Source organism: Drosophila nasuta, chromosome 3 (genome assembly GCF_023558535.2).
Source record: "Drosophila nasuta strain 15112-1781.00 chromosome 3, ASM2355853v1, whole genome shotgun sequence".
Classification (NCBI taxonomy): Eukaryota; Metazoa; Arthropoda; class Insecta; order Diptera; family Drosophilidae; genus Drosophila; species Drosophila nasuta.
The window spans coordinates 11,186,126-11,469,747 of NC_083457.1; the positions used below are offsets into that span (position 1 = coordinate 11,186,126).

The following is a 283,622-nucleotide window of genomic DNA, read 5'->3' on the forward strand; positions in this document are numbered from 1 at the left end:
TAACGGCAACAGCTAACGCCAACTGCTTCTTGACCCCTTTGCAGCATTTGCTTGGATCTTGTTGTTGTTGCTGTTGTTGTCGTTGTCGTTGCTGCCATCGTTGTTGGCAGTTGTCGTTGTCGTTGCTGTTGTTGCCCGTTTATGGCAGCTAACCTTCCATGTAAAAACGATACGTGTTGCCTTCGACCTCGCAGCAATAATTGTAGCGAATTGTATCACCTTTATGCTAATCCGTTTCGCTAATCCGCCGGATTAGCGTTTCGCTTAAAAAAAGACGACAAACGAAAACAAAACGAAAACAATTTGGAAAAACAGCGAAAATCAGACACCAGACGACCAAACGATGACGTCGCGACACTCTGTGGTTAATCCGGGTACATCGGGGCAGGTAAAAAAGTACTAACTGCGGCCCACTGTGTGGGAGTGAGCGAGAGAGAGACACACTGAGAGAGAGTAAATTGTGAGAATTAGAGATATAAAACACGTCAAATTGCACACTCCTTTTGCTTTACGGCGACGTCGACGGCGAGACGCTAATCCGCCAATAAAGTCGTAAAAAAAGAGAAAATATTATAGCCTGCGATTTTGTTTTTGTCCTCGTCCTTTGTTTTGCGAAATTATTTTCGTACACATATCCCCGAAACGGGGCTATATAACTTATATGGCATATAGACGTCGCATTCGTAGGGTGCAGGGGCAGGGAACGGGATTGAGCCCAGTCATAAAATCGCATTCTGCTTTCACAAATGGTTCAACTGAAATGCGGAATTGCAATGGAGCCATGCGGAAGATGTCATGGATCTGCCCGGGACTAGTTGAGATTAAGTTAACTAGAGAGATTAACTGAGGGAGTCGACTTCCATTGATGACTCTGAATGAAGAGATTAAATTAGCTATAGGGCTTAACTGTGGGAAAGGACTTCCGTTAATGAAACTGAATGAATAAACTCTTGAGATTAAAGTTCCTATAGAGATTAACTGAAGACATAGACTTCCTTCCGTTGATGAAAGTGGATAAAGTGAACCCGCTTTAATTAAGAGAAAAACTATACCCACTTTATTCGATGATCCATTTCTCAGATAGAAAAAGATTTCAGCAGGTATCAAGAATAAAACTTTATATAACAAAATAATGTTGAAGGTTCGGTTTACAACAATTATAATATAATATAAATAATTATATAAAAAAGATTAAATAAACTATGGATAATTACTTTTGATGTAGAGAACAAAAATATAGTAAACTCAGACTATAAATGAAATTACCTTTTTAGAGTGTTTGTAAAATTATTAAAATAAATTCAAAGTATATTATTTATACAATTTTATAGTTGAGTTCAATCCACTGATCGATCTGGTATATGCCATTGATCCCTTTCTTTTATTTTAATAACCCAAATTGAGAGTTCAAGCGCCTTGCTACCCTCTCGATGAGTGTGTGTGTGTGTATGGGTTATATTAACAACAGCTTAGCCTAAAACTCATTCTTTATATAATTATTCAATATCACGTCAATGGAAAGTAAATATTTGTGAAATTTATAACGCTAGTAGAATTGAGAATGGGGCATAAAGAATAAAGCAACAACAGCAAAACAAAAGTAAACAATATTTGATATTTTAACACATTTCAAACACGCACACACACACACAAACACACAGTCGCAAACTCACACACACACGCAGCGGGAATCGATTGAAAGACAATGCAAGTGGATTTATTAATGACCGCAATTATTCTTATTATTATTACAAGTTAAGATCGATACAAACAAAATAAAAAAGAGCAGAGAAAAAAAAACAAAATACAAATAATGATAGAAAAACTCGTTGATTTCTACGATGCTGCGAGTTGAGCTGTCCATGGAATCTGTGTTGTGTGTTTGCCGTCTAAGATTTCAATGGCCTAGGCCCCCGTTGCGCCCTAGACAAAGGCCCCACATAGCCACAGAGAGAGAGAGAGATGCCCCTCTGCCCTAGGCGAATCTGGCGACCTTTGTTTGCCTATATCGTATCCCCTATATCATTGTTGGCCAAGGCGTTAAATAAACAGCGCATTAATCAATAGAAATTAATACAGCGCCAAATAGTTGTATAATACCTCAAATATCTGCCTCTCATTCTCTCTCTTTCACTCTCTGTTTGTGTGCAAATCAAATTAAAGTTTTTTAAATAACAACAACGAAAACAAGTAAGAAAGCTACAGTCGAGTGTGCTCGACTGTGAAATACCCGCTACCCATTTTGAATAAAAGCAATATATTGCGGTAATAATCTCAAAATATTAAAAATAAATATGCATGTATTTTCGATCGGAATTTGAACTCCAGCACCACCGACCGTGTGGTTAAAAAAAAAAAAAGTTTGTACTTCGAGCGGGTTCGAACCCGGGCACCACAACATACGCGGCTTGCACTCTACCACCTGAGCTATCGCATTGCTTAAGAACCCTTATGCATACAGATGCTAATATAGACGAGCATGTATATACGTATACGCATACATACAATACATACATAGCAGGCGGTTTTGCTCATACAAAATATTTCTTTAACAAAATCCACAATTTTTATTTATAATTGTTGTAAATACGATTAAAAAAAAAAAAAAAATTTTTACCCCGAGCGGACTCGAACCCGAGTCCCCCGACTACCACAGCAGTAATAAGCTTGCATTCTACCAATAGAGCTATCGCAGTGTCTCTTGCATACATATACAAATATAGAGGCGAGCATGTATATACGTATACGCATACATACAAAAAAATACATAGAAAGCGTTTTTGCCCATACAAAACTATTTCTTTAATAACTTCTACAATTTTTATCAGATCGCAACCAAATTTTCAGGAATCATAAATGCTATAGTTATTATTGTATATACCAAAATTCGTAATTCTAGCTTTACAATTACGCTTGTTATTCGATTTTTTTGATTTGCGGGGGCGGAAGTGGGCGTGGCAAAAATTTGAAACACACTTGATCTGCGTGCAAACATAACAAATGCTGTCGAAAAAAAAAATTATAGCTCTATCTCTTACAGTCTCTGAGATCTAGGTGTTCATACGGACGGACGGACAGACACACAGACGGACAGACGGACAGACGGACATGGCTATATCGTCTCGGCTGTTGACGCTGATCAAGAATATATATACTTTGTAGGGTCGGAGATGCCTCCTTCTACCTGTTACATACATTTCCTGCCGGCACAAAGTTATAATACCCTTCTACCCTATGGGTAGCGGGTATAAAAAGAGCAATATTATAGGTACAATATTTACTTTGTTGTCTGTGAAACACACGTGGGTTTAGCTTGATATTGATTGTTAGCATTTGCTAGATTCTAAATGTTCTATAAATTCCGAAAAGATATTTATTTTGATACATGAACGTAAAGTGATAAAAATAATAAAATAACTCGTTCATTTTATAGGTATATATATTTAAAAAGAACCAAAGTATAGTCTTTGAGTGAATTGCAAAACTCTTAGCAAAATAGCTTTATATAATAAAAGTTCTATATTGAAAAACGTAAAAGTCATCAGTTTAAATAAAAGTAATATCATTTTTATTGCTAATGAATAAAAAGTCATTATGTTTTCTTATTATTGATATTTATTTTAACTTAAAAGCATAATGTATCTGAAAAATAATAAAAACTTTGAGTGTCTTTAAACTCTCAAAGCAAAATAGCTTCAATGAGTATTGAATGATCATATTAGAGTCTCATTCAGTTGCTAACAAATATTGTTTTGATCTCATTGATTTCATTCATACTCGAACAAATAGCCTTAGAAAAGTCAGACTTTCTTTTCAAAGATTTTCTGTTAAGAGAATTGCTGCAAATGCCAAAAACGAAAGTAAAAAGAATGAAAGTTTTTTGTTTGCCATTTTAATAAATGTCGTTTTTTTATTCATTTTTAAATATTTTGTAATTTTCATCTTAAGTATTAACGCTTTTGTTTTCGCTTTTCATTAAATTTAATACAATTAATAATACATTTACGAATGTGTTTTTTATTTCTTATATATTTTTTTGTGTTTTTGTTTGTTTTGTTATATAATTTTTGGGCTGTGTTTCGACTCTATAACGAATGGGGGCAGAATATTTACAATTTGTGTGTGTGTGTGTGTGTTTGTTTTTTATGGAAGGGGTCACAGTAGTTGTAACTAGGATATGAGAGTTTGGTGCTGATAAAAACAACAAGGAGCACACGCTTAAAACTAAATAAAATTAATGTACAATTAGGTTCACAAATAAATTATCGATATTCTTTATAGATAATGTGTGTATGGCATCATTATAATTTGTATCGTATTTATTTGTTAGAAGGTTCTGCTTGTTATTATTATTATTATTATTGGCTAGGAATGTTTTCTTACGATTTTCTTTTTTGTGCAAAGATTGTACTAGACTTTTGCGAGCGTTGCTTTGATAGGGCTTCTTTAGATACATACAAATAGTAGTATAGTAGTTAAATAGAGTTTTAATCGAGAGAACTACGCGTACTAGACTTGGCTTACTTAGAGCTTTTAAAGATTTAAAACCAATGGATCACTTTGGGAACGCTTCAACAATGCAAATTGTACTTTTACTCTGGGACAGTTGGACCTTCCCCGATCCGAACCTAATACAGCACCGGAACCGGCCGCCTCAACGCACTGTCCATCGATCCATCCATGCCATTGGGCGTGATGGTGCCCGGCGACGAGCCAGGCGACGATGTCGAGGATGAGGTGTAGAGACCAGCGGCGGCAGCGTTCGCGGAGTGGGCGGCATACAGCGATGGCGCCGAGATGCCCGAATAGATGCCGGAGTAGAAGCTGCTCAGTGAGGTTGGTGGCAACTGTGGCGCCTGTGCTTGGGCCGCCTCCAAATGCTTGTGCGTCTGTGCATTGTTGGCCGCCGCACTCTGATGCAGCTTGGACAGGGCCAGGGGATCAAAGCCGGTGAAATATGGCACCGGATACGGCTGATCCAGATGATGTGAGGGCGCGAAGTACGGAGGCAGCTGATGGAAGGGATTGTAACCACCGGCCGCTGGTCCCGCACCACCGCCGCCCAGCTTCTGTTGTGCCATATTCATGTTCATGTTCATGTTCATATTCATGTTCATGTTGCCCTGCATCTGGAGTGCGCCCTGTGGACCGCCAGCCAATGGGTTCTTGGGCTTGCGACGTGGACGATACTTGTAATCCGGATGCTCTTTCATGTGCAGTGCACGCAAGCGTTTCGCCTCATCGATGAACGGACGTTTCTCGGACTCGGCAAGCAGCTTCCATTCGGCACCCAGACGCTTCGAGATCTCCGAATTGTGCATCTTGGGATTATCCTTGGCAATCTGACGACGTTGCAGGCGCGACCAGACCATGAATGCATTCATTGGTCGCTTGATGTGTCCCTCCTGGCCTGGAGATGTGGCCAGGCTGTGCATAGAGCCATTTCCGCCGCTGCCAGTGCCAGCGCCTGGACCATGTGTGCTGGCCATGCCAAGACCGCCGCCCATGCCGCTGCTGCCGAGGCTGCTCTGGCTGCCTAAGCTGCCGGCGGAGCCAATGGAGCTGTTTGGCGATAGCGTTTGCTGTGCGGCAACGGCGTTGTGCATGTGATGGGCCATGTGGTGGCTCATGTTGCTGGCAGCCTGACCGCTGACACCGCCGGGACCAGCGCCCGGTGAACCGCCCATGGCGGCCAGACTGGCGGCCAAACCGCCGCTTTGGGAATAGTGCAGCACACGCTTAATATCCATGTCCATGCTGGGACTGAGCTGAGCGTTGCCCAGACCCTGTGAGGCGTAATCGCCGGGCGAGGGCAGCTCGAGACCCTGGCCGGGGCCCAAGTGGAAACCGTAGTTGGGATGTGATGATAATGTAGCCATTATGTTATCGTTTGCTTATCGCTTTGTCACTTGATATTATTGTGTATGGAACCGTAGTGTCTTTCACTCTGTCTTGTTCTCTTTTTGTGTCACTTCACTGTATTCACAATGTTTCTCTTCGTTGTTATTTATATATGTGTTTTTTTGTTTATTTCTGTATTTACTTGTGCTTGCGTCTGTCTCTCAGTTTTGCAGTTGCTTTTGCTATTGCTCTTGCTGCTGCTTCTGTTCGGCTCAACAGCTACACACTGACTGATTTGTCTGCGCAATAATTGAGACTGACACGACTACAGTCAAATCCAGTTTTTCCTCTGCCAACTCCACCACAGCCATCCGCTCTCGCTGTCGCTCTCGTTCGCTCTCACTTGCCAGCAGACCAGCAGTCGCAGCAGTCGCATTCAACCCTCGGCACAGGTAATTGTATGCGTTGAAGCGAGATGGCAACCAAGTCTTGCCGTTTGTACCCGCATACCTGTGCTCACACAAACGCATACATGCTTGCTTTGGCTCTTGCTCTCGCTCTCTCTTACTCTCTGCTGCTGCCGCTGCTGCTGTTGCTGCTTTGTTACGCTGTTTGTTGGCTTTGTTCCATTGGCTCCTTTATATCGGCCGCCTTGTTAGTTGTAGTTGTTGCCCATTGAGGGGTGTGTTCAATAGAATAACTGAATAGCAGCCAGCAACAACAACAACAACGGCAACGACAACGACGACGATAATAACAACAGTTCGCTCACTGTTCGTTGTGTTCGGCTCGCTTCGTATTTGGTCGTCGTTGCCTTGTTAGTAGTTTTTTGGGCTGCGCTGCTCCCATTTTTTGCGGCAGCGACCTCATTTAAAGCGCCCGAAACTCCTACAATCTCTCGCATCTCTCACACTCCTGTCTCTCTGCCTCTTCCTCTCTCTATCTCACTGACGCGCTCTCCGCATTGTTCGCTCGCTCTGTCCCGTTCTCTAAAATTGCATTGATTTTTGCGCACACAGTGGGCACACAATTTCCGCTATTGTTTTGCCTGGCGCTGCACTTCCGCGGCATGTATTGTTATTTGTCCGAAGAGAGCTTCCAAAGTGTGAGCGCTAAAACGCATACGCTCAGAGAGCTTGTGTGCGTATGTGTGTGTGTGCGTGTGCTAGTGTATGCAACAGTGTGCGTGGCCCGTTGGCTTTGCCTTTTCAGCCAATCACAATGGCGCCTTGGTGTGAATTTTTGTATGCCCTGGCCATTGTGGGTGTCTGTGTGGCTCTCAGTGCTTGTGTACTATATACAAGCCGCATATACTACATACAATGTGGAAACTCTGAATGTACGTCTATGTGTGTGTGTGAAAAGCACATTTTAGTTTGTGAAAAGAACATGGAAACACGCTTTCCATTCTCTGCTGTTGTTCGTTTCTTTCTTTTTTGCGCACGAAAGGATATTACTGCAATTATTTACTTATTTGGTAAAGAAAAGTGGAAAAGCAAAAGCGACACAATGCGCCACACAAACACAATAACAAAAAAATAAAACGAGACGAGAAATGAGAGACGAGAAAAACGCTCTGAATGGCTAGCCAAATTTATATACACACACACGAACTTATGTACTTATAAACTTTACTTATATGCAAGTGAGTGATATAGAAAGAGAGAGAGAGAGAGAAAGAGAGCAAAAAGCAAAGCCTTTGATTGCACAATGCACATCAGAAAAATACACAAAATGAAGTGTTTTTCTTGCCTCAAGGAGCACAATATGCTCTGTCTCCTAATCAATTATAATGAATAGCATAACTGAAGTATCTTTATTATGCAAGCTTCTTGCAATAATACCACATGTTTCAGGGCTAAACGAAAGCAAAGAATAATGAAGAAATTACTCTTAACTATTGAAATGTTAGCAATAATACATGCCTCTTACCTGTATTTGGCTGTTGTCCAAGCTGAACTACCCTTTGACGTGAAGGGCATAAAAAGCTTTCAGCGCTTTCAACGTTTCCTTTGTGCTGCCCACCGAAAAAAGTATAAATATAGCAGGACGAAAAAAAAGGAAAAACTGTTGATGTGTTGTGTAATGGAAAAAGTTTTGTTCGCCTAGCGTTTTGCTTTCTAACCATTCTACTTTTCACTTAGCGCACAACCAGAAAGCGCAGAGGGAAAGGGGCGAAGAAAGCGAGAGGCAGAGTTGAGAGAGGAAGACAGACTTTTGCTTTTTGCCATACGCATCTCGCATTTAGCATTCAAATGTTGTACGGTCTGCGAAGGGGGAGCTGTGGGGTTGCCATAGAATAGTTACCGTTTTCATATACATACATTTTTTTAGACGTTTCACTTTTATAAAAATTGAGAAAGGGTCTATTAAGTATGTTGAAATTTAAATGTGCGTAAGAGGTAGAAGAAGACAACTACAACCCTTTGAATTATAAACATAAATAGTATTTTAAAGTTGAGTCAATTTGGCCATTTAAATGTCTATTTCATATGAACATCTAAATCTGATCAGGACTTTTGGCTCTGTAAGTCCTTCAATAATTTTAATATTTTACAAAATATTCCGCTATAAATATTTAAAAATTTGGCTTTTACATTGATACTTCAAATCTCAAACCGATTAAAAAATATACATGGAAGATATTAACAAATTAAGGAAAGTAAAAAAGTTTCTATATTATATTTTAAGTAGACCATTATAAAGTAAAGGGTCTATTAAAGTTGGAACTTGCTCCAGTTTTCTAACTTTCATTACTCTATTTTTTACTGCGTTTTATTATTTTGTTGGTGTGACAGCATAACAACATGACAAGGAGGCAGTCAAGTGTTGTGGGTGCTTATGAGCACTCAATTTCGAGAGTCCAGAGTGTGTCGTGTGCACTGTGCAGTGTCCAGAGGTGAAAGAATAGAAATCAACAGTGTAATTATGAAAAAACATTACGATAAATTCCTAACCCTAGAACCTTCAACGTAACCCTTTTTTTCTTGGAGGATTTTTTCGTTTGCTTTTCTCTGACGCATTCTACTCTCTTTCATTCGCATTCTCAATTCATTCATTCTTCGCTCTCCGCTGCATTAAAATCCCGAGAGTCGCGCGCTCCATTGTTTGCCATCTGTTGTTGTTGCTGTTGTTTGCCTCGTTTTGTTGTTGTTGTTGCTGTTGTTGTCGTTGTTGGCATTGTGAATTTTTGAATTGTGAATTGGGGCTGCGAGTCTGGTTGGTACAAATACAATTTGGGTTTTTTAATTTTTTTATTTCCTTTTAAATTAAATTCCCGAACAATACAGCAAATGTGATAATAACAATGATCATAAAGATAAACAATGCCAAAACAAAAGGCAAAAGTCTGCAAGTCTTTTATATCAATTAAATGAGGTTAAATTGTGTTGACTTTCAGCATTAATTGAATCGTTTTCAATCAGCCTCTGCCCACTACATACGCGTATTTATTTATACATTAATCTCATATTCATTTCGTATTCACTCTGAACTTGATTCTAGAGTATTCATCGCACCTGGCAAATACACTCTCCAAAACTATTCCAACTTGCATTTTCTCACGTAGTCGTGTCCTTTTGTTCATTTTGCAGTTTCCATTTACCATTTACCATTCACCATTTCTCACTGCCCAATTTCCATTCCATTTTCCCATCACACCCACACACTAACATACGCATTTGATTACATTTTCCTAGGCATATGTACGTGTCCATTTGATTACTTAACAGATTTTGCGCTTTTCACGTGTCATTCGAGTTAAGAGCATTTGGCATGCACACGAAATTTACACATATTTCTTTGCATTTTCCACCATTTCTTTTCCTTTCGCTCGGAAAAATGAAAAATTATGCTGTTATTATGAGCATAGAGTGTAGCTAGCATTGAAATTCATTTCATTTTGAATAATGAACATGTTTTTTGGCTAGAAAGCATACATATATTTAAGACATTTCTATTTATAGATGGTTTAATTTTAATGACTTGACATGAATGTTTGTTTAAAAAGCTAAAGTTTATGATGATTTTATCTTAAACTTTGCGTAATGGATTCTACATTGAAAAGGAGCAAAAAAAAGGAATTTTAGAAGCTAACCAAATATAATATGCAGCTACTCCACTTTACTTTATAAAAATAAATAAACTATGCTAAATATAATTGAATTGAAACTGAAAAAAAAAACACATAGGAAATTATTTAGCATTCATATCTGCTATTTTTTAATTCATCAGAATATAAGAGTTTTCAGATTAACATATGTATATGTTATTAAATTTTATTCTGCTGTTACAACTTTTAGACTATTAAATTTAATTATGTTATAATTACATACATGAAATTGTTAAGGATAATAATACAATAAATATGATATTAAAGATTATATGAACTTTTGATACTATTATATTGTTGCATTATATTTTATTGTATTGTTAATATATTAAATAAATGTATATATTATATTATTTTACTATTATATGTTACATTATTATTTTAATAAATTATTACTTTCTATATTACCCTTTTCTAAAATGTAAATTCTGAGACAAAAATTGATACCAATAATGAAATTAAATTAATTTTAGTTCTCTTTTATGAGAGTTAATATAATGAAAGTCTTTGCCACATATATTGTAATTATCCTAAATAACATTTTCACAGAAACCAAGTCGGAAGAAGCCAAAGGAACAACTCGCTTTATAAAGTGAAAATTCATAATAGTACCGCCCATAGATATAATGGGATTGTGGACAATCTTTAGGGTTATATAGTCTGTTGTTTAGTTCTGGCGAAAAAAAGAACAAAACTCGCAATAGCCAAGTAACTAGCTATAGAGCTCATCCCATTAGGACTAAACAGGCCACGTTCCAGACAAAGAGCTGAGACGAAAGCAGAGCAAAGGATCGAAGAGGAGACTGAGCCATAGTCATAGTCATAGCCAAAGCCAAAGCATTGGGCGGTCGCATGTGCCAGTCATCGGACTTCCGTTCACCATTCACCTGTGATTCGACCTGGTCGAAACGAAGCTGGTCAATTGTGCTGTCTCAGCAGCAACATCTCCCGGCATATCTCTCGACGTCTCCTCACTGCAGACGAGTCCTTTTGTCTCCGTTTATTGTATGCAATTCAACGGAACTCGAATTGTGTTTGTTGCCCAATGCTGCAAATTGTTTCAGCAAAGGCAAGGAAAAAAAAAACAACAAAACAACAACGAGAACGAGAACGACAACGAAAACAAAATAAATCGCAACAATAATAAATAATAAATGCATTTTGTTTACATTGTGCATTGCAGCATTTCCGTATTGGCCGGAAATGCTTCACCCGCCCTAGACAATTAACCTTTTTGCTTTGCAAATCTACAAAATAAAAAAAGAAATAATAAATGAAAGGGATCATAATTTGGTCGAAACATGTGTAAGCCCACATGTAAAGTCAGATGAGATTTACACGAGAGAGAAGTGTGAGAATCTGTGTGAGAAGTTCTCGCCCTGGGAAAAATGCAAATGCAAATGCGAATGGAATTGGAATTGGAATTGGAACTGCGATTGCAATTGCTTAAGGAGCTGTCAGAGCTGTTAGAGCGTAGGATATCGATGGCACTCATAAGGCATGCTCGATTTGAGCTCATTAGACTCGACTCTCTCCTCCCTCCTCCCTCACTCCCCCTCGCTCCCAGCAGCCATCTACTAGATGTCATAACAGATTAACTAAGAAATGCCTCGGGCATAAAATTATTGCATGGATCGCAAGGCTTTTGTTCACAATTCTCGCAGACCACCTCAAGCCACTTGGCTAAACGACCTTAATTTCTCAATCAGCGCGAGAAAATAAAAAAAAAAATGAGAAAAGGGTTGTTGCAGTCAACTTTCGGTAGGGGAAAACAGGAGCCACTTGAAAGCGGCCGGAATTCATCTTAAGTTTCCGTCATGTAATCGAAACGGGCCACTTAAGAGCCAAGATTTCTTTATACAAAAAATATTTTTCATTTTCATTTCTTTTTCTTCGCTTTTGCATATCTTGAGCTTTAGGGGTCACTTTTAGGGGTTGGTAATGCATCAAGTGCTTTGGTTTCTTCTAATTTTTGTTGTCGCTCAGCTCGCAAAACGTCGCCGCCACAAAGTGGCCACTCGATGCGACTTCTGGAGTGCAGTTCCGTTTTTTTTCTCTACTCATTTTTGCCCAGGCTCCGAATCCCGAATTTCCGCAACACGAATCCCACGGTGTGTGTTTACGACCAACAAGCACAGTTGGAACGATGCCCGTTGAATTAGCTGCCCAAAAAAAAATGTGAAATAAAAGTGTCAAAATTCAAAGTTGCTGCGGTTTTGCCTCGAGGCATCATCCAGACCAGATATTTCATCGGGAGCGTGGGCGTGGAAGTGGGCGTTGTCAGCAGGCAAACAGGGTTCGACACGTGGTGAGGCCTGTCAAAGCCAGAGCCACAAATTTCAACACCACAAAGTGTTGACAATCACTTTGATATAAAATTCATAATTACGAAGTAGAAAGAGAGTGTGAGAAAGAGAGAGAGTATCTCCCTAGTCGAGCAGACTTTGCTGTGGCTTCGTGTAATTAATTTCACTCATTTGCCAAATGGGTTTGGTTTTTCAGATGCAGTTGGCAATAGTCAAAGGGTTTTATTGCGCGTGTTTAATGCTGTCAAAGATCAAAGCGCAATTTCAGCTAGAAGGAAAATCGCTTCGACACCCAACAACAACAACAACAACAAGTCCACAATCCATCCAATTCCATGGAGTGGGGTGGGTCCATTTGTTTGGTTTGTTTGTGTGCTTTCTTTTGGTTTCGCATTTTTAATGCAACTTTTATTATGTTGCGTATTTTCACTCAAGTGATTTGATTTTTCGAATTGAATTTATTTCACGGCACTCTTAAGTATTTGTATGCATACCTACTATCGCCTTTCAATATCTCATTCAGTCAGCCAAGCAGTCAGTCAGCAAAGTCAGTCTGTCAGTCTGTCTGTCGATTGTTGATTTGTTTGTTTAGCGTCTCCCGCGAGACTCAAGTGGCAAAACATTATTTTGTTCAGGAAATTCAATTAAAACTTTGCGGTTTTTTGTTAACACCCCCCGCAAATAAACGTCAAGTGGTTCCCAATCAAAGCGAGGCGTATTCTAACACTGAATCAAAAGTATGAGAGAATGGGAAGAAGAGAAAGTTAACAGAGGAGACGAAGCCAAAAAGCTAGGCAAGGTGTGTTTCAGAGTTGAACTGGATAAAATATGAACACAGTATTCAGCATCTTGAATTTATAACACAAAATTGGAATACTTTCAAATAGTTCATCTTAAGTATGCAACATTTTTATACCTCATATGGTATAACATTGTGTCGACAGAAAATGTGCAGAGAGTAAAGCCATGTCCGTCTGAATGTCCTGTATGTGCATCTAGATTTCAGACTCTAAGAGATTGAGCTATCATTTTTATTTTGATAGTACTTGTTAAAGTTGTACGCAGATCCAGTTTGTCAGATGAAAATTATAAAAGTTATTCAAGAATTATTTTTATATGTCATATAACGGATGCTGCAATAGAATCTTTGATTGTCAATCTTGTATATTTTAACACTACTATAAATTTGGAATTTTGTAATATGTCAGTATGTATACTTTGGTGTAAATTAATATTATTTCTGTAGATTAATTTGATATATTTCTTTAAGAATCATTATCCACTATTTTGCTTTTATTGAATTGGTATCTCATAGTCAACTTGATGTAATAAAGTTTATATTATAATAAACATGGTTTGTTAAACATTTCAGTTTAAACTGTCTCCCACACTCGCTGGCTCTTGAAAGTTGAAGGGTTTCACTAAGCTTGCCAAATATTTATTGTTCAACTTTTCAAGGCTCTCAATAATCCCATTGGCATATAATCGATGAATGATTTCCGAACTGTTTGGCAAGTGCGATTGCAAATGACAGGCACAGACATTGCAACGAAACCACAAAAATTATTACAAATCTATTTCAAATACTCAAATACAAAATATGTGTTTATTATTTATTTTTGCAAGTAAAAAAAAATGTGATACAATTGTACATTTTAAGCATAAAATGTGATACTTAAGTATACAAAGTTTTGTGCTTTCAGTTACTGTTAGTTGACAGCTTTAATAAATCGCCGAATCGACTAAGCTCTTTTTAGGGTTGCCACCTACATCAGAGTTTATTTCCTGCGCTTTGACAGTGCAAATCAATAACCAAAAAAAAAAGCTGAAATGCAAACAGAGTTAACAAAGGTCAAGCCAAACGCGCAACCCTTGCCATTTACACACACACTCACACCCAAACACACACACACGTCCACGCACACACTCACACCCACACACCCCTTGAGGCTGTCGAAATAAATTGCTAGCATTTTTTCTATGCTTTGCTTTTATTTGCATAAATAATTTAGTTTAAATAAACTCAAGAAACGCTTCAAACTTTTAAGCAAACATTTAAGAAAAGCAGCTGGGAGAAGGAGAAGGAGGAGGTGGAGGCGGGGAGTCCCAGGTGAACTGGCACCCCATAATTCTTATTTAAATGCGCCATTGATTTGAATACTTTTTGCATTTCTCTTTTGGTCTCCCAAAGGACTTTCGTTTTGGGTTTGTTCTCCCAAAGATTTGTCAAGTGTTTGCCCAACGTCGGGCAAAAGAACAAATCCCAAACAATCGCCGTTAGTTAGTTTAAAAGAAAAAATAAATAAATAACAAGAACAAGAACAAGAGCAAGATGAAGAAAAAAATGCAAAATGTGAAAGAAAAAATCAAAGCAATCAACGGCCCGCGACTGCCGCATTTAAAAGTCATTTGCAACGCCCCTCGCAAGCCGCTAAACGTGCCTCATAAACTGATTTTCCACGGAAAATGTCCGCCTGCATTTTCCCTTCCACTCGTTTTCCATTTTTATTGTTTTACAATGTTTGTGTGTGCTGCGAGTGTGTTGTGTGTTGAGTAATTAAACAATTTGCCAACTTTCTCGAGCAACTCGAACTTGAGTTTTTAGCCAAGTCACGACTTTACGAGTTTACAACGCAGGCAAATTAACAAGCTGCGATCATGATGATCGGGATCTTTATGGACATGCCAAAACTCACACGGTTATTTTGAGACTAGAAAGCGCCTAAGGGAGGTCAACCTGAAGAGCCAAATCCTTGTTAAAAACGAGAATAAATAACAAACACAAAAAATTATACATATTTTCAAAAGGAAGTGGGCGTCCTTTGCACCCAAAACGCTAGCCAGCTGCCCCATTAGCGAGCACAATGGTGTGACAACAACAATGGTTAGCTGGCAGCGTTTGCTGGCAAAACATGTGATTAAATTGTCGCTTACAATTCGAATTCGACACCTCGCCCAGGACTCTATAATTACCGAGCATACCGAGCACAGGACGAAACACAACCGACGAACAATCGCAGCGAATTGCTTTTTGGGCAGTGCGTACGTCTAAAAGCCAATTCGGTGCTGGGAAAAATGTCAAAGAATTGCGACAAATATTCAAATGTTGCCCATTGTTGTGATCGTGCAAAGGGTTGCCACCATATCATTAACGCCGCTAGCCACGCTGTGGTGCCCATTGTGCAACCGCAGGCTCAAGGGTTGCTCTCTCGCTGCAAACACTCTCGGCGCTCTCTGGGAACCGTTAAGCGAACGAGTGGAGAAAGCTGACCAGAGCTGCTGCACTGAGAGAAATGCATGACGAATAAGTTCTAAGAGTTGACAAGTATATTATTAAATATTTTTAAAATATTCATTGTTCATATATTATTAAACACATCTAAATTATTTTAGTTTCATTAAACAATTCATTCATTTTAAAAATATTTATAATGTTTACAATACATCTATAATTAAATATGTTTACAATATTCTTAATTCATTAAAAAATGTTGAAGTGCAAGAATATTTAAATTAAAAACATATATTAATGCTGCTTAACTTAATTTCTTTAAGTGGTATCACGTATACATATATTCATTGAATCTGAATAATTTTATAATTCATACTGCTCTTTGACAAATATTACTAAGTTTAATACATTCAAGTAGGTAGACGGACAGAAGAAAGCATAAAAATATTTGCATTGATGAACGCTTAAGTTAAACATAATTTAAATCTCATACATATTAAACGCACTTTCTTCTTCATGAGTCAAAAGTCTTCCTTCTCGCATTTTCTTTTCCATCTCTGAACAGTTGCCCCTAAATTTCTCGCAGTGCATGCAAGTTCTGACTGGTATCCATGCTTGTCACAGCATGTCCTAAATTGCTCTATTCAGCTGCAATTAAAGTCAAGCTGCGCTGCTGAGCAGCAAGGATTCAAAGGATTCAAGTGCTAGATCGCTGCTTTTTAACACTTTCAATGGCAAAGCAGCAACAGAGCATTAGAGCAAAAAGGATCTCAATAGAGCTCTCAGTGTTCCCTTTCTGCTCGCTGCAAACAATGAGGACTAAACGTTTCCGGTGATGCTGTAAGAAAAAAAGAATCCCACGCACCTTCGATCGTAGATCGGCGGATCATCATCATCATCAACAACATAGTGATCGTCATCATATCGATTTTCGGCCATCTCAAAAAGGATCCTTTTGTTTGTGTGCACTTGCATCCTTGTTTGGCAGGACAATGAAAGGTGTCGTGATGCTTCACAACACAGACAGTTGCAATTACGTAATCAAGATGCAGAAGAAGAATGCGCAGACGGATGTTGCCAAGCACATATGCTGAAGCAGAGAACGAAGAACTCTCCCCCGCACATATCCTTTGTGAAGGACTTCGCTGAATGGATTTATTGGCCAGACGTGCACAATAAAAATGGTTATTATCATTCAAATGGCGCATTATTGGCACCCTCCAAGTGTCGTTAAGCTGAGTTTTATGATACGCAAACGAATATCAATTAAGGATATACACAAGGACATATGTGGGTGGTTGAAACTGCCTTTATTGCACAGAGTGAACAATGTTTCGCTATTGGTTCAATAAAACTTGAACTAACTTTTTAATCAGCAGACGACACTTTCTCATAGATTGTTGTTCTCCATGCTGTCCGACTTGGGTGCGGTGCCAAAGAACTTCTCGTACTCCTGCTGACGACGTCGCGCCCTCAACTCGCGCTCCATTTGCCGCTTCTTGGAGAAACGCTGATGTATGCGCTTCATCTCCTGCACCTCCTTCATCTCCTCCTTCTCCTCGTCGGTCATATTGAGACGCAGGACCAGAGCTCGCCTTCCATCCGACATCGATTGGCTGTAGTGCATAAAGTTCTTCAGACGCTCCGCTGGCGGCACACTTCGCTCCACGACGAGGACAATGCGTGCCCATTGGCGCTGCCACTCGTTGCGTATCTCGGCAATCTTCTGGTACGTGTTGCCCATCATGGCAATCAACATGTTCACCAGCAACACACTCACAATCACCATGAACAGAAAGAACAGTATCTTTGCCTCGTATTCATGCTGCGTGGACACCATCGCGCCGTAGTAATCCCCAAAGTTGGTCAGCGACATCAGAAACATGGCCACTATCGACTCCATGGGCGAGGGCATCGGATTCGATTCGGCATCCTGATCCTCGGGCGTGGAGGGATTGTCGAACGTAAGAAAGATAATGTAGAAAGCTTGTGAGAAGCCCATCACAAACACCAAATAGATGGAAACGAATCGCAGCAGATCTCCCATCACCATGCGGTATATCATCACTACGAAAGGACCCACGGTCTTAAAGCCACTGAAAACATGATAAACGAATTACTTCTAGATACAGATATTTATAGTTATGAGTTCTACGCACCGACAGAAGAACAGAAAGTAAGGAGCTGTGGTCAACATAATCACAACTGTCACATGGTCATCGATCTCGGTTAGACAGGACACTCGCAGCCAGGGAATGGTCATCATCAGAGCACAGGAAAACAGAAACATGACTCGCGATGGAGCTGTCATCTAAGGAAAGTAAAGAAGATTATTTTTAAGTTCATTATATAATATTAATATTAATTCATTCCTGTACATCAAAGAAATATTCTTCTGCATAATTACAAGTTTCTTTTTCCTCTACTTTTATTTTCATTTTGCTGCAGACCGATTTATTATGATAAGCTGATTTAAGTTAATGTTGTCTTCTTAAATGATATTTATGCAATGTTGATGAAAACAGCATTAAGAATTTAAGACCAAGTTATGGTAGTATCAGTATATCATAATTGATTTTTAATTAATGAAGTTTGACTCTTTTCAATAAGTGGCTTATATCACTTTAAGGTTGATCGTATAGGTACCAAAACAATTTATTATATTATATAAGCGAAAAATGTTAACTATAGTAAAAGTTATTCTAATATGTAGTTCTGGATTAGAAAAATATATATAGAGCTAAGATTAATGTTAGGAACTTTTCCTGTTTGTTGATAAAATATAAAAATTCATTCACTTTTTTTTGTATGAATTCATACATTGCGACAAGTTATCTTAAAACAGAAAAATAATTCCGTAATCATACTTTACTCTACTTAAAGTGCTAACTTCGAGTTATTAAATTCATATTTATTAAAAATACAAAAAAATGTTGGTATAGGCTTTTTTATCCAGAGAACTACCCATATGGTAATAATATTATTAATATAACAATAATGTAATGTAATATAAATAAAGTCGAATTAAGCCGACAAAAATCAGATCTATGCCTGACTAATATAATATAAAAAGATAACATTTTATTTAAAAGAAAAATGTTAACAGCTGCTTTTTGTTTGCTAATTGTTTTGAGTTCTCTAAAATGTCTATTAATTTCTTGAAGTATTTTGTATGCACAAGTTATTGTAATTTTTCTATCACATATTATTTAATAAGTAATTATTATGTTATGAGAAACTTTTTGGTATATTTTTCTAATTTTGTAAATTTAAAAATTGAATCTTATTTTTATGTTAATTTCCAACTCACCAGATTCTCGATAAACATTTTGTAGCCCAAAAAGCGAGCTTCTCTTAGAGCCACAAGCAGATAGAGTATTGCACCAACAAAGTTGATTAACTCGGCTATAATGCGCAGCTTGGCCAAATCCGATTCCAGATTCATCAAAGGACACTGCGCATAAGTTTGCCACCAAGCAGGCAGAGTTTCCACCTCATTGGGATCGTAGTACTCAGTGAAGTTGAGCCAAAAGGTTTCTAAGGTATGGAAATCAATTCTATAAAATTCTGCAGTGAAAATACACATAACACTCACTGTATTCAGTGCTGGAAGTGCCTCGCTTCGAATGTTGATTTCCCAGCAGACTGCCATTGACATAGAGATCGTTGCGAGCGGTGCCATTTGAGGCTGGCAAGGATGTGCCATCCTGATCCTCGTCATCCTCATCTTTGGCCTCGGGACCTGGTCGCAAAATGAAGCTAAACAGCGAGATGAGAAAGTAGAAGGCAAACATGTAGAACTGTTTGTAGAAACGCGACTTGCAGAACGTGTCCCATTTGGTCTTGAGCAGATCGATGACAACGCCATCGAGCAACTCCAAGTGCTCCAGTTTATCGCCAAAGACCACAAAGTTGAGCACCGAATCCTTGTTAATGTTGCCCGTCTCCTCGTTGATAGTGTCGATCATCAGCAGCGGATACGCGGCACACGTGATGCTGCCCAGCTGCCAATAAATCTCACGCTCAATGCTCATCACATGGAAGAACATCTCAACGCGTCCCAGTTTGGCGGCCAGCGTCAATGGCGTCAGATTCTGTATGTTCTTCACATGGATGTTGGAGCCGACCTCGTAGCCCACGTCGAACATCTCGATCTTCTCGTAGATCACAAGCATGTGTAGCACAGTGTTGCCATTGGTGTCCTGGAAATCGGGATCTGCACCTCGAGCGAGCACCAAACGAAAGCACTCTTCCTGGAAGAGAAATAAATGAGGAATCCATCTGCATAATTTAAGTTGTCTCGAATTCTAAACATTTATTAATTCTATTAATAAAAAACTAGATTAATAACGTTAATTATCTAAGATGTTTCATCACCAATAGAATATTTTAATATAATTAAGATTTTCTCTACTTGATTTTGATTACAGATACATTAATAGAGCTGATGGATATCCTTGTTTATTTAGTTCTTAAATTTGATTATGTAAGTAAGCAATTGAATTTCGAAATTTTAATATTTAATTTTTTAAGAAATTCAGTAACTGAAACTATTAAATTACATATTTCAAAATCTCACTCCACTTAGGCGTTCATTTCTAACATTGCTGAGATTTTTTATAATATTATTAGATTACTTATGTTAAGTATCAGATTTAGATTGCATTTTAAATATTAATATTTGTCAAAATCAACAATAAACGATTCTTTGGTTTGCTTTAACCGAAGTAGTAAATAGTTTCAATTTATGCTTTATTTGAAATATGAAACTACGTTAGTTGTTGAAATTAATATGAATTAATTTAAAATTCCACTCACTTAAGACATTATGTGAATAGCTTTCTCTTGGTTCTTAACTCACCTGTGAGAGACAAGCAGCAAAACTCAGCGGATACTCGCCCCAGTAGACGTATCCATCGTAGTTGGTCATCGGTGCCAATGCCACATACTCATGATCCGGAGAATCTGTGCGGGAGGCTTTCGTGTCCTCTGCAGACATGAAGGCGCCACAGCAGCTACAAATAACAAGAGTTAATTAATAGTAAAAAAAATAAATAAGTGTAATGCATTAACCCACCGTTCCTGCACATCGGCATTGGCATCCAGCAGATACTTGACCATGGCCGGATCCTCGTTGACGATGGCAATGTGGAGCACGCTCTCGCCATAGTATTCGTCACTCATGTAGATGTCGAGAATAAGCTTGGGATAGAATTTCAACAGACGCTTGGCCAGATCCGCATGCAACGAGGAAGCGTTGAGCAGACACAGATGCAAGATAGTTTCACCCACAGCGCCGCGCATCTAAAAGATACTTTTTATATGAGATAGGAAGTCCGTTAATGCCTTAACTCACATTGAGATCCCAGCATACAAAGCGATATGCACTTGGATTGGAGATGTACTCCGCCTCGGAAACTTCGGGACAATAATCGTGTATGTTGAAATCATCATCGGGATTCTCCAGAGCGCGTATCTCGGGCAATTGTCGAGTTCGGGGTCTGTCTCTATTGCGCAGCAGCACGAGCTTCGATATGGGAAAATAACGGCCAGCGCCCTTGTTATATAAGAAGGGTTCCACCTTCGTTTTGATCGCATGATCGATTTCGGCAAACTGTTTCGTCTGGCAAGCACGTTTCATCATGTCCACCAAGAGGCCACCGCCCTTGAGATTGACAAATTTGTAGAGCGCCTGGGTTGAGACGCCCGCCTGTTTTTTTGACTCCGCTGGTCACATTGCTCTCGGTATTTCCCATGCTGGTGTTTCAGCTATTTATCCGATCTGTTGCAATACGATTCAATCTTTAATCACTGCCAATGTTGCAGCGCCTTTTTAATGAGATTTATTTAATTTTTATAACGCGACATTGTGAAATTTTCACTTATTATTTGCGATTTTCCGTTCTGTTGTGCAGTTGCTTCTTGTCTGTTTTTTATCCTTCGAACGGGCATCGATTAAACATTCCATTGAATTGAGCGTTGCCAATGCAACAGCTGAACTTGAGCTCAATATATTGTTTACAAGCAGTTGCCAGGACATCGAACTTGTTGCACATGTTCAACAAGTCTCGATTGTCCTTATCCTCAATCAGCGGCAAACTTGTGGATTGCCAAACAACAACTTGAACTTATCGTGTTTGTTTTGGCCTTGCGCTTACGTGTTGAACTACTTTCTAAGTTGTGGGAGGCCTTTTGAAGGTTGGTTGTTGCTTCGTGTTTTTATTTTGTTTTTGGGAATTACGTTATTTTAGATATACATATGTTTGCTTAACTTTATTGCATTGCGGGGTTATGAATATTTATATTAACTTGCGACTATTATCAAAGTTACATGTTAATATAAATGAAGTATATTTGAAGGTGATTCAATATTTGAACTAAATTAAATTCAAAAATGTTTGAATGTGCCGCTCAATACAGAAAGTCGCATGGTCCCCTTAACAGCGCAAATATGCGTTCGCAGCCAACTTCACGCAACGCAACGTTGCTCGCGCATATTGCGTTAGCAGTCTGAATTCAAAGTTAACAGTGAACTGTTAACCACTAACCATCTGTTAACACTAACAGTAATCTTTCTCTACCGCCAAAATGTGCAATTTGAATTTGAATTTCTTCATGTTATGTTTTTCACATATGAAGCAAGAAAAAACTTCATCAAAATAATTGAATCTTCAGTTGGGTAATTTGTCGGGAATTTCAAAAATAATATATTTTTCCCATTTACCAATAATAAAAAAACAATATTTAATGCTATTTTCAACTAGTTTATTGCTTCAAGCTTTTCTTACTGTAGTTTGTAAACAATTTTTGGTTTCTATTTATAATTATTAAATATGATGGTAGAAGCATTTCGAGCACGACATAATTTACGTATATTCACATACATAATAAATATGAGAGCGTTGCTTGTGAAGTGAAGTATGCTGTGTGTGTGAAGTGTGTTTGTGCATGTGTGTGTGATGATAAAGAGTGCAACTTAGTCTTAGGCTTAATACAAATATCTTTTCTTTTGTTGTGTTTGCAGTAAAATACAAAATATCAGAGCACTTAGGAGGAGCTGTGCATCAATATCAGCGGCACTTCGTTGCCGTATTTGGAACGCTCCTGACTGAGCAGCGCAGTATCGCTGGCATCCCGCATCATGGCAATGGAATTGTTTCGCTGTTCTCGCTGGCGTAGACGACTGTGTCGTATGCTATACGACAGATAGATCGCCAGTCCAATACTGATCCATATGCTGAAGCGCACCCACGTCAAGATATCCAGTTTGATCATCAGATAGATGTTGATCAGTATGGAAACACCGGGCACCCAAGGCACTAGAGGCACCTTGAATGACAGCTGCACACCCGAGGTGGGTTGGCGCGAGATGATGTACAGCATCAGTATGAGAGGTATGCTGGCGAGTATTAGCAGCCAGACATCCAACTGCGTGGTGTTGGCCAAATCCTCCTCGAATTTGGTCAGAAATTGCGAGAATACAAAGCTCCAAATGGCTGTGGATGAGAAATTCTTGATTAGCCATAAGAATAATAGTACTAGCATTCAATTCAACTTACAGAACATTGTCACGGTGCCGGTGACAATGCGCGCTGTCTGCCTGGTGGATATCGTCTGACCATTGAGATTGAGCAGACGTCGCCATAGCGCGCAAGGCTGCTCCTGACCCATGGCAATACGACCGTTGCCCAGAATGCGACTGTCACGACGTTCGTCGACCTCGTAGCGCAGCATGAGCACACAACTGGCCACCATGGAGTAGGCGAGCAGTGTACCAATGGACATCATGTTGACCAGCTGGCTCAGGTTGAAGATGGCAGCCAGAATGCCGCACAACAACCCTGTGAGCATGGTGCCCTTGAAGGGTGTCTTGTACTTGGTGCTAATCTCGCCGAGACACTTGAACAACAGTCCATCGTTGGACATGGCAAAGACAATGCGTGGCAGAGGGAACATGGCACCCATCAGACTGGCGCACAGTCCAAACATGGCACCAATAGTCACCACATACTCGGCCACATGCCAGCCATAGATGCGAAACACATGCGGCAGTGGAGCACTCTCGTCCTGGGCATAATACGGCAGCATCATGGTGAGCACGGTGGAGACACCGAAGTAGGCAAGAAAGATCATGCCCAGTGATACGATCACAGCGAATGGAATTGATTTCTTGGGGTTCTTGGCCTCCTCCCCAGCCGTGGCAATGCAATCGAAGCCAATGAAGCCATAGAAACAGACTGCGGCGCCTTTAATGACGCCAGAGACGCCGTAAGGCATGAAGCCGCCGTTACCATAACCCTCCGGCACTTGCGACTTTGGAATGCTCCAGTTGCTGCTGGAAACTATAAAGAGAAAGTATTGCGGAAATTAGTTGATTGATTCAAACTAAGAAATATCCAGTTAATAGTAAATCAATCAAGTCTGCAACTCACCCTTGAAGAGTCCTGCAATGATCACGAACAGCACAACGCCCAAGTTGAGCATGGTGAATATGTTATTCACTCTGGTGGATTCTTTTGCACCAGAGGCAATTGCCCACGAGAAGAGAATGGTGACAATGAAGGCAAACAGATCCGGATACGCACTCAAACCCTGGACATTCATGGGCAGATGCTCAGCGAGAAAGTCTCGCATCGCATATCCGCACAACGAGTCCAGATATGTGCTCAGCCCTTTGACGACACTCGCGGAACCTGCGAAACAAAATAAATTTGATATACAATCAAATATTTTATGTGTGGATTTTTGTGCGATATGCTAACCAATTAATTTGATCAATTAGACGTCGGCGCCGCCAATAAAACTTACCGATTGCGTACTCTAAGATGAGATTCCAGCCAATGAGAAAAGCAATGAACTCTCCAATGGTCACATAGCTGTAGATGTATGCGGAGCCCGCCTTAGGTACACGTGCTCCAAACTCGGCATAGCAGAGACCCGCAAAGATCGAGGCGATGGCAGCAATGAGGAAACTCAGCACCACCGCAGGACCTGCATGACTCTTGGACACCTCACCAGCCAGCACATAGACACCCACTCCCAGGGTGCTACCAATACCCAAGGCAGTCAAATCGAATGCGGACAGCACCTTGGCCAACTTGGATTCCGTGGAATCCTCCAGTGGCTTGCGGCGTGTGAGCACGCGAAAAGCATTGGTCACGCTCCAATTGGGCATACTGGAAGAAGAAATGATGACAAGACACAATTGAATTTTTTGCTTAGCCAATCGAATTGTTCGAGTGTGTTTTGAACCCATGTGTAATTATTTATACACCCATGTTAATCGAATCGACATATTAACACGTTCCCCAATTGTATGTCAAACTTATGTATACAACAAATAACACTTTGAAAGCGGGTCGCGGTGGGTGGTTCTGAGATTTGGCTGGAAGATCGGTTCCCCCATCCATGACATCGATCATTTATAACTAACCATAAGCTAATTAGTGCGCGGGTGTTAATGCGCGATGTATAGAGCAGATTTTTATAGTATAGTCTTCTCGCTAGATTGCCACGCGAAAGCCACTTTAATCTAGAGTCTTGTGATCGTCTGGGAAATTATCCACATTATGACTAAGTGACGAATAAATGATTGTTGATTGATCGATGTCAACAATAGCAAAGATTAAGGAACAACATAATATATGTATATACATATATCGGAAGTCTTGTGATCTTTATGGATACTCATCAGCAATTGCAGCTGATGAAATTTATTGATCATAACAAAACATTTTTCGAAGTCTATTTAGAAAAGTTTATTTAAGAATTTTTTGGAAGAAGTACCCCACTTAGAGGCTCACCACTAAAGATCAAAAAAAGGAATAATTGAGAAGAGATAAATATAAATTTGTATGTTTTTTGATTACCGAAATAATTAATGTTTCCCACATTCTCACCTGCTAGTAAAATGAGTAATCCTTTCAGTCAAAACTTATATCAAATGTCAATCACTGTTTTTGTCGCACAAAATGTTTCTTTTTGAAAGAAAGAATTCTTCGAATATCACAACAAATAGCCCATAATAGGCGCCGTTTGCAAATGTACCGAATCAAATTCCGATATCAATATAAATATTAAATGGTTTCGATTTCGTTCTAAATTGAATTTGAGGTCTCGAGTAGCTGTCGCTAGCGCTCGAATTACGTCTGAGCAGTTAACGTGAATACGAACGCCGTTAAATACCGCTACGAGACTTGCGATCGTGGTGAATTTCCAGCAGCGGAAAGACGAAATGTTGAGCACGCTTTTGGGGGTACGCGGGTGGGGTGAGTTCTCTGCTACCGATCGATGCGATCGATCGATCATCACATCTCAAAAGTGACCCACCGCGAAACCGCAGAGAGAGATTTCGCTGGTAAACACAAGTGACGTCTGCCCAGTTGGGGTTGTGTTGTGTTTGTTGATGTGGCTAATTAACAACCGGTCAGTTTGGCTAACTATAAAACAAACCGGGGTTGAACCAGCTTACATCATACGACCTTTAGGGGCTGTGTACGATTAGCGGTTTGTATTTTAAAACTAGCATTAAAAATCATTCCTAAAGGGTTGAATACACTAATTGTAGAAAAATTACACTAATATAAATTATTTAATTTAATTAAATTAGTTGTTTATGCTTTACAATCTAATGCTGTGTTGTTCTTTGCTTATCTTAAAAACTGTCTGTTCATTTGTTTTGGTTTTTGTTATCTATTTCTACGTCTACGTCTACGTCTACTTCGACTTCTATTTACTCCTCTCTTTCGTGCTCTCTTTCTACAGGGAATTTCTCGGGTGAGCAATCAGAGTTCGTGTTGTGGAGTTTTGCCGTTTATTTTATTACATTATTACTTAGTTAATATTGTTTGGTAAATTAATTTGCAGCGCTGTGGGGTTTTTGTTTATACGGTTATGCGGCACATTTCGCGTGGTTGTCAGGTGGGTGTTAAATGCTGGCTAAAAATAAGACCACTATTTGCTTGCATTCAACGCTAATTTTAGACACTTTTAGCGTGCGTGTCAATGCCAGTTTCACACTGAGTACAATCGAGAACACTATTTGTACGAAGTACTTACTCTAAGAACTCGGATAGTTCGTCCATTTTGTTTTATGTGTTGAATATTCCAATTTCGATCAGTTGAATCAGTCTCGACTGTCTGCTTTCTGTCATCAAAATCAATCTCAAAATTTCAACATAAACGTATTTCTGGAATCCGAAGCGTGCCAAAGAAGCAGCTGCGAGGAGAGTGAACGTACTACTGCACAAAAGACATGTGCTTCGCTCTGCTTGAGCCAAAAACAATCCTACAACAACTAAGACGACTGCCAGCTGCTTTATGCTCGCGCTAGTTTTTTGGCGCGAGAGAGCCACGGAAAGAGAGAGAGTAACTGGGTTGTCAACAACACAAATTGCGGCCATATACTGATATCTACTGACTTTGTTTATGTGGCGCTTGACTTGACCTGACAACCCCAAAAAAGCTCTCAATTGTGTTTGCAGCCGGCAAAATTCACTCTCTCTTGCTCTCTTTCTTTTCTACCTTTTAGAGCTGATTCAACTGCCGCTAGACATTGCATCAGTTTAGCTTTTACCATACCCCAATTTCTAAGTAAAGAAAACATTTGTTTGGACATTTTTTTATTCTTTATTTTTTTTTTTTGGTTTTTGTTTGACAGCGTGACGTCTTTAAACAGATTTTTAAGACGTGTTTACTACATCAAATTAACCCTTATATGCTAATCAAAATTTGTTTATAAACATCAGTTCACTGTGATTGATACTTTCCACTTTATAAACTCCCAATTTTATGATTTGATTTTATGACCACCATAATTTGACGGCATGTGGAGTTATTTAATTGTTATGAATCATGTGCTTTGGTCTGACGTTATCTGAAATCAATAATAAACAAATAAATATGAATAATTTCATCGAATCAGCAAACATTAGAAACTTCTGGCTATTAATTTGACGCAATTCCCCGAAATTATCGCATGAACTTACGAAAATTTCACAAGGCAAGATTTTTGGATAAATAAATATTATAAATATAAATAAAAATATTCCCAATTTCTAATTGAAAAAAAGTTAATATTATAATCAACATCTAAGCATATGGTTTTCAATGTTTTTGTGGATATGCATCGATACAATAAAAATATTGTAATCTCAATTAATTAAATCTATGCTTTGCTTATTTCTTGATAACAATTATTTCGTTCCCTATATTATCTGCCCTTTAAATTTACTTGACATCTCATTAATGAAACATATTTTATTTTCGTTATCCTAAAAGTATGCTTTAAAAATGTTGAGTCCAAAATTGTATCTTTGTTCTCCACGCTCTTCGCTCCAATGATCTTTGTTTATCACCCACAATGAGAGAATAAATGAAAAAACAAACAACCGGTCCCACGCTTCATGGAGTGACAGTAGTAAATGCGCTCTCAACAAGTGCAGACGGCGTCGCTGCTTTGTTTTGGATCGTAAGTGCGGGTCTTTTGCTCTGCGTATATACAAATAATCGGGCGTGCTAGGGTAATGCATTCTCAAAGCAGATAAGCTTAATTTTTATTGCAAATAAATGTGTGTGAAAACAACGGTACAAACAATTTTCGAGATACGATGGATTTGACTATGAAATCTTTGTGATTTTGCTAACAAACTGTTAATTATTTACTTACATTTTGAAAGTCAAATGAAGTATACTTGAAGTTTTAGTGATACGATGGTTGTTGTTTATTTAACATACAAATTAATGATCAATTGTTAATAATTCCATTGTTTAATGTTGATTAATAATGTGGAAAACAATGTTATGACATAAATGATTACCATTGTTTTTCTAGTAACTCATGGATTTTGCTTATTACCCTTAATGAGATGAAACCAAATTAAAATATATGAATCAAGTGATGTTTGAAAATGTAATATATACACTTTAATCCGAATAGCTTGAATAATTTTACCCTTAATACCCTTAATGAGATGAAACCAAATTAAAATATATGAATCAAGTGGTGTTTGAAAATGTAATATATACGCTTTGATCTGAATAGCTTGAATAATTTTGCGTGGCAAATTGTCGCAGCTTATTAAATTTGAAAAAAAAATTACATACCCTGTGTTTGAAACAAAAAAAATGTGTAGATTTTGTGACAACGATAAAGGGGATTCTCTGTGAAGTGATATTAAAATAATAATCAATTAGATATTGTTTTTCTATGGATGCAAAATACAGGGTATCATTCCACAGAAAATACAAATTGAAAAGAACGAGTCATGCTTGTTTTAATCTGTAAATTAATTAAACGACAAGAACTTGTTGAGCTTGCGATGAGTAGTATTATTATTCAGCTCCGAAAGATTAGCAAATACAATTAAAAAAAGAAAAGGTGCAAAAGATCGTAAAATACTTGTATATAAATATTTCAGAGCTGTCGTTAAATGCACAATTTAATTTCATGGCTTTTGGGAACAGTTAAAGTAAACTAAACTAAAATATGGTTAATTAGATATAAGCTTTTTACTTGTAATCAATAACAATACAAACTTATTACTCAGAGTTAATATTAATTTGCTGACAAACATCAAGATATATTTATAAACAATCCGTAATTCAAGTTGAGCTTTTACCAAACATTTTCGAAACGTGCGCTAACTAATTTCCATTCATTATGCAAATTGCAAGCTATTGTTTTATTTCTAATTTATTTTTAGTTACACGGCCCCGTTCTGAGCTCTGAATCGGCATAATGCAAACTCTCGTTCTACTATTGGCTCTAATATTGGCCCTAACGTTGGCAGTGTGCCAAGACGACGAAGATGAGGGTCGCAAGCCGCATATTATTATTATCATGGCAGATGATCTGGTAATATCCGATGTTTAATAAGTTCTAAGTTTGTATATACATATAAGAATATTGGTATTTTCCTTCGCAGGGTTTCGATGATGTCAGTTTCCGAGGATCGAATCGTTTCCTCACGCCCAACATCGATGCACTGGCCTACAACGGAGTGATCATCAACGATCTCTACACACCCGCCATGTGCACGCCCAGTCGAGCGGCGCTGCTCACCGGCAAGTATCCCATTAATACAGGTAAGTGAATCATCATCGAAAGAGTTCATTCAACTTGCGAGAGCATTACGTATTAACCAGTTTGATATTCGTAGGCATGCAGCAATATGTGATTGTCAACGATCAGCCCTGGGGTTTGCCTTTAAATGAGACAACCATGGCACAGATCTTTCGCTCCAGTGGCTATCGCACGAATCTGCTGGGCAAATGGCATCTGGGCATGTTCCAGCGCAATTATACGCCCACCGAAAGAGGCTTCGATCATCACTTGGGCTATCTGGGCGCCTATGTGGATTACTACGATCAGACTTACCAACAGAATGTAAAACATATAATACAAAATATTCTTCCAAAATAGTAATTAATCATAGTTCTTTTTCAACCCAGGGCAAACCTTATGCACGTGGACACGACTTTCGCAATGATCTGAAGGTCTCACGCGATCAAGTGGGTCACTATGTCACCGATGTGCTAACCGATGCTGCCGTCGAGCTGATCACCACACACAATGCCAGTGCTCAACCATTGTTCCTGCTGCTCAGCCATCTGGCTCCACATGCAGCCAACACCGATGATCCCATGCAAGCGCCCATGGAAGAGTTGGCTCAATTCGAGTATCTCACAAATGTCACCGAGCGATACTATGCAGCGATGGTGTCACGGCTGGACAAGAGCGTGGGTCGTGTCATTGATGCTCTGGCTCAACAGCAGCTTTTAGAGCACAGCATTGTTCTGTTCCTGTCTGATAACGGAGGTCCGACGCTGGGAGAGCACTCCACCACAGCATCCAACTATCCTTTGAGAGGCGTGAGTAGTTTGCTAAAATGTCTATCTTAATCTTATTCAGAAAGGGTTTCCTCTATCCTATCTGTGAGTCTCTTTTTGAAGCTAAATATTCTTTCAGTTCTTAAATTATCTATCTTTATTGCAGACAGTTAATTAGGGGTATTATATAAAGCTTCTAGCTCTCGAAAATTTTAAATTTAGTTAGACCAAATTGTTTCTTTATTTTGCTGCCAAGTCATGTCATTCGTTAATGTTTATTAATGAATATAATACTACTGCAGATGCATAATAGAACTCTAAGAGGAAAACTTTGCCTAAGTCAAATTGTTTCTTCCAAAATACCGCAAGTCGCATCACAAGTCATTTGTTAATGTTTCATGCAATCTAACTAAATTTACTGTACATAAGACTTCTACTCACATTCAATAGAGCTATAATGAAGCTACCATAGGAAAGACTTTGCTTAAGACAAGTCAAAGTATTCATTCGGTTTGATTTATGCTTCCGTAAAACTCACAACTAATCATTAATAATTATGTTGTAGTCTCTGCCAAAATAATGCTAAATATTGATTGCTTGCTAAAATATTTTTGTATATTTAATCTTCGACATGCCATTAAAAGCTTACTTATATTCTCCTAATGTATCCGAAATCACAGCAAAAACACTCGCCTTGGGAGGGCGGAATACGCTCCTCGGCAGCCATTTGGAGCAAGCGATTCTCACGACTTGGGCGAGTTTGGCGACAGCGTTTCTACATTGGCGATGTGCTGCCCACGCTGGCAGCTGCTGCTGGCATTCAGTTGAACAGTTCCTTGCAGTTGGATGGCCTCAATCTGTGGCCAGCTCTGATGTATGACTACGATGCAGTGGAGCGGGAGATTGTGCACAACATTGACAACTCGGTGCCTTATGTGTCATATGTGCACGGCAGATGGAAGTTTGTGAATGGCACCACGTCCGGTGGGCAATACGATGGCTGGCTATCGGTGCGTCACAATCAATCCGATCCTCGGGCCGATCACTACGAAGAGGTAATAAGGAACACCAGTGTGTGGCAGCAGTTGCAGGAGCTGCGTGGTAACTTGGCTTCCATAAACATTTCTTCGATGCGAGAGGAAGCCACTGTGAAGTGTCGAGAACCTCAGCCCGACGATGTACCTTGTCTGCCTCTAGAGGGTCTCTGTGTCTTCGACATGGACGAGGATCCCTGTGAGCAGAACAATATCTACGAGAAGATGCGCGATGGGCGCTTCATTACCGAATACCTTCAACGCATTGAGGAATTCAATAGAAAAGCACGTCCACCGGGTAATAAACCCGCTGATCCTCAGTGTGATCCACGCTATTATAACAACGAGTGGACCTGGTGGCAAGATGAACGTAATGCAGGCGTCTCTAGGTTACCAATGTACTTCGAGTATTTTCTAGTGACTTTAATGTGGATTTGGTGGTCTTACTGAATGTATTTCAAATGGATATTAATACTGTAAATATGTCTGTATTTTTGTAGACTGTAATTGTTATTGTAATACAGTAATTAGTTTCACATGTTAATCTATAATCTATAAGGTATTAGTAAAGTGTGCTTCAAAGTTGATTTTAAACATCTGCTTTTTTATTTCAATTAAATCCTTTATATTTTAAAAGAAATAATGACTAAATGTGTAAAGAAATTTCTTGTCTTTTCAAAAAATATAAATTTTTATTTATTTTTCTTTATTTTTTTGATTTTTATTTTTTTTTTTAATGATTATTTGCAGTTGATGTTGAACTTCAGTTTTGTATATCATTCAAATTTAACTTCAGTAAAATTTCTTTAAATACTCAAACAACTGAAAAAAAGTAAGCATTTCCTTATTGTACATTTCAATGAGTGCATTGCAGAACCTTTCCGACGCTAAAATTTTTGTGAAACCCCTTTTAAAATTTTTTATTGCAATATCAATTCTATGATAATCAGTTAGCCACTAGCAACTTTAATTAGGCGATAACTCAATTGTTATCTCACTTATCAATACTTTTAAAATCTTATCACATTTTTTTTATAGTATTCCGATTTTGTCTAGAATGGTGTAGACCACTTTAATCACAATTGCTTTTGAACATGTTCAAATATGTTAAGTTAGCAGACATTTTTTCTGGCAACAAGAGTTTCGTACTTATCAAACTGACGCAGCGGTAAATCGTCGCTCTTGATGATGCAAGTTTGCTTGGATCGAAATAGAGTTCCGATGAGCAAACCTCCATCAGCCTTAGCGCGACAGATGTAAACACGTTCATTCCAGCCTGTTGTGCCCACAGAAATGGCGTTCTTTTCCTGATATCCATCGAAGCTGCGAATCCACTCGAAGGTGACATTCGACTGGGTAACCAACAGGTGATAATTGACCAACTTGTGGCTTATGGTTGCCGTATTGAAGTGAGCAATACCTGTCTCGGCAACCACGCGGGCGGGCAAGATGTTGCTACTATAGGCAACACGTCCTACATAAGTGTAGTAGCCATAGGGATCGAATCCTCCGATCACGGCATTTGCGGGCACAGCAACCGACAGATTTCCAGTCACCCAAGTGTACTCAGCATCTACACAAGGATATTCTTAGTTTCGATGTTTAAATGCCTTGCAAGGTTCTCTTACCATATGTATAGGGCACAGCTTGAACTGCGGCAAAAATTCCAACAATCAAAAGAATGGTAGCTTTGCACATCTTGAAGCGTTCCTGTAAAACTAGTGAAGAAAAGAAATAAACAGATAGTCTTATATAGCAGCTAGAATATATGTATTACCGCAATTACAATATGTGTTTGTATTAATAAATGATTAGATTAGATCGTTCGATTGATAATTTATTACTCTTCGAAACAAGATTATTCTAAAGTTCATTTCCGGCAGATCCTGATACGGCAAGCTTTATAGGTCTTGCATACTTTTTCTTAATAGCAACCAAAAAGTACCTTCTGTAGTTATAACTATAATTAATACAGTTGAAAAAATTAGTAGTACTAATAAAAAAGTATTACAGGAAATAGCTTTAAAGTTTACTTTCGTTGTGATTGTAATTTAAATATGACACAATGCACTATGTGGCATTTGACCACTTTTTCTGGTATTTAGTCGTTTTTTAAAATTGTATTAATTAGAAAAGTTTTAAGGCAAATGCATTAATGCATTTCATACTCAAAATATAAAAACTTAACCGTTATTTTGAGCATAACAGCTCTAAAGTTTGCATAATTTTTTCACTGAACTTTGTTGCCCACTTTTCTATGATAGATTCCTTGGGCACATAGTAACATAATTCAAAAAACCGCAGTAAAAAATCTCTTATGGTTTACTCGTAATATTAAATGCCAGTTTAAATGGAAAATGCCCCACACTTGTAACGTATTTAGCACACTAATCCTAAAAGTATGCAACAGAAATTAATATGTTGAATGATGATGGCGATAATGTATGAAAAGTCAGTTGAATAAACTGATATTATTTATTGTATATGTGACATTACACTGAGTATTTTATTTGATTTCAATTGATTATACAGTTTAAATTAGATAAATATTCTTAATTTAAACAATATAGAAAAAAAATCTTATTGCTTTTTTAAAAGAACATTAGAGGAGAATATGAAATACGCTGCTGGTCTTAGAGTTAAACTCACGTAAACTTTCATTAAAATGTAATTAATATTTATTATTTCAGTGATGATTGAAAAGAAGTTAATATGCAAGAATATTAGTATTCATTTGAATATAATAAAATATCTAAAGTATCATTTAACTTCAAATATTTAAATGATTATCAAAATTCAAATTTAACAAAATTGCATTTTTAAAATTATAAATATTATATATAATTGAAGGACTAATGATGTATTAAAGAATTATAATTTTGATAGTACAATATAAATGATTACTAATTAAAATGAGTTTACCATTAACAAGTTGTTAAACAATTAATACGTAAATAAAGTCTTAAGCTTAGTGTATAACTTTAATTTGAATAGCCACTTTTCTTATCAAGCCTTGCCTTTCAGTTATTTATACAACTTATTTCAGGCTTCTGTGAAATTATAGAATTATAGTATCGCTTTTTTTTTTGGCTTTTTATAGCATATTATGCAGTAAAGCGAATCTTATCAAAAAGTGATTCCCTCTGACAGGTCTAATAACACTGACCACCGCATTGAAGTCAGAATGAGCCAACAAAAACGTAGAATCATTTAAAAGAATGCTCTTTAATTCTGAGCGATTAGGAAACCTCTTCAATTTTGTCCAAACTCTTTAGAATATTTAATGCACAATACGAGTACTTTGAAAATATTAGTTAATTAATTCTATTGATATGCGTTATGAAGCACTTTATTTGTATTTGGTACTTGTACTTATCGATTGATAACAAATTCCATATTCATTGGGACGATTAGTCATTTACTTTCGAGAAATCAAAAAAACAATTTTGGCATATCTAATCAAGTTACGTTAGGTGCTCGAATAGTTAACCCCCAATATCAGACAATTTATTGCTGCCGCTTATCTGTTATTCGATTCGCTATATAAACCTCAAAGGCAACCGCACAATCCTCAGAACGTACTTCGATCAACTACCGCGCAGTATTCGCACAATGTACTCTGCCAAGCAACTCTCGCTCCTCGCCCTCGTGCTCGCCCAGCTCCTGGCTGTCATCCAGGGTGGCGTCTACGACAATACGGATAACTGGGTGCTAGCCGACAAGACGAAGAACTTCCCGGAGAACGCAGTTCTCGGTGGATTCGATTCTACTGGTTACAATCTCTACGTTGGCCGCACTACTTCCGGAACTTCGATTCTGCCTGTTCGCGTCATAGCCGAAACCAGAGTTGCCACCTTCAACTCTGATACTGCGGTCAGCACTGCAACCACCTACGACTTGCTGATATCGAATGCAACCCTGAGCTATAACTGGGTGCGCAGCTTCGATGGCTACAGGGAGAGCAATGCCGTCTCCGTCGGCACTAACTCCACCAACGATCAGGTCTTCATTTGCCGCGCCAGAGGAAACAGCGCTCAGATTATCGGCACCCTCTTCCCGGCTCAAAAAGAAGTGCCTGATCCGCTATGGAACTCTGGCAATGAATAGTTACGACAAATACGAGATTTTGGTTCGTGAGCACAAGCCCCTTAGCTGGGTTCCCTATTAATTAGAAAAAATAAAACATAAAAAAAAAAATAAAATAAAATAAAAACACAAAAAAATACATAGAGTTTTTCTTATAGAGGAAGAGTTCGCTTTGACAGCTATGCAAAATTTATTGCTAAGCATATAACATATATGATACATAATATTTATTACACTAAAGTAAGTAGGTTGTAATGTTATTAAAAATGGTTTATAATTGTTCAACCCGTGCAGTGCACTAGTCTGCACGTGTGTCTAAATTTATACAAGCGATAGATAAGAGGAACTTAAAGCAAGTAAACAATGTTTCCTATAGAACAAGAAATAAAGAGTATAACGCAATAAAACGAACGAAAAATGTCACTATCTCATTTCTCACTTTACTAAAATAAAAATAACTGATTTATTAACACAACTTAAGTTCATCTTTATCTTCACATATGGAAAAAGCTGCCGCGGTCAATAATATTAATTAAATTCATATTTTATTTAATTTATATAGATTTTGGTAGAGTCGTCAAATGAAGTACTTAAATCATGGCCTAAGGATAGAGTATTGAAAGCCTGCCTACTAGCAACCTTTAATACTTTACGTTTTCGTTTCGTCGTATTCGAGAAAGGTCTTCTGCTTCACTATTACCAATTACTTGAGATAATCAATAAAAATGTCTTCTTTGTTCATTCTTTGTCGTATTTATATGATGAACTTCTGGTTAAGTGGAAAGGTGGCTTAATCTTCCTTTTGACTTTTTCGCGTCTTTGATTTATTCTTTGATTACAAACAACTTATTCATCTTTACACACATTTTGGAACTTGCTAAGCACAAGATTATTTATTAAGTAATAATTCAATTTGGTAATTAATAATGCATTTTTATGAGTTCTAATGCAATATAATTTATTTGCCTAATTTTCTATATTTTTTTAAATGCACAACGACTTTTATTAGTCTCTGTCTAATAAGAGGTTTCATTTTTTGGTACAGCCACCAAAACCTCGTACTTTTCGACAGCATGAATATACTCGTATCCAAAAGCTGTAAGCAGACATCTCTTCGTGGTTAAGAACAAAGATCCAATGATGATTCCTCCATCCGACTTGGCGCGGCAAATATAAACCATTTCGTTCCACGAAGAAGTTCCCACAGTAACTGCATAATCTTCCAGATGTCCATCATAACTGCGAATCCATTGATAGTCCAGGTCATCTTTGGTGGTCAACAGGTGATAGTTCCTTGCTTGGAAGGGAACATTGTTGGTGTTGCCACTCGCAATGCCTGTCTCAGCCACCACATTCACGGGCACAACTGTGGCGGTGAAGTTGACACGACCCACATAGATTTTGTAGCCATAAGGATCGAGTCCACCAACTAGAGGATTACTAGGAAGCGGATATGACAGATTTCCAGTCACCCACTTTTGGTTGAAATCTGTATGAAAAGTAAATGTTTAATTACAAATATGAAACTCATAATTTAATTAAGTTATCTTACCGTATTGAGAGGGAACACAGAGAACCACTCCGAAGAGGGCGACGAGCAAGAAACAGGCAATCTTGTACATATTGAAGGGTTCTTGAAATACTGATATATTTGAAAGTGGGGAGTACTTCTTATATAGTTACCATTTATCTCATCGCAATGGACATTGATAACAAACTGATTGGGGAATCACGATTTAGATTTTGCTACCGATTCGGGTAATTTACTTTTCAAATATAATTTCTAACATTAAATATAACTTATCAATTCGCCATGTCTACATAATTTGATTGCAGAGTTCTAGGAAGTTGATTCAATTTTATTGAGGTAGCTTATTTCGTCACAAACAAACTATTTATAGCAAAAGAAATGAATTTAAGGACTCCAATAGACTCCAATAGAAACGGACAACAACAAGTGATTCGCTGGTCAAAGATGTTACAGGGATAATATAATACTATTCAACTATAGTCTAAAAAGTTTATTATTTTAAGACATAAAAACAATCAATTTGTAATCATTTTAGTCGCGTGTTACTCAGCTTGTCATATAATCGTTTAGTTGTCATGTTTACAAATGTCATGAAATCAAAAGTAATATACTCATATCTAATCAAAGAATAGATTGACGAAGTTAACCCCCATTAAAGGGTGATTTACAACACTAGTTTCTTATCAACAAGTGATTTTCTCAAACAAAGTATATAAACAGCAAAGACAACCGAACATATCCTCAGAACACACTTCGATCAACGACCGAGCAGTATTCAAAATGTATTCTGCCAAGCAAATCTCACTTCTGGCGCTCGTCCTGGCCCAGCTCCTGGGTGCAATTCAGTGTGGCATCTACGACTATACAGATACTTGGGTTCTCTCCGACAAGACCAAGAACTTCCCGGAAAACGCTGTTCTCGGTGGATTCGATCCCAATGGATACGACAATTTCGTGGGACGCGTTGTCTACAGTTCCTCAATTCTGCCCGCCCGAATTGTGGCTGAGACTGGAAGTGCATCCTATAATACTGAAAGCCTTGCGAATACTGCAACTTCATACGAATTGTTAGTGGCCAATGACACCATGAGCTATCACTGGGTGCACAGCTACGATGGCTACAGGGAGAAGAATGCAGTCTCAGTGGGAACGAGCTACACCAACGAACGTGTCTATGTTTGCCGTTGCCGAACTGATGGAGCTCTCTTCATTGGAACTCTTTATCCCGCACAAAGAACTTGCATTGTTCGCTATGGAAATCTTCCTTTGAGACAGTTGGAAAAATATGAGGTGTTGGTACGCAAAAGCAAACTAGCCAAGTGGCAGCCACTTCTTGTTTAATTTGAAATAAAAATAAAACTGCATAATGTTATTTAAAACATAAATCTTTCATTTGGAAATTGTATCAAAGAAATACATTCATTTTGAAAATTGTTCTCAAAGACAATCTTTTCTAATTCGTCTTAAATATTTAAGCAAAAAATAATTAAAATAATAAATACTAGTTATTTAAGAAAATTTTTATTGCAAAAAAAGGCTGCTGCAGTAGGTTCTTAGTTTCTTTGGTTGAAAATCTGATATAATTTTTAGTCAATGGTATATTTTGAACGTATTAATGTAATAATAATATAGTATCTTCATAATAAATTTAACCTTCGGTTTGTGTTAGTAATTTTTCGATAAATTACTTTATTTAAATATAAATAACACTCTGTATTTACTTTTTTACAATCGAGCACACACGACTATATCTTTCTTACTTTTAAGACAGATTTTCGCATTACATTCTTTTCATTATCAACATTTATTATACCCGCTACCCATAGGGTAGAAGGGTATTATAACTTTGTGCCGGCAGGAAATGTATGTAACAGGTAGAAGGAGGCATCTCCGACCCTATAAAGTATATGTATTCTTGATCAGCGTCAACAGCCGAGACGATATAGCCATGTCCGTCTGTCCGTCTGTGTGTCTGTCCGTCTGTCCGTATGAAACACTGGATCTTGCCACGCCCATTTCCGCCACCGCAAATCAAAAAAATCGAATAACAAGCGTAATTTGAAAGCTACAGTATAGATAATAATTACTATAGTAGTTATGATTCTTGAAAATTTGGTTGCGATCAGATAAAAATTGTCGAAGTTATTAAAGAAATACTTTTGTATGGGCAAACACGCCTACTTACTAGGGCTCTTAGTTGCATTGGCCGACAGTCTGGTATATTGTGCTGTCTATGGTATATTTTGAATGCGGTACTATATTTTTAGAAAAATACCGCAAAATATATTTCTTTTATTCAAAATGGGTAGCGGGTATCTCACAGTCGAGTACACTCGACTGTAGCTTTCTCACTTGTTTTTTCAATAGTTATCTAATTATTTTTTACCTCGGCCACTAACACTTCGTATATTTCAAGCGGCTAAATATGACAGTTAAAAACAGCGAACCGACAATAATTTTTCCTCCCACGCTACCACGATAGATAAATACTTTTTCGTTCCGGGATAAAGTTCGATCTAAAACAGCACTGCCTTCCAGATGACCATAATAGATGCGAACACATTCATAGTCCATGTTATTCTAAGTGGTCGGTAGTTGATAGTTTCCAGCTGTGAATGACAAATTTTAGGCATTCTCAGTAGCAATGCCCGTTTCGGTCACCTCATTGGTGGACGCAATTGTTGTACATAGATCTTATAGCCATAAGGATCGAGTCCACCCACTAGAGGAAGGGGATACGATTGATCTACAGCAGCGAATCTGTAAGATGAGAAATGCTATGTATAATGTATATGTATAAAAGTTAACTTTCCTTTAAGTTTAATTAACATATTATGAAGGCACACATAAAACAACTCCAAGGAAGACAACGATTAGCAGACTCATAATTTGTACATCTTGGAGAGTTCTGGGAATACTGATTAATTTAATGTGAGATATACTTACTTCTTATATAAAATTCTGTTGCCCCATAGAAAGCGATATTAATAACAAATTTTTAGGGAACCAAAAAAAACTTGAGTTTCTTCCACTTTCTTCTTTAAAAGGATCTTCTGTTAAGAGGATCAAGTCGTCAACCGATTCATTTTTCATCGAATGCTTTCAGAATTCTATGAAATTGATAATAATTGATTTCATTTTTGTTTGAGGCATTTCAACTCGTCATAATTTAAAAATAGCATGCATTATTGCCAATGGTTCTAAGATTAATAACAGATGGTTATCGTCAAGTGATTCCCTGACCATTACTCCAATCACTATAAAGTATACTGTAAAACAGGAAGCATTTTAATCACTCCTGAATAACTTTTGTCTGATAATTCTATAAGAAAATGATATAAGAGTTGCACTAATCAATTTGTATTATATCAATGTATAGTCGCCAGATGTCACGAAAAACAAAAGTAATGTAGGCATATCTTATCAATAAAGAGATCGTCGAAGTTAACCCCCATTAATTGGTGATTTACAACACTGGTTTCTTATCAGCAAGTGAATCCCACCTACAACCAATATAAACATAAAAGGCAACGCCACAATCCTCAGAACAAACTTCGATCAATTACCGAGCAGTATTCAGAATGAAGCAACTCTCGCTTTTAGCTCTCGTCCTGGCCCAGCTCCTGGGTGCCATTCAGTGTGGCATCTACGACTATACAGATACTTGGGTTCTTTCCGACAAGACCAAGAACTTCCCGGATAACGCTGTTCTTGGTGGATTCGATCCCAATGGATACGACAACTTCGTGGGACGCGTTGTCTACAGTTCCTCAATTCTGCCCGCTCGAATTGTGGCCGAGACTGGAAGTGCATCCTACAACACTGAAAGCCTTGCGAATACTGCAACTTCCTATGAATTGTTAGTGGCCAATGACACCATGAGCTATCACTGGGTGCACAGCTACGATGGCTACAGAGAGAAGAATGCCGTCTCAGTGGGAACGAGCAATACTAACGATCGTGTCTACGTTTGCCGCTGCCGAACTGATGGAGCTCTCTTCATTGGAACTCTTTACCTTCCTCAAAGAAGCTGCATCGTTCGCTATGGAAATCTTCCCTTGAGGCAAGTGGAAAAGTATGAAGTGCTGGTTCGTAAAAGGAAAGCAGATGAGAGGTCTCCACTCATACCAGATGGATGGTTTCCACTCAATGTTTAAGTTAATTCTTACAAAAATATAAGAGAATCTAATTTAAATCACACAGGTGTTTGCTTCTTAAAATCGTCCTTGGCTCAATGTTTAAGTTAATTATTACAAAAATATAAGAGAAACTAATTTAAATCACACATGTGTTTGCTTCTTAAAATCGTCTTTGGCTTTTTATTAGTTGACTTATCTAATTCTGAATTTAATTAGGCGAAGAGCGGTTGATAAACCTGTTTCTCTGTTATCAACCTCAAGAAGTTGGCCGAAAACGAAACGCTTCCGCTTTATTAAAACCCCTGACCATTGACAATATTAAGCCACTTGGCGTATACGTGATAAACAAGAGGGCAATGGCTAACTGATTACGTCTCTCTCTCTCCCTCTCTCTCTGTGTCACGCTCTTCAACTACTCTATGTTATTTTGCTCTAATTCAGTCTCTCACACAGCTGTTTATCTTTCCACTTTCGACATGCCGCTTGTGTGTTTCACTTTCGCTTCTCTCAGTGTATTTTATATGGGCACTCGTCGTGCACGAGTCACGATTCGTATCGTATCAACCGTTTAACTCAGCGCGCTCGTGGTCGAGGTGTGACGTCACAGTCTCAGCTCGTAAACATTGCCTATTAAAATGGCAAGTGACAGCAAGTAGCGGGCTTAGTCGCGTGTAGTAGACCCAGCTGTAAGGATCAGCAGAGTTCAGACCACACATTGTTGTCTTGTTGTCGTTTTGTTGTTGCTATTGTTATCGCGTGTATCGATTGTTTGGCTGTCGATCGCTGGATCGTTGATTGTTTGTGTCTGCTGTGGGTGGAGTTTGCAAATGGCAAGTCAGATGGCAAAACAAAAAAGATACGCGGCAAAAGTGTTTAAAATAAAAAAAAAAGAAAAGAAAAGAAAAGAAAACGTTTACGATCAAGTGATGCAATGTTTAGTCAAGGGAAAAACTGATCGCTGTAACATTTCCCAATCCAACAAGTCAAGCATAACAAATCCTAAGCAAGATTTGCACAAAAGAAGTTGAGAATGAAAGTGGAAATTTTAGTTAAGAAAGTAACAACGAAAGAAGACTTCTTTTACGTTTACGAATTGGTCTAAGAATCCACATTTATTTTAAATTTAATTGTCTAAATATAAAATTAAGAATCCCAAATGCTTAAACCAGAAGCTGAGAGTGAAAGTAAAAATGTTGACATTCTGATTTTGTTAGGAATACAAATTTTTGCTGAATTTAATTGACTGAATATAAAATAAAGAATTTTAAATGCTTAGACAATATTGCCAAATAGAAGTTGAGAATGAAAGTGAAACTGAAAGAATTGTTTTTTTGACTTCTACAAAACTGTTTATAGATAAACATTATCATAATTTTATTGGCAAAATATAAATGAAGTCAATAAGCCAAATCTCGTTTAACCAATTTTTGTATACCAACTATGTGACAGTGACTTTAATTTCTTCGCTTTTATTAGACTGCTAAACAAATTTCAACAAGTTCCATTAGGAACATTTTGTTACAAATCCGCAAATAAAGTTAAGGGTAAACTTGACTACATCAAATTATTGTCGTGAGTTCTTCAACAATTGCAAAACCCTCAACAGAAATTACTGCAACACCTATCAGAAAGTGAATGAGACCTAAAGACAAGTTCGTCACATCGCTAACACGATCCGTTGCCCAATGTTGCCCACAATGTTGGCCTCGTGTAACTTACACAAATCCTCGCCAACTAATAAAAATAAAAAACACCAAGAAAAAAAAACAACGCAACAACACAGAGAATTACAAGCGTTGACGAGTCGTGTTGAAATTCCCCCCTAAAAACTAAGTTAAACCAGTCTCAATTGGCATTGCCGGCGATCGTGTTGCTAATCAGCAATTAACTTAGTATACATTTAAATATATTTTGTTGTCTTCTCTGCCCGCCAGAACACCGACTTAAACAAAAACCCGATGAATGAAACTGAAAACTCCTTTTTGAATGACTAAGATCTTTGACCTTCAGCAATGGCAACACCTGTTCCCAGTTATGTTAGTTCAGTGATCAGACAAGGTCAGATCAGGTCTCAAATGGAACTTTTATAATTTCTTGAAATGATTTCTCAATACTCGAATGCACACATCACAGCGTATTAATGCGATTGCGAGCACATTTTGCAAAATCCAACTCACATCTATAACTCTATATGAAAAGCCATAATAGCAGAGTTGGTTTAATGAGTCCAAAGACAATTCCGGCGCTATTTTCACAATGATAAAACGAAAAACAGGCTCGTAAAGCGAGTGAAGTCATAACCAGCGTGTAGATCATATATAGTTATGGTAATTGTAGCTTGGTTCGTCCACTGTGCTATGCAAGAGAGGTTGAAGTTCAGCATAATTTGCGAAACTACGGACTTCACAACCCAACATTAACACCACATCATTTCGAATTGCATAAAAATCATCAAGTGCTGCAATAGTTCCCAATTAAGGCCTAATTTTCATTTAGCTGGAATTGAATTTGAATTCTTATTGACAACTGCTTTTCATTGCATAACAATGATTTACTAGATTGTCTTCTTATGTAGGAAATATAAATTGAAAATTCATAATTTTAGGTTTAAAAATTCCATTTCCAAGCATTGCAAAAAAAAAATGTTTATTTATTTTAGTAAAATAGAAAATTCATTTATAAAACAAAGTAAAATATTTTACTAAGGTTACAAAATTTGAATAAAGTTTTTCTTTTGACTTTCCGCATTTCAGTGTTTCGAAATGTATTGTTGAATTATGGATATGTTTAAACCAAAATTACTGACTTTATCAAGCCTATAAAAAAAGTCTCGACTCTATAAAACTGAAGGCACGCCAAGTATTTTTAGCTTACTGCAGATAAGACTAAAGAGTGAGCATAAATAAATCTCGACAAGTGCAATAAAATTCAGTTTACCATCAAAATTGTACCAATTAAATCGTAAAATCTGTTAAATTCAACTAAAAGTCTATACGAAATGGGGTCACTGAAGCAGTTTGGTTTACTGCTGAGTGTGATCCTTTGGGTTGTAGAATGTCAAGGAGCAACGCAGTCCACAAAGCCAAATATTATAATCATACTCATTGATGATATGGTAAGTTAAAATGAATTTACCTTCAATATGATGATTAATTTGTTATTTTTAATTTTTTCAGGGCTTCAATGATGTAAGTTTCCATGGATCAAATCAAATTCTTACGCCCAACATCGATGCTTTGGCATATAATGGCATTATATTGAATCGTCATTATGTGCCCAATCTCTGCACACCTTCGAGAGCAACGCTGCTCACTGGAAAGTATCCCATACACACAGGTAAGTTCTTAAAGATATTTTTTTTTGTCATCTATTAATGTCAAAACATAAATAATCCAACTCAGAATTAAAGTAACCATCAAATTGTTTTTATTTATAAAATACAACAAATACCATAAAATTAAAATTAATATTAATAAATATAAAACCGGAAAGAATGGGGGACAAATAAATAAATTATCTAACTCAGAATTAAAGTAACCAGCAAATTGTTTTGATTTATAAAAGGCAAGTACCATCCAATTAAAATTGAGATTATGAATACAAAACCGGAAAATAAAGGAGAAAAATAATGTTAAAATTATGTTTCATTTTACAATCGTAATTCATTAGATCACTTCAATTATGTAGGAGAATTTTCATACTTTATTATTAATACATTAATATCATCTTCCAGGCATGCAACACTTTGTGCAGATACCCGATGAACCTTGGGGTCTTCCCTTGAGTGAGCGTCTCATGCCGCAGTTTTTCCGGGATGCAGGTTACGCCACGGAGTTGATTGGCAAATGGCATTTGGGTTTCTGGCGTCAGGATCTGACGCCTACAATGCGTGGCTTTGATCATCACTATGGCTACTATAATGGCTACATCGATTACTATGATCACACGCATCACATGCTGGACAAGAACTATTCTTCAGGTGTGGATTTCCGTCGGGATCTTAAGCGTTGGCACCTCGATAATGGGACTTATGCCACAGAGGCATTCACAAACGAAGCACGACGTGTGATCCAGCAGCATGATCGCAGTCGTCCGCTGTTCATGGTCCTCAGTCATCTGGCTGTGCACACGGGCAACGAGGATCAACCGATGCAGGCGCCTCCTGAGGAGGTGGCAAAGTTCTCTCACATCTCCGATGCTAAGAGACGCACTTATGCGGGTGAGATCAGCAAATAAAGTGAGGGAAGTGAGAAGACTTAATTCTCTCTTTTTTAGGTATGGTTTCCAGTCTGGATAAGAGCGTGGGACAAACAGTGCGCGCTCTGTCAGATCGTGGAATGCTCAACAACAGCATTGTGCTGCTCTACTCGGACAACGGCGCACCCACAGTGGGCATTCACTCGAACTCTGGCTCCAATTATCCCTATCGTGGCGTAAGTATCAATTGTCTCCATAGAGTACTCAATTTAATACACATTTATCTTGCTGTAGCAAAAGGAATCTCCCTGGGAAGGTGGCATACGTTCAGCCGGCGCCATCTGGAGTCCATTGTTAGAGCAACGTGGCTACGTCTCCAATCAAGTGATCCATGCCATCGACTGGCTGCCAACTTTGGCATCTGCTGCGGGAGTTCAGCTTCCCGCCAACCTGCCGCTGGATGGTGTCAACATGTGGCCATCTTTGAGTGGCAATTTAGAGCCGCAGTCGCGGAGATTGCTGCATGTAATGGACGACATCTTTGGCTATTCTTCCTATATGCGTGATAACCTGAAGTACGTGAATGGCAGCAGCTTTGAGGGTCGCTATGACAACTGGCTGGGTGACTTGCCAGCTGAGGAGGATGATCCCCTCAGTGCCTACTATGCGCAACATGTGCTCTCCTCGGAGGTGCAACAGGTCCTGGGCACACGATCGCTGACCAACGATCGCATCGAACAGCTAAGGGCAGATGCCACACATCGTTGTCCCAGCAATGAACAGAATTTCACACAATCCATTTATCTGTGTCAGCCTCTTGAGGCGCCATGTTTCTTCAACCTGGCAAAGGATCCGTGTGAGCGTTATAACCTGGCCAATTTGTATCCTCTGCAACTGCAGTTACTCGAGCAGGAAGTGCAACAGTTTCGCATCAATGCCATCGATAGTGTTCGAGTAAATACGCCTGATTTGCGTGCCAATCCCGCGTTCCATGGCGGCTACTGGGAATGGTGGAATGACACGACAATCACAGCGGGATCTGGGGGATCCAAATGGAACATCTTCAATTGGGTATGGCTCTCTTGTCTCTCTTGTTTACATGTTGCTGTAAAGTATGCTCTTTAGTTATTAACTACTTAATTTTAAATATTATTTTTACGTTTTTTTAATTACTTGTATTATTGACTAATTTCGTGTGTAACCCAAATGTGTTTTTTGTATTATATGTTGTTTTAAACTGAATATTTTGTTAAAAATTAATCTTCAGTGTTTCAATTCCATTTCGTTCCTCTGAAATTGCAGTTCTGCGTTTCATTCCATTTTTTTCTAATGTATATAATTTACTTTTATCTTTGATTTTCATTTCAATCTGCAGCAAGCTTTGCTCTTTTTTGCAAATAGCAATTTTTGCTTTATGAAACTGTTTTTTTCTAGAATAAAAGTCCTGTGATTAGTTTTGTGTTTCATTCCATTATCATTCTCTTAGTAAGAATTATTAAATAAAATAATTTACACACTTTGCTGTTCATATTTTAAACATGTATGTGTGTATAACTTGTTTATGTTATATCATATCATTCATATTTGTCGTTTTTTTTTTTATTTTTATGTTAATAATTATGAAAGTCTGCTGTTATTGAATTAAGGCCATTTGTGCTAATAGTAACAGCTGTTTCATTGTGTAAAGTGTGTGCTTTTACTTCAATAATAAAACATTTCTGAATTGGATCAACTTTACATTGTTTCTAGCTTCCATGGAAACGACAATAAGCAGACGGCCTGTGTTGCAATTTAATTGAAAATCGATAAATATTTGTTTAGAAGTGGATCAACTTGTGCTTAAGACTTCCAATGATATAAACCAGGGCTGCAAAGTATACCGCAAAACTGAATACAACGAAAAACGTTAATTTTTCTGCCAATTTCAGCTATTATTAGGAATTTTACTTATATTGATATAAAAAGAATTTGAAACGTTTTACAGGCGCTTAAATTCTTTTCGGACAATAGAAAGAAATCTTAAAAGTTAACAAATAACATATGTGCGTATATAATAGATGGAGTTTTTGGGGAGTTACTTATACTCGAATGATAACAAAACGTATAAAAAGTTAATACAAAATTATGTAACAGATGATAACATAACATGGGTATACGCTAGGTACATATTTAAAGTACATACAAGCAAAAATATAGTATATAAAATTACATAATACAAACGGAGAGACTTAACGTTTACGAGGGGATCTAACATATCATACATTCGGATAATACTCTTAAGATAACATTACAAATGGGTTTCACTCGGAGCGTTGTCTTTTGTCATCTTCGCTCCTCCAACGTGGCGCTATTCTATCATATTGAATAGCAGACAGGAGAATATCATGCCAAAGATCTGTTAAGGAAAGGAAACTATTAATATGATTGTATATTAGAGGTGTAATAAAGTAACTTGCCATCAATATGGCCACCGCTATGGATGTGCCACCAATGACAGCCGCATGATCTCGGATGAAGTTTGTCGCCACATAGAGACAACCCTGATTGTGCAGATTCGTGATGGTGGGAAAGATGGTGCACTCCTTGCGCTGTCCGCCAAACAGTTCCTGACAGCACGACTCCGGCACGGGGCCATAACGATTCCAGTCATGCCAGGTGTCGACACCGCAGCACTGCAGACGCTCCTGCGTCAAGTCCCAGGCCTGTGTAATCTCACGGCGACCGCCATACAATGCCATGGTTGATCGCATTTCCTGGTAATCAACATGGATGGATGGTTAATGTGTGGTAGTTAGTGGTTGAGGTGGTGTATTGAGCCTTACCTGTCGCATGGTCTGCTGCACTCGCTCTCGAAACACGTAGCCCAAAACACCGCCAATTAGCATGGTCACGAAAACCAAAGCTACGATTATGAAATACTGTGGATGGTATGTAAATAGATGTTAAACATTTCGACTCGAAAATAAGTGAAGATAATGCGCAACTACTACAATGTCTGAGATATTTAACAAAAATCGAAAAAAAGTGGCAAAACCTCAAAGATTTCTACGCCCTTGCACATCGATTAAAATTTGATTTTTGCTTAGTCAGTGCTTAAGAGTAGATCAAGGCTTTTCGTCGCACTCTCTTCTATTCTATTATCTCTTTACTCACCGTTAAGAGCAAGCATTTGACTTCCTTGCCGGCTCCCACACAACCTAGGAAAGAGACCAGGCAAATGATGACCGAGGTGACAAGCAACACATAAACAGCGCCAGAGAACAGATTCGTGCCCAAAAGCTCATTCACAAAGCTGCGATCCACCAGCGTCCACAGTGTCAGACAAAAGACAATGGCGCCGCCCACCTGAGCCAGAAATGTAAAATGTAATTAAGTAAAACAACAATAAGAAGTCATTTAATTTATGCAACTTACAAACATCACAAAGTTTGCAATAAACAAACTGTATTTGACGAACTGCCCGCAGCAGTCCATGCGCGAACTGAACCCCATGTCGTCCTGCTTGAGAGAGTGAGAGTAAAAGAGAGTGTGAAAGAGCGTGTGAGAGTATGGAATGCAAGTAGTAGAAGTTTTACGAGAGCGCGATGTAACTGTTGAAGACGCTGTTCAAACGACAGCTGAGCGCGTAATGCGTAGACAGCAGCGAATGAACAGCGCATGCGCAGCTCGCAGCTGAGGCTGAAGTACACTTAACCCTGACCCACTTTAATACGGCAACTGTGACGGCGCTGCTGGCGTCGACGCCAACGTAACCGAGGCGAAGCATTAGACAAGCGCACGCGCTATTGTTGCTACTATTGCTGCCGCTCTGCTGGCGTGTGGAGCTTATTTTGTGGATGGCAACTCGCTACACTGCATGCCTTGAGCTTTTACTTGAGCTACTACATTTTAAAGTCGGGAATGTCTGTTATTGGGTGTTGTTTCTAAGGCAAACTAGGTGTACGACACAAGCCAAAAAACAAAAAAACAAAAACAAAATAAAACACAAATGCGATAGTCGTTAATAAATAAAAGTACTTTAAGTACTTCAAAAATAATCAGATAATTGTGCTATTCTAAACCAAAACACATACAACTTTCAATCATTAAAGTGCTCAGTTCTATACATAAATTATAAATAATTACATCGGATGAGTAATCGTAATGCTCCCCACTCTCTAGCAATATCGCATCTAAACGACATCTCGGCTCAAGCTGGATTTTTAAATTTAAATGAGCCCCTTGAGATTCGTCAGGTAATTGCGGTTATTAAAAAAATGTTCTCACACTGTATTTTCTTTTTTTTTTTTGTGTTTATCGAGTACATATAGCTAAACAACTATGTAGTTAAGGTACACATAGTGAAAATCGTGTCGAAGTTGACAGTAAGTCATCTGAAAGTCGTCATTAATTACAGGGCGTTGTCAGACGTGTTTTCGCATATGCAAAAACTTAAACCAATTAGCAGCTTTATCTGACCTTATGATAATTACCCATCACTGCTACACATAATAATGATGTTACTCTATGTTAGCAGGTTAAGTGCTAGTACTTAGCTAATCTAGAGTATTATAATTATGGCATACTATAGAAAAAGATTGTTATAATCGGTTTCTTGGTTTAAGTTTTCGAAATTCGATCTTAACTTTATACTCAAATGACTGTAGTATTTTTTTTTTTTTGGGTTAAAGTGTCAACTTGTGCATTTCTTAATCGGAAATGAAAGTCGTTGCTCTCTATAAATTCTTGATTCAACAATTTTGTCATATGAGCTAAAAAATGTTTATTTTTTTATCTACTTACTCTGTTGCCTTCGTGTAGCACAAACGAGGTTTTCGTTAAGTAACCAATTTTGACGCTTTTTGCTTGCAATTAACTATTAATAATTTTGCTACTTGCTTTTGCTCTGCTGCAGGCAAGAGTTAAGTGGCAAAAGATTCGGCAGGAACTACAAAGAAAAATTAGAAAACTCTTGTTAATGTTAAGCCTTACAAAAAAAATATCTATTGTATTTGCTTATTTCATAAAATTTTCGAATTTTTATGATTCGACTAATTTGCAGTGTTATTGTTGTTGTTGTTGTCACAGTAGCTACGATTTCCTGTTGAGTTTACGAGTTGTTCTCGAGGTACTTTTGAGTTTTATAATCTTTGTTTTATATCGAATTTTTAAGTGATGCGCTGTTTGCGAATTTACTTAGCCTATTATTGATATTGACTTTTGTCTCGTGACAATATTTCTTGGATATAATACTCTTTAATTTATAAATGCCAGGTGTTTTAGCCTTAAAACTTTTCTTACCAACCAATTGGAATTAAAAAATGAAATTTTACTTTTATTATTTCTAAACATATTTTCCATTTAGATTTTTCAGAATTAATTGTTACAGGGTATTTTACGATCGTGCACTCGCTCTTAGCGCTTTCTTACTTCATTTCTTATGACACTTTTTGCAATTTTGTTTTGTTGTTTTTATTGAGCTTTTAAGTTTATTGTTGAAGCTGTAATTTTTTTTTGGTACATACTTATATAAGTCTTAACACGCACCACACACACATAATGTTATTAACTGATTGCGAATAATTTGTAAATTTAATATAAATATTAATTATTTGAGCTACTTAAGTCCCGTTTTCTTTGCTTTTTATTGTATTTCGTTTGTTTGTAATTAAATTACATTCATTTTTCTGTCGGCCTTTTGCAGCTGATAATTGTTAATGAATTGTTGTTGCTCGCGAGCTGTTATTATTATTGTTCATTATGTTGCTGTTGTTATTGTCAAAACCATGGCAAACAACTTTTTCATTTTACTTTGTGTGTGTGTGTGTGTTTTTGTTTTTGCATCAAGCTTTTCCATCAGTTTATCCTTACAATGTAATAATGCATTGCAACTAATGTATCCCGCTCTTGGGTGCAGTGTTATTTTGCATACTTGTATTGCATTTTAACTAGACATTAACTCACTTTATCGCTTTTATTATAATTTCGTTGTATGAATTTTTTTGCACAGCACAAAAATGATTGTTGAGTATAGCGTCGGCAGCCGTAAACAGTCAACAACAGCGGCAGCAACACGGCGCTTGTAGAAGTCTTTCCAAAATATTTATTCCACACCGTCTCCACCGCACGAGTGTTCGCTTGGAACTGGTTGTGGGAACAGATTGGAAGCTTGGTTTTTTATTAGTTTCGCTCACAAAGAGCTTCGTTGTGCTTCTGCTTCTGCTGGCTCTGCTGCTGCTCAGTGACGCTGTCTCTGCCCTGAGCGAAATTTACAACAATGCACACTCGGTACAATGTCGATCGCCGATGCAGGTGCAAAAGAGACGCACAACACAGTGCACAGAGATAGTGAGGAGAGGAGAGCTTTGAGCTTGGCTTACAAACCGCAAATACTGCTCAGTACCTTTAGTATTTGTTTTTGTTTTCATTTACTTCTTTTTTTTCCTTCGTCTTTTTTTTTCTTACTTGTTGTTGTTCGTATCGGCTCAGCATGTGAAAATGTATTGAGTAAACAAAACATGTTTTTAGTACTGCGCGGCGTTTTTCTCTTCATAGCCATAGCCTTTGTTTCATTTTATGCAATTTTTGCACAGCGCGCACTTGAAATATTAGACGTAAGTGAATATTTTAAAAACTTTACTGTAAGTTGAACTGTTGAATTTTCAACATTTCAATATGAGCAATAATAACTGCATTCATAATATGAATGAATTCCTATTCGCTTAACCATATTCTTAAAATAAAAGTTTGTAAGTGAATTTCGATGTTTTTCTGAAATGTTCTTTATAGATAGGAAGTAAAGTCATCACATAATTGTATGTACTTTAAGTTATTATTAAAAATTTCAAATAATTTTTCAGAATTTTGTTGACTTTCGGAAATTTTCTATATACGAAAATTTTATTATAAAATAGTACATAGCAACGCATAAATCTATGTACTTGACAAACATGAAGAAATCATATATCATATTAAGTTTCGTATTAGTGCTTTAATTGTGTTTTCATTCCTGTTCTTTCCACTTAGACGACTTCTAAATGTTTTCATGTTGGAATCATTTGAAATAAATGCAATAATTTAACGCCTTTGGAGCTTGTCACCTTCAGAAAACTCAACGAGCCTCGCACTTGCTCACATTAATCATAAGCATGCATATGAGTAAGAATTGAGTTTCTATATTGAATATAGAACCTCGTATGTTTTTATACCCGCTACCCATAGGGTAGAAGGGTATTATAACTTTGTGCCGGCAGGAAATGTATGTAACAGGTAGAAGGAGGCATCTCCGACCCTATAAAGTATATATATTCTTGATCAGCGTCAACAGCCGAGACGATACAGCCATGTCCGTCTGTCCGTCCGTCCGTCTGTCCGTCTGTCCGTATGAACACCTAGATCTCAGAGACTATAAGAGATAGAGCTATAATTTTTTTTCGACAGCATTTGTTATGTTTGCACGCAGATCAAGTTTGTTTCAAATTTTTGCCACGCCCACTTCCTCCCCTGCAAATCAAAAATATCGAATAACAAGCGTAATTGAAGCTAGAGTTACGAATTGTGGTATATACAGTAATAACTATAGTAGTTATGATCCCTGAAAATTTAGTTGCGATCAGGTAAAAATTGTCGAAGTTATTAAAGAAATACTTTTGTATGGACAAAAACGCCTATTTACTAGGGGTCTGAGTTGCTTTGGCTGAAAATCTGGTATATTGTGCCGTCTACGGTATATTTTGAATGCGGTACTATATCGATATACCACATATACCATTTGGTATATTTTTAGTATTTTTTGCAGTATATTTGGTATATTTTGAGAATAATACCGCAAAATATATTATTTTTATTCAAAATGGGTAGCGGGTATCTCACAGTCGAGTACACTCGACTGTAGCTTTCTTACTTGTTATTAATTGACTTGTTTAAAATCACATAAAGTTCGCCCGTAAATGTGAATGATGGTTGCAGCACTTTAAGAGGCTCTTAACTAAATGCAAAATGATTTCCCAATGAATCTGAAGCTGTGGCTTGACCATTTTGAGATGTTTTAAATACGTTTAAGTGCATACTTGACTGAGAAATACCCTATGTTTAAAAAAGAATAGAAATGTAATCATATACAGGAAAATATGATTGATTAGAACCCCTATCTTCAATTTATTAAAAAAAAATAAAACGTAAGACACAGTTTTACAATTTTTGTTTACTTTTTTCTCAAGTTTTTTCTCATTTATATTTGTTTAACGGCTAAATTTAAAATTCCCCTTTCTATTCTCAATTGCTGAGTAAAAAAAAATGTGCATATTTACAGATATAAAAAAGTTTATAGCGACTGTAAAATTGAAAAAAAGGTTCCCACAGCGTGTGTCAGATGCAAAATGTTTGACAGCAGCAACAAAAACAACAACGATGACTTCGACGACGGCATGAACAACAACGAAAATAACAACAATATTATTAACAGGCAGTGTAATTGTTTTTCTATTTTTTGCCATGCAAGCTGAATGCTGTACCGTACCGAGAGCATTGAGATGAGTCGGGCCACTTGGTGTTAACAGAGCCATAAAAGTGCTAAACAAGCCAACAATTTTGTGAAGTTAACAATAAACGAATTAGGCATTCGCTAGACACAAGTATTGAGAGGCGCTACAACTACTACGACTATGGGTTATTTTATTTTCGTACTTTTGTGCTATCGGCAGGCGCAGACAAAACTCACTTTGACCTTAGCATGAAAATTGCTTATGAAATTGTCTTGGCCAAACGTTTGGGCAACCAATTTGTTTGTCTAACTAAATTATGTCGCTAATTGTTGAAGGTTTTTTTTTTGGTTTTCCGAGTTCGTTTTCAATGAACTTTTGACGTAACAATTTTGGATGTTGTTGGCATTGGGATGTGGGGAAAATTTCCTTCGAAAGTATTTACTTTGATCATTTTAAAAGCCCACAAATTGTTTTCCCAAACATTTAGCAATGACAACTTCTATTGCAATCCATCCTAAGTTTAATAATATTTATATTTAATCTATATTCATTTTACTTTACTTACGAAAAACAAGCTTTTATTCCCGTAACTATTTTCACATATCGACTAACGCTAATTTTAGTTCACAGTCCTTCTGTCAATTCTCATAAAAATAGTTTAGTATTTGCCCTCGTATGCTCGATTTACGACTATTTTACCACAACGACATTGCCTTCAGCACAGAGAACTTGACTTAAACTTGAGCTGGACAACCGCAAAACGCAACAAAATCCCATTCTAATCGGTTTTAATCGGACTTAACTTAATTGTTTTCATATGCGACCAATAAATTTGGTTAATTTCCCAAGCTCTAGTCTGGACTTGACCTTATCCACCTGACACTGACCGGACTGTAAGATTACTAATCAGCTCTTTATTTACTATTTGAGTTTACTACTATTTGCTGTAGACAGTAGTCTGTTGGCTTCCTCCCACACGTACATATTATACGCTTAGCGACAGCTTTTAGACAAACAAATTAACGCGAATACCCGAAATTTACGAAAATTGACTTTACTTAGTCATTTTACGTGCTAATTGCTCGGTGTCAGCATTGCGATTGTACGTGACGATGACAGGGACTGAAGGCTTGTGTTCTCGCTCCATCTCGCTCGCTCGCTCGGCATTTCCGTTTAGCAGCACTTGTGGAATGTAAGTGGCGCGTAAAATTTTGTAGCATACTTTTAGGCGGATTATGGAAATTGTTTGCGACTTTAGTAATTTTGTGAATTTTTTAAGACCCGAATGTTGAAGGATTATGTTTTTTATATTTACAATTTTGAATGTGAAATAAAACTCCAATAATTGCATGTATGTAAATACAAACTTCTCATTTTAATCTTTATGTACAGTTCACAATTGGCTTTACATAAGCTTAGGTTCTAAATCTGTATTGATAACTTTTCGGTACAAATTGCACAAAATACATTTTTACAGTTTCAGTTACTATATTTGTTTTTTTTTTAGTTGATCGGCGGTGCATAGTTCTAGGTACTAAACGCCACGCACCCCCATCCACTAGGGATCTATGGGGGGTTGGGGCCCAATTGTTTTGCTTTAAGTACAAAATATTATTGTATCTGGCATTTTGGTAATAGGTAACAATCCGATGATCTCATGATCAATCGCTTTAGGGCACTTAAACGAACTTAGCCTAAATCTCGAACGATTGCAAGACGGCAACGAACTTGAAAAGGAAACTTAAAGCTTAGTTGGTTAACGTTATAAGTTTGGTGTTACAATCCACAAGTTGCTGCTATCACATTATTATGAATCTCACGCCGTGCGATAGGCATTCGCATATTCCACGGCATCGTGAAGCGTCGGAAAGATCTCGAATGGACCCTCGCTGAGGGCCATGCTGTGCATCAGAGTGTCGTACACGCGATCCACGGGACTGGCCAGCAGTAGACGAGCACCACGCGTCTTCAGCTCCCTGGTTATATCACTAAGCGTACCGCAGCCGGCCACATCGATGTGGCCCAGCATCGAGAAGTCCAGTATGAGAAACTGAAACGAGTTTGAAGCCTCCACGAACTGTCCATCGAAAGACTTCCCACCATTTTGTGCCACCTGCGCATAGGTGGTCTTTGTCTTGACTGTTTTAGTGCTGCTATTCTTGTCCAGACCAACAGCTTCGTTAAGAGCGCGACGGAAGAACAGGCTAGTGGCGAAATTGAGCGAGCCACAATACCTAAAGATGCGCGTGTCCGGCACTTGCATCACATTGCGATGCTGCGTCATGTCCATGTAGATGCCAGGCGCCTCTGGCATGTAGCCGAGTAGGCAGGAGTAGGGTTTCAGTCCTTTAATATACAGTGCCAAAAGCGACACACAAACACCAATTAGCAGACTGTAAGGGAAGGGAACGAATAATTAAATGGAATTATAGATCACTTAACTTTAGACCTTACCCAACATCAATATCGATGAGCACCACACAAAGGAACGTGGATATCCAGGTGAACATTTCCAGTTTGCCTTGTTTGGAGAACTTCTTCAGCTCCTTCACCTGCATAAACATCGGCTTCAGCGCCACAATAATGACGCCAGCCAACACGCACTGCAATTGAAATAGAGAATAGTTAAAAATGGTTTACAAGAATGTAAAATGACATCTACATACCCTTGGCAAATCACTGAAGAAGGGTCCAACCCACATGATAGTCGCCACCACCAGCGAGGCAGACACTAGGGAAGCAATCTGCGAGACGCCACCTGTTTGATCCTGTATAACCGAGCGGGATAGAGAGCACGCCATGGGAATGCAGGAGAAACAGCCGCCCACCATATTGCCCACGCCCATGGCAAAGAGCTCCTGATTTGCACGCACCTCGTAGTTGTGTTTCTTGGCAAATGTCAAGCCCATGGACATGATGATCGAGTACGTGACAATGGCAATCGCAATAGCATCGACAGCCACCATGGGCACCAGATCCATTCGCGGAAATTCAGGAGTTGGCAAACTGTTAGGAATATCGCCCACGGGTTTTATATGGAAGTTCTCTTCCAAGCCGCACAATTTTGAAATTAAAGTACCACCAATGATGGCGATTAGTTCACCGGGAAATGGGAAGCGACAGCGTTTGCTCAGACATGGTTTAAGGCATTCGTTGCAAACGGTCATGAAGATGATGATGGTGATGCAGATGCCAAAATTGACAAGATTCGTTTTCGGTATCAATTCCACCACATCGATGACAGTTAACACGATTTTGAAGGCTGACTTCTTGGGCGGTACTGTAACTCCTAGCACATCCTTTAACTGTGCGGTGACCACGTGACAGGCAGCTGCCGTCGTGAAGCCATTCACCAGAGGCTCGCTCAGCAGTGAGGCCAGTGTGCCCAGCCTGAAGAAGGACATGAGCAGCTGCAATTGAAGATGGAATTGATTAGAGTGGTAATTGAGATTATGTCAATGAAATAGAGCAATATCAGAGGAATCAAACTTTTCCACATTTTTAAGAATACAAATGACGTATTTAGAGATACTGAATTGTTGCACTAAGATTACATTTTTAAAAGGTTTCCTAGCATTCAAGACTGATATTCAAAACATATTTGCAAAAAGGGAAGATAAGCGGTAGTCAATAAACAAGACAAACTGAAAATGTGGCGGGTTTTTATAGCAAACTAGTAAAGTGCATAAAACGATTGCCATTGAAGAGCTTGTCATTATTTGCGAGTGATCTTTAGAATAGTATAAATGATTGTTAATGATGATGAGAGACGACAGCTTCGTCTAAAGATAACTAGTCACTATATACAAATCAGATTAGATGTTCACTTCGACAACTGCTCAAATAAAAGTTGCTTCTATCTGAAGTTTCTGTCTGAGATATTTATGATACGTCTTACGTAATAATGTTATCTATGAAATGTTTGTACTTGCTTCACGCTTACATTGATAATGCCCACGGTAAAAGCTAGAGCTGTGACCACCTCCAGGGTGGTGATGACGTTTGCTGGATGTGGCAACATTGTTGTCGTCGCATTCTGCAGCAGCAACGTTGCAGCTGTTGTTGCACCCTCTGCAGTTGTTTCCACAATCAGTGACAATGGAGATGCTGGTGCCGACGTCGTCGTCGTCGTTGTTGTTGTTGTGGCAAGCAATGCAAGGGGCGATACTGTTGTTGCCACTATCGTTGCATTAACTGCATTTGGATCAAAGTTGGCATAGGATTGCACCACCTTTTGGGTCATCATGCTGGCCACGGCAAAGGTGCCAATGGATATGTGCTTCGAGGTGCCGAGCAGCATATAAACCAGCACCGGAAACACGGCCATGTAGAGACCATTTCCCGCAGAGACACCGGCCAAAATACCGTAGGCAATGCCGTGCGGTATATTCATGATGGCAACCGTAAAGCCGGCTATGATATCACCGATGAGATCACGACGCGGCGAATACTGTGGCAGCCACTGTAGGATGGGTATGATGCCGGTGAACAGTGCGAAGAAATTCCAACCGCGCCAGCAATTGAGCAGCGAGGAGGGAATACTCTTGTCTCTGGCCGCATAGCCCGTCTCCTGTATGACCACCTCTTGTGTGAGCACATCTCGATGGATGCGATACTTTGGTTGTATTTTTGGTTTACTTTGTGCGCTCTTTCCACTCCCAGTTCCACTGCCATTGCTGCCATTGTTATTATTATTGTTAAGCGGTTTGGTTCTGCAAAGCAATTGGAAATTAGAATATGATTCCCTCCTGGTTTATAGTCAGTTACTCACTCTGGATTTTCCTGTTCGTTGGGCATTGTGTGCTCGGCCTCTTCCACGGCCAGTTGCTCGGTGTCTTCAGTTGCTTCTATTACCTCCACATGGGTGTCTGTATAGCGATGGGTTTGCAGATCTCTCTGATATTCCGCGTTTCTCCAACGAGCTATGCGATCCTCTTCTCCTGCTTGAGTCACTTCTCCTTGACGTATTAAGTAAGTATTCGGTAGTATTCGCGGTTCCGGAAGTAGATTCAATTCTATTAAACGTCCATAACCACATTTACGCCTGGATTCCAGAAAATGTTTGGTTTCCTGCAAAAGTATTTGATAGATTAGTGTAATCTATAGAAAATAAGTATTTCAAGTATTGCTTGCAAAAATATAGATTTACGAGTGTAGCGAAAATATGACTCTAATGAGCATAGATTAGACTACAATTATATACTAATCCCAGGGGCAATAATCACAGTATTTGCCAGTTACAATTGCCGTGTTATCTAACTATAATTAGCACCACTCAGTTAGGTATCAGACCACCAATTCAACCACCATTCAGCACTCACGTTCAAAGCACGACTGAAACCACAATGGCCACACTGCAGGGTATAAATACAAGCCTCCGTTTGTTCCTCTATAGCACAAATTAACACCAATATCTAATTGGTCGAATCATTGGATCCACATGCGTTGGGCAGCTGACCATTGTGGTTTGCTGTGCTTAAAAAAAAAACATTGTATAGAATACGCATCGCGGCAAGAACTCTCAGAAATAAAATACAACTCTGACGACACTGACGAAATTCAACAGTGTTATTTGCTTATCTATCACATTGATTACGCATACGCAGCATTGCCCTCTGTCTGGTCAGAATTGTCTATTGACGTCGAGTCGAATCGAGTAAAATTTTAGTGTTTCTGCTTGCCTTGCGTCGATTATTAATTCGCACTCACAAAACCATATTGTGCGATTATGTCTGGCGATTCAATTTCTGCAAAATTTCATGAATAACTTTTGCCAACAATTTGATTTGCTAATTGCCAAACAAAGTTTAGCAAAAACTGCATATAATGTTGTGTACTCTGTCTATCAACACCTGATTTATAAAGTCTACACAGTTAGGCTCGTTTTGAGCAATAAACTATTATTTTCTATTTATCAAATATATTATTGAAATACGTGTAAACGTTGATGATGCAGCATCATTTAGGTACTTTTTCCCGTATAAATTTGCTTAGCTTTGGATTCTAAGAAATGTGTAATTTGTTTATTAATTCATGCAATGCACATTAGAGATATTTTTGTAATAGATGTTACAGAGATTCGACTGAATGCTTTTTAAAAGATAAGAATACAAAAATAAAGGAATTTCACAACTGAAAAAAAAAATTGAAAACAAATAATATTGACTCTTGAAATTAGCATAATTAACAGAGTTTATTTTTAAAGATTGTAGCACATTATATATAAGTAAATATAGTAGAGTTTTTACTCGCTTTGGAACTTTTAATAAAGGTTTGTATTTTGAAAAATAATGTCAAGAATATTTAAATTAAATAAAAGATACTTTCATTTGTCATTGAGTTGACAGAAAAATTTGTTAGCTTAGAAATATTCAACAGTTATAACGCAGTTTTTTTTCTGTTGAATTTCTTTTAAAACAAGTAAGAAAGCTACAATCGAAAGTGCTCGACTGTGATATACCCGCTACTCATTTTGTAGAAGAGGAACACAGTCGGATACCGGAGTATTACGTTCGAAATATACCATAGAGATCAAAATATTCCAGATTTTCAACCAAAGCAACTAGGACCCGATTACAAAGGCCATACAAAAGTATTTCTCAAATAACTTCTACAATTTTATAGAGCCAGATGCCTTGTTCTACTTGTTCCAAACATTATACCCTTCTATAATATGGATATCGGGTATAAAAACTTTTCAATGATTTGAAAGTAACATAGAAGTCTCCTCTGACTCAATACCCATAACAACTGCTGAAATTAAGCACTTTTTATAACATTGTTTCGTAGAAATGTATTTAAATATTCTCAAAAACCAGTTTGGCAGTAATTTACTAGCCCGATTCAACTTGAAGCATGCTACATTTGGAGCTTAGCGCCGTAGTTGGTGGTCTGAGGAAATGTGTTTAGGACGCACAACCGTTATGGGAAATAATTATATTGGGTTGCTGTTACCACCGGACACAGTCAGTGCTAAGTGACAATATACATATGTATATATATAACAGGCTGTCTGAACTGAAGTAAATAAACAACTGTGAACCGGTTAGACGCGTCATAGACTCAGCAGAAAAAGGCGATTAAATTGTACTTAAGACACATTGCCTTGTTGACCCGTTGCAAAGAGAGAAAACCGTTTGTGTCTGGCAGTCCCATCACTTAGTTACTCGTATTGCAATGTCAAGTTCAGTGGCTTTAATGGGTCAAGCAAGTTCTCTTTATATGGCGACTATATACTATATAGAGTATGTGTATTTATAAGCTGCATGCGAGAAGATCAATCACGCGACTCTCGCACTAATTACAGCAGTTGAATTGATTGCTGCCTGAGATCAAGTGATTCAATTGATTTGGCATGATCAATTATGCACAGAATTAAAGCACATGTTTTCCCAGATCAGATGACAAAGTATCCTAGAGCATCCAGAAAGATTTCAACTTCGCTTGTCAAGTCTCATGTGATTGTAAGTAGCCATAAACTAAATTACTTCATTTCAAACTTTTAGATTGCTTTTGCATTTTTTGTTAATAAATATTATATTAGACAATTTTCATATATCATATATATGTATATTGCATAAAAAGGGAAACGAAAGGCAGAATAAAGAACCTCGTTTACTATTTACAATGACAACGAATAACAAATATGTGCTTAGTCACCATTTTACAACAAAATTTAATAGTTTCATATTTTCGTAGAGCATTTTTTACGGAAATAAGAAACCATTTGAGATAGAAAAATTTTAGTGCAAGTTTCACAGTGCTTGCGAAATGTTTGTATGACAAGCTTAAAATGGTTTAATGCATTTGTTAATATTTTTAATTAGTTATGGCTTATTTGTTTTGGGGTATTAATTGTAATAACTTCCGCTCAGCCTCGACTTGAAATCAATGTTGTTATCAACATTGCCCCCTCAGTGTTACAGCCCAACGCATTCACAACTAGACAGTTACTTTTGGATGACAAAAGTCGTTAATCAACTCACGTCCCACATGCAAACAGTTAAACACAGCTTTATAAGCAACAACTTTGATAATAATTTCGTATTTGTTAACGCAAAATTAATGAGTAATAAAGACATAAAACAGCAAAGCTGAAAAGTGCGATGAGTGATCGCCTGCAAAATACCCTGTATGTCAAAAATAACTACAACTATTAAGTATATACTTGATAAAATTGATAAGTACACATAAATGATAAAAAAAAAAAATTCAAATTTTATTTGAAAACTGACCCATCAATCGAGCACATCTTGTGTGTAATTTATTACAGGGTATTTATCGCAGTTAAGCACTATACATCTGCTTAATTGGGATGCCCCTGGTTCGCTTTCAATGTCGTCGCACCGTTCCCCATTAGTTCAACTAGCCAAATACTTGGCAACCGGTTATTTTGTGTTTTCCATATAGAACGGGAAAAGTACTCGGCTTAAATGGATTTGTAGCGGGGCAACCGTTCACAACTATAACCAGGTGCATAACTATTGAGTCAGGGAATACGGAGAAGGCGTGAAAAATTGTGTAATGCCGCTGGGCGAAAAGTAAAAGCGCAAAAAAAATACGTATTTATGTCTTTTCTGGGTTTTGCCAGGTGGCGTCACAGCGTCTTCTTATCATACATTGTCCACTTTTGCTTATCAGACGTTGCGAATCGAAACCATTAATCAAAAAAAAAGTATTTTAGTATAAGAAATCTGAAAGCAATATGGTAGAATTTTCCATTCAAGATTGTCCACTTGTCGTCGTCAGTGGGGCCTCAGATAGCCGGATCTGAGTCCTTATCACTTTGAGAACATTTTTCGAGGGCCTTGATATACATACATAGTTGTGTCAAGCTTTTACCTACTCAATCAAGTGTTAAACTACCCACTATCGCGATGACAAACCGTTGATAGTGGAACATATGCAGATAGATAATTTCGAATGTTTATTGATGGTTATTACGTAGCGTCGTACTTCAAGTATCATCATCGTGGCTGCACTTGCACTTTGGACCTTTAGGAACTTTTTGTCGCAACAGCTTTGTCGCGCTATTAAATGGAACTAAAACTGGAAACTATTTCAGCCACGACAGCATCTTAAATAGATCTACATTATATCACAAATGGGTCTATATATAAGTCTGTTGTCTTTGCTTTACGCAAAAAACACTTCCCCAGCCGCCTAGAGAATGATAATAATGATGAAGATGAGAGAGAGCAGCGCTGATAAGCGGATTGTGAAGTATATAAAAAGAATGTTTGCTTTACGCTGAAATTTACGCTGAAAAAATACTAAGTAAGCCTTTTTACAATCTTCAACTCACAGACGCAAAAATTATAAATATTGTTTATTTTCAGATTTTTCCAAATTGTATTTGACGCATATTTTTTTTTTGTTTTTACAAATCGTGTTTTAATTTCCAGCTATGTTTTCAAGATTCGATACAATCAACACAAACATACAGGCAAGTAGAGAACACTTTCTTTTCTTTGATATTATACAAATATCATTGCGAATTCATTCATAAACGGAACATATATAGATTCTCAGAAAAGGAAACAGCAGATGGTTTTTGTCAATTTTCAAAAGCTATTTATAGTAGATTTTCGCTTAAATTTGCAAGATTGATGTGCGACAATCAATTAAGGGAATAATCTATACTTAAAGTCCATCAAAATGTTGTTAAAATAACTACTTGATTATGTAGTATACCCGTTCAAATCAATTTGTTCCGGGTATATTGATGGATCGACCTTCGAACTTTTAAAGTCTTCACTATCTCAGGCGCTAGCAAATGCCCAAGTTCAAAGCAGTCAGCAGCAATTGTTCATAATGAAAGCCTTAAGGTCGCTTACCAAAAAAACAAAAATGACTAATCAGCTAGACAGCAACGGCAACAAAGAGCAACAAAGCAACAACAATACTAGTAGTCAGTATAAAAATAACAGGAACCATAACTGAACGTGATAATGTCGAACACATTACAATAAAAAAAGTAAAGAAAATACAAAAACACAAAGAGTTTGCTGTTTGCAGTCCAGTTGCGAATGGGATTCATAGAGTTGCGAAGTGGAACTCGAACCTTTGGTTCTATTAGCTTATCAAATAAAGCTGGGCAAGCATTTGCTGGGCATGCAACAGTTGCATGTGAGCTCATCGGTTTCAGATATGCATGCCATAAAAATACATACTATATGACAATACCAAAAGTGTAGCTACTTTTTATGGAAATGTATCTGATAGATTATTTCGCAATGCAGTCGCGGCGTTTGGCTTTGATTTTGCTGGAATTGCTGCTGTGGCAGCACTTTTCAGTTTTATCGATTGTTTATCGCATTTATTATTTCGAGTGGTCAACAATTTTGTTTTCACTTGCCAAACAAAACAAAACAAACCCGGTTTCCACTTGGGCACGCATCAAAGTTATGACAATCGCATAGAAACCGAAGTAAATAAATCAATTGGGGCATCATTCAATTGACATACTTGGATGCCCACACGCTCTCTCACTCTCTTTCACCGCTCTCTCCCTTATACAAATCTCGGCTCATTGTGTATACACTAAAGTACAATGGGAATTATGATATTCTGTTTAATATTTACTTTTGCAACATTTTTTGCTGGGCTACATTGCAAAACCTAATTGAAACTGAGTAAAGTTACACCTTATTTTAATAATCATATTTCATAAGCTTATCTTAGCTCAGAGAAGCTGAGTCAAGTGATTTGAGATATTCAAAAAAAAATTGGTGCCCATTGCTTTAAATCGTTTGCCCATGTTTGCCCAGGAAAAATTTTTTTTTGCCCACCCTTAGTTTCAAAATTATGAAAAATTTTTTTTTTTCGAAAATTCAAAAAATTTTTTTTTCAAAATTTTTTTGCGGAAATCGCTTTAAAATCGTTTGCCCATGTTTGCCCATCTTTTAGTTTTTCGAAAAAATTTTTCGTTTTCGAAATTTTGAATTTTGAAAAATTTTGACATTTTTTCGGCATGAATGACTCAAACTCGATCGCCCACACCTCGAAATTATGAAAACTAAAGCTACAATGGTAGCCTCAAGTGTTTTCAAGTCTGCCCATATCTCAGAATTTCAAAATTTTGAAAAATTTGAAAGTTTTCAACTTTTTTGATTGCCCATACAAATTCATCGTTTGCCCAACTTTCAAAGTCTCAAATTTTTGCCAAATTTCAAAATTTTTCAATTTTTTTTTACTTTTTCAGACTGCCCATTCGCTATTTTCGTTTGCCCACCCTTTAGAATTTCAAAATTTTGCTTTATTTAAAAATTTTCATACTTTTTGATTTCAGCCTATGGCCCATACAAATTCATCGTTTACCCAATTTTCAAAGTCTCAAATTTTTGCCAAATTTCAAAATTTTTCAATTTTTTTTTACTTTTTCAGACTGCCCATTCGCTATTTTTGTTTGCCCACCCTTTAGAATTTCAAAATTTTGCTTTATTTAAAAAATTTTCATACTTTCTTGATTTCAGCCTATGGCCCATACAAATTCATCGTTTACCCAATTTTCAAAGTCTCAAATTTTTGCCAAATTTCAAAATTTTTCAAATTTTTTTGACTTTTTCGGACTGCCCATTCGCTATTTTCGTTTGCCCACCCTTTAGAATTTCAAAATTTTGCTTTATTTAAAAAATTTTCATACTCTTTTGATTTTAGCCTATGGCCCATACAAATTCATCGTTTGCCCAACTTTCAAAGTCTCAAATTTTTGCCAAATTTCAAAATTTTTCAAATTTTTTGACTTTTTCAGACTGCCCATTCGCTATTTTCGTTTGCCCACCCTTTAGAATTTCAAAATTTTGCTTTATTTAAAAATTTTCATACTTTTTGATTTCAGCCTATGGCCCATACAAATTCATCGTTTACCCAATTTTCAAAGTCTCAAATTTTTGCCAAATTTCAAAATTTTTCAAATTTTTTTGACTTTTTCAGACTGCCCATTCGCTATTTTCGTTTGCCCACCCTTTAGAATTTCAAAATTTTGCTTTATTTAAAAAATTTTCATACTTTTTGATTTCAGCCTATGGCCCATAAAATTCATCGTTTACCCAATTTTCAAAGTCTCAAATTTTTGCCAAATTTCAAAATTTTTCAAATTTTTGACTTTTTAGACTGCCCATTCGCTATTTTCGTTTGCCCACCCTTTAGAATTTCAAAATTTTGCCGAATTCCAAAAATTTTCATACTTTTTTGATTTCAGCCTATGGCGCATACAAATTCATCGTTTACCCAATTTTCAAAGTCTCAAATTTTTGCAAATTTCAAAATTTTTCAAATTTTTTTTACTTTTTCAGACTGCCCATTCGCTATTTTCGTTTGCCCACCCTTTAGAATTTCAAAATTTTACTTTATTTAAAAATTTTCATACTTTTTGATTTTAGCCTATGGCCCATACAAATTCATCGTTTACCCAATTTTCAAAGTCTCAAATTTTTGCAAATTTCAAAATTTTTCAAATTTTTTTTACTGTTTCAGACTGCCCATTCGCTATTTTCGTTTGCCCACCCTTTAGAATTTCAAAATTTTGCTTTATTTAAAAAATTTTCATACTTTTTTGATTTTAGCCTATGGCCCATACAAATTCATCGTTTACCCAATTTTCAAAGTCTCAAATTTTTGCCAAATTTCAAAATTTTTCAAATTTTTTTGACTTTTTTAGACTGCCCATTCGCTATTTTCGTTTGCCCACCCTTTAGAATTTCAAAATTTTGCCGAATTCCAAAAATTTTCATACTTTTTTGATTTCAGCCTATGGCGCATACAAATTCATCGTTTGCCCATATTTGAAAGTGTGAAAATTTTTTGAATTATGCGAAATTTTGAAATTCTAAAGGGTGGGCAAACGAAAATAGCGAATGGGCAGTCTGAAAAGTAAAAAAAAATTGAAAAATTTTGAAATTTGGCAAAAATTTGAGACTTTGAAAGTTGGGCAAACGATGAATTTGTATGGGCAATCAAAAAAGTTGAAAACTTTCAAATTTTTCAAAATTTTGAAATTCTGAGATATGGGCAGACTTGAAAACACTTGAGGCTACCATTGTAGCTTTAGTTTTCATAATTTCGAGGTGTGGGCGATCGAGTTTGAGTCATTCATGCCGAAAAAATGTCAAAATTTTTCAAAATTCAAAATTTCGAAAACGAAAAATTTTTTCGAAAAACTAAAAGATGGGCAAACATGGGCAAACGATTTTAAAGCGATTTCCGCAAAAAAATTTTGAAAAAAAAAATTTTTGAATTTTCGAAAAAAAAAAATTTTTCATAATTTTGAAACTAAGGGTGGGCAAAAAAAAATTTTTCCTGGGCAAACATGGGCAAACGATTTAAAGCAATGGGCACCAATTTTTTTTTGAATATCTCAAATCACTTGACCCAGCTTCTCTGAGCTGCTTATCTTGCATCAAATCTTTTGTAAACACTACATATAAAACCTATTCACACCTCCCTATTGCCCTTAATTAAAAGGAATTATTGTAATTAAAAGGGAAACGCCGAAAAGAAAAACAAAGAAAGCTTTCGTATTACGATTCCGAAATGTTTTCCTATTTGCTATAGAATAATCTTTTTGGTTTTCTTAATGCATAGCTCTCGTATCTTCTCTCAGCGGAAGAGAAACAATGCTAGAGAGATATAACTATACAACTATATTTATTTACAATATTATTATGTTTAATAAAATTATACAAACACAAATCTAATTACCGAGCACTAAACTAAGCCTTCGTCCCAAGTTGACTTTTAATTAGTTGTTATGGTTGAGATATTATACAGCAAATGGCGTATTTTATAATTTTAATAAGCAAAAGCTATAATTTATATTAGGAATTCAAATTCTATTTAATATTGTCATTTTAGATAGAGTATTCACACTTCTGGCGAATAAATCCCTTAGATTTTGCACTTCTTTTTCACGGTTATAAATTTCTAAACGAAATTTTAGCAGTTGCTAACTGTTTTCGTGCAAGCGAAATTCTCGATAATGCTCAAGTGTTATAGCCAGATAAATGAAATTCTTTAAACCAGACCCAAACGCTTTTAGCCGTTAAGTGGTACGGCAAACAGCTGACTGACTGGTTATGCGATTCGGTTCAGTTTGCTGCGGAAAACCCCTCTTTTGAAATTTGGGTTGTCAACACGCAAGGTAATTGACCAGACAAAATGTGTGTAAAAGCACAAAGCGAATTCATAACGAATGTCAAGCTTGTCAACTGCACTTAGGTATACCCTGTAAATCAACTTTTGTCTTTTTTTGCTGCATGACAGCATAAATCAAAAGCTTTCTTCAGCTGAAACAATATACAGCTTTGTAGCTTTCGTGTACAGGGTATACAGTGATGCGACAGGTTGGAAACAAGAGCACGAAAGAGGAAGAAATAAGCGTAGTCCAAAATCAGGTGCATTTGCACTTGACTAATGGCGATGGTCAAGGCAAAAAGAGAACACGAGAGCGGGTGGAAACAAGAGAGTGAGACCACCAATGTGAGAGAGAGCTTACAAATAGCGGCAACGAAAAGAGCAAGGCAAAACCAAAAAATTGACAATTAATTTGATTGCCCCAAATTGAGACTGAAGCGGACGAAATAAATCGAAATCGAAAATGGGGAAGCATTGAAAATTTTGATGAGACCCGTGACACTATAATGTTTACTCATTAGCCAAAAATACCTATATGGTGCTTAAGTTGAAAATAGAAAATCAAAGAATGTCGTATTTGGCATTTCATTTAGTTGCTAACTAATAGTTTTTTATTGCTGGCATTGTTGTTGTTATTTGGTATTATCGTTTGTCGTTGTCACCTTCAGCTTCTGATAGCGTTGATGTCGTTGTTGTTGCTGCTATTGTTGCTATATAGTCGTCACACTTGTTGCCAATAAAATTGTGATTAACACTTATTGTAGTGCGCGTGCATTGAGTAGTTTGAACTTTGAATATGTACAATACATGTATCAAATATTTAAATATTTATTATATTTTATATGGGTTGAAACTCACACACTAATGCTAATCAATTGCAATATTTATGGTTAAAACAATTTCCGCTGGTGGGGAATATTTGTTAGTTTTCTTTTTTTTTTTTTTTTGTTATTCAACCGCCTTCGCTTCGCTTAGTGTTTGATACGAACGATACGACGCTTGCGACATGCTACGTAAACCGTTTGTTGCTGCCAAAAACGCTCGCGCCAAAAACAAACACACGCACGCACAAAGCACGTAGCAGCGGAACAGCGACACGGAGAGCGAGAGAAACAGCGACAGCGACAACAATGCCTTTCGAGTGACCCACTGAAACTGAAAGCACACAACACAACGGATGGCTACGCAAAATACGTAGCACGTGAAAGCTTTTCAAAGCTCCACAGCAGCGACGCTATTTTATTGCCGACGCTATTGTTGCCATTGCGTTGTTGTTGCTGCTGATAAGCAACTTTTCAAATTGCACCGCACATTTGGTTTACTTGCATTTTAAATAGTTTAACACATTTCCAATTAGTCAATACACTAAGTACACGTTTATTTTTCACATCAATTTGCATATTTCCATTTCTTTCATTTATTGCTTGGTCAATAAGTTTTCAGTCGCGCAGCTGGTGAAGCTAACTAACGTTGCCACCCCGCCTCACTTGCAGAGTTGACGACGCCATTGCGAACAGCTGATTTCTTACGAATGGTGGTGGAACGAAGAATGATAAGTGGCTGTGATTTCAAACTTGAATAATACAGAAGAAGAAATACTGCTCAGTATTTTTGTATGACGACTTTTGTGGTCACACTGTTTAGTGCTTAAAATTTAAAATTAGAATAGCTTTTTCTGAGGCATACATATGTGTGGTCTGTCAAAATATCATAATTATTAATGACAGCAAACTTCGATGGCTTTCCATCTTCATTGATTCAGCTTTTTTACGCTGCCACTTCGTTTTAAAAATAGTTGGCAGCGCCACTAAACAGCTGATTAATATGGCACAGTGCTTTTAACGCGTTAGTAAATGTATATGCCTATTGTTGATAATTGACGAATGACAATCTATATTAATTAATGTTATTTTTAATGTAATTTTTGTTAAAAAAAAGTTCTGGCAGTGAACTTAGCTGGCTAGCTAAATTAAATAATCTTTACATTGTCAACAGTTTTTTCATAATTTACAAATTGTTTAGTGCTTGGTAACACTAAAATCACATTACTTGGCAACACTAGGATTCAACAGAAGCGCTATTTTAATTTTGCGATCTGGCAGCTCTTTAATTTTCGTAACTGAAGTATCGCTAATTAGAATGATAACACAATTTCGCGGTTGTTTAAATAAGTGGATAAACAAATTGTTGGGCTTGCTATGCCAAAGGCCTGCAAGTAAGTGGTGTGAACGTGGTTGGGCATAACCAGCGAAGTGCATGAAATGTGATATGAGTGTGTGTAATTTGCAGCAACACTTTGGCGACGCATTGCCCAGTTGAGGACGCCATCTTTAAATGGTGAGTGCTCTCTTCTTGTCCTTGCCCTTGACAGGTGTTGCAACAGCAACAGCAACGGCAGCAACAACCGCACTTGGTAATTTGCATACGAGTTGCACGCGTGCCAAACATATAAAATGCGGAACCGAATTAACAGTTATGCGCGCACCGTACATCAACAGTGTGGCGACTTCAGCAGTGGCAGCCACAGCGCAGTAAATGAGGCTCTTGCACGCAGACGCCTCTTGCCTGACCTTGTCACGGTTTATTACGACAGCCAGTGAAAATCAGCGTATAAACATGCAAAGTGTTTAGAAGGCATTCGCCATTTGCTTCTTCTACTTGTAGTTAACAATGCCAGGCCCAATCTCAATCCCAATGCCCAGGCCTCAATGTGTAATGTGTAATGCAAACAAACAAGGCAAATCAAAATTTCAACAACACGCAACAAAGCCCAAAAATATTGTTAATAGCAGGGGAGGCGTTAAAATCGCGCTGCCGCCTTGTCTACACAAAACAAACAGCAGCTGAGCGCCGCGGCATGTTTATGGGGGAGGCAAAGTGTAGAGACAGCAACCGCAGTCAGGTGATTGCTGATGCCGTTGTCGATGTCGATGTTGGTGTTGATATTGTTGATGAGCTGCAAGAGTCCAGGGAGTCCAGGGGCAGCTTACATTTACTTACACTTTTCCTCTTGCCGCAACAAATTCGCACGTTTAAATTACGGACGCTGCTTTTACTTGTCGTCGAGTGATCCTGCAACTGCGGTTGCCACTTCATGCCACGCAACGGCATTTAAGAGTATGTCTACGCTATGTGGCAGACACTCCAAAGGCACACACACAGAGACGCACGTAAAACACTACACTACACAGCACATATGGCGTCGTAAATGTGGCTAAGAGCAAACACAAACACAAACATACAGCCAAGCAGCAAAACTCATCATCATCATCATCATCATCAACAGCAGCAGCATCATTATCATAATCAGCCAACTCATCATCATCATCAACATCATCCACCAGTCACACTCAACGTAGCGTGTGTGTGCATCAGCAACAACAACAACAACTACATACAATTGCTTGCGACGTCGACGTCGCGGCGTTTGACGGCAACATCGAGAGCTGTTGCTGTTTCTGCTGCTGCTGCTGCTGGTGGCAGGCAATTCGCAGATTTTACGTTTCAGTTTCGTGCAAAACGTGGAAGCGGCTGGTCAGCAAAAGTCAGCACCAAGAAAAACTACAAGGAAAATTCACTAATTCAAACGGCTAGAAAAATCGCAAGAACACAAAAAAACAAACTAACTGAAAAATACGAAAGCAAATGTCTAGCTTAAATTGAGATTGATATTTAAATTAATGAAAACGAGTTAAAAAATTTGCATATTGCAATTGTTAAATGCAGTCAAGAGACTCCGGCTAAGCGCGGGCCTAGTGTATTTGGCAATAAACCGGATATTCTAGATCTCCAGATCGCCGTTGTCATCCAATTCGCAGCTAAGCCGAAGCCGAAACAAAAAACAAGCGAACCCAAAGAGTTGTTAATCAAAGCGTTACAATTGTCCATAAGCAAAGACAATAACAATAACAATAACAAAACGGGCAACAAAGTGACACAATTAAACTGTAAGCTGTAAAAAAGAACTCCGTTGGATTGTCTTCAATCTGTAGCAAATTGTAGCTATATCCACAGACACACACACACAAACACACACACTTTTACACCTATATACACCTACCTATCTACCTATCGCTGTGGCCAGCTGAGCAGCGCTGAGTGTTAAGTTTATTTCTGTTTGCGGGCAAAGAAACCAACAACAACAAAAAAAAAAAAAAACAAGCGAAACAACAACAAAAAAGTCGGCGGAAAAGCGAAGAAAAGATCGTGCACGCTAAAGTAACATATTTATTTTTAACAATTTCGCAAGCGTTCAAATTTTGCTCCAGCGAAAAAAAAAATCATACATATATGTGTATTCATATATATGAAACTGAACTGTATCGTCAGACAGACAGATAGACCAACAACAAAAAAGCGATCGTTAGGAGAACCAATACCAATACTAAAACAAAAAAAAAAAAACACCAAAACAACAACACAAAAAGCGGCGGCGGCAACATTCGACGTTGAACGGCGAGGGGAACCAGAAGCTGTTAACAAAAAATTAGTTGGGTGAGTAATCTTTATACACTACTTCCAAGTGCAAAGAGCACGAGTAACCATAACTGTAAATGTTTCGCTTTCCAAAATCTGTTCTGGTAATCGTATAATTAAATTTATGCATTTTGCTAATTAAGCTGCTAAATTAGGTTTTTTTTTGTATTTTTTTTTTGTTTGTAAAATGCATATTTCTATGAAAGCTGAAAATATTTTTATTTAAATAGGTTTTTAAATTGGCTTACATTTTCAACAAGTGACTCAGTATTATTTAGCAAAATGTTTAGCCCGCAATTTCAAACAAGTTCTAATTTTATAGACATGTACATGTATTTATTTCATTCCTGATCTTTTGATTAGTTCTCTTCCATTAAAAAGTGTCTTAGAATTTAATAAGAATTTTTATACAATTTTTTTTTAATTTCCATTAGAATATTGTCTAGAATTTAACAAGAATTATTATACAATTTTGTTAAAATTTAACAAGAATTTTTATACAATTTTGTTAAATTTTGATATCATTTGCCATGTAGTATTTATGGTATATCATATGGCTTCTAAAATATTTCTAGCTGACAATTTAGTTTCCTCACTTAGTAATTTTGTAACTGATCTAATAAAACGATCTCTTCCTTTTATTTTGTATTAAATAGCAAATATAAAAAAATTATCTTAATAAACTCAGTTGCTCTTGAGAACCTTCTTACATTTTAGACACTTCCCACATTAATTTCTTAGTTTCAAAACAATGAGAAGTATTTATTTTATGAACCATAGAATATTGTACTTTATTCAGTTAACATTTAATGTCAATTGACTATTTTTTGTGTTGTTCTCTTTTGTCTTCGCTGCGACACAATTGTTTTGTTCTTAGTTCTCAGCAATTGTTTATCCTAGTTATAACATATCAAATTGGGGTCACTTGAGAAACTTCGTTTACGCATTGAAAGTTTCTCTTGTCGCACAAGTAGCACAAGGACACCGGAAATATTTGCTCTATAAATATAAAACAAACCCATAAATCTTTCGCCCTTTTATTTTTTTTTGCTGGCACACACACAGTGCAAGTACCCCAAATGATATTACAATAACAACAAGAGGCGAAATGAAAATGTTTCGCGTTGTGAGTTTTATGGTTATATTTGGTGGCATTATTTTTGATTATTATGGCCAGAGTGCGTTTACGATTATAATGGGACAGAGTCACCTTCGGCAGCAAAAACAAAAACAAAAACAACAAAAAGAACAAAAAATCTGTCATTTTATTTTTGGTTTCATATTTTATTTGTCACATCGCAATGTGCAATAATATTTCATGCTGCGTCATTAATTAATATGGGCACACTTATTCATAATTTGCTGCTTCTTCGCTTTGTTTTTGTCCCCCCACTGTCGTCGCTTAATGATAAACCAAAAATTTCGGTACATTAATAATCGCCTACGGCAATTTTTGGAAATTCTGAGCAAAAAATACACACAAATGACGATAATATGACGCTGATGCTAACTAAGACTGTTGCTGTTGTTGTTGTTGTTGCTTTTCTTGTTGCCAGCATGCAACAATTTATAACAAATCGCTTCACATGGCTCTTAATTAATTAAACATATAATTTATTAAACACCACAGTGGGAGGCGCAACAAATTAATAAATGTTGCAAGTCTCGTTATAAATTTTGAATGCTTCTCTCGATTCAAGTAGCAAAGTTCAAGTGCTTGCAGTCATAATTAAGCAATAATTCTCTATATTTTTTCGTTGGTGTGTGCGAGCTTCTAAAAGTTATTTGATAATGTTCTATATAAATCAGGGCCTACGATCTGCCCGGCTGCTGAGGTGTGTGCTCTGTTGGGGGCTGCTGCTGGCACAAGTCCCACGGGGACAGTTTCATAATCCGATAGGAAATTTTTCAACAATAAAGAAAAAGAAAACGCGAAAAGAAATATCAACAAAATTGAGCAATAAATAAGCTGGGGATCTGTGACAAGTGGTCGGGTTTTTCTCTTCTTTATCACCGCATGTTATGATAGCCAATTTAATCTTCAAAGTGCATAGCGTTAATTGGAAGAAAAATATTCAAGGTTGTTTTTTGGTTTTAGCGAGGGTTTCTGAAGAGTTTAGTCAAAAGAAATTCTTGCATTTTATTTAAATTTAAGTTTGATTTAGTTAAGTCTTGCAACTCTTGGATTTTCGTAAAGGAAAACAATACAATTATTTCCAAATTTGAGTTTGTTTTTTATTATTTCTACCTAACAACTTGTCGTTTGTGTTGATCAGCAAAATTTCCCGAACTAGTTTCTTCTGCTTTGTTTTTCATGTTACCTGACGACTGTTTCTTTTGTTTTGTATTTATTTTATTTGCAATACTTTTGTTTTTATTTGTACCTCTTAATTTTTATGGTGTTTTCCCATTCACAAAAAACACCAATAAAATACGAAAAGAGTGCGAGCCACCGGAAGATTAAGCAACATTCAACAATTTGCTTGCCAACAGGCCAACGACGACCCCAATTTCGATTTCCATTTTGATTTTTCCATTTTGGCAGCACTCGCCCAAGGTAAATGCGGGGGAGGAGAGGAACGAGAAGAGAAGGTGTACGTAGTGTGTGGCGGGATCTCCAACATCTGACTGACGTTGGTTCTTCCTACTCTCTCTCTAAATATATATATAAGTATATACACACGTACTCGTATATATCTCTCGACATTTGTGGATGTTGCGCTAATTTACAGTCCGAGTGATTGTCTACAATAATTTTGAAAAATTGTTCTCAAAACTTTGCACTTTGCTTCGGACTACAATAACAAGAAAATATAAATACAAATACATATAGATTTTGTTTATATAGCACGATACTCAACTCTAAGTTATATTTCCGCACTTTTAGCTGCGTTTTTAAGCTCATACACCATAAATAATTTTGACTGACAGCAGCCGTTCATAAAATGAACACTTCTCTATGCATATGGGTTTCCACTATATGTAATAGCAACAATTTTCTGCAACAATCGTAAAATTTCAAAATAATTGAACACTCAATGCTGCTGTCTTACAAATAATAATAATAACAACAATAAAATTAAAAAAAAAATTCCTTTGTTTTCGTTTTGCATCTATGAGCGAAAACAAAAACAAAGTCTCAAAAATTTTAATTATCATTTGTAAAAACAAAACCATACATATTGATATAGCCGTGTTTTATTTGTTTGCTCAGTTGGCGATATGAATATGAATACAATCTCTGGCAGACTGTTCGGAGACCGAACTGATTGATTTCTTTGTTGTTGCTGCTTTTCTGAGAATCCAAAATTGATATTGCTCTATAGAGATTGTTGCTGTGCTTTGTTTTCCACAGTTAATGCATTTCCATTTGTCGAAGGAAATGTCAGCATATAAACTGACTTCGCCGACTTAAGAGCGCCCTCTGGCGTCAGCAAGAAGTCACTAAGTGAAAGCGAGGGAAAAACCTTCATTAGCTGCAAGTTCAAACAAAGCAGCCAGCTATCCATTATCCTTTGTCCAAATTTTGTATACCCAGCCTTGATTTGTTGACTAATCATTCACACACACACACCCACGCAAGCACACACACACACACACACACACACACACAGAGAAAGAGAGAGAAACTCACAATTGGGAGACGCAGCCTCTATTTGAGTATTTTGGGTAGCGGCAGCGCCACCGGCAATATGACGATTTCTTTAGTGCTCACCGTATAGTATAGTATACTTTATTACGGGTGCAAACAATTGAATGCACTCGCTATTACATGGCTGTAGCACATGCCCCAGATACGTCTACGACGAGTAGTAGTGCTTAAACAATAAAAGCCACTCAGGCTTGTCCTATAGCAATGGCTATTGATTTTCACACCCTGTGCAGCTGGTAAAAAGAGTATTGATTAAATCTCTTTTTTGTATTTCTCATTTCTATAGATTTGCATAATAAGTTCAATCTTTTAAGTAAAGTTGGCTTAAACAATATTCTATATATTCTGAATATTTCAACTTAATACTCAATTGATTTTCACACCCTGCGCAGCTGGTAAAAAGAGATTTGATTAAAATTTTTTTTCTTATTCCTCAATTGTATAGATTTGCTTTAAATAAAGTCTTTATAGTTAACTCTTAGTTAGCTTAAATAATATTTTACATATACTGAAAATTCCAACTTCTTAACTCCATTGATTTTCATACCCTGTGGAGTTGCTAAAAAGAATATTGTTTAATTCTGTTTCTTCTTATTCTATAGAATTGCTTAATATTTTATTATAAGTCTTTCTATATGACTCCTTGTTAAGTTTAGCATTTATTAACATATTCTGAAAATTTCAACTTAATTATTCTAATGAGTATGCTGTAGTCGGGCACGCTCAGCTAGCGTGTTATGTGCTTCGTGTTATTCATCAACATTTTGCATATGCGGCTCGCATTTGCGCTTCTATGCACGATTGCCGTTTGATGACTTGGACTTGGGGCCGCTGGGCAAACTTTTCAATTAAATGCATCTGCATTAAGGTCAGACCCAGACGCAGACATGGATGGGATATTGTGCAAGGTCAGAGGGGAATCAAAACTAGTCGATAAACTCAACTCGACTCGTGCCCAGAGAACATCTTTCAACTGCAACTCTTTGTGCGTCTTCGTTGTGTCATCAAATTGAATCAGAAATGCGTTTATTGTTATTAATAAAATTTGTTATCGTAATAGACTGGAACCTTAAGTTTACTTATTATGTGGCTGCCGCATTGTTGTCTACTCTTTGGCCTATAAATCAATTTTCCTCATCAGACATTGAGGCCAATGAAGTTTGTTTAAGATGCTGTAAAATTGTTTTATTTCAATTAAGTTCATGTTTTTCCTGTATTTTTATTTTTTTTTTATTATTTTTAAATTACTTGATGACTATATTATATTTAGTTTATAGCATTTTCCACACGACACATTGGCATCTCTGTGCGCTGTCGTCCCATTGAATTAGGACTATAGGACACTTGTTGATTGCCGCTGTAGGCTCTGGCTTCCGTTCTTTTACCTTTTCTGCCTCTGCCTCTGCCTCCCCTTCCTTTCTTTTTGTCTGTGTGTGCGCCTGGCGGCAATTTCATTTCGCTTTCAATTTACGCGCACGACCAACGCTGTCAGTCTGACAATACAAAAGACGCTGCTGCCCATTCCAACGTTTGGTTAATTAAACGACCATGCAAAGTGGCACAAAAATAGCACTAAAGCATCGCAGACAATGCCTCAGTGTCACTTATACCCTTTAAGTAAATGGGATGCGACGAAAGAGGAGCACTTCAAATGCACTTGAAAATGTTTGATGTGCTCTGGGAATTTCTTTAGCACGCTGAAAAGATTTGCTCGTATAATAATCTAGAAAAAAATGCAAAGTTGAATGCCTGCAAGAAAATGAGGAAGTGCAGAGCAATTGTTTAATTAATTAATTTGTATTTTTCATTCCAATTGTTTCTCCGGTTTTATTTACACAAGAGTTTGTATTACACGAACGTTTTGTTGCATACAAAAGGCATTAAAATGATTGATTTATACTTTTTGTACATCTCAGTGTCTTCTGAGTATTCCCAGAATTTAGTGTTAGTCTAAATAAATTGACTTTATTCTATCCAATCGTTACTAAACCTTTAATTAATAAATCATGTAACTTGTAGCTGTAGTCAGCTACAGCCCGACAGATGGCGCCACAAGCTAAATAGAGCGCATATTTTTAGAGCCTTAGTTTTCTTTTTTTTTATTACATTGCTGTCAAATGCCAGCTAACCGGTGTCAATCTGTTTATTTTCAGCAACAAGAGCAACGCGAGTGACAACAGCAACAATAATCGTTGCAACAACAAGGCTCGCAGTGGCAGCAGCAGTAACAACAATTGCAACAATGTCGACAGCAACTTGCGCGCGTTTCTGCACTCCGCTGACAGGCGGCAAAGGCGGCTCCTCATCAAAATTGACATCAGGAACCGGAAGCAACATGACGTCATCGTCATTGCACAAGAAACAGATTCCAGCAACAGCAGCAACAACAACAGCAGCGACAGCAGCAACAAATGACAACACAGAGGCAACATTCACATTCAAATTGAGTCGCGCCACAACCAGCAGCAATGTCAACGGTGGCAGTCACAGTGTCGCCTCGAGTGAATCATCAGATCCCTTAGAGTCCGATTATAGCGAGGAAACCGAAGAAGAAGAGCAGCAACAACAGCAACAGCAGCAACATAAGAAGCAACCACAATCCAAACACGTCAGTGTCAGCAGTCGAAGCAGCAGCAGCGCCACAACAACATCCGTGGACAATGACGGAGATGATGATGTGGACGATGAGGAGGATGGCGATGAGGGCGATGGTCACGATACGGATGATGTGACCAACAACGATGATTCCGATGAGAGTGAACAGGACGATGGCAATGAGACGGACGATGAGGAGACCGACGATGAGTCTGAGGAAAGCAGCAGCGTTCAGACCGCAAAGGGCGTACGTAAATATCTTCTCGACGATTACCAGATCATCAAGACAGTCGGTGAGTAAGCAAACACTACCAGTAGTATATCATAACAAAAAATGATTGATATGCCAGCAACACCCTGGCAACCTTCAACCTGCCAAACCGTTAGTTCTGATCTCTTCTGTCTGTCTGGGGGACCTTCAACTTGAGTTATCGTTGTGTTTTTAGTTCGATTAACAGCAGCCACACAAAACACAACACAACACAACACCATGCAAGACACACCGGTATGTTCCTGTTTATTTGTGTTTTTGACTTGTTTAAATTGAAGATATCAAAACAAATCTGTAGCTAGGTCAGTCTTCGAGTCAAGGCTTATGACAAAGCGTATAAGCAATAACAGCAGAGTGGGCGGCACCATATGTGAAATTGATATTTTCCGAATGTAAACTCAGCCACATATTGCCAGAAATATTTTTGGTTGAGAGTGAAGCCATCAGTTAAATCTAATGTGTATTGTTAGAGGATCTCATGGTGTGAATATGATTGAAAATGTTGGATCAATTTAGTGAAATTTCAGATTCACTTTAGCATAGAACAAGGTGAATAGAATGAAAATGAAATTGAGAACAGTCTTTCAATAGATTTTCCAGCAAATGAGGCTAAATAATCTTATACCGGCTAACAATTTTCTATAAAACCATATAACAAAAATTTACCGAAGGCTTTATTTGGTATATCTAACATATACGTTTAAAATAATCAGATTTGCTTAACTCTTAAGATCAAGATCAAGTTAAGCAACAAGTACAAATCGATTAAAATTTTAAACTCGGCAATAAATTAATGATTGTTAGATCTTTTAAAAAAAAAAAACAAGTAAAAAACGTAGTTAATTGTTAAAGCAGCCACACTTGCCGATGCCTTGCGGATAAATATTTATATTTGAAAACCATAATGCGCTATTTGAAAACAATCATTAAAATGTTGAACTAAATTTAGAGCACACGTTTTTGTGAATTAAATAACAAAGAGCCGAGTGAAATATAAATACTTGAAACACGTCAAAATAATGGAAAACCCATAAAAAAATACTTATATACTGCTGGACAGTAATGGCCACTGACTACGTAGGCTCTCATTCATGATCCCAATAACACCAGATCTAAATTTGGAACTGGGGTGGTGGCGTATACGTAATACATAGTACGTATACGATACGAATTGCGTATACGTATGTGTATTAAATGGATGCTTAAACTAAATTAAACGCTTTGTGAAAATACGCAAGCAAGCAGCTTCATAAAACAACGAGAACAATTATCTTCGACGTCTGCGGTGCGAAATGTTCATAATAATCATAAGACGAGTAGAGGTAGTACGGTACGTTGCTCATCGCTTTCAATTTGCGTAATCAATGTGAATTTATTTGCGTATAAAAACAATAAAAACTAATACAAGAAGCCGATGCGAGGCGAGTCGAATCGAATCGAATCAAGGCGAAATGAGCGTCTGAGCTAAAGCAGATTAAAGCGTTCAGAAATGCATAAAAAATGAGGTAATAAATATTTGAAATCAAATACAAAAAAATTCGATTCAAATTCTCACAATAAATGCGCGAAATTAAATGTTAATTTAAACAGTTGCAGTAATTATCAGCGCCATTAAAAAGTATTCTCAAAAGAAGAAAGTCAAATAGTAATTGCAATCGCATAAAAGTACTGATCTGAATGGGCATGGCAATTATATATTTTAACTGCCAGCAGTGCTGAATTTTGCTCTCATCAGATTGAACACATTTTGATTGCAGAACGTGCGAAAAATACTTTGGATAACTTTTAGTACAGTTTTGCACCCTCGAGAATTCTGGGTGTATTCTGTCGTTACCTAATCAAAAAGTGAACTGACCAATTTTGCAGTTGAAGATGCTTTTGCTCAGCTGTTTTTCCGGTGCAAAGTCATTGCGAGGGAGAATGTTTCAATCAGCAACTGCTACCCCACGGCGTATGAGTAATCCCTCCTTTTCCGCCCTAATACTTCACCATACAACCGATGAGTAATCTTGCATTAATTTCAAACAATTGCCAGACAAGAATATCACACACACACGCAGACACACACTCAAACAACCATTCCCCATTGCTATTGAGTACGATAAAATCCAGAAATATTCGTAAAAAGTAAATAAACTCAAACGGATACCCGATTCATATGTATTCAAGGCATGCCCAGGTACGCAATTAATGACGCTGACTCACGCATTCATTAGAAGGGGCAAATCACTGTAAAGAAAATGCCACCTGAAAGACCAAACACGCATTTTACTATAACCAAATATGTAAACTTCGTTGCGAGTAGAAAAATTTAAGAGATATGAAAAAATACTCGAAAATGTTCTACATTCAGTTTTTGCGGATTTTTGTTCGAAATTCTTGATAAATATTTGAAGTTCATGTTTGTTTAAAAATTCATTGATTAGCTGAACCGAATGCAGCAAAGCAACGCAACTCAGCCAAAGCGAACGAAGCCACCCACAACACAGAGAAAAAAAACAAAAGCAATAGCAAAACCACAACAAAACATGGCCCAATCGATAGTCGTTGATGCCTTTACGACTCTATTGTGAAATGTGCAGCAGGTGATAAAATGTTGCCGGTAATTTTTCCGGAAATTTCGCTGGAATTGTTTTCCGAATCCGAATTTTGATAAACATTTCTGCGGCACCCTTTGGTTCAGTTTAGTCTGTTGCCATCCAAATAACAAATATCTTTTTGTTTGTACACCTTCGAGACGCGTGACTTCTCGATGATGAATCTTGGCAAAAACATCGTTGAACAACAAAGCAATAAAAAGAGCAATTTAAGTATTAATTGATAACACAATTTTAATTGGGGAAGCACAAATATGTTGGTATTTATTTGGAATGATTCAAAACATTGTTTGTAGTTTGTTTCTTGATTTTAGTAAATATATTTTTCAATATACGATGAATTATTTCCGACAGTTCTGCGAATCGAAATTAAATTTCAAAAATATATTTTCAATTTGTTGTTCATCAATTAAACTTTTGCTCAAACAATGTTTTAATTGAATTACGACGTGTGTTAAGCAATAACAATCGTCAACGACTCTTGCCAGAAATGTATTAGGTACAATGTGATCTAAAACGTACTAAATCATCGCAAATTGCCCAAATTATCATCACATCAAAATCGAATAGACAAATTGTGAATGAGTACATTAAAATGTAAAGACATTTGCCGTTCTACTTTTGAGCCTCATCCTGCTCACTGGCGAGACAACTTGACAGCAGCAGCACATTGCGGAAATCTTTGACAATGTAGACAGACGATCGACCAGGCCAAAGCGCACATCACTTTAACAGCTAATATATTAAATTGACAAATTTATACTCAGCGAACAGAAGAGATTTTGACTGCAAGATGAGCGCAAAGACCTTGTGAAACCCAAACAATTGAACAACTGAAAAACCAAAACAACAAGTGAAGAAATGAACAACAACAGAACAGAACTGATCAGAATAACAACAGAACAGAGAGCAACACAATCCTTTTACTGCTCGTGGCTCAATGATTGATAGATTTGTGGGAGATAAATATTTACGCACAGTTCGGGGAAATACAATTCATTTTCGGGCATAAAAGTGTCCAAGAGCACACAACAACAATAAGATCTGACTAATGAAAGGTTGCTCGTTGGCCCTTGAAATGAAATCTTTTTGGCGCTTTTAGCATAAATGGATTTTAAAATAATAGAAACCAATCAAATTTCAAGCGGCAACACATGTCGCAGTTGTTTTTTGCCTTCTTGTTGTTTTCTTGGAAGACGATCGAGAAGAAGCAGCATAAGAAGCGGCAATCGTGTGTCGTCGACGTGTCTGCAAAATATAATTCATAGTTCAATTTTATTTTTGGGATCAACTCGGCTTTTTTCTTGCTTTATTTATTTTTGTTTTTTGCTTTTTTTTTCATTCGTATTTTCTTTTTATTTGTGGCGTGTTAAGTGCGGTCGTCTTTATAAGTATGTTCTCGATATATGTACTCTATAATATAATAATATTATTGGCCATAGATAAAGAAGAAATGAAACAAAATAAAATAAAGCACAGAAGACAAAATCATTCAACGAGAAATTAATGATCGTATGGAAAATTTGAGCGTCTCGCGATCTGTGTAAACTTTGAGCCACAAATCCAAAAAAAAATCTGAATTGCAAAAAGAAAAAAGCGAGCAAAAGAAATATATAATAAAATTGAAGAAAATTTTGCTTTTTATTTCAACAAAATTGAGAAAATGTATAAGCAAATTTTATAGAAATTATTATTTGGCAATTTGCCCAAAATTTGGCCACACCAAATTGGCTGCCCCAAACAGAGGCGTCTGTCTATGCCGAAGGGGGATCAAGAGAGGGGAAGAGAGAGGGATTCAGAGGGGAGCTATGGCACATTTGCATGCTTGTCTCGTCGTTGCTTTTTTTGTTTTTGCCAAACACTAAATGAGCATATTAAAATTGCGTTATAAACATTTTCTGTGCGTCTTGAGGTTTTCTCTCTACATGCTGCTGCTGATGTTGTTATTGTTGTTGTTGGTCTAATTATTAATAAAAATGACCTAAAAATGCATTTTGCATGTGACAAAAATAGACAAAATCAAAAGCAGAACGATCAAACACCCACTCGATAGTACCCTGTAATTAAATTAGAAAGGAATGATTCACTTATTAGAGCTAATCCAATTTCGTATTGCCTAGAATTAGGGTATTGAATAGTCGATTCGACTTTACTTCTAACAGTTTTCGACATTTGATTTATGGCGTTTTCTCTGTTTTAGAGCTGATGTGTAAATTGCAGTGCGGGGCGCGTTGTAACATCTTGTCAAGCCCATTGAAATTGTGTGAGCCGTGCGGTCAACTGGCATATTACACGATAGTTTCGTTTCATTGGATGATGATGATAAACATATGTTTCCACATGTCATAAATCCCACAAATTATGAACCGAATGACATCGATGTTTCATGTATAATTCTAAATTAACCCCACATTTTTAGATCACTAGGTCGTTTTGACACAACATTTTCGGCCTTAAACTAGGTCCAATTATTGTAGGAGGAAACTAACGAAAATAAAACTGAAAATACGGAAATAATTTTAATTACAAGGATAACCTAATTTCTTGTTCATAAATCTAAAATCCTTTTAATGTCATGTACTCAAGCTATTCCTATTAAGTTTCTTTTTCACTATTAAAAAATGAACAACGACAGCTAATATAAATTCTTTAAGTGCCAACTTAATGCACTCTTTTGCACTCAATTCGCAACTCAATTTCTTGTATTATCTTTATTTTCTTCAAGTTAATATCTCAAAAGAGAGAAAGAGATCCGTGTGTTTAATTCTGTCTGTTGGAACTTCAGCTTTGGCTTTTATTATTGTTGTTATTTTGTTTATGGGATTAAAAACAAACTTTTTACTTGGAACTGCATAAAACGCAATTAACTTTATTTAGCCAGCGGTCAGAGCAGCTGCCAAAATTGTGCGAATTGTGCCAAGTTTATATGGCGGCAGTGTCTGTCTGACTGGTCGCCGTTTATTTTCATTTGCATTGCGCGCGATTTACAAAAACTTTTTACAGTATTTTGACTTTTGGCACACATAATTTATGGGAATCTGCAAGCGAGCTGCATCTGCCAATAAAACTGCACAAAGAATTGCAATGCATTGCGCTAAAGCAAATAAACAGCATCAATCAGCGACGAGGCGTCTCAGAGACAGACGCAACGAACCATGATATTGGTCGCTTTAATGTAAACTGGAGGGTTAGAGAAGGGAAAGGCAACTGGGACTGGGAATGGAAATGGAAATGAGACGGGGTATTGCCACAGAAACTGCAACTGAGATAGTGACTGAGACTGGGACTGAGACTGAGACCGGGAACTGAACCTGTTCAGGGCCAGTTGCAGCACATGAAACTGTCGCATCATTAAATAGAAAGTTGCTGCATGTATGATGTAAAGTCTTTTCACTACCCTGTTGTTGCAATATTATTGCATTGGGTATATTGAATCTCGAGGAACTTTGTCTTTTGACTACATAAGAAAATACAATAATAAATAAATTATTTTTTTATTCTAACTATTCACCAATGTATTGAAAATTGTTTTTTATTTTTCAAATAGAGAAATACTTGTATGCTAATTCTAAATACTGTTAAATACTAAAATGAATACTACTTAAATAAAATACTGAATACTGGTTATAGTATATTTTATATTTTCAACTTAGATTTATACCTAGAATATATTCATTGACTAAATATATATAATATATTTTACTGTAAGTTCTAGAAGTAGTATTCAGTATATTATTTTAAATGAAAATTAAATCAGTTAAATTATTTTAAATATTTAACAGTATTTAGAATTAGTATATAAGAATACTATATATAATACCTATCCTACATTATACTATATATATATATATATATATATACACATATATATATTAAACTATTATTGTATATTCAGCCAGATCTCTATTTAACTTTGTTACTTTCGGTAACAAAATGTTTATCAATCAACCGAAACTAAACTTTTCTCCAATTCACTGAGTATCTCTCAGTTTGCCTCCTGTTCAATTGGAGCTTTCTCACTTGCTTGGTTTGGTTTTGTTTTGTTTGCGATTCGCACATCTTGGGCTGCAACTTTTACGCGTACGCAAGGAGTTTGCCAACTGGTTTTCACTCGGATCTCTTCTCTTAGCCGACTTTAATTGCTGGCGGCTGCTTTTGGTCGTCTGCAACTGAGTCTGGTGTCTGTCTCTTGGCTGTTGTCTGGCAATTGGCGTTTGCGTTTGCGCCGTTTAACGCGTCGCTTTTGTTTGCCGTCTGCTCCAAAGCTGTCACAATTTCACTTGGCCAAGACGCCTGTCTAGTATGTAGTATAGGCCCGACAGACGCACAGAGATGAACGGCAGGAAAATGACGCGACGGTTTTGGTTTAGACAACACTCAAGAGCACTTTCCAATTTCGCTTAAAACTCACAAACAGGTGCAAATCAACCGCAGTTACACACCAGAAAATGCAATGAAAATGCGATATTAATAAACATTTGACTTCAACTTCATTTGGCCAAAACAATAACTACTTTCAAAACAGCAGGGTACTTAAAGACAACTTCAAATCTTCATGGCTAGCTGCTAACACAACCAACTACTTTTTATGAGCTGTAGAATAATGAAAAGTAATTGCAATAAAATGAAGTGCATTTTAATTGAAAACTGTTAAAGTGCCAAAAATGAGTGATTTTTGCCATTTCTTAGCATAATTTAATTATAATCAATTTAATTTATAGGAAAAATTTTGTTATTTTTAATAAAGAGTATTTTTTAGCTCTTTATTAACGATTTATTAGAGATAGAAATGTTTTTGGTATTATTTTTCTGTTGTAAAATAGTTGCCTAAAATTAACAAATTCATACAAAAAATAAAATGATAACGATTTTATATATAATATTTCAGCGTAAAACAGAAAAAGTTCGTAAGATTGATATCATTAGTAACTTGCTATTTGAATTAGAATCCTTTTAAGTGCCTCAAATTATTGATCGTACCATTATTTTAATTCAATATTTATTTAAAGTAACACTTTCAAGTCATTGGCATTTGATAATTGCTGTTTTATGTCTTATAAATATATTCTAAATAATCTTATAAAATTCTCGCCTGCTTTGCTGCGTTCATTGACTAAATTTTTGAATTAAAATTGTTGAAATTCTCAAAGTTTCACCATTTTGAGAACTACAGCCATGTCCATTTGTATATGTGCGTTTGTTGAAGCATTTTTTTGCACACCTTTTTTGCTGCTTGCTGCTTTTGTTTCCACTAAAAGAATGTTAACAATTTGCTTGTGAGGTTTTGTTAGCCATTTGCCGCTTGGCTACACATTTTCCTCACGTCTCTGGTTGTTGTTGCTATAGCTTCAACACACTCACACACACACCCAACAAAAAATACTTTCGATTCGTGTTGGGGGCCTTCCCCTCTTTTTTTGTTTGCCCCTTCCAACCACCGCTTTCTTCGACACATTTTGTGTTTTGATAATAAATTTTGGAAGAAAGAAAAATAATAATAAAAATATTTAAAAGCATTTGTAGGTATGTGGGAGGAGTATGTGTTCTGATGCAGATAAGTAGTAATATCCGTTTGATTTATTTCTCTTTCGATCTCTCGCATCTTTCCGATTATTTATTTATTATTTGCTAATTTCAAATGCCAGAACCAATGCAAAAAGCCCATTTTGAAAATATCGCCGCTCAGCTTGATTCCGTTTGAAAAAATTCGCATATTTTATTAGCTACTTTACGAGTATTTATGTTTGTATAATTCCAAATTTATAGCTGAATTTTAACTACAGCATTCTGTTTTAATTCTTTGATAAGAACATTTCAAGATATGGAACTTTTTCGTCAATCAATTGAAATCATTTAAGGAAAAGTTCAACAAAATTTACGAGACATCAATATACAAAAGAAATGAGTTTGTATATAAAAAAAAAAATATACAAATTTTTTAGCGAAATTCCAAAGCCAAAAATCTTACTCATTGTTTCTTGAACTATTCCAATGTGCTAAAACTTTCTTTAATCTCATTTATTTCGTTTCCCATTCTATCTCTATATTTTTTTTTTTCTTTTCTCTCAACGCTGATTTTGCAAGTTCTGGAATATCGTAGCTGAGTCATTACGCTGCGTAATCAAAATAAAAATTGCACGGCGAATGCTAATCATTAATTATAATGTCTGGCCATTAGATGGCAATAAGTAGTTTAGAGATTTCGTTTGATTTGCACGTGTAATATCCGCCCTCTTTGGTCTCACGACAGGTGCCAACATGTGGAGGCAGCCGCCAGCTGGAATCTACGCCCCCCAAATGTAAATCATTTATTCAGCTTTCTTCGATACGAACGCACGTGTCGAGTCATGTACCTATTGTTCTTATTGTTGTTGTTATTGGCAGTTCTTTTTGTGTGCTCGGTTCAATAATCTCTCACTTTTGCTTTATTACATTGAAAATCATGGCTAATTATTGTGGGCCAAATGAAAAGCCGAAAACGTGATGAAAAACTAAAAACATCCGACAGAAAATTTTCTGCTTCCCCCCATTGTAATTGTAATTGGAAAGAAAGATGTGTGATGCGAAGTGGCAAATGCGAGAGTAGTTGGATTTGATTTATAAGACAAATCAATTTGTAAGCAGTTTTGTTATGGTAAAAGCCAAGCAAATGGCCAAAAGCACGCTAGCAACAACACCAACAGTGACGCACGTTATTCATATTGTGATGATGCTCATAATACAATGAAATTTTCACTTGTTTGCTTCACTGTGCAACGTCAAATCGAACTTTTTACCGCCCGCTTTGACTTTCGTTTTGGCTTGATGTAGTTGTTGGTAATCCGAGCTACTCACACGTTCCAACTGACTTGTTCTCTCTTCTCCTCTCTCTTTCTTCTTCTTTTTCTGAGTGTCTCCATCTCTGTCTGTGTCTGCTGGCCGTTAGCCCAATTACAAATTCAAGGTTGAGAAAATCTTATGGGTGTCGGCTTACACACAACCAACTAACCTCAAAACGTGTTCAAAAGTGAAAAAAACCATGTGTAATTATGCATGTTTAGCTCTCCCATAACAATGGAGGGGTTGCGAGGAGGGAAGGGGGAAGGCAACCCATCTTGTTTTTCAACACCCACGTTTAGCCAACTGCCAATCATTCAATTGGGGCGTGCTGGGACACCCAAGACATTTTGCGGTTAACTGCATAACCTGATCATGCAGTATCGATAAACTATTTTAATATCTGTGAATGAGTCTTAAATGCATCTTATCTTTACACCCCTTCATTTGTATATCTTTTGGTTACAGGCACTGGCACCTTTGGGCGTGTTTGTCTCTGCCGCGATCGCATTTCCGAAAAATACTGTGCCATGAAGATTTTAGCCATGACCGAAGTCATCCGCCTCAAGCAGATTGAACATGTCAAGAATGAGCGAAACATATTGCGGGAAATCCGACATCCATTTGTGATCAGCCTGTAAGTAATCCGAAAACTATTTGTTGAATATTAAAACATTAAGTTAGTTGAATGAAAAAAGATTAATAATACTTCTGAGAATAAACTAGTAGCTAATAGCTAATAAGTTGCCTAAGGCATAAACATAATATATTTCAATATAAATGAGAATATGGAAGAGCATAAATTTCAAGGAATTGATTTATGTTCTTATGCGAAAAGAGTCATTACTTTTATTATTAAGATACAAAATACATGAATGAAGTAAAATAATATTTAATATTAAAAAATTAAGAACATTAATAAGTTTTAAATATTTCTTTTGCTTTAAATTAAATATATATTATTATTTTCTTATTCATATTCATATGTTCTTTATCCCACAGTGAATGGTCCACAAAGGATGAATCCAATCTGTATATGATCTTTGATTATGTTTGCGGCGGTGAGCTGTTCACATATCTGCGCAATGCGGGCAAATTTACTAGTCAAACTTGTAAGTAACTTAAATATTTAGTAATAATTGAATCACCAACTAACTTAACATTCCTTTCTATTTGTTTAGCCAACTTTTATGCCGCTGAAATTGTCAGCGCTCTTGAGTATCTGCACTCCCTGCAAATTGTCTATAGGGATCTGAAGCCTGAGAACTTGTTGATCAATCGAGATGGTCATTTGAAGATAACAGATTTCGGTTTTGCCAAAAAGCTGCGCGATCGCACCTGGACATTGTGTGGCACACCTGAGTACATTGCACCTGAGATAATACAGTCCAAAGGACACAACAAAGCCGTCGATTGGTGGGCTTTGGGTAGGTTATATTAAAAAATGTTCTTTCTCAGTTTATTTATATTACAAATTGATTTCTTCAGGTGTGCTTATCTATGAAATGCTTGTGGGCTATCCGCCTTTCTATGATGAGCAGCCTTTTGGCATATATGAGAAGATTTTGAGCGGCAAAATTGAATGGGAACGACACATGGATCCCATAGCTAAAGACTTGATTAAAAAGTTGCTGGTGAATGATAGAACCAAGCGACTGGGCAATATGAAGGTGAGTTGCATACAAATTAAAAGACAACCGCAAGATATTTGCTTAGGAACAGGGAAAAATAGAAATTGAGTAGGATATATTCAAGGTTCAAAATGTCTGTCGAGATTTGAAATGTAATAAATTATTTATTTTGAATAAGACAGCCAATTGTCTGGCTAATTTGGTACTTATTTAATTAAATATTTGTATATTATATTTTTCTCTTTCAACTTTGTGGTCGACTATGCAACACCTGTTCAATACTGTGAAGTGTGCATTTAATTTGGCAGCTTTTTATGGCGTTTACGGTTATAAAGCATATTTATAGACGATTGTTTACACTTGTCATAACCGTATCGAAATCATTTCTTGGGCATTAAATATTGCGATGCATATATCAAAAATTAATTGTCGAATCCCACGCCCATGTCGAAATTCTGGCGTAGATTCCATATGCACATGGCTGCTGTCAGTTCCGTTGGCGACAATAAATGCAAAACAAATTTCTCAAAATAGAAAAGCTACAGAAAATCAAAGAGTCATGTTAGTTCTATGGAAAGATTGACTTATAGATACCCATTAGATAACTTAACTAGTTTTTGATTGATTTTTAATTTATTAAACAAAGTTATTGATCACTAAGAGGCAATTCTTAATAGTACAAAATTTTTAACAAATAGATAAGTAAATACAGAGATACCCTCTTTGTACCTCTTTTAGCACTGAGTATAGATTTTTAATAGCATGTCGCGCGTTTTCGCAACACGAGCCAACAAATGCAGAATTATTTAAGTTAATTTCTCATTTCTTCTTTCTAATGCCCACAGAATGGCGCTGATGACGTTAAAAGGCATCGCTGGTTCAAGCACTTGAATTGGAATGACGTCTACAATAAGAAACTAAAGGTAAGCAAGCAGATTGCAATTGTATCGGATAAACTCTATGAACTCTATATATCCATCGTCCATCGGGACGACGTCACACGTGCGGCCCCATTTAATGATTTGGATTGCGGTCGATTCGATTTTGGATAAAATGTATTTTTATACATGGACGTAATTAAAAGCAAATAAACAAATCAATTTTGGAAATTAGCAATGCCGTTAATTAATGACCGCAGCGATTCAGTCGCTCTTGGTGGGCGGGGACCATAAATCTCTGCACGCTCTAAATGCGTTAATAGCGCTAAGCCCCTTCACCCTCCCCCACCCCCTCACGCTATTCCTCTGGCCATCGTTTTGTTTGGTTTTGCAATTATTTTATGATAGTTTCCACTTGCGAATCTGTATCTAATCCATCTATTTCGATGTTCTATATCAATTGCAGCCACCAATTATGCCTGACGTGCACCACGATGGGGATACGAAAAATTTTGACGATTATCCCGAGAAGGATTGGAAACCCGCCAAGGCAGTAGACCAAAGAGATTTGCAGTTGTTTAATGATTTTTAAACGGGGGGAGACTACTAAGCAAAACAATTTAAATAAATATACACCTAAATAATATAGTATACATATTTCACATTGTATGTGCTGTGTATGGCATGGATATGAAACTACATAGTATGATTTGCTGTGAGGCGAATACACACATTCATTATTCATTATTTATACTGGCAATTAGTGTTAAAAGTGCTGTGCAAAACACAAAAGCAATGATACACACACACAGATACATACAATAAACTTATGCCTAATATACGATTCTATTTATAATAAGCCTAAGTTTATGCCCATAATGTTATGTCTAGCGTGAGACGTCTATAATTATCATTATCATTATTATTATTATTATTAATATGATTATAATTATTATGTTTAATTGTTTAATGTTCGAGTGCTGGCTGCAAAGTTGCAAGCAAATCGCACATACAAAACAAAATTAATTATTGTTAACTTAAAACCGAAACAACAAAAACCAACCATAAAGAAAAATTAACGTAAAACGTTGAATAAAGTGATAGAAACTCGATACACACGTGTGCTGCCTGCCTCTCTTAACATATCCTATAGATACCATCTTGTTATGTTTAAATTCGTATATTCATTGCGTATATATTCATTCTGCGTTTTTCTCGTTTGTCTTTCATTGTTCTGGCGGGATTAGTTGGACGAAAATGTGTCAGTTAATGGTCACGATCCTCGGCGCTGATGGCCGTTTGTTTTATGTGATCTGCTGTTGTCACTTTTTGTTTTTCTCCTTTGCTTTTATTTTGTATTTCCCATGCTAAATACATATTTCTATATATTGGGTTTTTTTATGCATTATTTCTATTATTTATGGCTATGGTCGTCATTTGTTTATACCCTGTACTTATCAAATGTTGAGAAAGAACATACATGCAATTCTTAATTTTTTTATTTATAATTATCAAATATATAATATAAATCATATACATAAATATAATAAATTTAATAATTTATCATTTAATTTTAAATTACTTACTTGTTATTTTTATAAGCTGCAACCGTTAATCGAACATTTGAATTGTGCGCTGTTAAAAGCTCTTTGCTATGATTTCAAAGTGTAGCATATTTTGCGGCAGCTGATTTTAATTTGTGAAAGGCATAAGCTGAGAGTATTGTTTCGTGCTTTTGAGCGTAATCTTCATTTCGGTCTTAGCGCATGCGCAAGGCAAAACGACAACAGGGTGACACAATACCGCAACTGCAACACCCTGTGAACAACCCCCAAAAATGTGATTGATAAGACGCACACCACCTTGCGGACAGCCCCGAAGCCACAGTCACAACAACAACAACAACAATGACAACGGCAGTGGGAACAACAAAAACTACAACTACAACCACTGACGCAAAAGCACTACACAAAGCAAACGCAAATTAAATGTCAATGCGAAGAGCAAACACTCACACTCTCTCTCTAGCACATAGCAGTGTTTGGCGCTCTCTCGCTGCTGAGTTATTCTCGCTCTCTCTGTTGCTCTCAGGATATGAGAAAGCTAACTGCTTGGCCAGTTATGAGTATACAGAGGGTCCGTTCACTCAGTTAGTCGACGACGTTCGCCTTTGTCGTGTGTGCGTCACTTTGGCAAACGGACAAGCAGCGAGCCCCAAAAAAAGCAGACGTAACGGTCGTTTAGCAGCAAAACAGCAAATAGAAAAGCAGAGAGAAAAAAAGAAAGAAAGAAGAAAACTACACACACACACGCGTTTATAGAATAGAAAACGGTAACGCGAATGAGCAGCAAAAATATAATAAGCAAGAAAGTGTTGGCACTCTCAAAGTGTTACTACTTCTCTCAGTGCGTGCGTGCGTGTGTGTGCCGAATCTGTGTCCGTGTGTGTGCTAGCTGTGTGCGTCAGTTTATGTGTGTGTGTGTGTGTGTGCGTGAAAAATAATCAGTAAAATGTTTATGCAAATGCTGCGAGAATTATGCGCCAATTGCGTAAATGCATACAAATTGCAAATCTAATTATATAATAATTATAATTAAACGAAGCGTAAAAGCACCAACAACAATTTTGGCAAGTGTCTGTCTCTCTCTGTGTGCGTGTTTGTGTGTGCTTGTGTGTTTGTGTGTGCTGCCCAAAAGTAGGCAACACAAAAGCAGCGTATTTGAATAGTATTAGTGTGAGTGCACGTTCGCGTTTGTTTGTGTGAGTGTGTGTGGCGTGTTTTATTTATTGGTCAGTTGCATTGTGTGGGTGCAACGGCAACATTCACCCGGAAGTGATTTGTATAAAGCAAAAGTCGCTGAAATTTCACACCGCACACACATTCGACCAGCCAGCTCCCGCTCCCGCTCCCGCTCTCGCTCCCGCGCTCCCTCTTCAGCTCCAGCAGGCAAAGAGGGCGAGCGGAAATTGTTGCCACTTGGGTAAGTAGCAATGTGTACTACAACTTCTGCTACGTCTTCCTCTTCTTCGAGCTCCTCCTTCTCAGCTCAGCTTTTACTATTTTTGTTGTTGTTGTTCTCTGGTTTATAGATTTTTGTATATATCGATTTTCAGCCATTCGAAATTACGTGCAACAATAACAAAATACAAAAAAAAATAAAATAAAAACATGGCACGTTATGTGCTCAAGCATTCAGGCAACGTTTCAGGGTACAGAGCTAGCGGGCATGGCAAGAGGGGAAAGGGGGGAGAACTGAGCCACCACACACGTACCAACCGCAGCCACAGAAATTCGCAGCGAGGTACAAACACAAACACACTCACTCACACACACACACACACACACGCATACACTTGCACACATTTAACTGTATTTATAGACAGTTTTATGGTACGAAACGAAGTTCAACGGCTGAATTTAATATGTCGGATGTGGCTTTTGAGTTTTACGACCAGCAAAAAACTAAAAACCTAACTTGAAAATACAGTGCGAAAATCATTGTGTTCCCTTAGACATTTGACAGTTGAGCTATTAATCAAGCTGCACCTGATGTGGCCCTCAGCAGCATTTTGCTGCCACTCGCAGACTCAAATTCAAGGAGACTTCAGTTTGCTTAACTTTTGCGTGACGTCATTGTTTTGCCCAATGACTATCCTATAATATTCCAATAATGTTTTCATTGACGCCAACCTCCCCAAAAAAAAAACAGAAAAATAGACAACAGTCAGTTTCTTATTCAGCATTGCAATTGTATTCGATGTTTTGTTTGTCCTTCTTCGAGTCAATTCAAAGTCTTTATCAGGCCTATTCTGCATGCCAACATCACAATCAATTCAACTGAATTATGCATAGCCTACTTTGGCCATCAGGTTTTCGTTTTACTTAAAGTCCGCAAAATATACTCGAACTATGTTTAGTTTTTGGCCTGCTGGAATTTAAGCTTCTTGTTTAAGTTTTCTTTGCCATTTTCGTTCTCAGAATTGTTAAATTATTCCAGCGATTTGACTAATCTCCTTGAACTATGCAGCAGAATTTCTTTTGCTTTTCTTTTGTTCTAAGCGAAATTTCACTCTCAGAGCTGTTTCTAATTACAGCTGCGAGCCAAAAAGAGACTGAAGTGTATAGAAGGCTTTGGCTTTTGTGTGTGAATAAATTATTTTTAAATTTGAAAACTATTTTTATTGAGTTGGCAAATCGAAAAGTAAATCTTCTTCCGATCAGCTTTATAGAAACTTGTTAAAGATGATTGAAGATGGATTAAATAATATATTTTTTAAATAAATATTTCATATATTCTATAGAACAACAATAAATGTGAAACTTGTGACATTTTTTCTTTTCTATCTCGAAACCCTTTTCTTTTACACAAGCACAATGCAAATTTCTTTACTTTGAAGACGATTCTTATCGCATTCAGCACGAAAATTCAACAAAGCTAGACATAGGCAGGCTTTCTTTTTGAAGTTTTGCAGCTTTATCAGCAGCTCCAATCTCGACAAACATTTCAAACTTGATTGGAATTTCCATAAATCCCTTAGATAAACGTAATCATAGTTTAAGCAAAACTTGCAAGCATACTGTAATTTCATGTTTTTTGCTGCCTGAAGCTGTCACCCACAGATGAATTTTTTGCGCAAACTTGATGTTCGCAGTTTTTAAGTAAATTTTGAGCCAGCTATCGACAAACCTAAGCCACATTTATCTCTCTTCAAGTTTGTCGAGGAGGGAGAAGAAAAACCCTTGTCAAATTGTAGTTTGGGTGCAAAACAATTAAGGTGCCGTCGTCAGCAAAAGTTAAGCTCGAGGTCCTTTTCACGTCGACGTCTTACCCAATCGTGGAATATAGCATCTCACATCAAAAATGCAGCGCGCAAGGAAAGAAAAAATATGAACAGTTACTAACTTCCGTCATGACCAACACTCGTTCCCCTTTTGGCTGCTGTTGTTGTTGTACAATATTTACAAGCTAGCTGCAGGGCAGCTGAAGGACGAAGATGGAGCAAAGGATGGAGAAGGGAATGCAGAGCGAGGAGCGCTGTAATGTCAAACTGAATAAAACATGCGACAATCAGGAGACGAAGGCGGCGATGGCAAACTCGTCTTCTTCATCCAGCGCGACTGCAGCAGACACGTAGACGCCTTAATGACCCAGGGGATTACCGGTAGACGACAAGAGCGATGTTGCAGCTAAGCTAACGTGGTCTCAACTGCTTTGGCTACTGCTGCACCTATTCTTAACGTTCTTTTGGGGGCGTTGATAACTGCCAAGTTTTTGGCAGCTGCAACATTGTCATTTTGTACCCATCCAATTAGTTTAATAAACAAAAAAAACTCGAGAGAGAGAGCATGTTGCAATTAAAAGGCAATAAGCGGCAACTATTTGCCTAATATGTGTCGCGAAGGGTTGGCCAAGCCAGCAGAAGAGAGAGGAGGGAGGGAAGGGAGCTGACTCTGATAATGTGCTATGGGATTGCCGGGCGGGCAGGTTGGGCAGTGGGGCACATGGCACGTTACAAATGTCAAAAGCAACCCCCAAAAACACACACACACACACACACGTACGCAGAGCGCGCTGTCAAACAACAACCACCCATTGGGCGTGTGCACAAGCGGAGAGAGAGAGAGAGAGAGCGAACGAAGAGCGAGAGAGTGTTCTACACTTGCCTCTCTCTTTCCTCTCTCAATTTGAATCTCTTCAACCCTTGCGCCTGCGTGGACTTTTGTCAACTACTGCGTTTGGCACCCGCGTGGCTTTGTCAACAGTTTTGCGTGCGCTTCCGTTTTTGTCCTTTCGCCTCCCCCGCCGCCGCCACTCTCCCCCCTCTTTGGACCCTCTCGTTTTTTGCTCTCTACGTTTTTAAGAATGAATTGAAATGGTCGCCACATTCCCGTACGTCATGTCCTTTGATTAAAGCATATGCAAAAGTTTCCTTTTTTTTTTGTGTGTGTTCTGTTTTCAACATTTTTACATTTTTCTTTACAGTTTTCATTTTTCATAGCTGTTGCTGTTGCTGTTGTTATTTTGCTTGCATTTCCTTTTTTATTTTTGGGCGGGGGGAATTCACATGCATCTGCAGCACATCGAATTGCTTTCTATTCACAGACGGATTCTTAGGTCCCTGTGCTGTGCCAGCTGGTGTCCTTTTCCATGTCTTTCCTGCCATTTGACTGCCAGGATGCCCGGCTCACCTTCCTCTCCTCCGTTCCGTCCCCTGCTTGCCCTTCTTTATGCGCTTGCTTGCCATTGCAGTTTAGCTTAAAGTCCAATTTGGTTATGCGACCGCATCAATTTTGCATACGGTAAGCGTCGTCCTTGTGCCATGTTCCTTGGAATGCCAGTCGACTTTCGAGTATACGTTTACGTTGCGATATGCCACTTAGCTTCCGCTCACAGATGCAACAGCCAAAGGCATACAAAAATGTGTGTGTGTCGTTTACAGCCTACACAAATATTTTTTAGCTCAACCAAATTGCAAAAGAATGGATAGAATAGCAATAGGAGTCCTTAGAGTTAAACCATTTCTTGGAATACGTTTGAAACATGATTTCTACGAAATTTTTATCGAAACCATTAAATATTCCTCTTCTCAGATATGTTTATTTATCTACCTTTTGAATTTATAGGTATGCTAATTTATCTAATTTATTAAAATACATTTTTTTTACTGTTTTGTCACAGTTTAATTTATCATACGGCAATTTTCTATTTTTAAATATATTATTCTGTTTCAGTTTAAACATAAAAATTTACTTTACATATAATATATCAAATATTAATCTATATCACAGAAAACAGGGCTTAAAAAACTATATAAAAGCTACAGAAAAGATTAGAATTCTCTTTCCTTTTAATATTTTATATTTGCCAACTCAGTTATCAGGAACGCAATTAAAAACATTAAAAGATTACCATTAATAAATGTTACTTACAAAATTTAAACACTTATTGGTATGTCTCAACTAAGGGGAAGATTCCAAATAAAAAATTTGAGTAATAATAAAGACTCTACATATTTATTAATCATTTTTCATTACCCATTAAAAATTGTTCAAACATAACTTTTCGTGTCTATTGGAATATTTTTCATTAAAGCAATGCTTTGAATACATGTTGAATAAAATTCAGATAGCTTTGCAACAACAGATAAATAATAATTTAATGAAAATTGCAATTCCTTTGAGATTACGCTTTTGAAATTCCGTTTTGGGCATAATTATATTTGAGCATAAAATGCCTGAAAGCCATTTTTAAGCATTGCAATGCTTAAATAAAATGCAACTGCAAATGCAGAAATGTTGTTTTCCACTTTCCGAATGAATTGCATAAATCTGTTTCTGTGTGTGTGGGCGTGTGTGTGTCTGCTGACCACAGGGTGTTTCTGTCTCTCAGATGTTGGTACATTTGCTGACATCCCGAAAAGTATGCAACGAATTATTTATGACACTTGCTTGTCCTGCAGCAACAGCCGCAATAACACTCCACTCAATTTGTTGCCGGTGGCCATTTCTGAGCCATAAATTAAATTCGCATATTTTCTGTTTTGATGTCCCTACAGGCCCCCCTACAACCCCTGCGCAAATGCATAAAAAATTGCAGTTATAATTGGCGTAATAATTGCCAGAGAACCGCGCTTTGCGGAAGGTTTGTTTGCAGTTTCCGTTCCGTTCAGCTGCCGCAGTGGTGGCAACAAACTTCGCAAATCTCATTTGCAGTCTTTGCTGTGCTCGTCCAGCTCGCGCTGGTCTAACATAATTAATTCTAATTGAAAAGTTTTGTTCGCTGTCGCAGTAACGACAGCCAATTAAACATATTTTCAGTTGCCAAGCGAAAGGCAAAGCAAAGCAAAGCAAGGCTAGGCGAGGTGTCTGCAGGTCAATTGCATTACACGTGAAGCGAAAAAATAAATTAAAATGCCAGCGAGTTGCTGAAATGCATTCGCATACATTCAGAGAGATAGACATGGACAGTGTCAAGGTAACTCACAGCATCATTCACAGGCGTAGAGAGGGGGAAGGGAGGAAGGGGTATCAAAGTAGCCGCCATTAAACACACACGTGTGTATACATAGTAAATGAAAATTGAATTAAGCGAGCCGCCCGCTCAGCTCAGCTCTGTTCCCCTTAACGCTAGCTGACTTTGACAGTGACGCCCCTGAGCAACGCCCCCGATACCCCCGACGCCCATAGCTATGCCACGTACCGCCGCCGCCCCCCGCTGCCGCTGTCGTCACCCGTAATTGAATTCAAAGGCAAATATACCCGAAACGTTTCAGATGGAAAACGAGAGAAAATGGTGCTCGCTTTCCTTTGGCAAACAAAATGCGGGGCCCTGGTTCGGCCCTGGCATAGAGCCCAGTTTCTGTCCTCAACCCCCTCGCAACGCTCTTCCGGCTCCTGTGCTACTGCTTTTCGTTCAGAATGTTGGCCAGGGGCACCACACCTACTACGCGTATAATTGAATGCAAAAAACACAACAGCAACAAAAAAAAAACCATATAGAAATGAACAGGAAAAAAAATAAAGAGAGAACTCGCTATTTTTTTATGTCTGTTTGTTTGTTGTTGTTTGTTATGGTTGTTGTTGTTGTGGCTGCCGCTGTTATTTATCTTGGTTTTCTTTGTTTTCCAACTGCGTTGCTCGTTGCTATTGCTCTCGTTCATGTTGCTTTTATTTCCATACGCGCTGTGGATTATTTGTATAACTAAACTTCAATTTCGTGCTAGCCCAGTGAATTGTGATGGAAATAGGAAATTGCAAAAAATGGCCCCAAATGCGGGACACGGATCGCGGGTCGAGGCAAGCAACAACAATCGAAATGAGATGCACACTTTTTATCTACATTTTGTGTATAGAAAAATTCAGAAATTCGCCATGCGCTTGATAAACAAACGGTGGCAAGTTGTTTTCTTTTCGATATGCACGTTTTACATTCACTTTGCTGCATTCCATCGTAAAAAGTTGAGCATTTGTTATCCCAGGGATTGCTTTCAGCTATGAAAACTTGTGGGTTCTCCTATCTCTATTTGTTGCAACCAACTTTGCACTGATATGCGAACTTCTATTCGTAGTACTTTTAAATTTATTCAAATCATTTGGACATAATATTTATGGTAGGGTTTACGATATCTAAGGCTTCTTTTAAAAGTTTGTAGAACATATTTTAAACTAGCATTGACTAGACTATTTAATAATTTAACTTTAAATACCTTTAAAAAAGCTGTTAACATAGTTTTCAATAGGAGAAGATAGTGCATTTAAATATGCATGCCGAACTTCCTCAAAGAGTGAAGTATGTCACATATAATTTTTTGAATTTTAAAATGTTTATTGTTTAGCAGAAAGAGAAAATTACTTGGTTTTTTAAACAGTATACTAATAATTTGTACACAGAGAGAAAGAAATCTGGATTGAAAAAATCTTGATTTAAGATTTCTTTTCGATCTTGAAATAAGATTTTTAGGTTGAAACAATCTGAAACAAGATTTTTATGATAAATTTGTTTTTTTAAGATTTAAAACATCCTATTTTGAGATCTTAAATCTTCATTCCAGAATGTTTTACTCCAGATTAAAAATTAGATTGAAATAATCTCAATAAATTTTAAGCCACTTTATTACACTGTATAACTTTTACTATAAAAACATCATTAAAATAAATTGAGGCTAAACTTCAACCATTTTTCTTTTCTTAAATTCAAATCTCCAATATAAGAAGCACAACAACGATAAAAAGTTCCTTATTCAAGATTCTAATTTAATAAGCAAGTGTTTCTTGAACTTAGTTCCCTGAAAGAAAGCAATTAGAAATATTTGGAATATTCCTCCTCAGTGTTAAAATCTTTGAGTAAAACTAGAAGATGGCAGAGTGAGAGCTTCGCGAGAAATGAGTTAGTCTTTGTACGCTCTGAGAGAGTTGAAGCGAGGAAGCGAATTGCAAACTGTTCTATCGCTTTACATTGCTTCTCGTTTTGTTTTCACTCTGTCATCTTTCGAGCGATTGCATATGAAATAACATGAAGTTATTTATCGCTCGTTCTCACCCAATATTATTGCTTCGCTTCTCGCGTGTACTCTGACATCAGCATAAATTTCCTTTGCCATAACTATTCGATAGTCCAGACTCTATAAGGAATAATTCCCCTAAAACAAACAACGTTTGTTAATATCTTTTCTCATCTTTCCAAAGAGTATTAAAATCTCCCCAGCGAATTTGATAGTTACGCACTATGTTGTTTCCTTGTGAATTATAGATGAACAGCCTCAATCATTCATTCGGTTGTTATGATATCAGCACAAGGCATTAGTTAGCGTAATAAAGCCGCTCATATTTCCCAAATAAGTACCAGGAGTATTAACTCCATCCAAGCATTCTCTAGTCCCATTTCTAGCATCCTTGCATCATCGTAGTCGCATTTATAACTGTTGCTCCATTGTTTGACTTTTCCAGTCAATACATCGGCTTTTCTCCGCATTGAACTGTTATTTATGCTTCTCCAGCTTTCGTTTCCCTTACATTTTCGTGCACTCTACTCATATTTCTCGACATGTCTTTCACATCCACATTTGCTTCCCCTAAGCCATCCATATTCTTGCCGCTTTCCTTTTGGGCTGTGCTTTTTTCTGACCATCTGTTTGTGTGCTAATTGAATTTTTCTTTCTCGCGTTGTTGCCAGACTGCAAAGAGTGGGGATTGCGTTTTGGCATCTAATTGCGGGCCGAAATCATTTCATCTTTTTAGCTTCCGGTCACGTTAGTCATTTGTCGACATCGTCGTCACTCGTCACTCGTCATTCGACAGTCATCCATTCGGAGGGATAAGGCAAATAACATCCAAATGCTGCCGTTTGCATAATCCAAGGTGTGGAGAGGGACTTTACATGGGCAAACAAGTTGATTTGATCTGGCAAGGCAACGAAAAGCAAAGCAAGGCCAGCATCTACAACATGGCCCAGCTGCTGTTCTGGCCTTTTGGCCATATCGAGTGAAGCCAATTTTGCTAGACGAGACGTGGGAGCTCAAGAGAAGAGAGAAAGAGAGAGGAATGGGATGTAGCCGAAGCGAAGCCAGAGAAGCGCCTCCTGTGGTAGCTTCATCGCCTTCTTCTCCTGCCTTGTTAGTTTGGTCGCTTTTAATCGAATTTTTTGTCAGCCAGCTGGTAATATTGTTGTCCCCCTTCAAGCAGGGGGGAAAGACGGACGGGTCAAAATGTTTGCACCCGCTTTGCTGTTTTTGCATTTTGCGTGTTGGCTTAAGCGGTTTATTAGCCGATTTCAAACTTAGCATCCATGGTAACTAACGCTCAGAGTTTACCATTTGTTGGATCCTTATTAAATAATGAAGTAGTTCGTCGCTGCTCGGTTCTCGGTGCTGGTGACTCGACTGTGGCTTTGCTTAAAACCATCCGCTGGTTTATTCTGTGTGTCATGGCACGTGGCTTTAGCTAACTAGTTTGTTTTTCTTTTCGGCCATTTCTGGTTGGCAACTGTGTGCCGCAAATTTGTCGAAAGTTTTAACTCTCTCTCTCGCATTCCATTTTTTTACAGCGCTTTTTTCAACTTGTAACTTTTATGTGATGAATAAAAAGGCTTAGCATTAGCATGACATAATTATCTTATGCTAATTTGTTGAAATTTCACAATTTATTCGAATGCGTATGTCTGAACTCGCAGCTCAATGTTAATGAGCTTTGAGTAGGGATTAAATGAACAGCTATAAAGAGGCTTTCAAATGGAAATTATTGACAGTTAACCATTAAATAATAAGAGCAAATAAGTCAGTTGTTGTCTATGAATAGCTTACAAGAGATTTTAACTGTTGTCTTCAAGAAAATATAATATGTAATTCTGAAACTTTGCCAAAAACTGTCGTTGAACTTAAAGCTCAGGGCTTTAATCAACTTTTTAGCGAGAAGTGGTTGAAAATTGCAAAAATGTTAATGAAGGAATTAAATGAACAACTATAAAGAGGAAATGGAAATTATTGACAGTTAAACATTAATGAATTATAACAGCTAATAAGTTAGTTATTCAACAGTAGTGAAAAACTTTACATAGTTTTTTCAAATTTAAATCTTAGAGCTTTAATCAACTTTTCGTCCAAGTTTTCAGTCATAAGTGGTTTAAAATTGCGCCTCTAGCGGAAATAATTGTGTATTCCTGCCACTTGAACTTCCATTTATTGTTTATTCTTTACAACAAGCAAGATTGCTCCCATTCTCATGCCATTCATCCATTTCATCTTTCATCATTTGTTTTCGCTTTCGCTCACAATGTAAGTGCCCGGGGGCACTTTTATCTTCCTCTCTGTCGCATTCATAAATAATTCCCTTTCCTAGCTTCGACTAGCACGTCTCGCAAACGTGTTTGCCCGTCTATATAGTACTTGGACCCCCCTGGAGCATGCTTTAAATATTTAACATTTGCAATTCCCTAGGAGAACGACAAAGCAACAGCGACGAAAAGGGAGACAAACAAACAAAGTGCTGCTGACAAATGCATTCAAATCCAATTGTAATTGAAATCAAAACTAAATTGGCAAATGGCAAGCAACACATTCACGTTCACATTCACATTCGACAAGAGCAACAACCACAACAAGAATAATTACGATGGCAACAGCAACAGCAATAGCGCTAACAACTCGACAAAATGCTAGTTAAATATTGATTTTAATTTTCCACATAATTGCAATTAGTTGATGAACTGTCAGCAGCTGCGTTTGCCAATGTTGTGTTCAAATGTTCTCGATGTTTTTGTCGTTGCCTTTGCTGTTGCTGCTGTCGTCGTCGTTGTCGTTGCTGCTGCTGACGCGTGTTTAATCAAGCAGAGCAGCAACAACAGCAACAAAAATAGCAACAACAACCAAACCTAACAATCCTAACAACTACAATATGGACTAGCTTCGAATGAGTTGAGTGTATCTGCTGTGAATGACGCACAGTTATGCTGTAATGTGAGCTTAAGCTGTGACTTAATCTTGTCCTCCTACTCAAAGTGTGGGCAATGAATAATTGCTTATTGGAGTTATCCCGTCAAGCTTGCAAGTTAAGCTCTTTTGAGTCTGGTGGTGTTAAGAGCTACATTCGTTAAAATTCATATATCTGTTTTGTATTTTTATCAAGACTTTTCTTGTAACATTGGCGATTAAATTACATTTTTTAGTAGGGATATGTATTTTAATTTTGTATGAAAGAGTATTTATTAAAAATGTCTATTTAGAATGGCAATTAAAAAATAGAGTTTTCCAAAGCACATAAAGTTATAAATAATTTTCTATTCTAGTGAAAGAGATTTATTATAGAGTTTCAAATTCGTTTTTAATTACATAATTTTATTGATATTTATTCCTTTAGTTAAATCATTTCATTAAAGTTTAATAGATTTGTGGTTTTATTTAAATATACAAGATTCTTTAAATTTCGTTTAACACCAAAATAATCGAAAAAAGAGAACGAATGTCTTCTGTACATTTTTAAGTTTCTACATCTACATCGGCTCATCATGTGCCTTTCTCCTGCCCGATTACAGGATATGACGAGCTGAGTGAGCAGCCATCAATGCTTGTTATGAAAGCCGAAGCTTTGCTTCCCTACTCCTGTCTCCATCGTGCCTTCAGCAACGCCCATTTGCTGTACCTCTTTCGGTCGAAGTGGGGGTGGGAACGAGTGCCAAGTCAATTATGCTTGTGTTTGAGCAGTGTCCCTGTGTAGGTGTTGTCACTGTGTGTGTGTCTGTGTGTGAGTATTGGTTAGCTCTGTTATGGCACTTACGCACAATTTTCACAACTCAAAAGGCATTTATTGATTGCACTTTAAAAGCCGGCTGGTTGCCTTTGCTGGCAGCTGCCAGGGCAACATACCAAAACACTCATACGCCACGTTGGCTCAGCATATCTCCCACAAGCAGCCGTGTTCAGTCCTGTGCCTGGCACACATTCGCCTCGCCCTCTGTGCGTTTATTGACTGCCGCTTTTCGTTTCCACATATTTTTTTTTCTTTCCAGATTTTTTTTTAAATTGAGTTTTTCTGCCATTTGCTCAACACCCGGACCACTTCCTCATCATCATCACGGCTGTGCTTGCCACACTTCTGTTCACCTCTGTTCACAGTTTGCGTTTGCGTTTGCCCTGCAGCCACTTAGTTCAACTTTTCTCTCCTTTGTTTGCCTGCTCTTGTTGTTGATGCTGTTGTTGTTGGTTTTTTTGCTTTTCGTTTTTTGGGAAAAGCCAATTTTGTGCCCAACTTCTGGGCACATGTAAATTTGTGTAGCATACTTTTTGGGGGCGAAGGCAGATGCCAGAACGAGGAAAATCAAAGTAACTTGCGCTTTTCTCAGATAGAAATTGTTCCGCCATGTGGCTGCTATCTAGGCTTGAAGTTCATGCCCCAAGGGTAATGCCTGCCATGATTCGACTAATGAAGAGCACTTGACAATGAGCTGAAAAAGTCGAGAGTCGAGTTTGTAATAAATATGGACACCTAACTTTACAGATAGCTTCGTAATTATTTTGTGTTGATATATTATAAATTCTCATATTGTGGTTTCACATAAATGTCTATATGCAAATGTTAATTAAGCATCAAGTGGAGGCTCAAGGCTGACAACAAAGTGTGCCCTTAAATTATGCATAACCTGACACAATGCTAATTGAAATTATTCATCAAAAGCTGTGCTAAGATGCTCATATCTTGATAATGACCGCAGTATGTGGCAAGTACAGCTTAACAGGCAATTTGCTGCCCAATCGCAAATCAGACGAAAATAATTATGAAAATATGCAATTTATTGCTTGTTAATGCGTAAATTGCAATTTTCAATGCAGCAAGGTGATTTTGCAAGGATAATTTCGAAGCATCCAATGAGGTGTTAAATTTCACGAAATAACAATAAACTATAATTGATATTCTTAATGTTGAATTTGTCGCATATTTGAAAATGTGTTTATTTAACGTGCTATAAATACATCGCTTTATGTCATTTAAATATTAGCCAATATTTGAACATTGAATTATTCTTACACCAGATAGAGAAGAAAGATATAGCAATATTTCTGACAATAAGTCCAGTCTTTAAGGTTCCTTAAAAATTTAGTTGAGATAAGCTACAAAATTATTGGAGTTATTTAAGAAATAATTGTAAAAGTCAAAAAAAAAAACGGCTGTTGTAGTCGGTTCTTAATTGCTTTATTCAACAGTCTAATATATTTTGTACTCTATCATATTATAATCACTATTTTTTTTAAATTAGCGAATACAATGTGTTATTGCAATAAGATAAGCCAGAGCGCATGAGGTCTTCAGGTTATCTACGCTATATTTTGAATGTAATAAAGTATCGATGTACTAAATGTAACCTTCAATATATTAATTCGGTGTATTTTTAGAATAACACCGCACTGTTTATTGAAAATGGGTTGCGGGTATCTCATAGTCGAACACACTCAAATGTAGCTTTTCTCTTGTTAATAGTTGAACATAATATTTAAATGTATCTATATAATATTGAATTACAAAAAACTCAATAATAAACATAATTGTGTACTTTTATGTTGTTGACATCATAAATCAAAATTAAACCATTTCGCTGCTCAGCTCTTTTGATCAATATTTAATTATTCGCTCATCGTTTAATTTCCGCACTTCACAGGCTCGTTAAAGTTAGTCGTAACAACTATGTTTAAACACTTCAGCGTAATTACACTTTAAGTTATATTTAATGGCATTTGTTTAAGATATTGAAGCACTATTTCCAGATTGGTTTTTATGTGCAATATTTTGTTTTATAGAAAATCGTTCAATTACTCGTGCTGGGCTTTTATGTGCATCAATCACAAAAGGCAGTCGGCCTCCTCCTTTATACGAGGAGCTGCGTCAAGGACTTTCGTTTTTCTCATACGCTGCTCTGTTTGGCTGCTTTCTGCAGTTGTTTGTGACATTTTCCCCATAGACGTCGCACGACCCAAAAACATAAATTTCTATGGAGTCGCGACCAAATCAACGCCAAGTGCTAAACGCTTTGCTTATGATTTTTATTGCTCTGTATTATATACATATATATAATATATACATGAGTGTGCGTGTGTGTGTGTGTGTGGAGGGGTCTTACGTCTTTTGGCATATTTTTAGACATTTTTGTCGCAGCGTTAAGTGCGCCGCAGCAGCGGAAATGCCAACTATGACATGAATGAGCATGAATTCTTTATGGTCTCGACTGGCCACGCCCCTTTTCTGTGTAAAATAATGCACACATCTGCTATGTGCACACATGTGTGTTTACGTGTGTGCGTGAGTTCTTAATTTCCTTTATGTTGCCGCACTGTTTTGATGAGCAATTTCTCTCAGTCAGTGTAAATTCACATTTTTCGTGTCAGTTTTCCACTTAAAGCACATTTTTCAAATTGGGTTAGCGGAACGCACTGAAAGTGAGCAAAGATGGCCGGAAAATTGTTGAACGGAAAGTTTTCTTATTATGCCCGGCATTGTTTTCTTGTAAAAAAGAACCAAGTGGCTTCCTTCCTGTCATGTCCTGTTTTACATTTTCAACAGCTTTCTGACTGCCAACAGCTGATGCTGCTGCCATTTGGCCTGAAGATCCGACTCTCCCCCCCACTCCCCTTTGACATGCCTCCTCGGCCTACACCCAATGCCTTACAATGTTACACATTTTGATGCGCATTTATTTTTCAATTTCGTGTGCGTGAGACACCCTTAACCCTCGATTCGACCCCCCACAACCCCATCGAAACCCAAAGCCAACCCCATCAGCGTCATCAGCAACATCAGCTACAGCTACAGCTAGGCAGTTATATAGTATTCTCACTTACAAAAGAAGGGCTACCTGCTGCTATGGGCTCTGAAAGCAGGTCCAGTTGCGTATTTCTTTTCGCCGTTGGCCACGTTTTATTAGCCTCTTTTATGCCTTCAAGCATCGTTAGGTTCTCACCGTTTTTTAGTGGCGTTTCTGATGAAATTTTTAAGTCGTTTGTGAGCTTAATTCCTACAGTCATTTCCAATGGGACTATTATATTACGGGATTTGGTAACGCTTCTTAGCATAATTGACTTGACAGTTTTAGTATCTGTTCATAACATGAAGAAAATGGGGAATAATTATAATAATGGTTGAATTACATACAAATTAGCTTAGACGTTTGGTAGATTTGGGTAATAATAAATTTAATTGAATAGGGAGAAGTTCAGCCTGAAAAAAGAATTTAAGTATTTTATAAGCTTTACGTTGTATAGTGCCATTTGGTCTAAATATTGGAGAGCGATACATTGTATAGCATTATATTTTGTAGAGGTAATTATATTTACAATGTATACATTTAGTTCGCAATGTTTAAAGGTCATTCAGTATGATCAATTTTTGTTATAGTTAGTTATATAGAATTGTTAAAAAAATAATTAAAGAAGAAAGAATAAATGAATTATTTATAAAGAACCCAATACAATAAGATGAATAATAATTTTAATATCATATGATATACATATGTATAAAAATAGTGTAGAAAATATTTAATATAACTTTGACAAGTTAAGATTATTTCTTTCATCTTAAATTTTACCATTGAAAGTTCCTTACATACACTCTCTGTTTTACTTACTTATTACCCATCATACCTTAAATTCTGCCCTTTACTCATAAGGTAGAAAAGTATTATAACTTTGTGGCTGCAGAAAATGTATGTAACAAGAAGAACAAGTAAGAAAGTTACAGTCGAGTGTGCTCGACTGTGAGATACCCGCTACCCATTTTTAATAAGGGCCAAATATTGCGGAATTATTTTCAAAATATACCGAAAATACTAAAAAATACTAAAAATATACCGAATGATATGTTTGGTATATCGATACAGGACACCATTCAAAATATACCACAGACGGCACTATGTACCAGATTGTCGCCCAAAACAACTAAAAGCCCTAGTAAGTAGGCGTTTTTGCCCATACAAAAGTATTTCTTTAATAACTTCCACAATTTTTATCTGATCGCAATTAAATTTTCAGAAATCATAACTACTATAGTAATTATTGTATATACCAAAATTCGCAAGTCTAGCTTTAAAATTGCGCTTGTTATTTGATTTTTTTGATTTGCGGGGGCGGAAGTGGGCGTGGCAAAAATTTGAAACAAACTTGATCTGCGTGCAAACATAACAAATGCTATCGAAAAAAAATTATAGCTCTATCTCTTATAGTCTCTGAGATCTAGGTGTTCATACGGACAGACGGACAGACACACAGACACACAGACGGACAGACGGACAGACGGACATGGCTATATCGTCTCGGCTGTTGACGCTGATCAAGAATATATATACTTTATAGGGTCGGAGATGCCTCCTTCTACCTGTTACATACATTTCCTGCCGGCGCAAAGTTATAATACCCTTCTACCCTATGGGTAGCGGGTATAAAAATACCCCATGGAATTAGGGTCTTAGATGCTTTGGCTACAATCTGTTATATTTCGTACTTTATGGTATATTATCAATATAGAACTATATCAATATACCAAATATAAGCTTTGATATATTTTAGTATTTCTTAGGTATATTAATTTGGCGTATTTCAAAAATAATACCGTACTGTTTTTATATACATATGAGTAACGGGTATCTCTCAGTCAAAAACACTTTATTGTAGCTTTCTTACTTGTTATTTATAAAGTGGGTAGTATAATTAGTTATAATTTTCGTTTCGTTTATATAAATTATATAAAAATTATTTGCAAATTTAAATGTACAGAAAAATGTTGAAAACTTTTACAACTTAAACTTTAACTCAACTTGAACTCTCAACTTTTACCCACTAAAAGTAGCTTATAATAACATATTTAAATATTTGTGGACTACATTTTTTGCTTAATTTTTAAATACACGTTTTACTTTAAGTATCCCATCATTTATCCTACTCGATTTACCTATAAATTGTGAGGAAATTGCGCACTTCCTGCAGCAGCCAAGTAATTAAATAGAAAACACTTTAAAGTTAATTGATTATTTGCAATATCAATAAACACACTTCCACACAAACATACACACACATGTGCACAAGCTGCACACGTTCTACATACAGAAGACTTCTCCATCTCACATCATATTATAGCTAGTTTGCCACCTCGGGCTGTTTGTGTGTGCTTTCTTGTGCTGCATCGAGAGATTGCCTCATAAATTTGCGAGTGAATTTTTAAGAAGACTGGGATAAGCGACAGACTGTAATGGGCTATATCCCAGGCTATTGTATGTGTGTGTGTGTGTGTATGGGTGTGTGTGTGGCACAGCTTGAGGTGTTTTTAATTAGATGGTAGCTAGAGGAGAAACACTGCTAGTGTGTTTGTGTTTGTGTGACAAATAAACTTGACTGTTAATATGGACAGTTTCCATTTATTTCAATTAAAAATGCAATGCAGTTGGCCTTTTGGACTTTCGGGGCATAAATATTCATTGCTAATAACAGTCCATTTATGGATTTATCGTCTGTTTCTCTTACTCTCACTATATATGCAACTATGTAACTAACTTATGTAACCTTGCCTCTCTTTTTTTCCACTTATTTACAGCCGCAACATTGTTGCTGTTAAGGACACACGTTTATTGGCGAACTTAATGAATGTTGCAGGCATTTGCATGTGCAACAAATTGCGGCAACGCTGCAGCCTCAACAATTGCAATAAAACTTTGAACAAAAGTAATTAAAAGCGTAGCGAAGTTCATTTTTCGGAGCGCTATGCGACAACTCAATTGCTGAAACAACAGAAGCGGAAGCGGCAGAGTGACAGACAGACAGACAGAGAGCAGAGAGAAGAGCAGGAGACGAGAAGAAGGCAAAGGAGCTGCAGGACCTGCTTGTGTGAATGGCCAGACGACAGCTGACGCTGCCTGCGAGAAACAGCTAACAGCTGACAGTGCTTAAAGGAGCACCCGAGGACACAAGCCAGCAGCCAGCAGCCACGGCCATAAAATGCAAAAGGAGAACAATGTGACGGCAGAGAACTGCCAATTCGTTGGCCCCTATCGCCTCGAAAAAACCCTCGGCAAGGGTCAAACGGGTAAGTGCTTGGAAATGCTTACCAATCTAACCAATCAACTCGTCAACCAATTTTTGCATGTTTCATATTCTCAGGACTTGTCAAGCTGGGCGTGCACTGTGTGATTGGCAAGAAGGTGGCTATTAAAATAATCAATCGCGAGAAACTCAGCGAATCGGTGCTAATGAAGGTAAGCAAATATTGTATCTTCGCTCTCCCGCTTTTCTCTCTCGCATTTCTTCACACTGGCCTACCAATTACTCACTCCTTCAATGGCCACAATCCGCAGTGGCTTATGACTTTGGAAAGTTTTGTAGCCAATTTTTTATTGTTCTGTTGTTTGTCTTTTGGCGCTAGTCATAAAACGGTGGAGACGCAAAGAGCGCAAGGGAAAAACGGCAATAAAATTTCGTCGCTCGGTGGTTTTCGCCTTGAAATTCAAAAAGACAAGACAACTTTAAGCTCTCAGCTAATGCTGGGGATTGTCCGGATCAGGGCGGGGTATGAGTGATGACATGTTTTTGCTGACGAAGGGTAAAAACCCCCGAAAAAGAGTAGAAAAAAAATTAGTTTTTATTTTTCGCTTTTATGGATTTTTAAGAACTTTGCAGGATATCTATCAAAAAGTTGGTTATGGCACAAGTTTAGCGGGTCAACATGTAATTAAGCACTGAGCTGCGTTAAAGCCAAATAGAAACCAAACTGGTTTGACATTCGCATGTAATGGAGCTATGAGATGGGATTACTTTTAAATGCTTTATAATCATAGCAGAAGTAGTAATAGAGCGTGTTAAATAGAACGAAATACTTCGCTCTGATATTAAACTATTCTTATGAGTTGTTGACAAGTTTATTATTAAGATTGAGCCGCTTTAATATCTTAAAATAATACGAATCTTAATGAGGTAGAGATTTTAAAGATATTTAAGAGACAATTATAGTTATTCAAAAGAGTTGTAACAATGCCAATATTGAGGATAAATTGCTTAAATTAATTTAAAACAAAAGTGAAACTTTTTGAAGAAAAGTTTTCTAAGAAAGAAATAAAAGAAGAAAAGAAGAAAAGAAGAAGGAAAACGAACAAACTAACAAATACATTTTTATTTAACTAAAATTTTAAATATTTGGTTATCATAGTGGAAAAATGATTTCAAATATTGTTCAAATGATGAAATGAAAAATACGCGTAGTGAAATGTGTTTTTGTTTTATGCGCGTCTGATTTATTCTTCGATCAAGACGGATCGCGTCGCTCTAAATTCATTATTAGAATGAGAGCATAGCAAATATTAAAAGGAATATAAAAGGAATATTCATAAATTTTTTTCAGACAAGCGTGGAGTATATTAATTATTTAAAGAACTAAGAACAAAAATATATAATATTTTATTTTTTAATAATTATCCCATCAACAAAATATGTATAGAAATGTAGAATTTAAAAAGACAACAAAAATGGCTTGCTTAATTTCAAAAAGGAGCCAAGTTTAAGTGCAACCATAAATTATAATTTAAAGGATACCGACTTCCATTGAATAATAACTTGAATTACGAACATAAACAGAAACGATTATGAAATTGTTATACAAATAGTCGTCATTAAACACTGATAACTGAGAGAAATAATGTTATTAATTAGAGCTTAATCGCACTAAAATTAAAGCAAGTCGAATGGAAAGAATTTTATCAGATTCTGTCAAAATGAAATCGCCCAGCCATAAAAACCAAGTAAATTATTATCCCCACCCGAGAAAAAAAGAAATTGGTGCACTTTTGTAGGACATTGAAAGGACATGCGACAAATTAGTGCGTGCGTCGACAAAGTAAACCAAAAATACAAAAGGAAAATCACCAAACTAGAACTGTCAATTGGGGAATGGGGGAAAGATAGACGTCGAGAGATAGAGTAAGGGACAGAGCGAGACAGAGAGCGAAAGAGAATAAAGTAGAGTGGCGACAAAAGTGTTGCGATGACTTCAATGTATGTACAAAGCATATACATATAGTATATACTTGCCTTATGTACATACGGTAGACATGTATGTTGATATATAGGACAAATTGAGTGCAAGGTGAACGCGCTGGCCTCTATAAATAGCTTGTGGGCGATTGCGTGTCCTGGCAGCCAAGCAGGCAGGTCAGCTGGTTTGCTGGCAGCTGGTTAAGACACGCAATGACATGGTCAGAGCAGGACATTTACATTTTGAAAACATAAACACGCTGAATGCATTGTAAATGCGAGCGAGATGTTATCGAGGCAAAGTGGGGAAAAATGTTCAATAGTCGCGTGGTGGCAAAATAAGCAACATTATCGATAATCACTTGGAAAACATTTTAAGAATAATTACTTAGTGTGTTTGCTGGATATGGGAGATAGGAGCCAAGACTCTCATGTGAGTGTGTGTGCTTTGGTGTGTCCTTACGTATGCGAGTGTGTTGTGTATTTAACAAGTGCTCAACGTCTGGCATTGTCATTGTCATTCAAGGTTGAACGTGAAATTGCCATCATGAAACTAATCGATCATCCGCACGTGCTCGGTCTGAGCGATGTGTATGAGAATAAGAAATATTTGTATCTAATATTGGAGCACGTATCTGGCGGAGAACTCTTCGATTATCTGGTTAAAAAGGGACGCCTCACGCCCAAGGAGGCGCGCAAATTCTTCAGGCAAATCATCTCAGCGTTGGATTTCTGTCATTCACACTCCATATGGTAAGCATTGCAAATCTATCTATCTGTCTGTCTCGAGATATCGATAGATGTCCACCATAAATCTCAATAACCGTTTTGCCTTCTGCAGTCATCGTGACTTGAAGCCCGAGAACTTGCTGCTGGACGAGAAGAATAATATCAAGATAGCGGACTTTGGCATGGCCTCATTGCAGCCAGCGGGCAGCATGTTGGAGACATCATGCGGTTCACCACATTACGCCTGCCCAGAGGTCATTCGGGTGAGTTTGCTGCACAAAAAACATTCACTAATATTCATTACGTATACGTTAAGCTCAATTATTAAATGGAGTGTCTTCTAATATAATTAATCAATTTACCTAAAGTGTATGTCTATATATAGCAACGATATGACGGATAACTATTACGTATATGCAGAGCTAAACTTTTTGTTGGGGAATAAATGTTAATTTGAGCACATGAATTATTACGCATACGCAAAGTTTACCTTCTAATTTCAGCAGCGCATTTATTATAATTATTGCGTATACGCTGTGTGGGTTTCAGAGTTATTGTAATGAAGTCATTTAATGAATTCGTAAAAAAGTTTTAAGCACGAACCGTTGAATTACAAATTAAACAATATTCACTCTTTTAAATTTCACATGAAAACACGGATAAATAGAATAACAAAACAGCGCACAAAAGTATACAACATATTTTTCTGTGAAATTCATATGAAAAAAAATTTACGTTATGGCAACAACAAAAAAATTGCGTGAGTGTATTTTAACTGGTTCAGAGTTGAAAATCGCACTTAGGACTTCCTTGAAACTTTATTTTCTATAAGAAAATTTTCAAATCATTATAAACGCATTTGTTTCCCCAAACGTATTTTTGCTGGGTAACTTTCAGTGCAGAACTTCGATTCTCAGTGCTGTGCTGTGCTGTGACTGCTGCCGTCAATCAAGGCAAAGTTTTTAGCACATTTTCGTCAGATTCAGCTGCGCTAAATCCAGCAGCTCCTACTGTTCCCTGTTCGCTGCTGCTGGGTGCGGTATTCCATGCAAATGTCGCCAGATATGCAAATTGCGTATTCCATGCAACGTTGTCGTTGTGTCATGTGCGCATATCACTTGCCGATGATACAGGAGTGAGGCTGCCGATGCTATGTGGCATGTGGCATGACAGACGGCATCGTGTTTGGCTTTTCCCAAGCAAGTTGCATGCATCATTTCACTCACGCAGCACCAGCAGGCAAACCTCAGTCAACGTTTGCTGCTGCTGTCTGGCAAGCCGGTAAGAGCTGCTGCGTGTAATAAATTCATAAGCGGAATTTAAAAATATATATCCTTGCCTGCAGCTATAAATCCCTTGGACCGTTACGTGATCTGTTTCACTCAAGAATATCTTCTGTATGTGTTGTATAAATATTCAAAACTCAAAGCATTGTCTCACCAGCTGCGTTGCGTGGCTGCAGTTGTTTTTACCACGTCTTGATTTTCCCCATAATTGATGGGTGGCAGCTCCAACTCCACCGCAGGCAAGTCCAATGATAACTGGCAGCAGGATAAAAGCCATCTAACAACACGTGTAATTGATTTGGTTCTCTTTTTCAACAAGACGCCCCACAGCATCAGTTTTGGGTGCAGGTAACCTTACGAAACCTCAGTCAATCAATCACTTGAGTGGTCGTTAAAGGATACAAACCGACGATGCTTAATCGTGGCTAAGTTTGCGTTGAGCTCAAGCTGGAGTCTAGATAAGCGCCAGTTTCAGTTGCACAAAAATCAAATTTAAATGTAATCTTTTATGTCAAGTCACTGAGATTTTCTTGGGGTAAAATAAACTTTGATTTATAGCACAAGAAATAAAAAGGGTATTAAAGACATAGTAAGAAGATAATTTACGATATTTTATTAGGAAGTTATTTTATGAAATATTTTATATTTTAAGGAAGATTCAATAATAAATTCAAAGACTACTTTAAATATATGTTAACTCTTTACCTTCACCTTCGATAAAAGTAATCTACAATTAAATAATCAATACTTCAACTGTTTGCTTAGAATACTTTTAATTTGTATTGCTCGTATTTGCAATAAAAAGTTAAGTTTTTACCTGCCCCAACCGTAATTACAATGGGCATTACACGTCACTGAATGTTGCAGCAATTATTGTGTGCAACTCGAAGTCGTTGTGCCACTTAACGGCCAAGTCAATAACCGAAGGCCTGCAACTCGCTGCTCGGCATTTGACGGACACGTCAATGGACGTCAAAATGGGAATTGCAGCAGCTTGTCGTTGTAGTTGTTGATGTTTCAGTTCTTTTGTTGTAGTAGCTGATGGGTTCAATGACTGTCTGTTGGTGGTTGGGTAATAGTTGCACTTAATTGTAGAGTATAGAAATTAATAACAATGCAACAAAACAAGTCTTGAAATGGACATGCTCTTGAGGCGAAAGGGTAAAAAGGTTTCAACGCCCAGCCACGAGCACACAATAGCCAATTTTCTTAATCGAATTTCGCAAATAGAGAAAATGGGAGGAAAAACAATAAAACTAAATCACACACAAGTGAAGGAAACTAATAAAAATTAATAATATAACAGTAGATCGACGGAAAAATACCCTATATTATGCAAATATTCGATGCTTGAACTTAAATCTAAAGCTAAAGTTAAAGTCTAAAGTTATCCATGTATTTATTAAGAAAAATATTAACATTTGTGCACTTATTACTTAACAAATTTAGAATAAAAAAGTTAAGGAAAAACTCTTACTCAAATATTTAATATAATCAAAAGAAATTAAGCAAAAAATAAAAAAGTAAGCTATGTAAATACGAAATAGTATTTTAATATATTTTCTTAAACATATTATTGTACTAATTACTTAAATAATTTAATATAACAATAAGAAAGTAAGTTCAAGAAAAATACCATAATAGCTATCTGTATAATAAATAGTATTTTAATATACTATTTCCTTTAGTGAGTCTTATGCACAACACTTTGTATTATTAATAATCTACCCAGTCTTCTTGTGCCACGCTGAGTATTTGGAATGTCTCAATTTCTGATTTGCTTGTTTTGTTCTTTTTCTTTTTTGCCATTTCCTTTTGCTCGGTTTGTTCGCCTCGCCCATCCATACCATTTGATTCGCCCATGCGAAGGGTGAGAAATACGATGGACGGAAGGCGGATGTGTGGTCATGTGGTGTCATACTGTATGCACTGCTGGTGGGTGCGTTGCCCTTCGACGACGACAACTTGCGACAGCTGTTGGAGAAAGTCAAGCGCGGCGTCTTTCACATACCGCATTTTGTGCCGCCCGATTGCCAGAGTCTGTTGCGTGGCATGATTGAAGTGAATCCGGACAGACGTCTAACGGTGAGTCATCCAATCCATACACAAAATGCCAATTGCAACCAAACCGAAAACCAAAACCGACAATCTAAACAACAATTCAAAGTGCGTGTTTGGTACTTGTTAGAGTGGGTGGTTGGTTTGCCTGTTATTGTGGCATGCAACAACCCCCAAAAAATAACAAGAATGCGAACGGCACACTAAGCTGTTGTTTACCTTTACTTTACTTTCTTTTATTTTATTTTTTTTTGTGGGTCAAAACGCTGCTGGATATGTTAACCTTTGTGTAACGCGTTTGTTGTTACTTTTAGTTGGCCGAAATAAATCGCCATCCCTGGGTCACGGCTGGAGGCAAAGGTGAATTGGAGCTGGAGCTGCCCATGATGGAGGTGGTGCAAACACATGTCATACCCACAGCAAACGCTGTCGATCCCGATGTGCTCAATGCCATTTGCTCGTTGGGCTGCTTCAAGGAGAAGGACAAGCTCATCCAGGAGTTGCTGAGTGCCAGGTAGGTGGTCGCATTCGCATCTCCAATTATCTGTGGCTAACCTAACGAGCATCATTGCAGTCACAACACCGAAAAGGTCATTTACTTTCTGCTGCTAGAGCGCAAGCGACGTCGGCCAGCACTTGAGGATGATGAGGAGATTGCACAGAAGTCACGCAGCGAACTGGACGCTGTGGATCCGCCGCGAAAGCGTCTTGACAAGTGCCGCATCAATGGCACCAATGCGCCCAGTTATGGCCAGATCTCCGAGGGTTCACCGCTCACGCCGCGACGACAGGCTTTCAAGTAAGTGTAAAGAGAGTCACATTTAATTGGACTGCTATTTCATTGAGTTTACTCTGCAGCTTCCGCTCGTACAGCAGCACACGTAACCACCAGCGACGTTCGCCCACAACGGTGTCGTCCTCGGTGCGCAGCTCCTCATATCACAGCCCGACGCGCTGCAACTCACCGATGAGCTCGGCACAGCAGCAGGCAAACGCCATATCGCGACCATCGTCGCCAGCGGCGGGCACTCGTCACTCCACCTATGGGGATCGTGAGCGTTCGGGTTCGGTGCATCATCCGTCGGTCAGTCGAACGCCATCGCACAGTTCACAGAAGAGCATCGAAGGCGACGTTGTGGTCGTCAGAGAGCCACGTTTGGAGCGTCGCGACTCATCGCGCCAGACGCAGGATCGAAGTGGTGGCGGCTCCATGCGCGATCGGGATCGGGATCGTGATCGTGACCGTAGCGATCGCAGTGATCGTGGCGATTGTGTGGGTCCACCGCCTGGCAGTCCTGGTGGCAATTCGGGCAGCAATTCATCGGCTGCGTCGCCATCGGTGCATCATCGCGCCAACTCAGGTCCGACAATTGCCATTAGTATGTTCCACGATCCAGACTCGAATAGTGGTGTGTGCATGCCCCGTAGACCCTTTGTGGTATCCCTCCCTTATCTAAGACTCTGCCTTACTCTAATTTCAACATATTCTCATTATCTATGCTCTCTACAGTTGTGAATCCTAATGGCTCGCCAATGATGAATAATAGCAATCCTGGCATGCCCGGCTCACCTTGCAACACGCCTGGCGGGCAGCTCTGGAAGACGCGACTCACGAACATCAAGAATAGCTTTTTGGGCAGCCCACGTTTCCATCGCAGAAAAATGCAAGGTGAGTCTCTATCTCTTCTATTATAATGAATATCTTTTTAATGTTGCTTTCATTTCAGTCTCCGCCGATGAGGTGCATTTAACGCCGGAATCGTCGCCAGAGTTGACCAAACGTTCCTGGTTTGGCAACTTGATAACCACAGAAAAAGACGAAACCTTTACCATATTGGTCAAGGGTAAACCCATTGCCACAGTCAAAGCGCATTTGATACACGCATTTTTATCCGTAAGTCACACATTGATTTATTTAGAATAGGTAAACTTATATTGGATATTAAACCAGTTTTTAGAAAAAAAATTGTCTTTAATTAAGTAATTTTAAATATACTTTAGTTGTCTGTTAAAGAAATAAAACTTATGTAATACTGTGGGCAAAAAGTAGTAAGACTTTGTTCATAATTTTAAAATTCTTTATTTATTCGGCCAAATCTATTTCGTCCCCCTCAAATTAATCCCTCCCGGCCACAATACACTTTCGCAAACGTTTTTTCCAATCCTCGAAATAGTTTTTAAAGTAGATTTCCGGAACAGCCTTCAATGCGCGTAGCTATTCTCGTTTAATGTCTTCAATTGACTCAAAACGATTTCCCCGGAGCGATCGTTTGAGTTTTCTGAACAGCCAGAAGTCACACGGAGCTAAATCAGGCGAATACGGTGGTTGTGGAACGATATTGGTTGAATTTTTGGCAAAAAACTCACTAAGAATCAATGCAGTATGCGACAATGCATTATCGTGCAGCAGAAACCAACAGTTATTGATCCATAATTTTGGTCTTTTTAGACGAATTGCCTCACGCAAACGACGCATAACGTTCAAATAATAGTCCTTATTAACAGTTTGGCCGGATGGAAGGAAATCATAGTGCGCAACACCACGAAAATCGAAAAAAACTGTCATCATGACCTTGATTTTTGAACGACTTTGACGAGCTCATTCTTGACCCTCCTTGAAGTCTTTGTACCACTTATAAACCTTTTTATACCCGCTACCCATAGGGTAGAAGGGTATTATAACTTTGTGCCGGCAGGAAATGTATGTAACAGGTAGAAGGAGGCATCTCCGACCCTATAAAGTATATATATTCTTGATCAGCGTCAACAGCCGAGACGATCTAGCCATGTCCGTCTGTCCGTCTGTGTGTCTGTCCGTCTGTCCGTCTGTCCGTCCGTCCGTATGAACACCTAGATCTCAGAGACTATAAGAGATAGAGCTATAATTTTTTTCGACAGCATTTGTTATGTTTGCACGCAGATCAAGTTTGTTTCAAATTTTTGCCACGCCCACTTCCGCCCCCGCAAATCAAAAAAATCAAATAACAAGCGTAATTGTAAAGCTAGAATTGCGAATTTTGGTATATATAATAACTACTATAGTAGTTATGATTCCTGAAAATTTGGTTGCGATCAGATAAAAATTGTCGAAGTTATTAAAGAAATACTTTTGTATGGGCAAAACGCCTACTTACTAGGGGTCTAATTTGCTTTGGCCGACAATCTGGTATATTGTGCCGTCTATGGTATATTTTGAATGGTGTACTATATCGATATACCAAATATACCATTTGGTATATTTTTAGTATTTTTAGTATATTTGGTATATTTTTTATAATAATACCCCAAAATATATTTTTAGTATTTTTGTAGTATAATTGGTATGTTTTGAGAATAATACCGCAAAATATATTGCTTTTATTCAAAATGGGTAGCGGGTATCTCACAGTCGAGCACACTCGACTGTAGCTTTCTTACTTGTTTTGTGACATGGTAGAATCACCGAAGGCCTTTTGCAACATTTTGAAACATTTCGGCACCCGAAATTTGATTCCGCACACAAAATTTAATGGAACTTCTTTATTGAAAAATTTCACTCATTGTAAAAATCGCCGAATGCACTTTTTGTACTTCAGAAAAACAGGCATATATTAAACACTAATGATTATTTTGATATGATATTTGGCATAGAAGTTACTGACAGTCTTGCCAACCTAGAAACAAAATATTTCGACGAATGGACTTCCGCACGAAATATAAATTAAAAAGTCTTACTACTTTTTGCCCACAGTAGTATATTAAGTAGTCATGTTAAACCGGGTTTTTAGTGTTTTTTAAGAGTAATATATTTTGAGAGTGGTACTTTTTTAATGCACAAATGTTTTTAGCAAATACATACATATATATAATAATAAAATTTTGTACATATCTATTAGCCTTTTTTTAATACTCTGAGCTTTTGTATGAAAATTGTAAATTATTATTGTAAGTTTCTTTTCATAGCATATTAAGAACAGACAATTTATACGCTATCATTGCAAATATATTATATTTCGAGGGTAATGCAACTAGGAATCTGTTTTAATAAAATTCAAAATATCTATTTTAATATTGCAACATTTTCAGCTTACTAATCCAAGTCTATTTTAAATTTATAGATGGCTGAACTATCGCATAGTGTAGTTTCACCCACCTCGTTCCGTGTGGAATACAAACGCAATGGCAATGGACCAGTGATGTTTCAGCGGCATGTCAAATTTCAGGTAAGTGTGTATAAGAGTTATCAAAGATAAATAATGAGAAATAAGCATGTATTGTGTGCACAGGTTGACATTAGCGCCATTTGCAAACAAGGTGATATTGCGGATATGCTATTCGCTCTAACGTTTACACTGCTATCAGGTGAGTTTTACCCTGTCAATTTGCCAATCACTTTCAATAATTTAACTCCTTCCTCCACCACAGGCAACATACGCCGTTTTCGCCGTATTTGCGAGCACATACAGTCGCAGGTGTGTTCGAAGCGTTTTCCGGGTCCCAGCAGTCCACCAACCGTAACCTCAGTTACCCAGGCGGTCTCCGAGAGCTCCTCATGTGGTTCGGTGTCCAGCGAACGTTTGTCCTATAAGCGACAGGTGGTAAGTTTTGAAATATATTTGAATTAAGTAAAATTTTTAACTTCATATTTATTTACAGATTGAAAACGATTTGGAAAATGATTCGATATTCTCATACAAGTCAGGCAATGGACGTCGGGCATCGACGACGAACAACAATAATGCCAATCCCGTTGATATTCCAGGCAGTCCCATTGCAGTGCGTTCAAAGTAAGTTGCAAATACTATCGAATGGGTCTTACTATCGATTAATTTGTGATCACTTTCATAGCAGCGAGACAGCTGAACATGAACGCAACCGTGAAATGCAGAGTGAGCGACAGGCGACAACGATGTCCGGTAGTGCAATCGCATGAGAATTATTTCTCTGATTTAGTTACATTTTTCCCAAGGATATTTGTTTTCTACTAACAATACAAAATGCAACCAAATATTTCAACTAAACGAACTCAAAACCAGTAACTGAAGCAGTATTTTCCCCACTTCAAAACCAAAAAATAAATAAAAAAAACAAAAAACCCAAAACAATAAACGCGATAAAAAAGCAATAATAGTGGAATTTGCACTAAACATTATCAACAGAATAAAAACAAAAAAAAAACACAGTTCATAAAATAACAAACATAATCTAAAACGTTTTGAAATTTCGAAAGCTGAATACCAATTGATGGATAACTTTTGCTAGCTGCTGCAGCTTTTCACATATTTTGTTATACTTATCTAAATCTATATTTCGATATTGTTTTTGTGATCATTTCTTTGATATTGAGTGTTCTTTTGTATGGACATTGTTGCCGCCGCGCCTAAAAAGCTTACAATATACGACTAAATAACACCGTGTAAAAATACAAAAAAAAAAAAACGTTTAAATTAAATAAAGATGACAAACAATGATAAAATAAAGGAATACTTCAAAATAAAAGTAAAATTACGAAATGAATTCGTTTTTGAATATGCTCTAGCTTAAGCCACCATGTTATATTAGAGTTTTTTCATAATCTAGTCTAGGCTTGATATTAGCTATGCAAATTAAATGCTACTCAAGTAAACGCCAGCAATTTGTATATTGTGTAAAAAAAAAAATTATACAAATAAAAATGCACTGAACATTGACTAAAAATTCAAAAAATTAATCCCTAAAATGCAATTTGTTGCTAGAAAAATAAAATGGGGAAACACACACACAAAATAAAACTATTTTGCTATCCAGAAAGAATACACGATAATACAAACTATTTTTCCTAATAAAAAATGGAGACAGATACTAAAGGAACAGCGACATCTTTCAGACTTCTAAGCATGCAAGCAGGACGATCATAACAGTGTTGTGTTGGTACAGTAAGAACTTGGATTCGAAGTGCACAGTGTATAAAGTACAGTTAAAACGAATTATAATAACCAAAAGGAAATTAAATGAATATGTAATATGGAATGTTAGACTAAACAAAAAAATTGTATAAATGAAATAATTGAATTTGAGTGGAAATTGTTCAAGTTGCTGAGCTGCACGAGAGCAATGAGAAACCCAATAAACATTGACTTGAAAATTTTCTATTTACAAAAAAACAAAAAAGCTATAACATCTTATAAAGCACCTGCTTGCGTTAGATCAAGCCAGCTGTCCACAAATGCACAAATCTCGATATATGCAATACTAATAGTTGTTGTTATCGATAATAATAATAACCATTAACCGAGTTTTTTGTATGGTAATCCAACAACAAAATCACTTTCCCATTTTCAATCTAATTTTTTAGTAATTTTGCATATTTTTATATTTTCTATCATACATTATATGATATTTTGAAACTAAAAGACTTATAAGAAATTAACATAAAGCAAATCCAAACAAAAACCGTCCATTTATCCAGATTTAAACTATAACGTAGGCAGCTCAGCAACTTTAACAATTTGGGCAAGTTGATATGGAGTAGAGGACAAGAGTAAATACTAAAAATATTTAACTATATACTGAATATAAGTATGTATAAAAAGAATATACTAAATAGAGATGAACAACTGTAAGACAGCAATATAAAAAAATGAAAACCACTTAAAATCGTGATTAGTTTAAATAATATATGCAGATATTAAAAAGTTAACGGAAAAATTATATATACGAGTATATGACAAATACTAAAATGCATGAAAAACAGCATGACAAAAAAAAATAAAATAAATTCAAATCAAATTTGTATAGTTTAAAACTTAAACTGACTTAAATAAGAACTCAAATGCGACAACAAAGAACACATGCAATAATGTTGAAATTGAATTACTTTTTAACATAAACTATATAATAATAATAACATAATGAATAATTAAAAAATTTTGAGTAAATTATTTAACAATCATTCAAGAACTCATTCAACCAGACGGAAGACATACATTCAAAATTAAGCTCACCGAATTGAACAAATAGCATTGCATATACATATATATTTCTTATACACATATATACATACATATACATCATATACATATACATGCATATATCATATATCATTATTTAACTAAATCTTTATATACATACATACTATATTCTGTACTTCTATGTACATATAATTATGCATTTACTTTCATTAACAAAAATGCCCAAGTTTCCCGCATTCAAAACATATATACATCAAAAATTCATGCATACGTGTACTTCATACATATACTAAATCCCATTTACATCACTTACACTCACACACATATATAAAATATATATATTTACAAAAACAAAAAGAAAAACGAAAACCTAAATTTAACTCAAATTCGTCGTCGAAGACCGAAAATTGTTGATTTTGTATCAGAAAAGATATACGAAATGTAAAGAAAAAAAATAAGATCATATTTTTGACATGACGAACGAAATGAATATTTATACTAAGTAAAATACCAAAAATTGCTCTGCATACTAACACAACAACACAAGGAAAACAGCAAACAAAAAAACATAATAAATGCTTTATAAATATAAATGCAATCTAATACTCAATGCTGCATATTGCCACGCCTACCCTTTACCTTATCTGAAGCCTAAACCAAAAACAAAAAAAAAAAAAAATCTTTTTGCGCTAACTTGAATAAACAAGGATGAAGAGGGCAGAAATGCCGAGAGTACTCGAGATAGTAGATACCCTGTTATGAAATCAGAAACTTTTATTAGCTACTACAGGGTATCGTTGAGAGCTAACTAATAAAACGAAATAATTTTCTTAAAAACCAAAAAAAAAAACATAATCAGCCACGAACCTACCTAACTCATTTTAACAGCTTTTTGTAACTCACACGATGGGGAGCGAATTTTGTGTTTGAGTTTCGCTATAAAGCTGAAATTTGATAATTTGATATGCAACGTATACATATTTCGATATATAGTATATATAAAGATATATTATACAAATCTGAGCAAGCGCTTACTTCAATCGCGAATGTTTAAATTTATATTACAAATAAATAAATTTAATATTTATTAAAGAAACAAAGAAAAACCAACAAAAACAAAAAAAAAAAAAAATACAAACATTTAGACTATAACGTTGTGTAATGTACTACGCTTTATATGATAATTTTTTCATTTCCAGATATCTGAAATACTTTAAATGATTTATTTTTGCAAGTGTTTAAGGAAACAAGCTTAAGTTCAATGCATCGTGCGCTTTGTTTACGTATTTAAATAAGTTGAAATTGTATTGTAAATTTAATTTAAGCTTGGGATAAATGTGTTTAATGTGAGTGTCTGAAATGTCAGGCCGCAAGAACCACAAAAAAAAGGACAACAACAAACAAATACGAAAAACAAAACATAAAACACAAAAAAAATACAAAAACAAAACCAAATAAGTGCATCTGTTATTAGGTTAAAAGAATTATTGATATTGTTTGCAACAAAATGTGTGAAATATATATAAAATAATTATAAAATCTAGCATAAAACAAAACAAACAAAAAACTGACAAAAAAAAAAACAAAAACATACAACAAACGTGAACATGAAGCGAACAAAAATTGTAATTGCAATTTAAAAATAAAATTATAAATATTTCAAGTAATGAAATCTCGGCTTTGAATTTGATACTAATTTTTTAAAAAATTTGAATCCCAGTTCGTTAGGCCTTGTTTCACTGTGCCTTGTCCATGATGCACCACATGAAAATTACGTCATTTGCCGCCACATGTCATTGTAGCGTAACAGCCAAACATTGGGGGAGGCAACTCGTAAGGCAATCAGCTGTTTTTGAGAGAGAGCGAGAGAGAGCAACCCATGGGAGCGAGATTGAGAGAGAATCACTGAGAGAATGACAGCATATGCAGTTTAAGGTAATCAAATGTCAAGCTTTAAAGGGAAAGCTTTGCGAGAGGACCTGCTGCTTAAAGCTTTTAGTACGAAAAAGCTTCGCGCAATGCAAGTCCGAAAAGCAAGCAGCGCACCAGAGTCTTACCCCGAGTCGTGTGTTGTCAATACCGAAAGAAAATGCGTGCCAGCTGGGCTGCATGAAAAGGAAAACTTGGTCATTTCAACAGTTCAGTTCAGTTCAGTTCAGTTCGGGTCGGGTTTGCAATTCAACAGCACTGCGAAAACGGATCAAATAAAATCAAAATATTCGAACGAATAATTTACACTCACAACAATAAGTTACAAAACGGAGTAATATCGACTATAGTATTCTCTCTATATATGTAGCATATATATTATAGACCGTATATATGCCATTTATATGAGAGTTGGCCAAGAGGAACGCAACAACAACAACTGCATAATAAAACGGTAGCCAAAGCAAATAAAGAATATATATCCCACACATATATATCTATATATATATATATACAAATTTATATCTGAAATTATATTATACTCGTATCATAATGAAAGTGCGGAGTGTTCGGCAAGAGCAAATGATTGAAAATGCATCATAAATTAAATGATATTTGTGTTTTGAATTTTTAACGTGCTCTCTTGTTCGTTTTTTGGTATTATTGAGCGTCTTGTTGGGTTGCTTGGTTTTGTTGCCACATTCGGGAACTTCATGCAGCTGCCGTGAGTGAGTTATGTAAAGCGTGTGTTAGTGTGTGGCATGGTGGAGCAGTTTGGGGCGAGCAGTAAGTGGCAAGAACTACGGCAGCGACATGCAACAACACTAACCACTGCAACAATGGTGTGCGTGCGAAACAACAATGAGCCAACAATATAATAGAGGCGAATTTTCAAAAATAAATATTACGAAATATTAGTGAAGTTAAAAAATAAATAAACCTTCAATGGATGTGAATAAAAAAAGTTCTAAAAAGACATAAAAATATGTAAAAGGATCAAAAGAACACATTTCAAAATAAGAATAATAAAAGTTTAATTAAAAACATTTTTAAATATCTTAGCAAGAGTTTAAAAAATTATGGAAAATAAATTACTAATAAAACAAAAATAACAACAAAATGAATTGCAACTCAAGCTACGTCAAACACCAAAGAATTCTGACAAGTAAATAAAATACCATAGCTAAAACTCACACTTACCACAATGTTTGCTCGACTGGCCGATAATAATCAAGTCATATATCAAGTCAGAGTCGAGGATTAAGTAGTTAGTACAACTTGGCCTGGGAAAACGAAGAGAGAGAGAGGAAAACCCGCTGAGTACTCAATTCATACACTCAATCAATATGAGTAACATTTAAGCAGCAGCGCATCGAATACTTATTAGAGACAAATGACTATAAAAACGCCAAGTGGCTGTTGAGGTGTGAGGTGTGGGGCAGCGGCAACAGCAACGGCAACGGCAAAGGGCAATGGCTGAGGGAGGGTGGGGGAGTTCCCACACCCCATGCGAATCAATTTGCTTTCGCGGTCTCTCACTATTTTTATTTTTAGTTGCACTTTTCTTTCAATATTAGTGTCAAGGTGCAGCCTGTGTGCACTGAGAGACAGACAAGAAGAGACCAGGCAAAGACCAGCGACAACGACCAACGACAACGACAACTAGTGACAACAACAACAGCAACAACTACTTACAAACGAAGACGTCGCGCGGCAGCCGCGAAAACGACACGAAAATAGTTGAGGCGAATGTGAATGTGGCGAACTAAGCAAAAAAAAAAGACGAAACCAAAACCAACACCGAAACCGAAGCAAGCCAAAAGGTGGCAATCAAAACTAATAACAACAACAACGAATGAGCAATAGAACAACAACAGCAACAACACAAAACGAGAACGAGAACAAGAACGACAACGACAACAAACAGAAGTCTTGTCACATCGAACAAAAAGAAATTGAATTTATGTGTTTCGGTCTGGCTCAATGACAATTAGGCGGATATAACCACAGCGATAGGCACCACTACACTATACTATATAGCATAGGGCAGCGGGGTAAGGGTAGCAGGCAGAGGTGGCGTCAGGGGCAAGGAATAGGAATAGGTGCTCGCACGTGTTTTACTTAAAAGTAAATCGCGTTAGCAACAGCACACGGCCAAGTAAAAGCTAGAACATGGTTTTGACACCACTGGCTTATACCCTATAAAAAAAAAGTTCCTCTAGTTTTGCCTGGACTAATGCAGAGACATTAATTTTATGTTTATTAATAGGTTGACTTCTTCCTTTCAATACCTCAAAACAATACAGAATTTGTTTTCTAACAAATATTTTAAAATTTGGAGGTCAAAATTGGAATTAAAAGTTGAATATTATTACTATTACTGCTTTTTAATATATTCAACAAAAATATAAAAGAATAAAATAGTACTTGTGAAGTGTAGAAAATCAACGTCTTACTTATGATCGATAAAAGTTTGTCCCAAAAAAGGAGCAAAACTTTTGTTTGTTACAAGACTTTGTATATTAGGAAAATATAAATTTTTGTTTTTGAAATCCAAATTAAAAAATCAATTTTATAAAAAAAAATGTAGTTTACAGGGTATCACTTAAAAAACCTTAGCGTCAAGGCAAGGATACGCAGCGAGCGCAAGGCTCAACTTACACAGGCGACCCATATTACTTAAATTACGAGCTACACGCAAAGGCAACATGAAAGCCACACACATTCGGTTTTGAGACCGGCCAGGCGCCAGTCAGTCATTCAGTCAGTCAGTCAGTCATTCGCTCAGTACGTCAGTCAGTCAGTCAGTCAGTCAGTCATTCGCTTAGTCAGTCAATCATTAGGCAAAGGCTTTTGTCTGATGGACAGCCTTATGAGTCAGCGCCGTGTCGCTTACATTGCGTGTCGAGTTGGGTGGAGCCTACAGTTGAATACAGTAAATACAAAGACGAAGCAGTAGAGAGAAGCAAATGGGCAAGGGGTGTAGGGGGAGACAGAAAGCGAGAGAGAGAGAGAGAGAGGGACGATGGGGGCGCTACACGCGCTGTAGATAATATGTTGCATATTTCGGGGCATGTTGTTTTGGCGTAGAGACAAGAATGCGATGCATTCCAATGATTCGTTAGACTCAATGTTAAGGATAGTGACCAAGCAAAGCAAGCAGACATAGAATTAGTTCAAGTAATACTCACACAATAAAATTGATGTTTACATTATACAAAAAATACTATATAGAAAGCGATGTGATAGGTCGTTTGTTTTTTTTGAGAAATGTGCACTTAACATGTATTACATTAAATTAAATTTAGTGGGTCTAGCCACGCCCCGTTGTGGCCACTTAGTTTTGACCACCAGCCAGCGAGAAATAGAGACAATTTCCTTCATTGTTTTCGGGGTTTTCTATTTTCTTTTTACACTCGTTGCTCTAGGGGAGCAAAAGCAAAAGGGTTGTATGTGCTATTAACTTTTTAAGATTTGCATATTGTATGATATTGTCATGAATTGAAAAGTAAAAGACATTTCATATTATTGAAGAACAGTCAATATTTAAATTGTACATTTTTAAATATTTTGCTATAATAATATGAAGTTTTATGAACGAACTTTATGGTAATATTAACATTTGTTACAAAAATGAAATATGTTTATACAGTTAAACCTTAATTTGTCTTACTAGTGCACTTTTTAGTACCTTCAACTTTGTCTTACTTTTAGTACACTTTTTAGTACAGTATTAATTAGTCAATCATTTGTTCTACTATTTGGCCATTTTCTTTTTTGCTTTGCTCTGTTGTTTCGCATTTTGCTTTGGTTTATTTTTAACATTCGTACACATTCGAAAAGCGTGCGAAATTTTTATGTTTGACATTGTTGTCTTTTCTCAACGGGTTTTCTATTTGATTGCCGTTCTCACCGCAGTTGTCGTTGCCAGGCAGCCCCAAAATCTTTGTTTGTTTTTAAGTACTCACGTCTGCACAAGATGAAAATGTAATTTACACAGTTTTTAGAGTCACTGTTTTTTTCTCTGCATTTTTATCACTTTTCATGAACGCAATTTTACAATTTCCGCAGCTCAATAAATTTGTGATATTGCGCTGTAAATGCAGAGCGTGAAAATAATTTTTATTTATGATGCGCCGCTGTTAATTACTTAGAAATGTAAATTGAATTGAAATTATGCAGCCGAGTTATTTTTGTTAATTTTATTTAGAGCAAATTGGCAACGAAACAAGCGAGCAAAAGAACGAACAAGCGAAAAAGCAAACGGGCTAATAATCTAGTGCATAAATAAATATAAAAATAGTTCATTGAGACAATGTTATTGCATTTCTATAGACATTCATTAATGAATACGCGGCCTGATGCCCCGAAAAAGGGACAAACAAGCAGAACAAGTGTCAATTTGTGATGATGTATGATGTGGCTAGAAATGCATATTTATAGAATGTCAAACGCAATTAGAAGTTCACACTGTTTGACAGAAATGGAAAAATTTGCAAGGTTTTCTGGCTGCATATATCTGATGTACAATCGATAGCTATAAACAGAAAATGTGTACTTATTGATTGAAAGAGACTCATAAAGTGTGTGCTCTTATATATGAAACGTAAAACAAATATACTGAAAACATTTTATGACGATTCTCTTTCGTTCACATCCGCTAAAAAAAAGAGTAGAAACTATTCCAAATTAAACAGAATAGATGATAATTTATTTAAATTTGTTCTTTTGATAGTTTTGTTGAGATTTTTAATTCTACGTGATGCTAAAAGATAATATTAAAATATTTATTTGACGATCGCTTCGAACTTACAAGCAAGTTTACTTCAGCTCACATTATATTTTTAATACTAAATATTCTAAAACAGTGTATTCAATTGCTTCTTTTTGGAAATGCATATGATGCTTATTAAGCTTTCTTCCTCAAAATCACTGTTAGGATTTTAACAATGAATCGACTTTACATTGATCATAATTCTGCCACAATTATAGTATACCAAAGTTTCATTGATAATTTGCTAATGACTTTGTTTACCCCTTAACAAAAGTTCACTTTAGAGTTGCCATAATCACACTTAGTTATTGTCGAAATTGTCGGCCTATTTTAATTAGTTTTTGATTTTGTATTGTCGTAAATAGCGTGGAACAACGCTAATTGTCGCTTGAACTTTCTGTCACTTACATAACTACAATCCGGGCAAGTTTTCAGGGGGAACATCCTTCTTAGCTTAGCTTCTTAGCCACCTGCTCTCATCTGCCACAGCTGATGCTGCCGCCAGTTGCCAAATTGCTTAGCACTTACATAAGTTTTAGGTCTGCAACCCAAAACTGTGTGAGTGTGTGTGTGTGTGTGGTAAAAGGCAAAAGACTAAGAAAGGGGGGAAGCGATTTAGCAAAAGTTGCTCAACCAAAAAGTAGCTCAGAATGGCCCCAAAATGATCGTCGTAGAGCCTACCGAAAAACAACTGTGAAAACTTCAAAGCAAAACCATAAAAAAATACAAGCATGAAGAAGCATAAAAGAAAATAAAAGAAAAGCGTAAAGTAAAAGACCAGCAACAACAAACATAAAAATAATACAAAACACCACAACAAAAACAACAGCAAAAACAGAAAGAACAAAAAACAAAAAAAAAACACACACCAACAAACAAAAGCTGAAAAACGAGAAGCAGAGCAAATGACGAAACATAAAAAACGTCAAAAGTTGCGCGAATAAATATAAAAAAAAGCCAACAACGTACAAAATAAAATAAAATACAAAAAATGTGGCCGTGTCTCGCCCCGGGTGGCTGACACCCCGTGCCCACGTCAAATGCTTGCCACGCCTTGACGCCCCGTCGTTTTTGTTGTTGTTGTTGATGTAGTTGTTGCTGTGCGTCGTGTGTGCGGCAATTTCGAACGCACCAACACCGACAATAGCAGCAGCACCACCAGCAACAACAACCAAAACGAGAACATTTCAAAGTGTCGCACAACGTGTAGTGTCCTGTGTGTGTGTGTATGTGTGTGGGGGGCATTCGTCAGAGGCGCCGACGTCGCGTGTCCTTGCAACTTTCGGTTAAGCCTCCTCAGCACTCACCCACCCAACACACACTCTCTCTTTTTCTCTCTCTCGCTTTAGTTGCCCAGTTAGCCAGAGGCAAGTGCAGCACGTAAGTTGCAACAATTTCGGGGCACAAGTAGAAGACACATTGTAAAAGCGAGCGCAGCGTTGCCAGATTGCCAACAACAATAGACCCCAAAGAACAACAACAACAACAAACTACATACAAAAAAACAACAAGCATAAAGCAAGCAAGCAAACTGACGGACGCCAGGTGGCGCTGCTGTTGCGCTGGCATGCACAAAAAGTGAGAGCGAAGCAGAAGCAAAATCAACCGAATCAGTTCGTGCCGCTGGAAATCCTGTCGCTAATTAGGTAAGTCCCTAGCACACTCATCAGTCCAAGCTCTCCACTTTGTGTTGTGCTGTGTTGTGCTGTATGTGTGTGTGTGTGTGCGTGCTCTACACATTATTTCATTTTGGTTTTTAATTATGGCAATTTGCGCCTAGCTGGCCCTCCGCCTTGATCCTTCTGCTTCAACCACTTCGCTCAACGCAGCAGCGCGACAAAAAACATTGCAAATATTGCGCATACGTCACGTTGTACATTCATAAGGCTGGTCACACACCGACAGAAAAAAACTGTGCCAGCTTTTTAGGTGCTGCCCTGCGGCACATGTGCGAAGTTGACGCCACCACATAAAAAATAAAATAAAAGTATAGCCCACTTTTTGGGGTCGAGTGAAATCAGCGATTTTCTTTCATTTTTTTTAGGTTTTTTTTTTTTGTTTTTTTCGATTTACATCAAATTTCTTTTACCAGCGTTGTCAGCGGCTAATCAATGATTCAGCTTACTGACGACAGCTGCAAGCGATTTCTCTTCATTTCAAATTGCCATGAAAATTGAATTTCCCCTCAGTTATTGCGGTGGAATCGAAACACACTCACACACACACACACACACAAATAGAGAGAAACGCACACTCACACATACGTATCTATGAATGGATTTATACAGGTGAAATGTGCAATGAGATTGCAAGTTTCGGCTTGCATATCAATTGGATATTATGCCAGACCTCATTGCATAATGGCTGATACATAAATAATGCTCAATGATTGTCGATTTTCATATTTTCATTTCATTTTCGTATTCGTTTTTGCTCCACTATTTTTATATATATATTTTGCGTTTAAGCACCTTAAAAACATTTGCATAATTTATGGTCGATTGCCGGTGACAAATTGATGGTCAATTTGATCCTGGCAAATGCGTAACGAGTTCTTAAATTGAAAAGCTTTCACTTATTTATGGGCAGGAAATAATATTTACAAACGATAAATAAATAAAACGAAATAACTGCAAATTAATGTAAATAAATGAAAATGATGGAAAAAAACATGTATTTAAAAAAATAAAATACAAATTTAATTTAGAAACAGTTTAGTGATTCGTTTACATTTCAATTTGTTTGCAAATAGTTCAGTTTAGTGTTTGTATTACACAATGTTTAAACAATTTTGCGCTTTTAAATTCCATGACAAAAATGGTATTCAGATATGTGTATGTTATTTATTCGATATTATTTATTCATTTATTTCATGCTCGCAACAAGAACAGGTATCTTGTTCAACATGCGACGTATGCGTAATATTCACAGCCACAGCGAAAGCAACAGAGCATAAAAATATGCAATTCCCTTTGAGCAAGTGCTTCAGTGTGCATTTGTGACCTACATACCTGAAGCCAAAATGTTAGTCAATATTAAATTCAAAGCATATGGCCGCAGGACAACTGCAGCGACAACGACAAATTCCTTACAAAAGCGACTACGACTACAGACCGAGCAGTGTACGAAGGAACAAAGAATTAAATGACCAACGGGCAAATACGGACGCTGTGTGACTCTATGACTGCCGACAGAGAGAAAGAGAGAACTAGAGAGAGCGGGAGAGAGAGAGAGAAAAAGGGAGACGGAGATGAGATACAGATGGAACTGAACCGGGATCAAGTAAACAATTGAATGACCGTCGGCCGTTGGCTGTTGGCTGTTGGCTGTTGGGTCACTTGTCCACAAGGCAATCTACAGTTGGATTGCACAGTGCAGTCTCAGTCTTTGCCTAAGGGTCCTGAACTAGCGTCGTCGGATGGCGTTCGCTTGTACGCTTTTGTTGTCATAACTGCAGCTGCGCCTAGAAATTGTCCCAACCAGCCCAACCATTTCAGCTGAATTTAACAAAAAATATCCTGTTGCTGGCACAGACCAAAAGCCAACTTGAACGTAGCATATGAGCAGCAAAAGGCAAAACTACAGAGTTGGCGATTCGCTATGTTTGCTTTGTTCGTCTAAGGATTTTGTGTGTGCGCTATCCGTTTATATTTGGACAGCAGGAAAAGTGCATTTGGTGCGCAAAAGGAAAGGCGGGTTGTATGCACTCAATTTAGCCATTTCTTGCGAATTCAGCGCTTGCCTGTTTGCTTCTGTTTGCTGCCAGCAAATTCAAGGAATTTAATGCATTTCTCGGGGAGTTTCCGGTTTTTTGGGCAAAACTTTCCTGCCTGTTGACTAATTATGTTCAGCTGGGAAATGTGGTTCAACACCTGCTGTCAAATGACAGCGACGTCAACAGTTGGCTGTCGAGAATTTAATTTAATTTTAAACCACTTCCGACACACTACATATGATAGTTACATTACGCATACGACCTGTAGTACAGCATACTGCAAACCTCAATCTCAACTTGATTAAATTCCTCGACTATCAGTTACCAAGCGGCTCAGTGTCAAATCAATTGCCATTGCGCTTCGCTTATGATTCTTATTAGATTACGCATACGCCACGTTACCCCATCGAATTGTGCCCACCCACATCAAATGTCAGCTGTTCACATTGTTAGCGCTACTTATGTAAAGCGCACACCAGCGAAGACAGTGCAGACAAAGCCTGCCAAATAGCGGAAAATGTGCGCCAATTTAGTTGTCATTTAATTTGATGGCTCAGACGATTTGGCAGGCAAAGCCAAAGCCAAAGTCAACGAAACCAGAAATACGCTGAGCATGGCAACTCAAAAATATACGAATAAGAAACGAAAGCCACAAACGCAAAAAGAACACAACAAAAAAACCAAGTGACCAGCAATAAAATGCAAAGCATGGCAAAGTGCAAAAAGTAAACAGTCAAAGGAAATTGCTGACGAAAACAGAAAATCAAAAAGCGGCAGAGCAAAGATTTCGGAGGAAAAGTTATGGATGAAGAAATGGGAATTTAAAATAATATTAGTTTTCAGATATATGTAAACACACATTTGTTATTGAATTTTTAACAACTACTTCAGCACTTTTGCTTGCGTGTCTCTTTGAAATTTACTGCTTCTATATTTGACAATGAAGTTCCAAAGCGAAGGCTAGCTAAAAAAGAAAGAAAAGAGAGAGATAATGAAAATAAAAGTGAGCTGGACACTCATTCATACGCTGATGTTCGCAAATAATGCAGACCATTACATTAATGACTGCGGCAAAAGGTTCACAAAAAGTAAAAGAAAATAAAAATAAGAGAGAACAGTTCTCCGAGCTCTGAGAGCTGTGGATATAAAAATCGAAACCTTATGAGGTCATTTTAATTATTTATGTGTGTGTAGATGTGTGTGTGTGTGTGGCCAGCCCAAAAGCATTCTACACTTTTTTTGTATATTCTCGTTTGGGCTTTGTGAGTCAATGTTAAACGAAGACATTGCCTTCTTAGGAGCTAGATTCCCACAATTTTTGTGATTTCATTTGGCAGTTTGTTTGCGAAACGCTTTAAGCAGCTTACAAAATAACGTCGTCACATTTCATAAGTTTCATTTCACTCGCTCGCCACTCGCCACTCGCTAGCTGGCTTGACCCAGTTACAGATTCGGATTTAAAAGTATCTGCAAGATGCGCGCACATGCTTGATAAATAGAATGTTATTTAGAGCTGTTGGTCAGTGAGCTTCGCTTCACTTGGCTTGCCTTGCCTTGCCTTGCCTTGGCTTCACTTCATTCATTCATTCCTTCAGCACTCAGTGGGTGATTTTTGGCGCTGAGTTACTGAGTTACTGAGTTTATTCCATTGATGGCCTTGGCAAAAAGAGCGTGGTTTGATTGCGCCGCATTTGGCTAGATTTTCATGGTTATTAGTCGAGGCAGAACGAGTGATATGGATGGAGGACTAGCTCTGCCCACACACAAAAATAAAAATCAAATAAAATTGCTGGAGACTAGACTGCTGGACTAGCAAATGCCTTGCACTCACCACAGAGTTTTCGCCAATCGCAATACTCAGTGAGTGAAATTGACACACTGCTAACTGACGTCATAAATAGAAAATGTTGTCCTTGTTTTGGTATATCTGCTGAATGAATCAGATGAACATGTGACTCAGACACATAAATTATTTCTTCTTAAATTGTGTTATTTCTAGAATGCTGTCACTAACTTCAAAACATAATTGTATTCAAAGTAATTAGCTGGCTTGACAATGTAAAATTCTTCACTCAAACTGAGGCCATGTCAAGTGCGTGTCTTGAAATTTTAATATCGATTTGGAGCCAAAATCTTATCGCGGTTGTTTGCCTAGCCAAAAAGTACCCAATAAAAATGAAAATAATTGGCTTGGCATCGGCTGCCCACAACATTATAATAAAACTGACAGCAAATTGGAGCTTATAAACTTGTTGGTAAGCTCATTCCATTTGGGCTAAATTGCACTAAAAAATAAACTCGCTTTTAATGGTTTTATTCCGCAATTGAAAAGGGCCGTTATAGCCAATTTGCATTACAAAAGCACACTGAGATTGGAGTTTGCAGTTGCACAAATAAATTTCAAACATAAAATTAATTCAATGTAAGCTGAGAGTAAAACAAAAAAAAAAGTATATTTCTATTCAAAATATCAGAAACATGAATAAATTTGAAATTTTTTCTCCATTTGAATTATTATTATTATATGAATTTCGTTTAGCAACTTTAATTAAAAAAAAAAAACAATTTGAAATTTATTCCGTTTAGCCCACTCATAAATTTCTACTTCGCCCCAACTATCTGCTATGATTTATAGCTGCGCTTTAAAAAGTAAAAAATAAAATGAATACTAAAAACATTGTGCGACTATTCGTCATATGTGTCACTGTGCCACAGCCCCCCAGCCTGAAACTGTTTCAATATGCAGAACTTTATTGCACTGCGAGAGAACAGCAACAACAATGGCAACGAAAAAATATCTTGGTACTATTTTAGGATGCCTCACGAATTGACTGTGACATTGGCCAATTTGTTGACGTTGTTGGCCCAGTACACGGCAACAACAACCACAACAACAGCAACAATGCTGTGCACAATTTCTGCGTGCTAAACACATAAAGAATACCAACAAAAATTCCTAGACAATGGCAATATCTTCAAGGCGAGAAGACGAGACGCAACGACGGCAAAAATCGTCGTCTATGTTGAATCTGATTATTGCCTCAAAATGTAAATGCAAATTTATTTGTATGCGACATTTCTTTTCTTACTGATTTCACCTCGAACTTCGTCTTTGGCTTCTTTTTGATTGGCATGGCAAACTAACTATGCAATCGGCACTAAACAAAAATAATCTACAAATATGACAGTCAATTGAAGCTGCGCAGTGGCTGCAAAATTTCCACATGAAATAAATAACAAATTAATTGCATAAAATTGAAATTATTCAGTGGTCATCATCAAAATAACTTAATAATTTGATAATTTCAAATTAAAATACTTAAGCAAAGTTTAAAATGTTAAATAAAGAATAACATAGTTAGCTTATTCAGCGTAAAAGACTTGTTTCTTTATTTTATCGAAAGATCGATTGAATATTAGGCGTCACTTTAAATGAAAAAGGCAACGTCAGAACTCAAAGTTTTTTTAAGCTCTCGCTCTCTCTTTCTCGTTTATATTAATTTAGATAAAGACATTTTTTGAATTCATTATAAAAATAAAAGCGAAATTTTTGCTTTAAAATATAGTGTAGCCTTCACGCAATAAACATTATTGAAAAATTATTTCCAGTCAGAAAATCAAAAACAAATATAATAAGTTAATGCAGTTTAACCAATAATGCGTTCAATGCCATTATAAAACTTAAAAATGTTTAATGCTAGCCATTTTGGCTAGTGGAAAATCAGTCTTATTTTGATAGGAGTGATTTCAAATAGAGACATATCTCAGTGGTGACTTTTGTTTTTTTGTGCCATTTCAGTTCAGAGCGGTTGTTGTTTGTGCAGCTCGTTTGGCGAATTTTTCGTTGCTAATGAAGCTGAATTTATTGCCAAAACATTATGAACATAAACACAGTTTGCACATACTCATTTTATGGCCAGCAATAACAACAAAAAAAGAGCAGCAAACAACCATGCCGAGGATGACGATGACGATGCTAGCCAAAATGAGACTAATGTATGCAAATGTATCCAGTAGAATAGACAAAGACAGACAGACAAATGCGAAATAGAGACAGAGAGAGAGAGATAGACAGCGAGAGTCTGATAGGGGGCGGTAATGTATGTTCTCTTGCAGATGCCAAAAAAAAAGTTTGTTATATTTTGTTCAAGTGGGTGTAAAAAATGAATAAGTGTGAGTGTTGGCTTGAGAGCATGTGCTCTAGCCACTTGAAATTGCCACTCCCTCGGCTTTCTCTCCCTTAACATCACTCACTCGCTCGCTTTCTTTATCATTCTCTCTGGGTCCCAGCTCTATTTTACCTTCTCGCACATTGCAGCTAGCAAAGGATTTGGTCTGGCAGTCAGGACATTCCAGCCAGCTTGCATTAAAATGACTTTTAGATAAAGTGTGAAAATTGCTTTTGAATACATTTTTGATGGATTTTCTTGTTGTTGTTGTTGTTTGTCCTGCCTCTAGACGCTGTTTTAGCGTTTGCCTCTGCATAAAATTGAGACATATTTCGGCATTTTCAAGTCGTTAAACCGACGGTCTTAATGCGAATTTTGGCATACTTCAGCATAACACGGCGTATACGCAATATGCGGCCGCCACCACAAAATGCCTAAGCAAACGCTTTTAAAATGGATTTACTCGTAACGTTGTAAAGTGGCCACGTCTACGCGTGTCTTCCTTTTGCTGAGATTAGAAAATTTAAGCAAGCAAATTGCTGGCATTATTAAGTAAGCTTTTGTCTAGAAATCAAAACAATAAACAGCCAAATAGATTAAAGGTGAGACCTTTTGTGGAAAATTTACATGTCTATTTAAAGACAGAGAATGAATACAATGTCTTGAATGCGACAAGTGTTGAAGGGTCTATTTTTTATTCAATGATTAATAAAATAACATAATATTACAAAAGCATATTGCAAAGTTTTTAGCTCTAAATATGATGTTAAACAATTTTTGCCAACTCAAGACAACTTCAACCGATTGAGTTAAAGTTATATTCACGATCTTTATTCATTATGGTGATTTAACAGAGAGAGATAATAATAATTTCTTTAATTAAATAATCATGTGTCTTATACATTTTATTATTGATTAAAAATAAAATAATCATACCACATGGTGTGCACTAAAATTCTTCTCTTGTTCTCAACTCCTTGGCGAATTAGCTCAACTAAATATTAAAATTATACATATATTTTATGCTATTTATTATTAATTGTATATGTATGTTATACTTAATCAAATCTTGCTAAGCCTAATGGATTTTATCAAGCAATAATTAATGGCACACATTATTTGGCAATTATATATTCCATTGAAAATATATTCACTCTACTTTCGCAAGAGCCATTTACTTGACCTTACTTTCTGTATCCGCTGTTAAAATAATCAATTATGATTAGCCAGCTAATGATAAGCCGCTCCCAAGCTATATTCGCATTTCGTTTGTTGCCGATATTTGCGCTTTTTTCGGAATCCATTCGTCTTGCTCAACGCATAAGAAATTAACCTCAATACAAGTTTAACCTAATTTTGTGCTCTCCATGAGGTTGAGGTAGGTGAGGTTAAGGTAAAGGTGGAAGGTAAGGTAAGGTAAGGTTTTCCCTAATAGATTCCGCTCTAAATGGCTGGCAGGCACGTGTAAAGTCGACATCATTAATGAGGCACAAAATCTTGCAAAACTGAATCGCAGCGCAGGAATAACGAAATGCGACTTGCGGGCATAATATGCGTAACAAAGGAAGAACGCCAAAACAAATGGCGAAAAAACAGCAAAGTTTTCCCCAATTGTTATTGTTGCTCTTTCTCTTTGCTGTTGTTCTGTTGGAGTTTAGTTGAGTTGAGTTAAGAAACTGTACTGGGGTTATGTAACATAATTGACGACATTATTGCCCAATGGGGGGCCTCAGCGACAAAGCTAAGCGTCGCTAAAGAAAATGCTAATGAAAAACTGGCCACAACTCCACAACAAAGGCAAAGCAACAACGAGAACAACAACAGCCACGACTCTAATAACAATGGCGGCCATGGCTGAGTCATGACGCCATATTAGCTAGCGGAAATGCCAGGACATCCGGTGCGCTAGCCAAATCCGTTCGACTGGCCAAAAAAAAAAAACTACATCCAAACTCTCGCTAATACACACTCATAGACATGCAACATTTGAAGAAGAAGCAGCAGTAGATCAACCAGCAGGTTGAAGTTCTTGGCCCGATGGTCTCGGTCTTGGTCTTGGTCTTGAGCTTAGTCTAGAGCCGAGTGCAGTTGAATAATGGCCGTCGTCACTGCAGTCAAGTGAGGCGTATTTCTCGGCTAGCTCAGCTCACAGGCAATCAGTGTCAGTGCCAGGGGCAGGACATAAAAACCTAACTTTATTTGCAGGTACGAAAAAACATAAACAGATACATACGGCGCACAGTGGAGCAAGGCTGCCATAAAAGTGGCATTTATTTCAAATTGAAATATAACAAAGGTAAAAGCAATCACGAGATTTTTGAAATTTCTATTATAGAAAATAAATTGTATGATGAATTTAAAAACATTTTCTTAATGCGAACAAAGCATTTGAAAATTACTTTATAAATAAAAAACGTTTTCCAAACAAATCTTTATATTGCAAAATAAATAAGAAATAAGAAAGGCAAATAATAATAATAAATAAAATATAGCAAAAACTATATTTTTCTTTAAAGAAAACCTTTTACTGATAATTCAATATTAAAATTCTTCATCAAAACTTTTTAAGGTTATTTTTAGCTTGAAACTAGAAACTTTTTCTAATAATTCAGATCACAGTTGGATTAAATATTACGAAAAATAAAATAAAATATTCTAAACAAATTGTAAAATACAAATTCAAAATATTAAAAAATTGTAATAGAAATTTTTCATATTTTATTAAGTGATACTCTGCCACTGTGCGTGGATATGCTAAAGGAGAAGTGAAGTGCAGGCAGACGACGAGCTGGCAGAGTTAGGTTGTTGGTATTGAAGGTTCTATAGATTGCTGCCGCTTGCATTTAGTTCATGGTGCGGTTCACTGAAGCGTTAGGTCAAACAGAAATTGATTTCTTCTGTTTGGATTTTGCTGCATATATTTATCCAATTTTGCCAAGGGCCGACGAGTTCTCTGACTCGAAAAAACGAGAGAAAGAGATAGAAATTCGTTACCATTACCTTTACATAAGTACAGAAACAGGTACGCGCCAGCGAAGGGGAGCTGCTGCTCTTTAGATTGACAGTGAGTTCAAATCATATGCGACTATATGCCATGTATTTGATATGTTGATATATCACAGCACTTTTGACGGCTTGTCAGTTACAGAGCATGAATGATTCTAATCGACATGGAAAAGGCAGAACATGTGTGATTTGGAAAATAAAGAGATAACCAATTTGACAGAACTCGTAAATTTGAAGCGAATAAAATTAAAATGGCAATTAAGCCCATTAGATGTGTTTGGTATATTTTTAATGTAGTGGTATATCTACCAAATATAATTTTCGGTAGATAATATGGTACATTTTGTGTTCAATGTATATTTTGAGCGTAAATAATAGTATATTGATATACAAACTATTATTGTCGGTAGACAATATAGTATATTTTGTTATTTATGGTATATTTTGAAGACAATAGTATATCGATATACCAAACATGGCTTTCAATATATTAATTTGTCATCTTTATTAATATTTTCTTGATACAAATTGTAATATATTGAGTAAAGTTTGTGTAATTGCTTGATATTTGCATAAAATCTTGCTTAAAGTTAAACGGAAGACGTCCTTAAGCTGTTTGACGTCTGCTTCAGTTTTGCACTTCTAATTATAATCTACAGCAAACTTACGTGCGAACAATAGCAAGCACACAAATCATTTGGAGGAAGACAGCAAGTACTCCTCCAAGTGTTAGCCGTAATAACTTTAATTAATGTTGCTCCAGCCCGCAACTGCAGCAACAACAACAGCAACCAGAGTGGAGCACCCTCTTCTGCCGCAGCGGCTCAAAGTCTTGCTTCAACACCCCTCCAGATGCGATAGGGAAACTCGTGCCGCCGCGACCCCAAACGAGGGCAACGGCAAAAAATGCAAAACCAAAAACAAGAAGTGAGAATAAAAAAACAAGAGAGGAGAAGAGCAAGAAGAACTTTCTCACATTTCGCGCACTCGCTCATCGTAAATTATGCAAAACTTTCACCCTGGCCATTCCAGTAAAAAGTCAGACATATTTGATGCAGCGACACCGACAGCGACAGCAAACATCACATGTCAGAAGTTAAATGAGCTGATGTTACCAACTACCAACGAACTACCAAACTACCATCCTATGCAACCTTATGAGGTGTCCTCCAAGGTTCAAAGGCTGGCTGACAAAACTAAAAGAAAAAAAAGCTCTGTAAAAATATGTGCAAAAATAACAGGAGCAAATTTGTTCAGAGTGCACAAAGAAAAAAGGAAAAGAATATGCTTTTAAGTGAGAATCGGGGGCATGGTTTATCATTTTATGGCCAATTTGACAGGCGACACATTGACAAAGTGAAGGGGTCGCGACATTTATTGAAATATTGCATCACATATAATACAAATACGAGCAGAAGCAGCAGCAGAACCAGAAGCGTAAGATATCCGAGGGGAAAATCTTTGAAGATTGGCGATGGGAAAAGCAACAGTCGCAGAACTCATTGCACATGCAAATCACAGACAGCTGCTGTTGGCGTGATAGGTGGGAGAGGGGCTAGAAGGGCAGGGGTCAGGTGACCTGTCGCGTGCAGAATATCTGCTTTAGGATAAAAAAGAATCAACAGGAAAAATATGGAAATTCACGCGTTGCTTTCAATACAACAAATTTGGTTTTTTCTTTTTCTTTTTTTTTTTTTGCTGACACCCTTTAGAAGAAACACGCAGATTCATCTACATGCATAATACACAAGCACAAGTGTGTAAGTGTAACCGTCGAGGTGTGTGTGTGTGTGTGTTTGTGCATATGTATTAGATTATTCAGCAGAATTGTTTTGTTGCTTTTTTGCCAAAGCAAGCAACTCAAATATGCTCTCTGTGTGGCGCTCACAGGACACCTGCTGTGCAACAATTTCAGCATTTTCAGCTGCAAACATACGTTGTTGAGCTTCAGATAAATTATATGATAATAAGTTAGTGCATGCACATAGGATGTTAGCTTAGGGCAGGAAGAAAGAAAGAATGTTTTTCGCCGGAAACTCATGTAAAATACATATTTGCACTTTAAAGTTAAACTAGCTCAAGTCAACAATAGATATCCAACAATAAATTTCAAAGAACAGACTTCAACACATTTTATTTTCAACTAATGAATTAACAAGCAAAACAAATTTAAATGTTTTACTAATATTCATTGTTGTTTATATTCCAAACCATTTACTATGATATTTAATTCTTTTTTCTTCTTAATTAATCTTTTGCTACATTCTTATGCAATTCATAATTGCACTTTAAAGATAAACTATTTCATGTTCACAATGTTTACTAAGCTACAAATTTAATAGAAAAATATTTCAACATGTATTGCTTTATGATTTAACAAGCAAAAGAAATAAAATTCCTATTAAAAGATATTAATATTTATTATTACTGCAGACATTCTTTTTATAATTCTGCTAAATTGCTGAAAGAATTTGCTGCATTTTTAAAGATAAACTACCTTAAGTTTATTCAAAAATTGAATAGAACAAATTTCAACATATAATATTTTGATTGCTATTGTCTTTGTATTCCAATGTGTTGATTAATACTATTGTTATTTTCAGTTTCTACAGAATCTTGTTTACCGTGATGATTAAATTAATTCCATTAGCTTTATTGTAATTAATCTCCTGCTGAATTGTTGTCTTGCATCTGTAATCTATCACGATTACTATTTCAACTCGATTACGTAAGAAATCGATATACAGTTTGTACAACGCCGATTCTCGACATATCGATGCGTTTCTGTCGTTTTTAATTTAACACAATTACTTTTAATTATGGTACATATTATGTAATGTGAAAACGTGTGTTTAAATGACGTACACATTGTATTTTAATTGTTTTAATGGCAAATACAACATTTTCATGGTAATGAACCGTTTGACTTTATTACCAACTTGACCGACCTCCTCCCACGCTTCATTTCGCGCTCATTGCGTGTGTTTTAATTTAAATTCAATCAGCCCAGCGACAGTTACAGATTACTCAACCACCCAATCACTCGCTGGGCTTGGCCACTGATAATGGCAAACAGTAACACAGATATCATATTTTATGGTAAAAGGTATTAAATGAAATTGACTGCGGAGTCGACTTGTTATATGTTACACATTTCATTTATATTGTGGACTGTGCGACCTTTACTTTATACATTGAGATTATTTTTTAAATAAAAACCACGACATTCTATTGGTCACAGGAAATTATTTAAGTAGTCTTTGGGGGGTCTAAGAATTTTTGTGCAGCTCACACAAATTCCGTTGAATAACGTGCGTGCAAATAGTCAACTTAATTAGTTTTATGCACACCAAAAAAAAAAGAAAAGAAAAATGCGCCACATACGGCAACCGAACAAGAGCGCAAAAATAAAAACACAAAATATAGAGTAGAAAAGTTTGTACATTTTCGTGCAAGGACATGCGTGACGTCGCCATCGTCGTTGTCGTTTGTCGTTTTGAGTCGCATTCACACTTGAAACTCCGATTTTGGCCAGCGTCAAGTGAAAATTAAAAAGCAACTGAGATTGCTGAAATTTAACACAAACGAATGCGAAAAGCAATAAGAAGCACAAAGGACATGCTATGATTAGCATTTTAATGCGCTTTGACCCATTGCCGTCCTTGTTGCCAAAAAGAAAAATACGTAGCTACAATGTTTATTATTCATAAAATGTGATCAAAAGGCTATAATTAGTGGACTAAAAATTGAAATTTCCACTGCAGTCAATTTGCAATAAAATAAAATGTAACGTGGCGCATACGTAATCTCTCCTTTTCCTTTTTCTCCTCGCTGTGGCCCCTTTCAGTGGCCTCTGCTCTGCTCTGCTCCGCACGTGTCATCCTAACGATTAGCTTTGCGTGTGCTCGGATAAACTTTAATTGTCAAATGACGCACCACATTGACCAGAGAGGAAAACCGAGAGAGAGTGAGTGAGAGTAAAACGGAAAGAAAGTAAGAGCAAATGGTGTAAAGTATGTGGAAAGTGGGTCATATGTTGGCCATATGGAGCTCGATCACGATATGCTTGGTCACGCCAACAGCAAGCGATCCGGTTAGAACTGACTACTACGTACAGTTATTTTAGATCACGACAAAATCTGTGGCAATATATCTACAGGTTGATTCCTAGGTAGAAAATAAGTTATTCATCAAATAAATTATAATTCTACTTGATACTACTATTCATTTGCATACATATATCGGAAGAAATTTAATAAAGTTCACTCTTTTTATAAGAAAAGATAAACAAGAGTGGGACCATGTTATACATAACATGTTTCCAAGATATGTTCACTGTTATCTGGTAACTTCAGTCATCTATAATATATTTATTTCCTTCTACAACAAGTTTACTACCATTAAATAAGAAATGAAATGGAGTTGAAGTTGGAGTACTTTTTATAAGACTAAATATAAATAGAGCTGCCATGTTATACACGACATGTGTCTTGGAAATTATCACTCATATGTTATATTGCAACCTCAGTTATCTGTTATATATTTATTTATTAATTTATTTAATAATGCTACCACAACAAGGTACTACAATTAAATTATTTGATATGGTAACTTATTATTCAGGTCAAATTACCATAGTAATCATTGACAATCTAAATGTACAATTACCCACTAAAATTTGATTTAAAATAATTTTCATAATAATGTGTTAAATGAGTTAGAAAATTACATTACTTACGCTCCCTCCTAACTGCTAATTTGACATAGATATTGATCCAGTAATTGCCAGTATGGACTAACCCCTTAATTCCACCACAAAGCATGTCAACAAATACATGTACCAGACAGTTAAGCCAACTCCCCCTGACAGCTTTGAGTCAATTAAAAGTCGGTCGCAATGACCATGTTCAAACCATCGTTAACAAAAATGCACGAAAAATGGATTTAAATTGGCGAAAAATAGCAAAACTCCGTACACAATTAGTTGCACAATTTCAATTTCAATACAAATCAAATCCAAAACACACATCGGGGAATTTCACTTTGTTGTTTTAAAAATAACCTCAACTCATGCCAGCCAAAATCGATAAGAGCTAAAACCAATATAGTATATATACATATACACAACCACACATATGCTATACTATATACGGACTAACTAAAATGCCAGTTGGCCGCGATCTCATCAGGTATATGGATGAAGGCTAGGCTTCCCTAGGCCACAGTTATTTGTATTGCTTGATTAAACCATGTCCGTTAGCGATATCCCTTTCCCCCTCACACTCACGCACACACACGTATTTATATGTCAGTTTATATATATATATATATTTGTCGGACTGTGTTTGCTTGTGGATATTTTATCGCGCGCATTTCCGGCTCCCGGCGCTCTCATAAACACCCAGACAGCGCCATCAATATTTCAGTGTGGCGCAACTTTTGCACTTATCACCCACATAAAACCGGAATATTGTTTAACAATTTAACGAACTTAATTAGGTTTTTGCCAAATTCATTCTCATATTTATAAACCATTGCATAAACTGGTTTTATCAAATTTTCGCTGTTTATTATTCCAAAAGAATTGCCAAAAGCGGCTATCGAAAATTTTATTATTGGCCTCAACCATAAAAATTACAAAAATAATCAATTTGAGCTCAAATGATTTTGTATTCTGTGTGCTCAATCATTTTGCATTTGAAAAGTTCAGTATAGAAGCTTAACGCTTGAAATGTAAATTTAAATTTTAACATTTCAAACAATTTGCGACATTTTATAAATATTTTGTATTAGCCTGTGAAATGTTTATTGATATTAATAAATTTTCATTATTTCATTTTGCCTTTGAAATAAAAATTGATATTGTATAATTTTTCGAAATCTGTTAGTTCTCTATTTTAGCTTAAGAAATGGAATAAAAATTGTAAAATTTTTATAAATTTGCTCATTGTAAATATTTGTGATATTTTATCAAATATTATATATTTAAAATATAGTAAATATAATAATATAATCGACATAGATATATGTATTTTATGTTGTTTTAATGAATTATTTACTTCTAAATGAACTTACATAATTATTTAGTTACTAAATCCTACAGTTTTCATATCAAAGCAAATCAGCAGAGGTCAACAATTAAAATAAATTATAATATCTTGGGATTATGCAATTAAAACCCATCTTTGAAGTCAAGTCCAGTCATAACCTTAATTTGAAGAGCTGTTGAAAAGCGTGGCATGCATAATTTATATGAATTGTGCGAAGCTCTCTGCAAGCTATTTGTCTGTGCAATTTGCTTTATTAAATGCACTACAGCTGCAGATTGTAACAAATGCGAGTAAATTGAATAGAAAAGGCAAAATGAAATGCCTGCTGCATTTGACATTAATTGTAATTGCATACTCGCAGTAGAATATGTACGCTTTATGGCCTTTTATATGGTACATTTAGTAGCGGGCGGCTGACTAATTATATAATCGATATGTGGTCATAAATATTGCAAGAGACCCAAACGCGATTCGAAAGTGTGGAGTCAAAGTAAAAGTCAAATTCAGAACAGAACAGAACAAAAGTTCTAGTTCCCACAATGCTAAACAGTGTAGGCCGAAGGACTTACAGGACAATAACTATCATACAAAGTAATTTGTATACTAGTCATTTGCTCTTTTTCTCCCACTTCCCTCACACTGCAATAAACTGTTAACAAATGAGCTTAGCTATCAGCTTAGCTTCGGGTCGTATCTCAGATTTCTGCCTGCTTTAGAGAAATTCTCACGCAAACAAAGGCGACCTTTGAAGGGCTTTCCACTGCCAGTGCCAACGTCAGTGCGTTCGTTCGTTGTGTCTCCAGGACGACTACTCCTCGGATTCGAAGCGATCCGACTCGAAACTGGCACTAAAAATGTGTGCGTGCCATGGGTTTTATCGATTCGCATATCTAAATTTAGTTGGGCGACATATAATATCAGGCCCAGGCCGAAGCTAAGGTATGGCTAAGGATTAGGACGGGTAAAAGGCAACGGCAAGGCATACGCGTCTATTTACATATGTGCAGGTCACATGGGGCACCAGGACACGCATTGTGCCAGCCAGCCTGCCTTCTGCCTGTCTCAATCCACTATTCCGACCTCTTCCCACTAATAAATATTGCATTGTGATACACAAAATGCCCATCGGTGGCTCGCAAGTTGAACGTATAATTAAAGTTTTCTGCTGTGTCGTTGGGCTGTGGACTGGCGGCTACAATTAGAACCCTGGACAAGGTGAAACGACCGCACAATGGCTAGCAACTAGGCTAACCCTTGGAACCTTGAACCACCATAACCAGAGGAAAAAAAAGACGAAACAAACACAAAAAATTAATAGAGTAGTGGGTGCAAGAGTAGTAGTTACTCAGTCAGTCAGAGCTCTGGTCGCTTGGTCGCTTGGTCACCTGGATTGGCCCCCAAGTCGCCAGGAGGCAGCTCCTCTCATGATAAATGAGCTACGCCAACTCATGTGGCAAATGTGACATGTGCTCCGAGCATTTTTCGTGTGTGTGCTGATTGTTGTTCGTGTACTCCTTGGGTGTGTGTGTGTGTGTATGTGTATACCCAGGAGAGATAAGCGCTAAAATTACCATATTACCCAACCAACAAACTCCGTACTCCTTCTCCCCCTTTCTCTCTCTCTACTCTTTCATCACCAACTGTCTCACATCTCACGTCCAGCTTTGACCCATTGAAGCGCATAAACCAAATCGCCAAAGGGAAACACTGTACGCTGATGAAGAGGAAGCAAATCGTGGGAAAAGGGAGAGAGAGGGGCGAGGAAACGGTGTAATGGGTCAGTTTAGTGTGCTGGCAGCAGAAAATGATGGTTAATTTTGGGCCACATTGCGGAAGTTATTAACTCGTTTGATTGAACTTTGAGGAAGCATTTTCCCGAGGTCTCCGCAGTGTTAAAGTGATTTGTGGATTATATCTCGACCCTGAGGTGTTATATCTCTGTGTGTGGTGCTAATATAAATCAAGCAATAGATATATATTAAGCAAGGTTTTCGGCACGCAAAGCAGGCTAAAGCGCTTCTTAATTGACAGCATATACTTTCAGGGTGGAGCGCTAATATTACGCATACGCAGAGTGAGCGAAAATTGCCTAGTAAATTCATTTGCATTTACAGCATATTTATTGGGGATAATTATTATTATCATAAATATACATAAATATGTACAAAATCAATCACGTATTGTAAACAAATTTATTCTTTTATTTGCTCATTTACAACTAATTTCGTTTAATTTAAAACTCATTCAACACTTATTCAACATTTATTCAACTAAGCCAACAGTTTGTCAATTGCCAATTAAACAGATTATCACTTAAACAAAGCAATTTGTAATCTATAAATAGTTAATCATAAAAGTTGCAAAACAAAGGCATTATTATGAATCTGATTAGATGACTTTGCTTTGTCTTTTGTCGGGGCCCAAAAAGCCTTTCCAAAGCCCCCATGACAGATATTCAACAGCTCATTAAGAAGCCAGACACATACGCATAACAAAGCTGACAAACACAGTCCCATAGACAGACAGGCAGGAGACTGCCTGTTGCTATGGCCATATGAACCAGCATTGTCGTCAGCCTTTTTGTGTTAAGTGATTTGCTGGCAACGAAAGCCAACGGCAGAGACAGAAGGTACATGTTAGGGAATTCCATTCCCAGGGCCATCATCGCAGCTGCCTTCTCAGCCTCGCAGCAATCTTTGTCTAAGAGTTGACGCCTCACGTGATGCCCCAAGTGGCGTCTGTGTAAGTCTGTGTGTGTGTGTGTGTGTGTGTGTGTATGCCTGCGTTCTCGTATTCACCAAGGGATTAATAGGGTTGTCGACAATTTTCGAGTGGCCACTGCCAAAAAAATGCTGGTAGACAATGCTCATTAGAGTATGGCTGGCTTTTTGGAGCTAGAGTATGGAATAATTTCATTACCTAAATTGGTTTTTTAGGCTTATCTTGTGCTGGCTAAAGTGCAAACCCTTATTGCTTTATTTTAGAAAATTATTTCAATTTCAACATGTTGTTTTCTTCTGCTGATTGTTTTTAATTGAGGTGCTCAGTAGTATTTAATTTTTAGATGCTTTTGTTTTCTCCCGCATATCGATATTAATGCTGTATTAAGGAAAACATCAAGAATTATTCCCTTTTGTAACTATAAAAACTTCTGAACCGATCTCTTGCGTTTTCTGCTGCTTTATCCAATTGACATGCAAATTTTCTGGCACAAAAGCTCAACGGCCCCAAACACACACAGACACACACTTAAACACACTTAGACACACTTGCACACGCAAACCACGAAATTTGAAAGCGCGCACTTGAAATGCATAGAAAAACGGACGAAGCTTTGATAAAGTTTCGTTAGCTTCCCCTCTTCAGACCAACAAAAAAAAACGAAGCAACCACAAAAATGCAAAGCACTAACAAGCTCTTGCACACGTGTATATAATACGAGAGTGTGTGTGTGTATTGAAATGTGTATGTGTGTGAGTGTTTGGCAAAGTCTTAGAAAACTTTTGTGTGTTTAATTTCCGGTTGCTTTAATACACATTCACTCAGGCATGCAGCTCTGGCGAGCTCCTCGTAAGTTCCAGCTGCTTAAGCGCTGCCTGCGTGTCCTAGGCCCCTGTCCTCTCCTGTCGCGGCGTCGTCCTTGCGGCTTTATGACCCGCAGATTTGTGGCCATTGGCAAAATATTTATACAGAAATTAAATAGCCTCAAATGGGGAATTACTTAGGCAAAGCCAACTCAAGCATGATCTCTTCAGCTATTGAATTGCACACAGTAAGTCAACCGTAAGTGGGGTCGAAATACGCCACAGTTGATGCATTAACAAAGGTACTTACTACTTCGCGAAAGGAAAAGGAAAATTAAGAAAAGTTAAGCTAGGGGGGAAGTGCTCAATAAAATACTAAAATATTACGGGAAGGTCGCAAAGGAAATACAAGATAGCAGACAGCATTAAAGAAGTAAAATTAAAGCTAAAGAAAATTGAAATAAACTTGAAAATAAACGTATGCCAAAAATTCATTTTTTCATCATTTTAAAAACAGCTGGAAAATAGAGAACAGACATTACGCTTCTGCTTTCTCACACATCTCATGCAGCTTTCCTATTTTTTCAAAGTGGAGCATAGCTATAACCCTTCTGTCTTTGGGACCTTGTTGTGGCTTTAGCGAAATCACCCTCATGGAAGATAGCCTAATTCTGCAGTTTACCTGGGCTTAGCGACGAGTGCTGGCTATAGCCATGTCATCCTCCTATATATGCATGTATATCTTATTCAAGGATGCCATTGTTAGCTGGAGCGCCCCTTGAGATATATAAATAAACTGCCTCAAGATTAGTTTAAATGGTTGGCGACGTGTGTCTGCCCTCGTTTTATGTTCTGCTAGCTCAGCGAGCTGCGAACTTCGAGCTGTGAGCTGTGAGCTGCGAATGCAAAAGCAGCTGCAACTTGTTTGAGGGTAACGCCAGTTGCATCGAGGGTCGCCCCTAACACACACACACACACACACACACACACACAATGCAAGAGGCACACTGTCTGTGTGCATGTAAAGTGGCGCTTATTTTAACACACACTCACACCATTTCCAAAATACACACACACACACACACACTCATGGCATAGTCAAACACAGACTAACAACAACGTACAACAAGTATGAAAAGAGACGTTGAGCGTGCTCGACTAGCAAATACTTCTTTGGCAAAAAAAATGGAAAAATATTTGAAAATACTCTATTAGCAGAAATGCTGATAAAATGAGCTGATAAGTAGGAATTTTTACTTTTATTAATAAGAACATTTAAGGAAAACTTTACTATTCAATAAACACAAAATTTACCTTTCTAAATTTTATTTTAATTATTTGCAAGTGGACTGTATAGTATTAGTTTCAATAAAAATTATTTTTCTTAAATCAGATAAAAATAATAATAACTAATAGCCAATAGAATAAAGTAAATATCTTATTGACATTGAGAACTTTGATACAAGATCAGTAGTAACTTTTTATTGAAAGTGCTTTCTCTCCTATACCTGATACCTAATGTTTTAACAAAAAATAAAATACAAAAATTTCTTTTTTAAATTTTAATTTATTTATTTTAAAATTGGCGCTGATCAGTGTAGACTGGGAACAAGTAATTAAAACTTTAAAGTAAATTTATTATCTGATATCAAAATAAGAACTTAAAGAAGGAAAAAATATAATATAAAGATTATAATGCCTATTACCTTATTACTTTAGTTCTTAGCCTCTACTACCCGCCTTGTCCTAATTTGAATGGGCACTTGGTAAAGAAAGCTCTTTGGCACTCTCATATGAACATGACGCCTCATTCTCCTCCACAGCCCCTCTTCGCACCTCCCCGCCACCCCTTCCGTTCACCCTTTTGGCCCGCCGGCAACCCTAACACAGCTATTATGCTCATTATGTGCTTGCCACTCGGCTCGTTTTGTCGTCTTCTCATCGTTGTCGCTGTCGTCGTCGTCGTCGTTGTCGGTGTCTTCGCAGTCTTCTGTTTGTTGTCGTCCCACGTTTTGGTTGTCGTCGTCATCATTCTTGCTGTTTGTTGTCACTGCTTCTGCTATCGTTGTTGTTTTTGTTGTTGTTGTTCTCATTCTTGTAGTGTTCTTTGCTGCTTTGTCTTGTCTGCTCTCTTTCTATCTGTGAGTGTTTGTTTGCTTATCTTGTTTATTTGCTTTTGTGCCAAATTATTTGTCGTTGCTTTTTGTATGTGCTTTTGCTACTTGTTATTTCAATGTTTATTGCCGCACATCCTTATGATGTTCTTGTTGTTGTTGTTCTTGTTGTTTCTACTTCTGTTGCTGTTAGGCAACCAAGCGATTTTATAGCTTATGCTAAATTGCAGCACCGGCTATGCATAGTTGAGCCTATGACAAAAAGAAACAGCAAAACAGTTGTCAATAAAATTTTCCATATTTAAAGCTTATCATAAGCACATAGAAAGAGAAGAATTTATACCAAAGAAATAAATCTCCAAGAAACATGTTTGAATTCCAATTTAATGTTGTTTCATTATGATGTTTTAGACATGAGAAGGCTTCTTTCCCATTTTACTACTACATAATATACCTATTACCTGTAAAATATTCAATAAATATTCATTAGTTGATTATGAAAACTCCTTTCCATTATTCAGTTAAGTTAAGTTAGAGTGAGTTAAGTTAAAGTTGATTTAAGTGCATTTCTCTCTATGTACATTCTCCGCTCGGAACTCAACTATTCATCAGGACTTGTCAAAGCTATAAATCACATAATATTTATTTGATTCAGAATTCTTGTATTCCCTTTTTGGCCCACAGCTATAAGCAGATTTTCCTATGAACTTTCAGTTCATTCATAAAGCTGGGAGTGTCGATAGGAAAGGAAAGGAAACAAATCGAAATAAACCAAACAAACAGTAGTAAAAATAAACTGAAATGACAGACAGACGAGTATAGACAATTTCGGTTTCCGACGGCGTGGCACTTTTGGGAGAACATTGTTCGTTCAGTCCAAAAAATGTCAATTTATTATGGTGAAATCAGCGTTGGCCACACTGGACGGAAACTCATGGACGTACACACACACACGCACACACAGACGCGTGACCCTCCATTTTGGCAATTCGCCCTCTCTCTTTCACTCTATCTCTCTCTCGCTCCTTCCACTTGCAGTCGCTGTCATGTGTATAAATACTTTTTAATCTGAATTATTACAGTGTGCCAGGTTTTTATTGTAATTTATTCACATAAATTTCCCATGATGCATGGAATTTAAGTGGCTGTGACAGACGAGAAGAGCTGGCAATGGAGGAAAACACAAAAGAGAGTGAAGAGTGGAGAATGAAAAGAAAGAGAGAAAAGCACCCACATGCATGTCGCTCAATGTTAAATATTTTAGGCTCACAAAAACTGTCAAAAATGTGACATACAACGAATAAAAGGATTCCGAATATGTGCCCTTAAGTGATTAAAGCGATTAAAACTTGAACAGCACAGAAGTTCGATCTGATTTGTTGGCTACCTTTGAGTTTATGCTAAAAGTTTTTTAATTACTTAACCTAATCGATAAATGAAGCGTGACCGCTTTTGCTTCACATTTTAAACGAGTAGTGGTAGTATAATAATATTATTCGAGCATTATCAATTTATATGCACTCTACTTTTAAACTGCGGTTTTTGACAGCAACCGCAATTTAATTATTTAAAACAATTATTTCGCTAAATGAACACCCCACAGTGAATATCGATTTATAACGAACTAGAATCTACAATGTACTGCAAAAAAGTATCCAACTGTTATCGAGTATAGTGCATTTCAGTTTTAAGCCCCACTCGAACTGCACTCGAGCGACAATTCACTGTGGCTCTGACAATGGGAAAAATCGCTTTACAAGAAGTGTTGCATACCACACACACACGCACTCACACAGATACTCACACAAGCATCTCCTGTTGGTGGCCAGCTTGCAACCAAAACCAGCAACATGAACATCAATTGACTTTGCTGATGTTGCACAGTTGGCGTTGCAGTTGACGTTGCAGCTGTGCTTACATTTCTTAAATACCTCCCAATTCAGCAAGGGTCTATCTAGTTCCCCTTCCATGCTGCCTTGCCCCATTCTGCAAGTATGTACAGCTAACAGTAAACAGCTGCATTCACGTACGAAACATGCCACATGCTACAGAACGCATACTGATAGAGACAGCCAGCAACTCAGAGTACAGATTGAGGGGCGAAGGCGTGGACTGAGTTTTTGTTTGGTCATTGGCCAAGTGGCAAGCTGGCTGCAACCAGCTGCAACAACGTCACCAGCTCAATGACTGTGCCAATTAAGTGTAAACAGTATAAGCCCCACGCACTGTGTTTTGCACTGAAAAAAAATACTCATAGAAAACGGATTAAGCAAAGTAAAGAGAATAATTATATTTATTCCTTTTTTTAAATTGAATTATAATTTTGATAGAAAAATGAATGCTAGACTTTGAGCAATGAATGCAATAAACAAACAAATAAATCTATTTATATTTGATTGCAATTAAACACAATATGAAAAACCTTTTAAATTACAACACAAAATTAATTAATAAATTATCTTTGAAAACTGAAAATCTTCTCCCCTCAAACATTGCATCTAATATGGTGTCTATAAATGACATTTCAGTTAATTTAAAAATGTAATCTAGTCTGCAAGCAATATGTTGTTTATATTTCAGAATATTTCAGAATATTGAATGAACAATCAACATTATTATCATTATGACTAATGTAACAAGTGTTAAATATAATGAAATTATTAAATCTCGTTATGATTTCAAAACGTAGCTGAAATGTAACGTATATGTTATCTCTTCTCACCTCAAATATCGTTTCTAAAATTACGTATGCAAATATGTATTTTGTGTGTTTGAGTTTTGTGCTTTTTTTAGTTTCTCTCCGTGCACTGTTAAGTTGGTGCAAATGTTTGCACCGCAAACTGTCAAATGTGTTGTGGTGCTGTTTAATTTACGTGCAATTAGCCAGGGCGATTCAAGCATTGCCCGAGCAGAGTAAAGGCGTAAGGCGGCTGCCACACACTTTCATATATCATTCATGTCATTCAATGGATTCACTTTTTGTTTAAACATGGAAATGAATAGTTGTGAGTTTTCTCACTCTTTATGTGTTGGTGGTCTGGGCAGGTGGTCTGGTATTTCAATTAATACAATGCGACTTCGATTATTGGCATTCTCCCAACAGGTCGCCATAGTTGTCGTTGTCGTTGCCGTTGTCATTGTTCTAGTTTTTCTGCTGTTACCTAAGCTCCGACTTAAAGGGCTTAACGTCTCTGCAGAGTGTGTTGGGGTGGAGTCGTGGCTATTATCGAGAGTGCAGTGCACTAATTGAAATGCGAATGAACTCGTGGAACCAACTGTCGACATCGACATCGGCATCGCCATCACAGTCAAGTAGAGTTATTTAATTAGGCATAGGAGTTGCAGCTGCTTCGAAGTGCTTTCAAAGTACGTCACAGCAAAGTGCAACGTGGCGTATGCGCAATTGCCAATTGTCTCTCCATCTCTGTCTCTTATCACACAATCATACATAGAATGTGGGTCAAGTACTTACTTCAGCTATCCGAGCATTACATAACCAGTTACGGTTATATTACAATAATCCCACATCAGCATCTCAATAAGCTCAATTACCAGTCGATGACAAGGACTCTCATTTATAATGCATTTTGCGGTGACACTTTCAAGTCAAATGTGACGGCAGAACAAAAAACATTTAAAAATTGATTACACTTTTGCATAAACATCAACATTTTAGCGCTTAATTGGGTTTAATCAAAGTTTCCTCTCATTTGTTGTTTGTTGCCTTTTGTTTTTGGCGCGTGTCCGCAACTAACTGGAAAATCGATAAAATAGTTGTTTTTATTGGGGCAAAAGCAATCTCTTTGTTGTTGTGTTGGTGTATGTTCCGGCATTTTAATGGCAAATTAAAATATTTTCAAAGTTTTTTGCCTTTTGCCAGAACATGGTAAAGGGCGTGAAATCAATATGACTATCGAAAGGTCAGCGTTTTTAATGAAGCAGCGCGTAATTACACGACTCCCAGCTTAGTGAATTCTTTATTATTTAGCACACTCTGACTTAAACGTATAAAGTTGCAGACCTAATATTAGATTAACTCAAAATAGAATATTAATTATAGTAACACAAGCAAACCTCAATTTAATAATAAGGTTAACTCCAAAACAACTAAGAAAGCTTCAGTCGACCATGGACAACAATGAGATACCCGCTACTTATTGTAAATAAAAGCAACCCAATGTCTAAAATTGGTATATTTATATACATATGCTACATTCAAAATATACCGTTGAGCTCAAAATATACCAGATTGTCAACCAAAGCTACTAAAACCCTTAGTAAGTATGTGTTTTTGCTCATACAAAAATTTTCTTAAATAAGTTATACAATTTTTATCTGTATACAATTTTCAGGAATTATAAATACTGTAGTTATTATAGTATATTCCAAAAATTGGGACTATATCTTCAAAATTACGCTTGTTATTCGATTTTCTTCAATTTGGGATTGCATTTTCCAAGGGCGGAAGGAGGCGTACCAAAAATATGTAACAAACTTGATAAACAAGTACTCTTGAAAAGATTATCTCTATCTCTTAAAGTCTCTAAGATCTAAGTGGAGAGACTGACTGACAGACAAGTTATATCGTCTCGACTGTTGACCCTGATCAAGAATATATATATGTACTTTATGGGGTTGGAAATACCTTCTTCTGCCTGTTACATGATTTTCCTGAAGACAGAAAGCTACCCTATGGGTAGCGGGTATAATAAAATATAAATTATAATTACACAAGCAAACTCAACAGCAGACTAAATTCCAATTACCCGCTCTCTAAATAGTTAACAGCTTTTGCAATTTAATGGAATTTTCAATTAAATCCATCCGACTACCTAACTCTGCCATTCTGCTAATACGATTGGATTTTGGCAATTTTCGTATTAGGTAATTTTAGTCATTAAACTTGACAGCTGCATTACACCAAATATTAAGCATACGCAGTGTACGCCTCAAGCCAAACTGACTGAACTTCAAGTCAATTAAACTATAGGCAACAACAGCTACAAAAAGACTCTATAGTTGTGCAATAAACTCGTAACAAATTATTAAATTGACTGAAAATGTAGAAAATGGAAAAAGAAGACAGCGAAAAGCGAGCGAAACTGATAAAGTTGCCAACAATAAAATATGAAAAGTTGCCCCAGGCGGGAAATGAAATGCACAGTGAACTAGAGACAAGTCCGACAACAAAAAAAGGACACAGAAAAAAAAGGACGCCATGGCAAGGACATTGCGCGTTGGCTTTTCGGTTAGTTTTGTTGGTTGGCTGTCAGTGGTGCCGCTTCCTGCCAACTGGCGACGGATTAGCTTTGACCAACTTGCAACTTGGCGGTCCCCCGCCGTGTCGAGTGGCGCGTGGTTTGTGTAAATTTATGCGCCTCAACTAGAACGAGGTCCGGAAGGCATAAAGGATATCAGCAGCAGCAAAAGCAACAGCAACAGTAAGTGACGTTGGGTAAGCGGGGTAAGCCAATCGGAGGACTCTAAAGAGGGCAAGGGGAAAGGATGCTTACAACCGCAACCGATGTCTGGTCAACTTTACCAGCTATCTTTATTTTTCGTATTTTTTTTTCGTCTTTTTTGTTGCCACTTCCATAAACAGAGGCCCAAAAGTTTTTCAACTTTTCAAAGGGGGGCGCTGGGCGTGACAGTCAAGTGAATTGACATTTACGGTGCAAACAACAACAGCAACAAGAACTGTATGCTGTTTTTTTTTGTTGTCCGTGCTACAACCGCTTAAAATAGATTGAGGTCAATAATTGTTGAGCCGCATAGAAACACACACACACACACAGACACCCATCAGAGAATTATGGGAGACGTCGAGAAACTAGCAATTTACATATATATTCATAGAGCAAGTGGAATCCTTGATGTTGTTGTTACTGTTAAGGCTAATACGGAGTATATATTAAAATTTGTTAGCTCCTTTTACTCACCGAGTCGTTGGTTTATTTTTGTGCTTTATAGCCAAAGTCACGTAAGAATCAAATAAATGTATAATGAAGCTGGCTCGCAGTATGGCTGAATACGAGTGTAGCACACACATTCCAAAAGCCACTGAGCAGCCATCGAGAGAGTGGCTTGAATGGGTTTTACAGGATGTGTTTTAGCGCTTGAATATCTTATCCTTACATGCGTCCGTCCGTTTGTCTGTCTGTCTGTTTTTCCCATCGACATTCCAAAGTTGTTAGGAAAAAGCAAACAACAACAAGTTATTTGTACTGTGGTTAGTGTGGCAAAGAATTCAAAAGAATACTTTGATAGCAACAATAAAATGCGAGTTAAGAATTGCAAATGTCAAACAATGAATATTTAATTTGAATTTTGTAATATTACACAAAAATATTTATATTTTCATAGTGATCGAAGTAATTCACATTCTTTCGTAATTAAAAAAGACTTGAAGAACCAATTCCCATTCAAAGTGGAATTTCTTTTTTCTAATTTATTTGTCATCCATTGCAATTCGGAAGTAATTTCCTTTTGAAATTGGATAGCTGCAATCTAAATTCCATTATACATTTCCTTGCACACTCTGCAAGAAATGTTGCTAGCTATTTTATCACCAAAAAGCAAATAGTTTTGCAACTGTTGAAGAAGCTCAAAATGCAATACTTGGAACGTCCTCGTTTAAGTCAAACCCAACTGCGTGCCAAGTGCCAAAGCTAGAACGAACTAAGCCACAAATACATATCTAAATACACAAATGTATAACAAGATTTATATATATATATGAATTCTATAAAACAAAAGTCAATATAACGAAAGCTTCAAACAAAATGTCGTCAGTCTGTCAATGGGCGAAAGCAAAGCATTTTTATAATGATTTTACTTGTTGTTTTTCGGATCGCATGTTGTGGCATGTTGCCTGCCACTTGTTGTAGTTTCTAGGTGGAGTAGTTGTAGTCTTAGCTGTAGTTGTTGTTGCTATTGCTGGCGGTTGTCATTTGTGGCCATGGCAAACACAAAATGTTCACAGACAATGTAATTTTCATGCCCTGCATAGAGAGCAGAAAATAGAATTTTACTCGTTTTATTTTTTCTTATTCAATTTTCCAAGTCGTTGTTTTGACATGCACCAAAAAAAGAAATGACACAAAAATAACCTTTAGAGCTACCACAAGATTCAAACCGCAAAAATTCAATTTCCTTATTGGCTCTCCACGCACACACACAAACACACATACAAATGTGTAATGCATGTATTGTTTGTGCTCGATTAGAGATAAGTTTCTCTCTTACAAATTAATCGGCTTACACGGTGCAGTTCAGCTAAAGCTTTTAAAAAGATTTAACATAGTTTGCATTGTGGTTTTATAATAATATCGGTAAAAGTGTTATTGTAAAAGTTATTTAAGAAATAATTTTATATGGCGAAAAACGACTATCTAGTATGTTGTTTACTCCATGGTATATTTATAATTTATTAGTATATCGATATACCATATAAAGCCTTCGGTTTATTGTATTATTTTTTCATTAAATTGATTTGGTATACCTTCAGAATAATACTTTATTTGCTAATTGCTTTTGCGGACAATAGTATATTTTGTATATGGTATATTTTGAATGTAATAGAATACCTATATACCAAATAAAGCCTCTGGTATATGGTATTTTTCGGTATATTAATTTGGTATGCCTTCAGAATAATACCGCACTGCTTCGCTTTTATTGAAAAATTAGAACCTGTGAATTTCATTATTTTCATTAATATTTAGTTATTCTATTATTTTTTTGTTTATATGTATGTATTTTCTTTAATAGTTCTATTAACAGTAATCTTTACGACAATATGGATATTTCCCCATAAAACACACATTTCATTCTTCCTAATGTTCAGTTTAAGATGTAAATGGCGCTGCAAAGTATGCTACATTTATTTGTATTTGCTTTTTACTTGCAGTTGTCGGAACATGGGCTGCGCCTTTGAAGCAGCCAGAGAGCAGCCCAAACAAAGAACAAAACAACCAAATAGAAATCAATGTGCTGCCTCAGTAACAACAGCAACAACAGCAATAGGAAGTACTACAACTACAACAACTACGAGCAGAGAAGCAGAGGACATACAAATCAAGGATAACTATCAACAAAATCATAAAACGCAAACAGCGACAGCAAAAGCAAACGGCAAACATCAAAAAGCGACAGCTCAAGTGCTTTTAGCGACACAGCAACAACAACAGCAGCAGCAACAACAGTTTTGTCAAGTGGCGTTGGATAACAAGGACGCGTTGGCGACGACACACGAAACAATCGAAGCAACAACAGCAGCAGCAGCAGCAGCAACGCCAACAATCGATATTGAGGCAACAAACGATTTGCAAATAACTTGCACCAATTGCTACAGTCGCAGCCCAGAGATTAACAGAGATGAGCAGCCGCAGCAGCAGCAGCTTCAGCAGCAACAGCGGCGACGTCGTCGCCGGCATTCAAGGCGTCAAGATCATGGGCGTCGCAACAAGGGATTGCTGGCAACACCAACAACAACAGCAACAACAACACCAACAATGGTTGCAGCAGCCACAACAACAGCAACATTGGCTGGCATACCCTGTCTGCGGTTGCACGAGATGTTGCTGCATGCGCGAGCTGCCTTAGCGACGCCTCGTAACTCGGCAAACGAAGAGCAGCAAGAGCAAAAGCAGAAGGACGTGGTGCAGCAGCAACAGCAACCATTAGCCTATCGGCCGTGGCAATGTCTGTCGGACAATGTCGCCAGCGCCGTCGTACCCGCCACCATGTCAGCCGCCATTTTAGCCAATCTGAGCGCCACATCGGCTGCCGCTTATCAGTATCTGGGCCAGCATTATAAACATTATAGCCAATCGTTCAGCTTCTATGCGGCATCCAGTGTAATACTGATGCTCTGCTATCTGACCACCACATCCACGGCCGCTGCCACACAATCGGAGACGGGTGCCCTTGACAAGCATCCCATGTAAGTGCCACCCACATTCCACACCCCTCCTCCCTCTTTGCCGTAAAAGCTGAGTTCAGCTCAAAAGAAGACAATACCTTTTTTTTTTTATTTCATTTACACTTCCAACACACGGTATCTAAGATCTGTCTTTTTTTTTGTCTCAGTCTCTCTATCTGCCATTAACTATCTTATCGAAACTTGTATATTATCTGTATCTATAACTGAATATGTAAATGTATCTCTGTATCTGTATCTATACCTGTACCTTTGTATTGCCTGTAACCCTTATACACAAAAATTTCTATTTATTTTCTTTTAAAATTCTTTCAGTCATGGCATCGATTGGTCGAAGTAAGTTTTTGCACCCACACCAGCACATACAACAACAAAAATGACTAAACAAAGCACACACACTTAATTTGTGTAATGAATTTACTTTTCAGTTTGCTGTCAATTGCATGCATTTTTTTGGTTTACCTCGCCTAAAGCCAAATTTGAAAATTAAAATGTACAATATTTATGATTGAAAAATATTTATTATATTTTTTTAGTTTTATCAAAAGATTATTCGACTTTTATAAAAGCAAAATACTAATCACTTTTTTGTAAATGCTTTTTAATTTTTTCAAGTTTTACAGTTACACAAAACTAACTCAAAACTTAGCAGAAATAATACGTTTCCTCCAACTCTTAAAAGCAGCCAATATTCTGTGTAAATAATCCTAAGTCCATAGCTCAAAAGTAAACTATTTCATATAAGTTAAACAACTTTTGGCAGCATTTAAATTGTAACAATTTTACGTTGACTTTTATCACAAAAAACTTTCTCTTACAACTGTTGTCCTGAGAGTTTTATAAATTATTGTGTTGAGATATACTAACAATGTTTGAAGTTTGCAACAATGCAATTATTTACAACAAAATCTTTACTCTTTGCCACACACAGATTCGATGAATCGAGCTCAGATAAGGAGATATTAGATTTATTACTCGAGAAAAAACGCTATGATAAACGATTACTGCCGCCTGTAAATGGTAAGTAAAACATTGCAAACATTTTCCATCTTTAATCCTTTTTATCTCTCTCTCTGTCTCAAGCTTAAATTTTCAATTTAACTAAGTGTCTTCAATGCGACTGCAACTGCAATAAGAATAATGTTATCTCTCTTCTACTACTTATTGTTTTTCTATCTTTCGAATGTTTTTTTTTTTTTGTATCTCTGACGTCATTAAGAATTACGTTGCAGGGACAAGTCATTTTCAATGTTTGTAATGTGCCCAATGCTCCCAATGTGCCACGATGACAAAGACAACGCATGGTCACTATAAAATCAATTAAACTTAATGGCCACAGTCTGGCTCGAAGTGCACAAAAGAACGTTTGCAATTGTCTTAGCAAAGGGGGCAAAGGGAAAGGGGCAAGGAGGAAACTAAGAACATGAGTCGAATGTTCTGCATTGGTCTGGCCATAAGTGTAGCGTAATTACATTTCGGGCTGTGTGTTTATGTGCTTCACAATAATTATACATTGCGAATGACTATTCTTTCGAGCTATAAAATTTAAAAGCTCAATACTGTCAGAGAACTTAAGACATACATTGCAGATGTAACCGCAGTTGTTTAAAAGTTGCTCTTAATTTTAAGGCAAACTTATGTCTCATTGAGATTATTGAACTTTCTGTGAAATCAAGTAAGGATTATTCGGGGTCTTTAAAATGTATTAAGATAACGATATTAAAATGATCACATAAATCAATAAATTATAATAAAGTTCAATTTGTAAATTCTTAAAAGAGCTTTTAAAGGATTCATTTGCTTATTTCATTCAACATGATTTTACATCTTCTATTAAGGCATACATTTCTTAGAAAAACTGACTTAATGCTTTTGAAGTGAAAAGAAAACTTTAATACCCAAGCTACTTATTAACTTTAATTTAGAATACAACAAAATGGATTCTTGCACAGTAATTGCAATAAAAAATATATAAATATATGAACAACTAACATTTTGAATAATTTTTTAAAACGTTTAAAATCTTTTTTCAATTTTTATCCATCAACTTCATAACTTTTGCTATTAATTAATAAACAAGTTAATGTCAATTACATAGACTATTTTGTATAGAGCCATCTCCATTAAATTTTACAGATGAAGACTTTTGCTGTGGTTTGCAATCGCCCGATATGGCTACAAATCAAAATGCACGGAGACCACACAATCGCGGTTGGTGAAATGTCCTAAACAAATCACAGAAACTATCCACAAAATATTTCAAGCTGATCAACTGAACTTACAGTTGTTGTTTTCGTTTTTGTATATTCTATGTTTTATAGCTAGCACAGTTTGCCACTCGATTTCATTTCTGTAGTGTTCTCTTATAATCACATTTCGGTTTGACGTTGCGTATACTTGATTTCTCTAATTTTAGCACTAAAGATTTGACAATACTTTATATTATTGCGTATTAATTATTACATATAAATCTTTCAGGCACGCTGACCGTAAATGTTAATGTGTTGCTTTTAAGCTTAGCATCGCCCGATGAAAGCAGCTTGGTGAGTTTTTTTAATATTGGAATAAAACTTTCAAAAGTAATTCATGTATATTTTTTACTGTTTCAGAAATATGAAGTGGAATTTCTATTGAATCAGCAATGGAACGATCCACGGCTGCAATATGGCAATAAGTCGCACTATGATTTCTTAAATGCTTTGCATCATCATGACAGCATCTGGACGCCCGACACGTACTTCATTATGCATGGCGATTTCAAGGATCCCATCATACCAATGCATTTCGCTTTAAGAATATTTCGGAACGGGACCATTACGTACGCAATGAGGTGTGTATGCCGCTCGCTTTTGCACGAAATATGCATAAATTTATTCGCCATGTCTACGTTTTATGCGATTTGCCGCATAACTTAAAAAAGCACTGCCAGAGAGGTGGCGAAGAGCGATGGGCGCTACAAAAAATGCAAATATTACAAAGTTCATATTCATTAGATGAGCTCCTGGCTCCAGGCGGCGTTGTACAATTTTTCACTCTATGAGTGTGAGTGTGGGCAGTGTGAAATATTAAAAAGTCGAGAAGAGAATTGTGAGCCAGCTGGCAAACATGAGGCCGTAATGAAAAATAGCACAAGATGAAGCCCAAGCTACAAAAGACAAAACAATAAAACGTATGTAAGTGCATAAGCAGCCGAATGTGAATTGCTCTTCATTTAAGTGCATTTTAAGGTGGGGAAATATTAAAAACGAGTGACGAATTCCTGTCTAGCATAGAAAACAAATAGGTAATCAACAAAAAGTAATAATTTTAATTAAAATTAGTCAACGCTTAGAGTGTAAAAGCCATTACTTAGCCGCAATACTCTTGGTAAGTGTATCAGAATGTAAACTAAAAAAAAGAATGCAAAAATAAGTGCAAATATTTGGGTAAGCTGGCGGGCTATCAACGATCCATGTGTGCACTCAACTCCTGGCCAGGTATAACTACAACTCTTGCATGCTGTTTGCTCTCTCGCTTTTCCTCCCTTTCCCTCTCTCCCTCTCTCTCTCTAGCACACAGATACACAAAGCCTTGGATACAAAGTTTGCACATATAACAATATGGCAACGGGTTGAATTCTAGTCTCGTTCTGAGAATTCCTGTTGCCATTTCTTGTCAGGACGCCAAACAAAAAAGAGAAAAGGGAAGCTGCTTTTACTTGTCTGTTTTTTAATTCAACAGAACTTTTCCAATTGACTGCATAGCGTAAAAGTGTCGTCCAGCAATTAAAATAAGTTGCAGTTGCCATTTACTTACTTTCGCTTTTCTTTCTCTCTTTCTCTCTCTCTGTCTCCTTTGACGTTGTGCTGTTTGCATTGCCAAACGGAACGGAGCGAGGACAACTCAGATTCAAGCTGTCACAGCAGCTAAGCTTAGACTACGCCATGACTCAACAAGAGATGGTGAAAGAGAGGGGGGGGGAGACAGGGGCAGGGAAGGAGCATAGAAATGGAGAACATCTCTAATTGATAAGATGCTTAAAATAAAGCGCAGAGTATGAGTGTATAATTAAATTAAATATATAATTAATTTAAGAATTTAAGAAATATTTTTATATCTGAAACTTTATAAATCCATTTTGTTTGCTTTTCTTACAGGCGTCACTTGATATTGTCCTGTCAGGGCAGCCTGCACATATTTCCATTCGATGATCCAAAGTGCTCATTCTCTATGGAAAGCAGTAAGTACCAAAAGTATTGTCAATAATCAAATCAAATTAAACTTACGAACAAAATAAATAACTGTCAGTCCATAAAGCAATTAGCAAGAAAGCGCAAACAAGAAAAACACATAAAAACAAGAACAACAAAAGAAAGAAAAAAAACAAATGGAATACCAAGACTGTAAACAATATGAGAATTATACTAAAGTGTTGAAAATGTGGAAGAAGATGTGAAAAATGTTACTGATGATGAAGCAGATGATGACAAGAACGAGGCGCTACAACGTTGTTGACTGCCACTCGAGGGAAATTGTTGTGTAACTGTAACTGTAAATGTGTTGAGGTGTGTGTGTTGATGTGTGTGTGTATATATGTGTGTCTGTGTGATGCTGAACCGACAAAGCTGACAAAGTGACTAACAAGGCTGCCTGACTGCCTGCCTGCCTGCCAAGCTTGTTGGCTGAATGCCTTGTTTAGTACTTGCACATTGAGGCAAAGCTGATGGTTAGGCGGTAAAATTCAACACTTTCAAATATTGAGAAGAAACTGATACTTTAGCAAATGTTACAATTTAACATAACAATTTGGAAAAAATATTTTGTTTTTCGGAATATTAATTTGGTATATGTATCTACATGAAATGGATGGAATAGGAAGAGGGATCAGCGGCAACAGCCGAAGCGATATATCCATTTCCGTTAAAGCACTTGCTTATTAATATACCAGATGTACACTTCTCTGTTCTTCAATAGTTTTCAGTACATAAATTTGGTATATTTAAATACCGCATTGTTTGGCTTAAATTAAAAACTTGTTTATAAATAACATTGTTATCCCTTAAGGGATGTTGTATGATTTTAAACGGATACCCAGTGACATTTTCTGTGTCAAAATAATGTTTTTAATGTGTGGCTATTTTTAATTTCGCAGTTGCACATAATACAATGAAAACAAACTATTTTTTAACATTTCGAATTTCAGTTAAAATTTTACATTTGCCTACTCACTCAGGTAACTAATGTCTAAATACTTTTCTATTATTTTTGTCACACTGTGGTTGGTGCCTAGCCTTTTGTCTTTGGCATTATATTCGAAAAGTTATGCCCGTACATAGGCGCGTCGTGTCTATTAACCCAGCCAGCCCAGGCAGAAACAACAAAAACCAACAACAACAATAGAAGCAACAACAATCAGTGCAACAACAATGGGGGCTAACACAACATCATAAATTACTTTGTTGAAATGAAGGAAAAGTCACCGTTATATGACGTGCGCTGTCGTTGAGATTTTCATCTTTGATGGGGCCTCAAAGTGTTTTGGCCCGTTTGCCTGTCGCCTGTCGCTCTTGGTTTTTATCAAAAAATATGATTTGATTCAATTTCCGACAAATGGCGCTTTGTAATTTCGAAACAAAATAGGTCGACAAACTGCCAGCACATAACGAAAATATTACGTATACATATTTACATATTCTATCGCAACCTACATAAAATAACATAAAATTAATTAATTACCCAAATTGACTTATCAAGTGATGTCGGTGGCATAATTTCTGAGTATTTGTGTCAGTTGAGATAAATGCGAAGTGATTTAGAAAAGCCCGCATTGCATTTAATGCCCGAAAAGGCAACGGCCATAAATATTTAACTAATTTCTGACCAAAAACAGAAAATCTAATTTAAATAACATTGATCTACCAGCAAACCAATTAAAGTTAATGAAGTGCAAATGAAGTCTTTACAAAATTACAAAACAAATAAAACCAATGGCAATCCATTTTGATTCAAATTATTAGTGCATCGACATTCCTTCTCCGTTTTCCTGCGGTTACGCTAAGCTCAAAGCTTACAAGGCATCGCGTCCGTGTGCCGTGTACGTGAGCTTGTTTACGACAAAACAGATTTAAGTCAAAGATTTAATGGCTGTAACTTAAGCTCGCACTCACTCGCTTCTCGCTTTCTCCGTCTCTCTTTTGCAGTTTCGTATGAGGAAGCACAAATCAAGTATGTTTGGAAGAATGATGAGGATACGCTGCGTAAAAGTCCCTCATTGACCACACTGAATGCGTATTTGATTAAGAATCAAACGACGGCCTGTGATCAAAATAGTTGGCGAGGTAAATTTTTTGCATTTCTCACTTGAATCGACTTCGTTTTGATGTGGATGTTTCTATGATTTTTGTGTAATGCTTTTTTAGGTTTATTTTCTTAAGTGTTTTAAGTAAATTTTAAGAATATTAACTTTCTTTGTTTAGTGCCAATAATTAGCAGTAGATGCTAAAACCTAAATTATGGAATCCCAAAAAAAATATACAATATTTATGATCAGCTACGATTTAAATTTCTAAGTTCCTCAGTTTGGAGTGCAGTTTTTAGTTGGCTTGATTTACAGTATAATTAGTATATATATTTGATATTTGACTTGTAGACTGGAGTGTAGCTTGGTTTATTGGCTTGATTTATAAACAAATAAAATATATTTCGCCTATCTAATGGTCTAATCTTTGTCTACCCCCCCAAAAATATAAAAAAATAACACGTTAAACCGATTAAAATGCTACGAACAACAATACAACAACTTGGCCAACTCCTAATCTCTACTCTATGCACAAAATCAATCCGAACGAAATGCAATACAAAAATAAACCACCTAATAAAAATAATGTAAAAAACCATAGGGAACTACAGCTGTCTTAGGGTCGATTTAATCTTTACCAGAGATCGTGCATTCTATTTCACCACCGTTTTTATACCTGGCATTATATTGGTGACGTCATCCTTTATAACATTCTGGCTAGAATGGAATGCCGTGCCAGCTAGATCAATGATAGGTAACAAACAACAACAACCAAACAACCAACCAACCATATATAAAACCCAAAAAAAAAACCAATACAATTACCAAACGATATCATTAACAAAATATCTGTTTTTATATATCAAATTTATCCTCTCTCGCTCTTTCACACTAAACTAAAAAAAAAACAACCTAAAATAAAATATAAATAAATCAATTTTATATACGCCATTGAGAATTGATTTCTATCGTCTCTTTGTAGCAATTGCCTTAAAAAATAATATATATTTTTGATTGCCCTTTTCATACGTAATTTGTAATTCTTATTTCACCTTTCGATTGCGTAATAATTTATATTTTCCCAATTTCCGCCTTTTTCAAGTAGTTTGACACATACCCAATATCCAAAAAAACCAAACACAATGCGAAAACCATTTTGCAGACTTTGATTTAAATGCGTTAACACTGCCCAGCAAAAGTATGCGACACGAGCTCCTGAACAGTTTTATCGTTTCCTTGTAAGGTTTGTTGCATGGATACCGTTTCCGTTTCCATTTTTAGTATGTCAATGCTCTCTCAAAAACCGAAACAACATAGAAATCCCAAAGATACACTTTTTAATTTTCATAATTGATTATCGAAAGTATAGCTCACTAATTAGATATCCAATAGATTAGGTTAGGTTAAGCTAGGCTAGCTTAGGTTTAAGTCTCTCTGTGGTCCTGTCTTTCTTTCTCTCTATCTCTCTCTCTGTCTCTTACTCTCTGTGTTTCTGTCACTGTCTCTGTATAAAGATTGTGCTGCGTCCTTCGCCGTTAACAGTTGTGTGTTTTTGTTTTAAGAGATTTATAATTTGTGTTGCCAAATTGAACGTCTTTGGCCTTGTACTTTAAGGTAATTACAGTTGCCTACAGGTCGAGTTGACATTTACCCGTGATCGTGCGTATTATTTTACAACCGTTTTCATACCTGGCATTATATTGGTCACCTCGTCGTTTATCACATTTTGGCTGGAGTGGAATGCAGTGCCAGCCCGGGTTATGATCGGTACGTAAAACAAAATCCAAAAAAAAAAAAAAATACAACCAAAAAAAAACAACCAAAAATCTTAACAGCCAAAAATACAAAGAAATATTTTAGTTAAACAGAATGCTAAGTATTGTGAAATGAAAAACGAACCAAACAAAATCATAGTCTTCCAATTACTAATGTAGCGGCATTTTAGGCGCAGCTTAGCTAGTGAAATCCTAGCGAGTCCATGTTGAAATTCAACTCTTATTCCTTCTTCAAATAGGCTAGTCAAAATCACAATTGGCAATAAGTTCAAATTACAGTTTATAAAGATTACCATAGTTTCTAGCAGAGGTCTTTTTTTCATATTCATACTATCCCATTTTATAACATGTACATTTTTAAATATTTATAGTAGGGGCTAGACATACTTAGATTTTATTACACTTACTAACTATTTATGTTTCTGTTTTCTTTTTCCTTAATGTCCGAAGCTCGAACTACTTTACACTTTGTCTAACATTTATTTACTCAAAGTTTTGCACTACTTGTTCTTAAGCTCATGAATCCTTTAACTTTCCATTGCATGTCTCTATTTACTACTTTCTTTACTTTTCTAACACTTTTCAGGCTTATTTATATAAGCTTTTGTGAGAATACTATATAAACTAAAAACCGCCTGTGCTAAATATATAAAATACTTGTGCAATGCAAATAAGGTTTAGTTAAATAAATAAACGAATAAAAAACTTCTTAATTGTGATAAATCTTAAAATAATGCTAATTTTAATAACTAGTATTACAAAATATACCTCATACATTTTATCGAAAATAAATACTAGATTATTTGTGTTTAAAAAAGATTTAAAAATATACTGACCGTTTAAAGAACATTCGGTATATTCTTAATATACTTTATCGTAAATAAATACCACAAAAGTTCTAAGAATATACTGATTGTTTGAAGTATATTCAGTATATACGTAACATACTTTATCGTAAAGAAATACTACAGTAAAAAAGTTGTAAAAAATGACTGTCAGTTTAAAGTATATTCAGTATTTTTAGTATATATAATTGATAGCAGTATTTTTTGAAGTGGTAACGAATCAATAGACCACAATGCAAAAAATAACAAAAACTTCGTAGAAAGTAAATGCAATTATGGATTATGTAGGGGAATAAATGCAGAAGGAAACAGATACCAAAAAATACCCAGAACGACAACCGAATGTCAAGTCAAAATCATCAAAAGTGTCACCGGCAGACATTGCAACTGGCATACAAGTGTGCTCACATACACAACCACATTCACACACACAAACACACACAGCAACAAATGGAACTAAGGAAGTGGACTTAAGGGATAGCAAAAAAGAGGGAGAAAGAGAGAACAACATTTGGACATGGACATGAACTGTGGTCTGATATTTGCTTTGAGCTGCGTTACGTTCCCTTACTGAGATGATGATGATGATGACGCTGACGATGAGCATGATGACGTCAAGTTGGGCATGTTGTAGATGATGATTTATGCATAAGAAGCCATGTGTGCAAATAGGCAAGCTCTCGCGCTCTGTGCGTGGACTGTCAACGCCAGTTGAGTAGCAGCTGATGGCATAAGTTAGCCACGTTAAGAGCAGCAACAGAAGCAACTGCCTTATGAATATTTGAGTTAAATTTCAGTCATCAACTGGCCAGCTTTCTACTACTGTGTTTCGTCTTTAAATTGTTAAAGAGCTCAATTTAACGTAGCTCTGGCACGCAAAAAGTAAAACGAAGACGAAACGCGATTGCATATCATTTTGTTAGCCAAATCGCTGACTGCAGATGGATTTTACTTTAGCAACAATTTGCCGTCACGTCGAAATGCGCTGCTTGTAAATGCAACCCCAAGCAATTTGCGTCTTTTTCCTCTTTCTGCTACACGTCTTTGCCAACTTTGTGCCTCATTTGGGAGCTGCTTAGCTCTTGAGCTCTGCTGCTGCTGCCCCTATTGCTGCCACATTTCGCTTGAGTGCAACGTTGAGATTTTGACTTCGTTCTCAACGTTCGTTGGCAAATTGAAAATCGATGAGAGTGCTGAGTCTCATGTCCTGCATCCTGCGTCCTGCGACCTGCCAACAGTGAGCTGCGACCTGAGTGCTGTGAATACTGCTCGTATTCTGCCAAAATAGTTAAATTTGTTGCTGGCAAATGTGCAGCCAGCACATTGTTGACACAACTAATTAGACAGCCCAGATTGATTATGCTCAACTGCAAATTGCATTTGTAGGTCGAGGGAAATGCGCAGAATTTCCAATTAGATAAATGACTTTTGTACTTTATAACGAATCAACTTAGGTACTATTTTAATTAATTGAAACAAAGTTGAAACAAGAAGTCTGTATAAAATATATATTATATATGTATATTTATTCATTTTTTACGAATCTCTCATTAATGTAATTAAACATGGTCAAAATAATATTAAAAAAATCACAAATTCAAACAAATAAAATAAATAATTTTATTAAAAAAAAAAATTATTTCAATCTTGAATTAAATTTTGCAAACTCAAATAACATTTCATATTTTTTACTAAGTATAGTAATTAAATGAATAGGAAAATATCAAAAAAAATAATACTAAATATTAAGGAATACAAACAAATAAAACACAAAATTGTATAATTCAATAAATTAACGAAAATCGCAAAGAAATTTTTATAATAAATTTGTCAAACCTTTTTGCACAAACTAAAAAAACATCAATAAAAACAATAAAAATTTAAAATCTACTAAGGAATAATTCAAAATTAAAAATATTGTTCTCAATCAAATTTGATGAAACTATATTGCACAAACTAAGAAAACATTTCAGCTATATAATGAGTATAATTATTTAATGAATACAAAAATAACAATAAAAAAAATATTAAGATTTCACATACTACAAACAAATAAAATAAATCATTTAATAATTGAGTAAAATAATGAAAACCACAAAAAAATTTCAAACCCTTTTGCACAAAACTAAAAAACCATTTCATTTTAAAAATGCAACAACAAACTAAATAATGCATTTGGTTGCAACTGCATCTCTGAAACTTTTAACAGATTTTTCCCTTCCGTCAATTTTTTGTAGACGTAGTTGGTTATTTAAGCTTTGCACAAAATAACAATAAAAAAACAACAACAAAATACAACTCGAACTTGTTCCAAAACAATACAAAAGCAGCCAACAACGCTGTTCATAATACTCAAATTACAAACTTTTCTGTACATACAGAATGTATATATATACATATAATTACTATGGCAAAACTAATTATAAACTAAACTGAGCAATCAAGCAAAATACACACATGCTTTGAACTGAGCAGAGACTCATGAAACATGTCCCCTTCAGCCCCCACACACATACATATTCCATGTCCCACCATGCCCCAAAAAGTATGCAACACTTTTGCGAATTTGTAAATCGCTAATTCAAATGGAATTCTCTATTTAGGCGTGACAACAATGTTGAATTTCTTCACTACCTCGAACGGTTTCCGCAGCACTCTGCCCGTTGTCTCGAATCTAACTGCGATGAATGTGTGGGACGGCGTCTGCATGTGCTTCATTTATGCCTCACTGCTGGAGTTCGTTTGCGTCAATTATGTGGGCCGAAAGCGTCCGCTGCACAACGTCGTCTACCGGCCAGGCGAAAATCCCGTAACACAGGTAAATTCAATTTGCAAAAACAAAACAAAAAACAAAAAATATGAAGAAGCAAATGCAAATACAAAAGATGGGTCGGGCCCGGCTGTGGCTGATTTATTATGCATTTCAAAAGCAATTAAATATGAATTTTACATAAGCGTACAGCCAACACCAAAACCAACACACTCACACACACAACAACAACAATAAAAACAACAAAATTTGATACCTTTCTGTACATTTGTTTCAACACCAACAAAACGAAACGATATCAAAACACCTGAGCAATCGTCATACAGATATTAAAAATAAAAAAGAAAAACCAACATCCAACAACTCCAGTCATTATGTTGCGTCTGTCTCTCTCTCTCTATCTCTCTCTGTCTCTTTCTATATCTGTCTCTCTTTCTCTTTCTCAACCTTCTTATATGTAACCTTCAAATGCTGTATCTTTTACTGTCACTATCTGTCTCTTTCTCTATCTCTGTACTGTCCAACCTAATTTCCAATTAATATCTTTACTTTTTTCAACATAAACATAAAGTACATAAACAAAGTCCAAAAACAACAAATGCCCGCTATTAAAATCACCTTGTGTTTATGCTCCCCTTAGCCCCCCGTCCCAATCAAAGTGAACCCTTTACTTTTTTAGCATTTTGTAATAACAAATTTTTAATATACATATTAAACGTTTAACTTGTGTGTCCTCCATAAGCAAAATAACTAAAAAAAAAACAAAAACGAAGAAGTTGTCCTTAAGTAAACCAAAGTTATCAATTTGTTTTTTGTTGAACTAATCTTTTGTGTTTACTCAACATACTTCTAGCAAGATATGAGGGGTATTCTACCTACCTATGTATGTGTATTTATTGTGCTGATGCTCAGTTCTTTAATTTGCTTGCATTTCTTTTTTATTAAACAAAAAACAAACGTGAATCCTCTTATTCCCTTTTGAAAATTCACAATATTTGACGTATTGCTTTCTTTATTTGTTAATCATTTTGAATTTACGTTGTTTTCTTTAATAAATGTTGTATAATACAAATGTTAATTATGTGAAAACAAATGCGTTTTATTCCTCTAAAATTAGTTCACAAAATCAAAATATATATTCAATGAAAATTAGTTGTTAATTGAAGAATTGTACATGCCATTAGGTAGGTATATTTATTTGTTTATTTCATTTTTTTTTTTAACAATCTTTAACAATTTTAGATAACACCAATTGAGTTGAGCATGTTAAGCATTTTCCTCGATGTTGTGAAGAGAACATTAAGAAAATATTTAACATACATATATAATAGTTCTTAACAAAAGTGGCATATAGCTAATAACAATTGAATTGTCAAAATAGTCAATTAATAGCTCCAAAATTGAAAGCATGCCCGAAATGATTCAATTTTGCGTATTTCTTTACACTTGTTCCATATGCGTTCTATATGCTCGCTTTCTCATCATTCATTCATGTTGAATGGATCTCAAAATCAAAGATGACGTCAAATTTTCATGACTAACATTGACTAACCGACAGTCATATGCCACTTAATACATTTTACTACACTTCAATAATTGTTGTTAGTTTTAAATTATTTAATTTAAATACAGCCAAGAGCCAAGAAAAGGTTCTACCAAAAAAAATTGTGTAAGCCAAATACAAAAAAAAATCGAACATTGTTCCCAATTTTTGTGATATGTGATATACGTATATTCGAGAATTTCTTACTTAATAGCAACTAAGTCGCAAATAACGCATAAAAAACAACAACTACAACAACAAAATCCTCAATCAAACTCAAAAAAAAAATCAACAGACAATCGAAACTTAAAGTGTGTTTTCGAGTATGAACATTATTTTGTGTACATTTTTGCAGCGTCTTCCAGCGGTACTAAGCAGGATCGGAGTAATTCTTGCAAGTCCTTTGGTAAGCTATCAACCACAACTCATGCACCTACCCCACCACCCGACCCGCCCACTACCAACCAGCTCTTTTCCCTCAGAAAAAAAAAACCAAAAAGCAAAAACATTTTTGAACAGAAAGAACTTAACTGAAAACACACACACACTCACACTTAACTAAAACTCTACGAACACACAATCTCTGCCCTGTCTCCCCCCCAATAAAAGGTGTTCTCCCCTTCGCTCACCCCCAAAAAAAATATAAAAAATACTAGAAAATCAGATAATGAGAAACAAATCTAACAAATGGCATGTGAATTTCGCTTTTAAAATGCATTTGAGAAAAATTGAAACTTTTCTGTTATCGAATTATTTGTGTTCGAACATGTTTTTTGATTTCATTTTAAAGCCTATAAATCAAAATAAAAGAAATATTCAAATTAATAATAATAACTTTAATTCAAATTTACATAATGTAGACGCACGCTTTAAGTGTTTTTAGTTGAACTTCTTTTATTTTGAATTCATTTCGGTTAGTTACGTTTCAAGTTTTGTTCTTTCTTTTCATCATAATGAAAAACGTACTACACACAGCAGAAGCCCGTACTACAAACAATATATAAACAAATTGAAATGAAAATAAATGACATTAACTACTTCAACAACAATAACAACAACAGCAACTAACAAAACCTACATCAGCAGCAACAATAACAACAACCACAACATTTATTATCAAATTTGCGTATAAGAAAAAAAAGGAAACAAAAATATAATTCAAATAAAACACACTTTAAGATCACTTACAATTGGGAAAAATGTTACGAGCGAAACTCGAACAAATGCGAAAATATGGAAAATTATTCTTTATTATATAGTTATTATATGAAAACCAAAAACTAAAAAAAAAACAAACAGAAATGAGCTATAAATCAAATTTAATATTCAACATATAATTTTAATTAATTTTTATTATTAATGATAATTGCATTATTAAATTTATCTCATTTTTTGTTTTGTTCTATTGTTAATGACATAAAACAAACACGCCTTTTAAGCAACAACTGGCAAATACGCTTTCGTTTGTTTTTTAAAAACAACAACAGCAATCCATGTGAATGGCCACCGATTTAATACGCTTGCAGAACAAAAAAAATCACAAAGACCAGTTCTGAATTTTACATTCGCTTTCACTTATTGGATTAATCCAAATAGAAATTGAAATAGAAACTGCTGCAATTTAATAAAATACTCGTCTGCAAGGGTATACAATATATAATACATTAAGAAAATGCCTGCGTTTGTTTTTTAAAGACTTTTGAAAATGTGTATACCGAATTTATGGTTTCTATTTTAAGGTATATGATGTAGTACTAACTAAAATGGAGTAGAGTATTTATTATTTATGATATTCTGTTGCCCAATGCTTGAAAGCTTTTTCTTTAGCCCAATGTTCATTTTTTTATTGTTGTAGAATCTAGTGCATTTTGTGCATTCCAGCGTTTTATCCAACTATGTACCATATACATATGTATTTATATGCATAACTGAGTGTTCCTGTGTGTGTATGTGTGAATAGATAAAGCGTGTTTCAGGTTTGGTTTTAGTATATTTATTATTGTATTTTATTTATAAACCAACTCCAAGATATATTCAATGAGAGCCTTGGGCATTCATGAACCTCGATATTTATGATTTAAAGCATAGTCTCAAAATAGTAATTAAGAAAGATATTCTATGGTCTAAATTAAAGATGACGCCATGAAAATAATGCGATTTTAAGAGGCTGTGAATGTGAATTGTTTCTGGGTACCAATAACAAATCAACAAAATAATTAAAAACAATTTAACCTTCTTCATTATATTAACATTGAGAACAATCTTCATATATCCCCTTTTCCTGAGAATCTCCATCTTTCAAATAAACAGCTTTTGTGGAACAAACAGAAGATAATGAAAGAAGAGAAGATACAGCAACTGAACATGAACGAATGTTATTGAAACTAACCGTAAATGTCAATCGAGCATGCGGCAATCGAATCCTAACTAAACAAAAATAGACAACTCCAAATCTCTCTCCAAACTCAACATCAACATATGTCTCTCTCTCTTTCTCTCTCACACTCTTTGTCTCTCTCTCTCAATGTGCTCGTGCAACATGCAAAAAACAAAACAATACCAAAAAAAATCAAAACCAAAAACCGATAAAGTACAATACTATACCACCCAACTGTCCCATCCACACATCCAATATAGGAAATAATCGAAAGAGAATTTCACGCTGCTTTGTCGTCCTACTCCCACTCCAAAAAAGGCAAGCGCCAACGCCACACCGGCCATGGCAAATACGCCGCTATCGACGGCTATGGGCACGGCCGCATCGACGGCAACCCCGGGCACACCTCGCTGTGCCGTGGACGAGGATTTCTTTGGCGGTGGCATGCGGTGGCAGGAGGCGCATGGTGGCATCATCGGTGCAGCCGTGCAAAATTTGCGGGCACGTTCGATTAAACGTAAAAGCGGACGGGAAGCCGCAGCTAAAAGCCCGTCATCAACATCCATATCGCCAGGTGTGAGCAAAAGCGTCGTCCCAATGCCAGCCGAGCATATCTACGAGGAGCCAGCTCCAGCTCCAGCTCCTGCACCATCCACGATTGCCACGCGAGTCAAGTTCAAGGATGAGCAAGAGGATGATGCATCCACCACCTCCACTTCGACGTTGCGACGCTCGATTGCCACAAGCACGCCAGCGTTGGTGGTGCGTATCGAACAGGAGGAAGAGGAAACGTTAAAGTCAAACACAGAATCAGAGAAGGTAGGGGCTGGAGCAGAGCCACAGCCATTGCAGCAGTCTATCGAAATGACCGAACATCAATGTCAATTGGCAATGCCATTAAAGCCGCCACGCAGGAAATCTTCGCGCTCCAATTCGCCGAGCAACGCGTTCGCCGCCACGGATGAGGAGTCAATGATGATGACAACGACGATGACGACGACGACGACGACGTCGACGACCAGAGCAAGGGAAACTGTGAGTAGTTGCGACAGCACAGAATGGCAGACCCAAAAGCAAAAAACCAAATGAAAAACTAACCGAACTAACCCCAAACCATTATCTTGGTGTTCTTGGTGTTGTTGCTGTTATTATTGCCCCTGCACAACTAATAACTAACCATAACAATGTTAACAAGTTCGGAAATAGCGAAATCAGAATACACAGAGTATATAGCCAAAACTAACGGAAAATCCTCTTGATTCTTGGCTCTCTCGCTCTCACAGTTCTTTCGCTCTCTCGTTCTCGACTCACAGTTTTTTTGTGAGTTTGGCTTTGTCGCAGAGCAACCAAACCACTTTGCCCACTAAACTTTATTGCTTGCGGTTATTTTGATTGCAATTTGCTCACACACACAAATACACACACACACCCACACACACTCACTAAACCAGTTTCTTACACATTCGGCAAAGTTTTTCCCAACATGCAATTGAAGTTTAAATGGAAAACCAACAATAAGTTAAATGCTTTTGGATTCGAGGAAATCGCCGACGGTTGTTGCGATTGCAAAAGTGTTAAAAGTGCAATAATTATTCTAACTAATAGCTGAATAGTTAAACTAATAGACAATCTTAAGTGTGTAACATAAAAAATACATTTTTACTTTTGATGAAACCTTTTAAATCTAGAAATCTACTGCTATTAAGCTAGTTTAAAAGCAACTCATGCATGCAAAAAACGGTTTTAAATGCTGAGGCAAATCTGTTGAAAAGCTCGAACAATGAAAACCACTGGCAAACAAATAATACTAATGAAAGGAAACCGCAAGAGGACTCTATCAAGAAAGGAAATCATCAGCGGAAATGCAAATAAATAAAAGTCAAAAAGAAAACCCAGAACAATTACTGAACGTGATGGAAAAGCATATCGCGAAATGCAGCCATTTGAAGAGTACGCCATCGCGAGTTCCGACACTCAACAACAACAACAAGAACAACAACAACAGATGAGCAGAAGAACGGCAACAACAATTACATGAGTAAAAAGGGAGAAGGTGGCTGAGGAGAAATGTTTTTCGGCCATTAACATGTAAATTAAAAATGGTGTACGCGTTTAAATTGACGCAGCAGGGCAGCAGGCAAGATAGGCGACTGCTTCCAGGTGGCATGTGGTAAAAACGACACTCAACACTCGCTGGCAGCCAGTTGGCAGTTGAAAGTTGGCTGAGCCGCTTCGAACCAGGGCAACATAATTATTCATGAGTACCCAAAGTGGAAAATACCGTAATGAGCCTGAGAGCAACATTGCAGAAAAACAGCGACAAAATGGAACACACAAACACAAATGAAGCCAACGGAGAAAACGCTCGAAGAAAGTAAAAGATACATTTATTCTCTTATGTATATGCATCATAATTGTTGGAAGAAATACACACACACACAAAAAAAAGGATGTACACAATTTAAGAGAAACCATTTTACATTTTACGCATTTTAAAGCGAAACGACAAAAAGTTCTGCACAAGTTTCCTATAGACAAAATGCAAAATCTTTGGGGATTTGAGCTGACAGCAAACATTCTTGAATGTAGGCTCCGCTACCACAACAAGAACAACAACAACAACAACATCCTATCCCTCCGTTTATGGACCCCTTCACACTCTTGTACTTTCCTCGGTTTACTTCACTCCACTCCACACAGTTATGTTGTCAGTGCTAATTGCGCTGTGCAAAAAGTCACCACTTGGCATACATTTTTCAAGTGTTACCAGGCATTGTGTTAATAAAATTAAATTGTTGTTTAAGTTTATGACGGTGTGAGAAGTGTCACAAAAATCCCCCAGTGATTCGATGGCCGGTTTTTTGAAAGTTACATTTTATACAACTGGTAACTCATTTCAATAAATGGACCTGCAATACAATCTTTCCTCAAAAACTTGTACGTAATTTAGTATAAAGTTTAAAGCTGACAATTTAAACTTAATCTTGAATGCGCTGAACATTTCTTTGCTTAATTTATTTTTAACATCTCTCAAAGGTTCGCAGAATGATTTATAAAGTATACTTGTACGTAATTGAGTAGAACGTTTAAGGCAGACTAAACTATAGACAATTTAAACATTTTTCAAGGATCGGGTAAAGATTAGTATAGATTAGTACATTAGTATATTAGTATATTAGTATATTAGTATATTAGTATATTAGTATATTAGTATATTAGTATATTAGTATATTAGTATATTGGTATATTAGTATAATAGTATATTAGTAAATTAATATATTAATATATATATATTATATATTGATATATTAGTATATTAGTATATTAGTATATTGGTATATTAGTATATTAGTATATTAGTATATTAGTATATTAGTATATTAGTATATTAGTATATTAGTATATTAGTATATTAGTATATTAGTATATTAGTATATTGGTATATTAGTATATTAGTATAATAGTATAATAGTATATTGATATATTAGTAAATTGGTATATTTGTATATTGGGATATTAGTATATTAGTATTTTAGTGTATTAGTATATTATTATATTAGTATATTAGTATATTAATATATTAGTATATTATTATATTATTAAATTGGTATATGGGCATATTAGTATATTACTATATTAGTATATTAGTATAATCTTGAATAAAGACTATTCAATGGACAAATTTAAACTTAATCAAAAAGGCGCTGAATATTCATTTCACTCTTCAGCAGACAATTTATACTTAGTCTTCAATTTGTTGAAAATCCTTCAATGTCTTTGCTTGATTTATTTTCAACATTTTTCAAAGGTTTGGCTAAAGATTTAAGATGAAGTATATGGGATCGTAATGTCATTTGAAAAAAAAAACTGGTTTCACCGCAATTTATTGCGAAATAAATCATTTGCAAAATTTAAGTAGCTTTCTGCAAGTGCTGAGTAGAAGTTTTCGGCAGCACGTCGCAGCTAATGAGGTCAGGTCAGCCAAGCGGAGTTACATTCTTAAGCCCCACAACAAAGACAAATCAGCCAAGCACACCCACTGCAATCCAATTCTCTAGTCCCCTCTCTTACCTCCCTCTCTCTCTCTCTTTCTCTCTCTGTGTTTCAGTCTTTCTCTCGTTTACTGTGTGCATTATTTAAGCCAGGAAACTGCACCGTTTTTCCATTTAAAATCATGTTCAAACAACGTACGTGCCACAGCAGTTGCAATATATTTGCAGCAACCTCACTGCTTGTGCAGTTAATTTGTGTAACTGCTGCCACCTACGACTTTGCCAGATCATTTATAAAACACAAATTCTAAAGTTAATTATGCACAAAATCATTATGCAATTTGGTGTGCAAGAAGAATGCAAAATAAACAAGAAAGTTTCTCTTTTTTTTTGTACACAATTATCAGAGTAAAATTGTCGACATCATTTAGCAGTTTAAATATGAAAATGTTTTTTATTTTAAAATGTATACTAAGAAATTAAAGAATTATAAATGTATGTAACAATCTAAGGAAAACACAGAGGATTTAGTTTTGAAGGAATCCAGCCCCAAATTGCTTTGTTTTAAATATTATATTTGTGTGTTATTCTATGTTTATTTTTATTTTAAACTTAAAGTAAGAACTGTGTGTTACAATGAACTTCTAACTCTATCCCCTAGCTTTGTGTACCGTTCTCGTATATATGTAAATTTGTTAAGCACGCTTGATAAGTCAAAATAACCGTTGCTTAGTGTAAACAGCACATCCCAAAAAAAACCAAAACAAAATCCCACAGACATTCAATCAGTTACATTTCATTATAAAACAAAAACATTACACAGATAAAAACTACAAAATTTCGCATTTAAAATTAAATATTTTATTGAAATCCAAAATTATGTTTAATTCAAGTTTGATTTGTGACTTTCATTAACTAAAATACACACATAGCAAAATTCTCATGCCATTATTATCCATGTCAGCCATAACATAAATAAATGTTACAAAAATGCCAAAGCTTATATAAAACATTAAAAACTAACAGTTATACGAGCAAAAAACAACTCTAAGCATATTTTACAATTTTACAAATGAATTTGTTCAACAATTTAAGCAGAATTATTAAATGAGTCTCTACTTTTCCAATTTTTTAAATGCTGCTCCAAAAAAAAACGATTTAATTTATAAAAAAAAACAGCCCGTAAGTATGCAGCAATGATTTACAAACTACTTCAATCTATATTTTTTGTAGTGAAAAAAAAACGAATTTGAAGCTAAAAAGTTGAAAACAATTTGGCAACGCTTTTTTTGAAAACAAATGTCGTAGTTCAAGTTTATTTTGCTTTGTTTAACCTTGTCACATGTTCAATAATACGTTAATGAAAATATATTCTTTTTCTATTTTTATATATACAACTCGTACTTAAATAAACAATGCTTTTTGCTGTGTTTTTATAACGAAATGCAAACAACCAAATGCAACCAAACTGCAACTGCAACTGCAACTGCAAACTGCAAAAACCAATTTTCGTTTTCCAACTTTTTGTTGTTCAACCGAATGCGTATGTGTGTTTCCGTGTGTAAATAAACAAAATAAAACATGTTGTATTGTTATTTTTCTACCTACTACTCGTATTTAAATTATACTCACTTTTTGTACAATTATAACTCTTGGTGTGGCCAAAACAATTAACGCATTAGTTTTTTAAATTTACCGCCATCTATCAGGGCGAGAAGCGACGCGATGCCGGGGCACCCAATGAAATTGTGGCATGCACCACATGCGGTGGCAGCAACAGCCCGTGCACCCATTCGGCCAACAACGGCTGTGCCACGGAGGTGAGCCCAGTAACTATGATAAATCAATTAAAGTATTCAATTTGAATAAAATTCTAACTCGTGATTATTCTATTTCAGACATGCTTCGTTCAAGTGCGCAAAAAAGAGCCACCGCATCCGATTCGTGTGGCGAAGACGATCGATGTCATTGCTAGAATTACATTTCCAACAGCTTATGCCATATTTCTGATATTCTTTTTTGTACACTACAAAGGATTTTCGTAAAATTAAGCTAAAAGCAACCATTAAATGCAAATCAAACATCCAAAGAGCATGTGCTTTAAGAAAATGAATGCAAATGAACAAACCAAAAAGAGAAAAAAAAAACAACAAACAAGAAAACCAAAAACAGCATAAAGAATTATTAAGTAATATTAAACTCTAGAGAAAATCACGCAAAATGTGAAAATAATATAATGGTTAATATGGAAGAATGCAGTTTTCTAAGTTCTTAAGGCCTTGCAAAAGTCATTTAACTTTAATGTAACAAAGGGAAACACAAAGTAATTTAATTAACAATTAATACACTATGAGAATAAAATAGCAAGACAAGTGATAAGAAAGAAATTAGTTAAAAATAATAATAATTAAATAAATGAGTTGTTAAACGATTTAAATTACTTACACATTTACACACGAATTATTTACCAAATAAGTTGTTAATATTTAAATATTTACGGGAATTACATTTATGCGAAATAGAAAAATACGAAAAGATTTTCGACTGCCTATTTTAACAACAAATAATAATATAAAACAAAAATTGCTCGACGAATGCATAGACATTTAAATGAAAACGCAAATGTTAAGTATTAATTAATAATACTTAAACAAATTATAGAAACAAAAGTTATGCTGAAAGTATGTACCAAAATGAAACACCATCTAAAACAAAAAAAAGACCTAGCCTACTTAAAAAAAAAATATGAAAAACAAAATTCAACATGAAAAAATCAGCTTTAACGCTTTATCTATGCCTAGTTAAACGAAAGAACAAAATAAATGCCGAAACTCATATTTATACAATAGATGCATATATAAATGTTATATACATACAACAATTCTAGTCAAATATTATAAATTACTTAGTTGAAATGCCTCCGAATATGTCAAATTGTTATAATAATTTTATGTTGCTCAAAAGGAAATATATTTTAGATCTGCTCCGAATTTAATTTTGTATACAATTCAGCAGTTTTTTCGGGTCAGATCTCGCTTTAGAAAAAATGGGTATAATTAAATATTTGGTTATACATTTAAAATTTTTTGGATATTTCAGATTATCTTACGTTTTATAATTGTTTCGAATATTATTTTACAGTTTTGATTCTTCAAAAAGAATATCGTAATTTTCAAATGTAATGAATTCATAAATAAGTCTAGGACTTTATTTAAATTCTAAACAGATACCTAATGTATGCTTTTCATATTTTTCTGGATTAAAAATTACTTGAAATGAAGAGCATATTGCACTGAACTACATAAAATTTAGTTCAATTATTTATTTAATAATTAGTTCATTTTAATTTGACTTCTTAGCAGTAGTAAACTTTCATCACCTTTGTAGCAGCAGGAATTGGATAAAACAATTTAATTGAGAAACATATCAATGCTAATGAACAAAATAAAGTCGTAATATAAAAACAAAAATAAAAAACAACACAAAAATTAAAACTCAAGAAGCTATGCCAACCCAACTATGAAAAAACGCCCAAGTATTTTAGATACAATTTATGTCGAAAGCAACTAATGCCCTGCGAAATTTGCATATAGAAGACCAAAACTTGACAAAAAATACACCTAAAAATATATTTAAAAACTAAAATTAAACTAAACCAAATCAAACCATAAAATCTTGTGATAACCACAAAATCCAAAACAAAACAAAAAACGTAAAATCGAAAAAAAAAATGTAACTAAAATATATATAAAACCTTTGCATACAAATTTATTCAATTTAATTAATTGAGCAGGTTAATGAGGGCCACCGTTATAAATTATTTAATGAAATATTTATTATATGACACAAATACAGAACGCATATATAAAGCTTTTTGCAATTTTTATATTTCTAGAACCGTAGATTTGTTGAATTATTAGGCTCCACTTTTGAATTTCGAATTCAAATCAATTCCACAACAAAAAATATTTATTGCATACTTTTTGGCGCTGTTTAAAATTCTTAACATAATCTGTCACATTAACATTTTATGTTAATCCAAAATGTGTGCTCGCCTTTTTTTGTAGATTTGCTTCGAACACGAAATTCAGAATAAAGCTATATACTACAAAACGCATACATATATAATTTTGCAAGCAAAAATATTTCAAGCTTTGCAGATTTTTCTCTCGTTTAAAACAAAATACCAGAAAAAAAATTATAAAAGAAAGACATGGACAATCTTTTTGCAATTAAAAATACATTTTTAAAAATTACAAAATATTAAAAAAAAAAATGTCAATGCTTATTTAATAAATAATAAAACTATAAATGCAAAACAAATGCTCCCATGCTATGCAACAGTAAAAATCATAAAAATTACACCTCATTTTATGCGATTATTTCAGTTTATTATAATTTTAGAAGGGAACAAATTAGAAAGGCACTAGAAATAAATCTGTAGAATACAGTGCCAATTAACGCAAGGAATGTACAAAATGAATGAGCTCGATTATAAAAGATATCACTAAAAATGTGTTTTTAAATCCGTTACAATTTTAATGTTTTATGTCAATGTTAATATACTAACAATTTAATTGTGCCTTCTTTAAATGATATTATTATACATAATAGTTACATTAGCTTAACTGGTTTCATGTGGTAACGAAAATTACCCAGCCATTTCAATGTATTTTGATTTAAACTTCATAAAACTTACTCAAAAAAATGCTTTATTAAATCTCAAAGACCACTAAAGAATATGGCAAATAATATTATATATAAAATATATTCAAAATAATGAAAATAATACTGATTAATGCGGCTTGGTCTAGAGAAGAAGAACTATCGATAGTAGGCGCCATCGATACTAGTCGATAGTCAATTTTCAGCCATCGATAGTGTCGATAGTGCCACCGATTGTTCTCCGTTTCTAGCTTGGACCCATTTCTATTTTCGAATTAAATCGAAGCAAAACTATACTTTTTGAAGATGTTGAACATTAAAATTTGTTGCAAACCAAAAAGTGTAGGTTTATTTATTTTTTATAGAATTAATTCGAAAGTGAATGGCAAACTTTACAGCTCGCTGATAAAAATACCAACCTATTAAACTAAGAGAATTTAATTTGTGTTTACTCTGTGTCCATTCAAAACTGACTGATCTATGATTCGCATCCACTTGCTATTCAACCTTACTTATATTCAAATAAATTTGTAAAAATTGAAGTAAAAACAGTTCATGATAAATATTATCAATAGATTTAGTCGAAGTAATAAAGATTGTTCCATAATTTTTCGACCACTATTCTCAGTGAGTATCTCATTAATCCAATCCATGTGGTACCACACATTCGAATAAACTGAAGGCATATGAGTGTTGCCACAGCCAAGACCATAAGTAACAACTCCATAGAGCGTAAGGTCTTGAAGGAATGGATCTCCAGAATCCCCTGGACATGGATCTTCGTCGCTCTCCACGAAATTGCCAGCGCATAGCATTTCAGCCGAGAAATAGTTAATAAACGATTCACAAAACGATCGATTTCGCAACTTAACATCAACATAAAGTATTCTTGAAGCAAGAGCGCCACCCTAAGAGCAGTAGATAGATCAGAGTAAATAAATAAATAATGCTTCGACTGATTCAACCTCGTAAACACGTCCCCAGCCCATCACTCTAAAAAGACTGCCTTCATTGGGAGGTTTCGATGGCAGCTTGATGAATCCCACATGTTTATTGTTCGATGGCAAAGATTCTGCCAACTTAATAAGCGCAATATTGTTTGTATTATACAAAGTAAAGTTTGTGTGCACAAAGATCTTTTCGGCGGGCATATTTAGAGTGGCCCCAAGAATGTGCTTAAGTCGATTTGGAGTTCCAGCAACTACCAATATCACTCTACTTCGATGCATAATCTTGCGTTTGCTTTAAAATCATAATGAGTAAATCATAAATTGAATATATTTTAATACCCACTCCATCACGCAATGTCCGGCTGTTATCACAAATATCGGGGATATTATAGTGCCGCCACAAAAATGATTATCGCCAAAATATTTGTGCGGTGTTCGTGATCTAATTGAGACAACATATTTGGCCAATGTTCGATAAAATTCTTCATCAAAATTTGGAGTAGCGATTCGCTTCATTCGATCTGATCTAACTGTTAGCTCCACACTTTGGGCTAAGCACAATAGAATCAATAAAAAGTATATTAACTTAAAAAAATGCATGACAAGTTAAAAAAAATATTAATTTCTGACACAAAAATACTGGATGATTGTCAATTTGATTTTACTCAATGAGGCTTAAACTTCTTTAAATTAAATAGGAATTCTCCAATTGTTAATAATTAAACATTCTTTTAATGGGCGCAGAGTATAAGAAATAAAAGACAACGCGGGTATTTACATATATTTAATATTGACTTTAGTTGAAATAATATTTTAAAAAAAATTAACTAATATATAAAACCCTTGCAAAATGATATTATATGAATAAATAAAGATCATAATCAAAATCTAATTAACAACAAATGAGAAAGATAAATTGCCTAAAAGCAATCGGCAATAACGCTACAAATTCGATATACGATTAATGAATAATAATAATAATAAAAGAACAGCTATAAAAATAATATTGAGAAACACTTAACTTCTATAAAACTGTAAATAAAGTATTAACACAATGTAATAAGCCGAAGATAAATATTAACTAATTCTAAAAATGTCAAAAGCAGGTGGCTTTTTAACACATCAAAGGCATTAATAAATTATCTACACAAAAAACAACTTAAAGAAAAAGCTTTATAAGCTGTAGTAACAGCAGATTGCAAAAGCAAAATGTAAATAAAGTAAATTAAGATTAAAATTCGTTAATTAATTTTATTAGCTAACACTAAAATAATTTCCTAAGTATTTATAATAAAAAACACGATATAAAATTACACAAATCTTGCTAATTCTAAGTAATCTAAATATTCAATGAAAAATGAGAAGAAAATACAAAATGTTTGCTTACTTAAATAATAATGTCACGAAAGCATTAGATATATATTTTAGGTTCCTCACTTCATCACAAAATAGAGTAGATTTCTAATAGATCAATTCAAATCTGACACCATTTAAAGATCGGCGCAAAGCAAGCAAAGTACATTTTTTTAAATCTCGAAAAAAAAAAGAAACACAGAATAACTACACACAACTTGAGCAAACTTATTAAAATGAAACGAAATATGAAACACGCTGTAAATACACGAAAAACAAAACACGTCAAACAAGAACAACAACAACTAGTTATAAATAAATAAGAATAATGAAAAGACAAGATGCAAAACAAAATAAGAAACCAGCAAGAACAGCTTCGCATTAATAAAGATCGTCCCAAAACAAAAATTGAACAAAAAAAATTATATATATGGCCAATGTCTTTGACTTTTGTGAGGTTTTTGCTGCCTAATCATTAAAGGGCGCGCAACATTTTCAGGTCAATGCACACGCGACACAGCCGGCGGCATCTTAACGGCAAAGCAACCCCTAAAACTAAAAACAGAGAAACAACCTGCCAACAGAACAGGCCGCGATCGAGAACAGCTTGCGCGATCTGCGCGCCTAAGGAAAACAGGTTCCTTAACCTGCCCGCTCTTAGTCCATAGTTTTTTTGGGAACAAGTGTTTTGGCCCGCGCAACAGCTTCCTTCCGCTTGGCGCAAACTGGACTCGACTCGACTGTGGCCTGTGGCTCTGCGTTGGAGACACAGTCGCTCTGCTGATGTCTCGCTTCGTTGCGCTCGTTGATTTCTACACCTGCAGCTGCATCGCAGTTGGCACGAGGTAAAATGCAGGCAGCGGCACAACTATTTAAACTCGGTTCTGCAGTCTGTGACCCCGGTCGGCTCTTGTAATTATTTACTACCTTTATAATGTTCGGTGTTGCTCTCTCGCTCGCACTTCACTTTTAGCCACATTGTCTGTCCTTAATTGATGCTTGAATGAGTGTTGCACAGTGACGGGGCGGGTATCCCGACAAAAAGACGTTACTTTTGGCCAACAGATCCGCAGCGCAGCACATGTGACAGCAGCTAAAATTTGTGTGTCAGGGTCAACAATCGAACATGTGTGTGATCGAATATTTAACAAGCAGAAGATGAGCTCCATACGCGCCCACAACATTGTATATATGTATGTATAATATGCCAATGTACTTTCCGTATTTAGAGTAAACCACCCGCTCACATAACTTCTGGATAAACGCAATCAACGCTGAGCAATCAACGTGCATAATAAAAACTCAATCATTACCTAAGCATAGAGCACAAAATTCTGTTTAACTGCAGTGCAATTAAGCTGTGCAGGTAACTCCCCTATCATTACAAAATTTCCATATGCGACACATGCAAACCAATTCAAGTGGCGCCACTCAAATGCATTAAGCCAAGAACGGGGGACGTGTCTACGTGTGTAAATAATAGGGCTAAAGTTGGCTAAGAAAGTCGTTAACACCCCCGCTTGCTCTGGCTTTAACCAACTTATATGCTACATATAAATATTATGATTTAAAGTGCTCCGAGGGCAGCGCTCTAATGGAATCAAGCAAATTATTTTAAGTGTACGTTGGTAATATTTTGTTTCAGACTGCAATCTTTTTTGCGGCATATTAATTGTGTTATTCATTTCGACTTTTGTTAAGTTTCTAAGCTTTCTATAAGTTTTATGGACATTGTAAGTAAATGAAATAATTATTTAATAGTAAACATGTCAAAAAGCTACAGTCGAATGTGCTCGACTGTGAGATACCCTCTATCCATTTTGGTATATTGATATTGTGCTGCACTCAAAATATACCACATTGTCAGCCAAGGTGAAAGATTTATTTGGTATATTGATATAGTAGTTTAAAATATACCACAAAGTACTAAGTATTCCACATTGTCAAAGTAGCTAAGACCCGATTAGAGTTGACGTTTTATGCCATAGAAAAGAATTAATGTTTAATAACTTCTACAATTTGTATATAATTATTGTGTGTATCTTCAAAATTCCCTTCTTATTCGATCAAAGCTTGATCAAAAGTAAGTAGCAATAAAAATAGAAAGCAATGAATCCTAGCAAATCCGAAGTTTGGCTCTTTTGTGTAGCAAAGTTTGTATTTAAATATAATATTGAAAGGTTACCAAAATAGTTGGCAGAAATTATGAGACATAAAACTCTTGAAAGTAGAATTCATTCTTTTGCAGTTGCAGTTCGAAACAATCAATTTAATTGCAGCCAGAGCAAAAATTAATCATATTTTGGAGAGCTTAGAGTCGCGACATTAAATTGAGCTTAGTGTCAGGCCGAAATGGGCGTGGCAATTAGTTGTTCATGTGTGCGCATTAATTGCCCTCTATCCAAAATCCAAATAAAAATTAATAACCAAGCATTTGCGAGCCGTAAAACTCGAGGTACAACACAGTCCCAAGGCAATTGTTAGACCGATGTTCGTGTACTTTCCCACACTTACTCGAAGAACATAGAAATGCATAGATGGGTATATACATACTATATAAGGTGTACAAAAAAAGAACTGAAACGACAAAGTCCTGTTTCCATTATTACCAAACATTATGTTTGTTTATTACGAGCCAACGTCGCCGGCTGAGGCGGTGCCATATCGTGAAATCGCTGAACCGCAACGACGCAACGGCAGGTACGACCTTAAAGAGTATGTAGATGTAATACTCACCCCTAGATAACCCTGGCCAACATAAAGTTTCAGCAAATTAGTACAGGCTGCCCCATAACCTGCTGCCGAATCAATCATTTACATAATCGCAGCTCGCAACTCGCAGCAAAGCGTCAAAATTTCACGCGCTCTGGCGAAATTGTTCTCCCCAAAATTGACAACTTGCGTGTTTTTAATTGTAATACTTCGAAAGGGAGAAACAGGAGTAGAACTAGCCTAACAGAGCACTAATGCAATTTAAATGTACAGGTGTAGTAAAAAAAAATATTTAGTATATTAGATATACCATATTTTATTAGATGAATTGAGAAATATCTAATATTTGATCGAAACTATATGTTTACTTATCTTCTTTAAAAGATGAATAAGGATCAGTTATTGCATAATTCTTTAGTAAACTAGACATTGATAAATCCCTGCAAAACCGTGCTAAATATTTAGTATATTTTATACGATACTATTAATTCAACAACTGAACAACTACGTACTATTGATTTGCTATAACAAATAATATAGATACATAATAGATTAGAGGATATATGTATGTATATGGATATTTACATACCAAAACTAGCAACGAAAAGCTCCACTAGATCAGGCTATAATCAACCATTGCTTGTACTACATTGCATACTCAATTGAGAATATGTTATTAAGCCAACAAAGGCTGTTCATAATTATAACTAATTTCCATTGGATTTACAGAAATGTTCAATTAAGTTCAATTAAGTCTAGATCAATCATCCAATCCAGCAGGGACATAACTAATTACGATAAATAGCTTGCTCAGCCTGATTCAAATAAGTAGAAATATAGCTTAGGAATTGTTTTATTCTTCAAGTGTAGACTGTATGTTATGTGTTTCATAATTTATTAATATGTTTATTTTAAAATATAATCTCACATTAGGCTTTAAGTAACCGAGACCTCTTCAGCATTAAATTCACATATTCTTTCTGCTATTTTCATGCAAACTGTATTCTTAACTCTGCCGTCCTGCAGCTAAACTTAGATGTAGTTAGCCCTTTGGCCTCTAAACAACATTTCTGTACTTGTGTTTCTATAAATATATAAATTAATTAAAATAGAATTCAGTTTTACTTTCTTAGCTGCAAGCAAGCCTTTCTCTATATTTTTTTTTACATTCATATATCAAAGTGTTTTTCAAGCCAGCCAAAAATGCCGTTAGCAACAAAAGTACAACAATTTCGTGTCATGAAAAAGCTAAAGCAACAACAACAACGAGAAAAATCGAATCGAAAGGTGAATGCTGCCCATTAACAATAAAATATACAATACACGGCAGAAGTATTGGGAGTACGGGAGTTGGGTCCTGGCGGCAGAAAGAATTTTATGTACCGCGAGTTCTTTTTTTGTTGTAGTTGTTGTTGTTGTTGTTGTATTTTTTATAGTAGTTGTTGCTGTTGTTGTTGCCGCACGTTATCAACAATCTCGTTTTACCAAATAACACAAAGTGCGCCCAGGCATTGGTATTGGTAAAATACTAGCAACAACAACACGCACATTGAGTGTGGAATAGGGCTAGGGGTTAGCCGAGACACGCTATGAAAAAATACCGGAGGGGGCACAAAAAAAATGAGAAAAACTGCAATGTGGATGAGGGAGTGGTCGGTCGGTGTTTCGGTCTTCCAGTCTTTCGGTCTTTCTGTCTTTCGGTCGCTCGCTCGCTCGCATGTGGATCTGGCTGTAAGTGGGAAATTGGTAGCACGGTTGGTGGTTGCTGCTGGCCAAAAGACGACGACAACGGGCCGCGGCAGTTGTTGTTAGCAGCTACTACCAACAACAACCGTTGATGATGACGGCAGCAACAGCACCTAACAACCCCTAGACTCTTGCTCTCTCTCTTCCTCTCTCTCTTTCTCACACTCTCACTTTGTATTTCTGTCTCACTATATGCATATGCGTGTGTAAAGGTGTGTGTGTGTGTATGTGTGCGTGAGTTGGTAGCTGCCTGGATTTGCTTTAAAGTTTTGTGTGGTAGCAAATAAAATTTTAGTTAGTCACATGCCGTCGTCAAGGATACGCCGTCGTCGTCAGTCCTGTTTGTTGTGCATTAAACGCGCCGTCGCCAAGTTGTCACTGGCAACCAGCTAAAACTAAAGGACTAAAGGACTCTCTTACCCACACACACACACACAGAAACTCTGCTAATGTTTGCTAGCCTAGGCATTATTTGAATATGAACTGAACTGAACATTGCACTGGCTGAACAAGGACAACAGCTTAGCACCTTAGCCACCTGTCTAGATCTAGAAACGAAAATATTAGCAGTTTCCGGCTGCGCTGCCTGACGTCGACAATTCTGCCTCTGCCTCGGCCTCGGCCTCTGACGCTGACGTCGAGCAGCACGTTACAATAGCTGCAAATTCAAATTTGAACTTCAGTCAAGTGTCAAAGCTCAAAGGATTAACATGTCCTGCGGCTCTAGCATGGCAGCTGCCCAACAGTTTAGTGATCAAGTGTAAAACCAGCCAACACCACACAGGCAAATTAAACTACAAACAAGAAAAATAAAGAACACTGCCAACAAATTATAAACTAACAACCAAAAGACTTCAACGAGAAACTCTATCGATATTTACACAGCGATCAAGCTAGAATTTCGCAACGAGAAAACAATTCCAAGGAAAACGACTAAAACGGTAAGTCTAGATCAACTAGTCGATCAAATTGCAGTTAGTTCGATTGTGATTTTGGTAGAAGATCGTTGCTGCTGCTGCAACTACCATTGTATCTTGGCACTGGGAGAATTCACAGTTGATTTTTGAATATTCTGTGGTTCTGCGGGTGCCAAAATCTAATGAGTGGGTAAAGAAACAACCACAAAACGATCATAAGTAGGTAGCATGTTAAACGATGATAAAAATTATAAAAAACAGGCAGCAATTTACCAGAAAATAAGTTAAAATTATTATCTGTAAGCATTGCATAGAACGTAAAATAAATTTTAATTTTAAGAAGAAATCGCAATTTTAATGAAAGCAAATAATGAAAGACTGAAAAAATGTTATTTCATGTATCGAAAATGTATGTATATGAAATACTCATTTTAGAAAAATTATTTTATTCATATTTATGTGGGGATGGGACTGTAGATTTTATTACCAATGTAATACCTTCATTTACCACACTTTAATATAGTTATATGACACACCTCATTACAAACCTATGACAGTTATTTTTTCATACCTTTCTTTTTCAATTCAAATGCCCTATGCAACAACTCGTTTAGTTATTCTTATACTTCAACATAGTATTATTAACTATACACATGCAAGTGAAGCTAAATTTAGCTGCATATATTTTAAGCAGTTACGCGCTTTTAACTGAAACTTACGTTGAAAAGTTGTCGTTAAAAATACATATTTAGGAACGTCATAGCTAGTAAGTAATTCAAATACATCTTAGCAATGAAATACCTGAAAAGACATTGAACTTTGATAGGCAAGCCGGCATAGTTTGTCCAGCAAGTTCTAAAGAATTTCTTGGAAAGTCTGAAAACCCAACGTTCCTCCCATTAATTAATCATTTGATAGTTGCTACACAACCCGCCCTACAACAATTAGTTGCACTTAAAACGTCAGCGCTGGGCGTTTAGATAATTGTCCTGTGTGAAAGTGTTGTCCAAAGGACCTTCTACCACCACAACAACAAATTAAATTTTCATTTGAACTTATCTTGATTGGAAATTACATTTTTTTTCTACGAATGCTTGCATGTTCAGTTTTGCCAAGTCCGACTTCGAGTTCGAGTAATCAAAGGCTTCATTGACATGTGCGAGCGGGACCTGAACTTTGTCGGGGGTGTAGAGAAAGAGGGGGAGCAGGGGAATAGGGACACTCGTAGTCAGTCAGTGGCCGAACCGTGGGCGTGTCCCCTTGCATACGAAATCCCTTGCAGCAAAGCCGCACTATAACTCATTTGCCTAATAGCTTTGAAGAGCCAAACCGGGCGTGGATTGTTATGCAGTAGTCTGTCAATATGCAAGTGGAATGGGCGTCTACTATTAAATATTTACCAAATTTGCATATTTATTAACAATTAAGGGCAAGCAAGCAAAACCAACACTTTCACAAGAAGTCTACAATTACGAAATCGCAAAGAAATGTTCTGTTAACACGAAAGAATTTTTCAAAGATAAATATCGATTTTTTAAAATAGTTCTTCAACAGAATTCTAAACTGAATTGCAATATTTTAAAATGTATTCTTTTCGTATTCATATTTAATTCATAAATAGCGAAAGTAATATAGAGTTTTGATCCTAATCTGTTTATGTATTTACTCCACTGTTCAATTAAACCACTTAAAGAGTTTCTCGCTTACTGCAACACCTGGTAAGAGTCGATGTAGTTTTTACCACAAGTTTTACTGCCACGATATATAATTGGTGCTATTTGGCACGCTGCAGTTTACGCTGGCATAAATTTGCATTATTCCATAAGTCAAAATAGGCTGTGTTTTTCGCCTCTCCTCAGTTTTCTTCTTCTTTTTTTTTGGCAAATAAAATTTGCATACAAAATGCAAGTCAACAGCTACAATTTATGCGGCCAAAATGGTCGAAAGAAACTGTCGAGTAGCAGACAGAGCTAAATAATGATAGAAACAAAGTTTTTGTGGGTAATTTTCTAGGAATTCGAGCACGGCAATTGGCCATCGGAAGGACAGGTGGGTTGAGTTTGCTTATGGCGAGGGTGTATGTGGGCAGCTGGTGTCCATTGCACCACCAGGCAATGACTATGCACTGTGAAACTTCGTGCATAATTTATTTAATCGTCGGCAACAAATCTAAATTGATCGTTAGACGTAGGCGGCCAAACAACCACCGACATCAACAACAGCTACAAAACACAAAAAAAAAACAACAATAACATGTCTAACAGCCTTTTTGCGTGTTTCGAAAAAGAAATCGAATCATACATAGCTTTATATATATGTATATAAGGAACATATATTACAAGTGCTCATAGTAACAATTTTCACCCGCCTTTCACTTGCAGTGCCAATTAGTGTCACAATTCAGGCAACATGGCGCCTCAACAGCAACAGCAACAGCAACTACAACAAAACTCCACATTCATCGATGATAATCTTGACACCTGTCCATCGCTATTGAATTTACCTGAAAGCCCCATACTGCCGACCAAACATCAGCATTATCAGCACGACCAAAATCAAGACAATAATAACAATAACAACAACAACAACAACCATGAGAACGGGAACGACAGAGGCAATAAGCCATGCGGCGAACGTCTAGTAGATGCAAAAGTGCCAACAGCCACAACTGCAACCCGCGGCTCTGCCCCACAACCAGGGCAAAATCAACAACACGGCAGCAAGGCAGCAAACGGAAATGGCCAACACACGGCCGCCAGTCGACGGCATCGCCATCGCTCGATTTCCCTGTACGGCGTTAATAGCACTGTGGTAAGTGCCTCACACGTAACATGCCCCTGCCACATCCCACTCCTGCTCTCACTCCTTGTACCGCCCCCCCCCTCCATTGACTCGTGGGCTTCCAGTGAAATCAAACAAATCACCTAATTGGATAGCTAGCTGAAGCAAAATATTGTGTGTTGTGCTTAAGAACGTAGCATGTTTGGTTTTGGTTGGTTGGGTTAGTCATCCATATAAGGTAAATGGAATGGGAGAATCCGTGTACAGTTAGGCCGTGTAGAAATGAAGCTAATGCTCACATACTTGGGGGCTATTATTATAAGCTGAAAATCAAATTGATTACCCCAAATCGCATTCGAATTGCAACTGCGACCTATGTCGTCTTTTTCAATGCTGCAATTTGGCAACAGCGCCTAGGGATAATAAGAACACACATAAAAATATCCACGAATTTCAGTAAAATTTAAAAAAACTTCAGTATTGCTAAAGCAAAATACTTCATTAAAAAGCGCTGCAATTAGCTTATAGTATTCAACAAACTAAGACTTCCTTATATTGAAATTTGGCAACATAGCAAAGAGTTCATATGAATTGCAGTTTGGTAACAGCGTTCTGAGCTAAAAAGGAAAGCAACACGAAGTCTGACAACAACTATTTAAAAAAGGAACTTTATACAAAAATTATAGGATTAGTAAAAAGAAAATATAAAAATTGGAAATGTTATATTAGTTCAATAGTTTCAAATAAATAACATGTAAATTTAACGTACTAGTGAAATTCGGTAACATAGCAATATATAAACATACATACATATATTGTAGCCTTAAACCACAAGTTCGCTGCAATAACATTGTGCGCACAAATAACTGGGTAATAACCATAGTTAGCAATTGCTTACAATGTCATAAAAACCGGTCGACTAATAAACCAATGCATTTGCCTTCTTCTACTTCCGGCACAAACAGGAACAGGGTCATAAGGAAATACCCATTTGGCTGGACAATGATGAGCCGCGTTATGTATCGGGCGTAACAAATAAAACGACATGCAATGACATAATCAAAGCGCTGATTGATGATGAGCTGAGTAATGGCAATGCCCACTATTGCAGCAACAACAACAATCAAGGTGAGTCAATATAGGAGATTTGCCGCCTATAGTTAGCACTTTTGGTATTTGCTTTTTTTTTTTGGTATTATTATCGACCAAAACTTTTATTTATTTATGTGTTTACAATTATTTGTATTTTTTGTTTTATTTTCGTTTCGTTTCGTTTCCCAAAAACCAAAAAACAACACAAAAAACAAGATGGCGGCCATGGCACAGCAGCATCGCGTGACTACAGCGATTACGTTATAACGGAACGTTGGCGTGGTATCGAGCGCAGCTACGACGGCAACATGGCCATTTTACCTGTTTGGCGCGCTTGGAGTCGTGTGCACAATGAGGTAATATGCGACACAGCTCCCTCTTCCCCACCCCAACTCTCTCCCTTTTCCGCCACCAACCAGCCCACCTGCCGTGCAAAAACTGGGCCCAAGGCAACAACAAAAGTCGACACTGATTGCATAATAAGCGTTTGTTTCTACTATATTTTTTTTCTGTTTTTGTGTCCTGTTCGTCCGACTGGCGCCGCACGCAAGTCAAGAAATGTGAAATTCATGTTCCGTAGCTCCGACCTCCCCGACCCCTTTCCTCCACAAGTCACGCCTCCACATACAAGATACATTATATATATGTATATATGTATGTATAGCATATGTACAATATATACCATCAAGCGTATGCTCGGTTTGACTTGATTATGCGTCGCCTTTTTCCATTATTTTAGTTTAGCTTTTCATGACGCACGAAATGAAATCAATTTGCCTATTGATTTTTATATTAAAGTTAATGTTTTGTTTTTGTTTTATATTTCCTACTTTTCCCCCTAATTTGTTATTGCGTGCACTAGTTTTTATCTGTAGTCCCAGCGATCATTAATTTTATTTTGCTTTTTTGGCTTAATAGCATTTTAATTGTCATTGTTGTCACGATAAGAAAAGAGTTGCGTAAGAATGATCAAATATTTCCAACTCCCTAAGGATAACTAAAGATATCATAAATCATTTTTGTATTTGTGTACAATATATTTACTGTCTTTCATTTTAATTTATTTGCAGCTGCGTCTCTCACTCAAGCATCGTCGAGAGCTCACAGAACCGCCACAGCTGCAGCTAATGCAACTTGCCCCAACCGTTCCTACGCATAATTTCTCCTTGCTTAAGTGGTTCAAAAAACTTTTACATCGAAGCGACAAGAAGCAAAAAGCCAAGACCAAAGTTGCCAACACGCCAGCCAAGACAACGAAAGATAAACGTTTACTGGCCAAGGGGCAGCAGGAAATACCTGATGAACTGCTCTTGATATTGCTGCCCGATCAGCATTACGATGCAACCACGGAAGTCAATCGTCAGGCCAAGGCCAAACTATACAAATTAGCCGAAACTCGTGCAACGCAACGGAAACGCCAACGTCAAAGCCGACGCACTCGTCACGAGCCGATTGCCCCAACCGAATCGATTGTGAACAACAATTGCATACGACGGCGACGCAAGGATGCCCCACTGCGTAATAGTGTGCGCAACAAGTTGGCAGCCCTGCACGCCGATATGAATGTGATGTATGAGAGAGAATATAATCTGACGCGGCAGCTATCGGAAAAGTGCAAGCAATACAAGATGCACAACGAGCAATACATATCGCCGGAAATGGAGGTATCGGTGGGTCAACTGCAGCGTAATATTGAAGCTTATGCGGAGGATATTATAAAAACTGAACACGAACTGCTCGAGCTGAAGATCGAAATCAAACATGACATTTCGCTTATCAATAATCTCAAGCGCATGACCCTTGAAGCAGAGTCACCTGCGAAAGTAAAAACAAAACACAATGCCGTTGAAGAAGTGAAGAAAAAGGAGACGATGTCGACAACAGAAGAAACACCTCAAGTTGCTAAAAATGTACATGAAATGCAATTCGTTGATAATATTTATGAGTTTTGCGACAATAATGCAAGCATGTTAGTTTAGTTGTAATCCATTTTGTTAAGTTTTAAGGAATAAAGCCATTTTTAATACAATTTCCGTTTTCTTTCATTTTTGTCTATTCGTCAAATTCGTTAATGGCACCCCAAAGTGTCTCGACGGCAATTGTGAAGTTGCATATGCATTCTATTTCATTTTAATAAAAGTCGCCAACAAGATTATCTTTAAGCTAACAACTTACCTGATTTCGATGCATTTTTAATATTAATAATCCATTTAAAAGCGTAGAAACGTTCATTAACATACGTATGTATGTAAATGCGCGAAACACTTTTGCTAGCGTGATTGATATTTACACATTTATTTTAAGAAATTACTACGTAATACTTATTCGCTTTAACGAATTGAAAACCGACACTGTGCGATGGAATATCAATAAATGGCAATACCAAAATTGAAGCACATTTACCAAAAATATTTCACATAAAAAATAAAACAAAAATGCAAATGAAAATAACGTTTTGACGAAAATATATTTTTGGCGCTGCTTTTCATCAATGTGGCCGTAACAACAAACGAAATTGCGCAGCCCTGGAAGTCATCCAATAGTACAGTTTGGAGCCACTGCTGCTGCCACATTTCGTCAGCATTGAATTGTTTATAAAATAAAAAAAATGATTAACGCAAAAATGACATGTATATTTTTATTAAATGCGAAAAACCTTTAATCTGAAGCTTCGTTTCATTCGAAATTTGGTATTTTTCTATGTAAGAAGCTACTCTTCAAAATACTATTTGCGGTCACATTCCAATTCATATTAAATTGAGTCGATATAAATTTGTTTTCATTTTGAGTTTGACAAACTATTTGTTTATTTGATGAAATTTCATTGGTTAAAGTGTTTTGCGTTGTTTTATTTTTAAATATTATTTTTATCGCTAATCGATTTTTATGGTAATATCGATAATATCGAATCGATTTCTGATCTACCTACAACACTTAACACAACAAAGGCATAAAAGGCCACATAGAATTCGTAATAATACAAAAAATACAGAAACTACGCCACGGAAATTCAACTCTAAACAAATAATCAACAATTTCGGGTATCAAAAAAATACACGTTTCGGCAAGCAACCGCAAAACAAATCTCGAAGCTTTGGCAGCAATTGCATTTCTATTGGTAAATTAGGTAAGGCTGAGAGAGAACGTGGTCGTTGAATTTGCAGTCAAAAACGTGCTAAAAAGTGATTCAAGGGGTTGGTAGTGGGGGTGGGGGAGTGTCTTTAGTATCACAAGCAAGAAGTTGCGTGCGCGGCAATATTATGATGGCCACTTTAACTTGCTGCTGCATATAAATGTTTGTATGTATGTACATATGATTAGAGAGGCACTAATGCGCTGCCATTTCCTGTATCTTTTTTTTTTGCAAGAGCGAAAGAGAAAGTTCAGACGTTGCTACTAATGGCTGCTGCAACTGTCAAACGACTTTGAGTTGTTTTTGTTGTTGCCGTGAAATACCGTTTAAGCAATAGCAAAAACAAATATTCAACGTCAACACATGCGCAAGTTAATGAAAATAAATCAAATCATAGATTAATTTGTTGTTGTGTTCGTCCGACGTGCGGTTCAATTGATAAGTGAAGTTCTTAAGTGCCAGCAAACAAATTTATTCAACTCATATTCCAACAGCCCCCACAACAACCACAAGTACAACACCCCAGCAGCAAATCTAAAATGGCACGCGGTCACCAGAAAATTCAGTCGCAAGCGAAGGCGGCCGAGAAGCAGGCAAAGATGAAGAAGCAGCAGGGTCACAGTGCCAACGATCAAAAGAAGGCGGCCCAAAAGGCGCTTGTGCATGTGTGTGTGCTGTGCAAGGTAAACTTCAACAAATTCGTAATAATGGATTAAATCAATAACTTAAGTTAATTTATATTTATAGTCGCAAATGCCGGATCCCAAGACTTATAAGCAGCATTTTGAGAACAAGCATCCGAAGAATGATATGCCCGAGGAGCTGAAAGACTTGTAACTTGTGCCGGTGGCAGAATACAATAAATAAATACATTACATACAATTTAAATATATATAGAGGAAATGCAAAATAATTGAATTCAAATTAATGAAGGAAATATCAACTAAATGACGAGTTGCCTACCACTACGATATATAACAGTAATATTAACAACAATAAAAATGTAAACAATCAACATACACATTTTTTCGGGATTCAAAACGCAAGCTGAATTTTTATAACATGAAAATCGTAACCACATTCTTTTGCATTGCCAACAGTAATTTGTTTATAAAGTGGCAAAATGACAAGACAACAAAACACAATAATAATAATAACAAATAGCCATAGCCTTAATACATTATTTAATCTGGTATTTGACTTTCTCTGCCGCCACAAACATTATTATTATTATTATTACATTTTGCGTTTATAAACAATTCGTATATATATTTTATAGTTTTATACATTTCATGCATAAGCTAAAAAAGAAACTAAAACGACAAAGAGAAAATGAGAAAATGCGTTTTTTGTACTATACAAAATCTAATGTAAATGAGAATTTATAAATACAATAAAAAAATTGGAAAATTGTTAAGTAAACTGCGTCAAGTGGTAAAAAAATAAATTAAATGTTTATTTAACGCCTTCCGTTAGCTGCATAAAAACCAAATCTTCGCGCGCTGGAAAATCTGTTAAGACCGTGATGCCAATATTATTATCTGCCAAGTTGGGTGTATCCTCATGGTACCCAAACCAATAGATTATGATGCCAGGACCAAAGCTGCATGGTTATAATAGTTTCAATAATAATTTAATTTTAACGGTATCAATGTGATTATGGAACTTACCGATTGCAGTAGCTTTGCAGCTGCTGTTGTATGTTCTTCTTATGGCTTCTGGGATCCCCGAAATTTGCCTTGCTCTCAATCCAATTAACCACGGAATCCTTGTAGAGAAATGGGAAAATCATTTTGATGTCCGGCGTCTTGTCGTAACCCATGCGTCGCAAATCTTGCTCATCGTAGAAATGTATGCCCACCTCCTTGGCAAGCGTTTTCAGCTTTACCTCGTACTCCTCGCCGATAATGCGACGCCGCAGATCCGTCAGCGGTCCCTCCTGGTTATCACTGTAGAGGCATTGTTGGACGTTAGCTGCCAAGCGGGGATCTTGTATTAAATGTGGATGCTTTAGGAGGCGATAAACATGCGATCGCTGCGTCAGGTCGTATTTTTCCTGTAGCAAGATGCGGCACAGGGCAATAGGACTGATGTTCTCCAAGGAGGCCATCCGAATCAGCAGTGCATTATCATTGTACAGATGACATTGCTCCTCATAGCTATAACGAAAAGTAGAGTTTGCAATGTAAAATAAAGGATTTTTTGAGTGTCGCTTCGCTTACGTCTGTAGCAGCTTCTTGGAGCGCTGTTCAAGACGCCAATGCTGCCCACGGTGTTTGTTAAACATTTCGGATTGAAGAATACAAATCAAGGCAAGCGGCTCGACGTCAACAAAGAAGCGATTCACCATTTCCAATTCGCAGTCTATTGCCAGGCCGCCGTGATAGCCATTGATAAATTGACAAATTCGCGTGTATTCCACGTTCGTTAAAATCTTTTTTTTGGCCGCATTATGGCTAGTAGCTATTGTGTTTTTGGCCATTATTTCAAAAATTTAAATTTAAACTTAGTCTAATCAGCTGGCAGTGTTGTTGTGTATAAGCAGTGTGACCGTGTAACAAAAACCAAAATAATACCAACGAAATATTATTGTTTTTAGTCTCCGCGATTAAAAAATCCCGCCAATTTTTCTATGATCAGGGTTTGGGAACAGTTAAATAAACTTGAAATACTTTACATTTTTAAATTTTTGGAAACGCCAGTTATTAAAAAATCTATTTTAAATCGTATTTGTGCATATTATCGTAGAGAAAAAAAATCGATTTACCGCTGTAGAATCGATAAGCAATTAACATATGTTCTGCCTATCGACTGTGACAGTGTGGCAACTCGGTCAGTTGCTAAACAAAACCAAGGTAGAAAAAGTGTCTCGCAGACACGTCAGAATTCCATTAAATTTTTGTACTAAAGTTATTTACACAACTGTCTTATTGTCTTAACAAATCAATCTGAAGTGAGAGCTCATCGTAACACGTGCAACAATGAAGTGTCAGGTGGCGAGTGTCGTGCTGGCGTTTGCCTTGTTGATTGTGGCAACAGCTTTGCCTGTGACGCAAAACAAAAAGGAGGAAAAACCAGCGGAACATAGCAGCACTCCTGCCCCCGCCGACGTGGAAACGGCCCTGGAGTATGAGAGGTATTTGCGTGAAGTGGTCGAAGCCCTGGAGGCTGATCCCGATTTTCGCAAAAAGCTCGATAAGGCGCCCGAAGCAGACATACGTGTAAGCTGAGTTTGATTATTTATTTCCCCCTTTACCCTGCCTAAAATTAAACGATAACTATTTGCACAATCTAGAGTGGCAAAATCGCACAAGAGTTGGACTATGTGAATCATCATGTGCGCACCAAGTTGGACGAGATAAAACGCCGCGAACTGGAGCGCTTGCGTGAATTAGCCAACAAGGCCTTCGAACTGAGCAACGACATCGATCGCGAGCATTTGAAAGTGCCACAACATTTGGATCATGGCAATGAGCACACATTCGAAATCGAAGATTTGCGCAAACTGATACAGAAAACGTCCGATGACTTGGCCGAAGCGGATCGCAAGCGACGTGGCGAATTCAAAGAGTACGAAATGCAAAAAGAATTCGAACGTGAGGCACAGAAAAAGGAAATGGACGAGGAGTCACGCAAGAAATTCGAGGCTGAGATCAAGGCAAACGAAGCGAAGCACAAGCAACACGAGAAGATCCACCATCCTGGCAACAAGGCACAACTAGAGGAGGTCTGGGAGAAACAGGATCATATGGAAAAGGACGATTTCAATCCGAAAACATTCTTTTCCATTCACGACGTGGACAGCAACGGTTACTGGGACGAGGCGGAAGTGAAGGCACTGTTTGTCAAGGAACTGGACAAGGTGTACAACAGCAATCTGCCCGAGGATGATATGCGTGAGCGTGCCGAGGAAATGGAGCGCATGCGTGAGCATTACTTCCAGGTATAAAATCATTAAAGTTAACAATCAAAAAACATTACTAATAAGACTGTCCGTTTAGGAGACGGACACAAATCACGATGGTCTCATCAGCATTGATGAGTTCATGCAGCAAACAGCCAAGGAGGAGTTCCAACGTGACCCCGAATGGGAAACCATCGACCAGCAGCAGCAATATACGCACGAGGAGTATCTGGAGTTTGAGCGTCGCCGCCAGGAGGAAGTGCAGCGTATGATTGCCCAGGGACAATTGCCCCCACATCCCAATATGCCGCAAGGCTACTATGCTGCTCCTCCGCCAGGTGGCGTTGCCTACCAACAGCCACCGCCAGCTGGTGCTCAGTTGCACTACCAGCAACCGGATCAATTGCATCTCCAACAGCAGCAACAGTACGCCCACCAGCAGCAGCAATACGCACAACATCAGCAGCAGCAGCAACAGTTTGCCCAGCAGTATCAGCAACAGCAATACGGACAGCCGCAGCCCGTGCAATTGAATCCCAATCAAGTTTATCAGCATGCCGGACAAATACCAGCACAACAGCAGCCCGTGTATCAGCAGCAGCCTGTCTATCAGCAGCCAATACAACAGCAGCAACCTGTGCAACAGCAACAACAACCTGTGCAACAGCAACAACAGCCTGTGCAACAGCAACAACCTGTGCAGCAACAACAATCTGTGCAGCAGCAACAGCAGCCTGTGCAGCAGCAACAACAACCTGTGCAGCAACAACAACAGCAGCAACAACCCGTGCAACAGCTCAACAACCAAACCCCGCCTCCTGCGCAAAACCAACAGTTGCCCGTACAGCAGCAACAACAGCAGCAGCAACAACAACCACAACCTGTGCCACAACAACAAGCTCAACAACCACAGCAACCGCAAGCGCAGAAACACTAAACGGAACATTCCTTTTTACGGGCGTCGCATTTTGTGCTATACGAAAAACAAATCTAAATTATCGATGACTGAAATAGCAAACAGGAAATTTATCTAATCTCAAAATATATATGTATATTTTCTTTTATATATATGCATATTCGCATATGATATAAATTGATCAATGTTTAATAACAATTAATTGGCTGTCGGAGATTGTCGCATTGTCTTTCCATTGTCGCCTTTTTTTTTGATACTTTTCCCATTTTTCTATATAGTAACTACTTTCCGCTCTTTTTTACACACATCTTTTTTGTACATAAATAAAATTAATTTATTGCAGAAAATAAAATTTGTGCAGTAAAGTATTTATTCTGTTTTGTTTTAATATAATCGAATTAATTAATGACCAATTTGTTCGTTATCATCTTATACTTACTTTATAGTTGACTTTCGAAGTTCGAACTTGACATCTGTTTTGTTTTCCCCGTAGATCACTTTTATAAAAAAGAACACAGTGTCATGATTTATATTATTTTTATTTACTTGTTCAAAATTCACTCAAAAAGAATATTTTCGAAAATAAATATTATAGCTCAATTTATAAATACTCAAGTCTGAGAATTCTGGAACGGTTAGAGTTAGTGTAATTCCACTTTTTGTTTTTCGATAGATACTGCATATGGTTCTTACAAAAAAAATCATATCGTTCTATATATGTAATTAAGTTACACTAGTAAAATAAGATTGGGAGCGAGAGAGTATTATTATAGTCCAGAAGAGGAAGCACTTAAAGCTAGCAATAAATCAATTGTGTTAATTAATCGTGTTATAAATTCGTTTACAAAAGTTGTAAAATTAATTTCTACTTGGGTTAAAGCTGTCTTACGGGAGACGATTTATTAGGCGTTTGGCGACTTAGCTTACACAAAGGCAAATTTATATGGTTAAGCTAATATGTAATAATGATTATCGTGTGGAGAATATTAAACAATATATTGATGTCTTAATTATAGAGTGGGATTAATGCAATGCAACTAACTTAATATGTAGGATATGCATAAGATGATTAAATGATGCAACAGTTCCAATTATCGAATAGGCGAAAACCAATTTAGTTGTAACCGATTTTTGCAATTTTATATTTTATTTAGAAAAATTCGTTCGTTTGTTTGTTTTGTTGTTGTTTTGGCAACTAAAAAACTAAATTACATAGTATGTGGGATAGATAATATTTATTATAGCACAGTAATACAATGCACCAGACGACGAAAGTTAGGTGACCTTTTTCTTTTTAATAACTATATAGCAAAATCCATATAACAATTTTGATATAGGTGTATAGTTATAGTTAATAGACAAGAGTACAGTACACTGAATATTGCTGTAGTGTATATTGTTAATGTTGTACTGTTCTATTCTGATCTGATCTGTATTTCGAATTTGTAACACTTTCTTTTTGTTTTTTTCTTTTTTTGTTTTATAATTAGGAGACTTATCATAATACATAATAGTGTGTTTTACCAGTTATAGTAGTTTGGTTTCCTGTGGTCGAGCCACTGAGCAGTTGCTTATATTTATAATGATTTCGTATATATACTAGTAATATTAATATTAATATTTATTCGATTCGCTTACATATGCAGCACTTTCCTGTAACCACAACAAATAACGTTTATAGAATTTCGTTTTGTTTTCTGCTACTTGGCATGTTTTACAAAAATATACACCAATTGTTCTCATCCAATTATTAGGGTTATCAGATATCAGTTGTTATTATTATAATTATTACAATGCATTTTAACATGGATCATTTCTTTCGTTTAAGGCAAAGTGTGTCTTGTTGTTTTGTTGTTAACTAAATGCAAAAATAGTTTAATGTTTAACATAAATGCTATTGTCTAAATCAACAGACAGAGCGACAATAAATCTAGGAGTCTACTACACAAAAAAAGAGAGCACAAAACAGAAATAGAAATTGTGACAGAAATTATAAACAATTTGAGAAGTTTAGTAACAAGTTTTCAATAAGTTCTATTGTTTGTTCACTGTGGGGCGGGCGTTTCTTTTCCTTTAGTTTAATTTGTCAATTGTTGTCTTGTTTTAGCAGCTTTTTGATTTACTTGTGATCAACGCCTCACAATGCTGGAAGGTCGCGGCAAGCCGCTGCGTTTCACTTGCGTCGGTGGCCTCAATCCCGATGGCTTTGGTATGCCCGTTGCTCCGGTTGTCACCTGTGTCAGCTTCGAGCTCAGCACCTGCGTGTCGAAGTTCTGATTTAACTTGGTCTCCTTACCATACAGACTGCCACGCGACGATGCCGACGAGAGGCTCTGCAAAGAACACGAAGAGTAAATCAGTTTTAATGAAGTTTAAATTGGCGCTCCAAGTATTTTAAACTCCAACTCACTTCGGGTGTCTCAGATTCTCCTGCTGCTCGCATGCTCAGACTATAATAACCGGAAGAAGGACGCGCCAGTCCATTGCCCACTGCTCGCTTTGCTCCCGCCGTTGACGGCGCACGCAATCCGCTCACCAGCTTGGGCACTTTGAATACCGATGTATCTTCCTGCTGTGCATGATTGATTTAGATTTAGAATGTTAATTAACATCAAATGTGCCAACAAACTCACCTCTTGCTGCTGCGCTGGCCTCGGGCCGCTCATCAATCGGTTCTGGCTTTGAACGCCGGGCCGTCGCAGTGCGCCACCTAAACTGGGACGAGGTGCTAGAGACGCTGCACCGGGTCCAACGATGCCGCTAATGTTGGAGGACAAGTTGTGGAACGACTTGGATTTAATGCCCATGGGACTCTTGAGCTCCCCCGGTGTTGTGCCTTTCTTCGCTGCGCTCGTTGCTTCAGCTCCAGTTGCTCCCATTGTGGGGCCATTTAATCCTGCACCCGCTGAAGTCGCCTTGCTGACCGTTGTAAACTTTTGCAGTCCACTAATGTAGCGTGGTCGAGAAAGTGATCGTGCGCCTTGGCTGGAAGATTCATTTGCTGGAGTCTCAATTACCTGCTGCTGCTGCTGTCGCTGGCGCATGAGCAGCGACTTCTCCTTGGGCTTCTTGTAGGTCAAATAGTTGTTGCTGGCGCTGACGGAGGAGGAGGAGCTGCTGCTCTCACCAATGGCAGACTGATCGCGTCGCGAAAGTCGGCCCGGTGGAGATGTCTGACGATGCTGCTCAACTGGCTCCGGCATCTCCATTTGCGGCGGTTCCAGCGTCTCTTCGTCGTCTATACAAGGCACTACAATGTGGTTGTCCAGCTGCTCGTCGCGTGCACGCATTTCCTTCGTTATCTTGATGGTCTTGAAACGCTCACGATCTCGCTCCCGTCGCTCGGTCAGCTTATAGCTGGACGCTTCAGTCTCAACAGCAATAGCAGATTGCTCCTGCTCCTTTTCCGGCTGCTGTTCGGCCTCTGGCTCTTCCGATTCCTGCAACGGTGTGCAGGCCTCCGATGTGTTGGCCGCCGTTTCATCGTCCCGACGATGCACAATGAAGGAGGTGGAATTGCAACTGCTGCCGCCGCTGACATTGCTGTCATGCATGGCGCTCAGATTGACGTCATCGTAAAGACGACTGCGTCGACTAAGCAATCGCTCACCACTGCCGCTAGCGCTCGACTGACTCTGGTTGTGACTGTGACTCAGAAGCTGTGTCTGATGCATTGACGGCGGCGTCACATGTTGCACGTGATCCTCCTCCAACAGCGCTTCACTGTGCGTGGCATGATGATGGTGTTGATGATTATGATGCAGCTGTTGCTGCGACGGTTGATGCTGCTCCTCGTCTCTGTTGAAGCGCCGCTTAATGCTGTCCAACGATTTCTGCATTTTAATCTGTTCCGCATTCAGTGAATTCATTTTGCCCAGCTCAGCGAGCATGTTCTCAAACTGTTCTTCATCGCCCTGCTGTGCCAACATCTCCACTTCCGCCTCGGCCAGATCGAGTATGCACTGCATTTGCTTCTGCTCCTCGGTCATGTTGTACGTGGCGTCCAAAGGTGGCTGCTCGATCTGATCCAGCAGCTCCATTGTCGCCGCCTCCAATTGCAGATCCTTCAGCATGGCCGTTGGCTGCTCGTACGTGTGATTTAACTGCGGCTGTGGCTGAAATTGTCGTCCTCGCTGTGGCGTCGTGTGGCTCACAATGGGCGATATGTTATCGATCTCTCCGCGCTCCTTGAGCTTGGGCGTATAGCTCAACTGTTTGTTATTGTTATTATTATTATGGTTGATATTGTTATTGTTGTTATTATTGTGATTTTTATTGAGGTTGTAGAGCTGCAAGCGTGAGCCTGTGTTGGTGGTCAACGGCGTCGATTCCATTTGCAGCGTGGACAGCGTTTTATCAACGTTCTCGGGCGTCTCACAACGGGAAGCTTCGGGTGTGTCACTGAGTTCAGTGTACGTGGTGTTCACCTGGCGTCCCGCCAGTAACAGCGTCTCATTGAGGGGCAGCGCCTGAGGTCTCTTAAATGTGGCATTCACCTCCAGTTCACACATCGAATCCGCTGTCGTTGGCGTTGTTAAGCTGTCCACCAGACTGAACGTGGTGTCTCCAATCATATCCTCGCTCAGCAACAAGCTACTGCGCAACTGCTGCTGTTGGAACTGCAACTGTTGCTGCTGCTGCAAGTGCTGTGTTTGTTGTTGCAACTGCAGTTCGTTGCCAGTGGAAACACTGTCTGTGCTGTTGTCCATGGTGCTGCAACCTGAGGCGGTTTTGCTCAGAGTTGTCAGCGATATGTCATCGATTTGGCCAATGTGCGAGTCCTTGATCAAGGTGCCGTCACCGGACATGGTCAACGATTCGAGCGCCTTACGATCTCGGATCATATCGCTCAACGTATACACATCAGCCTCATTGGTCAGCGTTGTGGTCGTCGTTAGATTGAGTTGCGTTGACGCCTCTGTTGCATCCTCGTTGGGATCCAAACTGTTGGTCGATTGCAGAAAATTGAGATTGGTAAAGTCAGCGGAACTGATGAGCGAGTTGTTCATGTGTTCGTTGTTCATCGATGAACAGATAGATGACGGTGGCGATGTGTCCTGCAGAAACGATTTGTGCATCGTCGTAACAAGGCCGCCGATCTCCAAACTGAGCATGCCTGATGTTGTTGCATTCTGTAAATAAGGAATTTATATTAATATTTGATTCCAATTGATATATTAATTCTATGTTTACATTGCTGTCTTTGCTTAAAACCATCAAAACTGTTGAAACATTTTACTTGGCTCAGTAAAAGTAAATAGTATACCGAAGTTTAGAAACTATCAAACTATATTTGAAACTTATGAAAGAGAAATAATTGTTAAAGACATTTCAACCCACAATAGTAGATTTTTCAAAGTTTAAAGAAAAAGTAGCTAAATTGCAAAGCTAAAAGTAATCAATGAAAGAAACCAATTGTAATGATAAATTGGCTTTAATTGTGACTGTTAATTAAACTTTTCACTATCAACGCAAGTTTGTGTAGGCTGCTTTTCTGCACAATGGCGATATCTCCTCCCAATATTCACGATATATCTTAGCCTTTCTATGCTTCAACATATTCATATGGCAATTAACTGACAGAAACAGCAATGTACAACAAAATTAATAACATTTTTTACTCACGAATTGTGTCTCCAGATTTGTTGCCGCCTGTGATCTGCGCTTTGGTCTGGTGAAGGTCTTCGAATTGTGTTTGTAGGCTTCATAAACGAATACGAATGATTTAAATGAATTGATTATTTAAAAACAAAAATTAAAAAAAATAAATGACAGTCTTCTTCAATACTGTTTGTGGTTTAAATGTGTGTGTGATTGGATGTGGTTGTGTGTGCTGCTGGCGAGCTGCTTTTAGAAATCATCGAGCAGATCATCCTCATTGATGGTCAACAGCATCTCATCATCGGAAAGAGGCAGAGTGTCATCCAGTTCACTCTCCACGGTGCTTCTGGCCATCGTTACGCTTACAGCCTGCGGAATTGCTTTGGATGTGATACTTGGAGGTTCCACTTCAGGCTGCTTCAGCGGCACCAGCTTTGGCATTAATCTTTCTATTGAGAAGCTTGCAGGTTGCTTCAGCGGTACCAGCGCCGGGATCTGCTCATCATCCACAGTCATTGATATCTCGGTCTCCAAATTCAACTTGGGCAATAAGTTGTTTAGGCGCTCTATTTGCTTTTCCATAAGAACTTCCGTTGTTGGGCACCCATCATTATCCTTCATGAGACCACGCAATCGCAGATTGTCGCGAACTATGCTCCATTGATTGCCCTGAGCTCCTGCCGGTTGCAAAACAAAGACACGCATATAGTTGCCCAACTGCCAGTCGGAGTTGTGGGTGCGCTCTTTGTGGCAACCGCTCATGGCAAAGATGCGCTTCTCCTGCGTAAACACATACACATAGAATTGGGCAGCCTTCACATCGATGTCTAGCTCGGGCAGCGCACAAATCGCCTTCACCGTCGTCTTGCGTCCATAGAACAACTTGTCGCAAGCGGCGCCTGGCTGCTGATTACTTCCACGTAGCTTCGGCAGCGACAATGTTAGCATGGCTTTAGCTGCATAGTAATGCTCCAGCTTCTCGCGGCGCTCCTTGCCATTGAACAAGGCATAGTAACCGTTGGCGAATTGCAGACAAAAGGAGCGTCCATTGCTATTGGCGCCGCAATAGCGCTCGGCAAGCGGTCGCTGAATGTTGTCCAATTTGGGCTTCACCTCGTGCACACTGGGATGGCAATGAATGTGCGCCACCTGCGGCAGCAGTTTGCGCAATTGCTGCAGCTCATTCTTGGCCAGCGGATTACCCGTTATGTCCAACGTCTGCAGCGGTATATTGCGCAGATTCTTCAGCTCCATCAATCCCTGAATCTGATTGATGCTCACATCCAGCACTTGTAGCTGTGTCAAACGGTTGCGAGGGAACGTGTCGAAGGCACTCAGCGAGCAGATAAAATTGTCGCGCAGCTGTAGCACACGCAACTGAGGAAACTCCTCGGCAATCAACAGTAGGAGCTGCTGCAGCATCGGCATCAGATGCAGGGCGCAGAAATGTGTTTGCAACTCGGCGGCGGCATGGAAACGTGTCAAGTATAGAGCACTACATGACGCATCGTAGCGGGCACGCAACGCATCTCGCATGGCCTGCAGCCATGGAGCATCGAAGTACATCTCACTGAACAATTTCGTAATGCCCAACTGCACATGGATGTTAATGTTCTGTGTGGTATACAGCACTATCACCTTGTCGCGCAGTCGCATCAAGCGATTGGCCAGCAACTTGTTGTCCACCAGAAAATGGCCACATTCCCCATGTTCACCGATACGCTTGAAATCGAACATTTGAACGGCCACTGGCAACATTGCGTATTTGATGGCCAGCAAAATGGAATCATTTGTGAGATTGCGACAATTGGAGATGCACACTGTGTACCAGCCGGTCACACTGGCCGTTGTGCTCGCACAGCTCGATTCGTGCTCCGACACATGCCAATCGAGCACGCTGCCCAGATGATCGGGCGTCAAGTCGCCCAACCACATGTTGACGTAGCTTTTGAAGGCTTCTTTGCCCAGTCCGGCTTGACTTGCTTTCAATACATTTACTGGTGAGCGGTACTTCATTGCATTGCAATGCAACAATTGCCCATTGGAGTTTTCCTTGGACCTACGATAATTATTCATTGTATCCTCGCAATTTTTTTGCTATTTACTTTGCAGTACAATTTACAGTTACTAAAGTGAACCGTTGCTTCAGCTTTTTCCAACGAAACAGTGTTGACTAATTGCGTTCGCTTCGATTGGTTGTGTACTAACATAATCGATAGTTATGAGCGAGTTTACATTTTTCGACATTCAAATGAAATTGATAATAAAGATTGTTAATCGAATTTACAATTACATTTCATGTCGATTAGTTGAGATTTCGATTCGAACGCATATAGAAAGAATAAACATGAATAGTTTTAACTGCTTTAGAAAACAAATGTGTTTATTATGCAGCTAAATCAGACACATTTGCATAGCGAGTTTTTCCGTTGTCGCCAGACACACCACGCACAAAAACTCTTGACTTTGGTGCTTGCTGATTAATTATTTGTCGACAATAACAACACATTGGCCAAATATGGCAAAAGCGGGCGATTGGTGACCAATCCACCGACTATTGATTGGTAATGGGGTAACGTAAGTATCATAAGTAAGCGGCTCGCCAGCCCACACACATGTATTGTACATAAAAATATCACAAGAGCATTGTCAACGTCGTTGCCGCCAGTTGTTTAACCCACTTACGACGAATTTGCTTTTAGAAAGCGCCAAATGCACACAGCATGCTCTGCACTTACATATGCACATATGTATGTGTTTGTGTGTGTGATGTATGACATACATGTTTGATGTATGTACGTACCTTGTTCATGGTTGTTGTAGTGTAAATGCGGCTGCAACTGCAACGACGACTGCGGCGGTTGCTGTTGATTATTTGTTTTCCACTGCTGAAGTATGTTTGAGATATCATCGTGCGTTTTATCTGCCAGAAATCTGCCAGTTTTTTTTTTGAGTAGAAATAGGGAGAAACAAACACACAGATGCCATAAGTATTTTTAGCAATCGAGCCAGAAACAACGAAAATCGGAAATGCAAATGTGGACGTCACTTACATGTATGAATCATCCTTTAGTGCTTCATCAATGTCCAAAATATCCATGTCCTACTGTTTTGTTCTTTATGCTTAAACTAAATCAATTGCCTTCACTGAGGGAAGCGCTGTAAGCAATAAATAAAACGAAAAAACCAAAACAAATATTCACTTTCAGACTTTGTTTGGAGGGTGCACATAGAGAAAATTCCTTTGCTATAGTCAGCTTCACACAACGAAGCGAACAAAAACAAATCAACGAACGAACCAGCGTACGATACTTTTAGCGTTATTTGTTTACATTCTCACTTATCAATTGCAAATTATGCAATGTGGCAAAAGCTTATTTTTGTTCAATTGCCGAACACACTTATGCATTATATTATTCACCGTTTTTATAAATAAATAAGACGACAGCACCACCACAGCAGCGCAGCGTACGGACATTCTTTAACGAAGCAACTACAAAGTAGAGATGAAGAGACATCGATGGCTCTATCAAGGCATCGATATTTTGCACATTTATGTAAAATATCGATTTTCTGTGCCAAACATCGATGTTTTTCCAACCAAATGTAAATGATATTATCGAATATTTCTACACTTTCAAAAATTTTGAGCAAAATAAAAAAAATTTGTTAGCAATTTTGTTTGGTGTTTAATTCGAACAATTAAAAAAAAAAAATATTAATTAATTAAACATGATTTACTTTTTACGAAACAGATTTCGAGAATATAAATAATCTAAATCATTCAACAAATGTACATATGTAGAATTTAATACAAATTTAAGCTACAGTCACCTAGTTTTATTTTCTACTCCGCAGAAACGCGCACATAATCGATTATCATTGCGCTGTGTTTACTCCAAGTGGACGCCCAGACGTCGCGATGTTGCCAAAATGAAAGCGCAGCACGCGGCTCTCGATTTTTGTAGGGTTTGACATCTTTAGGAAGTAAACTGTCATCAAAGTTAAGAAAGCCCCCAACGGTAACGCCAAAAATAATAAAACTTCTCTCGTTAAAAAAAGGGTAATCCATCATAAAGTTCTCCATAGATTTCGTCGTCGACCATAAGTGTCAGTTTATCACGATGCCAGATCATTGTATAGTTGTGAAATTCATCACCATAATGCTGTTTACTCAAATGATTCGACAGGAATTCAAGCGCAGTACCATGCTGCCAAACAATCATACCGCCATATACACGATTGCCCGAGATATCTTCCTGTTTATTGCTGCGCAAGTTAGCATTACCACGAGCCTGTGCAATGCCTGAAATAATTATAAATGAAGCAAATATATCGTAAGTATTTTATAACAAACGACACATAACCGTTTAAATGTGTTTACAAAACATAATCTCAAAAATATACCAAAAAGTATATTATACTGCCCGATTGTGACCCTGCTATAGGGTATTTCAAATTGTTATCATAATATTGAAGTGAAATCGATTATTTTTAATGGAACTGACCGTTACTTCCGCTACTTACGCAATTGATTGGCATAATGCGTTTCCGCATGCGTAGAAACTGGCTGCAGCATAATATCTGTGAAAGGTCAATCAAAAATTAATAAATTAATTAAGATTTTATCATTTAAAGCTAATAATACTTGCATGGAAATAGCCAATCCCCTTTTGGCAGCTTGGCACGCACTACAACTTTACCATATTTAAAGCTAAAGGAATTGCGCGTATGTAACTGTGCCGAATAAACTGGTGGTTTAATCTTATAAAAGCTGCCCTGCGCAATGTTGCACTCCACATCCGGAGTGTCCACAGCCGTACAACGATCGCCCAAACGAAAGGCGCCCGTTGTCACGTCAGTTGCGACTGTGGGCACAATGTAGAGACGTCCATCCTTTACGTATGAGTTCCGTGTAGCATTATCAAACGCTACCAGCTCCTCATCGGCATGATACATCCGCTGTCGCACATCGTGTGTCCAAACACTGACATTCAACTGTGTCCCATCAAAGTTATCCTCGAACAACAGTTCACCCTGACAGATGCTTTGTTGATTGGCAACAATGCTCTGTGATGGCTTGCAAGGCGATTGATCCGCGGCGACAATCGCTTGGCACTGCTCTTGTCCAATAAGCTGATCTATGCTGCGCGAGATGCTGTGTCGAGTGGACAGCAAGCGGTCATTGAGTATGACGCGTGTCTCGCTCTTCTCGTAGATGACGTCGTTGTATTGCACCAGGACCGATATCTGCAGCTTATCGTTGTTGTGCAGTACGGTCTTCTGTCTGGTCACCCAACTGCCATTGCTCACTTCGGTGATGTAGTCCATCAATGCCGGACAAATGTCGTCCACTTGCAGCATGTAGAAGACACGTTGCATGCCCGATTCGTCTAGATGAATACATGCATGTCATCTTATTGACCTTGGCTAGCCACGCCCACTCACCTGGTATGGAGACTTCGAAGCCCAGTTCATTCAACAGTACCAGATCCACATTTGGTATTCTGTATGCAGCACATTGTGGACAAATCGAAAGAACCATCAGCCCCACACTTAAGGTTCCAAACCACATTTTCCAGTACATTGCGCAGTTGTATTTATTATAATAGTATTAATATATTACACGATTCTCTTAAGTTTTCCGACTGCACTTAGTTGTTGTAGTTCTGGGTAAATTGGCGCCTCAACTGTTGCAAACCTGTCGAGTTGCATTCATGGGAAGCTTAAAGCTCGGCGAAAGCTTTATTTAGCTATCTGATCTGCTTCGTTTGCAATATGTTACATACATATATAATTGTGTTAAAAAAAACTATGAAATTTCCTTTCTATTTTGAACTATAATTAATTTTTTATTTTATTTTATTTATAATTTTAAAAATTTTTAATGTTTTGCATCTTTCATATTGGCTTATCGGCAGTCAGCAGCGGTTAATTATCGATTTGTGCTTATGATGATACCAGGGAGGGAAAAGCACGAGTAGCTGTCGTTAAATTTAAATTTTCCGATCCGTGTATGTACGCAGATAAGTTGAAGAAATCAAAAAAAAAAACTTAAGAAAACTAATCGAGTCTATTAAAGCCATCATTAGATTCGAAAGATACAAATTGAAATATGTTAAAAGGAATAAAAATATCAAACAAAAACGCGATTTTTGATTTTAAATTTGTAAAGTGAAATATATAATATTAAGTTTGATTAAATAAATTAATTAAAGAAATACTTTAGGTAATAATTTATATAAAATAGAGAGTGCAAATATAAAATACAGCAATGATTAAAATGAAAATCGATAACATTCGATAAGCGTCGGCTTAAGTTAATCGCAAATCTGCTAACGCCGTTAAAAAAGTGAACGTTAATAGAATAAGTGCGCATACAAAATTTATTTGATAATTGATTAAATTGAATTGATTAAAGGTAATTTCTTTAGTACATTTAATTAATTAACGATGATTAAACATAAATAACTCGATACCTTGCTGATAAGTGCAATCAGATTGAGACGCAGCAACAACAACAGAAATCACAGAACTTTGCTGAAACCGGTCCAGAGTAGTTGTTATGTCAAAAGCTTTGTCAGTGTTAAAGCAATGAGTGCCGCTTTAGGATTACGGAAGTATCAAGTGCATCTTCTTCCGCTACTATTGATACTGAATAATAGTATTATCGGTACTTATTGCTATAAGGTGCCTCCTGTCACAGTGGAGCCATTGGCCAGAGGCTTTCGTGTTTCCATACCGGGTAAATAACCTTTGATGATTCGCAATTAATACTACGACGCATCATTTTTCTATACATTGCTTTTGCAGATGAGAGTGGAGTCAAGAGTGTGGCATTCAATGTGAATCGCAATCGCAATTTCACGGGATTCGAACAGGGTGACTATAGCGGTCAAGTGCATGAGCCGCACAATGGACGGTGGCAATATGATTTCGTGAAGGGAACGCTGGCTGCGTATGACACGCTGTTTTTGTGGACGAATGTGCAGCACGGCACTGCCATGTATCGGGATCAGGGTAAGCCGTTGGATGCTTGCGAATTGCCTGGGAATTATTTGCCACGGGGTTGCGCGAGAGTCGTCTCTGAAATCGATTATATGACGAGGGAGCAATCAAGCAGCGTAGGCTCACAATCGGAGCCGTGTGACGAGGGGAGCGAGACAGTGATGTCACCACAATTAGGCAGACCGCTTTGCAAGGGTCAATTGATATTCGAGGAAAACTTCGACCAGCTAAACGAGAGTCTCTGGCAACACGAGGTGCGTGCTCCATTGGATAGCATTGATGCCGAGTTTGTGCTGTACGATGGCAAGGCCCAAGTGCGTGACGGACAGTTGAGCATTGAGCCAACGCTTTGGTCCAATTACCGACCAGATTTGCCCATAACCCATGCTCAACTTGATTTGTCCGAGCGCTGCACGGGCACACACAATCGACAAAAAGAGTGTGTACTGGTCACGAGTGGGCCAATCATTTTGCCACCGGTTGTGGCTCCACGTGTTACCACTAAAGAGTCATTTCAATTCAAGTACGGACGTGTAGAGATTCGCGCTCAGCTGCCACGGGGAGATTGGCTTATACCACTGCTGCTGCTGGAGCCATACATGGAATCGTATGGCCAAACTGGCTATGAATCGGGTGCGTCGCATTCTCCCCGTCTTGCTGTTATCTATCAATGACATTCTATAATAATAATTGAGATTATCATAGGTCAATTGCGCGTCGCCATGGCGCGAGGTAATGATCAGTTGCGTTTGCCCCATGGAAAACTAATCGATGGGCGCACTCTGTTTGCGGGTCCTGTATTGTCTGTCGAGGCAACGCAGCGTGAGGATTTTATGGTGCAATTGCGACGTAGTGTTCATTTTGGCAATGACTTTCATGTGTATGGCCTCGAATGGAGCAGCAAGAGTTTACGATTTACCGTTGACGGCATCGAGTTTGGTGAGCTGACTAATTTCGTTGATACCGGTTTAAATCCCAGCTGGCGACGCAGCTCTTCACCATTGGCGCCATTCGATCGCATGGTAAGCGGAAAAAAAATACCCTTTGAGTTAAAATAAACCCGTTCATAGGGAATTTTTTTTAGAATTTTTTATTTCATCGGTGTGTATGCAATAAGAAATCAAATATGTTTATATTTTTTTTAATCACTCCATAAGTATTATTTATATATGTAATATATGTAAACGTTCTGTGCTTTGCAGTTTTATATTTCGCTAGGCTTATCAGTTGGCGGATTTGGCGACTTTGTTGATAGACTGAGAACTGCCACCTATGAGAAGCCCTGGCTCAACAAGCATCCCCAGGCGAAACTGAATTTCTGGCAGAGCCAGGATAAATGGTTGCCATCGTGGAAGCAACCAAAGTTGCTTGTCGACTATGTTCGTGTGTATGCGATTTAGCGAATGTCTGCATAGCATTTTGTAATTTATACAAGGTTCTGTCCATATATAAGGTAATCAGATTTTTCTTGATTTTTGACTGCCATCCCCATGTAATAGAAAGAAATTTTTTATGTAATCCCCCAATGAATACGTAATTATAAAAAAAAGGTTTCGTAATCATTTTGGTCGAGCTACCTTTTTTTATGGTTTTATTTTATGGATTTTTTAGAGCATGTGGAATCCAATTACTCATTGTCAAAGACCCGCTTCATCAAAAATTAAAAAAAGAACAAATAATCAACTGCCAAGCTTCTTCCTCTAAATTGATTACGTAATACATAGACAACTCCGAATTAGAATAAGAAATATACTATAGTTTTATTATTGATATATTTGCAAAAGTTTACTGTTATCAATCCTCAGTATAAATGTTTTATTCTTCGTCTGCATGTGTGGTAAAGACACGTATTGAATCGATAATTAGTTTCGGTTGTGTCCATGGGTTATCTTCTACATAGTCCATAGCAACTTTGTCCGCACTTGCATCATTAAACTTAGATATACTACCATGTTTGATTTCACGATCTGGGAAATTATGACGTCCCCCTGCAGTCAATCCTAAGACGAGGTAATAGTACTGAAAAAAAGTATTTAAAAAGAGTTGTGTTAATTGTAATCGACGAAATCATTGTTGGGTCAGAGAAGCCACTTACAGCCGGATCATCCAATTGCTTTAGAACTATCTTATCGTTTATTTTGCCATATGTAGTGCCATCGACTTTAAATATGATGCGGTCCTTGTGCCAAATCATTGTATAATTGTGAAACTCATCGCCGTAATGTGCACCAGTGGTTTTTAATGACATACCATGCTTTACCTCATGGAGCTCGCCAGGAAAAGGCATAAACATGGCGCCACCAAAAACTGTACTGCCTGCCATATCACTTAGATCGTTGCTCCGCAACTGTGAGCTACCTCGGACATACATGAGTCGAATAACTTTTGCCGGGTCGTCCGAAATATGTCTCTCGATTGGGTGCAACATAATATCTAGATGGATAGTAGTAAGCAGGGTAGTTTGAATAATACGTTTATGTTATACATATGTATACTATCTTCGTTATATGCAATAATAATAATGTTATATAAATAATTATTATGTTAATTAGTAGACTTGTATAATCTAAATTATGTGGAAATTGGTAATTGAAATTAATGCAGTTCTCAAGATATGATGTATGTACATATATTAATTGCGTTTACTTACATGAAAATAAAAATTCTCCTTTTGCCACCTTGGCGCAAATCTCGTACCGTCCATACTTTAATTTTTGATTGATACTTTGAATTTGAGCGGTGTGAAAAGGAGGCGTTATAGTATTTGGATTAAATTTTCGAGGTCCGCACATTGCACTGTCGTTTTTTTTTATTGCAGTACACACTTTTAAATGAAATGGTTTGCCCATAAGGTGAAAGGTGGTGGTGGCATTTAAATGTAATTGCCTTTCCTTAACGAATACGTTTTCTGGGACGTACGCTGAATATTCGGCATATTCATTTAACTGGTTTGAATAAGAAGAAATATTCCAATTCGGTAGTTTATCGTCATTAAATTTTTCCTCAAATATTATTTTTTTACTGCATTGCTCAGTATTATCGAAATGCCATTCGCTCGGTATGCATTTGTTTTGAGGAGTAATCCTCCACTCACTACTAGGTTTGGTGCTACTGCAAAGAGGGTTTGATGCTACTGACGTATTCTGTTTTACACCCTGGCCATTGGAATCAATTTGAAAGTTAAAGGTATGCGACATCACTTGATTATGTGTTTCAAACACAGCAGAAATTCGCAATAAATCATTGGTATTTAGTTTTTGCTTCAGATCATGCTTATAGCCCATGGTTTTGCTTTCATTAAGGCTTTGGAGAAAGATGTATCCTCCGGCGCACTCATCCGTCAATCCGGTAGAAAAGAACGCGGACTTCACATCAGGATTTTCTAAGCAAGACAATTGTAGAAATGGTTAAAAACGCCTAAATGCAAATCTCGTTTAACTGCCACAACGAGAACAGAAATAAACAAGTAAGAAAGTTACAATCGAGTGTGCTCGACTGTGAGATACCCGCTACCCATTTTTAATAAGGGCAAAATATTGCGGAATTATTTTCAAAATATACCGAAAATACTAAAAAAAATACTAAAAATATACCAAATGGTATGTTTGGTATATCGATACAGCACACCATTCAAAATATACCATAGACGGCACAATGTACCAGATTGTCGGCCAAAGTAACTAAGAGCCCTAGTAAGTAGGCGTTTTTGCCCATACAAAAGTATTTATTTAATAACTTCCACAATTTTTATCTGATCGCAACCAATTTTTCAGGAATCATAACTACTATAGTAATTATTGTATATACCAAAATTCGCAGCTCTAGCTTTAAATTTACACTTGTTATTCGATTTTTTTGATTTGCGGGGGCGGAAGTGGGCGTGGCAAAAATTTGAAACAAACTTGATCTGCGTGCAAACATAACAAATGCTGTCGAAAATTATATTATAGCTCTATCTCTTATAGTCTCTGAGATCTAGGTGTTCATACGGACAGACGGACAGACACACAGACGGACAGACGGACATGGCTATATCGTCTCGAGTGTTGACGCTGATCAAGAATATATATACTTTATAGGGTCGGAGATGCCTCCTTCTACCTGTTACATACATTTCCTGCCGGCACAAAGTTATAATACCCTTCTACCCTATGGGTAGCGGGTATAAAGAGCTGCGTATGTTCTCGGTTTGACCGTTAAAGCCGTAAGCAGAAGTTTGGGTGCATTTAAATTATATTACATACCCGGGAGTGTAATTGTAACGACAGTTCCAACAATTGCAACACTAATTTCCGCCTTTTCCACGTGAAAGGCAGCCGCCAGGCAGCCAAGATACGATACAGCTAAACATAACGCAATGTAATTCATTTCTATTCTTATTATGTACATGTGAAAGGTTATCAGTAATCAAGTTCGACGACACCCAATTGTCACGGCGCGGCTTTTCGCTACAGACCGCACTCGCGCGCCTTCTCCAAATCAAAACTGAGATCATGCAATGTGACCAGAGTAACCGTAAACAATAAAATACTTTCCGACATTTTTGTGTGCTTTCTCGAAGGCTGTGAAATATTCTTAAAATATCATGTAGATAATAGATTTTTGAATAAAAAATATAAAAAGATCAATCTGCTACAAAGTTTATTAAAATTGGTTTGCAGACCCACGTTGTATGTATGTACATAAATCAATTACTCGCAAACAATTTATTTTCGTGTCGAGCACCTTCCTTCTCACTACTGGGTTAATGAAGTAGGGCAAACTATTTTATTTAAGGCAAAATATAATTTAACACATTTAAAAATTTGAAATATCATTTTCAAAATATCTTAATGACAAGAACTGCAGTAAATACTATAATACAGAAAATACTTTTTCTAAATAGCGATTTCAAAAATCCTTATACGGTCTCGCTGTTTGGACTGTTTTCAACGCTTGTCTTGAAGAGCTGCAAAAACATCGATGTTTCCCAGACACAACATCGATACATCGATATATCAAACAAAATTTTTGAATTTATAAAACGACCAAAAAGTAACGAAAAAAGTAAATAAATGTATTTTAAAAACAACTTAAAATGAATATAACGGAACACTTTTTTCAGTTTCTTACAAATTAACAATTCATTTTTTCTTATTTATTTAAGGCGATCAAATTAAATCTCTATTTTTAGTCAAAAATAAGAATGTTTACGTGTTTTGGCTTTAGCGATGCTCTACGCTCTGATATTAGCTGTCCAGCTTTGCTGAAGAGCCTTTCAGATTCGACTGATATGGCTGGGACACATAGAAATCGACGAGCGAGTGGTTATAGGCCATTGTCATCTTGGGACCAACAACAACAGTGTCCACAGTCTCTATAAGTTTATATTAAAGCTTATACTAATAATTGCAAGAAATGCTAAATTCCAAATTACCTTTGAGGTTATTGTCTGCTAGCAATCTTTCCATTTTCCTACCCGCCAGCACCAGAGAAATAATCTGCAATCTAAGGCTTCTTTTGGACAATTGTGAAAAAGTGATGTCCCAAAAGTCGATGTATCGATGTCACTATCGCACTATCGATGTTGAAATTTTTCATGAGCATCGATACATCGATGTTGGCTCCGTTGTTTTTGCAGCTCTATTCTCTTGTCTTCTGAAGCTTCAGCATCGTTGTATAGTGGTTAGCATATGTGTTAAGAATAAAAATATAGCTAGATAACCTTTTTGATAACCTTTAGTTCCGTGAAAATGGCGAAGCGAAGCTTATTAATTTTTATGATTTATTTGCTTCAATCGATTGGAGCTTTTGAAATAATCAAAGAACGTGTGGAGGTTACAAAAAAAGGCAGTGAGATAACGGTTAAAATTCCTAGTAAGTAGTGTGGTTTTTAATCGTTACCTTTTGAACTCAAGTCAATTTTCCTCAGATGACAGTGTTCTGAAATCGGTATTCTTAGCTGTTGAGTTCAGCGACCAATGTACCGCTGGCTTCAAATATATGGTTAATAATAATAATAGCACTGAAGTCCTAACCTATACTCAAAATGTAATCAATGAGCTGAAAGAAAACGATGTGATTCGACTATTAGGTGTGTTCGAAACCAAAGATCAAGTTATTCGAGAAAGTCTAGATTATAAGATTGGTGTCGATGGCAATTGTACACTGCAACATACTGTCCCGGAGAACGAATTTAATTTATCGGAAACATACGTAAATTATAAATGTACATACCGTAGAGGACAGCTCATATTTGAAGAATACTTCAATGAGAGTATGTCTCAATGGCTAAATGAGGTGCGGACTCTATGGTATTCGGCGGTTCCCTTCCAAGAGTTAGTAGTCTATACGAATGACAGGGAAACATGTGAGCTTAAAAATGGCAATTTATTATTGAAAGCTAAGTGGAATAACATAACTCAACAAAAGTTACACTTGTTGGACTGCACGAGCATGGTACAAAGCGACAAAAAAAATGAATGCGGACCATTTTTCCTAACAGTTCCCAGTCTAATACCAAGTATATTTTCGGCAAAGGTTTACAGCTATCCGTTTAAATTTAAATATGGTCGCGTTGAAATCCGTGCTCGATTTGCACTTGGTGACTGGTTAATGCCATGTAAGTACAAATTAGAAAGTTAAACAGTCTTCAAGCATATTCGACATTCCTGGCATGAAATACATACACACCCACAGTGCAATACTATTATTAACAAAAGTAAAAGTCTATCTATGTTTCGACCTTTGCTGTCCGAGCTATGAAAAATTACTATTCATAATTAACTATTTTTATCATCGGTACTGAACAGTGGTGTCATTTTTTTCTAAGCAAAAAAAGCTGGATCAGCGAAAACAACAAGCTAAAAAAAGCGGAATACCAGAGAAAAAAGTTAGGAAAAAAGCATATTTTTATAAAGCAATGTGGTATATGTTTTTCATTTATAAACCCTCAGTTCAATACGTAATATAAAATATAATTGGTAATTCTCTGACAGATGTCACGTGCGACCATCTTTACAGTGAAAAAAAACATAAACTGAAAAGGTTATTCTTAAGGCTTTGGATGAGCACTATATTTAGAGTTAAGATTGATTTTAGGAACTTGTTCTGTTTTAAGATAAAATATATACATATGTAAATTCATTCATTTATTTCATTTTTTGGTTTGCAATTATCAGATAAGAAAATAAAACAGAAAAAAAAAATTCCAAAACCATTCGTAGCTTTGTAGACTTCCTTTGGCATCGTCAATTTGTTGTAGCGCAAGCGAATTTCACAATGTTAGTTATGCAAATCGCTCCAATTTAGGTGCAAACTTTTGAGGGAAGTTATTTGATACAAGTAAATATCGATATTTTGTCGATAGAAATATATTTTTAACATTTCAGCTGTTAAATTCAATTTAAACATCACTAAAATTTGAGTAAAAGTAAACTAAAGAAAAAGGTGCTTAACTTTGGTCAAAAAGCCAGAATTCCCGCTGCACGCTGTTTTCATATTTTTCCCGCAATCACACTTCAAAAAAATCCAAATCTGACGGGAAAAAAGCGGACATGACACCACTGGTACTGAAACAGTCCGTATGAGAGAGAGAGAAAGAGAGATTTGACGGAACTACAGATGCTTTGTTACAATTTTACGCAAATTTTAAGTGCATGCAAAACATAAGGAGTGTTGCTACTCTTGATAATCTCCATGCCTATCATATGTATAAACATGAACATACATATAAACATATGTAACTTTTATTTATATTCGTATTATCAAGCTATTAATATAATGTGATTTATTCGATTCAGATATAATGCTTCAGGACCGTGAAAATATGAACATTGACCTCGGTTCACATATCCGTATGTATGCTCGGGGGAATCTCAAACTGCAGGATAATAATAACAATGAAATTGGAGCGGAAACACTCTTTGGCAGCGCCTTCCTAATGGATCAATCGGACGAAATAATCGAGTTCAGGCACTCTTTCAGTAATAAGGATGCAACCCCTTTGGCTTATGACTTTCACAACTATACAATTATTTGGCGTAGGGACAAAATAATATTTAAAATTGATGGCATCACTTTCGGATCTATAAAAAATGAGGACATTTTGAAGGAGCTCAGCACAAAAGAGGTAAGAAGGAGGTCAACCAAGTATCCAGATCTTTGTCATATCTTGTATAGTTATCTAACTCTAACTATTGTTTTGCACCAAAGTTTGATTTCTCCATCTCTTATAATCTCCAAGATTTAATCTACGCTAATCAAGAAACACGATTTAATATAACTCTCCGCTTTCAGAGAGTAATTGCATTGGGACTGACTGCAGGTGGCGGTTTAAATTTTCCAGATAATTACATTCTTCCGGAACAGAAAGAATTTAAGAATGATCAACCCAATGCGGCCACTAAATTTGTAGAGACGATTATGAAGAATGAAACTCAAAATACCTGGAAAAAACCATATATGGAAATTGACTACGTTAAGGTTTACGCCCTTGATGCGAATGAGCAGTAAATGTTTAAAGTTAACTTCATAAGTGTTCACGTGCAGATTAATCAATAAATAAAGAAAGAAGGGTCACATACAATATTAGTGACATTTATTTGAAAATTTAGAATGTTTTTCCATTGTTTTTTTTCGAACCATTGTTGCGAGAGTTTTGTGTGGATTTTTTTTTACGCTTATCGGATGACCAGTCTACATCGTCTTCGTCATCCGTGCCACCTGTATTCCCCGATTGTAAATACGTTGATGATGAGCTGGAACTGGCGCTGGTGCCCTCCTTGGTGGCCAATCGTCGGCTGGCAATGCGCGATGAGTTGCGTCCCATGCCCATACATTTCTCCAGATGCGGTGCAAATCTGGCCGCAGCCACTAATCTATCACAATTTGGGCAGGTGCAGTCCATTGGTTTCTTTGCCGTCGATATGCCAAAGATATCCAAATTTGGCATCTCGCAGATTCTATACGTTGATTCCGCATTCTCCTCGCCGACCCCATCGAGCGCCGTCAAATTGTTTGTTTTGCGCAAATGATGTGTCTCGATGAATATGCCGGCCACCGCATCGTCCACAAGCGTTTGATACAAATAATTGGCTGCCTCGTCAAGTCCTTTGGGTTCCTTAATTAACTCCTGGAAATTGCTTGTAATCGCTGCGGCTGTTATCGGCACTTGAGCTGCTGTCGCTGCTGATGTTGTTGTCGTTCCCAATGGTTGCATTTGATTCGAATTCGCCATCTTACATTTATTATTGATAGTTAATTTAATGGCCTTGTGGCTCGGCTTTTTGTTTGGTTGATTTGTATTTCTCAATAAAAGTCCAGCCGGTTGATGTTGACAGTGAGATTAGTGGCCGTTTGCGAAAAAATCCATTGCTATAGTTTCGCCCGACTGCGATGCATTGAGTATTTGGTATTTTTACGCAACTTATGGGCGGTCACACTAACCACATAAATGTTTACTAGATTTTACCAAATATTCAGTTTTTCTTTCCTAAAACTTGAATTGAGATGACGCTTCTAAAAAAAACACAACAATATAAGTTGCTGGTGGAGAAAATGTACAATAGATGCCAACAAATACAGGCGGAAAATGAACGAAGTGTGATGAGGTATGTTTGAATTTTAAATTAAAAACATTTGGAGTCCACACGCTAAATAAATCCCGTTGATTAATGGTAGAGTAAATGGCATAAAGAAAATACTGCGGCGAAGAACATACGATGTGGAGTTGTTAAAGAGACGGCTAGACAAGCATGGTGACAATTGGCGGTCAGTGCCAATGGTGCCACCTCAACCCAAAGGCAAACCCGAACAAAAACGCCGCGGACCGAAGCCAAAGAACAAACAACCAAATGCAGATGGAACTCACGAAAGTGAAGCACAGCAAATGGTGGGGCGCAAGCCCAGAAAACAACGCGTAAAGAAGCAATCAACAGATGTGAATGCAACAACTGTGATGCCACGACAACAATTGTTCACTTGATCACATTATTTTCGCTGTAGTTTAATTACATGTATTTTATTTTTTTAGAATTTACTTATATAAAGCTAAAACAAAGAAATTCAACGGCATTGGGTATCTTAGATGGAGATGTTGTTGTGTAAAAGTATAATTTGTAGCTGCAGCTTCACACCTATTCGGCCTGACGCAGACGTGCCAGACGCTGTGTCAACTCGTCCTGCTCCTGCGACACTTGTGTGGAAGCACCAATGGTCGTGCTCTGCACACCACTGGGCAGCTCCATGTTAAGCTCTAGACCAGCCTCGTCGGCGACCTGCTGCAAGAGATTGTCGACATCGCCTTGCGGCACGGATGTGGTCACCGTGTCTGACATGGTACCTTCCATTACCGAGCTCTGCACATCCAAGTCCTCGAACTGCGATTCGAATTTCTCCATGAGCGATGAGATTTTCTCTAGATTCATGCCCTTCATGGCCGCATCCATAGCCTTAACCACACCAGCCATGGAGCCCGTCACCTTGCGTGTAGTTAGCGCAGACTGCACACGACTTGCGACGGCATCAACACGAGCACTCATTCGTAGGTAATTGACAGCCTGATTCTTTTGACGTATGGCATTCTCGGCATGAATGCGTGCCACATCCATATTGCCCTTTTGTATGGCCTTCTTGGCCTTGGCCTTCTCCAGCTTCTCTTCTTTTTCGCATTTTTTCGAGTTGCGCTCCAGCTCCTTTACAGCAAACTTTAGGTTGAAAAGATGCTCTATTGAATAAATGGACGAATGAGTTGTGCTTGTAAGTAGCGTATTTATTGCAAGAATCTAATATTGTATTGGTGGGCGTCTGCGAAATGGCGTCATCGTCGAATACTCACTCTCCATTGAAGATGTAGACATGTCGTTACCCAGTTTGAAGCTTTTTACTACGAATTGAAATGACAAATAATGTTTGGCTCGGCTAAAGAAATTAGCTCGGTTCTTTCTTTATCAATTTTACTGCGTTTTTCCTAAAGTGTATGAATCACTTTTGTGTTTGTCCACTCAGCTGTTTTCTTTTGAGGTACATATATCGATAAATACGAATATCGTCATTTCGATGATTCATGATGTGTGTTTGCTCGGGCAGATGTTTTTATTTGAGGCAGACATATCGATATATTAAAATTTAGACATTTCATATCGCAATCATTTTAAATTACACTTATCGGAATGTCAATAATTGTTTTTCAGTAATTTGGTTTGCTTGAAGTTGCAATAGACGAAATTTAATATTTAATATCGGTAAATTTGAATTTAAGCGGAATGACAGGTGAATTGATAAAAGTAATCCGGAATGCATTCTCAGTGGGATAATTGTACTCAATATTAAAATTTCTAACCAGATTGGACACCGTAATCTCCATTTCCATATCCACAATGCGTTTGCCCACACACATCCTTGGCCCGAAACCGAACGGCAAATATACAAATGGACTTGGATTGTCAACAACCAGTTTTTCATTCTCGTTGGACTGCTCACGTAGCCAGCGTTCCGGCAAGAATTCTTTGGCTCGAGGATAATACCGTTCGTCGTCCAGCAGTAGATTGGAGTTCATCAGGACACGTGTTCCCTTTGGTATGCGATAACCATCTAGTACAATGTCTGCACCCGTCGAGCGTAAATTGCCAAAGACAACTGGATAAATGCGCATTGATTCCTTGATGATAGCACGCAGATATGGCAATGACTTCATGTCATTGAACTTGAACTCGTCTGTGGGATGCGGCAATTTAGCCACAATTTCTTCGCGCAACTTGGCTTGCTTCTCAGGATTCTTTGCCAGATTCAGCATAATGCCGGACAATGCCGAACTTGTTGTATCCACACCTCCCATTAACATATCCATGCTCATTACGGTGGCAAACTTACGATCTACGCGCAACAGCTGCTCCAGAACACTTTGCGTACCAGTGGCATTTGCCGGCTTCTGCTCGATGCGCTTAATTGCCTCGTTGACGTAGTGCGAACACACATCAAAGATTTCATCCATGGCATTACTGAAACGCTTGTATTTTGGCGTCGGCACATACTTGTAGACGGATGGCATAATAGTAAGCTCGTAGAAACCTTGCATGAATTTCTGCAGATTGTTGAAGAGCTTTTGGGCCAAGGGCGCCTGATCAGCATGTCTTAGAAGCCCAAGCTCACGATCTAAGGCTACAACGGCGATGGACTCGAAAGTCAGATGATTTATATCCCTGAGGAAATTACCCGGTACCTCCTGGCTCTGTTCATCGCGAATGTCACGTATGCGTTGGATGAACTGTTGATTCACACGCTGCATGGGTTGCAAATATAATGCTGCATTGCGATGCTGCATCAGCACGGGATTCGCCTTGGAACGCAGTTGTCCCCAGTTCTCGCCACTGTGTAAATGAATAGAATACATTACTCACTGAGAGTGGATAATGGAGATCTGCGACACTTACATGGAAAACAACCCAATGCAATCTTTAAAGAAGCCATCGGGACGATTGTTTCGATAGTGGACGACGACATCCGCGCCTGGACGCTCTGGCCATTGGCCTTCGGTGCGATAGGTCTTCTCAAAGTTCTCCACATTGAAGGTTACTACATTGTCGGGCATGCCAAAGACACCAGGCAGTAAAAAGGTATCACCATATTGGTTTCTCAGCAGGAACATCAATTCTCGCATGTCCAAATTCGTAAATTCTCCGCCCTTCAGGAAACCACGAAACATTCGCCAGCGTGATGGACCCGGCAGATCATTATAAGATTTGGCGGTCTGCCAATCTGCCTTCAATTGTTGCATATATGAGCTGTCTCCAGCATCGATTTTCACTGCTGCTGCAGTTGATCGCCATCTGGTAGAATATGCGACGCATTGCACTAATTTCATTGGTCGACGGAACATTGCGATTTAACTTATCGTTGCTTGTATTTCAAACGTAGTTTATTGTTGAAGCTCTCAACCGAAACTAATCAAATATGATTGCACGTAATGCCCTTTAAAATGAAATACAGCTGATTGTATGAAGATCTTCATATCATTATTTGAGAGCTTTTTATATTTTGTTTGTTTGGTTCGTATGGAGAAAAAGCTGCAATGCGAAGCTTTCTGTCGGTATTATTAAAGCTTTCTTGGCTGATCAAAATCATCGAATTTCGACACTAAGTGCAATATGTTATGCTTTCATGGTTAGTATTTAAAATTGCTAAAATTCCAAGCCACTTGTCAATAGCATGAGAATCGTCGAGGAGGGACAGAGCTCTATAATTATATATATTAATTAAATCGTCAATATTATGCTTCATCGTCGTGTTTTTTGTACAATATTTGTTGTAGCGGTATCTATTCTCATAAGTATTACTGTAGGTAATCAGTAATTCACAATCTTGTATCCCATGCTATAATGTTGATTTTTTGTTTAAGTTTTTTATTAGAATTGTGAAAATATGTAAAGCAATACAAATTCTTAGCTAAAATGCTGGCTATAAATTATAACAATGAGCACGAAAAACTTTAATTCAGGAAAAGTAATGCACAAAAGCCAACGAATTTATGGAGAGTTTATTCTTTGTCACTTGATGTCGGCTATAGAATTAGGATTTTTTTTTATAATGTTGGCTGGCTTAGACTCATATATCTGAAACTTTTTGAGCAGAAACTTAGCCACAACAATATTTATAATAATTTGCGAAATTTATGTAGAAACTTTGGCGTACATCGCAGTCAGAGTTAATTGGCCAAAGTTTTGTGGCTTGTTTGGCGGTCAATTGTGTCATTTGTACGAGTAAATAAAGCGTACCAAGTAGAGACCTAGTGAATCCACAGAACTAAGCCAAAATGCACTCACTTGGCGGCCAATAAGTTTGCAAATTGGCTGTGAAAGCAACCGCTAGTTGCAGCTGCCACTTATACCCTGTGCATACACGAAAATGTCATCGGGTATATCGAGAATAAAATACGGACAATACGTGCATATTCAACAATAGTTTGCTGGGTACTTAGTTTGCTGGGCTTTCGGTCGGGCTGGAATTGTTGGGGCGCATGGCACAAATGTGTTGCATACTTTTGTGTGCTGCACAAAATCCTTTTAGGCTGGCCGCTGTTGGCCTCGCTATTTTCATTGCGACCCGCAATTTAAGTGGATTATTATCAGTGGGCGTGGCAGCGGCAATGGTTCAACCATGGCCACAGCCATTAATTAGGCCCTCGACCATGTTATCAGCCGGAATATGTAATACATTCCGCTGGTCAGTGCCTGATTGGTGGCGACTGAAGTTGACTCCCAAAGTTTCACAGCCAAACAATGGACCGTTAGCCCCTTGTGGCGGGGGTTTTTTTATGAGGGGGATGCCATGCAAGTACTGCACCCCGTAGCCATTGTGCCATTGTGTATGTAGTATTTGGCCTTTTGTTTTGGTTTATTGTTTTTGAAATGCACATAAAATGCGTTTTGTGCTCTTTGGCTCTTTGTTACCGCAAGCATTTTAAGCTCATATTTTATTGATAGCATTCAGATAACGTTTGCTCAACCATAGAAATGGAATTACTTGGACCCTGTATATAGGGAAGGACAAAAGCCATTCAATGGAGTCACTTCTCATGCATGTTTCGCCTCGATTAAGATAGACTAACGTTGCAAAAAAAGCGTCCTTAATCGCAGATATGCATTGCGGAGAGAGTGCACAATGTTTCACATTGAAGACTGAGACTAAGTGACAGTTTGCAATCGTAATTTGCAAATAACGCTTCGAGTTTGTTTGTCATAATCGAAATTGAATGCAGCTGGCATCAGCAAAAATCCCCTGACATTATCATAAATGCATCAAATTTGATACTCTTTTTTTCAGTTAGTCTTTTCTTTTCTTTTGCCCTGTTATTACTCCACTGACACTATTAACTGAGACTGAGACTCGACGCCTTCAAACCAGACTGCAAGCGGTAATCTCTTCTATTTTTTTTTCATTTTTTGTACTTTTCTGCTCTTTATCACGCGCCAAAGTTGACGCCACGTAACATTGCGAGCAAAGCCTTAGCGGCAGACGATGACGATGACGATGTCGACGGAGATGGGGGACACAATCGCAAACCCCAGGATATAAAAGCGAGCACACCCCGAATAAAACGCAGAGCCAACGACAGACACTCGGCCTGGGGCAACGAAAAGATTAAATCAGCGTAAAGTGCAAACACTGTGTCAAGTGTAGCCAGCCAGCCAGGACCGACAGACATGGCTAAGGATTCGCTACCAGACACCAGGAACCGGGGCAGTCCATTGATATACCCAGTCATGCTCAGGTGGGCGTGGCCAGCGCCCAGTCCCTACCACACTTGGCAGTTCGTTTTGGACGACACACAAAAAACGGATAAATGTCAATCAATTTAACTGCTGGCAATGCGATATGCAGCGCAGATACAAAGAGCCGTAACTCTGTGTGTGTGTATGTGAGACAATGTTGCAAGGGTGTGGATGGTAATGTGTCTGAGTGTGTAGGGAGTGTACACGTATGTGATGTGGCAACTGCAAACGGCAAAAAGTGCAGATCTGTTGCAAGTGTTACACGATAAAACTCCAACCGGTTTATATAAAATGGCTTAAATGAGATCGAGTATTATGTGCAGCAAGCTGTCTAGATTGCACGTTCGCATAAATTTCGATAGTAGACTAAGGTACTAAGGAAGTACAAAACAGTCAAGTGAATACTCGATAAAAATGTTTCTTCAATAATAATAACAGATTCAATTTGATTTGAAACACAAATGTCGCAGGTTCGATGCATATTTTTTTTTTCTATGATGGTACAAAAAGTTATGCTTTGGTTAGCGGATCACATCAATGATTTAGCTAGTCGCGGTAAAAGTTTTGTTGACTGTGACCAAAATGCAATAAGTATCTGCAATCCCGGCCGAAATCGTAATTTCAACGAACTTGGCAGCGGCTTGAAGGCCTCAATGATGTGTGTTTGTGTGTGTGTGTGTATATGGTCCGTATTGGCCGCAATTTGATATTTGAAGCTTTGGACATTTCAGGCTTTATGGCACCCTATGGCGATGATGGCACCCGAGGGATCAGATACCACAATCATGTCATCAAATGTCATGGCATTGCTGTTCGATTGATGGCCAGCATTCTACGTTCATGATGATGATGCTGCCTCGTAGTTATCTACTGCTACTTGCTGTGCTGCCAGCAAATACAACTGTATTATTGACTTGGCCACAATGTTGTCCACATCTTCCAACTGCTGGCAATTATCTGAGGTATTTCAAATCTCGCTCTACGCTCGGATTTCACCTTACTGCGCTTAATGTGTGTTAAATAGTTGCACACATACTTACAAGCACATTAAACTGTAGCCATACCCTGTAACTATAAAAATGAGCGCGCATAGCTGGCATTTCAGCGCGTCTTTTTTACGAGTTTCCATAAAAGTTAGACCGAGGGATGTGCTGGTTGAATGCGATATGAAAAACAAGTTTAGCACACAGTTTTTGTAAGGATTAGGAGTAGCTTGTACGCTGTTAAAGTAGAAATATCGATATATAATTATAGAAGAAAAGTAATACGATCAAACCAAAGTAGTTGACAGTATAACTTTTAAATTTAGTAAGTGATATAAACATAAGTAATCACATATTGATATTACAAATGAACTTACTGAGTATGCGACAGTCGCATATTTCCTGCATTTTTATCACTGTTTGCCTGCACAGATGTTTTGCATAGTTTGCGGTATTTTTTCTTTCGATTTTTTCTTAACTCCGTTGCGTGCTGTTTACAGACATTTAGCAACTTTTTGCCGCTGCTTTTGATATGCAACTTAATTACTGTGTTTGCCAGCCGCTGCATTCTGTAAATAAGAAGAATAATAATTAATGTTTGCATAGCCAACGCGTTTCTTTTTTCTTTCTCTTCGCTTCGCTTCGGTTCTCTTCTCTTTTCCACATTTTTGTAGTCTACTTTCAGGCGCTGCCTTGGTTGCCTTCGTCCCAGACTTGTCTGGCCTTGTCCTAGCTGCCCTGCCGATTTATGGCCGCTTAATGGCAGTTTATGCAACTTTACGAGATAATGACTGTTTATTTGGCTTATGTTTATACATGTTCAAATATACACTGTGTACAACTGAGTCTGAAATCTGCCGTATTATAAACTTGTAAACTTATTATTGGATGCCCAGACTTCGCTTTGTTAAAGGTGTTGGCTAGTTTATGGAAATGATTGAAGGAAGTAGAACTGATTTTATTTAAGGAGGCCAGTAGTTTTGCTCAAAGAAATCTATATAAAAATATTTTACATAAAAATATCAAATACATTTTAAAATAAATAAAATGTTATTTATATTTGAAAAGCTCAAAAATAGATAAGGCATTGATTGAAATGTAAAGAGTGTATTAAACAAGCAACATAATTTCGCATGCTGCACTAAGTACAAAAAAATAATGATTAATAGAGTAAATTGTGGTTAGCAAATTGTATAAGAGAAAAATGGAGCAAATTGTGAGGGATTTTTAAATAATGGAGCATAGTGTTAGAACTTAATTATAAACGATATTCACTTGATACTTCAAGTTTTTCGTTTAGGCTCAAGCTAAGTTTCTCATTTATTTCGCCATTTACACCTTGAACAAAACCAAGCTTATTTAAATTCCAATTATATATAAATATTCAAGAAATCTTAACTATTTAGCAAGCTGCTCGACGAGCCAATCAAGACACCAAAAATCGAGTTGCACCACAAGAAAGTTTGCCGCCCAATTGTAGAGCTTACCAACAGAAACTCCCCGACCGGGAAATGAATCAGTCGCTGAGTGAGTGTGTGTGTGTCTGCGTTACACTGCACGACATAGTTCCATTAAAGTTTTGACGATAACGCGCGAAAACTTTGTGCTCAGCGGTGCTTGCAGCAATTTGCAGTCAGGCAGAACACACAACAGCAGCAGCAACAGAACAACACAGCAAAACACAACAGCAACAGCACCGCTTGGTCATAACTTAGGCGCTGCACTAATCAAGAGTTGCATACCGCTAGTCGCCCCAGAGAAAGGCTGCGAAAGGCATTTATTAATAACGCGATGGCGTCGTCGTGAACTTTAAATAACCCAACAAAACTTAAAACAAGTAGTTCTAGACGAAGTCGAGCTGAGTTGAGTTGACTTCTCGTCAGAGGGTGCTCAACCCCTTCGTCAACTCTTTTATGAGCCAAAAACTGTAATGGGGCTGTGCATGATAATTGCGCATACGCCACGTTGCAGTCAGTAAATACCCTTTTACTCTGCCTGAGTTTAAATAATTCGAAGTAATTTTGTAGTAAGGGATATTAACAAGATTTAATCCTTAGAGAAAGGTAAAAATATTGATATTTTCTAGTTTGCTTAGTGATAAAAAATAATGTAAGGAGCATAATCTAAAGTTTGTAGAGTAAGTTGTATATTGGCGTTACGCTAGTTGTTAGTGTATCGCAGCTTCGGTGTGACGGTCTTTGCTCAATGGAGCAAGCTGCAGCAACAGCAGCGTTGTTTAGAGTTGTTGTTTATGTTGGTACTTGTTTTGCTATTACGTTTATTATTATTATTACGATTATTGCTGTTATTTTTATTATTATTGTTATTTCTACAGCATATGTTGGCCAACAGCATTTACGTATTGTTGCTTTGGTTTTGGTTTGCTGTTTATTATACCCGCTACCCATAGGGTAGAAGGGTATTATAACTTTGTGCCGGCAGGAAATGTATGTAACAGGTAGAAGGAGGCATCTCCGACCCTATGAAGTATATATATTCTTGATCAGCGTCAACAGCCGAGACGATATAGCCATGTCCGTCTGTCCGTCTGTCCGTCTGTGTGTCTGTCCGTCTGTCCGTCCGTCCGTATGAAACACTGGATCTCAGAGACTATAAGAGATAGAGCTACAATTTTTTTTCGACAGCATTTGTTATGTTTGCACGCAGATCAAGTTTGTTTCAAATTTTTGCCACGCCCACTTCCGCCCCCGCAAATCAAAAAAATCGAATAACAAGCGTAATTTTAAAGCTAGAGTTACGAATTTTGGTTTATACAATAATTACTATAGTAGTTATGATTCCTGAAAATTTGGTTGCGATCAGATAAAAATTGTGGAAGTTATTAAAGAAATACTTTTGTATGGGCAAAAACGCCTACTTACTAGGGCTCTTAGTTGCTTTGGCCGACAATCTGGTACATTGTGCCGTCTATGGTATATTTTGAATGGTGTGCTGTATCGATATACCAAACATACCATTTGGTATATTTTTAGTATTTTTTTAGTATTTTCGGTATATTTTGAAAATAATACCGCAATATTTTGCACTTATTAAAAATGGGTAGCGGGTATCTCACAGTCGAGCACACTCGACTGTAAATTTCTTACTTGTTTTTTATTTTGTTTGCCTTTTGTTGGCCAAATGCCAAGTTGCATTATAATCAAATGCAATTTTCAAGCACTTTTCCGACAGCTTTTCACGCCGCTTTTAAATGACTTTTTCGTGACAGTTTTGTAGCGAGTTTTGCACCTGTGGCCCCAAGTCACAGACCTGTCGTATACTTGATCCCTGTTACGCCTGTCTGCAGTTGTTCAATGTGTGCTCTTGATATTTTGACCAAACATTTGCCAAAAAGTTCAACACACACACGCACACAACACACATAAAAAATTGGCCAACACATACACATACATACATGGCAAACGGCAGAAAAAGTATGCAAGAAAAAGTTGTAAGAACTTCTGTGCCCCCAAGTTGTTGTCGTTGCTGCTGCGTTGCTGTTGTTGGTTGTTGGTTGTTGCCCCTTTTTACTGGTTGTGTTTTTGGCAAGTTTGTCGACTTGGCGCTGCATTACATGTGGTTACAGCGACCGCATCGACAGCAGCCGTTGCAAGCCAGCCAGCCGTTTATGGCTTGTTTTCCAGCCGCACTCATTGTTGTTGCTGCACGTGGCCAAGAAAGTTGGCCCGAAAGGCGCAACGTAGCAAGCTCAACATATCATAGGCTGGCAGTCTATTTGGCTGGCTCAGACAGACTGTTGCATGCGCTCTGCATATTCTAATAATAGGTCGATTATCTTAGCCATCAGAAGAAAAGTGAAGGTGGAAATTCAGCTGTGTCAACAATTGATTTGAATAAGCTATAAATCTTTAAATTACGTATTTTAATAAATTCTATTACTTTGAAACAATTATTTCTAATATTATGGACATTTTTAATTGATCATTAATATAGTAAATATTTACGTTTGTTATAGTAATTTTAATCTGTCTCAAATAAAGTTTCATCCCTTTTTGGGGCAAACTAAAATATTGATAAATACTATAATAATAAATATATTATATATATATAATACAGCATCCCATAGATCTTTTCTTGTTGATATATTATTACAATTATTGTAGATAATTATGCATTTATGTATCAAGAAGTTGTTTGTTTCGTTTACAATTGTAATTATGTATGTCTTAAGCTGTTTATTGATAATATGCAACATTATTGTTGTAGAATGCGAACGTTATTTTTATAATAAACTGTAAAATTATTATATATTTCTTTTGAATTGCATTCTCACTCAGTTGTTGGAAACCAAAATGCCTTAACAAAACAACCTTTCAGAGAGCTGCAAACTTTTCTAATAACCTAAGAAGCTTGCAAACAAGCGCAGACATGCTTTTACTCTTTCACTGCTTTTTCTCTCCCTATATCTCTCTCTCTCTCTCTCTCTCTCTCTTGTTCTCTCTATCTATCTATCTCTGTCCGAAGTAAGGTCGCATAGCAGTAATAACATTGTCAATGTGTTTCAAAAGAAAAATGTGTGTAAAAAAATAGTTGGTACTCGATACACATGCATATCAAATTGATGTGTTAGCTCTCGGTAAAGTTTCAAAGCAAACACAGAACATTAAATTTTCAAAAGTAAATTTACAGAAGTGGGACAGCAGCAGTGTACGAAAGAGGCAGAACGATTGATAGAGACAGAGAGATGCGATGTATTTGCTGGTTGGCATACGTGATATATTATTTCACATTACTGGCAAATTGAAAAACTATGCAAGTGCCAGACAGTAAGAAAATTGAATTCAATAATAATAAAAGGAATAACACAAATGCAAACACAAATACAAAAACACAGACAATGCAACAGTGAATTCGCCCACGCAACAAAATGTGAATAAATTGAAGCACGCGGAAATTTAACTGCTTATGCATTTGACTATCTTTCGATTTACATTTTTTATTCAATGCGCTGCAATGATTTATTTTCAGCATTTTTAAATCACAAATATTCCTTTAAATACTTAGTGAAATTGTAGTGCGAAATTACAAAGATTAATATATTATATTTATTTATACTTTACTGATTTGTTTTTCTTTATGCAGAAGCGCATTTGATCTTCGGATAATTTTAACTCGGTTCTTCTTTATTTGAAACTATTGAAATTGAAATAAGGCAGCGTAAAACGAACTTGAAGGAAAAACTTTTAAATTGATTGATTGAGAGACTGATTGATTGTGTGCCGGCAACTGGAATCTAGAAGTGTGCTAATATTGTTCAACCATGGCATAATATTCATTGCAAAATGCTAGTAAGAAATAAATAAGTCTCCAACTCCAGCCAGGCATTTATTTGTCAACACAACAAAATAAATTGTAAAAATATGTATAAATTCTAGTGCAGACCATTCCGATGTTCATATTTTTCGATTGACAGAGATCCATTTGTAATAATATTTCTTTAAATTCAAATCGTGGCAATTCCGAAATAAACTATGAAACTGCATTTTGAGGTTTTGGAGCACCTGATGGAAAAACTGCCACGTAATCTGGCAGAGAGCGCTCAATGAGTCTAAAGTTCAAAGTTGGTCCAAGACAGCAGCGATAGCAACTAGAGAGCAACGCATTTGAGAGCATTCTGCTAATGGCCGGAAGCTGAGCCGAAATCTTGGAAGGCCCGACTTAGCTGCTTCAAAAAAATCGCCCACAGCTGGGCGATATAAATATAGAGTATATACCCATTATACATTTACGAAAATCTTCAAGAGCAAGCTGGCGCAACAAGATCTCAATTATCATGCCTCGAATCAGGCAAATGCGTGAGTTTCAATACCTGCTACCCATAAAGTAGAATAATAACTAACTGTGTGTATGTATGTCAGAAGGAGGCATCTCTAGTCATATATATTCTTTATCAGCGTCAATAGTAGATATGATATTGTCCTTGTAATTATTACAATTTTTATAAATTGTACAAATTAGTCGTAATAATATCAAAATCTTAGTAGAAATGAGTTGATATGAAGTTAAACGGGTGCAGCGGTCGCGTCTTAATTTCTTTTCTTCGGCGATCTAGTATATATTGTATTTTTGGTACATTTTAAATGGAGAAGTCGATATACCAAATATAGCTATTGGTATATTCTATTTACGCGTCTTGATTTTTTTTTGTCAATCTGGTATATATTGTATTTTATGGTATATTACGAAAGTAGTAGTCGATATACCAAATATTGGAATACTTTATTATCGCGTCTTAATTTTTGACAATCTGGTATATATTGCATTTTATGGTATATGATAAATGAAGTAGTTGATATAATTACTAAATATAGCTATTGGCATATTTCAGTATTTTTTGACGTATTAATTCGGTATATTTTAACAAAAACGCCGCTTTCGAAGTGTTTGACTTTTGTTGACAATGGATGGCGGGTAACCCCAAGTCGAGCATACTCGATTGGAGCTTTCCTTATTATTAGATACTAATACTACAATTGTTTTTAATAATTTTCGGTTTAATTGCATAGACTGCATCCACGTTGGTGGAGTGGCGGTGTTGCTGGATCAATTGCATATTTTTTTGTCACGCCATTCGATGTGCTCGAAACGCATATGATGATCCTTAAGAAGGACAGAACCACATTTCAAACGGCACGACGAGCGATACGACATAATGGTAAGTCTAGCATTAGCAATATACAAAAGTATCTGTCTCTTGAAAATTATGCATCTTCTTGGCAGGATTCATCTCATTATACGATGGTCTAAGTGCTCAGGTGTTCCGTCAATGCTCTTATGGGTTATTGCGATTTCATTTATACCATAAAGGCAAGGAATACGTCGATGAGTTTAATTTTCTGCACAAGATATTTGTGGCGACCGTAGCGGGTACTATTGCCGGTATAGTTGGCATTCCCAGCGAAATGATCAACACGCGAATGCAGATTGATCGTATGCTAAGTCCGAAGATTCAACGAAATTACAAGCATGTCTTTCATGGCTTCTACAAAGTTTGCCGTGAAGAGGGCATCAGGGCTCTGTACACGGGTGGCATGTATGCTTGCACCCGTTCCGCTCTTGCCACCGTTGGCCAAATTGCAGTTTACGATCAGGTTAGCATTCCATCATTCGCACATATGAATCTAATCTAATTTATAATCTGGCAACCGCAGAGCAAAATTTTGTATTTGCGCTATTTGAAGCTGGACGAGGATAGTAAACTTCTGCATCTGATTAGTTCGCTCTCGGCGGGCATTATCTGTGCTCCTTTAGTGCAGCCCATTGAGATCCTAAAGACATTGAAAATGGTCGCCACATCGAACTATTTGAGCACAAAAAAGCAGAAGAAGATACATCTTATGCGTTTTGGATTTCGAGGACTATTTCGCGGATTTACTGCTACTATTTGTCGCATGGTGCCCAATACAATTATCTTGATGCTTGTGTACGAAGAGTTACGACTTAGATTTGGATACTATCAACCACACGATTTATAATAAACTATTAATATTGCGTCAGTGTATTTGAAACAGACTAAAGAAGACAGCGTCGTGTCTATAAAGTATAAATATTATACTAATATAAATACATCTAGTATCTTGGGTTAGCAATATAACTCGGTGTATGTCGTACACATAATTATTAATTATTAACTTTGTCCAAACTTCAAAGTAATCTGAATTAAATAAAAACAAGAAATCTACAGTTGATACTCAACTGTCTTGACTTGACTTTGAGATACCCGTTACACATTTTAAATAAAAGCATTATTATTCTTAAATTACATCACAATAATATTCAAATAAAAAAACTAGCTGCCGATATTTATATATCATTATGTTAAACCAAAAAAAACTGCACCAGCAGCTTTTTGGCAAACAAAATTTATTTCTTAAATAACATTCAGATGCATGCCCCTGATCCATGATACGTGTCTGCCTTTACTTTCCTTTAATATGTAAATTTATAACTATAAAGCAAATGTTCTTCATTTTGGTATATTTGGTCGAAATATGAAAACCGTACTTTAACTGTCGCATTCATAAGTGTTTTTATTTGTCCATTAAGCTCACTCAACAAAAGCTTTTTCATTTGTTTTTAAATACTAAAGTTCATTGTCCCTAACTCGTGAAAAGTTGCAGCTACAGTCAAGTTGTCAGTCAGCTTTTTATAATATTGCAGACATTTAGTTCTACAATGTGGCTAGCAAAACTTCATTAGGAGCTTTGTAACGTGCTTCCTTTCTAAAGCAGCCGAATAACAGGCCCACGGTCTTGTTATGTTGTTGAGGAAATGGGAGATCACTTTATTTCTATCTTATTTATAAATATACAATTAAATATTTAATATAAAATACTATAATTTCCTTGATTTTAATTTATATGTAGCTTATTTCGCTGATAACAATTCACTTTATTCTTACATCAATTGGGTATGGGTATTTGAAAGTCGACCACGTTCGAAGAGCTACCAAAGCTAACTCTTGTGGTTAGTGCATTCAGTTTTCAGTTATGCCATTTGGCAGTTTCCTGTAAGCTGTTGGCATCGCCAATGCGACAGGATGATGGCTTTTTAATGCTGCTTTGTTTTGGCCAACTGTCGCCAGCTTAGGAGGCTGGAGAAATCTCGGACTTCGTCGTCGACGTCGTGCTGTCATATTGTCGTGCCTATTGCACTGTTGAACTAGCACGCAGCTTTCACAGCTGTCATCCTGTCAGATATGGCGGCCCAATTTCAAAACTTGTACTCGCACTTCTCCGCTTTTCCCGAGCAGCCTTAGGCACCGTGTTTCGCAGTGCGTGCCAAACTGTTGCCAATGTGAGTGTGTCGGCGGTGTGTGTTGGGTGTGTGTGTGTGTGTATGTGTATGTGAGCTGGAATGTTTCCGGCTCTGACATCTTCCGGCTGTGGCAGTTGCTGTGGCAGCAATAGGAGCATAAAATCAATTTTTTTACTTGCTCATTCATTTGCCGCTCAATTCGATTGTTTAAAAATGTAAAACACCCAGCAACAACTTTTGTAGTTAGTTAATTTACATTGTTATTTCAAAATGATGTCAGCAAAATCGGAAAAGAACTTTTCTCAGGTGTTCGAAGGGTTGTTGCCCTTTCAAAGTGGATAAAGTTACTTTATATTGTTTTAGATTATATGTACACAATATACATATATGCACAATATTCACATAGTTTTTTATCACTAGAATTAAAAAAAAAATAATAGAAGAAAATACTATTATATAGAAGTATTGATAAACTTTTTGATTATTTAATTCAAGTAAATTGTAAGTCAAATAAAAGTAATTTATTATCGACAAATTACAGACTAAACTGAAACTGTCTTTGAAACAATTTTGAAGGATTGAAGTTGTTGAGTTGTATTCAAATTATATGCAATACATAAAAATCCCAATTTTCAATAATTATGCTAAATTATTCCGGCATTTATATTTGTTCTTTTTTAGAAGCGGCTTCAAGCGCCTCATTCCCTTAAGCCTTCCCTCCATTTCCCTGTGCATGAACCTTTCTTCTCCACTCCCTGCACTCTCTCATTCCTCAGCGATATTTATAAATTTTATGCGTCGTTAAATGTTTGCCACAGATGCCCTGATTGAAGTTAAAGTTACAGCTGAAGTTGTAGAAGTTTAGCTCTTGAGCTCGTTTTGTGCCCACTTTTCTGACTATTCAACTGTAAATTATGCAGAAAAAAAACAACAAATTTGTAGCTACAATAAAAAAAAATAAAAGAGAGGAAATAACTTTGTCCATGGCTTTTGTTCATAAAATTTGAAATCGTTTTGTGTTGTTCTTTTGTTTTATGACTGATCGATAGCCGGAACCTATTCAAATTGCCTTTCAGTAGTAAGTACTTCACTCAATTTATTACTAGCTGCAATCCCCACAGTTCATAAGCCTTTCGAACTAATTGTATTCAAGAGAATTGCCATTCTACTTATTGAAATGGCATTATAGACTTAAATTTTAAATAATTATTCCAGGTAATTAAGCAAGGTGTTAAGCTGACTTGTCACGTCAATAAGTTATTACATTCAAAGACTTTGAAGTGATAAAAAGTAGATAAGCTTAAAAAAACATCTGATTTGATGAAGCCTATTTAAAGCTAAAAGAGTATAAGGAATTAACGCAAGTTACAATTTAGTTTACTTTTCCATATGCTTTCATGTTATTTGTTATACAAAACTATACTAAATATGGCTTATTTTTCTTATATTCATAAAAAGTATTATATTTATTGATTAGTGGATTTTCCTTTATTAGTAAAAGCATAAGGAATGTGTAGCCAAATTTAAATGGGCTAAAAAAAGTATTTTATTTATAAATTTATTTATTTAGATACCTTTGGTTATAACTTCTTTGAATTTAATATATTATACTTTTTTCACTTTTACTCCGGCTATGTATGCAACTCGGATAACAAACATTGCATTATATCATTAACAAATCAAATATTTAGGCACGCCAAAACCTCATCAAGCTGCCGCCTTTCATGCCAAACTGTGATTAGAAGGTGGCTCAGTGGACACCGAGAGAGAACTGGGGAGCTGAGAAGAGGGGCGATTGATGATTGTGCGGTGTGAGGCGCTGTTAGTTAAAGTACCTTGCATGCTCTTCAATTTGCGCTTCGAGTGCATTCACAAAATTAATTGGTTTACACTTGAGCATACGTAATCGGGTTCGCATACACTGCGTATACGTAATCACATTTGTATTCGCATTTGTTGCTCAACTTTCACTCTGCTCTCTCTGTTTGACATTAATCAATGACAATTTGGCATGGTCAGGCGCGTCTTCGAGTGGTTTCCAAGAGCAGAGCGGAAGCGGAGCGAAGTGAAGGAGAATCAACCGCCACTCGAAAGTGTCAATATCAAATGAATTGCAATTAAGCTGATTTCATCAAGTATGTGCGATAAACTAGTAAAACGTTAGAGAGCAGTTGTCCCAAGCTGCCAAGCAAAACTCCTCGCCTCGTCTCTCATGTTGCCAATTAACGTTTACAGTCGCATTGTCTCGGCCACTTAAACTAACTGTCAGCCGTTGACAATTAAAATGTTTCAACACTCTTCTTCTACTGCAGTCCCTCCCCCTACTCCGCTATCCCAACGAGAAGGCTGTTAGTGTCCGGCGCTGACAACGTCCTGCGGTTGTGTGTGTGTGTGAGTGTGTAAACGCCTGCCGGAAACGGAAATGATAAGCGACTGTCAAGTTGCCAACTGTTTTTTATGACTGTTGTTTCCAACTCGTTCGTGTATCGCTTCGTCGGCGTCTCCTTCTTCTTCGCCATCGGCGAGTGTGAATGTGTGTAAAATTTAATTAGAAAACTTGTTAACTGCAGCGTGGTAGTGTGAAGTGGGCGTGGTCAGGTGTACAAAGATGCGCGCATTTACTTTGACAACGGAGCAGCCAAAGTCGAAGCACTTTTGATAAGTGCGTGCTGCTGGCACAAGTTGCAAATTTCAACGCCCAAAACGTGACAAAAACTTGCCAACCACTCGCCATCTACTTCGCTCCTTCTGCTCTCCTCTCCTCTCTCTCGCTTCCACACTCGCTTTCCCTCTCTCGCTTTATTTCGCTGGCTCTTTGTGAGTGCGTGTGTGTGTGTTTGTGGGAACGCGCGCAACAGAGTTGAAAGTTGAGAGACCAACGAAGCGTGTCGAGTATGCAAAATAGGTGTAGGATGCGGCATGCAGTATCACAGCACAGTGGGACAAATTAGCAGACTAAGCCGCATAACATATAAGTAAAATAAAATAGATCAAATAATTGTGATTTATGATTCATAAAATTTGGTGGCAAACAGATAAAAATTGAGGAATTTATGAGAAAAAATGCTTACTTATTACGGGTTTTATTTGCTTTGGCTGACATTCTACTATATTTTAGTACTCTATGATATATTTTGAAAGTAGTTCTATAAAAATATACCAAATATAACATTTCATCCATATTCGCTTATTAACAAACTTAAGTTAACTTTAAAAAAAAATTTCAGTTTAAGAGTTGAGTATGAAAACTCACAACAAGCTTTTATTCCTATACGCTTTGATTTCGGTTCTACACAAGTCCAAATGTCACGGTGTATATGGGTCAGTTGATGGATATTTACTTATATGTTATGTATGTCTGATTGTAATCTTACAAATTACCAAATGCTTAGGGTCTTTATTTGTCCAATGTTTTTTCTCAACCTTTGCCCACGTTTCCAAGCAAACTTTTACTGAAAATTTTCCTGGCATTTTTAAGGATTACATTTTATTGCCTATAGATTTTACGTCATAAATAACATATGTTTGCAACCACTGTGCCTGGTAGTGGGGAAAGTGTTTGCCACTGTGCAGTGCAACATAGGGACAGCGACAAATGTCCGACATTAGCTGGTGCGAGAAAAAAGGAAAAAGAAACGGAGTCCAGGCTCAGGTAGGGGGGAGAAGTACTACAAAGTAGAGAACACAAGCTGCAATCCATCCTCCCTCTTCGCTTTCCGCTCACCTGGACTACCTGTAGGGTAACCTCGTTTATTATGTCATCGTTGCCGGGGACAGCGAAAGCCATTTCGTGCATGTCCGCAGCACGCAGCAGCTGTGGGAGGTATCCGGCCCATAGAGCTGGTGCGGGAGTCGCAGTCTGGACTGCAAGTTGACTACGTGCCTAGGACACAGGACGCAGGACATCAGGTAGAACTATGCGCACGACCTGCCGCATGGGTTCAACTTTTTCCAGTGCCAAACTGCACTGCACTGCACAGAACTAAAACTGAATTCGTTGCTTGCTTCAAGATTCACAAATGTTGCCTCAAATTTTGTAATTGGACAGCATGAGGCAGCTGTCTCTAGCTTACATCATTAATGGATTAAAGTGCACTTCAATTGCACATACATAGTTAGTTAAATGACAATTGCACCTTGAATTTATGCGCAATATTGAATGGAAGTTGTGTGCCCAAGAAATCCACAAGCAAGTTGCAACAGCTGCTGTGGATTAAAGCAAATTAAATTTTTAAATACCTGAAGTTTTTGGATGCATCAAATACTTAACGGTACTTTTTGATTAAATATCTGTGATTAGTAAAATATTGTGGAAAATTTAAAAAATGTAAAGCAGGCATTTATTTATTGATCTGGCAACCTAAATAAATCAGGCAAAATACAAAATAATAAACAGATACAATGCATAAATTTGCTGTGTTTATTGTTATGTGAATGTTTATGCAGAAACGGGGTAATAATATTTGGAGGTACTGGCTAATTCCGATGATAAAGACTCACGCCGGCCACGTTGGTGGTTTGGTGGCTTGGCCTCCACCGTCGTGGCCGTGATTGTAGCGCCATTCGATTTGATCAAGACTCATATGCAGACTCAAAAGCGTAAAAAGAGCATGTTTAAGACAGCGGCCAAGGTTATACGATTAAGAGGTGAGTTTTCAAATTGATTGTGATTATTAGAAAAATTGCTCAATTTTTCATTGGATTTTTCTGCAGGAATATTTGGTTTTTACGATGGTTTTCCGGCTGCTGCATTGCGGCAAATGTTTGCAACAAGTCTGCGATTCTCATTGTACAATCTGGGCAAGGATTTTCAGGTGTTGGACAATCGTCTAGGAGTCAAAATTGCGCTGGCCAGCATGGCGGGCACCGCCGGCTCAGCTATTGCCATACCCTTGGATGTCATCAATGTGCGCATGCAAACCGACATGAAATCATCGGATCTAGAGGGACGCAAGTAAGCGTTGCTAAGTGTTTATGAAATTTACAGAAATCCCCTTTAAACTCCTCTGTATATGTAGATATAAATGTTTATCGGATGCCTTGATACGCATTCCCAGGGAGGAGGGCTGGAAGGGATTGTATAATGGTGGTTTTGCTTGTGTTCTCAAATCGGCTATTGGCACAATCGGACAAATTGCTATCTACGATCACGTAAATACACATAAAACATACTTTAAACGGTTTCGAATTTTGTTTGCGAACTTGTCTTAAAACAGATCAAAGGCCAAATACAGGCACATTACGATATGGATGATAATATCAAATTGCATATCACGAGCTCTGTTATGTCATCCATCATCGATTCCATTCTTACACAACCCTTCGATGTCCTCAAAACCCTGATGATGAATGCTCGTCCCGGCCAATATCCCAACATGCTCCATGCTGTCCACTTTATGATGCGCTTTGGCGTCTTGAGTCCCTATCGAGGTTTGATGCCGGCCCTTGCCCGCAAGGTGCCGGCCACAATTATGATGTATGTGATCTATGAACAGTTGCGCTTGAAGATGGGAATTTTAGAAATTGATGAGTGAATGAGGCAAGCAGTAATATAATAATAATTTGTTCACATATCCATTCCACTTTTATACTGATCTTTCTTTTCAATGTTAACAAAATTTTCGTGTTAATTTAGATATTATCCATTCATTTTTCAAATAGAATAGAAAGTTGTATTGCACCAATGGGAAAATAATCACAAAACGTTGCGTGGCATATTTTATTATTAAACAAAATGTCAAATTGGAAAAGCAGTTAATCAAAACGTGAAATCGAAACTTGGCGAGTCTCTGCGGTATTTCAAAATGCACAATAGTTGTGTACTTTGGTTTTGTGCGAATACATAGTTCAGTTGAAAAGCGTTTCCTATACACAAAGTTATTAACTGTTCTCTTGGCAGTTTGGAGCATAACTAACATCAACCGCAGCCGGTCTCTGTCACATTATAAATTGATTACACCCGCGACGTGACTAATGAACATTAATTTGGCCAACTTGACAGCAGAAGGTGGTTGAGAAGAAGGGCTGCCACGACGCTTGTGTCGAGCAGGCAGGCTTTTGCTGCGTGTTGAAGGCGCCAAGCGAAACGAAACTTGAGCTAAATGCCGGCACGTTTCCACAGCAGAGAGCACATCCAATAGTTTCAACCAGATGCCAACTAGACAGCAGTAGATTCTCTTGCCTCGACTCATCTACTTAGGATGGGATGAGACAGCCGCGCATCATTTGCCTGGCAGCATCACGTAAGCAAACGGTAAATGTTGCACGTATGTTGCTCTTATCTACAACTTGTTGAGGCCACTCTACTCATACACCCATCTCCATTCCCAGCCCCATTCTCATCCCCATTGAGCTGACATATGTGCTCCCCTTTTTCGCTATAGTGATTGCAATCATTGTGGAAATTGAATTTGTAAGTAGGCAATTTCAGGCAGTGTGCAAAATAAGAATAATGCTCGCAATGAAACTAAATTAGGACACTGTTCAGGCTCCTGTTCCGTTGTTGTGGTTAGTTGGCATTGTTTTTGTATTACTCTAACTAAGGGCATTGTAGATGACAATGTCATGACAGTGGAATTATTGAAGCGTGGCGGAGCTCTTCTTTGGCATAGATTTTACATGCTCTATGCTCTAAAAATACACTAAATATTATTAGTTTGATTTTTATTATAATAATAGAATAATTCTGAAATATTAACTTATGTTTGAGCTAAATTTTAACTTCTGTATTACTGATGTGTCATATCTTTCAATAGTTTTTGATGTGCCCCAAAACGTATGCTATACTTTTTTTTAATGAATGCATTTTATTTTAGCTTGCCAGATATTAAAATAATTTAGAAGTGCAGAAAGAGATTTATAATATACATTTGTATTCTTATAGAATAACTTCGACATATTCGGCTAAGTAACTTTCTTCTCTGCATCCCTACTTCTATATAACATCCAATAGTTGTTTTGCCGCAATAAGTATGCTATGATTTTTGTTTTAAATTATTTGTTTTTAAACAGAGTTCGTCTGTAAACTTTCCTTTTTGTATTAAAATAGAAAGAATAATTTAGTTTTAAACAATGCAAAAGAGTATAACCAATTCGCCATAGCTTTGCACGCTACCTTATAGTTGTTGTAGTTGTTGTTGCTGTCTGGTATGACACATTTCGAAATGCGTTAGTGCGTTGCAAATACATACACACACACAAAGAGAAAGAGGCAGAGCGTTACGGAGAGGGAGCAAGAGGGAGAGAAGCACACACTCTTAAGCGTTCGCTATGTGTGAGCTATTTGCATAAATGCTCAGAGTTAACTTTATGACTGACTTGTGGCTCGAAAACAGAATGGAAACTGAGGTTTGTCGTAACTCTGTATGTGTATTATAAACTGGGCACTAAAGTCGCTGGGGCAAATAGGCTGTTTGTTTGCCTATTTGACTATGGTTGTATCGCTCTCGCTATCTCTTTCTCTCTCTTGCTCTCTGTCTCTCTTTCGCCCTATTTCGTTCAGGTTTCTCGTCAGTGGTTGTGACTCTGTTAGGTTATTAGTCGGTTGCTCTCGAGGCCTTGTGGTTGCATTTTGTTTGCCATTAAAATAATTTGCATAGTTGGCATTTATGCAGGATAAGCACAACAACAACAACAACAGCAACAACAACAACGGTAGCAACAACAACAAGTGGCGCCTGCATTGATTTGCATTATTAAATGTTACGTATACGCAGTGTTGACCTCATTTGACTGCAGGTTATGCAAACTGCGAATGCGTTAATGGTTAGCCTATACATCTTGTTATCTCGTTAACTGGTTAGCATTCTAATTTATGTGTAGATAACAAGCCAACATGTGCCCATCTGCAACAAACCGACTGTGAAATGTGTGTGAAATCTGCAAAATTAAAATAAATCAAAGGCACAAGTAGCAGTAATTGAGTTATGCATGAAATCCAAGGGAGTTTACTTTAGGCAGTTATGTAAATTGTTTCATTCTTTGAATGGTTTAGAGTTTTTATGTTCTAAGCGTACTTTACAAACTCTTAGAACTTTTAGTTAAGATGAAGTTGGAATGCAGTTCACATTAATCACACGAATGCGAATTTCATATTACAAGATTGGAGTAAAAGAGCAAAAGAATTGCATACTTCCATTTAATTTTATTTTAAGCAAAAGCAACTGCACAATAAATTATAATTCATATGGGAAACAATCTTCTTTTGACTATCACAAAGATAGTTTCTTGTTATGTTTAAATGACTGATTGTACTTATGCTTCGAGTATCATAGTTGTACTGAGCTTTGATTAAGTTGTAATTGTGCTCTTAAAGCCTCTTAGCGTCAAGCTGTCAAATCTGTGCCGCTGCTTAATGTAATTTCCTGTGTGCCATGTTTATAAATTGTTGCTGTAGCTGTAACTGTGTTCGTATTACCATTACCGTTACAGAACAGAGCAGAGCAGAGAGTCGGGTAAAAAACAAACACAGCTGCGTCACCATGGACAAAACGAGTTAGAAATGTGCCACAGGACAACGTCGAGTTCTACTCGCTGCTGCATGATATGTTTTGTGCCTGCCGCCCGCCTCGCCCCCCAAACAGCGACGCCAGCAAGATGAAGTATGAAATATGATGTAAAATGATGTGATTACAGTTGAAAATGTACAAAGAAAATATGAAAAAAAGAGAAACGAAAAAAACAAGACAGACACTCAAGGCACATGGCACAAGTTATACATAGAGCTAGAGGTAGATGGAGAGGTGCAGAGGTGGAGAGGTAGAGAGGTGGTACAGCTGGAGAGAATAACGATGACGATGACAACGAACTTGCCCAACAGCGCAAAAACATGCCAAGCCATAAAAATGAGCGCAATGCTACAGAAAAAAGCTCAGTTGTCAGAGTGTGTGAGTGTGTATGCATGTGTGTGTGTGTGTGTGCGAGTGTTACAGAGATTGACAGTTTGTGAAATGGTTTGAGTAATTCATATGATGAATTATCTGCAAACCAAGCTGGCAAAAAGGCAACAACAAAAACAACGTTAACAGCAACAGCGTCAAGTTAATAATTACACATTTTTAATATACTTTTATTTTGCACATCAGCGCTTGAAGTGGGCTCAACTGCAAAAGGCGCTTTAATGTGCTTTAACAAAAAAGTATTAAAATGCGTTGTATTTCGATGCCTTTAAAGTTAAACGAAATTTAAATTTCACGTACAAAATTATATATATATTAATTAATGAAATGTAACTTGCAACTTTAATGCGCTTTCAGCGTATATTGCGAGCATTTCATTAACTCGCACACACCAAATTTGGCTGGCGTCCGTTTGCGCATTCCGTTTTGTCGATTGATGAAGCGATTTTAAAGTGGTGTGTGCGGATTTTAAAATTAATTTCTTGGTGAAATCCAGCGTTGTGCATGCCAACGTGTTGGCTAATTAATTGCACAACATTTTGGTCGATTGGTCAGGCTGATTGCTAATGGACACGCCTCCCTCCCGAGCATTTCGGCCACTCGCCCTTCGAGTGCGCCCCGCGACGCGTCTGACACTCGGTTGTCAAATGAAAAATGGTCGATTTAAATGGTTGACTCTCAGTCGAATGGGTTTCGTTTGCCATTCTCGTTGTCGTTGTTGCCAGCTCATTCTCTAACTGCCGCTCGTTTGTCTGCTTAATGCCAGCCAACCAACTTGGCGTGGCCAGAACGCAGCTGTGCTCTGTGCTCCACCTGGCTGGCTAACAGTTACACTGCTGACAGCCCAAGCAGACCAACCGACCGACCTAGCGACTGGTTGACTGACTGAGTGACTGACTGAGCCACAGGCTGATGAACACGTCTTGTCAGCGGGCTAACGAGCGCCACTTACACGCTCAACAATCACTTAACCTCAATTGTTGCTTCCAAAAGGAAGAAGTGTAAAAGGCAATGCCAATGGCTGACGTTTGGTTTACCCCTCCTCCTCCTCCTCCTCCTCCTCCTTCCTTCCTTTTGTCTCTTTTTTTGCACTCCCTTTACTTGCCAGCACACTTGCTCTCTCTCTGTGTGTGTGTGTATGTGTGTGTGTATTTGCTGTGTGTAAATACTTAATTAATTAACTGTTTTTTGCTTATTCTCTTTATATGCGTGTGTGCAACTCGGCGTATACGTTATATTTTTATGTGTCCTTTTCACAATGGACAGCGCGCTTTTTTTAAATGCAAACTTCAAGTACTTGTGAATTTAAAGCAAAATAAAACTGAATTGTATTTACATTTTTTTTCTTCTTTGAAGCGCAATAAGCAGAGTGATAAACTTATTTACTTTATTCATATAAAACGTTGCAAAGGTAAATTTGATATCTGAAGTAATTGCTGAACATCTGATTAATTAAATTTGTATTTTAGGTTTTATTTTGATTTTATTTAAGAGACTCTTTGTAATCATTTAGTACTCAAATGCTTTATCTTCCAAGTTGTAATTTAATTTAATATTCTCAGCAGAGTGATCAACTTCATTATTTTATTAATCTTATAGCAAAGCATTGCAAAGGTAAATTTAATATCTGTGTAAGACAACAACATTTTAAAGGATTTAGTATATTTAAAGTATCAGTTCCACATTTTAATTATTATTTAAGTGACGTTTGAATTTGCTTTGAATAATTTGTAATTATTAAATATTCAAATATGTATTTTGTATTCTATTTTATAACACATAATATTCAAAGTAAGCTGTAACAATTTAATAATCCTATCTCATTTTTGTATCATAAATATTATTACAATGAATACTCGACTAATCTGCTGTATTCGCTGAATAGGGAATCTGAGCTTCACGCTGCCAATTCATTAAATGCAATGAAAACAGCACTCAGTCTTGTTCATTCTTGTTGCTGTTAACTGTAGTTACAACTGACACGGTTCTATATATATATTGTAGATATAGACATAGAAGTAGAGAGAGAGAGTTGCTGCTTTCGCAGTACAACTACGAATCCAGCTGCCAATGGCTTTCCAGGCCATGGCACGCCACTTGCTAGCAAATTGACAATGACGTTATGCAGCAGAGAGAATAGAGGAGGTGATACAGAGTGTGAGCGAAAGAGAGAGAGAGAGAGAGAGAGAGAGAGAGAGAGAGAGAGAGAGAGAGAGAGAGAGAGGGGGAGACTCTGAGCTGGGAGTGGCAAGTACGCTTCATGGCTGCACGGGATTGTGAGCTAGTTTGCCGTGTAATAAGCAATTATAGCGTCAAGCAAAACTTGGCAATTAGTTAGTTAGATTTGTGCCAGCTGAGTCAGTTGAGTGCTGCGCTTAATCGAGTGGCGGTTGCTGGCGCCACAGCTGCATAACATCAACTGCAACAGGCTGCATGCTGTATGCCGCTTGCCGCTTGCTGTTTGCTGGCGTCACTCGAAGGGGCAACGAGAAGGCCACCGCACACAATTTGCCTATGGCTTGAAGTGTCCTTAAAGGCGCCTTCAGCCGAGTTTTAGTTTTCAGGTTCGGTTCAGTTCAACTCTCAACCAGATTCTACGTGGCTCTAATGCAAATTGAATTACGTATACGCAGTGAGCGCGTTTTGCCTAATGGAATTTAAAAATATGCACCCCACACACATACACACACACACAAACTCGCAATACACCAACAGCAATCAACGAACTGAAGGTTGAGTCGCAGCTGAAAGAAAAATTATAAAAAATTAGCAATTAAATTGTGAGGGAAACTACCATCGTGATGGGATGCGATGCGATGCGATGCTCTCATCACCTGCTACGTTATGATTTCATTAATTTAAGGCAGCAACAGCAGAAGGTACTGCAAAGTTGTCGTGTCCTTGTCGAAGTTGTTGTTGTTCTCCCTCCCCGGCTTGTTGGCAATTAGCCAAATGCGATGCCGCGAGTTTGCGAGTAGTTTAAGAGGCCAACAAACTTTCCACCAACTTAACAACAAAAAAAAAAACATATTTCTAGTTCAAGCGCTTCCACAAAAAAGAACGCGAGGCAATGGCAATGGGTAAGCACAATTCTTGGAACTGGCCTTAGATTAAATTTAATTAAGCCTTGTGCAAATTGACAGCTATTGATAAGATAAAGACGACGTAAAGTTAAACAAAATTTCCCTTAAATTATGAATTATTAAAGAAGAAACAATTTTGTTTGCCTACAATTAATTAAAATGATCAAAAGCTGTTTGCTCAAATATATTGTAGATTCGTCTACTTAAAAGCAAGTTGAAGCATTTGATTTGATTTTGTCCCCAACTTGAAGCCGTGTTTAAATTAACTTATATCAAATGATGTTGCAGCAAAAATGAAGTTGACTCTTTGCTTGAATACGTAGCTAATGAATAGAACAAATTTGACACTTGCACAGCATTTTTCCAGTTAACAATTACTCGCATTTGAATATTATGAGTACTCGAGGAAGTGACAAAAAAGAAGGAAGAGAATAGAATATGTATAATCTAGTCACAAATTGTTTGATGCTATTTGTGCGCTTGATTTGGATTTTGCGTAGCTCTTGCCCAAAAAAAAGAAAAAACTCGTTTGTCAGTTGCCAGTTTTCAGTTTCTCGGTTGGTTTTGGCTTTGCCTCGGCAATCGGCATCTAAAAGTGAAATCTGTTTCTGTTTCTGATTCGGAATCTGTTTCTGTTTCTGTCCCTGGCCTGTTGCCATTTCAGTCAGTTGGCTCTGGCAACGTCGCTGTTGCTGTTGCTTTATTTGCATTCATGCCAAACGCAATTTGCTTTTATTGAGTGCAAATATTTGTTGAATATTTTGCAATTTAATTTACAGCTATTCAGTCAGTCAGTCAATTGGTTGGTTCGCTTGGTTTCGGTTTGGTTTGGTTTCGTTTCGTTTTTGCTTCAATTTGGGTTTGGCTTGCCAACAGAATTGGGGCCTCATGGTGGGCGCTTTTTAACTGGTAAAGCATATTTTATGAAATTAAATTATTTGATTTTTATTATTATTATTTGTTTAATGGGTTCAATGGCTTTCACATAACTTTTAATCAGTTTAAGGCCTTGATGTGTCGCATCGTTGCACACATCGTCGCATCGTGCGCATCAAAGTCGACTTTTTATGCCCTTTTTAATGCACTTAAAGTGGTTCGCAACAAAAAATGGCAATATGCACATGGAATGTGGTTACCGAATGCATTTTCACAAATATTTAAACGCCTTGTAATGAAATTATTGTTCTGCTCTCAGAGCAACTTTAATTAACTTAAATTGTCAAGAATGTTGTTTTTGGAAATGAAATTATATTTCGTATAAATGTTTATACCCGCTACATATAGGGTAGAAGGGTATTATAACTTTGTGCCTCCAGGAAAAGTATGTAACAGATGGTATCTGGTTACAGCAAGATTTTATTAGTTACTCGCTTTTTGACGGTTACTGCAATCCACTTTTTAAGTTTAAGTCCCACCAATTGAAATAAAAATTTGTGTTTTATTTTGAAGCAATATTTATTTGTATTCATATATTTCTATTAAAAGTGCTACGTATTATTATTAACATTAATTAATATATAATTATAATTATTAATGATTAGGTCGAATTCCGATAAAGTCGAGTTTAAAGAACTCCTTTGGCAGAGTAATGCAATTTTCGTATGTCTCAAAAGACTCGCCGTCCATTTGCAAGACCTCAACTTCATTCCCACAGTCCATTTGTTTATGTAATACAAAGTGCATACGACTCGCGAATACCCCCATACAAACGGTGCATTCAACAAAGCGATCGTTGGGTTCCGTGCGCAGAAATCTTCGAATATTGCGTACTTCATACATGCCACAAAATTCTCCAGTAACATCGGTTTGAATGAGAAATGTGGGTGTGTTCTTCACATCTTCGCTTCTGATCAAATATGGCACGGCAATCAGTTCTTTGGTCTCGGGGCAGACATGGAAGCAATAGAGATTCACTTGCAGGGAGTCGGGAAATTTGCCAAAACGTTTTCCATGATAGTTGAGATAGCTCTCGTTGAGGAGCGACAAATTCACCGGCTTCTTATTATTGTCCTTGGCCTTGAAACCACCACTGTTCTTCATGCGATACTGCAGTGGTAGCACTTCTGGTCCATTGTTAAGCCGTTTGACAGTCAGTTTTATGCGCCTGATGGCGCAGTCATCCAGTGTAACTCCTTCCGCCATATACATATAGCTGCAAATCTTCTGAGCGAGCCGACCGATGACCATGTCGATTGTTGCCTCAATGTCCAGGAAATGCTTTATAGAGAAGGAATAACTCTCGAAGTAAAAGCGCTTCCCCGGCACAGACACATAGAAGCCCATAGTGACAACCAGTTCGCTGGCCTTGTATTTCAAGAAGCGCAACAGCTGCGGCAGTGCTTGCGTTCCGGCTTGCAGTAGAAATTCTTCAACGCCACCATATTGTTGGGTTTCATCACAAATCATAAAGGTTTCAATGCGTTCCTTTTCGATCTGCCTGAGCAGCAGTTTCTTCTCCAGATCCAGTTTGGTGTGCTGGGCATCCTCGCCGGACAACCAATGATGACTGTATGGCTCATTTGCCTCAACGGCACTGTGACAACTCGCACATTCCACGTGGGGATGGTGGATGGACGGTCGATGCCGAAAGGTTCTTACATTGCTTGTAGTTTCAAAGCTGAAGCGCGACAGATAGTGAGCTCGCATGTTGAACAATGTAATGCTGATGGCTGACTGATGTCCTGTTGAATTGTGGCAAACTATTTATACAGAAAGTAGTGCAGGGATCAGGCTCAGTATTACCTGATTATGAAAACTTAGGTATATTTCCTACCTGCATTGTAACCCTGCTTAAGCCTGCACCAGCTGCAGATCATTTTATTCGCCAACATCGGCCATAATTTCTTATTTAAAATTACCATATGCTTTATAGACGTACCGCTATAAAACAGGTAATTACCTTCGGTATGTAACATGTAAACCAGGTAATTACCTTCAGTATGTAAAATGCCACTACTAAATATTTTTCATGTACTGTATTGAAATCTTAGGTTTGCTTTGTACCTAAGTACTTCGGTGGTGCACAACTTTGGGAATTCGCAATTGTAGCATATGGCAAACTGGATCATCATTTACCAGAGAAGCGAGACCCGTTAACTCCTAGCTCTAGCGGGGTGTGGGGTGTAGTTGTCACTGATCGCTAAGCGTTTCTTATTATAGAGTCTCTCATCGCTCAAACGCCTAGTTACCAAATGAATCAAAGGTATATTATAATTAAAAAAAAAAACAAAAACAAAAAAATGGAGAGGACTGAGATGTTAATGTCACTTCCCTTTTTTAGTAATCTTGTCAAAGGAATTAACGGGGCTTGAGTAAATTTTGCTTAAGAAATTTTAATATTGCGAAAGGAATTTAAATTGAATCGGATAAATAATCTTGCCCTTTTTCTTAACAATTCAAGATTACATCCCATCTTTTAAAAGTGGCTTTGAGGTTTTAATGTAGCCAAATTGAATGTTTTTAGTTTGATGCATCATCATTCCGTTATTTATTAGCTGCATTTTGGTCTAATTCGCAGTCATCTGTTATAGCAGTTAGTTGTCTTATTTGTGATACCTGCTGCCTTCTCGAAATGCTCTTGTTAGTCTATGCAAAGTGTGTATTTAATGCATTTAAGTAACAACATCAGCAATAGCTTCAGCAAGTGCTGACCAAGCTGCATTGAGAATTCTCCCACAACGCACACAATTCAATTTGGTCAATCAACTGCAACACTTGTGAGCCAAGTTAACTGCCCCATGTCCTGCATTTCCTGTTCATCAGTCCTTGCAGTCCTCCATTCGTAGGCATTTGCCTGTGTTGGCTATTGAACACGATGAATTTATCGCTTAACATTTTAGTTGATGATGGATGTGTTTCCAAGTCATCTGCATGTGATAAGCTCTCTCCCCCTCTACCCTCCCCTCCTCTCCTCACTCTATGCTAATGAATTCATATATGTACACACATACATACATATATACAACTTCAAAAGTCATAAATACTCCGGTTGGGTTGCTTCATGCAACGTTAACTATGTGCGCCTCTCTGTCAAAATGGGGTTAAAGGCGTGGGTTAAGGAGGGGTGGGGAGGGGATGGGAGGGTTTATCATCCAAAATGGCAAACTCATTTCCGTCACTGACACAGTCACTGACTTCATTTAATTTTCAAATTTTCAACTCAAGAGTCCAAAACGAGGTTTTTGCGTCGCCTTTTGTTTTAGTGTAACAAACTGAGACGAACGAGGGACCAAGCACCAGGGCAGACAGACAGAGTCACACAGAGAGGGACCGGGCTCAAAATTTATAGCAGCACGCACACTCACACACACAGGCACACATACACACACATATATACATAGGTGGCGACGGTGGCAATAGCGGGGGCGTGGCTCTTTTACATTTTTGCATTTTTCATGTCTGCCGTGCCATGAAGTTGCTCCCACTCCCCTCCCCCTGCACACCTACGTAGAAATGAGTAACAGCAGCAACATAAAAAGCATGATATATTAACATATTACGCATACGCCGTGTACTCCCCCGCCTGTCTGTATTTCTATGTCTGTATCTCTAGCTGTCTCTGTGAGTGTGTGTTTGTATGTGCTGGCTGACTGCATAATTATGTGCTTTAAACAATTAGCATTGCACGCCACGAGTCCAGCATCCAAATGTTGCGTACACGAAGCGTAACACAGCATATGATGTATACGACACGTGAGCGCTGAAACTGGCGACGCATTTAAGCAACCAAATTGTGTAATTTGTGGTCGCCATACAAAGTACATTACCATATGTTGAGAGTCTGTGTATAGAACATGCAATTTAAATTCCAATATTATACAAGAAAAACATACAATTGAAATTTCAATACTTTTAAATTTCGTTAAAACAATACACACAAAATGTATTTTCTATTGCCAGAGAAAACATTCAATTTAATTTTCAATTCTCTTAAAAAACAATTTACAATTATTTTGGGTGCGAGTTGAAATCACATTTTGCAAATACTTGCCCCAAATATTTTTAATAATTAAAAATGGCAAAGTTATTCGTAAATGTACTTTCAGTTTCAAAACTCAAACAAAAGGCATCACAAAAAATCAATGCAGCAAATGTTTCCCGTGGTGTGACAGCGTGAAGGCAGATACTTTAAAATGCCATTATTGAGTTAATTGAAAACGAAAAGTCCAGAAAGGAAACTTTCCACCGCAGGCTACGGGAGAGAAGTCATTTGCCATTTTCCCAATTTTTGGCCGAAATGAAATTCACTCCTCCCCACACAAACAATTTAATTCAACTTCAAATGGTTTACGCATCATTTTCCTCCACGCAAATGACTTTTGGTCAATGGCTGACAATTCGGTGTGAAGAGAAACTTTTTGCATAATACGTATACGACAGCGTGGACGAACGAACGAACGTACGAACGAACGATTCGCTTCATTTATCATCGATTGCAGTTGCCAGAGAGATATCAATATCGTTTGACTCATTGTTTCATTAATTAATCAATTCGACAGGCTTTTGGTATTAAATCGAATGCCTTGTAGAAATGATTTGCCATTATGTCAACGGCTTTACTCAATCTACTCTCTCTCGCTCATCCACTTTAATCATAGGCGACTCGACTCGACTCGACAATGGAGCCACGCACGCATCAGGCATTTGTCTAAGCTGCCAGCTTACGCATATTGTCAATCAATCAGTCAGATGAAATCCCTTCAGGTGAATGCTAGAGAGAAACAACGCCGAAGCTATCCGCCATTTCAATAGGTTTTGACATTGCTTTTGAATCAGCTTTTGCGTGTGGAGCCACCGCACATTCTGCTTGCCATGCAACATTCATCCACATCCACATCCACAAAACGAGAAAATTTGCCTCGTTATTTGCGTCGCCCAAAAATGGATAGCGCTGAAAAATGGCGCGTGCCACAAGTGGCACTCATGTGGCACCAAACCAAATTCACCAAATAAACAACTACTCCTAAATATATGCACACATGCTCTTCACTGCCTCCTCTCTCTCTCTCTCTCTTCCCTTTGCCTGTCGACGTGTGCTATTCCTCCGACTCTCTGCCAAAACGTTTCGTGCTCAAATTGAACACACTAATGGTCTGTACAATGGGCTCGAACGGGCATAAATGGAGTAACAATAAAAGAGGCCAACATAGAAACGTTTGTTGACGTCTCTGCACAATTTCATTTTCGTTTGAATTGAAGTGAACTGCATGCATACAATATGTGTTATTAAATCGGAATCATTTGAAACTGATTTAATGAAAAGAAAAGATGAATAACTGTATAGAATTGAGTCTTTCTTTGAGTGTATTCTTAATATAATATTCTTTATACCAAACACTTAATTGCTAAGCTGGTTTCTATTGCACTCTAACAACTGCAAGATGCGACCATAGTAACTGATGCTCTGGCTCTTACATTTAATGAACTAAAAATTCAAAGGTCTTTTGAGAAATTCATATCCCCAAAACATATTTCCACCAAGCCAAGGCAAGCCACCGCCGAAGTTCGCTGGCAAAGCAATGCTAACGAGCAGGGCAGAATTTCCGTTAAGGATTGCGCTGGCTTTTGGTTGCGTCCAAGAGCCCAAAAAGGACTATTTGCCAAAAACTGGTGAGAGCGAGCGTCGGGTGTCTTTTCGTCGTGTGTCCCTCGAATGTCGCACAAGTGCACTTTAGTTTTCAATTTTTGTCGTCTCATAATGCGACTCTCTGGATTTATATTTTCTGTTTTTTTTTTTCGCTCATCTTTTTTTAGTCCTGCTCAAGATGCAGCATGAGCAGAAGCAGTAGCTATTGAGCAAATATCTTCAAAATGGATTTTAAAATCCATTCGATGGAGCTAAGGAAAAGCCAACGAAACAGGGCAGAAGAGCAGAAGAAGAACGGACAAAGGACGGAGGACAGAGGACACAGGAAACCAAATAGAAATACGAGCAAAGGTTACCTTGGGGATGCATTCAACAAAAATATTTGCACTAATGGAAAAGTAAAAGCTGCTGCTGCAAATATTTTTTAACTCTCATCCGAAATGAGTAACGACTACAGATACTATTCACTGTTGTGTTCGAGTTGTACATAATATTTTGCAGCATCAGGGGAATTGTCATTCAGTAGGTGAGAGAAAGTGCTGTGACTACTAAAATCACTTAACCATATTTCGGTTTGACTAGAACTGAACTGAACTGTCTGTCTGTCTGGATGGCTGACTGTCTGTCTCTCGCCTGCCCAAACAAAGAGGAAGGAAATGCCAAATGTGCTGGCTGTATGTTGACTTAGGACCCGAAAATCTTGCTTGCCAGCTGCCACTGATTATTAGCCTTGGCAAATTGTCTGCGTAAAAGCCACAAAACAACTGAGCAACAACTTCGACAGTCTCTTAGAGGCACTGACTGACAAACTAACTAACTGACTGACTGACGAACTTACTGGCTTAGCGACTGTCGAAGCAGTTGCAAGTTGAGCTTAGACAATTTTCACTGTGTGTGTGTGGCTTCGAAGTACTCCAACAACTATTTTCAAATTTTCTACTCGTTTTTACAAGGCACGTGCTTGGTGGCCTCCTCGTAGACTTTCCCCTTTTTTATTCGCCATTGTGCAGCATTGTCTCCATTTGGTCTTTTTCTGTGTGTGTATGAGTGTGTGTGTGTGTTGTGTTGGGTTTTAACCTAAGTAGACGATTTGTTGGCGGTCTGGTTGACTTTTTAATGAGCTAGCTAACAAGCACTTGGGCAGCAAATTAGAAAAGATACGAATCTATCTAACTCCATTATGCTGGCCGGGTCCTCAATGATTTAGTCAGGCAGAAAATGAGCAAAGCAAAGGCTGAATTAAGTATGTCACTTTGCAATTCAGTTCTTAAGTAAATGCTGCCATGCTGTTTACACAGTCCCAAAAGTATGCTAAACGAAAGACTTTTATACAAATGGACGAAGCAAAAGTGATTTATTGACGGAACCGAAAATAACCAGAATTTATTTTATTACAGTTTTATTCGTTTCCAGCAACAATTAGACTGAATACATCCGAAATAAATTGACAGAGCAACAAGTCAGAGCGACTAATTAACCACTGTCCACGTGTCGGCAATCATTAGCAAAGTTCAGTAAAATACATTTAATTATTAAAGTGTAGATACTTCATTTTGTATATTTATAAATAATTGAGTTGACCAATGAATGAATAATAAATAAATTAATTAAATTATTGTTAATGGTAGCTGAAGAAGTTCTATTTTAATGTTCAATGCTTTTTAATTATTTCATATTCGGAATAATCATTTAACATTTAATTAAATTTTGAATTTGTGAACAATTTTAAATTTATAATATTATATGTTTTATTTGGGTCAGTGCTAAATTTTGTTCTTTATTCTAATTACGTATATGTACATAGATGTGCAATAAAGATAAATAAATATAACTTAAAGTGGTCCATAAAGCTGAGAAATTTAAAATATCACTTAAAGAAATACCTTTGCTAATAAACTCTCACTAAAAAAGACGAAATCCCAATTCGGCTTTTATTATAAATATATGTATTGAATATATATTACAAAAATCCATAGTTATAACTAGATCAACATAGATCACGAAAAGAATATTAGAATTAAAAATTGATGCTATTTTTAATTTCGCAACTATAATGTTCTCCTACAGAAGACTTCTATAAATTTTAAAATGTAAATGCCATTTGAACAACACTTAAATAAAATGACTCAGCGTAGTTTATAGGAAATGGTTGGACTTCATTTTGAGTGAGCTGCTTTTGGCCAATAATGAAAGTGAATTTGAGCCAAGCGTGCATTAAATGGAAAACTTTATGTTTTTTTTGCACTGGATTTCAAATGCGGTTTTTTCTGTTATTTTTTTTGTTAGGCGGAAAGTTTGTTTAACCAAAGTTTCTAACTACCCAAGTAAAAAGTGAGCGCGCGGAGCACAAAAAAAGAAGAAGAAAGAATTGATGAGGAGGCGTAAAAGAGTCGCGAGAGTCGAGCTTTCCTCCATTGTTAAGCTGCAATAAATTTTACATGGCAGTCATGAAAACACTTGAAGAATATTAAAACAAATGAAGCAGCCTTAGCTTAGCAGTTACTTGAGGTTTTCCGCCATGGCCAAACAAGCGCCTCTTTTTTGGTCCCTTTTTTTGTGCGGCTCGGCGACATGAGCAGCTTAAGCAATTTTTGCCAGCTGGACGAGGGCTAATGAAGCTGCCCCCAGAATGCAGTTGGGAGTAGGGACCCAGCATAAAATGTATTTATATTATACGAATACGAATACGAGTGCGTGTATGAGTGTGAGTATGAGTATGAGTACGGGTATGTATTACTCGACGCTGTGAGCAGTGAGCTGCCTTTATGCAAACACGTACGACCCATTTAATTTGGCGAGGGGCGACCGAGTGTATGGCCTGCCAGAAAAATACGTGATAAGCAAATTCATAAACCATTAAGAAGGTTGCGCCTTGCCACAAACGTCAGCGAATTTCTGAAATTCTACTACAAGAAATACTTCGCATGTTAGTTCACTTTTAAATGCTCTAACGATTGACCTTAAGTTATGCGAGAAAAATACTTAGTTCTTGACAATTTTAGTATTTATTTATTTTAGTTTAAAATTACTATACGATTTAGTGTTTATTTTTTTGAGTACTTGTTTAATTCAGTATGTAGTATTATTATTAGTATTTAATTATTTTAGTATTTATTTGATTTTGGTATTTATTTAATTTATTATTTATTTATTTTAGTATTGGTATTAAATTATGTAAGTATTTTATAATATGGTATTTATTTATTTTACGATGTTGTATTTCTTTATTTTAAATAAATACTAAAACAATTAATTACAGCATCGTAAAATAAATAAATACCATACTCTAAAATACTTTCTTTTTCAGTATTTTTAAATTTAGTATTTAATTTCTTTAGTATTTATTTAATTTAGTTATTATTTGTTTTAGATTTGACACGCTTATTCAATCTTTAACTATTTAATGAGTTTATGTATATCAAAAGAAATATTTTCCACGACTTTGTGTGAGTTACGAACGCCTCGACAAATTCTTGCTCTCCTTGCTAGCAACATAAAACCGGCAAGAAAAAAGCTAGCAAAAGGAATGTGCGATGTTCGCGTCGTGTGCGGTTTCATTAAATTTTATAACAAGCATTTTATGTATATTTTTTTTTCTTCGTTCTCGTTTGCTACAAGCCAGACGCTGGAGCTACTCTTATGCTGGCATGGGTTAGGTGATATGCTTAGGGAAATACTATGCATGAATGTGCTAGTCGAGGGAGTGGCCGCGGGGGGAAGTGAAGAGGCCTAATTGACGCGGTGGAAAATTGAAAAAACGGCACACGCCAGTGCGCACTTTGTGGGAGCCCGCAAAGTGGTTACTATAGAGGGTACCAAGGGTTTCGCAGTCTTTTACTACTATGTATGTGTTTAATATGTGTGGAGGGGTGTCGTCGAGTCATTCAAGCGACTGAATAGAGTCGAGACGACTGCTGAGAGAGGGAGAGAAAAAGAGAGGGAGGAGAAGTCAATGCATTTAAAGCGACATCAATGTTACAAAATGTTGATGGGTTTTTATCTTCCCTCTGCTGCGCATTCCAATTATCATATTAAATCAGTTGTAAATCATTGCATGCGAGCGTATATTTGCACAAATTTATGCGAATGCCCCGTGGGCAGGTAGAATACTATACAAGTCAAGTACGAGTACAGCGCAATCCTTCCACCAAATAAACGGACTCGCATGTAAGCCAAAAGGGACAACATCAACAACTGTAACACACAGCATATAACATACAGCATACAGCATACAGCACACAGCATACACAGCATAAGGCACAAGGACAAGTACAAGTAGAAGAATAAACAAGTGTGTGAGCAAACTGTGCCAGATTGGAAGTCGTGTTGACATTCAACTGAAATGCAGTTAATGGCCAGCATGTGAATCGAGGCTAATACTATGTGGGATAAAGCTAATGAACAGCAAGACTTCCCTCTAAACGAATGCTTAAGTCAATGAATCGAGGGAAAATCAATGCGTAGCAACAAATGGATTACAGCTGCGGGTGAGAACTGATACTTTCCATTTCATAAGAATTTATTTTCTGTGTGTGTGTAGCCCCCAAGGTGAGAGCTAATTATTTGCAGCTATTACACATAGTTCAACTTGCAATTATCGTTATTTCCACTAAAGTGTGGACAAACCATTTCGGCTTGTTAAAAGCAGCATTATCATAATAATATTTAAAGCACACTCAATTGCCATTATGGCAAAGTGTAACGTGTTATGTTCCACTTGGTTAATTAAAAGTGCAATTCGATTGTCTGTTTAGCATATTGCAAATATTTCCATATTATATTTCTAATGGTTGCAGTTAACAGCATAAAAGCATGTTCTATAAGCATATAATCTGCTTAAAATATGAACAACAATAATATCAATCAAAATAAAATCAAACACCGCACCGAGTAACAAAGCATGAGAGAATTACAAACACATACGACGAATTTGGTGGATGTGTGGGTTTGTGTGTGTGTGTTGTTTCCATAATATAAAATACAATTTGATAGCACAAGGAAGTCAGAGAGAGTGAGAGAGAGAGAGAGAGAGAGAGAGAGAGTGCGCAAGTGGCAGCGAAGCGCGAAATAAGCTGCCTGATGGACTCAGGTAAATGAACTGATGCCGTCTCGTTGTTGCTTTTGCTTTTTGCTGCTTCTGGCGGTTGGCAGTTGAGTGCCATGTCATGCAGCACACAATGGCGGCTCAGCCTCATAACGACACCAACAACGACAACGACAACAGCAACAACAAAAACAACAACAATAATAACAGTAAAGAGGAGAAACAGGCGACTGCTTACCTGAAGCCAGCTGCAAATCCATGGCGTCTGTTAATGTGACATTTTGTCATTAAAATTTCAAGAGGCGCGACACGAAACTCTCTGCCAGCTGAGTCGTAATATTGTTATTATTATTTGCTGCTGCTTTTTTAAGCAGTATCGCAACTGCGTTCACGCGGCAACAGTTGCCAGCAGCTGCCATTGCCCAAGGAGTACACAGAGCATACGCGTCGTATGCGTAATGTGCGCTCTACTCGCGCAGTCAAATTAAATATGCTTTGGGTCATATGCGAGCACAAGTTCTTTCGCCATGGCCATTGCCATTTTGCAGGCGCGTTGCAAATAAAACGCCAGCAAATTGGCAAATAAAAATTTTAGACGTTGACTGAGCACAACAACAGCAGCAACAACAACAACAAATTAAATAAAACAAAAGAAACAAGAAAGGTAATGGCACACAGCAGCAGCAGCAGCAGCTGAAAGTTTTGTTGTGCGTATACGTAATTAATTTTACTTGTTGCACTGAAGAAGGCTGCCTGAAGCTGCCTCAACTGAAGTGACACTAATTAAAACTCTCTGCAACGGATGTTTATATGAGACAGCAAGAGAAGGGAGAAGTGAGAGAGTGAGAGTGAAGGAGGAATGCACTTATATGCAGATGAGACCAAAACTTTCAATCCAGGAAGTGTCACAAGGTCCTGGCTCAACACACACACACACATAAACACATACAATTAACTTGATTTGTTGCTTGCGGTCAAAGCTAACGAATGAATGGACCACAGCTGCACTTTGGATGACAGTTCACTACTATGTCTAGTTTTCAAAAAAGCAACAGACAAGTCAGCAGAGAGTGAGAGAGCCAGAGAGAGAAAGACAGAGAGAAATCACAAAGGATATGCACAGTGTAAGCGGAAGCGTTTATTATGTTCAATAGGAAATGAGCAAACATGAGAAAAAGCAGCACCAGAAAAAAAAAATAAACTGAAACTCAATGTGGAAAACAAGAAAATTTATATGGGAAATGCGTTGACTGCAAAAACAAATAAAACAAATACAGTTTAGCAACGAACAAATGGCCTAAAAGGACACTTTGCAATCGATGTATTTCAGAGCACAAAACATTGTTCAGATTGAGCTCAATACACAGGCTTCTGCTTCCAATTAACAAATGCGCCTCCAAGCTATGAAGCTTATCTTCTCAGATGACCCACTAAGCAAAGAAATCCTTTGAATTCAAAGAAGAAGTTGAAATAAAAGTCCTAGTCATAATAACTATTTATGAATGGCAGCAAAAAACGTACCTGACTGCTGCTAAAATAATTCGTTTTGAAGTGAATCTAAATTGCAGAGAACATACCTAAATACGAACGATTTACTTCTCAGTCGTATCTCATATTTGAGCAGCTCCTTTCTGACATATTGCCCCAAGAGCTGGCTGCTGCATTCACTTTAAGCTGAGCAAAATGCTAACAGCCTGTGGTTTTTTCCCATTAGTAAAACTTTAGCTCTGGCAACACAGCTGTAGCAATAGCTCGCAATAATAAGTATACGAGTAGTATGCTAAAACTTCTTGTTTTTGTGCGTTTTTCCTGCAACCCCATTTTTCCTATTGTGGTGAGCAACGTATCAAAGCATTTTTCTTTGCAGTTTTTGCATTCATTCGATGTTGATTTTATTTTACCAAGTTAATATTTGTTAGCTAGCTGCTCCAGTTGCTTCGCCACAACCAAGCAACCAAGCGAGCAAGGAAGAAAGAAAGCAACAAACAGCAAGCATTAAGCAAACAATTGGGCAAAACATAATGTGAACGTGTGCATGTAACTTTGTGTATTTGCGGCCAAGAAAGAAATGAAGTATACGAAGTGAAAGTAACGCAAAGACTCTTTGAATATTTCATGAGTTAAGTTCTGCCATTCCATTGTTGGCCACTTCACGGTCTTGTCTGAGGATTGGGCCACTAAAAGAGATCTCCACTTCTACATCTCCCTCTGCCCCTCTCTCTACGTTCTTTCCGTTCTCTCTGTTCTATTTGTCCCTCCATTGCCAAGCAGCCTTGTAAAAATATTACAGCAATTTTCAATGCAATTTGCTGCAGTTTTAAAATGCTTGTCTGTGGCAACCTTCAACACGTTATCTGCATCTCTATCGCACGCTGTATCTGCCCTCTCGCTTCTGCATTTCATTGTTTATTTTGCCACTGCAGACACGTCCTAAGAGAACTTCAATGCACAACTTCAATAAACTTGAAGTTGCAGTTGCAGTAACAGTTGAAACATGCTACGCCGAGTTTCCTATGCCATTTTTCATTTTATTTTATTATTGTATTTATTACATGAACGCAATATAAATTGTTTCCCTTCACATTACTGCCATTGACCATAAATATTTTAAGAATTAGTTAGTTTGCTTTTTCTTTTGTTTACCTATTTGAATGGTTACATTACAATCCTTTTGCCAAGCTAAAGTAGTATAATGAACCAGTTAAGTGAGATTTTTATACGCTCTTCATCTACAAGCATCTATCTGGCTTCTTAACGTGCATCTTTATGGCCACTTTCAATCAATGCAATGACCTTAAAGTAGTAATTACAAAAGCCATTCGTTGGCAATTAAAAGCACATAAAATGCTGGAGCTCATAACCCCAAAAAACTCGACAATAATCTCAGCTCTGATTGAATACTAACTACAGCATTTTCTACTACGCTCTTTGATGCTGATGCCGACGCTGATGGCAATTTGGTTTCTGATTCTTTCTTCGTTTGTCGATGCGAAGGCTGATGGTGCTAGTGATGGCATAACAATAAACATGAAAAGCGTGTAAAAACAAGCGCTCAGTGCCTGCAGTTGAGAGTTTTCCACACAGCATCGGCAACAGACTAAGTATTTTATGGCTGCCACTAAAGCCCAAGAATCAGGCATCAAATGAAACTTTGTCACACAGCGCAATTACAAAAAAAAAAAACAAAAACAAAGAATTACAAGTAGATAAATGTGGCGTGGTCTACAGGAAGATACCCTCGCATAGAATTGAAAAACATCTTAGCACACATTACGTATACGTAGTTTGCAGAGTTCAAATTGTGTTAGAACATATTGCGTATACGTAGTTAAAAGTTCAATTTGATTTAGAGCATATTACGTAGATACAGTAGAAAGTTCAATACAAGTTAGAATAAGAGTTGAATTTGAGTTAGAGCATATAACGTATACGTAATTGAATTCCATGCGAGTTGCGCTTAAAAGTATGCAACAAAAATGTTTGTTTTTTTTTTGTTTGCTTTAGAATATTCGAAATTATTTTAGATTCCACAATTCACTGTAAGTTTAATTCAAATAAATGGATTTCTATATGATAATATGAACATTTCTTTACAGGAAGAGAAATCTTACTTTTGTGTAAAGTTGTAATGTAATTTATTTATTGAAGTTCTCAATTATGTCATATGCTTGTAGACAGCATTTACTTCGATCATCTACAGACATTCCCACTGTTGCCTTAACCCATACAGGGTATAAGACACATACTCTGTGGAAGGGAAGTAAAAGAAGAAAGCAAAAACTATACACGACAGAGACATCAACGGCTCGTGTGCCATATAAATGAACGAAATGCCCATTCAAGTTTGGCGCCAAACACTGAGGGGTGGTTGGGAAGGCTTTCTAGACTGGATGCTAGAGGCTGGAGATTGGAGACTAGAGCAACTGGCGAGCTGGCAACTGATGACTGCTTGCAGTTCTTGGCAAAGCTATTAAAACTTATGCGTAGCTCATATAACACTTTTAATGCCAATCAAAGACTCAACACAAACACAAACACAAAGCAAAAACGAGAGAAAGAGAGTAAATGAAACTGAAACGCCAAGAAAGTTTTACCTATTGTTTCAAAAATATAACAAAACTGATGAAAGAAAAGTGAACATGAACCTGAACCGCAGCAATGCGAGGAGCTACAAACTCTGAGCAAGTCACAAAGTCAAACAAAAGCTTATTGTAAATGTCAGGAGTTGGGGCCAAGGGGAAGGGAAAAAAAATAAATAAAAGGCAATAAAGCCAAGGAAACGGCGCAAAGCGAAAATAAATTGTCAAAATACAAATAGGAAATTGACGCGATAGAAGAAAAAAATATGAACGAAAAAGTTGCCAAAAAGTCGAAAGTGAAAGTGAAAGTAAATGCGAAAGCGAAAGTCAGCAGCGTACTCGCACTTACATTCGCACTCGCACTCGCACTCGCATGTTTACTCGATTTTTGCTATAACGAATTTAATCTTTTTCGCTAACGCGTGCCGCCACAAAGCAAAAGAAAGAGCGAAAGCACGCAGGGGAGCAAAGTTTGAGCTTGTGTTTTGAGTGCGGCTATTGTGGCTTTATTTATAGACATCAAATGGCTGCCAGGAGCACGATGTGCCCCTCTGCAAGTGGTAACAACACACACACACATATGTGCTGGGCGTGTATGTGTGTGTGTAATGCATAAAGATGACATGTAGCACAAAGCGGCTGCTGCGGCCTAAAAGGCTAAGTAAACAAAAGAGTTGTTGAATGCCACACACACACACGGCCACAATGAAACAGGGTCCGATAAAAGCGGGTTAGCAAAAGCTTTTCAAACAAATAACGAGGCGTGGCAGCACAACCTTAATGTGCCGCAACAAGAAGGAAAAGAAGGAGAAGAAGTGATGAGAATCAAGTGAATGGGAGGCGGATTACGTGATACGCTTCGGGTGAAGACCTATAATTAGCTGGATATCAAATTATTTTTGGCTTTTTTGTTGCGTTTGGGGGTAATTTAAGCTGCGATCCTAATTAACTTTTAGTGAACAGGCGTAACCTTAATGACAATGAGGAAACAATTAGTAAATGGCAAACGTTTTCCCTTCAAGAGCGGGCGATATCTCTTTACTCTGTCATCAATCCCTTTGTCCGATAAATCTTTGCGTTTATCTCCAATAACAATATTCCTGTTGTCAGCCAGTCAAAGAGCAAAGAACTATGACCAGCATTTATTTCGAGAATCCGTTTTGCTGCCCAAAAATTGTTGCAAATATTTCTAACTACACAACTCTGACTGCCAATACAATAGAATGCTAGCATTCAGTCACCTTGACCCTGACTGAGTGTGCTGGCATTTCGAGTGTTATTTTTCCGAGACGGTATTTCTTCTGGTAACCACAATTTCCCAGAAGACAGAGGACAGAGACAGAGAACGTCGACAACACAATAGTGCGGCCGTGTGACAAATGTAAGCAAGTAATGCGAACACACAATGTCAAGTGGCAGGCTGCCAGGACAACAGCAGTACATCAGACGGCGGACAGCAACAGTGCCATCTTCTTACCTCCTTAAGAGGCACTAGCCAAAAGCAAGTAGCAAAAAAAACGAGTGCAAGGGGAGAACGGAATGAAAACCAAACCATGAAATATTTCAAGTGAACCGCAAAGTTCGCCTCCACTTGGTGGCTTTAAGGCGACATTTAAGGCGGCTGTTGGGTCACTGCGTTACGCCCTCAGAACAAATGTGGCACACGTGCATTACGCATACGCCCCGCGGTCCGAGGCGTGTGCCGAAGTACAGCAAAAAACATGAACAATGCTCACGCCCTGTAACACAAAAGAGGATGTAGTTCTTGTACAAGTGCCAGCTAAAGACTCCAAGACGGTCCGAACAAAACAACAGCAACACAAAAAAAAAAGAACAAGATGGAAATTAATAACAGAAGTTGTAAAGGGAAGCTCGGCAAATAGCAGGCCACATGCCATAAGTACGTATGCAAAAGTCGCACAGCATATTGCTAAATTTTTCGCCAAACATCTCGAAAGTCGAACAATGTCCTGAAATGCGCATGCCAATGCACAACGTGGGGAAGGCGCACAAAACTATGCAGCAGACACAAAACGCATAGAAGCCAGCGCATCGTATAGATGATGAATGCAATGCCAAGAGGAGAAGGAGACGGAGAAAGAGAATGAGAAGGAGGCAGAGACAACCCCAGACATAGAAACGGCAGCTGCCATATGATTGCGACTGCAACTCGCTTTGTGCATATTGATTGAACGCAATGCAACTGTCATACATACCAATGTCATAAACAAGCTACAGATATTTGACTCGTTTCGCCTTCGTGCTTCGTTTTTGCATCGGCCTGCCAGCCTCAGCGATTCCCACTCCCATTTCCATTCTCAGTCCCCAGCATCAAGTCGAAATTCAATGCAGAAATACCAAAACGAGACGACACGAGTTGAGTTGAGTTGAGTTGAGTCAAGTCGAGTCAAGTTGAGCTTAGATGAGTTGCATTTACTGCTGCTCTCAATACGCTGCTCTAACTCACAATGCAATTTGGGGTATCATTCAAGTGTATCTACATAAATCTACAAGTTGTATGCTTATGTTAAGATTTTCGGGCTCGATATTAAAGCAAAACATCGATGAAATGACTATGAAGTTAATTGAATCGGATGTTTCATAGGATTTTCTATTCAAATTGTGTTTAATCTGCTTGCTCAGCTTAGAAATATTATATTTAAAAGAATGCTTTGATGCATAAATGATGCATACAAATGCAAATAAATAACTGGTGAATTTTGCAATACAGATTTAAAAGTCAAGTAATTATTGAATCGTACAATCATAAAACATTCTGACTTCATTAAGTTGGTGTCAGATTATATTTCGAGTGCTTTTATTTTAGTTGAGTTTAAACTTATGATTATTAACAATTATCAATTCAATTCGACATTTTAGGTACTCCATTCACTTTGGTTGTTTTTCCAGTCTTCACTTCTTCAATATACCAGCCGGAATCGATCTATTGTGTCATACCGTATGTACCAATATATCCTCAATATTTTCTCATTTGTTCAAAAGTAAGTAGATACTTTGCTAAAATTTATTGAGAATACTTTAAAGTTATGTATCTTATCCTATTTTTTCATGATTAGTTTTTGAGTTTTTTTTATGTTAGGTAATAAAACATTTTCGAAATTATGAAATGTGTTTTTAAAATGTATTTAATTGTTATTGAAAATGAAAATATTTTAATTTATATTGGCAATTTATGCAACCCACAAAAGTATTCTTACTGAGAGTTTAGAGAGGAAATTTAACACAAGAAAGCGTGGTCTGCTTGTACCAAGAGAGAGTATTTTGAAGTCGACTTTTGGTTCTTAGGCTTGGCAGTTACAGCGCTGGTTGGCTTCTGGCGGCGACATTGCCTTTTGCGTTTATGTATTTGGTACGATTGTGAAATATGCCATAGCCAAAATGCTCAGCGTACCGTTACGCGCGGAGACAAGAAAGCGAACACAAAAACGCGAACAGCGTACTCGTCCCGATAAGAATGTCCCCCTGAATATGTATGTGTATGAAAGATATATGTATAAGTGTATGGATGCATACTTTGTATGCCAAACAATGCAGCGGCAGATGAACTATGCACACACACACACACACACACAGAAACATACATATACATACATATGCATATATAGTAAAGACATCTATTCCCCATATATCGCATAGCGAGGAAAAGTGAGAAGGCAAGTGAAAGCGAGAGAGAGAGAGCGAGAGAGAGGCAGATAGACGATTTGCATATTCCGTCCGTGTTTTGCAGTTCAAGCGATTTTTGCCAAATTATTTGCAAACAGTTGAACTTTGACGTTGATTTCAGCCTGTCAAATGTATGTTGCATGCATCGTATGTGCTGTATAGCTGATGTTTGTTGTTGTCATGTTGTTGTCGCCATGGTGGTAATTGCTGCTACTTGCTTCAGAGGGAGGCTTGTGGGCGTGGCACTCTGGCATTGGGGAATTGAGGTTGCGACTGGCAAATATGTCAGCAGCTTATCGCTTCATTACGCCAGCCAAGCGTCGCCCTGCAGTCGTTGACTTAATGAATATCTCGAATTGTTCGAGGCATGCAACTTGCATAAATGAATGTCTAGCTCAACCGGCACCATCACTAAGCACACTCTCTGTCTCTCTCTCTCCCGCTCACTCTTCTCTCCCCCGCCTCAGTGCACAGCAAAAGGCGACAAAAATCCTTAGTCTTATCCGCTTTTGTTGCCTGCCTGACAACGGTAGCAGGCAGGAGTTGAGGAAGGTCGCCCAGACGTTGTCTGAGTAGTTTGTCAGATTAATATATGTGAAAAGGACTGAAAGGATTCGCTGCTGTCTGCAGCAATTTGAAGTGAGTGCTGCGACAACTGGCATCAAAGGACATCACAGCGCATATTGACAAACGGCAATAACAAAGGCCAAGCGAGTGTAATATTTATGAGCAGCAATCTTGCAAATAACACAGAGGGGAACGAGAGAAATCTATAGAGAGCTTGAAATTTAATAAGTTCACAGAAACTACGACACACAGGCCGCGTATACGCAATTTGTGAAAAGAGTTAGCTGCACAAATTGCGTATACGCAGCTTAAAACGGGCACAATCTTAATCGCAGCCGCCACTAATTGTACGACATGGCTGCAAACATAGTTTCCTGCCAATTGCCAGCCACTGAATCGTAACGAAGCTAAGGAGCTCCAACCCACGTCACCTTTTTTGGCTTTTTGGCTTTGCCACTTGGTTTGTCACTTTCGGGGATGACTTATGGCCAGCACTTTGTTTTGGGGCCTCTTTTTGGGGACTTGTGCATCTTTTAGGTCACCTTAATCATGGGTAAAAACTTTTACCCTGACACAAATGCCAACTCTCCGACCACTCGTAGTTTTCTGAATGCGAATTGTGTGAAGGCGGATGTGTTTGGGCCGATGTTTTGTTGTACTCTATAGTTGCTCATACGGCAGCGAGCGACGGCGCGAACCTTTTAGCTTTTGTTTGTAATGAAAATTGACATGTCCTTCGCCGAATTGCTGCACTGACAGCCGACAGCCAACAGCCGGCAGCCAGCAGCCAGCAGAGCTCTATCCCCCTTATTGTCCCCTCTTCGACGTCTTCGGCTTCTTGTTCTTGGGCCCTTTGTTTGGATCGCTGCTTTGTCTCGTGACTGTTCATTTGCCTGGCCATAAAGGTAGCCCCCGAATGGGCTTCATCAGCCCACGTAGGCGCCATTGTGACGAAGATATATCGGCTTCCCCCACTCTCCCCCAGCTTGTTCATCTCTCGCCCGGACGGACTTCTTCACAGATGTTGATGAATTAAAAATCAGCAAGTGGCGGGTGGAGCATAGCAGACATCACTCTGACAAAAAGCAACAAGAACAACAACAACAACAGCAAGAACAACAAAGTATTTTCCCCCTCCGAAAAAAGCTGTAAAATATTTACTTCGCAAGCAGACCTTGGCTTGCTTTGTAGCAACCTTTTTTTTGGATTTTGCCCGGATTAAAAGAGTATGACATTTAAGCACTCAGAAGATCATCAAAAACAAGCTGATATGGTTTTTCTTAGAATTGAAGTGTTTGAATTTATCAAGCGTCATTTAAATTTTGTCAGAAAGAAGCAAGTCAGAAAATGCATTAATGAGCGCTCAGTTAAGCTCATGGCAATAGCTTGGCAGCTTTTTTTCATAAGAAGAACTGGCATGTTTCAAACCAGAAATTTCCAAGAAAAAGTAGGTTATTATTTAAATGAAAATTTAATAAATGTTTTCTCATACCATACTCTTTCTTGTTGGATTCTTCAATTCCAAATTATGTGGAAACATATTTAATATTTAGTTAAAAATTCAAGTTTGCAATGATCAGATTATATCAATTTATGTTACAGCTTGGTTTTCTTCTGCAAATAGCTCTCAAAGTCAAAGCTATGTTTTTTTCATACCAATTTTAACTAATGATAAAATAAGGCACGATCAAGCTACTTCTACTTTTCAATGATTGTTCGCAATGCAAAATCCAACCTTATTGGATGATCAAATCACATAGCACTTACATTTGTCTTAGATACTTCAGTCAGTCAGTGAGTGAGTGAATCAGGACAAAGAACTTTTTATATAGTATAGTAGATTGTTCTTTTAGTAAATGAATATCAACTTACCCGGCAGACCATTGTGCTCTTTTCTTGACATTTTTCTTGAACATTCTTTCAGCTCCTCTCGCTTTATTCATTATCTCGTCTCCCTTCAGTTTAGTTTCTGCTTTTAGCACTATTAACTATTATCTTTTGGATAAAGCAAAGTTGTCGCCGGACTTTGTTGGGGACAGTTTTCCTAATTGCTTGGGCATGTAATTAATTTAATTAACAAAACTTAAAACTGGAACCGGCTACAGACGTTGCTGCTTCTACTTCTGCTTCTGCTGCTGTTGTCGTTGCATAATTAAAACAAAGCAGCGGTGCCAGGAAACTTTATTAAAGCGAAGCTCTGCAAAGAAGCTGCAAAGAAATAAAAGAATGAAATTAATATGCCAATTTTTGTTAGCGTGTTTTTTCTCTCTCTCTCTCTCTCTCTCGACAATCTCTGTTCTCGGCTGCTGAAAAGTTTTATTATACGCCTCAGTTAACATAGCCAATCTATTGATTTCCCTGCTGAGGTGGGCAAACGCAAAAAAATAAAATAAAATAAAAAAAAGGAAATCAAAAGGTTTTTCTCTAATAAGAATTAATTGAAATGGAAATATTGAAAAGTTTCGAATGGGTGCAGTCTGTAAAGTTTGAATTAGGAATGGTGCAAGTGTTGGAAAGTTGACTTGATTTATTGCCAATATTTGCTAGCTAATGGAATTTCAACGAACTTAAGCAGAGCTTAATTAAATGGCAAGAGGTCATGCCCTGGATCAAAAACAAAGCTTGACTTGAATTCCGATAAGTTTAGTTGGAGCTTTACCAAGTCAACACTTGCAGCAACTCTTAAGCTCTATACTTTGAAGTGTCAACATGACGTATACGTTATATTCTTGCAATGAATTGAATATGCATTGCAAGAAGCTGCGCTGAAAGAAGAATGAATGAATGACCTTATTACAAAATACGAACACAAAATAATACAGCACCCAGCGAGTCCAATTTAACTCTCTGGCGACGTTTTCAAGTCATCCAGAAGCGAATCATCAAAGAAACAAGCTGCTGACAGCCTTGGCAAGGGGTTGGCTTGCCACAGCCAGCACAATTCCCAACCAGATGGACTGGCACACACACAAACACACACACACACACACAGACTCGGATACACCCCGCATTGTATTGTAGGAACGCCCAACTGTTTAACAAACTTCAGAGTGAACTTTTGCCAGCTACTCAAAGTCAACAACTGCGGGGAGTCCCTCTCTCTCTCTCTCTGTCTCTCTCTGTCTCTCTTTTCCAAACCCATATCGAGAATAAAAAGTGAAAACAAGCCAAAAACTGTGCCAACAGCTGCACAGGAGTTGAATCCAGGCATGGCTGACGGGGTTTGCATCCATGTCACTAAATTGTCAACAAAATGCAACAAATTGGCAAAAAACTTTTCGTATGACTAGCAAAATTAGAACCCCGCAAGCAAATAAATGTGTACAATAACGAAAGAACCTCAACCCTCCACCCTGACACCCCACCATCAAACGAACAAAATGCAAAACAAAATACACAAAAAAATAAAAAAATACAGTGTAAAACAAAACAATACAAGGCAGAAAAAGGCGAACACCAAAATACGACCAAAAGAAAATACCCAAAAAACTGGCAGTTCAACAAAAATATGTAAACGTTTGGGATTTTATGCAATGTGCAATAGACACAAAAAAAAAGCAAATACCAATACTCAAAGACCAAGTGTTTCACTCAACGATACTCTGTATATTTGGATGCATTTCTGAGAATCCTAAAATGAAATAAATGTGTTTATGTTTATATGTTTTGAATAAAGAACATCTTCCTAAATTTCAGTAATTAAAATGTTCATGCTAAAAAAAAAAGAAAATCAAAGAAATATAATATATATACTTTTCAGTACTCAACATTTTATTGCTCATTTCATTCATTCATTCGATTTAAAACTTTGCAATTTGCTTTTTCTCTCTCTCTCTCTTCTTCTTAAAATGTTTCCCAGTTGATATTAAAAACATGGAAGGAATCGTTCTTAACATTTGTTCATTTCAATTATAAAAGGACCAAACAATTTAATTCCAAGATGAATTGTAATTAAAATAATAAATAATACATTTAAAAAAATGTTTTTTTTTCATCTAAAATGTAATATTGCATTCTAAACATTTCATAATAGAGTTGTCTCTTTGACATTTTATTCGTTATCACAATTGTGACGCCTGTTAAAATCACTTCATCAGCTCCAGGGTATGCTAAATCCCCCTTTCAACTGGTTTGCAAACTGGCAAACAAATTTAATGCTGCTATTTTTTGTTTTTGTTGATCTAATGCGACAAACGACAAGGTAAAAATGCAAACAAAATGCAAAACAAGCGTGGGAGCATTTCTCTCCCAGCTCTCAAGCTTTCAGCACCCGGCTATCAGCTGGGAGTGCTCAATATAGACGTATACAGTATTTGTATATATATATATATCTAGTATATAGATGGGCCGCCGATTTGTTTGTTTATTGATTGGAAAAAGCGGCACAGCTGAAAAAGGATTTCTGGCACAGCATAAGAGGACATTCTACATAAGGACAACAGCGCACAAGGCTGAACAGCGAATTGCAGCCACAAACAAAAAAAATCTAAAATAAAATACAGGAAAAAAAAGGAAAACGAGACAAAAATGACATATATATTGGGAAAAGGGAAAAGAAAGCGAAATGCACTACCTGAATTTTAAACTAGAAAATGGAAAATTGTTTATACAATGATCGATATAACCATTTATATTGCACGCTTGTTGAACAGCAACAGAAAGCAGAGCGTGTTATTCTCCTGCTTGCAGCTTGTTATTGTTGTTGTTGTTTTTGTTGCTGCTGTTGATGTTGTTGTTGTGCACTTAAAAACAAAATGCCAAACACATGCCGCACAAATCAAATGCGTTTACCCAGAAAATATCTATGCAAAATATTCAGGTAGAAAAGTTGCATACGAATACGAATGCGAAGCGAAGCCATCGAAGCGAGGGCAAAATGTAAAAAAACTCTGTTGTTAGTTAGATGAAATGCCATCAATTGCATAAATAGATTAAACGCAAACGTGGATATTGAAGTTGTATTCTCTTAATTGACTAAATTGATTTGATTATAATTTCATTTATTCATCAAATATCTATAGTTGCTCTCTCATCCACAGTTCACTTAACTGCGTGCGTGTTTGTTTACAGCATTTATATACATATATATATATATATCTTTACAGCATTTATATATGTTATATATGCAAATAGAAATGTTTTTATGCATTCTATCTGGTTACAAATTCAGCATTTAAATAGGTTTGAAATAGGAACTCAGACACAGATATTCAAAGTACATAGCAGATTTGTCAGGAAATCTTTTTACTCAAATAACATAAATGTTGATAGTAGAATTACTTTTTTAATAAAAGTCACTAAGAAAACTACTGTCGAGTGTGCTCGAATGAGAGATACCCGCTAGCCATTTTGAATAAAAGCAAACAGTGCGGTATTATTCGTAAAATATACCAGCAAAAACACTAATGTTTGCCTAAAGCTATATTTGGTATATTTATATAGTAATACATTAAAAATATACCACACAGAAGTAAAAGATATAGCTAGGAAGTAGAATAGTTAAACTCTACAATTTTTATCTGATTGCAACGAAATTTTCTGTTAATTTGTACCATAATTTGTTTTTACTATTTATGTTATGTATATAAATAAGTTAATTTGTACCATAATTTGTTTTTACTATTTATGTTATGTATATAAATAAGTAAATATCTAAAAAAAAAGTATATCCACTTTAAATCTATATATTGTTTATATTTGAAGTTATTAATTTAAGTATTTACGTAATTATAAATATGGAATATCGTATCATATATAAATCATATTCAAACTTTCACTTTCGCTGAGATTTTAATACTTTTCAATCCCACCTCGCGGCTGCTAAAATATGCGAAAATCTGAGAAATGCATCAAGCAACAAGCACAAAAAAAGCGATGCAGCTGCACTTAAAATATTACCACAGGCTCGGCCATTTATTAACAATCTACGACGAGCAGAAGCAGCAGCAGCTGGCAGATGAAAAGAAAAGGCTAAAGAAAGAGCCACAGAGAAAAGGCAGAATAAAGGTGAAGCAGAGAATATGTGTGAGGGTGAGTGTGTGTGAAGGGGAAGGGGAAGGAAACCTTTTAGATAGTAGATAGTATTTGTGTTAGGCAAAAACTGTCACAGTTTGAAATCAAATAAATAATACAAATGGCAAATGTCAGCAGAATTATTGCACACAATGCAAAGTACACAAACACAGACGGTCACACATGCAACACACACACACACACAGACACATTCAACACACACTCACTCACACACACACACGTGCTCGTACACAATGAAAGTTTTTGTCAATTATTGGGAATTGTAGAGTTTTTGGCCAAAACTAATGTAAATAATTGCTATTGAACTGGCCACAAACGAAGCGCCCCGAAGCCCTGCATCCTGCTTCACCGCACTTTGTGGCCAAAAACAATTGATGATGCAAATGCAATAAAAGCTGCAGCTGCAAAACGATACGAAAATGCCCATTGTAATTAAAATGATGACCAGATCAATCCCCTGGCCAAAGCCCATTCAAATATATTTCATTGCAAATGCCAGCAAACTGCTGACCAAATCAATTTCCCATTTACCCCATTTCACATTTCCCATTTCCCAATTTCCATTGCCCAAATTCAAAATGCAGAATACAGAATGCAAAATTTTCAAACAAAATGTGCGCGAACAGTTTTTGGCCAACAATCTCCTGGCACTCAAAAGGTTTAGGGGCAATGTTGAAGGTGAGGGGGAGGATATTTTTGTTGCCGTTGCTTACGTGTCCGTAAAATTGCATGCGGAAAGGCGGCAACAACAACCTGACAGACGAATTGCGAGCGGAAAAAGCATTGGCTGGCATATTGCTGCATCTGCTCACATATATAGAGTATATACAGTAGTGTATAGTACAGTTATGTACTAGACATATGCATTGCATGCTTTTACATGTGCATGTGCCAGGTGGTTAGCAGTCAGCACATTGTACTGCAAATTGTGGCAGCATTGATGGCATATTAGGTGCCCCATTCAACACGCCGCTTGCTACGTGCCACACACACACACAATCAACTCGACCATCCGTTCGTATGTGTGAGTGTGTGTGTGTGTGTGGGGCAACCATATGGACAAAGTTTTGCTTTAATGTCAGTTGAATGTGCTACACCAAGCCACGCAACAAGTTGCGCCACTCTACCACATTTTTAAGGGTAAATAGTATTTTAATTTGATTTGTATTTGAAATGCTGAAAAATGCTAATTTTCTCAAGTCGTCGCATTTCGTAGGGAGCTTATTGTGGGGACGACAACTGCAGATGTTTAACTCTCATTAGGAGTTCTCAGTCGAACCCCTTCCAAGCCAACATCTTGAGTGTTTTTCACGATTAGTGCCACAGGGAAAACTGATTTCGTTTTTGCGTGTGAGTGAACTCCCTTTTGAAAAATAAAACGTTGAGAGTGTAGTCCAACAGCTGCTTCATAAGACCCAAGTTAATTAACGAGCAACTGTTCATTCATAAAAGTGGAATTATTTTGACTCTTTTTAAATGTGCTGACATTTCGTTTCATTCATTCAGATGTATAATATTATATATTATTATATACACTAAGTGTATTGAAAACTCTAAAGAGTTCGTTACGATTTCCTTAATCAAATTTAGTTGAGCGAAATATTGTATTGAATAAAATTTCGAGTACTAAATAAAATTAATTAATTTATAGTTCTCAATTAAATATATAATTAATGTTGATACTTTCTACATTTCTGGTAATGATTTTCAAACTACATTTTTACTTAAACAAATATTGTCTTTAATTAAATTATGTTCACTAAACAGATATACAAATCTTTTCACTGTTTTTATTTGGTTGTTTTGTAATTCATTTTGCAGTTCTCAATTATATATCATTATATAATAAATGATCGTACATTTCCTAAGCCATACAAAACTCGAAAGAGTTTGCAATGATTTTCGAAATAAAGTTTAAATGAAACTAATACTTTATCTATTACATTTATCTGTTTGGCACATTTATCGACTATTTTATTTAAAGAAATAATGCTCATAAATAATTATTTTTATATTTAATTTCTCAATCCTCAGTTATTGAGAATTTCCATCTGAAACCTTACTGACTACATCCCAAATTTGCTAATACTCTTAAATAATAACAGAAGATAAGCATGAACATTTTTTTGTTGCCAGAAATTTCAGCATTTTTTTATTAAATATTATATTATATTAAATATTCTTTGAATATATTTCAAGCTTTTTACGATAGTTTTCTGCTTCTCTAACTTGGCAATTTGCTGAAATTGTTGTA

The 283,622-nt window shown here is 37.2% G+C and overlaps 33 protein-coding genes and 2 long non-coding RNA genes across 64 annotated transcripts; 17 read left to right on the forward strand and 18 right to left on the reverse strand.

Annotated features, from left to right (window-relative positions):
• Positions 1 to 3,892: 3,892 nt before the first annotated feature.
• Positions 3,893 to 6,128, reverse strand: LOC132792423 (SOX domain-containing protein dichaete). Its single transcript, XM_060801801.1, has one exon. The coding sequence runs from the start codon at positions 5,877 to 5,879 to the stop codon at positions 4,629 to 4,631; it is 1,251 nt and encodes a 416-aa protein (XP_060657784.1). The 5' UTR covers positions 5,880 to 6,128; the 3' UTR covers positions 3,893 to 4,628.
• Positions 6,129 to 16,880: 10,752 nt separating this feature from the next.
• On the reverse strand, positions 16,881 to 21,246 carry LOC132793622 (transient receptor potential cation channel subfamily V member 6). The gene is given in 8 exon segments (XM_060803630.1): positions 16,881 to 17,586; positions 17,650 to 17,801; positions 18,801 to 19,027; positions 19,086 to 19,743; positions 20,352 to 20,505; positions 20,568 to 20,794; positions 20,847 to 21,209; positions 21,211 to 21,246. Coding segments are annotated over 8 exon segments (2,523 nt in total).
• A 987-nt stretch (positions 21,247 to 22,233) lies between these two features.
• On the reverse strand, positions 22,234 to 26,750 carry LOC132791418 (cationic amino acid transporter 2). 2 transcript variants are annotated; one of them, XM_060800316.1, is made up of 5 exons: positions 26,549 to 26,750; positions 24,299 to 24,666; positions 23,923 to 24,183; positions 23,050 to 23,832; positions 22,234 to 22,986 (listed from the first exon to the last, which is right to left on the reverse strand). In XM_060800316.1, the coding sequence occupies exons 1-5, from the start codon at positions 26,572 to 26,574 to the stop codon at positions 22,538 to 22,540; spliced, it is 1,887 nt and encodes a 628-aa protein (XP_060656299.1). In that variant the 5' UTR covers positions 26,575 to 26,750; the 3' UTR covers positions 22,234 to 22,537. The 2 variants fall into 2 exon arrangements, with proteins under 2 accessions (XP_060656299.1, XP_060656301.1); XM_060800318.1 differs by lacking the exon at positions 26,549 to 26,750 and adding an exon at positions 25,390 to 25,617.
• Positions 26,751 to 27,892: 1,142 nt separating this feature from the next.
• Positions 27,893 to 31,947, forward strand: LOC132791404 (arylsulfatase B). Of its 3 annotated transcripts, none has more exons than XM_060800299.1 (6): positions 27,893 to 27,959; positions 29,194 to 29,345; positions 29,416 to 29,575; positions 29,650 to 29,876; positions 29,942 to 30,361; positions 31,000 to 31,947. In XM_060800299.1, the coding sequence occupies exons 2-6, from the start codon at positions 29,229 to 29,231 to the stop codon at positions 31,801 to 31,803; spliced, it is 1,728 nt and encodes a 575-aa protein (XP_060656282.1). In that variant the 5' UTR covers positions 27,893 to 27,959; positions 29,194 to 29,228; the 3' UTR covers positions 31,804 to 31,947. The 3 variants fall into 3 exon arrangements, with proteins under 3 accessions (XP_060656282.1, XP_060656280.1, XP_060656281.1); XM_060800297.1 differs by having other exon boundaries at positions 27,924 to 28,011; XM_060800298.1 differs by having other exon boundaries at positions 27,944 to 27,959; positions 29,165 to 29,345.
• Positions 31,948 to 32,288: 341 nt separating this feature from the next.
• On the reverse strand, positions 32,289 to 33,090 carry LOC132791405 (uncharacterized). Its single transcript, XM_060800300.1, has 2 exons — positions 32,982 to 33,090; positions 32,289 to 32,926 (listed from the first exon to the last, which is right to left on the reverse strand). The coding sequence occupies exons 1-2, from the start codon at positions 33,049 to 33,051 to the stop codon at positions 32,466 to 32,468; spliced, it is 531 nt and encodes a 176-aa protein (XP_060656283.1). The 5' UTR covers positions 33,052 to 33,090; the 3' UTR covers positions 32,289 to 32,465.
• A 1,825-nt stretch (positions 33,091 to 34,915) lies between these two features.
• LOC132790293 (uncharacterized) lies at positions 34,916 to 35,575 on the forward strand. The gene has a single exon (XM_060798779.1). It carries the CDS (start codon positions 34,966 to 34,968, stop codon positions 35,458 to 35,460), a length of 495 nt encoding a protein of 164 aa, XP_060654762.1. The 5' UTR covers positions 34,916 to 34,965; the 3' UTR covers positions 35,461 to 35,575.
• Positions 35,576 to 36,362: 787 nt separating this feature from the next.
• On the reverse strand, positions 36,363 to 37,095 carry LOC132791320 (uncharacterized). Its single transcript, XM_060800190.1, has 2 exons — positions 36,992 to 37,095; positions 36,363 to 36,928 (listed from the first exon to the last, which is right to left on the reverse strand). The coding sequence occupies exons 1-2, from the start codon at positions 37,059 to 37,061 to the stop codon at positions 36,456 to 36,458; spliced, it is 543 nt and encodes a 180-aa protein (XP_060656173.1). The 5' UTR covers positions 37,062 to 37,095; the 3' UTR covers positions 36,363 to 36,455.
• Positions 37,096 to 37,702: 607 nt separating this feature from the next.
• LOC132791043 (uncharacterized) lies at positions 37,703 to 38,355 on the forward strand. Its single transcript, XM_060799823.1, has one exon. The coding sequence runs from the start codon at positions 37,751 to 37,753 to the stop codon at positions 38,309 to 38,311; it is 561 nt and encodes a 186-aa protein (XP_060655806.1). The 5' UTR covers positions 37,703 to 37,750; the 3' UTR covers positions 38,312 to 38,355.
• Positions 38,356 to 40,528: 2,173 nt separating this feature from the next.
• LOC132791615 (uncharacterized) lies at positions 40,529 to 41,239 on the forward strand. Its single transcript, XM_060800619.1, has one exon. It carries the CDS (start codon positions 40,552 to 40,554, stop codon positions 41,125 to 41,127), a length of 576 nt encoding a protein of 191 aa, XP_060656602.1. The 5' UTR covers positions 40,529 to 40,551; the 3' UTR covers positions 41,128 to 41,239.
• A 542-nt stretch (positions 41,240 to 41,781) lies between these two features.
• On the forward strand, positions 41,782 to 47,468 carry LOC132790889 (arylsulfatase B). 2 transcript variants are annotated; one of them, XM_060799636.1, is made up of 7 exons: positions 41,782 to 41,943; positions 43,863 to 44,224; positions 44,286 to 44,445; positions 44,843 to 45,328; positions 45,385 to 45,542; positions 45,601 to 46,377; positions 47,056 to 47,468. In XM_060799636.1, the coding sequence occupies exons 2-7, from the start codon at positions 44,108 to 44,110 to the stop codon at positions 47,074 to 47,076; spliced, it is 1,719 nt and encodes a 572-aa protein (XP_060655619.1). In that variant the 5' UTR covers positions 41,782 to 41,943; positions 43,863 to 44,107; the 3' UTR covers positions 47,077 to 47,468. The 2 variants fall into 2 exon arrangements, with proteins under 2 accessions (XP_060655619.1, XP_060655618.1); XM_060799635.1 differs by lacking the exon at positions 47,056 to 47,468 and having other exon boundaries at positions 45,601 to 46,528.
• Positions 47,213 to 51,438, reverse strand: LOC132790891 (CD151 antigen). 2 transcript variants are annotated; one of them, XM_060799638.1, is made up of 7 exons: positions 51,250 to 51,438; positions 50,089 to 50,233; positions 48,721 to 48,804; positions 48,460 to 48,651; positions 48,129 to 48,224; positions 47,763 to 48,059; positions 47,213 to 47,701 (listed from the first exon to the last, which is right to left on the reverse strand). In XM_060799638.1, the coding sequence occupies exons 3-7, from the start codon at positions 48,796 to 48,798 to the stop codon at positions 47,654 to 47,656; spliced, it is 711 nt and encodes a 236-aa protein (XP_060655621.1). In that variant the 5' UTR covers positions 48,799 to 48,804; positions 50,089 to 50,233; positions 51,250 to 51,438; the 3' UTR covers positions 47,213 to 47,653. The 2 variants fall into 2 exon arrangements, with proteins under 2 accessions (XP_060655621.1, XP_060655620.1); XM_060799637.1 differs by having other exon boundaries at positions 48,721 to 48,807.
• A 3,677-nt stretch (positions 51,439 to 55,115) lies between these two features.
• Positions 55,116 to 58,838, reverse strand: LOC132788614 (prestin). Its single transcript, XM_060796106.1, has 5 exons — positions 58,540 to 58,838; positions 57,712 to 58,480; positions 56,435 to 57,178; positions 56,223 to 56,371; positions 55,116 to 56,161 (listed from the first exon to the last, which is right to left on the reverse strand). The coding sequence occupies exons 1-5, from the start codon at positions 58,563 to 58,565 to the stop codon at positions 55,585 to 55,587; spliced, it is 2,265 nt and encodes a 754-aa protein (XP_060652089.1). The 5' UTR covers positions 58,566 to 58,838; the 3' UTR covers positions 55,116 to 55,584.
• Positions 58,839 to 63,086: 4,248 nt separating this feature from the next.
• Positions 63,087 to 91,929, forward strand: LOC132788615 (cAMP-dependent protein kinase catalytic subunit 3). Of its 2 annotated transcripts, none has more exons than XM_060796108.1 (8): positions 63,087 to 63,213; positions 78,183 to 78,917; positions 88,777 to 88,945; positions 89,311 to 89,420; positions 89,490 to 89,735; positions 89,797 to 89,978; positions 90,785 to 90,862; positions 91,284 to 91,929. In XM_060796108.1, the coding sequence occupies exons 2-8, from the start codon at positions 78,272 to 78,274 to the stop codon at positions 91,407 to 91,409; spliced, it is 1,557 nt and encodes a 518-aa protein (XP_060652091.1). In that variant the 5' UTR covers positions 63,087 to 63,213; positions 78,183 to 78,271; the 3' UTR covers positions 91,410 to 91,929. The 2 variants fall into 2 exon arrangements, with proteins under 2 accessions (XP_060652091.1, XP_060652090.1); XM_060796107.1 differs by lacking the exon at positions 63,087 to 63,213 and adding an exon at positions 71,436 to 72,395.
• A 1,049-nt stretch (positions 91,930 to 92,978) lies between these two features.
• LOC132788372 (serine/threonine-protein kinase BRSK1) lies at positions 92,979 to 124,914 on the forward strand. 5 transcript variants are annotated; one of them, XM_060795782.1, is made up of 16 exons: positions 92,979 to 93,799; positions 110,380 to 110,868; positions 110,943 to 111,037; positions 113,332 to 113,558; positions 113,647 to 113,797; positions 116,690 to 116,905; positions 117,193 to 117,392; positions 117,453 to 117,677; positions 117,737 to 118,287; positions 118,389 to 118,547; positions 118,606 to 118,772; positions 120,976 to 121,080; positions 121,144 to 121,219; positions 121,283 to 121,455; positions 121,514 to 121,644; positions 121,706 to 124,914. In XM_060795782.1, exons 2-16 carry the CDS (start codon positions 110,781 to 110,783, stop codon positions 121,788 to 121,790), a joined length of 2,649 nt encoding a protein of 882 aa, XP_060651765.1. In that variant the 5' UTR covers positions 92,979 to 93,799; positions 110,380 to 110,780; the 3' UTR covers positions 121,791 to 124,914. The 5 variants fall into 5 exon arrangements, with proteins under 5 accessions (XP_060651765.1, XP_060651767.1, XP_060651769.1 ...); XM_060795784.1 differs by having other exon boundaries at positions 121,709 to 124,914; XM_060795786.1 differs by having other exon boundaries at positions 117,737 to 118,257.
• Positions 124,915 to 125,760: 846 nt separating this feature from the next.
• Positions 125,761 to 187,885, forward strand: LOC132788369 (uncharacterized). Of its 17 annotated transcripts, none has more exons than XM_060795765.1 (16): positions 125,767 to 126,190; positions 131,860 to 132,156; positions 160,998 to 162,032; positions 162,345 to 162,365; positions 162,961 to 163,049; positions 164,166 to 164,240; positions 164,508 to 164,572; positions 164,639 to 164,859; positions 166,166 to 166,248; positions 168,209 to 168,346; positions 168,908 to 169,060; positions 173,530 to 173,744; positions 175,595 to 175,645; positions 177,935 to 178,651; positions 183,318 to 183,428; positions 183,507 to 187,885. In XM_060795765.1, exons 3-16 carry the CDS (start codon positions 161,008 to 161,010, stop codon positions 183,651 to 183,653), a joined length of 3,111 nt encoding a protein of 1,036 aa, XP_060651748.1. In that variant the 5' UTR covers positions 125,767 to 126,190; positions 131,860 to 132,156; positions 160,998 to 161,007; the 3' UTR covers positions 183,654 to 187,885. The 17 variants fall into 17 exon arrangements, with proteins under 17 accessions (XP_060651762.1, XP_060651763.1, XP_060651764.1 ...); XM_060795764.1 differs by lacking the exon at positions 168,908 to 169,060 and adding an exon at positions 169,921 to 170,073 and having other exon boundaries at positions 125,768 to 126,190; XM_060795766.1 differs by lacking the exon at positions 168,908 to 169,060 and adding an exon at positions 169,921 to 170,073 and having other exon boundaries at positions 125,768 to 126,070.
• LOC132788374 (uncharacterized) lies at positions 167,903 to 168,276 on the reverse strand. The gene is made up of 2 exons (XR_009632625.1): positions 168,176 to 168,276; positions 167,903 to 168,111 (listed from the first exon to the last, which is right to left on the reverse strand). It is a non-coding gene; the product is annotated as an uncharacterized LOC132788374 (long non-coding RNA).
• On the reverse strand, positions 186,715 to 187,879 carry LOC132788373 (trypsin-2-like). The gene is made up of 3 exons (XM_060795788.1): positions 187,567 to 187,879; positions 187,239 to 187,515; positions 186,715 to 187,181 (listed from the first exon to the last, which is right to left on the reverse strand). Exons 1-3 carry the CDS (start codon positions 187,821 to 187,823, stop codon positions 186,792 to 186,794), a joined length of 924 nt encoding a protein of 307 aa, XP_060651771.1. The 5' UTR covers positions 187,824 to 187,879; the 3' UTR covers positions 186,715 to 186,791.
• Positions 187,886 to 193,358: 5,473 nt separating the features above from the next.
• Positions 193,359 to 199,836, forward strand: LOC132790298 (putative uncharacterized protein DDB_G0271606). The gene is made up of 5 exons (XM_060798783.1): positions 193,359 to 193,975; positions 196,333 to 196,762; positions 197,698 to 197,860; positions 198,041 to 198,180; positions 198,895 to 199,836. Exons 2-5 carry the CDS (start codon positions 196,361 to 196,363, stop codon positions 199,801 to 199,803), a joined length of 1,614 nt encoding a protein of 537 aa, XP_060654766.1. The 5' UTR covers positions 193,359 to 193,975; positions 196,333 to 196,360; the 3' UTR covers positions 199,804 to 199,836.
• Positions 199,837 to 200,750: 914 nt separating this feature from the next.
• On the forward strand, positions 200,751 to 202,420 carry LOC132790780 (zinc finger protein 706-like). The gene is made up of 3 exons (XM_060799472.1): positions 200,751 to 200,951; positions 201,452 to 201,640; positions 201,705 to 202,420. Exons 2-3 carry the CDS (start codon positions 201,497 to 201,499, stop codon positions 201,792 to 201,794), a joined length of 234 nt encoding a protein of 77 aa, XP_060655455.1. The 5' UTR covers positions 200,751 to 200,951; positions 201,452 to 201,496; the 3' UTR covers positions 201,795 to 202,420.
• On the reverse strand, positions 201,754 to 203,598 carry LOC132790779 (CDAN1-interacting nuclease 1). Its single transcript, XM_060799471.1, has 3 exons — positions 203,180 to 203,598; positions 202,628 to 203,116; positions 201,754 to 202,560 (listed from the first exon to the last, which is right to left on the reverse strand). Exons 1-3 carry the CDS (start codon positions 203,437 to 203,439, stop codon positions 202,413 to 202,415), a joined length of 897 nt encoding a protein of 298 aa, XP_060655454.1. The 5' UTR covers positions 203,440 to 203,598; the 3' UTR covers positions 201,754 to 202,412.
• Positions 203,599 to 203,694: 96 nt separating this feature from the next.
• LOC132790776 (nucleobindin-2) lies at positions 203,695 to 206,145 on the forward strand. 2 transcript variants are annotated; one of them, XM_060799469.1, is made up of 4 exons: positions 203,695 to 203,812; positions 203,912 to 204,178; positions 204,253 to 204,900; positions 204,959 to 206,145. In XM_060799469.1, exons 2-4 carry the CDS (start codon positions 203,939 to 203,941, stop codon positions 205,796 to 205,798), a joined length of 1,728 nt encoding a protein of 575 aa, XP_060655452.1. In that variant the 5' UTR covers positions 203,695 to 203,812; positions 203,912 to 203,938; the 3' UTR covers positions 205,799 to 206,145. The 2 variants fall into 2 exon arrangements, with proteins under 2 accessions (XP_060655452.1, XP_060655451.1); XM_060799468.1 differs by having other exon boundaries at positions 203,807 to 204,178.
• On the reverse strand, positions 205,976 to 214,902 carry LOC132790774 (uncharacterized protein DDB_G0288805). 2 transcript variants are annotated; one of them, XM_060799465.1, is made up of 7 exons: positions 214,800 to 214,902; positions 214,432 to 214,537; positions 214,182 to 214,312; positions 211,403 to 211,479; positions 208,411 to 210,909; positions 208,188 to 208,349; positions 205,976 to 208,110 (listed from the first exon to the last, which is right to left on the reverse strand). In XM_060799465.1, exons 2-7 carry the CDS (start codon positions 214,476 to 214,478, stop codon positions 207,907 to 207,909), a joined length of 3,120 nt encoding a protein of 1,039 aa, XP_060655448.1. In that variant the 5' UTR covers positions 214,479 to 214,537; positions 214,800 to 214,902; the 3' UTR covers positions 205,976 to 207,906. The 2 variants fall into 2 exon arrangements, with proteins under 2 accessions (XP_060655448.1, XP_060655449.1); XM_060799466.1 differs by lacking the exon at positions 214,800 to 214,902 and having other exon boundaries at positions 208,188 to 208,346.
• On the reverse strand, positions 211,486 to 214,163 carry LOC132790775 (uncharacterized). Its single transcript, XM_060799467.1, has one exon. It carries the CDS (start codon positions 213,452 to 213,454, stop codon positions 211,628 to 211,630), a length of 1,827 nt encoding a protein of 608 aa, XP_060655450.1. The 5' UTR covers positions 213,455 to 214,163; the 3' UTR covers positions 211,486 to 211,627.
• A 207-nt stretch (positions 214,903 to 215,109) lies between the features above and the next one.
• LOC132790781 (uncharacterized) lies at positions 215,110 to 217,523 on the forward strand. Its single transcript, XR_009632828.1, has 4 exons — positions 215,110 to 215,171; positions 215,237 to 215,400; positions 215,468 to 215,715; positions 217,300 to 217,523. It is a non-coding gene; the product is annotated as an uncharacterized LOC132790781 (long non-coding RNA).
• LOC132790777 (gram-negative bacteria-binding protein 2-like) lies at positions 215,226 to 217,059 on the reverse strand. Its single transcript, XM_060799470.1, is given in 5 exon segments — positions 215,226 to 215,441; positions 215,443 to 215,684; positions 215,906 to 215,962; positions 216,031 to 216,771; positions 216,827 to 217,059. Coding segments are annotated over 5 exon segments (1,395 nt in total). The 5' UTR covers positions 216,966 to 217,059.
• A 188-nt stretch (positions 217,524 to 217,711) lies between the features above and the next one.
• LOC132794336 (gram-negative bacteria-binding protein 1) lies at positions 217,712 to 220,679 on the forward strand. The gene is made up of 4 exons (XM_060804724.1): positions 217,712 to 218,123; positions 218,192 to 219,019; positions 219,092 to 219,408; positions 219,589 to 220,679. The coding sequence occupies exons 1-4, from the start codon at positions 217,973 to 217,975 to the stop codon at positions 219,784 to 219,786; spliced, it is 1,494 nt and encodes a 497-aa protein (XP_060660707.1). The 5' UTR covers positions 217,712 to 217,972; the 3' UTR covers positions 219,787 to 220,679.
• Positions 220,137 to 222,903, reverse strand: LOC132794337 (gram-negative bacteria-binding protein 2-like). The gene is made up of 4 exons (XM_060804725.1): positions 222,631 to 222,903; positions 221,037 to 221,768; positions 220,482 to 220,819; positions 220,137 to 220,405 (listed from the first exon to the last, which is right to left on the reverse strand). Exons 1-4 carry the CDS (start codon positions 222,773 to 222,775, stop codon positions 220,202 to 220,204), a joined length of 1,419 nt encoding a protein of 472 aa, XP_060660708.1. The 5' UTR covers positions 222,776 to 222,903; the 3' UTR covers positions 220,137 to 220,201.
• Positions 222,904 to 224,028: 1,125 nt separating this feature from the next.
• Positions 224,029 to 226,952, forward strand: LOC132794338 (gram-negative bacteria-binding protein 2-like). Of its 2 annotated transcripts, XM_060804726.1 has the most exons (4): positions 224,029 to 224,242; positions 224,298 to 224,987; positions 226,168 to 226,496; positions 226,664 to 226,952. In XM_060804726.1, the coding sequence occupies exons 1-4, from the start codon at positions 224,119 to 224,121 to the stop codon at positions 226,877 to 226,879; spliced, it is 1,359 nt and encodes a 452-aa protein (XP_060660709.1). In that variant the 5' UTR covers positions 224,029 to 224,118; the 3' UTR covers positions 226,880 to 226,952. The 2 variants fall into 2 exon arrangements, with proteins under 2 accessions (XP_060660709.1, XP_060660711.1); XM_060804728.1 differs by lacking the exons at positions 224,029 to 224,242; positions 224,298 to 224,987 and adding an exon at positions 225,970 to 226,106.
• Positions 226,948 to 227,700, reverse strand: LOC132794339 (SAGA-associated factor 11 homolog). The gene has a single exon (XM_060804729.1). It carries the CDS (start codon positions 227,601 to 227,603, stop codon positions 226,977 to 226,979), a length of 627 nt encoding a protein of 208 aa, XP_060660712.1. The 5' UTR covers positions 227,604 to 227,700; the 3' UTR covers positions 226,948 to 226,976.
• A 170-nt stretch (positions 227,701 to 227,870) lies between these two features.
• Positions 227,871 to 228,429, forward strand: LOC132794341 (uncharacterized). The gene is made up of 2 exons (XM_060804731.1): positions 227,871 to 227,976; positions 228,047 to 228,429. The coding sequence occupies exons 1-2, from the start codon at positions 227,876 to 227,878 to the stop codon at positions 228,348 to 228,350; spliced, it is 405 nt and encodes a 134-aa protein (XP_060660714.1). The 5' UTR covers positions 227,871 to 227,875; the 3' UTR covers positions 228,351 to 228,429.
• Positions 228,430 to 228,433: 4 nt separating this feature from the next.
• On the reverse strand, positions 228,434 to 229,378 carry LOC132794340 (charged multivesicular body protein 1b). Its single transcript, XM_060804730.1, has 2 exons — positions 229,203 to 229,378; positions 228,434 to 229,091 (listed from the first exon to the last, which is right to left on the reverse strand). Exons 1-2 carry the CDS (start codon positions 229,222 to 229,224, stop codon positions 228,502 to 228,504), a joined length of 612 nt encoding a protein of 203 aa, XP_060660713.1. The 5' UTR covers positions 229,225 to 229,378; the 3' UTR covers positions 228,434 to 228,501.
• A 69-nt stretch (positions 229,379 to 229,447) lies between these two features.
• Positions 229,448 to 231,314, reverse strand: LOC132794335 (probable cytochrome P450 12c1, mitochondrial). Its single transcript, XM_060804723.1, has 2 exons — positions 230,797 to 231,314; positions 229,448 to 230,733 (listed from the first exon to the last, which is right to left on the reverse strand). Exons 1-2 carry the CDS (start codon positions 231,240 to 231,242, stop codon positions 229,593 to 229,595), a joined length of 1,587 nt encoding a protein of 528 aa, XP_060660706.1. The 5' UTR covers positions 231,243 to 231,314; the 3' UTR covers positions 229,448 to 229,592.
• Positions 231,315 to 239,932: 8,618 nt separating this feature from the next.
• On the forward strand, positions 239,933 to 242,324 carry LOC132792959 (mitochondrial dicarboxylate carrier). Its single transcript, XM_060802500.1, has 4 exons — positions 239,933 to 240,433; positions 241,145 to 241,293; positions 241,359 to 241,729; positions 241,790 to 242,324. The coding sequence occupies exons 2-4, from the start codon at positions 241,230 to 241,232 to the stop codon at positions 242,111 to 242,113; spliced, it is 759 nt and encodes a 252-aa protein (XP_060658483.1). The 5' UTR covers positions 239,933 to 240,433; positions 241,145 to 241,229; the 3' UTR covers positions 242,114 to 242,324.
• A 5,531-nt stretch (positions 242,325 to 247,855) lies between these two features.
• LOC132793624 (mitochondrial dicarboxylate carrier) lies at positions 247,856 to 249,098 on the forward strand (the record flags this gene model as incomplete). Its single annotated transcript, XM_060803631.1, has 4 exons — positions 247,856 to 248,042; positions 248,109 to 248,349; positions 248,414 to 248,546; positions 248,612 to 249,098. Coding segments are annotated over 4 exons (879 nt in total), but the record flags the coding sequence as incomplete, so codon positions are not given.
• A 7,807-nt stretch (positions 249,099 to 256,905) lies between these two features.
• On the reverse strand, positions 256,906 to 258,191 carry LOC132793626 (protein terminus-like). The gene is made up of 2 exons (XM_060803633.1): positions 258,149 to 258,191; positions 256,906 to 258,074 (listed from the first exon to the last, which is right to left on the reverse strand). Exons 1-2 carry the CDS (start codon positions 258,189 to 258,191, stop codon positions 256,906 to 256,908), a joined length of 1,212 nt encoding a protein of 403 aa, XP_060659616.1.
• Between the last annotated feature and the right edge of the window lie 25,431 nt (positions 258,192 to 283,622).

Coding starts and splice junctions, on each gene's coding strand:
- LOC132792423 (XM_060801801.1), bottom strand. CDS start 5,879: ATGGCTACATTATCATCACATCCCAACTACGGTTTCCACTTGGGCCCC.
- LOC132791418 (XM_060800316.1), bottom strand. CDS start 26,574: ATGGACGAACTATCCGAGTTCTTAGA. Junction 24,184..24,298: donor CATCTTAGAGTACGCAATCG/GTAAGTTTTATT, acceptor TTTGTTTCGCAG/GTTCCGCGAGTGTCGTCAAA. Junction 22,987..23,049: donor CGGCACCGTGACAATGTTCT/GTAAGTTGAATT, acceptor TCTCATCCACAG/CCATTTGGAGCTTTGTATTC.
- LOC132791404 (XM_060800299.1), top strand. CDS start 29,229: ATGCAAACTCTCGTTCTACTATTGGCTCTAATATTGGCCCTAACGTTG. Junction 29,346..29,415: donor TTATCATGGCAGATGATCTG/GTAATATCCGAT, acceptor TTTCCTTCGCAG/GGTTTCGATGATGTCAGTTT. Junction 30,362..30,999: donor CCAACTATCCTTTGAGAGGC/GTGAGTAGTTTG, acceptor CCGAAATCACAG/CAAAAACACTCGCCTTGGGA.
- LOC132791405 (XM_060800300.1), bottom strand. CDS start 33,051: ATGTGCAAAGCTACCATTCTTTTGATTGTTGGAATTTTTGCCGCAGTT. Junction 32,927..32,981: donor AGCTGTGCCCTATACATATG/GTAAGAGAACCT, acceptor ATCCTTGTGTAG/ATGCTGAGTACACTTGGGTG.
- LOC132790293 (XM_060798779.1), top strand. CDS start 34,966: ATGTACTCTGCCAAGCAACTCTCGCTCCTCGCCCTCGTGCTCGCCCAG.
- LOC132791320 (XM_060800190.1), bottom strand. CDS start 37,061: ATGTACAAGATTGCCTGTTTCTTGCTCGTCGCCCTCTTCGGAGTGGTT. Junction 36,929..36,991: donor CTGTGTTCCCTCTCAATACG/GTAAGATAACTT, acceptor CTTTTCATACAG/ATTTCAACCAAAAGTGGGTG.
- LOC132791043 (XM_060799823.1), top strand. CDS start 37,751: ATGTATTCTGCCAAGCAAATCTCACTTCTGGCGCTCGTCCTGGCCCAG.
- LOC132791615 (XM_060800619.1), top strand. CDS start 40,552: ATGAAGCAACTCTCGCTTTTAGCTCTCGTCCTGGCCCAGCTCCTGGGT.
- LOC132790889 (XM_060799635.1), top strand. CDS start 44,108: ATGGGGTCACTGAAGCAGTTTGGTTTACTGCTGAGTGTGATCCTTTGG. Junction 44,446..44,842: donor AAAGTATCCCATACACACAG/GTAAGTTCTTAA, acceptor ATCATCTTCCAG/GCATGCAACACTTTGTGCAG. Junction 45,329..45,384: donor TAAGAGACGCACTTATGCGG/GTGAGATCAGCA, acceptor TCTCTTTTTTAG/GTATGGTTTCCAGTCTGGAT.
- LOC132790891 (XM_060799638.1), bottom strand. CDS start 48,798: ATGGGGTTCAGTTCGCGCATGGACTGCTGCGGGCAGTTCGTCAAATAC. Junction 48,225..48,459: donor TCAAATGCTTGCTCTTAACG/GTGAGTAAAGAG, acceptor TACCATCCACAG/TATTTCATAATCGTAGCTTT. Junction 48,060..48,128: donor TGCAGCAGACCATGCGACAG/GTAAGGCTCAAT, acceptor GTTGATTACCAG/GAAATGCGATCAACCATGGC.
- LOC132788614 (XM_060796106.1), bottom strand. CDS start 58,565: ATGCCCAACGAACAGGAAAATCCAGA. Junction 58,481..58,539: donor AACGAACAGGAAAATCCAGA/GTGAGTAACTGA, acceptor ATTGCTTTGCAG/AACCAAACCGCTTAACAATA. Junction 56,372..56,434: donor TCTTCAGTGATTTGCCAAGG/GTATGTAGATGT, acceptor TTTCAATTGCAG/TGCGTGTTGGCTGGCGTCAT.
- LOC132788615 (XM_060796108.1), top strand. CDS start 78,272: ATGTCGACAGCAACTTGCGCGCGTTTCTGCACTCCGCTGACAGGCGGC. Junction 89,421..89,489: donor CAAATTTACTAGTCAAACTT/GTAAGTAACTTA, acceptor CTATTTGTTTAG/CCAACTTTTATGCCGCTGAA. Junction 89,736..89,796: donor CGTCGATTGGTGGGCTTTGG/GTAGGTTATATT, acceptor TGATTTCTTCAG/GTGTGCTTATCTATGAAATG.
- LOC132788372 (XM_060795782.1), top strand. CDS start 110,781: ATGCAAAAGGAGAACAATGTGACGGCAGAGAACTGCCAATTCGTTGGC. Junction 121,081..121,143: donor AGCGGCATGTCAAATTTCAG/GTAAGTGTGTAT, acceptor TTGTGTGCACAG/GTTGACATTAGCGCCATTTG. Junction 121,645..121,705: donor CCCATTGCAGTGCGTTCAAA/GTAAGTTGCAAA, acceptor TCACTTTCATAG/CAGCGAGACAGCTGAACATG.
- LOC132788369 (XM_060795765.1), top strand. CDS start 161,008: ATGGGCTGCGCCTTTGAAGCAGCCAGAGAGCAGCCCAAACAAAGAACA. Junction 163,050..164,165: donor ATTACTGCCGCCTGTAAATG/GTAAGTAAAACA, acceptor TAAATTTTACAG/ATGAAGACTTTTGCTGTGGT. Junction 175,646..177,934: donor TAATTCTTGCAAGTCCTTTG/GTAAGCTATCAA, acceptor ACTCCAAAAAAG/GCAAGCGCCAACGCCACACC.
- LOC132788373 (XM_060795788.1), bottom strand. CDS start 187,823: ATGCATTTTTTTAAGTTAATATACTTTTTATTGATTCTATTGTGCTTA. Junction 187,516..187,566: donor GCCGGACATTGCGTGATGGA/GTGGGTATTAAA, acceptor ATGATTTTAAAG/CAAACGCAAGATTATGCATC. Junction 187,182..187,238: donor GCTGGGGACGTGTTTACGAG/GTTGAATCAGTC, acceptor TACTGCTCTTAG/GGTGGCGCTCTTGCTTCAAG.
- LOC132790298 (XM_060798783.1), top strand. CDS start 196,361: ATGGCGCCTCAACAGCAACAGCAACAGCAACTACAACAAAACTCCACA. Junction 196,763..197,697: donor ACGGCGTTAATAGCACTGTG/GTAAGTGCCTCA, acceptor CGGCACAAACAG/GAACAGGGTCATAAGGAAAT. Junction 198,181..198,894: donor GGAGTCGTGTGCACAATGAG/GTAATATGCGAC, acceptor ATTTATTTGCAG/CTGCGTCTCTCACTCAAGCA.
- LOC132790780 (XM_060799472.1), top strand. CDS start 201,497: ATGGCACGCGGTCACCAGAAAATTCAGTCGCAAGCGAAGGCGGCCGAG. Junction 201,641..201,704: donor ATGTGTGTGTGCTGTGCAAG/GTAAACTTCAAC, acceptor TTATATTTATAG/TCGCAAATGCCGGATCCCAA.
- LOC132790779 (XM_060799471.1), bottom strand. CDS start 203,439: ATGGCCAAAAACACAATAGCTACTAGCCATAATGCGGCCAAAAAAAAG. Junction 203,117..203,179: donor TCCAAGAAGCTGCTACAGAC/GTAAGCGAAGCG, acceptor TTTTCGTTATAG/CTATGAGGAGCAATGTCATC. Junction 202,561..202,627: donor CTGCAAAGCTACTGCAATCG/GTAAGTTCCATA, acceptor ATAACCATGCAG/CTTTGGTCCTGGCATCATAA.
- LOC132790776 (XM_060799469.1), top strand. CDS start 203,939: ATGAAGTGTCAGGTGGCGAGTGTCGTGCTGGCGTTTGCCTTGTTGATT. Junction 204,179..204,252: donor CGCCCGAAGCAGACATACGT/GTAAGCTGAGTT, acceptor TGCACAATCTAG/AGTGGCAAAATCGCACAAGA. Junction 204,901..204,958: donor TGCGTGAGCATTACTTCCAG/GTATAAAATCAT, acceptor CTGTCCGTTTAG/GAGACGGACACAAATCACGA.
- LOC132790775 (XM_060799467.1), bottom strand. CDS start 213,454: ATGAATAATTATCGTAGGTCCAAGGAAAACTCCAATGGGCAATTGTTG.
- LOC132790774 (XM_060799465.1), bottom strand. CDS start 214,478: ATGGATATTTTGGACATTGATGAAGCACTAAAGGATGATTCATACAT. Junction 211,480..214,181: donor CTACAACAACCATGAACAAG/GTACGTACATAC, acceptor TCGTTTATGAAG/CCTACAAACACAATTCGAAG. Junction 208,350..208,410: donor GGCCAGCGCAGCAGCAAGAG/GTGAGTTTGTTG, acceptor AATCATGCACAG/CAGGAAGATACATCGGTATT.
- LOC132794336 (XM_060804724.1), top strand. CDS start 217,973: ATGAGTGCCGCTTTAGGATTACGGAAGTATCAAGTGCATCTTCTTCCG. Junction 218,124..218,191: donor CTTTCGTGTTTCCATACCGG/GTAAATAACCTT, acceptor TTGCTTTTGCAG/ATGAGAGTGGAGTCAAGAGT. Junction 219,409..219,588: donor TGGCGCCATTCGATCGCATG/GTAAGCGGAAAA, acceptor TGTGCTTTGCAG/TTTTATATTTCGCTAGGCTT.
- LOC132794337 (XM_060804725.1), bottom strand. CDS start 222,775: ATGTACATAATAAGAATAGAAATGAATTACATTGCGTTATGTTTAGCT. Junction 220,820..221,036: donor AGGAGAATTTTTATTTTCAT/GTAAGTAAACGC, acceptor CTATCCATCTAG/ATATTATGTTGCACCCAATC. Junction 220,406..220,481: donor AGCAATTGGATGATCCGGCT/GTAAGTGGCTTC, acceptor ACTTTTTTTCAG/TACTATTACCTCGTCTTAGG.
- LOC132794338 (XM_060804726.1), top strand. CDS start 224,119: ATGGCGAAGCGAAGCTTATTAATTTTTATGATTTATTTGCTTCAATCG. Junction 224,243..224,297: donor GATAACGGTTAAAATTCCTA/GTAAGTAGTGTG, acceptor AATTTTCCTCAG/ATGACAGTGTTCTGAAATCG. Junction 224,988..226,167: donor TGGTGACTGGTTAATGCCAT/GTAAGTACAAAT, acceptor TATTCGATTCAG/ATATAATGCTTCAGGACCGT.
- LOC132794339 (XM_060804729.1), bottom strand. CDS start 227,603: ATGGCGAATTCGAATCAAATGCAACCATTGGGAACGACAACAACATCA.
- LOC132794341 (XM_060804731.1), top strand. CDS start 227,876: ATGACGCTTCTAAAAAAAACACAACAATATAAGTTGCTGGTGGAGAAA. Junction 227,977..228,046: donor AATGAACGAAGTGTGATGAG/GTATGTTTGAAT, acceptor GATTAATGGTAG/AGTAAATGGCATAAAGAAAA.
- LOC132794340 (XM_060804730.1), bottom strand. CDS start 229,224: ATGTCTACATCTTCAATGGAGA. Junction 229,092..229,202: donor GTCTACATCTTCAATGGAGA/GTGAGTATTCGA, acceptor TTTATTCAATAG/AGCATCTTTTCAACCTAAAG.
- LOC132794335 (XM_060804723.1), bottom strand. CDS start 231,242: ATGTTCCGTCGACCAATGAAATTAGTGCAATGCGTCGCATATTCTACC. Junction 230,734..230,796: donor TGCATTGGGTTGTTTTCCAT/GTAAGTGTCGCA, acceptor TCATTTACACAG/TGGCGAGAACTGGGGACAAC.
- LOC132792959 (XM_060802500.1), top strand. CDS start 241,230: ATGATGATCCTTAAGAAGGACAGAACCACATTTCAAACGGCACGACGA. Junction 241,294..241,358: donor ACGAGCGATACGACATAATG/GTAAGTCTAGCA, acceptor TCTTCTTGGCAG/GATTCATCTCATTATACGAT. Junction 241,730..241,789: donor AAATTGCAGTTTACGATCAG/GTTAGCATTCCA, acceptor TGGCAACCGCAG/AGCAAAATTTTGTATTTGCG.
- LOC132793626 (XM_060803633.1), bottom strand. CDS start 258,191: ATGATCTGCAGCTGGTGCAGGCTTAAGCAGGGTTACAATGCAG. Junction 258,075..258,148: donor TAAGCAGGGTTACAATGCAG/GTAGGAAATATA, acceptor CTGTATAAATAG/TTTGCCACAATTCAACAGGA.